Source organism: Stenella coeruleoalba (genome assembly GCF_951394435.1).
Source record: "Stenella coeruleoalba genome assembly, chromosome: 4".
NCBI classification, from domain to species: Eukaryota; Metazoa; Chordata; class Mammalia; order Artiodactyla; family Delphinidae; genus Stenella; species Stenella coeruleoalba.
The window spans coordinates 129,975,608-130,189,641 of record NC_137149.1 but is presented as its reverse complement, the minus strand read 5'-3'; the positions used below and the strand labels follow the sequence as shown (position 1 = coordinate 130,189,641).

Here is a 214,034-nt window from a genome sequence, read left to right as displayed (position 1 = left end):
TCTTAAGATGATAACAGTTAAGTGTTCAAAACTGAGTCTATATGAACATTTTTCTCTTTATTCCAGTGTATACCAATCAAACATAAAATACAAAAGGCTTGCAAAATACACTTACTGGAGAATCTTTAAAACTTGTAATTTTTTAGCCTAAGAGTCTATTTAATTTCATATTGCAATTCTTATATTAATAGCTATCCTTAAGTCTGTCTATTAAAGCTACAGTCCAGTCAGTTCACTGTGCTTGCTTTATATATGAAGAAGGTTTGGGAGGCAGACATTTAATTCTTCCAGTGATCATCAAAGCTAATAGTTGCTGAGCACTTATATGGAACAGACACTGCTCTAAGCATGGTACGTGGATGTTTGGTTTATTACCTGTATCAAAGCTTCTATTATGTGATCCTGGTTTTCTTGAGAACAACAGCAGGAATTTTAAAGGTAGGGTTAGAAATGTAGGTGTGGTTTTGAGAAATTTTACAAAGTGTATGTACAAAATTGTTGCTCTTTCCTCACCTGCGAGTAGGGAGAAATGTAACAGTGCTCTCACTTTGGCTCTGGGTATTTTCTCCCTAAGACCTTTTCTTCAACACCCTTAAGGGGCTTCAATTATTTTTCCACAGTTGATCACAAGACTTGGAAAAAATCCTCCTCACCAGAAGTTTGGATATCCTGGTCTGTGGTCATGAAATGCTTTTCTTAAAAAGCATTCACTGCAAATCAGAGCAACATGGCTTTGTACATGTTCTAGTGGTTCCCATTCTTAGATTTTACAGAAGGTAAAATTTTCCCCAAATGTGGAGACTAAAGTGACATTATCAATGTTAAAATTATTAAGTAAGAACATTTAAAAAGTTGAAAACTGTCTGATAAAAGGTAATTTTAACATCCCAAAGGTAAGAAGGTTATACTCTGGAATAAAGTTTTTTTCTCCCCACATTTTTAATTGTTAAAATTTGTTAAAGAGTTGTACCCAAGTATTTTCCCACATGTGCAACTTCTTCAGAAGCATGGGGCTGGTAGCAAGCTGTTATTTTAACTACCCCTTTATGTAACCATTATTACTAGTTGCCCTCACTTCCTTTTGTAAATTCACAGAATTCCATCACATGTGCCTTAAAAAATTGACATCTAATTGAAATCTAACTGCATCTGAATTGATACAACAGAAGATAACTTAGCTCTAGAAATACATATCTTGGGTCTCTAGAACCTTTAAGAAACAGCTGTATTGTTACAGTGTCACGTTATGATCATTTTGAGGACTGCTACACCTGACCCAGGGAACTACTCAGTTCCCTGAGTAGTTTACTTTACTCAGACGTGAGCACCACCATTACGTAAGTAGGTTTTCAAAACTGTTGAGCAGGCTTGAGGTATGAGTGACCCATTCATATCGGTACTTAAGCAGGTCGTATTATGGTAAGCATGTGACAATTCAGCTTTGAGTTCAGTGCCTCATATGATGATTCATTAAATTACATTTGTCTTTTGTAATCTAATTTGTTAATAAGTTTATGGGAAGCTAATTAAGCCAGCTGCTAATCTATATAGTTCTGTCTTCCTTATTGTGATCCCACAGTCTTCCATTGGAAACGTGCTATTAGACTCTTCCTCTGCAAAGAGAGTTTTAAAATTTTTAACAGGGTTCTTAAATTATGATGGATATTTTATTTACTACTTACCAGAAACATCTAATTGCAATTTACATGTTTAGAATTCAGTTGTGGAGCATCACCAATCTGGAGAAGACCAGATTGTTAGTAACAGGTTACTAACACGTACTTTACTGAGAAGTGAGGGCGCTCAGGTCCCCATCTTCAGCATGTACATGTTCTTATTTCACACCTGATTCTAATAAGTTTCGTTATCTGACTTCTGCTCCTGAACAAATCGTAAGTATTGACAGTGTCCTGCTGGAAGCAGGTAAACAAAATGTGACAGCTAACAGCAGGGGAGGGAACCAAAAAATAAATGTACTGTGAACATTAAAAGGATAGCAGCTTGAGACAATTTTATATATAGGGTCCTGCACACCACAGGCCCTGAGAGCATCACTGTTAGCAAATCATACAAGTGACATTTAATGATGAATTTGAATCGAGTAGGTTATGGTATGTAAGAAGGCAGAATTATGTGTTGCATTTGGTGATAACCAATTTCCTCTTCAAATAGTTAAAAGCTGAGTGCTTAAAGTGGTTTATCCAGGTGGAAAGTTTATGCAGAAAATACCTTGAATCGTTCCTTGATTATTTGGAGGCTTTATCATAGGAAGTTTTTCATTCAGTTGAAACATTTTTCAAGTTTAATGACTAACTCACTACCTAGTTTAGTTAAAGTATGAGGAAAACTAAAGGAACAGTGATTTCAACCACGTAAATCAAGTTAGATGACCTCCTCCACCTTAGGGAGGATTACAAATCATGTGTAAAAATCATTCAGCCCCAGTTCCGTGACTGCCCCACTGCCTTGCTGGCCGTGCAGTCCCTTTGCACCAGAGGTGGAATTGTAAAAGACTCTCAGAGCTGTTGTTTTGTTTTAGCTATGCTGCATCACCTGATATCCTTTAGTTTGTCATAGTAATCTTTTGCTGGAAGCTCACTTTATCATGTTCAGAGAGTCATCTATTATCTTTTGCAGGAATCCAGTTTAGTAAAGTCATGTAGCAAGCATAATTTTTATATAAAATGTAGACTTCATATTATTAGCAATTGCATTGTGCAATTTTCTATTAGTTATGGTGGGAGTTTTTTGTTTGTTTTTTGGGGTTTTTTTGGCCACGTGACATACAGGATCTTGGTTCAACCAGGGATTGAGCCCACGCCCCCTGCAGTGGAAGCGTGGAGTCCTAACCACTTGCCTGCCAGGGAATTCCATTAATGGTCTTGAAGGACACTGAAAATCTGTTCAGAAAGGCAAATCTGTGTCATTCGGTCAGAGATGACATCACTTTCTAAGTTTCCTTTGGTTTTAATGCTTGATTCTTTGCTTACAAAAAGTATATCTGGGGCTTCCCTGGTGGCGCAGTGGTTGAGAGTCCGCCTGCCGATGCAGGGGACACGGGTTCGTGCCCCGGTCCGGGAAGATCCCACATGCGGCAGAGCGGCTGGGCCCGTGAACCATGGCCGCTAAGCCTGCGCGTCCGGAGCCTGTGCTCCGCAACGGGAGAGGCCACAACAGTGAGAGGCCCGCGTACCGCAAAAAAAAAAAAAAAAAAAAAAAAGTATATCTGTGACTCCATTCTCTTAGAACACTGTTCTAAAATAGATCAGCCACAATATTTACAAATTACTGATGTCTATTATAAGGCTGTAATTTTCCAAAGTAATATAGAAAGGGGAAAAAGGTAGTAAATTGCATAATTACAGAGATGAACCCTGTAATAGAAAATAAAAATGTCAGCAAGCAATTCACTAAATTTTCAAATTTCCTGTAATTTTCCATTAGTATCCATCATAAATTCCTCTACATTATCATACTAAAGATATGAATCAATAACATCCATTCAATAAATTTAAGATAGAAGTACAGAGTCTTCAACTGTGTTGAATGCTGCCAAGAAGCAGCACTCATGAAAATGAATGAAGTAAGACGAACTAGAAAGATGTTCATTTTAAAATTCTGCATGCAACCGTGTAGCGGCATGGGTTGCTGCTACAAAGAAAAAGAATCCGCCTGCCAGTGCAGGGGACACGGGTTTGATCCCAGGTCCGGGGAAGATCACCCATGCCACGGAGTAACTAAGCCCGTGTGCCACAACTACTGAGCCTGGGCTCTAGAGCCCGAGAGCCACAACTACTGAAGTCCACGCACCTAGAGAGCCACAACTACTGAAGCCCATGTGCCTAGAGCCTGTGCTCCACAACAAGAGAAGCCACTGCAATGGGAAGCCCCAGCACCACAACGAAGAGTAGCCCCCCGCTCGCTGCAACTAGAGAAAGCCCGCGCGCAGCAACGAAGACCCAACGCAGCCAAAAAAAAAAGCACAAAACCCCAAAAAACCTGATAAAGAAACACAAGACAAAAGAAAAAACCATAGACCAATCTCATCTATACATACAGATGAAAAAATTTTTTAAAAGGTTAATAACTATGGCAAAAAGGATTGTATTCCAGGAATTCAAGAGTGTTTTGATTTCAGTAAATCTATTAACACAATTACCCAAATAAATTAAAGAGAAAACATGATCATATCAATAGATGCTAAAAGGCTTATTACTAAGATTCGGTAGCTATTCCTAATGAAGATTCTTGAGTAAAACAGAAATTGAAGGAAACTACTTAAACACAAGATTATTTATGAAAAGCCTATAGGTATTTAAAAATCATAAGCTGTTTCAATTAAAATCAGGAACTAACAGGAATAGCTACTGTCATTAAAGATTATCTTGGAGGATGCAGTGACTATTGATATGATTATATGCCTAGGAAACCACGGAGATTAGGAAAAACAATTAAAGAGGGATTTTTAGTAAGGTATTTGGAAATGATGAATATACAAAATTTAATGGCAATAAACACTTTGAAATGCTAATGGAAGAAATTTTTCATTCACAATAGCAAAAAAAAAGGGGAGAATAAAGTTACACAGAAAGGTATAAGATCTAAAAAAAAAGAAAACCTACAAAAATGTTACTAAAACATATGTATGTGTATAACTGATTCACTTTGTTATAAAGCAGAAACTAACACACCATTGTAAAGCAATTATACCCCAATAAAGATGTTAAAAAAAAAAGTTACTAAAAACAATTGAACAAAATTTAAGCATATGAAAAAATACTATTGTAAATATAAATCTCTTAAAATTAATAAATTCAATAAAACTCACATTAGAATCACAAGAGTATTTTAACATTGGATCAAACTATATTAAGATTCATTTAGAGTCAGAAAATTCTACAAAAACAAACAAACAAACAAAAAGAAAGGAACTTTACTCACCAGATATCAGCATATACTATAGTCATTGGAATCAAGTCAGTTAATAAGATAAGAAAAACAACTGCATTAAATAAGAATAAACAAGACTGATAGAAAAGAATTGAGATGAAAGTTTACTGTATGACAAATATGGTGTTTTAGTTCAAAGAGAAAACAAAATTGGACCCCAATTTTCACTAAGGGCTTTAATGTGGCATAAAATTATTTTTTAAATGATCATTGGGAATTCCCTGGCTGTCTAGTGGTTAGGACTCAAGGCTCTCACTGCCGGCGCCCTGGGTTCAATCCCTGGTCAGGGAACTAAGATCCCACAAGCCGCACGGCACAGCCAAAAAATTTATTTATTTTTTACTTTAGAAAGAGAGAGTTGGGGGGTGGGGGGAAAGAAAACAAGAGACTAAATACAGGGAAAACCTGTATTAACAATTTTTTGTGACAAAAGAGTTAAAGTCAAATATCAATTATACGTAATAAATATGGAGGAAATTGCAATGGAGGTTGCAAAGAGTTAATATCTATACTACTGTGTATTATATAATATGAAATGATAACATTTACTATAGAGCACTTACAAATGGGCAAGAAAAACGCAAACAAAAACATGGGCAAATATAAAGACATAAACATAGAAGAGTAAATCCAAACGACCAAGATGTAGAAAATTATGCTCAAACTCACTAGTAATCAGGGCAATACAAATAAAGCTCTAGAAGATTGTCAGTTTTTACCCCATTAGATAGATGGTCACATATAAAGAAGAGCAATACCTATCACTGGTGGGAATTTTGCAGGAGGGACAAGGTACTCCCATACATTGGTGGCAAAAAATACAGATTGTTACAGACTTTTGGGAAAAAATATATTCTTTGTCACAATAATCCTATAGAAATAAAATCAGTATGTATGTCCACATATACATATATTTTTTTATTGATCTTAATGGAAAATATTGATCTTAATGGAAAATACACATTAGAGCTGTATTAGTTGACTCTATTTCTATGCCATAGTGATGGGATATATATACTCTTATTTTGAGCGTTGTGTGTGTATGTATATATGTTTGCATATGATTTTATGAGCATGAAGAAAAATGGGAATGATATATTCTAATGGGGATGACATCATTTGTCTAGAGAGGGTAGCTAGAGTAAAGATGGGAATTTGGGTGGGAAGGGGAAGAAGAGAGAGAAAAGAGTAAGCAAGCAGAAAAAAATACTAAATTCCATGTACGGCATCCCATTTTCAGATTATATAAATTAAACATTTGTACACACAAGAAAAAAGTTTAAAACATTAAATGGATTTGATATCATGACGGTCATTTGATGACCTTACCCAGAGCATTTTTAGATAAGTGGAAGCAAAGAATAAAGTAACATTCTTATTAGAACAGTTTGAGTAATAAATAAATAGTAAGATAGCAGACGACTATAAACTGAAACTTTACCAAATAATACCAATAAAAAAGTAAAATATAATAAACGATGAGCAAAAAAAGGGGTATGAGGCAAAGGTGGCCTCTGTATATTGGCCCATGGGTTGTTTATTTCTTTACAGCAGGCTGAGACCCATGAGCACAAAAGCCCACTGACACCAAACCAAAATTTACCCATCCACTTGTTTTAAACATAGTCCAAACAAACAGAGTTTTAGAAATTTAGAGCTTGCCTGCTTTATATACCCTGTGAAACTGTGCCCCAAATCTGCTTGCCACAGGTAATATAAGCCTTGGGCTATAAAGACTCTAAGCTGCTGCTGCCCTTTGGAATTCTCTAACCCAGAGACTTCTGCCATGCTGCTGAGTGACATCATACATAAGCCCCCTAGACATAATACCTCTGTCTCTGATGTCTCTTTCCAGCGGTACCCTTGCCCTCCTCTCCTCGATGGTGGCCTCATGCCTTAAGCCTCTGTATGCTGCTAGGGCCTTTCCCAAATTGCAAACCTTTAGAAGTAGAACCAAAATAGAGCTTGTGTGCTCTACTGCCACCTCATGGCCATAAATTTTTCTTTGATCGGCCCTGAAATGCTCAAACTCACCCCACTTATACTACATAATAATAAAAGTAAAAATTCATCAGGAAGATACACCAGTGCTAAAATTGTAGATGCCTAATATATCCTCAGAATAAATAAAGCCAAAATGAATAGGATTACAAAGAGTAATTGACAAATGCACAAACATAGTGAGAGATGTTAACACGTCATTTTCAGTAACTGACTAAAGGGACATAAAATTAGTAAGACTATATAAATTACATAGAACTATAGTCAACAATTAAAGAATTTCTTTTTTTTTCAAGCATACTTGAAATATTTACAAAAATCTAAAATACTTTTAGGCCTAAAAGTATCAAACTTTTAAACATATAGAGACTACAAAGTACTACTGTTACAAATCAATAACAAAAGCTTATTCAAAAGATATTTAAAATTTTTAGAAATTAAAAACATACTTCCAAATAATTCATGAAACCAAGAATTATAATAAAAATTAGAACATATTTAAAATTGGATGAAGATGAAAAGATTACAGACCAATAGATATGTAATAGCTGAAGCAGTACCTAGAGGGAAACTTACCAGAAGCAATTCACATTCACGGGAAGGACAACAGCCTACACTTACAGTCTATCCAAAGTCTATATTGGCTCTTCTACTCTATGTCATAATATAGTCCAAAGAAACCTGGACCGTCTGGACATTCTGTAGAACATCACATATGTTTGTTATATTGATTAGTAAAAACAGACTAAGAAGTAGTAAGTGTGTTGGACATCTGGGACACAGGCATCCCCGAGAATAAGAGAAAACCCTTTGAAGATTAAGGGACCTACCACATCAGTGAAGGTTTTAGGGGGGTCCAGTAGTCTGGGGTAGGTTTAAAATAAAGGACAAATTATTGCATGTCACATTCCCACCATGAAGAAGGACGTACAATACTTCACAGGCCTCTTTGGGCTTTGGAGGCAGCATATTCCATAGTTAGGAATACTGCTGTGACACATACGCTGAGTGACACAGAGGCTGCCAGCTTTGACAGGAGCTTACAGCAGGAAAGTACTCTGCCATGGGTTCAGGCTGCAATACAAGCAACCCTACCATTTGGGCTATACAGTCCAGCAGACTCTGATATTGGAAGTGTTTGCAGTGAGAAAAGAGACCATGTGGAGTTTATGGCAAACCTCATTAGGAAAATTACAACATAGATCTTTGGGGTTCTCTAGCAAGGCCATGTTATCTGCTGATAATTATATACTCTTACTAGTTCCAGGCATGCTACTGGATCCACCCGACAATGGGCATTAAGTGACCATGTGGCTAGAGCGTCCCATCACGAGCTTGGCTTTTTTAGACCTATCAAGGCATAAGGACAAGCTGGCCTAGTAGCAATCCATGATAAGCTGAAAGCAGCACATCAAGAATTGGGCACGAAAAGCACTACAGGACACAAGCAAGCAGTATGAGTATGTGGCCCAGGACCCCGTTTCATCAAAAACTGTTGCAATATTTTCTCTCCATCAGCTTGCAACTATGGTTGTATAGGCATTCCCAAGTTGCTCAAGGAGGAAAAAGGCTAAATTTGGTCCATTGAAAGGTCATCTCAAGATGTGGATGCAAGCCAAAAATGGATCACTGCCTACTTTAGCTCTGGAAATATAGCAATAAGATGAAATTCTCCTAGTATGCAGAACTTTGGACTGTCCACCTTGTCATTCATTTTGCATGGAAAGAGAAGTGGCCCAAGGTAAGAATGTATCCAGATTCATGGTCAAATGACTTGGCTGGTAGGTTAGAGGTTGGAACGAAAAAGTTCGGAAGATTGGAGACAAAGACATCTGGGAAAGAGGCATAGGGAAGGACCTGTGGGAATACAGTAGACAAAAAAATATGAAGATTTTATATTACATGTTAACTCCCACAGAGGGTATCTACCAACAATCAAGTAGAGGAAATGATTCAGCCAGTTGATGTGAGCCAGCTTCTTCCAACCTTAGTACTGGTACAATTGGTGCATAAATATAATGACAGGGATGGAGGCTATACAGAAGTCCAAACAGCAGAAGTTCCCACTGAACAAGGCTGATCTAGCCATGCTGCTGCTGAATGCCCGAACTGCCAGCAACGGAAAACAACACTGATACCTCAGTACGGCACCATCCTTCAAGGAGATCATATAGTCATACAGTGACAAGTTGAATACATCAGATCTCTTCCATACAGGAAGGAGAACAATTAATCTTGACCGGAACTGACACTCATTCTGAATATGGATTTGTCTTTCCTTCTCACATGGCCTCAACCTGCACCACTACTCAAGGGCTTACAGAATGTTTGATCCACCAACATGGAATCCTGTACATCACTGCATTGGATCAAGAAAGGCTCTTTACAGCACAGCAGTTGCAGCAGTGGACATGTGACAATGTGATTCAGTGATCTCATCATAAATCACAAACATCATAACAACTAGAGGCTGCCAAACAGAGTGAAAAAGCCTTTAGAAGCCCTTCAAAGATACAAGGGTGCGTCACCAGCATGTATATGGTGGGTCACCATATCTCCAGTAGAAAAAAGATCAATGGAGAAAGAATCAGTGACATATTTACCATCAGTTCCAGTGATCTTCTTGGAAATTTTTTCTTCTTATCTCTGCACGTCAATGCTGTTATAAAATGGAAGCAGAAAGGAATATGCTCGACACCCAAGTGATCCACTGGGAGATCTCTAGGTAAAATCGTGTTCCATTTTAATGGCTCGATTTAAGTAGATAAGTGTAGTAGCCATGGCTGAGCATGGCATTCTACATTCACTTGAAAAGGAATGGAGACCTGGGCTCAGACAACTCAGGAGTGATGATCTGGGTCGCTCTACCAGGTAGTGACCAGGACCAGCCAAGGTGCTAGCTAAGGGTGAGAGGAATGTAGAAGAGACAGTACGTACCTGGATAGCAGAGAAGGGAGATGATGGATTGAGGGTGCAGGACCAGCTGCAGAACTAGGGGCTATATAGTTCATTCAGTGAACATTTCTTTTATAAATTTCCCCAGCAGAAGAACCGATCAGAATTCTGGAGGAGCTTTTCCTAGATAGAGTGAAATTATGTAAAGCAACAGATTCAAATGATACAGGGGGTGGACAGTAATATGTTCTGTGGTGTGTAGCCAGTATTCCTCTTTCAGGACTGAGGCAGTCATTCCCCTGAGGGCTCTGAGTGTTTTCTGTTGGGGGTTTACAACCAAAGCCCTCTGTAGGGAGTGCCCTCAGATAAAAGAAACTCTGTAGTCCAAATTACACTCCCTCCCTGAGGGCAGTACATATCCAATGACTACTTGATTGGAATTCATATTAATCGTTGCCAACAGAATTTTAAGTGATATGCTGTTAGTGAAAGAAAAATAAAACTTGAGATGAGCTGATGAGAGCTTGAGAATGGAGGCTGTTGGTGAGAGGACATCATGATGATGTGGTCAGTGAGGGCCATTGAAATTCAGAGCGTTATTTGGGCAGAAGGCAACTGAGAGAGGTTGATATGAGGCCCAGACTGGGGCACTGGGCAGTAACAAAGTATCTGGGCTTCAGTTTTCTCATCTAGAAGAGGAAGGAGTCAGACTAAATTGTCATCAGGTGTCTTCCAGCTCCTGTATTCTGTAATTCTAAAGTCCTCTGCAGAACATACAAACAGCACTGAGGGAAAATACTTCAAATCTGTGACTGACTTACTAATGGAAAATGATTCTTTAATACAATGATACAGGTGGTTATCCATAACCTAGAGATTCCTACATTCCTACATTTACAATTCAATTTACAATTGAATTGTAAATTTCAATTGGCAATAACTCATATGAAGAAGCACAGCAAAATATTCAGTTTTTATAAAAATAATATGACCTTAACAACAATGCTCTTGCCAGTGGAGTATAATGTATAAATTAATGCAGTAGCAAGTAAAACAAAGCAGGGAGTATAACAAAAAAGTAACAGACTCACACACATAGAGCACAAACTAGTGGTTACCAGTGGGGAAAGGGAAGAAGGGAGGGGGGATATAGGATTAAGAGGTGTAAACTACTATATATAAAATAAATGAGCTACAAGGATATATTGTACAGCGCAGGGAATATAGCCAATATTTTATAATAATTATAAATGGAGTATAATCTACAAAATTTTGAATCGCTATGTTGTATACCTGAAACTAATATAATGTTGTAAATCAACTACGCATCAAGTAAAAAAAATAAGAATTTCTGGAAAAACTATACTCCAAAGAAAAGAAAATGTAATGTCTGCTAAAAACTTAATTTAATTTTTGTTCCATTTCTTTAAGACACTAAAGCTAGGGGCTTCCCTGGTGGCACAGTGGTTGAGAATCTGCCTGCCAATGCAGGGGACATGGGTTCAAGCCCTGGTCTGGGAAGATCCCACATGCCGTGGAGCAACTAGGCCCATGAGCCACAACTACTGAGCCTGTGCGTCTGGAGCTTGTGCTCCACAACAAGAGAGGCCCGCGCACCGTGATGAAGAGTGGCCCCCGCTCGCCACAACTAGAGAAAGCCCACGCACAGAAACGAAGACCCAACACAGCCAAAAATAAATAAATAAATAAATAAAATTTAAAAAAAAAAAAAAAGACATTAAAGCTAACACCCTATCCAAGGGCTGTGTGTAGGAATTTAGGGTAGCTACCCTTGGCAAGGACACTGCTCATGCCTCCAGGAACTGTTTGACAAAGAACCGTTTCCCCCACAGGCCTGTGTGCAAGTAGGAGCAGCCCTGTCTTTTGTCTCAGAGCCTTGCCCACCAGGTATCCAACCATCGTATTAATGGGAGCCTGCATGGCCAGTGCTCTGAGCCCTCACATGTCAAACTGTCTGGCCTCTAGGAAAAACGCTTTCATGTCCTGGGTCCCATATGTGCCCTAAGGAGACCACCAGGCACCAGAGGGATTGACTGAGAGAAGACCCCTGCACTGGAGCTTTGGGACTGGACTGCGGCATTCTACAGTGCCTTGAACTGGGGACAGAGGGAAGCAGACATCTTTGTTGCAAAAGAAACCAAATTGCGACATTGAAGGTCTTCATTACTCAGGGAAAATTGAGATTAAAAAAAAATTTATGAAGTGAAGCCATTTAAAAAGATGGAAATAAATGAATGTTTGTGACTTTATATTTAAAAAGAAATGACAAATTATGAAATAGTTTGTTTTAGCTTATGTTTAGAATAGGCTGTGAAGGCAACTCTTTTTAAATTCTTTGAACAAACAAAGAATAAATCAAATGTTGATTTAGCAGGCATAATTTTCTGAATAGATTGTCTAATCGTGTGATATAACATCCTTGATTTCACTTTTGACCTTCATAGCACAATCATGAAGAGGACGTTTTTGCAAAAAAAAATACGATAAAGCTACTAAAATTAAAATATTCTGGTATTAGTAGATAAACAAATAAATCAGTGGAATAGAATAAAACTCCAGAAATAGACTCAAGTATATATGGAAATTTAATATATGATAAACAAAAGATACCTCAAGTCACAGGGAGAAAAGGCTATTTTAATAAATGGTACTTATTATGGGTGAATTGTGTCCCCCCAAAAACATGTGTTAAATCCTAACCCCCAGTACCTCAGAATGTGACCTTATTTGGAAATAGGGTTATGGCAGATGTAATTAGTTAAGGTGAGGCCATACTGGAGTAGGCTGCGCTCCTCATGCAATATGACTAGCTTCCTGATAAGAAGGGGAAATTTGGACACAGAGACACACACAAAGGGAGGATGATACAAAGACATACGGGGAGAATGCCATGTGAAGACAGAGGCAGAGATTGGAATGATGTACCTATAAGCCAAGGAATATCTGGGACTACAGTGAGCTGGAAGAGGCAAGGAAGGATTCTCCCCTGGAGGCTTTGGAGGGAACAGGACTCTGTTGACACCTTGGTTTTGGACTTCTAGTCTCCAGAACTGCGAGAGAATAAGTTTCTGTTGTTGCGAGCCACCCAGTCTGTGGTACTTTGTTTTGGCAGCTCTACCAAACTAGTACAGTATCAGATAACTAGATAACCATTTGCAAAAATTTAACATTGAATTCATACCTCACCTCGTATATCAGGGTAAATTAGAAATGTGTCAGATGGGCTTCCCTGGTGGTGCAGTGGTTAAGAATTTGTCTGCCAATGCAGGGGACACGGGTTCAAGCCCTGGTCCAGGAAGATCCCACATGCCATGGAGCAACTAAGCCCATGCGCCACAACTACTGAACCCGCGTGCCACAACTACTGAAGCCCGCACGCCTAGAGCCCATGCTCTGCAACAAGAGAAGACACCGCAATGAGAAGCCCACGCACTGCAACGAAGAGTAGCCCCTGCTCGCTGCAACTAGAGAAAGCCCGCGTGCAACAACGAAGACTCAATGCAGCCAAAAATAAAATAAATAAATTTATATATTAAAAAAAGAGAAATGCATCAGAGAAGTAAAAGGCAAAAGTAAAACTATACAAGTGCTGGGGAGAAAATGAGTGAAGTCCTTCCTAACTATGAACTGATATCTAGATGCATGAAGGAAAAGATTCATATATTCAACAGTATGAAAAGAAAACTCTTTTGCTTAACAGAAAAAGCACTGCTAGCAAAAGAAAAAACAAAAGAAAAACTGGAGAAAATATTTGTAATTTATATCACAGACAAGTGGCTATTCTCTCCTACATAAAGATCTTTTCAAAATAGAAAAGAGAGGGACTTCCCTGGCAGTCCAGTGGTTAGGACTTTGCCTTCCAGTGCAGGGGGTGCAGGTTCGATCCCTGCTTGGGGAGCTAAGATCCCACATGCCTCTTGGCCAAAACACCAAAACATTAAAAAAACAAGCAAACAAACAAAAAACCCAGAAGCAATATTGTAACAAATTCAATAAAGACTCCAAAAATGGGGTCCACATCAAAAAAACTTTAAAAAATGTAGAATAAAATAGAAAAGAGAAATACCCGAAATCTGATGAATGGACATAGGACATGGACAGATAGTTTACTGAAAAAGAAAGGCAAACAGCCTTTAAACCTATGGAAAGATGCCCACTCATTAATCAGAGAAACTTCAAGTTACACTGAAATACCATCTGTCATTTATCGGATTGGCAAAAATCCCAAAGTTTGACAATAAATGCTCTTGGTGCGACCCTAGAAAAGAATGCCCAAGTGTGCACGTGCACACCGACCCCCTCCCCCTCCCACAAGCGCTTGTTTTCATTCATTGTGGGATTATTTATAACAGCAAAAGACTGGAAAGAATTTGCATCAGTAGAGGACTGCTTAAACTAATTATGACAGAGCCACAATGAAGCACCATTCAGTGGTAAATAGAAATGAGGATAATTTCGACGTACTGACATGGGACAGAAAAGTGTATATAGTATGCTGCCATTTGTGTAATTAGAGGGGGATATATTTCAAGGATAAATAGGACCTATTTGTTTATATTTGCTAAAAGAAATACTGGAAGAAGAAACCAAAAACTAAATAAATGAAGTGGGGTGGAATTCTTAAGGGACAGGAAAAGAAGCAAGAGTTCTCCAGAAATGCCTTTCATACAGTCTTGACTTTTAAATCATATAAATGTTTTACATATTCCAAAATTATACTTAAACTTTGTTTAAAAGGAAATCTTAGAATGGGAAGCAAATGGAAATAAATGAATCTAACTGTATATCAGTATATATATATTTTAGTAATTACATCAAGAATTACATCAAGTGATTTTAAAATTTAGTACTCTTAGTGGATATCTTTGGCGAGATATAGTCCAAGAACAAAAAGAACTGCAAAATATTTTAAACTTAATTCAGTAGTTTATTATAAGTAATAATACTGCTATTGTTGTTTTGAAATCTTTTTAACATAAGATAAAGCTAATTAATATGATGTTAATATTATCAGGAATCAAGATATTTAGTGTAAGAGAAAAAAGATAAGTTAGGCAAAAGCCCTATAAAGAAACATTTGAATTAGAAATATCAGTTTGACCTCATATCTTTTATTGCTTTATTTTTTTTATGATGAAAAACTGTGATGACTTAGAAAACTTTATTTACTTAACATATCTAGTTATCTTATGGAACCTATGTCCTATAATTGCATTCTTTTATATAACATTCACTTTTTCTCCTTATTAATTGTCACTGAGGGGATTTTGACTAAATATAATCAGTGCATGAACTATATTCTAAAATCAACGATAATACTAAAAACAGCACTGTTTTTATTCTACAATACCTATTGAAAGTACAATGATTTCTAAAACATGCATTCCTTAGCAATGTTTACTGCAGAGGTCTCGATGCAATGATACTCCAGTAAGAGTATAGAGTAATAGAGTAATAGAGTATAGGACAAACATCTTTGTCCTCCAGAGTTTGGTTTCAAAGATACCCATCCTCATGTAAAGGTACCAGTGTCTTTTGGAGAATACTTGATTCCAAGTCTGGAGTAGGGAAAATGCAATATGAATCTGGACAGCTTGTTATGCCTGAGAGGAAGAAAGCATTCAAACATTATTGCACCATGTCCAAAGAGTGCAGAAACAAGTGTGAAGGGACCCAAGGGCCAAATGTGGGACAATTTGAAAATCAAAAAATAAATAATGATGGGCTGAAACGCACTGCGTATTAAAAAGTCATGAGTTGACATGAAAAGAATACAGGAGACTTCTGGCTCTGGTGATGATGATATAGCAGCTAGTATCAAACAATCATCAGCCACAAACAATCATAAAACCTGGACATACATCCTTCAGGTTACTTCCTGGCAGCTATCCCACAGACTTAGAACCATGCTGCATACATCCTCTTAGCCAGTTTGCTCAACTAAGACCAAGTCATTGCTAGACTGCTCAGGGTGCCAGACCTCGTCCATTCCAAAATACGTCCGGTGTTATCCGTCTGGCTGCTCCCATTTAGTATTATGGTCCCACAAGCCACGTCAACAGAGTGTTGCTAACACATCGACACACAGTTGAGTCCACAACTGCAGCAGCTGCTGCTGTAGCTATTTCTGCTGTCTGTATTCTTCCAAAGTACAAATATGCTGTGAGAGTTTACAGTCCTCAACATCTTTATGCACAGCCACAAGTTACTATGCGGCAGCCTGCTGTTCATGTACAAGGTCAGGAGGCTTTGACTGCTTCCATGTTGGCATTTGCCCCTCCCCAAGTGCAAAATCAAATTTGGGCGAACTCATCTTTCCTTATTTAAGACATGCACCCTAGTCTTGCTGGTAAAAATCACGGGGATGTTGTTGGAAGCTGATAATTCAGAACTTCCTCCTATGCTTGAATCTCCAGAGTCTCTCTCTGCGCTAAGGTTGATGAAGCTGTCACTGTACTACAAGCCACCACGTTAAAGAGGCTGCCCAGGAAGCAGTTAACAGTGCCACTGGGGTTCCAACTGTTTAAAATTGATCAGGGACCATGAAAAGATACTTGTGCTTCACCACAGAAAAATGTCTAAACATCAAAAACTTAATATAGAAAAATTGCAAAATATAAAACAAATTTTAAAAGGAAAGAGAACTTTGAACCTTATGTACTGAGCAAATGCCAGGTCTAACAAACATAGTACTAGTCCTAGATTACTTACTGGTTTACAAACACACACAGCAAAAGGGAAAGAAATTAGCAAAATATAAAAACAAATGAATGTTTTATAGACCCTGGGGAAAATAATTTTCAGCAAAGTACAAAAATTTTAAGCATTCCTTTAATTTTATAATTCTTTACTGTGAAATAGCTCAGAATGTCACTTCTGTTTTCTTGTCTTGTCTTTTCTTTTTTTTTTTTTTTTGCAGTACGCGGCCCTCTCACTGTTGTGGCCTCTCCCGTTGTGGGGCACAGGCTTCGGACGCGCAGGCTCAGCGGCCATGGCTCACGGGCCCAGCCGCTCTGCGGCATGTGGGATCTTCCCGGACCGGGGCACGAACCCATATCCCCTGCCTTGGCGGGCAGATTCTCAACCACTGTGCCACCAGGGAAGCCCGTCACTTCTGTTTTAAATAACAGAATCGATAATGGAGCAAGGAAATGCAATTTGGATTAAAAAAATTCTTGCTTTAATAAAAATTCCTTAAACAGCAAAAAAATTAATGAATAAACAAAGATACACTTTATAAATTTATAAGGAACAATATTCTTGTATTTATGTGCTTAAATACTATGAACACTTGAATATTGTACACATGGTTAACTGGATGCAACTTTTAAATGACTTTAATAAAGTTAATTTTCATAAAAAGTTTTTCTAAATAGAAAATTTTAAATTCAAATTACATATGGACACCTGCAAGACTATGTTAAAAAGTAAAATGTTTTGGTCTAATGAACATATAAAACACATCTAATAAAAAAATGAGTTTTCTCCTTAATTAAAAATATGTCCTCATTCTGAAAATGATTTATTGTGTCTTTATCTTTTATTAAGACCAAATTTCTATTTTAAAATCTTATTTTCTTGTAAATATAAATTACTGTCTTATGAATATAAATATATTTTTACTTCCTTATTTGTAAAAATGATATGTCCTCATGATTTAAACATTAGTCAAAACACTGGTACAATTTAAACTTTAAAAATTTTAGTACTAGAATTAAAATAGTTGAAAATGAGGCATAGGGGTCATAAGTGTGCTAAGTTGTAAAAGTATAGAAGATGCTACTAGAACAGTAGCTATTTTATCTTGTCCCAAAATTATCTGGGTGTGTTTCAACTTTTGGCAGTTTTAGTGATATATTTTGTGCAAGGTCTCAGTCTTAGTAGGAATAGATACATATTTTTGGTTGCCTTAAATTACAGTTGCTTCACTTTGTAAATTTATGCATAAATTTCATATTCTGTGCTGTTTTAATACCTTGCTTATATAGGTGAGGAAGGAGAGAGACCAAAGTAATGTTTAGTCCCTGTATTTGGCTTTTGCCAAAGAAATCTGAACAATTTCTAAGAGGCCTTTCACTGAGGCTATTTAAGAAGATTTTACATGACCCTTCTAATTTTAAAATAAAGAAGCTTGAAAGTCAACTGAAACTGCATTTTGCTTGTGATGGGTTCTATATATAGCAGATTTCATCAGCCAGAATTGAAAGGTGATTCTGTTTTACTAAGGAAAAGAAAATCTCATGTGGACAATAGTCTACTAATCTTTCATTTCTGCAGGCCGACTTCAGTTCCTACATTGTGTTATACTAATCGCAAAATCATAGTTTATTTCCATTTGTGATTTAGTTTTATGTCTGTAAATAAATATTACAGACAAAGTTTCATTTAAAAACTATTAAAGCAGGGTTCCCCTGGTGGCGCAGTGGTTGAGAGTCCGCCTGCCGATGCAGGGGACGTGGGTTTGTGCCCCGGCCTGGGAGGATCCCACATGCCGCGGAGCGGCTGGGCCCGTGAGCCATGGCCGCTGGGCCTGCGTGTCCGGAACCTGTGCTCCGCAACGTGAGAGGCCCGCGTACCGCAAAAAACTATTAAAGCAGACTGTCATGTTAAAGGTATTGCAGAAGAAATATATGTCTAACTTTGGTTCTTTTATTTAACATATTATTAATTCAGATAGTCACTGTAGTGTGCTGTCCAGAGTACTTTTCAACATGTTACTCTGTTGGGCTGCTGGCCTTCCAAGGTCCTCAGTGAAAGTCCCGCCCTCGCCAGCTGTGTGTCTTCAGGGAGGTCATACCTCCGCCTTTTCCCTGACGTCAGGGTGGTGAGGTAGCAGATGGAAGCACCTCTGTGCTCAGAGGTGGGTGAATCTAAGTTCCCCATCTCCTCCCTCCTCAAATTTTTGCCTTAGGTATCAGCAGCATCCACGTCATCTCGGAGCTCATCACATATACAGAATCTCGACTCCCCCCAGACTCACTAAGGCAGACTGTGCATTTTAATAACATTCCAAGATGATGTGTAGGCATGCGAGAGTCTTAGAGTCACAAAAGTTGTCTGAGTTCTTTGTCCCTTCAATTTAGTCCTAAATATTGCTATTAAAAAGATGTCCACTAGAGGTCACCAGACTCAAGTGATTAATTGATTTGCCACCCATTTGCTTGGAAAAAGAAAAAAATGTCAGGACCAGGGCTGGGAGTTACCTCAAAGAGTCAAATCCTCCTGCACCTCCATCTCCCCCAAAACAGGAACTTTCTGCCCACCTCCTCAAAGGCAAGTTTAATCAGAAATCTGCATTTGCAAAAGGTGCACCATCAGAGGTCAGAGCACTGATCTTCAGGTGAAATCCGTGCAGTAGGGGCCAGCCTCACGTCATGGGGGAGCCAAGGGTGGGGTGCTGAGTGCTTGTGCTGCCCCCACTGCTACAGGGTGACCTCAGGCAAGTGGCTTCTCCTCTCAGCCCATGTCTCCATCCATAAAGTGTAGGCAGTCGGACCATGAGATTCCCAGGGTCCCCTGAGCTTGGATGCTGTGGGTCTCTTCCTGTTGCAGCTTTTTGTCTTGTGCCCCAAAATTTGCCAAGGAAATAGAACCAATCTCCAAGCTCCCGTCTCCACCCATAAGTTGTCTTCCCGGCTCTCAAGGCCATGGGTGACCAGGCACTGGGCCTGGAATTCAGGGTGTCTGACAGGCCTGGAGTTTTAAGGCACCCAGAGGCAAAGGCACATTTGTCTCTGGTGTGGTAGAGTGGGTTCTGAGTGTGGGGAGAGATGTGTAAGATGATGGAGGGACAGAGCTGGAGGCCCCAATCCAAGCATTTCAGAGATGGGGAAACTGAGGTCCAGCGAAGAATGTGACTCTATCCCAGGTCCCTAGGGCCCTGAGTCAGTGACGGAGCTGGGACTGGGATTCAGGAATTGCTGGTGGAGAGGACAGAGGAGGATGCTTCTTTTCGTGGCTCAGAACGGCCTAGAGAGAGGCCGGCAAGCGTGTCTGTCTTTCTGGTCTCCTGTCCATAAATGTAAGTACTTCTTTTGGTTTATGTTTAGATGTTTAGTTACTCAAATATGTCCTAGTCCACCCAGGAAAACCCCTACGAGGGTGTGTGTAGTCCTGTCTGGCCCACAGCAGGAAGGTGACAAAGATTTTTTAGGTGACCTAAGAAAGGCATTGTGTTTGGCAGGAAAGGGAATTAACTACAGTTTAGGCTACTTACTGGTGCCAAGTTTTGTGCAAATCACTTTACATGGGGTTAGTGACCTTGTGCACTACTCACAAAAACCTTTGAAGGCAGGTATTACGCCCATGTTACAGATGGGGAAACTGAGGCTAGGAGAAGGAAAGATACTTGCCCAAGGCCAGACGGCTAGCTGAGGTTCATCAGTGTGTTGGTTAAGATGCTAGTTGCTGTAACAAATAATCCCCAGATCTCAGTAGCTTAACCAGTAGAAGGTAGTTTTTGTTCTTCAACAGTGCAATCTGGTGATCCTGGTTGGTGGGCTGCCTTCTTCCACGTGGTGACTCAGGGACCCAGGCTTCTTCCAGCCTGTGGCTTCAGTCTTTCCAGGGCCTCACAGACCTCCCTCCTGGCTGGCAGTTGGAGGATGAGTGTGTAGAGAAGGCACAAGCTTCTTTACATCCACAGCCCAGAAGGGACATCATTTCTCATGCATTCCATTGGTGAGAAGTAGTCACATGACCACATACAGAGCAAGGGGTGCTGGGAAAGGTAGTCCCCAGCTGAGTAGCTGCACTATGGAAAGAGGGGTACACATTTTTGGAGGACAGTTCATTGTCTCTGCCACAGTGTGACACCAAAGGTCATGCCCCCTCACCCAGGGCACCATGCATCCATGCATTGGACTGAAGGAGCATGGGTGGGCACCACCCTCTGGGTGTGACCAGCACTGCAGTCTTGGTTGTGATAATAAATCCTGCAGCATTGGGATTGGAAAGGCTCCTAGAGTCTTTTTTTTGGCTCTGCTGTGCATCTTGTGGGATTTTAGTTCCCCGACCAGGAATTGAACCCAGGCCCTCGGCAGTGAGAGTGTGGAGTCCTAACCACTGGACCACCAGGGAATTGCCAAGGCTCTTAGATTCTGCTCATCTATCTGAAGCCCCTCAGCAAAGTCCATGGCAAGACAGTGATGCAGCCTTTGCTGGGCGTGGCACAAACACCCAGTGAGCCGGAGCTCACCTGCTGATGAGACAGCTGCCTGTAACCAACGTTCCTGGGGTGATGCTGACCTCTCCCCTCAGGCTGACCTGAGGCCTTACTGTCAAGCCCAGTGGGTCAGCGAAATAAGGAAATATAGGGGCGTGCTGGCCCTTCTCAGTCACGACTAGTCCTTCCTCCTTCTGAGTTGAAATCTTCCTCCCTGTCTCTTCCCCCATGTCCTGCCCTCTGGAATATCCCAGAACATATATGCTCACCCTCCCTCAGGAGACACTGGTCATCTGGTTAATTAATTGATTGATTGGTTCATTCATTCAACAAATACCATGGACTGGTTGCCAGGGATAATGGGTGTACTGCGTTGAATAGCATCATCCCCAAATTTATGCCCACTTGGAACCTCAGAATGAGACTTTTTTGGAAATAGGGTCTTTGCAGATGTAATCAAGTTAAGTTGAGGTCATCCTGGAAGACGATGGGCCCTAATCCAATGATTTATAATCTCTTAGAAGAAGGGAGAAATTTGGGCACAGACACAGAGAGGAAAACACCACGTGAAGACACAGACAGCCCGGGAGAAGGCCACGTGGTGACAGAGGCAGGGACTGGGTGACGCCATCACGAGTCACGGGCACCAGGGACTGCCAGCCACCACCAGAAGCAGAGGTGGCGTCCGGGAACGGATCCTCCCACTGAGCCCCCAGGAAGTAACCACCCCAGCTGACACCTTGATTTTGGACTTCTGACCTCCATAACTGTGAGAGAAGAAACTTCTGTGTTTGAAGTGCCCCCCACTCACTTTGAGGCACTTTGTTAAGGCAGATACAGTCGAGTGACTGAAACAAGCATGGCTCCTACTGTCAATCTACTTACAGGCTAGTAAAGAAGAGAGATTAAAAAATACGGTTCACAAACAAATAGGGGACACTTAGAAGGGCCTGCAGCAGGGTCAGTAATGCGTGGGGTTGGCGGGACAAGCATGCTGTGGATAGAGCGGTCTGGGAGGAAGGAGGGCACGGGGCAGCTGCATGAGGAGTGCGTCAGGGAGCGATTGTGGGTGGAGGGAATAGCATGGGCAAAGGCCCTGAGGTGGGAAGAGCTTGACACCCTCGAAGAACAGAAGGGAGGCCAGTGTGGCTGAGTAGGTGGGAACAGGGGAGACAGCTGTGAACTCAGGTGGGGCAGCGTCACTTAGGGAGGCCAGGGAAAGGAGCGAGTTTTTTCTTCTGTGTGCATCGGGACATCTTTGGAGGGTTTTTAAGCAGGAGAATGATAGGATCAAATTGATGTCATTTTGACTGCTGTGTGGAGGATTGGAAAACATTCACTCACTCACTCATTCACTCAATGACTAATAATACAAGTAAAAACCCAGAGCCATGGCCAGGCTTGCAGATGGAATGCAATGGCCAAGAGAGTGCCCTGGGGTGGTCAAGGCGGTCAGAGGATCCCACACTGGTAAGACGAGCTACAAGCAGAGACCCGCTGAGCCAGGAGAGGGGTAGGGGATGGTGCCCCCAGCAGCGGGCACAGCAGCGCAAAGCCTCCACAGCACACTCCTGCTTCCACAAGCTGTATCTTCACCAGGCTGGATGTGATGGTTCCTGCAATTTTTCTCATAATATCCTTCAAATGTTGTAATAAATTCCTGATAACGATGCTCTCAGCTTGCTATCCAAGAGCTCAGTTGTTCTGCAGGCCTTACCAATCATGTTTATCATCACAAGGTTTCATAAACACTTTATAATTCGCAGAGCCCTTTTGCAGTTCTGTCCAACACACCCTCCCATGGCCCAAGGTGTGGGGAGGAGGCAGATGTTCAGATCGATCTTATTTCACCTCCAGAGAGGTCTAATTCCATCCGCTCATGCAGGATAACCGCCTGCAAGCTCCAGAGACAGGGATAGATAAAGACCCCCACCCAGGGGCAATAACGTGACGGTTCGATGGTCACTGAGTGATAACAGCCAGATACACCAGGGAGCCGTGGTCCTTTGAAGACTATAAAATCTGGTAGGCTGGTAAAGAGCTGGCTCTGGCAATGTGGACTCGGGTCCAGAGGCCCCAGCCAGGAGGGAAAGACAAGATTTGGTCCCCCGGCTCGCTGGCCTTGAGCAAGTCTCTTAAGCTTTCTGAGCCTCAGCTACAAAAGAGGGATGTCGTTTGAGTCTCACAAGAGGCCCAGGAGGGAAGCTCTGAGTGGTTGAGAGCAAGTCAGGCTGCTGGGTGTTAAGTCCTGCCTCTGCCACCAGGACCTGCATGACCCTGGACATGTTACTTAAGGACTCTGTTTCCCTAACCATAAAATGGGGGGAAAGATAGCATCCGCCTTACATGGTTGTTGAGAGGATCAAATGACATAATACATAGTAGCGCTCAGTGAATGCTAACGAGCACTATCCTGGCTTAGAGATGAGGAAGAGAGGTAAAGTCCCTAAACGTTACTCAGGTGTTTTCCTGCTATATTTCCTTGTTGATGATGATGATGATGGTGATGAAAGTGGTGGTGGTAATCATGATGGTGGTGGTGGTGGTGGTGATGATGGAGATGGTGGTGGTGGTGGTGATGATGGAGTTGGTGGTGGTGGTGAGATGATGATGGTGGTGGTGGCGGTGGGATGATGGTGGTGATGGTGGTGGTGGTGGTGATGATGGAGATGGTGGTGGTGGTGGTGATGGTAGTGTTCGTGGTGATGATGGTGATGATGGCGGTGGTGGTGGTAACAGCAAATGGGTTAGTGTGGGCTGGAATAGTTATTTCCTCAGCGCTAGGATCTATTGTTGCCGGGGATGCCTGGAGCCTCTGGGGGCCAGTGAGCACCCACAGGAGAAGCCTTGCTCTAATCTGCACAAGTGCCATTTTCTCTGTGAGCTGTGACTCGACAAAGGCTGAGAAGCCCTATTTAATTTGATGCTGTTCATATCATTCTGTCCTCTATTTGTTGCTTAGTAACACTGACTCCCTCTGCTTCCTACTTTTTTTTCTCTAAAGACAAAGTCTTCCCACTTGCCCTTTTCATTCAGTTCAACAGATTCTTTTAAAAGTTCCCTGGACAGTTGGTGAAGGAGAAGATCAGAGCCTCGATCCTAACTACTGTCTCCTTAGATGAAATATTTTCCCATTTTGACAAGTGCCTTTGAGGACTGTGTGATGAGGAAAGAGCCCTGACTGGGAGCCAAGGACTTGAAACTGAGTTCTGATTCTGCCACCACCTCAGCCTGTGACATTGGGCTGGTCACTTAACTTCCTGGGGGGTTCCCATGTTGTGGTAGATTAAAATGGCTGCAAATTCTTCATCACCCATCATGCTGAATGTGGGCTGGCTCCCCTGTGACTGATTTTGAATGACAGCTTGTGAACTTCTGGTGGAAATGGATGCTAATTTCTGGGGCTGGGTCTCCAGGGATGTGCAGCTTCTGCTTTTGCCCCCACCTTGGAGCCTCTCTCGTGTAAGCCAGCTGCCATGTACGAGTCTGACTGCCCTCAACCACCATGCCAGGAGGAAGCCCAAGCAGCCGCCTGGAGAGACAGAGGCCATGTGGAGGAGCCCAAGGTCCACTTTATGTGAGTGAAGCCTTCTTGGACCTTCCAGCCCTGCTCAGCCACCAGCAGAATGCCACCAAATGAAGGACCCCGGCTGATGCCACCCACAACAAAAGAACCACCCGGCTGACTCCTGCCCAAATTCCTGGTCCAGAATCAAGGGCAAGTAAAGTGGTTGTGTTAAGCCACTGGGTTTGGGCATAGTTTCTTACCTAGCAATAGATAACTGATTCTCATGAACTATGTCTTCTTCCTCCCCAGGGGACCACTTTGGGACAACAGGTGTGAGGCAGGGGTTGCTATTTCTTTGCCGATTGGGTGATCTCCAAACTCTTCCCAGGTCCTACACGACCCAGCCCTCTCCAGCCTCCCTGGCAGCTGCTCCCCACCACCTTTGCTCTCATCAGCCCAAACTTCTGCCTGGACCCACCTGCTGTGTCACTTCTCCAGGCCTTTGCATTCAGCCTGCCTTCTTCCCGGAAGGCCCTTTCCCTCCTCTTCCTACAGCAAACCTCTGTTCCTTCTTTGGGATCTAGCTCAAACGTTACCCTTTCTCCAGCTGCCCCCAGGCTACCTCTGGACTCTAAGGCCCTCACGAAGATGTCTGAGCCTTATTCTGAAAATAACTCTGCTGCTTTTGGTAGGGCACATCCTGGGCCCCAGCGTCTCTCCAGGCAGAAGGTACATGCTGACATCCGGCCAGACCGTCCTCCCCTAGGCTCAGGGAACCAAGGTGTTATGTACTCGAGGATGGCAGCTTGTGGTCCCTGTATTAGGGCAGCACAAAGGCAACCTGAACTGTGGATAACAAGTGATACCATATTTTCTCCAGGAAAAAAAATTCAATTCAGTGAATTCATGCAGCATTTCATGTACCACGAAGTAACAGTCTCAAGGCAACAGCCAAGAGAATCCCTTGTACCCAGGCTCCTTCTCCTTTCTTGTTCCAGGAGATCGTTCGCAAGTCACAGAGCAAGTTGCAGCCAGAGTCTGACAGTTTCCATTGTATCAAAAACTTGGGGGAAACAATTATCTGTGATCACAGTAAGCCTTCTGGGTAATTTATATTTCTAACGATTATCAAAAACAATATCTCTTTTGCTAAACTGTCCAAATTGCTCCCACAAATATCAAAAGTGCTTTTTCCCCCCAGCTTTCCCTGCTAGTCTCCGCGTCAACACCTATCTGTGGTATTCTGATCGCTGCTGCTAAGTGGGTGTCTGGAAAGTTTTAGGGAGGATTTTGAACTGGGTAATGTTCAGCTCCTCTTGACATTACCTAAGTGCTTTATGCCTAAGTTTTCTTCTATTGTTTCCTGCTAAAATGAGCGAGAAGTTGTCTCCCACCAGCTCTGGCTTTTGTCAAGATGACAGCGGGGACTTGGACTGAAAGCTTGTCACTTCAGAAGGGAGGGAGGAAAAGCCGCAGCCCCATGTGAAGGCACGGGAGGAAGTTGGGAGCCCACAGCCTGGGGGTGTTTGTTTAAAAGGGGTCTTTAGTGACACGTTTTATCTTCCTCGGAGCCACCTGAACCCCTGCCCAGGTGAGCTTGTTGGGTTTCAGACATGGGGGCTGTGGGTCGTGTGGCACTGTAGCAGGGATTGGGGACAATCGGACCAAAGAGGTGTCACAGCATGACCTCGGGCAGGTCCCTCAACTTCCCAGAGCCTCTGATTCCCTGTCCATAACCTGGGGACAATAGCTACCTCCCAGGGTCCTCGTGTGGATTTAATGAACCACCAGGTGTAGTGACCATTTGTAAGGAGGGGTGATGATTTGTAAGGGGGTGATGTGAGGGAACCAGGATCCACTGGTCACACTGTGCACTGGCCCTGTGCTGCCACTTCCCCACAGGTTAGTTCACAGACCTTCCCAACAACCCGTGGGGTACAGGGGTATCCTGAGTTGATGCTCAGAGAGGCCTGTGAGTCTCCTGTGCCAGACTTACCTAATGACCCTCCATGCTCAGTTCTCTGATGTAAGGTCAGTACCTCTTGGGAGCAGCCATGACGTCCTTCAGTAAGTGATGGACGGATAAACTGGTACATCCTCACCATGGAATACTATTCAGTGCTGAAAAGAGATGCACTATCAGGGCATGAAAAGACATGGAGGGAACTTAAACGCATACTACTAAGTGAACGAAGCCAATCTTATAAAGGCTCCATACCACGTGATTCCAATTATATGACATTCTGGAAAAGGCAAAACTTTGGAGACAGTAGAAAGATCAGTAGTTTCTGGGGCCAGTGCGGGGAGGGATGAATAGGATTTTTAAGGGAGTGAAACCCTTCTGTACGATACTATAATGGTGGATGCATGTCATCATGCATTTGTCAACCCCCATAAAATGTACAACACCAAGAGTGACCCCTCATGTAAACTATGGACTTTAAGTGATAATGATGTGATAATGTAGGTTCATTGATTATAACAAGTGTACCACTCTGGCGGGGGACATTGATAGTGGAGGAGGCTCTGGGTGTTGGGGAGTAGGGGGTATATATTAGAAATATCTGTACTTTCTGCTCAATTTTACTATGAACCTAAAACTGCCCTGGTGGCGCAGTGGTTGATAGTCCGCCTGCCAATGCAGGGGACGCGGGTTCATGACCCGGTCTGGGAAGATCCCACATGCCGTGGAGAGGCTGGGCCCATGAGCCATGGCCGCAGAGCCTGCATGTCTGGAACCTGTGCTCCGCAACGGGAGAGGCCACAACAGTGAGAGGCCCGCGTACCACAAAAAAAAAAAAAAGAAATAAAGTCTACTTTTTAGAAAGAAGAAAAACCAAAAAAAAGGATAAAGTCAGCACCTCCTCCAGGGAGACTTCCCTGACTACTGTAGCCGGTGGCAATTTCTTCCCGTGCTGGGAATCTGCAGGCCAGCACAGCTTCTGCCCAGTTACCTCATTCCTGTTCTCTAACAGGTGGCTGGTGTTTCCAACATCTGAACCAAACCAGCCCATAAGGCCCTCCAGGGCAGGGACGGGGGATGTGCTTTAGAATCTTCCACCTCTTGCCAAAGAACCCAGGGAGGAAATGTGTAGTAGGTTCCTGGCAAATATGGCAACTGCTGTGGGGTCCAGACCTGGTGGCACAGAGCCCTGTGGCTTGTTGACCAAACCATCAGCAGCCTCTGAGCTGCCCTCAGCGACGCCATGACCAGGCCCCCATTTTGGTGGCTTTCATGGTCACTCCTCTCCACCAATCCCAGGGCAGCAGGCTGAGCCCATTTCTTAGGTGAGGGACCCGAGGCTGGGGGAGGAGGTGCCCCTCACCTGGTGCTGCAGTGACTGTGATGGTTAAGTTTATGTGCCGACTTGACTGGACCAAGGGGTGTGCAGAGAGCTGGTAAAGCCTCATTTCTGAGTGTGTGTGTGAGAGCGCTTGAGTTAGGACTGAGTAAGGCAGATCACCCTCCCCAGTGTGGGCGGGTATCCTCAATCTGTTCGGGGCCTGAATAGAACAAAAAGGCGGACAAAGGGTGAATCCACGCAACTTCAGCTGGGCCGTCCCTCTTCTCCTGCCCTTGGCATCGGCTCAGACCTTCTGACTTAGATTGGAACTACCACCAGCCTTCCTGGGCCTCCAGCTTTACAGACGGCAGATTGCGGGACTTCTCAGCCTCTGTAACTACATGAGAATACCTTGTAATACATTTCTTTCTAGATATCCATATATGTCCTCTCGGTTCTGTTCTTCTGGAGAACCCGCCTATTGACCTAGTGGGGTGATGAGGACACAGAGGTGGGGGTTCTGGGATGTGCTTCTCCTCTGTGAGGGCATTTGTCCTTCTTCTGCTCTAAAGTTGCCTTGGCATCCTCAAGCTCTTTTTTCCAGTATGAAACTTCTCGATGTACTTGGTGACTCATCAGAAGGCCCCTAAGTGGCATTCATTCTGCTTTCAGAGATGAGTAAATCACGACTCAGACTCATGGGGGCTCAGAACTACCCGGCAACAATGCAGTGTGTGGGGGGTGTGCATGCGGGGTGGGTGGAGGTTCAGGCCGGCGTGGGTAGGTGGGGCTGCGGGGGCCCTGATGTAGCACCCAGCCCTGGTGACACAGAGCCACGTGACCAGTGCCAAGTCCTCTGGCCGCTTCTGCTGCAATTTTAAGAATTCTTCAGAGTGGACCGTGAGCTCAGGTGTATAAAGGAACATAGGAAAGGAGGGAGGGGGAGGGGGGATGGTCAGAGAAATGGGGGATAGAGGGAGCAGGGTTTGGGAGCCCTGCTCCCAAAGGCTCTGCCACCGACCAGCTCTGTGATGTGTGATCTTGGGGAGCCACCACCTCCTTGGAGACGGAGGGAGGCCACCTGGTTGGTCATGGTGTCAGGAAGACCCATGGAGATGTAACACCAAAGAGAGTTTCCTGTCTTGGAGGTGGTCAAGGGCAGGTGGGATAGCCTCCCGCAGGGAGGCTGGGAAGGGGTCTGTGGGAGCACAGGCGGAACGTGCTCCAGACCTTGCTAAATGCTGAATGCAGCTCTTCTGCTCCCAGCTATCCAGGACTCCCCATAAATCCAAACTTCTGGCTCTGTTGGCCTGGGCAGGATGGGCTCTCCAGGTGGTTCTAATACTCGTGCAGCCTGGGTTGGGAACCTGCAGCCCAGAGCAGGGCTCCTCTGACTTTACTATCTACATGAATCACAGGAGTAGCTCTTTGAAATGAAGACTCTTAACTCAGGAGGTCTGAGGTGAGATGGGTTTCTGCATCTCTAACAGTCACCCAGGTGAAGATCACACTCGCAACCACTCGCCTTTACAGTCATGGGTCTTAAATTTCCCTGCGCATCAGAATCCCCGGGGAACCTGTTAAAATGTGGATACATGGGTGATCCTGGGGTCTCACAGTCCTAGATGTCCAATGTGTGGCTGACATACCCCACGTGCTGTTCTGATCTCGCTAGCTCAGTAGGTTACACACTCAGGACCTAGGTCGCTGAGTCTGCGGAACGCTCGGCCTGGTCGTTCAAGGGCAATTTCCCAACTCTCAATACTGCTTGTTTATCATCCTGGGACCCACAAGAGGGTGATTTGGGCTCTTGATTCCTTGATTTTGATGAGTATATGTTTGAATGCCAAGGGGTTGGTTCAGTACTCCGGTTATGTTTATCCAAGGCTGCCCTTGCAAGGGTTGGAATTTCCATGCCTCACCTAAGCTCATCTGCAGGACTGCAGTGGACACCAGATGACAGCAAGACTACAGTCCCAACACAACATTAGGATTATATTAATCTCCTGTGGCTTCTGTAAAAAAATTGCCACAAACTCAGTGGCTTAAAACAACAGTTCTGGAGCCAGAAGTCTGAAATCAGTATCATTGGGCTGAAATCAAGAAGAATCCACTTCCTGCCCTCTTCCAGCATAGAGGCTGCTGGCATTCCTTGGCTTGTGGCTGCATTACTCCGATCTTCAAGGCCAGCATCTTCCGGTCTCTCTTTGCTCCATCTTCACATCACCTTCTCTATGTGTGTGTCGAACCTCTCTCTGCCTCTCTCCTTTAGGGATACTTGTGACAGTCTTTAAGGTCCACCTGGAAAATCCAGGGTAATCACCCCATTTCATGTAATTACATCACATGTCAGTTAGACATTTTTTTCCAAATGAGGTAACATTCACAGGGTCCGGGAGGTAGGACCTGTTATCTAGGGGACCATTTTTGGCTTAATACACTGATGGTCTGAAAAAGGCCCCAACTCTGCTGTTCTTCAGATGAAAACTCACGAACGTCCTTCCTCACTTTTCTCTGTATGCTTGGCATGTAGCCCAATGCCTGAAACTGGTAGGCATTGGGCTACATGCCAAGCGTACAGAGAAAAGTGAGGAAGGATGTTTGCTGAGTAAATTGAAATGGACTTTAAATAGGAAAGAAGTGGGCAAGCACATGAATGCAGAATCTGAGAACGGGGAGGCATCAGAGGACTGCAGATGGGACAATAGGACTGAAGTGTGGGAGGCATTTTTAGATATCCCATTAAAGGGTCTGGATACTGTCCTTATGAAGCCATTCATTCCTTCATCCATTCATTCATTCAGTACTCAACAGCAAAGCACAGGGTTTGACTTCGTGGGGGAGTGAAGACAGGCCTCCTAGAGAGATGGCATTGAATTAGGACAAGAGCTGTGTTTTAATAAGTTCTCTTAGTATTTCCAAGTTGTTGCCCTATGAGTTTGGGTGCCATATCAGTCAGGGTTCTCTAGAGAAACAGAACCAATAGGGGATATCTCTATCTCGATCTCTATCTCTATCTATCCCTATCTCTATCTCTATCTATATATCTATACCTATACCTAGAGAGAGATTTATTTTAAGGAACTGGCTCATGTCATCATGGGGGTTGGCAAGTCCAAAATCTGCAGGGCAGGCTGGAAACCCAGGGAAAGGTTGATGTTGCAACTTAAATCTGAAGGTCATCTGCTGGCAGAGTTCCCTCTTCCTCAGAGGACCTCAGTCATCACCTCTTAAGGCCTTCATCTGATTGAGTGAGACCCACCCACGTTATAGAGGGTCATCTGCTTTACTCAAAGTCTACTGGTATAAATGTTACTCTTGTCTAAAAAATATCTTCACAGCAACATCTAGACTGGTGTTTGGCCAAATCTTGGCCTTGACAAATTGACACATAAAAGTAACCATCACACCTGCTGTATTTTCTGATGCATTAAGATTTATGACTGTTGAATCTCTGTGGATTGTACCTTGCACAATTACATAATATCCCTCTTTGTTCCTGTGAGTGCTTTCTGCCTTGAATCCTTTAGACAACATTAGTTTGTCATTCTTGTTATCTTTTAAATTTCAGTTTTCAAATGTAGACTATGTTGGACTTCTATTCGTCAGCATTTTTGGTGTCTGCCTTTGTAAACAGCACTTAAACTAGATTTGGATTTTATCCCAGCCTTACGGGCTTTTGATAGGAAATTCAGCCCATTCACATTTCTTATGAAAGTTGATATCCATGGTTTTAAATTTTTCATCTTTTATTAGATTTTGTTGTTATTGCTGTTATTTCCTGTGTCTCCCCCCTTTCTTAATTTTGTCTCTTTACTCGTTCTCTCCACCCTCCCTACCTCCACCCATTAATTCAGAAGTTCTACTCAGCTTCTTTTTTACCAATTGGTGCTTTACAACTCCTGATACTCATAATTAAATGACACTTCCCTGTTGATGTATAAAAAGTAAATGGTAACAATGTCCCCCTCCCCATCTTCCCTGGCACCAAATCAGAACCTTGTACTTCTCCACTTCACTCCTTGCGCAACTCCTGAAGATCAATTCTAGTTTTTACTTTCAGGCTAATACAGGTTTCCCTTACAGTATGTGGCTTATGTTGCAAGAATCCCTATTTAGCAATTATTGTACAGAATCCCAGGCATATTTAGATTAAACCACATATTTTGCAAGGGTCATTGCTCACCACTATTTTCTGTGTTTTATCTTGAGATTTCTGCTGTGATTGAACTATGTCGGTGAGAGAGAAACTTCCGCGGGTCAAAGGGGCCTTCTCTGTGTCTTGCCATGTTAGATATTTTCCTTCTTCTGCCCTGACACATGAATTCCATCATAGCAGGGGAAAGGCGCGTTGATCAGACAGTCAGAATCCCTGGACATTGTCCCAAAATTGCCTAGGAATCTGGAACCACTCTGAATCTCCTTGTTTGGGTTGTGACCGCTTTTTTCTGGAATTCTGCAAGACTTTCTCATAACTTATCCTTGGAGTTGGAGACTTTATGGCATATCTTCAGCCCAGAGACATTTTCTTCTAGCATTTCTTTCATTTGTTTCCCCTCCAGCTCCTTTTGGAGTGCCTGTTCTTCACATGCTGTACCGCCTGGAACTGCCAGCAAGCCTCTCATTTTCTCCCTGATGATTTTCATGTATTGTTCCTCCACATTTTAAGGCATTTATTCCACATTATCTTCCAGTGCTAATTTTTCTCACCGTGACTATTCTCTTTCTGAATTTACCTACAACTTTTAAAGTTTTTTAAATCCATGGCATATGTTAAATGTTTCTGTGCTCTGACTGAGGTTCATTTTCTCTCTTGCCTCCCCAGGAGGAATTGTTCAATCTGTCCCCTTCCCACTGTTTATTGGGTCCCTTCACAGGTTTTGTCCTTGATGGTGGTCTCCTTGATGGTGGGCAGTGACCAGCCAGTGGGGATGGATGACAAGCTGCTTATGTTCTTGTAGACAGTGACAAATGAGTTGGAAAAGTCCTGCCAAGATACTGGAGGAGGGGTCTCTACTCCCAGCCTTGCAGGTGCGAGGAGGGCTGCTGATTCCAAGGGTGGGCTGCAGGAGCCATTCAGGTCAGCCTCCAGCCCTCCATGCTGAAGGAGAGGATGGGCAGTAAAGGTGGGTGGGTTAGAAAGAAAAGAAACTCATCTGATTTGTTTTCAAAGAGCCTCTAAGCTCCCAATAGATAAATGAGAAAGAGAATGCTTCTCAAAATTAAGAAATATGAAATGTCCAGCCTCTTAATTACCATGGAAATGCAAATTGCAATTGCAAAGGGACCATTTTTCATTTGCCATAGTAGGCAAGGCTAAAAAATAAAGTAATTCTCCAAGCCAGTGTGCACCCCTCGGAAGTAAACTGGAGGGAACTTTGAGAAACTTGTTTTGGTAAAATGTATCTATAGATCTGAAGAAGCCTATCAGGATCCAGTGATTCTGCTTCTAGGACTTTGCTCTAGTGCACACACACATATACCAACACATGCAGCGTGATCACAGTAACTTCTGGAAACCGTTTCTTAAATATGCATAAACCCCAAAATGTAAACAGTAATAGCCTTTGAGTGATTTTTTTTCTTCTTTCTACTTTGTGTTAATTCTCCAAATTTTCTGTAATTAGTATACTGCAAGGGGGAAAGAGTTCTGTGTGATTTTGGACAAATACCCGTCTATGTCTGAGCCCCAGTCTTCTCATCGATAGAAATGCGCCCAATGTCACCTGCCTCACGGTGATATTGGGGATGAAATGAAAAACCTTGAGGTGTGAAAACCCCCAAACTGAGCCTGGGGCAGAGTGGGTGCTGCTCGACTCCTGTTTCCTTCCTTCCTCTGTGAGCCTCACCGGGTCAGACACGAAGATGGGGATCGGATGGAGGGGGCAGCTGGAGGATAAAGTGAGGTGCCTGATGTGAGTCTCGTGGCTTTAACAAAAGTCCCCGAGGTAGCGTGTTCAGTGGATAGAACTCATCTCCCAAACCATCTGGAAACTTTGCTCCCGAAATATTGGTCACATATTCCCGGCAGCCATTCTGAGCAGCAGTTTCTGCAATGATGACCCAGAACAGGCATCTCAGGTTGGCTGTGAGGACCACACAGCAGACACAGCGCAGGAGGCGCCCCGCACCGCCAACCGGTGCTTCACAGCCCCAAGGCCTGTCTCAAGTATAGACCTTTGCCCCTATCTGCAAACCACACCTCTCAGACCCCAGGGCAGAACCGAAAGGAGGGTTTCCAAACTGCCTTAGCCTCGCGCCACACGTTTACCTTGTGAAAGCATGCTACGTTGCACTTCATGCATTTAAAGCAGCCCTTGGTTACAGGTACACATTTAAATGGGCCACATCTTCCTATCCCTGTTCCTCTGTTAGGGGAGCCCTCTCCATCTTTGGTGAGGCCGAAATTAAGGCGTCTGGTGCATAGTAGGCGCTCAACGTGTTAGTTAATATTGCAATAACAATGATAATGAATCTGAACTTGGGGACGCTGGGGCCAGGGTAGTGAGTGAAAGGTGGTCCGAGTCTCCTCCGAGGGTCCAACCACCTGTTACTCACCGAGTGCACGTCTTTCCCAGTGACCTGACGGTCTGTGGGCGTAGAGTGGCAGGGCCGGGTCTGAGCCAGGGCCCGAGTCCACTCGGAAACTTTCTCTGTGGGCGGGTCCGACCCGCTCACCCGGCGACCTCTTCTCTGACGCCCTGTGGGCCAGTGGGCAGCTGTCAGGCGAGGCGCTCTGTGATTGGCAGAGGAGAGCAGTGATTGGCAGACACGCCGGCCGCTCAGCGGGCCGAGTCGGCGCCGCGTCCTCCTGACCGCGTCGAGAGTGGAGGGCAGCCTGCGGCCCCGCCCCAGGCCCCGCCCCTCCCCTGCCCTCGTTATGGGCAGAGCTCTCCCGCTGCCACTGTAAGCGGCGCCGCCCGCTCGGTCGCGGTTGCTTCCCTTTGGACCCGGTCCGTCCAGCTCCTCTCGAGCAACTTTGCAGCGAGCTCTGAAGCCCAAGGGCGCCGCGGCGCCGCGTGAGGCCTACTAGCGGGCCGGTGAGTACTTCACGGCAAGGGGCGGTCGCAGGGTGGGCTGGAAAGAGAACCGGGAGCACCCGGAGTTGCAGCCCGCCTCGGCCTCAGTTTCCCCATCTGAGCGGACGGGCGGCTGGTACTAGTGTCCCCTGCAAGTTCCCCAGAAGTTGGAGGGCCAGGGTCCCGTCCTCTCCGCGACGCTCACGGTAACCCCTGCCCGGGCCTCGATCGCGTCTTCCTTACGGGGTGCGCGCCCCCTCGTCCCCAGTCCGGGCACCCCGGGCATCGCGGGGCACTGCGCGCTCCGAGCACCGTCACACCCGCGAGCCTGGCTTAGAAACCACACTGCAGGCGGGAAAACCGGCCTCAGAGGCAGGCGGCTTGTGGCGCTGGCGAGTGGAAGGGGGCGCGCCTGCCCTGCGTCCCACAGCACCCGTACCGAGTTGCCCAGTCATGGCCCTTCCTCCGCGGCCGTCGGCTGGTCCTCTAGGACTCCGGGCCGCCCTCAGTGCCCCCGAGGCCGCTGGAAGCCGCCTGGGCCTCCTCATAGGGGCTGCTGTGTGTGTGTGTGTGTGTGTGTGTGTGTGTGTGTGTGTGTGTGTGTGTGTGTGTGTGTGTGTCTGGGCCTGGGCCTCCTCATAGGGGCTGCTGGGGGTGTGTGTGTGTGTGTGTGTGTGTGCCTGGGCCTCCTCATAGGGGCTGCTGGGTGTGTGTGTGTGTGTGTGTGTGTGTGTGTGTGTGTGTGCCTGGGCCTCCTCATAGGGGCTGCTGGGTGTGTGTGTGTGTGTGTGTGTGTGTGTGTGCCTGGGCCTCCTCATAGGGGCTGCTGTGTTTGTGTGTGTGTGTGTGTGTGTGTGTGTGCGCGCGCGCGCGCTGGGGGTTCACTCCCCAAGCGGGCACGTGCCCTCCTGAGGGGGCAGATTCTGAGGCTGAAGCCCCCACTGCCCACTTAGAATCTGTGTAGCAGTTACTCTCCCCCTGGTGCTCCTCAGTAAGGCATGGCGAGGGGCAGTGGCAGCCCCTGGGCCCTGGCTGGTGTGAACCTGGCCCTCAGGAACATCAATTTCTGTTTTGATAGATGGAAACTTTCTGGGGAATCTGACTTTTGGGCGTGGTGGAGCTGAGCCCTCTCACACCATTTATTGTAGTTGATGTTAAGAAATTCCGAGGAACTAACATTTGTACAGTATTTGGCCCTCCCAGTAGTCTTAGGGGTAGGAATTATATCCCTATTTGACCCATGAGGAAGTTAAAACCCCACAGCTGATCGTGCAGAGCCTGGTGGGAAACCTCTGCCCCCGGGCAGGTGCTGAGAACCAGTGCCTGCCTCTCCTCGCCTTGGACAGTGACCCCTGGCACTTGGCCCATTTGTAAAGGGCTTTCGCTTCTGCTGTGATGCATCACTGAGGGAACGATGCCCTGGGTACCCACTGTGCTGGCTGCCTGACCTCACTGCAGACTCAGTGAGGAAGCCACGCCAACAGAAACCCAGAGGCCATGCTCTCCACTGCCCGTCCTGTCAGCTCTGTCTCCGAGGGGCTGTGATTCTCACTGGAGCCCCTCGGCATCTGATCAGGGATTCAGAAGAACGTTCCTTTATATACTTGCTCCCCCAGCAAATGGACCTTTGCCTGGACACAGGAAAGTTTGCTGGGAGACCACATCTCATCTTCTTTCCCAGGATGGAAGGGTATGTGGAGGACTCCCCACTCAGGCCTCCCCTGGCCCTCCCAGGCCAGGGCTGGACAGGCCTTTGGGGCTGGTCACAGAGGGGAATCTAGTTCAGTCCCTGACCCCCAAAATGCCTGTGCTGTGGGACAGAGACCAAATCCTGGTCCACGATAGTGGTGGTAAGAATTACGACAGCTAGCTTGCTCTACGCCTCATATGGCTCCCTCCCCTCTCCCAGGTCCCCTCTCACAAGTGGCACCAACACCATGGCCCCGGGGCACAAATCAGGCCCCATTCTGCTCCCCCCTGCCCACATTCAGTGGGTGTTGCTTCTGTTTCTCCTGGCCCAGGAGTGCACTCAGATGCCTGCCCTCGGCCAGGCCTCCTCACTTTCCCTGGAAGACCACCCAGCTCCCTCCCTGGTCTCCCTGGGCCATCCCCATACAGCCCTGATGGTTCTTTAACGGCCACTGCCCTACAGCACCAGCCTGCATTTCCTTCTGCCCTAGGCTCAACCCCACACTAAGCCTGGCACTTGTTCAGGCCCTCGGGACCTGCCCCAGGTTCCAGCTGCCCGCTCAGCCTCTTTTCTCCTTCCTGTGTGCCTGCCCCAGAGTCACTTCCGCACCTTCCCAGCCATGTTGCCTTTAAGCCATGTCCGTTGCCCTTTCTCCTGGGCAGTCCCTCACTGAAATGCCCACACACCTCCATTCCTCCCTCCCTTCACCCTTGCCTGGCTCATGTCTGCTTGTCCTAAAGCTTTAGTCAAGGCCACTCATCCAGAATCCCCACCCCGCCCCTTTTCCACCGCTGAGTGTGGCCCCCTTCTGTGCTTGCAGCCCCCAAGAGCTCCCTCTTTGTGGTTGTCAGTTTGGGTGTCATCCTTCCCATCTGGACTGAGTTCTCCAAGGCAGGTCCTATAGGATCCTCTCTGGGGCCCGGGAGACCCAAGTTGGGGCCCGGCACAGGATCGGCCCACAGTCCATACGCGCTGACCCACCCCGGCTAGGCGAGGAGCATTCCCAGCTTATTCCCGCTTAGTCCTGGGAACTTGGCACATTGGGTGGAGCCGGAATGTTCCTTGGTTTGGCCCTTAATACTCTGGGGCAAAAATAGGTACCTCCAAGGGCTATGTGCCCTTGTCTTGAGGAGTAGCCCTGTGCCAGGCTGCTGGGCTATCCAGAGCAGACATCCCAGACCCTGGGAACCCCTGGGCCCTCTCCCTTCAGGCTCAGTCACAGACGGGTTTTAGAATAACATTTTGTGGTAATTCCAAAAACCTTGCACGTTCATTATAGAAAATTAGGGAAGTACATTTAGAAAAAGAATAAAATAAAACTACCTGTAGTCTCTTCACTCAGACATAGTATAACCATTGTGGGGGCATTTTCTTCCATCTTTTTGTGCACATGAATTTTGTTTTCATCCTAAATAGGCTCAGATCAATAGCTCATGCTGCTTTAGATCCCACTTAACAGCGTCATACAAACATTTCCTTATCTTTTTTTGTTTTGTTTTGTTTTGTTTTGTTGCGGTACGTGGGCCTCTCACTGTTGTGGCCTCTCCCATTGCGGAGCACAGGCTCCGGACACGCAGGCTCAGCGGTCATGGCTCACGGGCACAGCCGCTCCGTGGCATGTGGGATCCTCCCAGACCGGGGCACGAACCCGTGTCCCCTGCATCGACAGGTGGACTCTCAACCACTGCGCCACCAGGGAAGCCCAACATTTCCTTATCTTTAAACGTTCATATACAGGTCCTGGTTAACAGCTATATAGTGTAGCACCATCTGGAGGGGCTGTGAGTTTCACACCTGCCCTCTCTGGACGGTGCTGGAAAGTACAGCTGTGATGGACACCAGAGAGGTGCTCTGTAAGAGCAAAGGCGTGGAGGTCCACGGTGGCACCTGGATGTGGGGGAGCAGCAAGTGGGCTGAATGTGAAACCGTGGGCATCCCTGGTTTTTCCCCTGGTCTGGGATCCTGCTGGTGGAGGCTCCGCTCAGAGGGTGTGTGAACATCCTTAAGGCTTCCCATGGGGGCTTGTTTCAGAGGTCGGGGTGGCCCCCCTGGGGGGACAGCAGAGTGGGGCCAGCCTGAGCAAGGGTTAGAGAGCTTGGGCTGAAGTCCGCGTGAGATCATTCTCCGCATGTCAGTAGGTGTATGATCCTAGCAGCCCTCTCAGGGGGTGGCAGCCCCTCAGCCGAGCTCCGTGATGTTGGCCTTTTGTGTTTTGATGGGATAAAAATACGCCTGGGTGCTCATGTGGAAAGAATGCCGGCCACTCTGGTTTTCTGGATCTTACACAACGACAGGTTCCAAGCCATTGCTCTGGTCGTGGGGCGGCAGTGTGGATTGACTGCCCCACTCGTAGGCATCGGAAGAGTCTTGGAGCTGGGGTGGAGTGGGATGCTGATGCTCTCATCCTGCAGTCAGGAGTCTGGATTCGGGATTCTGGGGCCAGGCTGAAGGGAGGGACCTGCTTCCAATCACACAGCGAGATGGGGCAGGCTCTTCCCCAGCCGGGCTCCTTCCCCCAGGCCAGGCTGCCTCGGGTATACCTTGCAAGGCAAGCAGGCAGGTATTCTGAGTGCATGAGATGTAGCCCCTGCCTTCAGGGGCCCCAGTGTCACAGGAAAGAAGACAGAAAAGAAAGCGCCAGACACCATGCGGGTCCCTCCACCGGGAGATCACCTGTGATCCTCCCTGTGACCCATCCATGGCAATGGATCATTTCGTTTGTTTTAAAATAACAAGGCCTTTGATTCAAAAAGGGTTTGGCCAACTCTCAGGGAACCTGAAAATTAATCCTCCTTTATTCATCCATTCTCACTAAGCAGAGATTTTACTTTAAACAGTAGTATTTTGATTGTAATGTGACATGCCTAATACTTAGCCCAACAGGCCAGCCAGAACCTGTGTTTTCCTGAAATTCCAGGTCGGAATTTCAGGCTCCATGTGGTTTGTCTCGGGTCAGCCAGTGACCCACACAACTGGGTTGTCTGCTAAATCACCGGCTGACTTTCCCCGCCCACAGCTGGCCACCTGCCCAATGGGTCTGCACGTGCAGGCAGATGACGAATTTCACAAAAGTTGCCTCTTTGTTTGGTTCCGGGAAACCTGGTGTTTGGAAATAGCACCAAGCACTGTGTTGGTTTCCAAGCAGATCCATGTGGCTTGACATGCTTTTGGTTTGCAGCCAGAGGGATGTTTTAAAATAAGGGCTCAGTCCCTCTGAGGGAGGAATGTCCAGATTGAAATCTCCAGGGTTCTTTGGCGGACAGAGATCTGATCTCTGGGACCCATCTCTAGTAGGAATGGAGCAGACCTGGTTGTGTAGCCCCGGGGAAGTGGCGTGTGGCGCCTGGGGCCCCCTCCGACTCTTGCTGTGTCAGCAGTCTGCAGACACGTGTCAGGCAGCCACTCTGGCAGGCTCGGGGCAGTCTCAGAGCTTGGAGCTGGGCACTGGGGATGCCTGGGATCCTGGTCCCTTGTGGCCTCTGGTCTCATGTGGTCCTCACAGTGTCCCCAAGTGTAAGACGATTGTCCCCATTTACAGTTGAGGAAACTGAGGTGCAGAGAGGGACGTGGCCTGCTCAGGACCACAGAGCTGGTGGACACAGCCAAGCGCGACAGCTACGACGGGTTAGTCTGGGAGCCAGATTCCTCATTGCCGGGCTTTCCCTGCTCTGTGCTCATTTCCTCATCTCAGTGAAGAGGATGGATATGGCCCTGAGGCTGCGGTGAGGGTCATGGGATCCTTGGGGATCCCCCGCACAGTGCACGTGGTCCCGACTTCTTCAGGGTCTGTGTCTGATCCTGGTTCCCTGGCTGGGGAACTCCTAGAGCTCTCAGCTCCACGGTCTGGGGCTCATGGTTGCCCTTAATTGTGTCAGTGGTGGTTTTTGCTGTTTTGCTAAATGGCATTATTGACTAATGGAGCCCTTTCCCCTGTGGTAGACGCTCTGTGCTCGCCAGTCTGTTCCGGTCATCTCTTCTGACACACCAGCTTCATGGTTTCCGTCACTGCACATCTAGTGTGTGTTCACATCTGGTGCATTCGTGTTCCCTGATATTTGTTCTGTGGTTCAGGCCTAGCGTGGAGGGCTTGGGAGGCGGGCAGGTCTGACTACATCCTGGCTCCAGGGGCTGTGTTCCCCCCTTCTCTTCCCCTCCCCATTTCGCTCCCCCTCTCCCCTCCCTTCCCTCCTCCCCTCGCCCTCCCTATCCCTCCTCTTCCCCTTCCCCTCTCCTCACATTTATTTAACTTTCACTCTGTGCCAGTGTATTCATTCCCTAGGGCTCATATAAGAAAGTTACAGAAACTGGGTGGCTTTAAACAATAGAAATTTATTGTCTCATAGTTCTGGAGGCAGAAGTCTGCGATCAGGATGTCGGCGGGGCTGGTTGCTCCTGGGGGCTCTGAGCGAGAGTCCTCCCTCGCCTCTCCTGGCTTCGGGTGTTGCTGGCGATCCTTGGCATCCGTGGGCGTGCAGCTGCATCTGTCTGACCTCTGCCTCCTCCTTCACATGGTGCCCTCCTCTCTGTGTCTGTGTGTTTCCCTCTTCTTATAAGGATACCAGTCACTGGATTAGGGCCCACCCTAAGTCAGGATGATCTCATGTCAAGATCCGTGACTGCATCTGCAAGGACCCCTTCTTCCAAACAAGGTCTCCTTCACAGATTTTGGGTGGACGTACTCGGAGGCCAGCTTTCATCCCAGCACAGCCAGGCACTGTGCCCTGTGTGGACCATCTCACTGAATCCTCGCGACATTCTACATCCCCACTTCTCAGATGAGCACACCCGAGGTCCCGTGGCTCATGCCTGGTGAGGCAGGGACCCAAGGCCTTGAGACTTAGGGCCCGGCTCATGCCTGCTGTGGGACTTGCCCAGCCAGCCGGCCTTGAGTGTTTCCTCCCTCGAGTTCCTGCTCTGTAAAATGGGAGTGTCTTACGGGGGCTGTTGTGAGGTTGAATGAGATCACATAGAATGCTGGGCAGCCCCCACCCTGTTTCCCTTGTCCGTCCCCTCTCTTTACCAGAAACTAGAGGCCAGAGCAGACTGGGCTTGGCTGGCCTCCTGTGTCTGACCCTCCGCTTTTCTCACTGCAGAATGGCCTCCGGTGCCTGTCCTCCGAGCCCCTCTGGCCCACGGTCTCCACCGCTGCCACAACAGACCCAGGCCCGCTCACGGCTCAATGCCACCACCTCGGTGGAGCAGGAGAAGAGTGGGACGCCGCGAGCTCCCGGACCCCAGGTTGGACCTGGACAAGATGTGAGAGACACGACTGCCTCGGCCATGCCCCAGGCCTCGCATGCCAGGAGCCAAGAAAGGGTGGATGGAACAGGTAAGGGGATGGGGCCTGAGAAGCTGGACTGTCCTCCCCCGGGGGTGTTCTAGAAGCAGGGCGAGCACCCGAGTCCTGGCACGTGGTCCAGACACCCCTGCGAGGTTCCTCCTGCAGGGCACCCCCTGTGGTCGGGGGCCCACCTGCTCCACTCAGGGCCCCTCGACTCTCACCTTGCAGCGGGCTTTGCTCCTAAGTTCACAAACTTGGGCTGCAGCAGACTTCACGTTTCCTTATTTTATTTATAATCAAAAGCACCAGCTCCCACCTGCTCAGGGTCCCCACCAGGCACCGTATGGGGGGAGGTGGCAGGAGGAAGTCTTCCCCACCCCAGCTGGTCCCGCCCAGCACTCGGGGCAGCCCATGTTGTTCCCTGTCCACCGTGGCCACTGCTCAGGGGCCATTCAGTCAGGCAGCTCTGCCCGGTCTGGGGGCCCCACGTGGCCACTCCCCCTGGGGACTGGCTGCCAGCCTGCAATATGCCTGGGCCCAGGCCCAGGTCCCCGCTGCCCTCTGGACCACCATCCTCCATCCCCAGGCCAGGCTTCCAAGGGCTTCCCCTCCCCCCCAGTCCACTTCTGGGCCTCCTCAGGTTTCCACTCTGTCCCAGGAGGCACCTCCCAGGCGAAGAGATGAGACAGTGTGAGGACCCGGGTGCGACGCGACAGCTGGTTGTGGTGCTGGCAGCCTTGCTGACATTGGGGGAGGGACACCAGGGTTTGGTCCATCCTCTGTCCACCTGCTGCTCACTGAGCACGGCCCTTTGCTGGCCCTGAGTGGCCATCGGCAGCACAGGTGAGTCAGGCCTGCCCCCTGTCTCCAAGGAGTCCACGGTCTCGTGGGGAGCATGGAAGTGGCCCTGGGCCTGGCGCTGGGGAGGTGGGGCCCTGCTCTGTGGGAAGAGATGACGCCTGAGCAAGAGTGAGCCTGGGGAGAGGGCACAGCACGGGCAGGGCCAGCGGGAAGAAATGGCCTCGCCGGGGGTGGACTTGGGGTAGAGAGAGCCCCGGGCCTCCAGGTGACGGGGTGGCAGCGAGGAAGGAAGGCTCGGATTGGTGATGCTCTCGTGTCTGGCCTGCGATTTGAGCTACACCAGGAGTGAGCGGGGGCAGGACCAGGCAACGGACTGTAACAGGAGCCTGGTGTGAGAGGCTCCTCTGTGCTTTCGGGGCTGTTGTAGGGAAAAATCCTCAAGTCTACTGTGAGTTCCAAGAAAGGGAGGATCCCTGGACCTCTGGCTGTGATATTTGGGGAAAACATAGCTGGTATCGGCGTTACTTTTTCTAATAATCCACCGAGTGCTTCTCAGTGCGTCTGTCTTATTCTCACAGCGACCAAACCTGTGAAGTAGGGACCTTGGCTCCGATTACAGGTGCGGCGATCAGAACGGAGCCCGCTGGGGACATCAGGTCTAAAAGCTCTGTGGGTGGTGAAAGCCCTGTGACTTCTTTCCATGGATCACCGCCCTCTCCTTCCTGCTCACCGAGACCACCCCACGTTCTTCAAATCCGCCTCCGCCTTCCCTGTTCCCCCACCTCCCCTTTGCCACATGGGAACCTCTGCCCAAAATATGCTATCGCCATCTCCACCTGTTGAAATCCTACCCAGCTCTCAAGGCACTGCCGCCTCTTCGACTTTCTGACCTCCTCCCACAGCAAGAAAGACATGTGCTGTCGTAACCGGACTCACACACCCACGGGCCTGCACGCACACACGCACACATCCAGTGGGAACGGAAATTTCCAAAACCATACTTGTCCTTAGTGTGTGTGTTGCTGTCTGATAGTCTCCATTCTGTTGCTTTTATTTAAAAACAAATGCTGCTTGTGGGCAGTAAAATTGGTTCCGTGACCTTCTGGGTCGAAGTCTGTAGTTTGAAAAATGCTCTGTGGTTTGGTGCCAGTGCACCCCAGCCGGGACTCTGGAGTACGTCTGTCCACATGAGCTGTTTATTTACTGAGTGTCGGGGCCATGAGGTGGTGCAGGAAGATGGTGCCGGGATGGCTGAGGTGGGACGCTTGGCTGGGCTGGTGGCCTTGAGCTGTGTGCCCTTGAGGGAGTTGGGAGGCCTCGCTGAGCCTGTCTCTGTATCTGTAAAGTGGGCGCAGTCATACCAGCCATGTGGAGTCCACGTGCTAGGACCCTGTGCTCTGAGCATGGCGCATGGGGCGAGGTGCTGAGTCAAGGCCCCTTGTCCCTTAGGTGCCTGCCCGGTGGCGCAGAGAGCGTCCGTGCCTGGAGCTCGATGTGTTTCGTGGATGTCATCAAGCCTCCTGCCCCCCGAGCCCATCTCATTTCCTATTCAGGCTTCTCCTGGGGTGTTGCCTCGCATGTCGGGGCAGCCTTCCAGTTTCACGGCCCCACTCAGTCCCTCTTGGGCGACCGGTCTCAGTGTCAGCTCCAGGCTCTGTGTGTCTGGGTGTAGGGGCTTCACGTGTGCGTCGGATTCTTCTCTCCCCCAGGAGGCTGTTGTGCTGCAAGCTGTGCGTGCGTGCGTGTGCGCACGTGTGCATGTGCGCCCACGTGCTTCCTTGTGTCCTGCACGAGGCAGGACGCCGTGACTCTCTCGGCCGCCGCTGCTCCAGATGCTCTGTATGAGTTAGGGAAGTCCCCGGCCGCGCCCCGCCCTTCTCCAGCTCGCCCAGCCTTGCCGTTTCGTTTTCCCCCTTGAGAAGCCGGCTGCCTGAGGTGAGCACCCCCAGCTCAGCACTGCCCCTGCCCCATGCAGGGGCCCCAGACCCGTGGTGGGGAGCGTCTGCCATGTGCACTGCAGACCTGGGGGCTTCACGTGACCCCTTACGGTAGCTCGAGAGGGAGACTCTGTTCTTGTCCCCATCTAGAGATGAGGAAACTGAGCCATCAACTTACCAAAGCAGCCAGTGCTGAGTGATGGGCACAGGGGTGATCCCAGTCTCCTGTCCCACGCTGCCCCCATGCCCAGCGGAGCTGCAGGGACCTCCGAGCTCTGGGTGAAGAGGGCCTGAGCTCTGCGGCTCCATCACGCTGGACTAGTGCCTGATTGTCCCCAGAAACACGCCCCACTGGGCTCTTCGGATCTCCATATCTCCTTCAAAGATCACTGCATTCTCTGCTTCGTCTCCAAGGCCTCTGGGCAGGCCAGGGCCTGATCTGGAATCTCTGTCCAGCCACAAACACCCCACAGCTGTGGGGCCAGGAGACGGGGGCTGGGAACGCACTTGGTTTCAATCTGGGTGAAGCAAAATGGCCTCAGAGGACGGACCAAGTCAAGACTGCCAGTTTCAGATAAGAAGAGTCAGGAAACACATGTGGTCTCTGTTTGACTTCTGACCCCGAGGGGAGGGGCGGGGAGCACTGAGCAAGCGCTGGGCCAGTTGGCACCCTCGGGGTCCCGGCCCGCCACAGCTGGGCCCTGCTGCCTCACTTCTCTCTGTGGCGTCACTGTCACTGAATTGGACACAGCAGGAAACATTCACCCCAGTGTTGACTGAGGGCCTGCCTGCTCAGCGGGTGCAGGAGACAGTGGGCAAGGCAGGCAGGGCCCGCCGCCACGTGCAGGGCACAAAGGGCTCCCAGGCTGATGGCTCTGGGCAGGGGTTGGACGCAGGGTCAAGAGGTCGGCCAACTGAGTGGGGTCTCAAATGGTCGGGATAAGGAGAATGGGTGTTCTGGGGAACGTTAGAGGATTTAAACCAGAGGAGCGGCATGACCTCTGTTACGTGGAGATGACCCGTGGGAGCCGAGGCCAGCAGGGAGGCCCGTGGCAGGTGGAGAGGCCCCCGGAAGCTGGGCTGACTCCAGGTCTCTGGCTGGAGCTGCCAGGTGGGTGCAGGGCGTGGGCGGGGCAGTTTCCCAGCGGGGTTCAGGGCGGGACGGCGGGATTGGGAAGGTCAGGAGACGATGTGGTGCGGGAGGGGATGCGGAGCGCTGAGTCCCTGCTGTCCTGGGGACAAGGCCACAGCCACAAACGACGCGCTCTCTCCTTGTCCGGTCAAGGTGCTGGCTAGTGAAGAGTCAGGGAGTTTTGTACACGCGTTATTTTATCCTGACCCTGACTGAAGCCCTGGTCTGTCTGGTTGTCAGGCCATCACTCTGATCCCCTCACTCCAGGATGACCTGTCGTGAGGACAGATGGCAGGGGCGGTGAGGCTGTCTCCGGCCTGGTGGCTTCCTGGGACCTTTGGAAACTTGGCAGCATGCCCTTCATCCCTTACCTTTAACCTCCCCTTTGCATTCCAAGTCTTGGGTGTCACCTCTTCCAGGAAGCCCCTGCCATCAGGATTGATGATGCCTGGTACCTCCGCCGCCCCCCTGAGCCTGCACTGCTGGACTGTGATTGTCCCCGTCTGGCCCCTGGGCGGGTAGGGGGGGCAGGGGTCCTGCCTCCTTCAGCTCAGTGCCCTTGGCTCCTGGAGCTCAGACTGGCCCGGGGCCAATGCTCAGTAAACGTCTGCTGGGTGAGTGATGATGGGCGAGGTCCATGACCACTGCTTGGGCCTGTGGGAAGCTCAGACCTCCTGCCCGGGACCCCCGCCTTGGAGCTTAGCCAGCCCCTGGAAAAGACGGGGTCGCAGGGATTGTCCTCCTTGTGTGTTCGTGAGAACCAGAGTCAGCATCACGAAGGCTGCTGGGACAGCCCCTGGTGCAAGGTGACCCAGCCGCCCACAGCGATGAGGAGGACACGTGGGATGCCCTGGGGCTCTTATCACCTTTCCCTTCACCGCAGCCCACGTGGTGGGTGTCAGGAGAGGACCAGGGACTCTAAGGCCTAAGGCCTTAGGGAGCCTAAGGCCTTGTCCAGGGCCAGCGAGTGAGGCAGTGGAAGGGCAGCAGCTCCTAGAGACAGGAGTATGGCATCATAGTTCCTGTGTGTTTCAGATTGTGCTCTTCTCTTAAGAGCCTTTGGCGTGCGTTCAACCATTTAAACAATGTGCTCCAGCAAATCTAGATCTCAGCAGTTGTGGAGAATGGAAGCCAGCTTCTCTCTTGCTCTCAGCCGTCTCTGGGGAGCTGGCAGAGCCCTCGGGACTTCTGGGAAGGGACGCCTGAGGCTCCCCAGCCCACGGCCCTGGGGTGGGTGACGAGTGGGAGCATGACTTGCTCGCCACTCACCTTTGTCTGTTTCTACTCAGAACCTGCTCAGATCAGGGAGGTGAGCTTGGCAGTTCAGTCTCCAGGCCAAGAGTGTGCTGTGTTCCAGGCCCTGTGCAAGGATTTGGGGAGACAGAGATGAAAGCTTGAGACCATTCCCTTGTCGGTCCCCTGTCCACCCCTCCCGTCTGTTCAGCTTTTGCTGAGCTGTGTCTGACACTGGGGGATGGAGATGGGTCAGACCTGCGGGACACAGATCATCTCCGTAAAGGCTGGTGGGACCGTGAGAGACGTAGGAAAATGGAGATGGGCTGTGCTGGGGGGAGGGGACAGCATCCTGGGGACTCTCCTCCCATTTCATGACAAAATGAGCATCAGTTACTAATGCGGTGTGGTGGATACAAGTCTCTCAAATGCGTGGGATCCGCAGGAGATAAATAGTATAAAGGAGGGGGTGTGCTGGTCCTCTGTGGATCCTCACAGAGGTGAGGAGACTACCCAGGGCCATGCAGCTCTGCCATTGCCATTTTGTGATTGATAGAAAGACTTTCAAAAATGAGCTAGAGTCGGGACACTCTCAGTTGCTGGTGATGTTGAAACCCGATGTAAATTAACATAAGCAAAAAAAAAAAAAAAGAAAAACAGGGTGTGGGGCTTCCCTGGTGGCGCAGTGGTTAAGAATCCGCCTGCCAATGCAGGGGACACGGGTTCGAGCCCTGGTCCGGGAAGCTCCCACATGCCGCGGAGCAACTAAGCCCGTGCGCCACAACTACTGAAGCCCGAGTGCCTAGAGCCTGTGCTCTGCAACAAGAGAAGCCACTTCAGTGAGAAGCCCGTGCACCGCAACAAAGAGTATCCCCCGCTCGCCACAACTAGAGAAAGACGCGCACGGCAACAAAGAACAAAAGCAGCCAAAATAAATCAATAAATAAAATAAATTTATTAAAAAAACCCAAAACAACAGGGTGCAGGGGATTTGTTTCTTCCATATGTCTGCACAGTGTAGAGTATCCAGGGACTCAGATGACATGATTGGGAATCTGCCCCCAGCTCTGCTTTCCTGCGTGCCCTCACTCTCAGGTGGGCTTCCCCCAGGGCAGCCCTCGGCCTCCAAGCTGGTGTCTGTCAGCTGAGATCCAGCAGAAGGAAGAGACATTGCCCAGCAGCCAGCACAGACCCCACTGTCCTGACTTGGGTCTGTGTCCCTCCCTGAACCTGCTGCTGTGGTCAGGGAGACGGATGGGCCAGTAGGCTTGCTGCAGCCATCCTGTGAGAGTGGGGGAGGGTGGGTCCCCAAAGGGGCCATCAGGTTAGGGTTAGGAAGAGGTCAGGAATGAGAGTCAAGCCCGCAGAGAACTCGTGTGTTCAGTGGCCCTCGGTATCCACGCTGACGCAGCCAGCGTCTGGCGGTGGTCTTTATGTGAGGGTTCCTCCTTGGCTGGAACAAGCCAGAACCCCCTGATCGGTTCGCAGCACGAGCCCAACATTTGAGTAGTTGTAGACCTACTTCTGCCGGTGCCAAATGGAAAGGAGGGTAATGAGGGAGGTGAGGTGCCTGTTTCAAAGAGATTCTGTATATCGAGGAGACTTCTTGAAATGTCAGGCTGTGGACAATGTCTGCGAAAAATTAATCACGGACAGAATAACCTTTTTAGCCAACAGATCTGTGCCTGAATCTTCCATATTCTGATTTAATAAAAAGGACCTTGGACTTGTGAATTTAGTGAGTAAAGAAAAGAGCTGTGAACTCCAAGAGGTGCCTGGTGTTGGGCTGGGAAGTGTGGCCTCAGTGAGCCAGGAAGGCCCTGGGGTCAGCCGAGAGGTGGGACGTGGGGAGGCGAAAGGAACGCACACTGGGAACGCCAACTCTGGACCAGGCACTTAATACGAAGCGTCTCGTTCTTCATAAACCGTCCTACTGGATGGATATTGACGATGGGATTGAAAATGACTCTCCCTTGGTCATGAGGCACTTTGACGCTAAGGGTAGATTCACAGGCAGGTCAGATTTCTCTACACACACACCCTCCTTCCCTGCGAGCCCACCCTTCCCATTTGTTCTCTTTAGTCTGAGCCCTTGGCCAGAAAGTTCATTCCCGCCCTTGCTGAAGGGGGTGACGGCAGCCGAAGGGAGAACTGACCTTGATGACTCAGGAAGCACCAAGGTCTGGGGCCACGGGGTGGGATGGACGTCCTGGGCCCTGAAGCCATCTCTGGGTTAGGTCCCTGGGACCTGGTCAAGGGAACCCAGGCTGAACTCCTCAGGGAGAGGTATCATCATGTTTGCAAGCTGTCCACCAAGAGGGTCTCAGTACAGGTGCCTGACCTGTGGGTCTCGTTAAGAATCCTCCTTTTGAGCCGTCCCCAGACACCCCCACCCGGCCCCCGTGTCCTCTCCAAACTAGGTGTGACCTCTGCCTTTGAACCTCCTAGGCTGCGTCGCTTTAGGCCCCTGCCCTGCCGTCTCCCCCTGGGCTCCTGGGTGCCGTAGATTTGGGCACCCTGCACACAGGGGCTGGCTCTGAGCCTGGCGGACCTGGTTCTGGGAAAGGCCTGGATGAAGGGGTAGGGAAAGCTGGTCATCCGGTGGGTGTTCCTGGGGACTGTTCGTGTTTCCCTGAATTCTGCCTTCTGTTTCCAGAAATGTCTGGAGAGCAAGAGTCTGTTAATCCCAATTAGGCACCTGCTAAGGTGGGCTGTGGCAATGGCCGAGGCGAGGTGTGGTGTCGGGCATAGGCCCGGGTATTGGTTGCTTAAATCAAAGAAAGGGACTGGTAAAAAGTGATCTTTTTAAAAAAAGTTTTTGTTATGCTGCCCACTGCAGGAGAGGCTGTAGTGAAATCGATGAAGTTACGTGATGCTTTTGTAACTTAGGATAGCTTTTTACAAAGAAAATATAGCACGAGCTGTATGATGTTTGGACCCTTGGACCTAGTAATTCACCTGAAGAACCTGTGCTGGGAGAATGACCCCCCCCAATAAAAAATACACCTACAGAATGGTTTGTTGGCACTGTTTTATAAAATTAGGGAGTATGGGAATAACCTAAAGGTCCGATGGAGAGGAGAGGCCCAGAACCCTGATGGGATTTCTGAGCCACTGAAATGGTGCATTTCACTGCAGAGCAACATGGGAAATTGGTTGTGATTCACTACTTTATATATATATATATACACATATATATATATATATATATATATATATATATATACCAAAATGTATGTACCGTGATTATGACCTCCAAAAATCAGTCGTGTGTATAGACGACAGTCTTGGAAAACATGAATTTGGTTTGTTTATTGGGGCGCTGGGCATTGGGGTGCAGGTTCTCCAGCTCAGGGGCTTTTGAACTTGAGCCCTCGGATCTTTCTAGAACTCCGTTCAAGCCTGAGCTCAGCCGCTCTGGCTGCAGTGAGCTGAGGGGGCGACGGTGGTTACCGGTGCCCCCCTCTGTCCCTTGTCTCCCACCACGAGCTCTGAGCAGCCACTGGAACCGCCGCCGGGCAGCTTTGTGGTCCTTGCTCCCAGGAAAGCAGCTTCCTGGCGCCTTCTCTCTGCATCTGCTGTCACGCTCTTGACCTGGGGCTGACGTCTGTTCCTGCCGTCCCCTCCCCTCCTCAGATAAGTGACAAGGACCACCTTGGTGACAGTCCATCTGCTTGTTTTCCCGTGTTAAAGGGCCTGCGAAGGGAGATGTGGACACCCCTTTTGAAGAGGTCCTGGAGAAGGCCAAGGCCGGGGACCCCAAGGCACAGACGGAGGTGAGCACTGCTGTCCGCGGGAGACTCAGGCCGCGGCCTGCAGCGTAGTGGGTCTGGGAGAAGCTGGTGCCTGCAAGCTGGGAGCTGGGAGCGGCCTGACTGTGCCCGCCGTGTCCAGGCCCCCGTTTGTTGCGTTTCTGTGTTCATGGTGTTTCTTCCCTCCGCCCTCTGGGGAGCACATACGTGTTCACCTCCTCTGTCCAGCTCCCACCTGATCTTGGGCATCACCTCCTCTGATACCACCTCTGCTTCCTGCCTGTCCTCATGCCCCACCCCCTCTCTCATCGCATCAGTGGGGGAGGGGTCCTGACACCCCCCTTGGCAGGGAGCACCGGGCGGAGAGGGAGAGGGAGGCCGAGGTTGCCCAGCTGCGGGGAGCAGCTCAGGGCAGGACGTGGGAGCCCGGGCGCTGTGCGTGGAGGCCGCTGCAGCACGTGGAGTGACGGGGTCCTGCTTGCAGGTGGGGAAACGCTACCTGCAGCTTGCCGGCGACGGGGATGAAGAGGTCAACAACTGCACTGCCGTCGACTGGCTGACCCTCGCCGCCAAGCAGGGCCGGCGCGAGGCCGTCAAGCTTCTCCGCCGGTGCCTGGCGGACAGAAAAGGTGGGTCAAGAGGCCTGGGGGGGGATGCGTGAGGCATGCCGTGCTGCTTTGCTAAATTAACAACTAAAGTAGCAGCAGGAAAACTTGCTGCTGGCAGTGCCATTGAGCAATGAGTGTGGTTTCTGTTATGCCAGTGGCTTTGCCATTTAGACATTTTTGGAGTATAACGTGTGATACTTAGGGAGTGAAGCCATTTCCATCCTCTTTAACTTGTGGTGGTGTCTACAAGGAGAAACCCTCTGGGTTCTAATCCAAATTGAGGAGTAGATCCTGGAGCCAAGTTGGAGAACACGACGGGGGCCTGAGGTCAGAGCGGCACTTTCTGAACTGACTTTCCATCCAGTCTGAGCCGAGAAGCTGGGGACCATGGGCCAGTGAAGACCCGCTCAGGCTAGCACTCACCGCCAGGACGGGTCTGGGTGTTGGGAGGGGCAGTGATGTGTAGCCTGGCCACGTGTGGACACTTGCTAGGTTATCCTGCCCAAGGGAAATGGCTCGTTCCCGGTGTCAGGGAAGAGTGTTTCCTGAAGGTTCAAACCGCAGAAGAAAGATGAAAGTGGGTGTCAGAAAGGGGCCTTTTTTCCCTCAGATTGTAGAAGTGTTTATTGTTATCAAAGAAAACTTGAACTATATAGAAAACATAAAGATAGAAATTACCCATCACGTTGAAACCCAGAGAGAAGTGCTCTGTAGTTTGGTATTTGTTTTCTTCTGGTTTTGCATTGTAATGTTTTAAAGTAACATTTATTATATAGAATCTACTCTCTCTGGACCTTAGGCTGATGCCTTTGACAACTTGGAGTGGTCATATTTTGCTAGCCGAAATTTCTCACCAAGCCAGCTTCCCTGTTCCAGGGCAGACAGGACGGCCTTGCACTGGCCGATCGAGTCAGTGTGGCCCGCACAGCTCACTGGAGCCAGTGGTTCCCAGACGCCTTGAGGGAGCCAAGGCAGGCCCGAGGACCAGAGGGCGTGTGAGGGAGGGGGCCAGGCCTCGTGTGACCCACAGCCTCCACGTTCTCGCAGTTGAGTGCTTACCGATCATAAACGTGGGCTCTGGTTGAAAGTTTCGGAGACGTTTCAAAGGAGAAAAAGCCCAATCCTCCATCCCTAGTCTCGCTGCCCTCTGGAAGGGCCTTGCTGACGTCCAGGTGGTTGGGGAGCAGGGGGAAAGGCAGCTGCTGACCAGCCCATGAAACCTGCTCCCGGTCTCTCCATGGGTGAGTCTTGCCTACCTGGGAAAGGGCCGTCTGTGCAGGGACACAGTTGCTCCTGGCGCCCTAGGAGGGGCGGGCGCTGTGGATGCAGGGATGCCCCGCTCTTGCACCCAGGCCACTCACTGCAGTGAGACTGACCAGGGTCTGAGACCGGCTCTGCCTCCCTGACTCGGTGGCCTTGGCAATCCAGGCCGCCCCTGTGTGCCTTGGTTTCTCCATCTGTAAGGCGGGGACAGCAGCATCCCACCAGAGGGTCCTTATGAGGGTGAAATGGGGAGGGGGGAGCAAGCCAGGAAGATGGGGAGTCCTTGCCCAGCACCAGGCCACCATGGGCACTTGGTGAGTGTCTGCTGAAAGGCCAGGCCGAGCCGCCCACCGGCCGGGACTTTGGCCAGACGTCCTTTTGGTCAGATGTTCGTTTCAGCCCTGGTGACAAAGGTGCCTGCAAAACCGCTTGCAGGAATCCCTTCCCAACCCCCTCAAGCGGGCTGGCCAGGACCAGGGCGTCGCTGACAGCTTCTGGGCAGGTGAGGCGAGGGCTCTGATGCCTCCCCTCTTTCAGGCATCACCTCCGAGAATGAGCAGGAGGTGAGGCACCTTTCCTCCGAGACCGACCTGGAGCGGGCCGTGCGCAAGGCGGCCCTCGTCATGTACTGGAAGCTCAACCCCAAGAAGAAGAAGCAGGTGGCCGTGTCGGAGCTGCTGGAGAACGTGGGCCAGGTCAACGAGCACGGTACGCGGCCTTGCCGTGCGGCCTCCTGGGCCTTTGTGTTGGAGTCCTGGGTGCTTCCGCATGGGAGCCGAAGCGGGGGCTCCAGGGACCTTCTTGTGGGGACCTCACAGGTGTCCTGTAAAGCCGGGGAGCGTCCTTCCTGGGCATCCTCCTGTTCCTGGGGTCCCCGCCCTGAGCTGTGCCCTGAGCCCTGGCTCAGTCCGAGGTCTGGGCGCCCAGCAGGCCCTTCCCCTGGTTCTACCTAGATTCGCTCTGCGCCTTGGGGTTTCCTCCCCTCCTGCCCACAGGCAGAGCCACAGGCCTTGTCGTTCCAATGGTGTCCTGCTCTTCCTGAGGGACAGGGAGTGCGGGGAGGGTGAGAGGTGTGGGCAGGGACCTAGGTCCCCGAACCCCCAAGAGTCTGTCCAGGGCGGACCTCATTGCCAGCCTCTGCAGCCCTCCCTATCTCCTTCTAACTTGACTTTCCGCAAAGGGCACGGGCAGCAGCCAGAAGGACGGATGGGGCAGGAGAATGGGTGTCCCTGACTGGGTGTGGCCTCTCCATTTCCCTGGGTTGGTGGCGCGGGGGGCACCTGACTCTTGTGACTTCATTACCTCGAGGAGCCCCTGCCTCCCGCTGTTCAGAAAATGACTCTCTGCCCAGGGCTTCGCCCAGCCTTCTCCGGCCCCGAGGGGTAGATGCTGGGGGCTGGAGCTACCTGCCAACCCGTCAGAGAGGACTGCTGGGTGGGCACCTCTGCCCCTTCTCTGGGGATCTCAGGGCAGGACTCCTGTCTGACCTGCCCCTCTGGGACGAGCAGAGGTGGCCGGGTGGCAGCACCCCCAAGAGGCGTGCTTGCCCCATGTGGAGCCCGGAGACCCTGTGAGGCCTCAGCGCCACCTGCACGTGCTGCCCCCGCCCCCACTGGCCACTTCCACTCGGGGCTCCCGTGGCCTCCCTCAGTCACAGTGCCCCTCCTCTCCTGTTGTCACTGTCTGCGCTCTGGTCCAACTCCTGCCCGCCCCGTCCCTGCAGAGGTGCACCTCGGAGCCTGGCGCGGGAGAGCTGGGTGAATGCCTGCCAGGTTGGGGGTGTGGCGGTAGGGGCGGCGCTTTCTCCTCCAGGGGAGCATCACGCCAAGTGACGACGCTAGCAGCAAAGGTGTATGGGGACAGGCTAGGCTGACCGGAGGGTATGGTGTGTCCAGTGCCAAGGCCGCGCCTGTACAGGGGATGGGCTGTGCCCTGTGGGGCCTGAGTCACCCTTGGGGCGGAAGCTGAGAGGTGACAGTCCTGAGGGGTGGCCCTTGCACTGCCCTCCGGGGCTGCGTGGAGGCACCAGGCCCTGCAGTCCCCGGGGCACACTGGCAGGTTCCCGGGGGGCTGCAGGGAATGGGGCGGTCAACCTGCCCCGATTCTCAATCCGCTCTGTCCCCTACAGATGGAGGGGTGCAGCCTGGCCCCGTCCCCAAGTCGCTGCAGAAGCAGAGGCGGGTGCTAGAGCGCTTGGTCAGCAGCGAATGTGAGTACGGCCGCCGGTCCTGCGCTTGCGACACCCCTTGCCGTGCTGTCTCTCCCACCGCCCCGAGCGCCGTGTCTGCTCCCTCCTGCCAGTCCAGGCCTGGCCTCCAGGGTCTTGGAGGCGTGATGGATTTTCAGTCCCTCTGGGGCTGTTGATTGGGTGTCAGTGTTCTGGGCTCTGGGATCTGGACCCTGCCCACTGGGAGCATGCACTCTGGAGGGACAGCGAGGGCAGCATGACAGTCCCTGCAGGACAAAGAGCTGCCGGGGGCTGCGAGCACACCGGGTGCCCGAGCCAGTGAGGGTGAGGAGGCAGCTAGCCCTCGGAGGGCACCGGGGGGTGCTCCAGGCCAAGCAGACATCACAGGCAGAGGCCTGGGGGCACCCAGCATGGGCTGTGGGGAGGTGGGGGATAGAGGGCAGAACATGGCGGGTGGAGGTAGTGAAGGTGTGCCAGGCACACAGTAGGCCCGGCACACAGTAGGTCCTCAGAGGATACGCGTTGACTGGCGGGGTTAGGAGGGGGCTGAGCTGCAGGGCGTCAGTGCTGTGAGCAGCCAGGGCCAACGGAGGGCAAGGGTCACAGGGGCCCTGGCGGTGACGGTGGCTGAGGAGTCAGCGTTGGAGCTGGGCTCAGGCAGCCCCTAGGCTTGAAGAGCTAGGGAGGGGGCCGCTTCGGGTGAGGGACAGCACATCACCAAGGCGAGGAGGCCATCAGCAGGCCTGTCTGCGTCTCTCCTCCCATCGTCCGGGCCCAGGGAGGGGTTTGCCTGGCCCAGCCAGCGTGCCCCTGCTCACCTGGCCACGCGGGGTGACAGTGCTTGCAGTCTCGCAGACCCCATGTGTTCTCGTCTGTGCTTTAGCCAAGAGCTACATAGCGCTGGACGACTTCGTGGAGATCACCAAGAAGTACGCCAAGGGCGTCATCCCCGCCGACCTGTTCCTGCAGGACGACGACGATGACGAGCTGGCAGGCAAGAGCCCCGAGGACCTGCCCCTGCGCCTGAAGGTAAGCGTGGCTGGAGGCACCCGTGGAGGGCTCTCGGCCCGGGCTGCGCCGCCCTGCGCCCCCCCAGCGCTCCCCGGGGAGCTGTAGGTGGGGGGCCTCGCCCAACACAGGGGCCTCAGGGACTGTGTAGCTTGTCCCTGCGGAGGCTCGTCCTGCAGGGACGTCACCGTAACTGCGTAAGGACGCGTCCTTGTGAAGGGAGGCCTTTCACGTGTGCTCAGGCTCTGAAACCAAGGGCACTGTCGGGGGCGGGCAGGTTCAGTGGGTGATGGACAAGCTGAGGCACCTTCTCATCTTTCCCTGCCAAACGCCATCGGGGGACAGGATGCCGTGCCCTGGAGGTCACCTTTCACTTAGACTTTGTCATTTTGAAAAATTATCCGTTTATGGCACAGAGTGGAGGTCAGTTCCTCGAAGATGCCTTTTCCCTAAAGCAAAGTGCTGTGTTCAGGCGGCCAGGAGGCCCCTGCAGTGGTGCCTGTTTATCTGGATCTGCAGGGGCTCGGGGAGCAAGCCAGGTGTGGTGTGGAGAGAGTGGCAGGGAGGTGACCGAGGGCTGACCTGAAGCGGGGAGCGTGCGCTTACACCGTTGGCCAGCGAGCAGCAGTGGCGTCAGGGAGTGAGGGAGGCTAAGCGTGCCGACAGCCAGGAGTGGCTGCTCGTGTGGCCCTGGTGTCACAGCTTTTGTTTTCCTGGTCACGTGGTTGTGACTAAGGGTGCAGATGTACAGTGTGGCCACGCCGCCCTTCACCAGATTTCCCCCAGTTCAGCTCACGGGCTTGAATTAGTTGTGTCTGTATCTCACATTGCTGAGAACACCAGGATTTACAGAAGTCTGGCTATCTGGCCCCAGACAGGTCCATCACCACGACTGGCCAGGAGGGCCCCGGCCAGCACAAGGGCCTCTGAGCAGACCAAGCGTCACAGAGGTCCTGGCGTTAGTCACACAAGAATCCGTCGGGTTCTGTGCATCCCCAGCTGCCTGGGAACGTGTGTGAGCTGCCGTCAGCGTGGGAGAGTGGGCTGTGTGTGTGCGAGCAGGGTCAGGGCTGGTGACAGGACGTGTGCTGACGTGTCACCCTCCCAGACGCAGCGCAGTGTAAGCACCGTGCTGGGGCCTGGAGGTGGAGGCTCAGAAAGCTGCCCTCGGTGGGTAGAGAGGCCAACTTGGAAGCAAGTTCCACAGAGATGCTGCAGCCCAGAGAGGTGGGTGTGAAGGCCACGCTCAGGACCAGCAAGCTGAGTGAGAGTCCCTGAGGGCAGGTAGGGTGTCTTGGGTGAAGGTTCTGAGATGTGGGGTCAGGATGGCCCAGGAAGCCAACCAGGGAGGCCATGGCTTTTATTGAAGGCCCACTCGGAAGCAGGCCTGGGCTAAGCGTGTTCACAAATGACATTAGTTTTCTTATTAAAGCGAGCGAGGGAAGGTGGAGCATTTGCTGTGGTTCTTCGCAAAGAGGAGGTGCTCCCCAAATGCCAGTGAGGGTCAAAGGTGAAAGGGTAGTGGGAGAAGACCCATGGGCCAGGTGGTCCTGGCCTGGACACCGTAGTTTGCATTGTTCTGGCATAATTACTAATAATACCTGCTTTCAAAAGCATCCTGGTTTGGACAGCAAGTTATGTTACCCTCCTTACGGGTAACAGGCTCAGTGCTGTAAGATATCTGAAAGTCCTTTTTGGGAAAAAGAGATTTGAAGTATTCCTTTTTTTTTTTTTTTTTTTTCAGTTTTTGAAGTTGTCAGAGCACTTTGATTCTTTTACACTTTGTCTCATTAAAAGCCTTTGGAAAAAGAGAGAATGAATCATAGCGGTGTCTCCTGGAACTAAAAGCTGTCCCAGCCTTTATTAGCCCCCTGGAGGACAGAAAGGACGCGTGCCCGGGGAGCCCTCAGCACCCCAGTGGGAAGTGACAGATGCCTCTCTGCGAGCTGACGTGACCCCCAGGGATGTTCCAGGCTCCGAGCTGCCTCTTCTCAAGCCTTTGGTGACAGATGAAACCTTCGTAAAGATGAATTCAGGAATATTTTAAAGGCATAATGTTTTTGTATTAAATGATTGAGAATCTAGCACATGAACATTCACTCAGGTCCGAGCAGAGTCTAGTTGACCTGCTGAGTGAGCGGTGGGTTCCTTGGTCGGCTTCCCCTGTCGTAAAAGGCTGTTTGCTTGGTTTCTCACATTAGCCGAGCGACTGGTGACCACAGCCCTGGCCAGGTTGCCCTGTCCTGTCCTTTCGTGAACTGACTCCCTACTCATTTTTTTTTTTTTTTTTTGGCCGCGCTGTGCGACATGCAGGATCTTAGTTCCCCGACCAGGGATCGAACCTGTGCCCCTAACAGCGGAAGCGCAGAGTCCTAACCACTGGACCACCAGGGAAGTCCCCCTACTTATTTTTAAAAATTTCTCTCCTGCTCAAAGAAAAGTTCATTTTAATTTGTTTGGGCTTTCTCTACAGAAAAGGTCTCTAGTCTCACAATGTGGTGGGGCCCCAAGAAGTAGGGCTTGGGTAGAAGCTACAAGGGACAGAATTGGGACCTTAAAAGGAGAGAACTGGTCATGGTGGCCCAGGTGCCTCGCCGTGCGGGCAGAGGCTGGCACCATTGGACATCAGGTTCTAGAAGCTCTGTGTCTTTTAAAGGTCCTCTCAACCATGTGATTGTGTGGCCTCATGGGCAAAAAAAAAAAAAAAAAAAAAATAGTGTGAATGGTTTTGAGCATTAGGATAGGATTTCAGATTAGTTTTAAGGTCCCAGCTGCTTGGGTACCTCCAGGCTAGCTCCCCCAAAGCTGTCCAGTGCTGGTTGTGCAGAGAGAGAACGGCTGTGGGAACAGCCGCCCTGGGGGGCCTCTCATCTGTCTGGTTGGAAACGCCCCGTCCACAGGGATGAGCCGAGAGGCCGCCGCTGACGCACTCACGGGTTCTTTCCATTGCTCTTTCCATCGCTGTTGCGTGCTGTTGCGTTTCAGCTGGTGGGTGTGGCTTTGGGCCGAAGGGGCCCCTCCCAGAGGAAGCCGGAGCAGGTTATTTTTGGAGACACGGGTTTGCTGTCTGGCAAGTGTCAGAAATCCACACCAAGGATTATGGCGTCCGACGTCCCCTAGTGCCACCTCCAGGTGGGGCGGGTGCTGTGTCTGCTTCTGGGAAGCTGGCCCCAGTGAGCTGGGGGGGCCCGTAGTTGGTTTGCTGGTTTGTTCATTTTCTTGCCCATTCTAAAACAGAGAGTAAGTGGACCGTCACAAACACGTCGGGAGGAATGCAGCTCCGCGTGCGTGCGCGTGTGTGTCTGTAGACACAGTCTTACACACTCCTGTTTCCGCTGTGAGCCCGGGTCACTCTCCTCTGGAGGACTCACTCTCCTGGCTGCTCCCGGGCGTCCTGGTCATCCTGAGTTGCCTGCCAGCCGCGGCTCTTGGGCAGATGACGGCCGCACCCCAGTATTGTCCCTCCTGTCACCCAGGATCCCTGCCCCTCCTCGGCCCTCTGGTGGGTGGGGCAGAGCGAGTCTGTCCCCAGGGTGTGGGTGGAGGCTGTGCTGCCCACCTCACCCGGGCGCTGACAGGGCTTCTGTCATGTAGCCCCTCGGACGGGCTCTGGGCACAGCTGGGCTTTGCTGCCCCCAGGCATGGGTGACCTCCGCGAGGACCCAGCACACTGGTGCGGTCCTCCTTGAGGAGGACCGAGTGAGCACCGGCACTGCCCACAGCTACTTTCTTTATTCACCCCCTTCGGCTTCCCTCGCGTCTCCCCGGAACCGTGGTGGGGCTGGAGGCCTCCGGGATTCTGTACAGAGAACCAGGCAGGTATGGGGGCCACCCTGGGTGGCAGAATCGCCCTCGCTGCCCTCACAGCCCCTCATTCGTCTTCTGTTGCGGAAAAGGCCGAGGGTTTCTGATGCTCTTTGCAGTGAGCACAGCCCGGGGGAGTGGGACCCAAGGCAGGGAGCGGTGCTGCCCTTGAACGTGGCTGTGAGGGTTGTGCGACTGTTCTAGCAGTCGGTGTGCAGGGGTGGGGGGTGCAGGTGGCTGGCGTCGGGCCTCCTGTCGCAGTGAAGATGTCGCATCCGCCCCATCGCAGCTGAACCCTTTCCATTCACATGGCTGCCGAACTCTCCTTCCCGGAGTCCCTGCTCCGCTCCTGGGCCGGTCAGAGCCCAGCGTAGGCCGGTAAAGCAGTGGTTCCTCTCCCCCTTGGTGGATGGGTGAGCCGCTGAGGCTCGGTGACGTCCCCTCCACAGGGGTGGCTGAGATGCAAGCAGCCCGGTGCTCTGTCATCTTTGCAAGTGTGAGGCCCGTGGGGAGGGAAGAGGGGGCCAGGTGGGCTCTGCCAGGCGCCCCAGGTCTCGCAGCGAAGACCAGCCCTCATAAGTCTGGAGACCCTGGTGGAGGGTTGGGAGTCAGGGGTGGGCGGGAGGGAGGGGCCAGGCCCTGCAGGATTGGGCGGGATCGGGGGAAGGTTTGTGAGACCACGTGGAGCATCACCACCTGCAGAGGGTGTTACAGGTGGAGGGACCATGCGGACCAAGGGCCTGGCCGTGGTTGAAATGACGGGTGAGTTCGCTTTGCCCAGAGCTGGGGGCAGTGCGGGTGAGTGACAGAGAGCAGCGACACAGCAGAGAGTGGGGCTCCCACCCTGGCCCCGTTCCAGTGCCCCTCCTTTGTCTGCACCCCTCCTCCCAGGTGGTCAGATACCCGCTGCACGTCATCATGGAGCTGAAAGAGTACCTGATTGATGTGGCGTCCCGGGCGGGCCTGCACTGGCTGTCCACCCTTGTGCCTACCCACCACATCAACGCCCTGGTCTTCTTCTTCATCGTCAGCAACCTCACCATCGACTTCTTCGCCTTCTTCGTGCCCCTGGTCGTCTTCTACCTGTCCTTCATCTCCATGGTCATCTGCACCCTCAAGGTTTTCCAGGACAGCAAGGCCTGGGAGAGCTTCCGTGCCCTCACCAGCCTGCTCCTGCGATTCGAGCCCAACCTGGACGTGGAGCAGGCCGAGGGGAACTTCGGCTGGAACCACCTGGAGCCCTACGTCCACTTCCTGCTGTCTGTCTTCTTCGTCATCTTCTCCTTCCCCATCGCCAGCAAGGACTGCATCCCCTGCTCGGAGCTGGCCGTCGTGTCCGTCTTCTTCACGGTCACTAGCTACATGAGCCTGAGCACCTCGGCCGAGCCCTACACCAGGAGGGCCCTGGTGACCGAGGTGGCGGCCGGCCTGCTCTCCCTTCTGCCCACTGTGCCCGTCGACTGGCGCTACCTGAAGCTCCTGGGCCAGACCTTCTTCACGGTGCCCGTCGGCCACTTCGTCGTCCTGAACGTCAGCATCCCCTGCCTGCTCTATGTGTACCTGCTGTACCTCTTCTTCTGCATGGCCCAGCTGAGAAACTTCAAGGGCGCCTACTGCTACCTGGTCCCCTACCTGGTCTGCTTCATGTGGTGCGAGCTCTCCGTGGTCATCCTGCTTGAGTCCACCGGCCTGGGGCTGGTGCGTGCGTCCATCGGCTACTTCCTCTTCCTCTTCGCTCTCCCCATCCTGGTGGCTGGCCTGGCGCTGATGGCTGCGGTGCGGTTGGCCCACTGGTTCTTGTCCCTGGAGCTCACCAAGGTTGTGGTCACCATGGTGGTCTGCAGCATCCCCCTGCTGGTCCGTTGGTGGACCAGGGCCAACTTCTCCGTGGTGGAGATGGTCAAGTCCCTGACACGGAGCTCCATTGTCAAGCTGATCCTGGTGTGGCTCACGGCCATCGTGCTCTTCTGCTGGTTCTACGTGTACCGCTCGGAGGGCATGAAGGTCTACAACTCCACGCTGACCTGGCAGCAGTACGGCTTCCTGTGCGGGCCGAGGGCCTGGAAGGAGACCAACATGGCCCGCACCCAGATCCTCTGCAGCCACCTGGAGGGCCACAGGGTCACGTGGACCGGCCGCTTCAAGTATGTCCGCGTGACGGAGATCGACAACAGCGCCGAGTCGGCCATCAACATGCTCCCGCTCTTCATCGGCGACTGGGTGCGCTGCCTCTACGGTGAGGCCTACCCGTCCTGCAGCTCGGGCAACGTCTCCACGGCCGAGGAGGAGCTCTGCCGCCTCAAGCTCCTGGCCAAGCACCCCTGCCACATCAAGAAGTTCGACCGGCACAAGTTCGAGATCACCGTGGGCATGCCCTACAGTGGCGCCAACGGCACCCGCGGCCCCGAGGAGGACGACATCACCAAGGACATCGTGCTGCGGGCCAGCAGCGAGTTCAAGGACGTGCTGCTCCACCTGCGCCAGGGCAGCGTCATCGAGTTCAGCACCGTCCTCGAGGGCCGCCTGGGCAGCAAGTGGCCCGTCTTCGAGCTCAAGGCCATCAGCTGCCTCAACTGCATGGCGCAGCTCTCACCAGCCAGGCGGCAGGTGAAGGTCGAGCGGGACTGGCGCAGCACTGTGCACGGCGCCGTGAAGTTCGCCTTCAACTTCTTCTTCTTCCCCTTCCTGTCGGTGGCCTGAGGATGCGTCCTGTTGCAGGAGTGTCGGTGCATGTGGCTGCCAGGACCTCCCCCCACGGCCTCCCGGCTGAACAGCGCAACACTAACCACTGTGCGCGCGCGTGCGTGTGTGTGTGTGTGTGTGTGTGTGTGTGTGTGTGTCCGCACGCATGTGCAAACGCAGGGCTTTGGAGACCATTTGTCACGTGTAGTCTGCTCACACCTCTGTGAACGGGCTGACTCCTTTACTCTGTCCACTTTGACTGCCCAGTGTGGTTGGAAATGGCATGCACAGCCTCGACCCGCAGTCCCGACCTCTCCGTGCGCAGCTGGTGTGCCAGGCTAGACCAGGATTCCTGTGCCCGAAAAACACTTTACAGATGCTGCCCTCCCTCCCCTACCACCTCCACGCACGCCCCGGCCCCTCATTTACTTCTGTTTGGGTTTGTTATTTAAAGAACCAATAGTGCTGCTCTGTAAACTCAACGATAGCTTTTCTTATTTATTTGGTCACTGCTAAGCCTTGACAGCTGTCTGCAAATCCTGGGGGCCTGCAGAGCCGCTCTGTCATATGACCAAGGCCCTGCCTGATTCTGAGATCGGAGGCCGCACGGGCAGAAGCCCCGAGCTCTGCATCCTGCAGCCTGCCTGCCTCGCAGCTCTCCTGTCTGGTGGGTAATGGGTGAGTTTGCGAGGGTCTCGCCTGAATCCACCGGGACTAGGAAATAGAAGGAACCCAGGGCGTCCCCTCCCGGTGCTCAGAAACGCTAGGCTATGTTTAGAACCAGAAAGCAGAAAGTCAGGGTCCTAAAGCAGCCGAAATAAAAACCTTTGATGAAATCCACTGTCCTTTTCTTTCTTTAAAAGAAGGCTGTTTTTTGTATGTGTAAGAGAATCAACAGGTGTCTACCCTTGTACTGAGTTACATACAAGTGCAGCTGGGGTTACAAAGAGCAGAACTGATTCTCAGTGAGCGACCCCGACACTACTAGGCCAGGGGCCCCTGCAGTGTTTGCGCCATCACCCAGCTGTCTGCCCGGGTCTTACTAGTTGTGAAATGCTCATGGTCATGATTATTTGTGAAACTGAAATCACCACTGAAAGGGCACATACGTGGTTATTCGTGGTTCAGTAGCTGTGTTGTTCAGCAGTGTGTTGCTTGTGAAACCGTATCCTGTATTCAGTGATGAACAATGATAATTCCATAGAATTATCATCAGAACTTGAGCCATCTAGGGGTGGCTAGAGCAGCTTGGGGTCCCTCAGCAAACTTAGCACCCTGGGCACGGGTGCATGCCTGTCTGGGTCCCTTGGGCAGGGGGACATGTCTATCTGGGTCCCTCCGGCCTTTGGTTTCTTCCCTGAGGTTGAGGACAGCCTGGTCCCCTCCTGCCCCCCGGTGGGCAGTGCCCCCCACCCAGTGAGCTGCATGTCCAGTTCTTTGCTGTGGTCAGGAAACCTGGAGTTGTTCACACATCCTTCTGTGGTTTGGAGTTGACTCAGGGTGTGGCCACCTCCGTTTTGAAGACGCATCTCACCTTGGTGGGTGGCAGCGGCATCCCTGCATTGCTAACTCTTTCTGTTTTGTCTTCCTGCCTGGTCTGGTCTGCCTGAAATCCCATGTTGGGAAGTGCTCAGGAGGGTGGCATCCCTTTGTGCCTCTGGGTTTCTTCCCAGGTAATGAGATGAGGTTAAATGTCAGCCCCACTCCCCTCTCTGATCTGGAGGTTTGTGAGGCCATGAAGTGAGTTCACAGTTCAGCTTTGCCTCCCAGACTCCCCACTGATTGTCTGGAGGGCAAGGAAGCTGCCTGGCTTTCTGAGTGAATGCAGATGACCTCATATCATCCTCACTGGGCAGGGGGCAGGTGCCGTGACAGCCCTGATCCACAGAAAACGGTTCCAGTATTAGACCGAGATCTGCCGGTGCCCTGTCCTCTGGGTCACGCTGTTATTCAGCTCCCGAGCAGAGCGCCTCCTTGGAGCAGGGGGTGGTGTGGTCTCACGGGGATTGCCCTGCATCCGCCATTCAGCCCCTGTCCCTAGGTCCCAGTGTCCTGATCTATAAAATGTAAGTCTGGGTTAGGTCAGTGGTTTGCAAAACTACTTAGCAATGAAACGCTGTTTAAAAAACCAAGTGGGGGACTTCCGTGGTGGTGCAGTGGTTAAGAATCCGCCTGCCAATGCAGGGGACACGGGTTCGAGCCCTGGTCCGGGAAGATCCCACATGCCGCGGAGCAACTAAGCCCGTGCACCACAACCACTGAGCCTGCGCTCTAGAGCCCATGGGCCACAACTACTGAGCCCACGTGCCACAACTACTGAAGCCCACGTGCCTAGAGCCCATGCTCCGCAACTAGAGAAAGCCGGCATGCAGCAACCAAGACCCAACGCAGCCAAAAAAAAAAAAAAAAAAAAAAATTAAAAAAAAAAAGCCAAATGTATTTGATCAGATGGGCCTTGCTAGGTTCCTCCCTGTTTACCGCACTTCGTTCAGTACTTTACTACAGTTATCTACGGTGATAACTCCTTCCTGGAACAGGCTTTCTATCTTAAATATTTTAGGCAGTAAGCGTGAAGTTCAAAGGTTCTTCCTGAGTCTTTTGGGTCTTGCTTCCTTTCAGCTCTAAATAATCCACATGCCAGAGCGGCACGTCTTGGAGCAACTTGGCCCGAACACACCCCCATCAGTCGCAAAAGAAAGTTTGACCAGAAACTTCTTTCACATTCTCAAGGAACAGATAATTGGTATAAACACGAATAAAGAAAAGAGCGACTTTGGATGGAAGAATCTTACAAGAGTTTATTGATGGTCTGATGTAACTTCCTCATAAAAACCAGTGCCTCATCCAAACCCATTTGGGAAGGAACACCTTTCCTTAGGACTTCGTTAGCAGCAATGTGGCCTTTTTCCTGGTTTCCTCTTGAAGCCAAGGAGGACCTTGTGGGGCTCCTAGCCACAGCAGCCTTTTTGTGTCCCCTGTTTCTTGTTTGTAGGAAATAGATTTCAGCCTCCATGACCTTCCCTAAGTTCCAAAGGGCAGGTTCAAACAGCTGTTGACCAGGGAAAGGAGGTGATGCAGAGACAAGGGAGGAGCAGTCAAAAAACAATAGTGCAGCCTTGGGGCAGGTCCTGGTTCTGCCTCAAAGGATACACATAACAATATCTTTGAGCTCTTCTACAAAACTAAAATCCCCAACAAATGGAAGATGTTAAGTACTTGATGAAGTACTTCATTCTGGTCTTCATTCTGGTCTTCATTCCAGAGAAGGTCACAGTTTGACAACCTCAAGAACCAGAGAAGCTCATCAGGAAACTACCTGAGGCCAGATTAAAGGAGTGCAGGCCCTGCCCGCACCCTGATAATAATCAGCAACCCACCCTTGAGCCGCTGCTATAAAACTCCTCACCAAAGCCTTGGGTTGGGACACACAGTTTTTGAGGGCAGAAGCCCGCTGTGTCCCCCTTTGCCTGGGAAGGCAATAAAGAAATTCTTTTCTACACCCAAACAAACAAATAAACAAAGACAAATTGTACATAACTCCATGCAAAAACAGTGTTATTTGTAAGTTCAGGTGTAACCTATGCAGCGGATGAGAACAGGAAGCCACCTGGCTGGTTTGAACCCCTCATCCCAGCTGTGTGACCTCGGGCAGATTCACACTTTCCAGGCCTCCGGTGCCTTTTCTGTAAATGGGGGATGTAACAGGGCCTGCCTCATCGGTTGTTTTTAGGATTAAACTAGTTAATTTTATCGCAGGGTGGTCACAACAGTGTCAGGCACTAGTAAATCTCAGTACACTTGTGAATGTTTTAAATGAAGTCAAGCATTCATGGAACTTTAGAACCAATTAAGAACCTTTATGGAGGCCCTCACCAAACGAATGTCCCTTCTAGCTTTTAAAAAGTTTAACCTTTGTGAAAATAACCATGTTTAGCTGAACGGAACTTATTGGAGTGGCTTAATCCACAGGGGGACTGGTGTCAGATGATGCTCTGTCTGCACCCACCTCCCAACCACCACACCCGCCGGGACTCACAGTCCTGCCTTTCTGCCTGCTTCACAGCTTTAATTCCTCACGACTACGCATCCAGATAAGGTTGGCTAATACGTATGACTTATCATCGAAAACGTTCCTTATTTAACTTAACTAATGAGCTTTGATTCCGTTCATTGCCGCCCTCGAACAAATATTTATTGCACTGTGGTGCTGAGCAGATGCTGTAATTCCATGGTTGGAATCAAACCCAGTTTCCACCCTCAGGGAAATCACACAAGTCAGATGTGTGTGGGCCCCAGTGCAGAGTCAGAAGTGCCCTCCTGCCTTCAGACACAGGAAGTGCTATGGGGGCCCAGAGAAGGCAGAACTTCAGCCTGGGGAGGGAGACGGGGTCCGGAAGGCTTCTGGGAGGTTGTGGGGTTTGCCCCATTTTGATAGCAAAGGGAGAGACTGGATTTGGTGAGGTCAGAGGAAGACTATTCAACATTCAGGGCACCCATTGATGCCTCAGGCGTCGCCCAGGATGCCAGGGGGTTCCAGAGGATAGAGCTTGCGGTCCAAAGACCAGGTTGGAATTGAGTCTCTGTCCTGCAGGCAGCTAGAGCCCCTCTCTTGACTCTGAAGCCAGGGCCCTCATAAGGTCAGGGCTGAGCTCTGGAAAATGGGTCAGAGGGTACTTTAAGGCACCGTGCGGAGGAGAAAGGAGACAGTGGAAAGGTCATCCCCCGTCTCCCAGCAGACCTGGCCAGCTGGCCCTTTGGTGGTAGATACTGCTTCTATGGAAGCTTCCACGGGGCCATAAATACCAAATGGCCTTGACCCCTGTGGCCCTGAGGGTCCCCGGCCTGCTTGCTGTCCTTCTTTCCTGTTGATAAACAGGCCGCTGTCTGCCGGGCCCAGGACCAGGTGGTAGGCGCATGGAGGGATCTGCAGAGGTCAGGCTGTTGGCGGCAAAGAGTGCTGCTTCCGGGAGCTGATCCCCACCCTCTGTGAGGGGGGTAGGGGACCTAGGTCTCTGAGCGTCACTTTATTTACATGAGGCTGTTTGGTCCTGAGAACTAGGTCCCATGGCCCGCCCCCTGCCAACATTTACACGTGAGAATTGTTAAAGGTTCATGTTCATGTTGTGTGGACTTGGCCAAAGTTACGTGGCCAGGAGGTGGCAGAGCTGGGACAGAACCAAAGCCTGTTCTTTTTACAGAGCCACAAAGAAACCACCATTTTCCTGGGGCTTAAAATCCCTTTTCAGGGCTTCCCTGGTGGCGCAGTGGTTGAGAGTCCGCCTGCTGATGCAGGGGACACGGGTTCGTGCCCCAGTCCGGGAGGATCCCATATGCCGCGGAGCGGCTGGGCCCGTGAGCCGTGGCCGCTGAGCCTGCGCGTCTGGAGCCTGTGCTCCGCAACGGGAGAGGCCACAGCAGTGAGAGGCCCGCGTACCGCAAAATAAATAAATAAATAAAAAAAAAAATCCCTTTTCAGAACATTGCCCACAGGGGCCACCCTCGGGCCTGCCAGGAAAGAACTGTGCTGACCGCAGGGACCACCAGCAGATCACACCATGTCTGAGCGCCTGCCAGGCCTTCATCTCTCTGGGCCTGCAGGAGCACCAGGGGCTGGTCTGCGGTGGTGGGTGGAGGTGGGGGGGTGTCTCACGACGCTTCCATGAAGCATCATGGTGTTTGTGCTGCTCGGGGAAGACCCAGTTGAGGCCTGGAGAGGGTTTGACACCAGAGCTTCCCACGCATTGCAGTGAGACCCCCCCGCTTCTGAGTGCCCCAGAGGGGTATTCTTTCACGGAACCTGCCCTGTCCATCCTCTTGAGGGGTGGACAGCAGTGTCAGAAAGGCCGCACTCCCCTTGTGGACGTGCTGCTAAAGACCAGTTCTTCAACGTTCAGTTATTCAAATGCTCTTTTCCATTTTTTCATTTCCATTCCTATATCCCAATCACACGTCATGTAACTGCAAAAACCCAAATTTCTGCATGTACCTGTTTCAAAGTTGTCCATAAAGCAGGACCTTGTCGTTCCTGAACGTGCTGTGAGACAACAGAATCCTTTAACCGTCCCAACTCCCGGTCTGCATGTCCAGATGTCAGGGTTAAAGCCACACCAGCCCGCTGTGCACACGTAAACCTCACCGAGATGCGCTGGGAGAGCTCCCTGCACCTGGCAGGGTCTTCACCTGGGGACAGGTGCTGCTTGTCATCATGAAATAAAGAAAATTCATTCGTTCAACAAATGCTGAGCACCTACGGTGTGCTGTGCTCTTCTGAGGCACAGGGGATGCAGCAGTGAACAGAGCGGTCCCCACCCCACATGAGAGCGTGACGTTTCCTGGTGGGGGGCTGGGGAACCATCAGCCAATAATAAAGTGACATAATGCCCAGTAGAGAAAGGGGCCACAATCACCTGCCACGAGCGCTTTAGAGGCTCCTGTCCAATTTGCCAGGGTTCGTGTGTTTTCTCCTTTAATCATCATGGCAGCCATTGCAAGATAGACATTTCCACTTTGAAGATGCGGGAGGGAAAATAACCACCCCCAGAGGTGTCTATGTGCTAATCCTCTAAACGAGGCAAGAGGGCCTCCGCAGATGGGTTAAGGGTTTTGAGATGGGAGAGGATCCTGGATTATCCAGGTGGATGCAATGCAATCACAAGCGTCCTTACAAGAGAGGGGCAGGAGTAGTATCAGGGAGAGGGAGATTGAGGATGATACGCTACTGGCTTGAAGATGAAGGAAGGGACCATGAACCGAGGAACGTAGATGCCCCTAGAAACTGGAAAAGGCAAGGAATGGATTCCCCCCTAGAGTCTCCAGAGGGAACCGGCCCTGCTTGAGAGTTTTCATCTTGATATTAGCCCAGTGAGACCCGTTTCAGAGTCTGACCTCCAGAACGGTAAGATAATGAATTTGGATTGTTTTGGGTCACTAAGTTCGTGGTCACTGGTTACAGCAGCCACAGGAAACTCATACAGAGATGGAGTGGGTCAGGAGGCTAGTGTCCTCCAGCTCACACAGCCAAGTCTTGATGGAGCTCAGACTCAAGTCCCGCTGCTGGCCCTCTTCCTCCCAGCTCCATAGAGCAGTTTGAAGTTCTCTTCCTGTAGTGGAAGGTGAAGTACACATTTATGGCGGTACTGAGCGAGGAGGAGAGTAGCTGTCCTCCTGTTACACGGGGGACAGAAGACCTCTGTGTTCTGACCATAAGTGCTCTTGACAGGTGGAAATTCCCAGGGGCCTCAAAACCTTTCTGCAAATAGGGAGGGGGGGTATAAATTATATATGAAATGAATGGATGAAAAAATAAAATGGACACAGTAGTTACTTTTAGAAAGCAAAATGAATAGATTAGGATATTCTTAAAAGGGTACCTAACTACGTTTTTTGTTTTTTGGGGTTTTTTTGCAGTACGCGGGCCTCTCACTGTTGTGGCCTCTCCCATTGCGGAGCACAGGCTCCGGACGCGCAGGCTCAGCAGCCATGGCTCACGGGCCCAGCCGCTCCGCGGCATGTGGGATCCTCCCGGACCAGGGCACGAACCCACGTCCCCTGCATCGGCAGGCGGACTCTCAACCACTGCACCACCAGGGAAGCCCCATGAAAGTTTTTAAAGGGAATAAGGGAAATAATTTCAGTTAATCATTGAGATGGGAGCTCAGGGCCGTCGCCATCTCCCTCTGTGTGCAGGCTTGTGTGCAGACTTGTCAACTCCTCATGACCTTTCTTTAGATAATATCTTGTTCACACAGTTTGTGAGATTACTGAAGGGGAAGCTAGGGAAGAGATCTGGTCATCTGTTAATTACTTATTCTTTATTCCTACTTCTTGATCTACAGAAAGAACCAACAAGTTAGGAAGGTATCGTGTGAGCAAAAGATTTGAAAGGTGTGCTTGGGCCAGAGATGAGTAGGGCATGGGGGCGCCTGATTTAAAAGTTAGTCACGATGTAGTTTTGCTAAAGTGACAAGAGAAAAGGGATTTCCTGCAGAGGACTGTTTCCTGCAAAGAGCTATTTACAAATCCCCCCCTTCAGATATCATTCCATTTCTATGGGATTAAGGACGAAGGTCCATCTCCTGTAACTGCTTAATCCGGAGAAAGGGCGTCGAGGTCTTAGAGTGAAAGGTATCGACATGGGTTTGAAGCATCTCTTTGCTGACAGTTTTAGCTGCCCATTTACATATACGGGCAGAACAAGCTACTATTATTTTGATGCCCATAAAGATATAGATTATTATGAGCAGTAGTGTTAATCCCATTCTCTTGAGGCCAGTTCTTGGAATTGTGCGGCCACAGATTCAACACTGCTCAAGATAGAGCGGCTTATGTCATGGCTGCAGTCTCGTCATCAGGCAGTTAGCTTTTCCCTCTGGTGGCAGTTACAGTATCTGTAAAACAACTCAGGAATGTACATCAGCTACTGAATCTGTGACTCTATCGTCCTCATCGTTAACTGCTCGAGCCTGCTCTCTCGTGACTCAGGGAGGCCTGGGAGACCTCAGCTTTTATACAAACAAGAGGCAGGGGACATAGAGGGACCTTTGTACTTGGGAGGAGGCCCGCACAGGGTTCTGCACGGTTCCAGCATTAGCAGATACCAGCACCACTCCATTTATCTTTATCCCTCGCAGGTGCCCTTCTTCTCTGGTAGTAGAGCCCTGACCTTGAGCTGGACCTTTGGCTGCCCAGGAACAGCCCTGTTTCCCAGTCTCCCCTGCTGCGGGCCTAATTTCTGGTCACTGGAAGTAACTGGAATGGATACAACATTCTTCTCCTGTCCTGAGAGTCAGGGGAGAGGTTGGGTTGGCCTCGCTTGGCTCATACACTGACCCCATGACTAAAGCGGGCGAGACACTTGGTCCAGCGCTGCACCCAGCCTGCACACATGAGGGAGCGGAGGTTTCTCCCGAACCAGCTCATAGCCCAGTTACCAGTAGAGGGGAACGTGGCTGCTGGTGGTGATGGACCGCATCCCTGCCCTCCCAGCCTGCGTGGCTGCAGGGACTCCAGATTCTGGCCAGCAGTGCCGGGGTCCTGGGGGGTGCATGCAGAGCCCACACCACCCTCCTGAGTGGTGTCGGTGGTTTGGTCAGCCTGCTGGCTCCGGGTGCAGCAAACCCCTCTCCTCTCCGCGCAGGCGGCTTCATTCTCAGCATGGACACAGGCTACCCTGATTTCCCACAGGGACCGAGCTGCAGGGTTTGGCAAGACTTCACTGAAGCTTGGTCCCAGTGCGAGGGCAGAGCGATGATGTCATTCAACACGCTTCCAGGGGGCCCAGGCTCCGTGCTGACCACTTCTCCCAGGATTTTCTTCTTTAATCTGCACCACCCCACGAGGTAGGTGCTATCATTCTCCATGCTTTGTGGATGAGAAAACTGAGACGCGGGAAGGGTAGGTAATGCCCCCAAGATCCACAACTGCCCTCAAAGCCAGGCTTTGAATCCCTGAACTGGGCTCCAGCGTCCCTGCCCTGAACCACTTAGCCTCTGTGCTGCTCACATAGTGGGCACCCAAAGAACATTTGTCGAGCGAACAAATGAGTGATTAAGCAGGTTTGTAAAGGTAAATGGTGAAGTTAGTTCTCATCTGGCACCCCTCATAGGCGTTACACGTGTATTAAATGAACAAGTCACTTCTCCAGCCATCCATCTCTATTTTGCATGTTTGTACATCTTTTAATAATGGATTCCTTTCCATTTTTATTTTTACTTTTGTCTTCCTAATATTGCTGCCTTCTGCGGATGTCAGTTCCTCTCTGAAATTCATTGTCACTTGACTGTGTGGGCCCCATGTGGAATTCTAACAGCATCCAGGTAGCAACAATGGGGCTTTGTTTTTTAAAAGAGGACAATGGCTGTTTTAAATGAATCATTCACAACTCGGGCAATTATCTTGAGCTCTATAAGCTTCTCCGTTGCTAGGAAACCATCCCTCCAAGCTGGTAAGCCTTTGCTAAAGTTTCGTCATCAAGCGGTTCTACTTCTGCAGGCCCTGAGCCAGCCTGCTGTTCCAGGCTGCGAAGTTAGTTCCCAGCAGAGGAAAAGCAGCAGTGGCCCGAAAACACCCCTAGGACGGCACCCATGGGGACCTGAGGTGGCTCAGGTGGCGGTGACTCCAGGACCCAGTCTGGGGGCACACTGCCTGGGGGCGGATCCCCAGTTTGTGGCCTTGGGTGAGGTACCCCTCTCTCTCTGTGCCTCAGTTTCCATCTTCGTAAAATAAGGAAATCACAGCATCCTCGTTTACGGCGACTTGCCGATGAAATGAGAAAAGCTCACAAAAAGCTCTCAGCACGGTGCCTGGTGCAGTGCAGGGCTCAGAAGCGCCCGCTGTTAATACAACAATGACACGGAGTGTGAAGGGTAAGGACGCTGCCAGGCAGCTGGGCAGGTCACCGAGGGGCCCACACTCCAGGCCACGGCTCAAGGGCATAGTCCAGTGGGTGTCAGGAGCCTCAGAGGCTCAGGGCTCGGGGGAGACAGGGTGACGGCTCTGCTTTCCCCTGAGCAGAGGATGGTCTGCAGTTGGGAAGAGGTCTGGCGAGGGGAGCAGAGTTTGAGCCTTGTTTCACATGGCCCCTGGAGTGCTCGCCCTGTGGCCTGCCCACAGCTCAGCCCGGGGGCCCGTCCACGTGTGCCGCTCCCCGCAGGGCCCTGGCCCTCTAGCAGCCCCACACCCCTCTGTGCTACCATCTGGCTGCCAGCCCCTGAGCACGGCTCAGAGCTCCCGGCAAGGCCCCACCCTGGCTGCCCCCAAGAAAGGCCACATGGAGGCCGGTCCCGCCTTTGCTGCTCGACCTTAGGCGAGTACTTGGACCTCTCTGGGGTCCTCATCTGTGAAAGTGGGCAGGAATCTGCTGAAAGTATTGGCTGTGAGATCAGAATGAAGGGACCTGAGTGTGTCCACTCCCCAGAGCCACTGCGACAAAGGACCACGAACTGGAGTGGTTTAAAACAACACACTTATTCTCCTACAGTCTGCGGGGCGCGGTCAGAAGTCCCACATGGCCTCACTGGGCTAAAATCGATGTGTCGGCAGGGCTGTGCTCCTTCCAGAGGCTCTAGGGGAGAATCCATTTCCTTGCTTTTTCCAGCTCCTAGAGGCCACCCACACTCCTTGGCCTGTGGCCCCTTCCTCCATCTTCAGAGCCAGTGATGACAGGTGGAGTCCTCATGTCACATCTCTCTGACCCTTTTTGCACTGCTGCATCTCCCTCTGAGTACAGCCAACAGAGGTTCTCTACCTTCTGGGACTCATGTGACAGACTGCTCCTCCCTGGATAATCCAGGATATGCTCCCCATCTCAAGGTCCATCATCTTAATCACACCTGTGGAGTCCCAGAGCTGGTGCTCAGTCAGGGCTGGGTGGGGCTAGATTTGGTAGGGCTGAGACCACTGTATCGTCACCATCCTTTGGGCATCTGCCATGCGCCGGCGCTTCCGCCATCTGAGTTTAAATCCAGACTCCTCAACTTACAAGTTCTTTGAATTTCGGCACAAGTTAAATCTTACTCTCCCTAAGCCTCAGTTTCTCCAGGTGTAAAATGGGTATAACACTAATACTCCCCCCCTTCCCCCACAAAAAGGCAAAACATGAAGCCTAAACGAGATACTACCATGGGTTTAACAAGGTATTTTTTATTACCTCACTAGTCATCCCAGCAAGAAGGAGTGGCATCGCCCTCTATTTACACATGGGGTTCAGAGAGGTTAGCCCATTGTCCAAGGTCACACATCCCGGAAGTGGCTTTCCCCTCCTTTATCAGTGTCCTGGGGTGGAGTGGTTGATGGAGAACTTAGCCAAAGTCCTGCCAGCACACCCACCAGGACAGCCACTTCCTTCCTCCTGCTGGGCCCGAAGTTAAAACACTCTTGAAAGTGGAGGCAAGGCCTGGGCTCCCAGAGGGGAGCAGGGAAGCCACGGGGTACATGAAGCACTTCCCCACACAGTCTCTGGCTTATCTCAGCCATTGCAGCATGTGGGGCTGGGCCTCTCTGGCTTCCAGAACCAATCCAGATGCCCTGTGGTCTGGTTCCTCCCAGATCCTGTTCCCCAGGACACTGAAGCATGTGTGGTGCTGCTGCTGGGGAGCACCGTATTAGGAGTTAACTGGACCAAACTAGAAACGTGGCTCCAGCACCTGCTAGCTGTGTGATTTTGAGCCAATTCCTTCACCTCTCTGAACCTCAGTTTCCTCATCTGTGCCATATTCTCAAGTTGGACGTGAGGCTCAAAAAAGGTGAGGGGAGAGTGTGAGAATATTTGAAAATCATGGTGGGCTATGCTTCCTTGCTTCAAAACAAGCAAAGCAAAACAAAACAAGACAACTGTCATTTATTGAGAGCTTACGTGCCAGGCACTGCACTTTGCAGGCCTTATCCAATTGAATCTCGCCCCTCCCCTCACGACCCCAAACCACGAGGTCAGTACTATCATCAGCTCCATTTCCTCAGTGTTGAAATCAGAGCTCGGAAAGGTTAAAGGCTGCCATAGAATCTGGAGGCAGGAAAGCCTGGAAGTGAGCCAGGCTTCCCATGTGTATCCCCATCCGCCATATGTGCCTCCTGACGGGACCCATGGCCCATTAAAAACAAACAGCATTCCAAGCCTCATTTTCCATGTAACATTTGTTATTTTATTGGAAAAAGCTGGTATTAACATATTTATAATTTTATTCAACAGTTGGATAGTTTGTGAGACACCAAAGAAAACAAGAATGCACCTATGAGTCACAGAGTCCAAAATGGTCAGGCCTGTCTACTCTACCACCACGTACCCGATGCCACCGAGCGATCAGTCCTCAGAGTATTGAAATAAAAACAAAAACAACGCAACAACTTCACAATGACTATGTGAACGCCCGTACATTCAAAAAGAGCAGAAAATTTAAACGGTAAGGAAGCAAAGTTTGTGACTATGTTACTGGCCCTTCTGCCATGTCTAGTTTTGCCCCTCCCCCTCAGCCTCTTTTCTCAACACACATTTTATTCATAATTTGCTTTGGACATCATTATTTTCCAGGGATCCAAAGGCATGCTTTTTCTTCTGAGATCTTTTTCTTTCTTTCCCTTTTTTTTTTTTTCCTTTCTGGTTTGGTATCCAAAGTTTAAAACAGAGTAAGGAACCAGGAACTGTATTAAGACCTCCTTCTGAATACAGATTTGCACTTTGTAGAAATGGTCCATGTTAAATCTATGATCTGACAGTAACCTCTATCTGCAAATGCAAATTTCCTCTCAGCATCTGAATCAGAAAGGGAAATGGATCACACCAAATACCCCAGTAATTGTGTAAGGCCCTCAGAGCTGGATTTTGGCTTCAACAAGATTTCTATACAATTTACCACATTTTGAACCTCTTTACAAAGGGAAAAAGAGGAATCCATCCCTGTGATTGTTAACTTTAGTTAGAATAGATATGTACATATAATACTGTCCAGGTTACCTGGATTTTACAGTGATATATAAACGAACATTCTTCATTCATGTTGATTAAAAAAAAAAAATCAATGGACCCATTTCCTTGTGTAATTATCATATGGCTGGAAGTGAGTGCACATGCGTTCTGTGCTTTGACACACACAAAAGTAGACCATTATCTGTTGAGAAAAATCTCGGGTTGGGCCTATTTCCTGGGTTAGGTTACATCTTGTAAAAAAAAAATGTCGGATTCGGTTGGGCCTCTAAACTCCGCTTTTTGAATCAAAATGCAAGCCACGTGGTTCCGCTGCCAGTTCCAAGGGCAAAGACAAGTGGGCCTGGTGGGTGGGTGGGCCGATCTGGTCCTGACAGCGGGAGGAACTGTCCTGGAAATACCGCATTCTCTGCGGCCCGAGGGGAAGTGTCCTTTGGGACTGAGGGTCATAAAAGAAAATTTATCCTAAAATGGTCATAACATGCAATTTTCTTTTGGAGGCAGTTCAGTGCATCTGGAAAAGGAGCTGGGGTACAGATGTGGGGTGGAGAGAGGGCGGAGTTCCTCGTTACCCAACAGGTGAGGGGCACCCCGGGGGTCTTCTGCATTCTGTGTCTCGATTCTCCCCGGACCCTCGTCATTGTCCCACCTGCTCTGTCCTGCTTCACAAGATGAAGAGATGTTTCCAGAAGCTTCCAGGCTAGAATGCTGCTTTAACATAAGCCACCAACGTGGTGGGTTATAAAGGGCCTTGTGGGAGCGCCTGGATGGGATTCCTGACTCCCCCCTTGGTTGGTGCAGGCCTTGGGCCTCAGTTTTCTTGTATGCACAATGGGAATGACAAGTTATTCACCTTTAATCCCTGGCACCTGGCACAGAGCCTGGCACTCAGTGCGCAGTTGGCATTTATGGAGGAAATGAATAGGCACCCAGTTCACAGGGTCGTGATGAAGATTCAGAAAGATCATGGAGGGAGCCAGTACGAGTTCCCACGAGGTGTCAGTGACGGCTGCAGGATGACAGGAGAGCCACAGGGCGGCTGCAGGGACAGACCCATGGGCCTGGGGGGCTGGCACTATGCCCAGCACGGGGCAGATGCTCGCGAAGGGTTGTTTATATGGTGAAGACACATGGGATTCCATTCCCCTTCCTCTCAAGAAACTGTAACAGACCTGGGATATTCAAAGACATTAAAATAACCTAAAAGAGCTTGCAAATTCTCAGCATGAATTCACGATCCAAAAAGCAAAACAGTGAGACCCTCGGCTCTGAAACAGTGGCAATTGCTCCATTTATCATCAAAAGAATCCCTGGCTGGCTTGTTTGAGCTTCGTTCTCTGTCCCCGGAGCCCTGATCTGGGGCCAGTGAGGCGCGCGAGAGAAACGGCTCCGGGGCTCCCGCGTCCCCAGAAAGGAACCTCTGGAGTGAAAAATTAACGCGCAGAGGTAAAAATCCTAATAAGGTGGGAACGACTGCACGCGGTTAAAGTACGGGATGAAAGAACTGAACTTCAAGGCCGACAATCACGTCGGTTTACTGTGAATCCTTTTTCCTGTTTTCAAACAATCACCAGCAAAGGCGGTCCGGCCCCGGGATGCTGGACGGACGGCCCGGCGCCTCCTGGTGGCCGCTCCGCGCGTGGCCGTGTGGCACCTAGTGCATGTCGGAGTTCACCTTGTCCTGGAAGATGTACAGGTTGTTGGTGGCCGCGATGGCGATGATGTTCTCGGCCGGGTGCCAGGCCGTGTGCAGGATCTTTTTGGTGAAGTCCAAGCTGTCCACGCTGATGTCGTCCCGCCTCCGCTTGCCGCCCACGCACACGCGCCGCGGCTTGAGCACTGCCCGGGGCTTGCTGCTCTCCCGCGACGCCTCCAGGGTCACATCCCGCTTGGTGTTCCGGTCAAACATGCGGAAGAAGTTGTTGTAGGCCCCGGTCATGATGACGCTGGTGGGAGACGGAGCGGCGTCAGGCGGGGCAACAGAAGTGAGAAGCCCGCCCCTCCTCCCGGGGCTGCAGGACCATCGCCCGGGAAGCAGACGGGGGACACGCCTGCCTCTTCCCACCTTCTCTTAGGGTCTCTTGTCCTCCGTCACATCTTGGCTGCCTCAGCACACAGACTTAGGGCCAGGAACTGAGACCGTTTAATGCTCTGCCCCAAACATTATAAAAACATTCCCTTGTACTTTGCCCTTTAGTCCAAAAGAGAGAGCCCTAGGCTTTCAGTAAGACCAACAACAGCAGAAGACGAGCAAAGTGGAATAAACACAGGAGACACTGGGCTACAAACTCTGCGCTGACAAAAGGCAGGCCCCTGAATCAGCCAGATGTGGCCTCCTGGCGGGGACCCAGGACCCTCCTGTTGGCTGAATAGTTGAGTGACTAAATGATCACTGTCTGCACACCATCAATGTGCAGGTGTTCACAGACCTCCCCCGTTCTCCTAAAGAGCATTCTATATTTGTCTATCCACTCCCCACCTCTTCTCCCTACCTCTCCTAAGGAGAAGGGATTCCTGTTGGACCAGAGGAAGGATGTTAATCTACACAGTAAGAGATGGGAGAGAAAAGAATACCACCTACATGGGCCTGGGCCTGGAGAAAGGGGTTGGGTTTTGGAGCAGCTGGGGGCAGGGCATACAAAGTAACTGGGGAGGTGGGAGTGAATTCCAGAAAACAATACTGAGGGTAAGGAAGTGGTCCCCTTCAATGTTCTTCAGGAGAGATGCGGACAGATTGGAATCCCTCCTCCCGTTAGGAGATGAACTGTGCTTCCTGACGGTGTCATTGCTCCAAGATGAGCCACGAGGACCCCTCTGTTTACAAGGGTTATGCACATGAGCCATGTCTTCAGTATCACCCAAGTCACAGGAGTAATCCCGTGCACTGGGCTGTGCAGGGTCAGATGCTCAGGCTCCCCGAATGATGCTGAGTCCCAGGCTGAAAGTGACGTATATCCTTGTAACATATTTCCTTCTTGTGGGAGAACCTGGGCTGACACCAGGAGAGTGTGGTACCTGAGGCCCCAGCCTGTAGCATCTTCATGGGAGACCCAGGGAAGCCCACCTCCCCGGGGCCCACATGAGAATGGACAAGTTGTCATTACAAGTCACCTGTCACCTCGCCTGTGGACCATGTCTTAATGTCGGTCCTTTCTAGATGCTGATGGCCTGGGTGTGGGTTGGGGAGGCCCCTCTGCTGCCTGGTTCCTGAAACTGCTCAAGGAGAGGGGTCTCCCCAGCAGAGGGAAGAGGGTAGAGTGGCATCCGTCTCCTAATGTGATTGATACAGCACTTTGTTTCCTTTCTCACTGATAAGTCTGCCCCTCTGACCTCTGATCCTTCACAGAAAGGACTTTTTACTTGGCTTGGGGCCTGGCAAGTCTGGGCCAGGAACCCCGTTTAGGTTCCGGCCCACAAGCAGCTGCCTGCCCAGGCTGTGCGGTTCCTGGAGATGGCCGTGTGCCCGTGAGGCCAGCCTCCCACCAGAGCCACAATCTGCACGTTAGTGCTTGGTGCCACCCCCGCCCTCGACACCCAAACTGCTCTCCCTGACCTTGTATTCAGAGATGGATGCGTAGGTATTTGGGGGCAATGAGAATGGAAAGCCCCTTCTATAAAGTGGCTCTTCTGCAGATGTTCTAGGGGCGGCCAGGCGGAAGGGGGTGAGGCCCACCCGGGCCCCAGCAGGGGGCAGAGGGCACGTGCCAACTGGGTGGTAGGAGAGGCGCTCCATAGAAAGACTGTTCGCAAATGTTCTGGAAGGTTCTAAGGGAACACAGGGAAAGTGCTGTGCCCTGGGACTGGTACATTTGGAGATTTTGAAACTACCCCGAGGCCTGAGAGGGAAGGGGAGGGAGGAGTCACAGGAAAGAGAGAGAGAAAGAGACAGAGCCAGAGAGGTCTGTGTGAAGGGGGCTGTCCTCTGAAGGGAGCTGTGCCCAAAGGGACACACTCAGCCAAGACGACAGGAAACAAGGGGGAATAAACGCTCCGGCCTCTCTCTCCACCCTCAGTCTCCTTCTAGGGTCCTCAGTGGTTAAACCCGGCCAGAAGCCAGCAGGCACGGAGGCCTGTGGATGCAGCCCATGGGGTCGGCCTCCAGGTATAGTCTCTGTGGAGGAGGGTGGAGATGGGAGCTGGAGGGGCAAGTGGGGACCCCTCCGGGCTCACCTCGCAGCGCTAATCACCGCAGCGCCTGCCTGTGCCTCTACCTCTCCAGCAGAGGCGGGGCGGTGGGGGTGGGGAGGCTCCCGGCGCAGGTGTGTCTTGTCTGAGTCCCCAGGGCCTGGCTTGGCCACCTATGTGGGAAGTGGTCCTTGAAAGAAAGACAACCCCTGGCAGCAGCGGACAGGAACAGACCAAGCAGAGCCGCCCAGCCCCCATGCCCCGGGGACGACGAAAACTCAGTAAATGCTTCGTAAACCAAATGCACCGAAGGGCCAGAAGCTTCTCTCATTCACTGCCAGACCTGCAGGTTCAGAAAGTACCTGCCCCCAGTAGGGGCTCACTAAGTATCTGACGAACGAATGAATGAATGAATGAACGAGTGAATGGATCACTGAATGCCGGGGCAGGGTCACACACAGTCACAGCCACCCTCGGAAGACTTAGGAAGGCACGAAACAAGCTGCGCGGCCACCCCCCTGCACAGGGACAGGGGACAGGCCAGGGGTGAGTGGAGGGGGCTTCTCGGGCGCTATCTGGGGAGGGGTGGCACGTGGCAGTCAAAGGGTTCTGCCTTTTAAGAGGTTTGTGTAATCCCCGGAGGTGAAGGGCGGGTGGTGGAGAACTCTAACGCGCTCTCTGGCTCTAGTCTCTTCTGTTCTGAAACCTTAACTGCTGTGAACAGACCCGAGTGCTGCAGATGAAATGACATGCTGCGGAGGTGCTGGGTGGGCGTGAGGCGCCCCCCAGCGCTGCTGGCGGGGGGTAGGGGGGTGGGGGACAGTGCCCTCTGCTCCCTCCTTCCCAAAGAAGCCCCCTTCTCTCCTCAGAGGTCAGCTCATGCCAGGGAAGGCTGGGTTGGCTCTGATGTCGCCTAAGTTATGGCCCGTGAGACTTCATGACAGTGCCACCACCCATGCGTCACTGGAGCCCAAGCCCAGGTCTCTCGGGGCTGCCCTGGGGCTGCTGTGTGTGCCAGCGGCTTCTCCTCAGGGTCCAGGCGTGATGACCCTTGCCCGGGTCATCACCGGAGTGCAGTGGCTCAGCCAGCCAAGGGTCGCCCTTGTTTGGGCCAGAAGACAGGGAGGAGGGCGGGGTGAGGTTGGGCCTCTGAGAGGCTGGGGGTGGGGTCAGAGGGGCCATCCTGCCAGCCAGCGCCCAAGTGTCCCAAGGCCAGGGGATGGGCGGGGGGGGAGCAGGGGGTGCTGCAGGGACAGGGCTCGTTACATTGACCTTGGCCTTCCCACACAGCCCAGGAGGTGACACCGGGGAACCACTCCCCGGGTCTGCACTCTCCGCTGCCCTTCTTCCCGCCTCTCAGACACAGCAGGGCTGGAGGGGCGAGAGGAGGGCAGGTGAGCAGGTGGCAGCGACCAAGGGCCGCTGTGGGTGCGGGGAAGCCGCGCCCGAGTCTTTGTGTTCAGGAGAGGCAGTGGGGCTGCGAGCACGGGCATGCAGGGCCGGACAGTGGCCTGGAGCCCCTTCTGCAAGGTGAGCGAGGAGGACCCCGAGGCAGGGCGCGGGAGGGTGCACTGGGCTAGCTGCCAGCGTGCGTGTGCGTGCGTGCGTGTGTCTGTGTGTGTGTATGCGTGTGCACGCCCTGCCGAGGGACTCCTCAGGCCTCGGGGGTCGGGGATGACCAGTGGGGATGAACTCTGACCTCCCGACTCGGGGCAGCAAGCCCACCAGGCCTGTCTGGGTCAGCAGACAAGAGAGGGGCCTGCCTGGGACCCCGCCAGACGCCCCCTGTCCCTCCCACAGCTGGCGTGCACTGGTGTCAGGCTCTGCATCAGGCCGGGTCGCGGGGCGGGCCCCCGGCACTGGGGCCCAGGCATAGGAGGTCAGTGCCGATGGAGGCAGGAGGGCCAAACTTCATGATGAGGGGACTCCTGCTTTTGGTCCTTCCTGATCGCCCGCTCTGCCTGGCCCTGGGACACTGGGTGACACTGGGATGACACTGCTAAGCCAGCAGCAAGAGAAGGTGGATTCTCTCCTTCTTCCACCCCTCCCTCATCTCCCCTCTCCCTGCGATGTCCCTCACCCCCACCCTATGAGGTGGTCCTCCCAGAGCCTGCAAAGGAGGAGGGTGGCCTGCAGGGGCACAGACCCACCTAGAAGCTCTTAAAACCCATACCAGCCCCGCCCGGGGTGGGCTCAGCAGCCTGGGGGTAGGTGCAGCACGTTGGATGGGGGAATCAGAGAGTCCCAAGGGCCAAGGCCTCCCTTCCCTGGGCCCAGAAGGCAAAGGCAAAGGCACACTCCACAAGCACATGCAGTGCGGACAGTGCTTGGGTCGGGTCAGCCACCTGGGTCCAGATCCCAGCCCTGCCCCTGACATGCTTCCTACCTCCCCGTGCAGTTTTCCCATCTATAAAATGGGGTGAGGGACCCCAGCCCCTGGTGAGAATGGACTAGATAACAAGGTAAAACACTTAGAACAGTGCTGAGCTCAGTAAATCCCACCTCCTGTTATGTATTAAATGCCAACAGGTATTTCTGAATTCTAACCATCCGTGTGGCCTGAAGCCCCACCCACCTGTCTGACTGGGAGCCCAAGACTAGGGAAGCAGAAGGAGAGAGTAGGTGACGGATTCCCAGAGAAGGAATCTGCGTGCCAAGGGGCCCGACCAGGGGGGCCTCGCCCCCTCCCTCCCTGCTGGCAGGGGCGAGAGAAGAGAGAAGGCAGCCCTCCCGCCACCCATTTCTCTAGGGAACAGTTCACAGAACCCAGTGGGTGCTTTCACACAACACCCATCCTTCTCCTGAGCCATCAGGGGAAGGGAGAGTGAGATCATTAAAGTTATTTGTAACCCACACAGCTGCTAATCCTCCTTCCATTTGGCTGCGGGATCCAGCTGACACCTCTGGGGGAGGGGAGGGAGCCCCACCACACCTGCAGGGAGGGGTCTCTCTCACCTCGGAACACCAGGTCCCAGCACCCTGCAAACCACACTGGGACAGAATGGCCCATTGCTCCCATTCTTAGGTGTTCTCTAACATTCTAGAAGGTTCTTTTAACAGGTCCTGGCTGCCCTTGTCCCCAGGCTCTCTTCTTTCCACTGGGGAAAGGCTCCTGCCCCATCTCTGTGGTTCTGGAGAGTGTGACAATCATGGTGCTCTACTGCCCCCTGCTGGCCAACTGTGGCATGCACTAAATCATGTCCATGCTGATTGGCTCAAAAGTGAGCATGTGACCCAAACAAAGCCAATCAGATCCTTCCACGAGAATTTTCCATATACCTAGAAGGGTGACTGTGGGCTGGGAGGACAATGGAAGGGGGACTATTTGGGGTCACCATCCCGAATAGCAAGGGAGAGCCATCTGTAGTAGGAGAGGATGAGGCTAGTGTTTAGGAAGAAGCAGGGAGGCTCAGAGATGGGAGTGGACAGAGAGGAGATGGCCCCAAAGGTACAGCATGAGCCCTGGGGTAGCCGTGCTGGAACCTCTCAGAACAAGCTTAGGCTTATCTGATTCCTGCAACTGGAAGATACTTGGTTGACACAAATACCTTCTTCCCAGGCAGAACAGATCAAGGGGAGCTTCCTAGAAGAGGTGGCATTTGAGGTGGCTCTCGGTGGCTCTGCAGGGTTCTTTCAGACAAGACAAACAACAGACCGGTGTGTGCAAATCATCGGACCATCCGCTGCCAATATGGAGCCATGGCCTTGCCAGGAGTTTCACATACAGCGTCTTATCCTCAAAGCAGCCCTTGAAAGTCCTGATTTCTTAGAACTACTTTCCAGGTGAGCAGACTCAGAGAAGTCAGGTGGCTTATTGAAGCATGCAGTTGGGGAGTGGTGGAGCACGGTCTGGAAATCGAGGGTGTCTGACCCTAAAACCGCTGCCCTTTCCTCGCCCCCAGGCTGCCCATCTAAGTCTTGCTAGAGTTGGGTAAGGGGCGCTGTGAGGGTTATCAGATGTCCACCCGCTCTGTCCTGCTACCTATACGACTGGCATGCTGGAAGCTTCCCATTAACATGAGAAGGACAGAAAACGCTGAGCTGAGGGATTCAGAAGGTTTGTTTTGGTTTTCAAGGGTGGGGACCCTGGAGGGCAGCACTTGATTCTCCCCTTTGCCTCTGAGCTCCTGGAAGGCTGGGACCAAGCTTTATTTACCTTGGGATCCTCCTCTATGGGGCTTGCTGGGCTCACGGGATGCTTGTGTTGAAGTGGAAGGAGGTGGCATACCCCTATGCCTTCCAGAAGGTCAACAACCACTGACTGGACACACCTGAGGCCCCAAGTGAGGGGCTCAGGATGGGCTGAGCTACAGTCCCACTCCCAGGGACACCTCAACCAGTGGGGAAGGCAAACAGAGGCAAGATGAAAACATGTAATAAATGCAAAGACACAGAAGGAAAACCCAGGAGGCTGGGGGTGTCAAGATGCAGAGGACCCTGAGGGCTTCCTGGAGGAGGTGGCCTTGAGTTGAGTCAGTAAAGTGAGGTGACAGCAGGAGTGAGCCAGGTGCAGTGTGGTCAGGGTTCCAGGGGGTGGGAGTAGAGCGGGTTGTGAAGGAAGGTGCAGGGACTACCAGGGCTGGGGTGGCTGGCATGTAAAGTGCATGGCAGTGAGAGACAGGACAGCAGCTCCAGGCTGGGCACCCGAAAGCCAGGAAGAGAAGGCGGCTCCAGTCTCTGGAAGCCCAGCATGCCCGTTCATGGACGCCCCCTGGTGGTAATGTGAAGGAAAGGCGGGCAGTGGTCACAACCACTGGGAGCCCAACACATAAAGACAGAAAGACAGGCAGACAGACAGACACACACACACGCGGTAGTACTAGAATCCCCTTTTTGCTGTCTTCTCAGATTCTAATAGACTCCCCAGCCCCAGACCTACTGCCGGTAATCCCTGGGGAACCCCCAGTGTGTCAGCCTGGGGGCAGGCCCCTGGAGGGAGTGCCGTGGGTCCCCTCTGACGCCGCTGCATCAGCCCAGTCTCAGGCCAGGGCCTCCACCTGGCTTTCTAAGTGTCCTTCAGCGGACCCCCTGTGCCCACCATACTGGTCCCTCTGAGAGCACTGTCCACTTGGAGACTCCTGAGCCCCAGGATGCTGGCAGAAGCTCTAGGGGATCCTCCACTCCTGGACACAGCAGCTCGACCCCCCTTGGGTCCCCACCCATCTTCCCTGGCGGTCCCGGTGGGTCTGTGCTCACAGCCACACAGGGTGGTAGCACAGAAGCTCTCACACGACCATGGCAGTGCCAGCCACACTCAGAACTCGGGGACAGCCCAGCCTGCTCCTGGCCGGACACGCAGGACTGACGGGGTCCACGTGGACGGACGCGCCCCGGGATGGCACCTGAGTCGAAGGCTGCCGGCTCTCACTCCGCGCCTTCTCCCTCGCCAAACCCGCTCCACTTGTGAAGTGTGACGGGCGACAGGCCGATATCCTGGCCAGAGTGCTTTTCAGCCCTGCAAGGTCTGGTCACCTGGGTCCCTGCCCTGGGCCTTCCCTGTCCACACTCGCCCTGGGCTGAGCCAGGTGATGGGGAAGCAGGAACTCAGGTCAGGCTCAGAGCCATTTCCCAGGTGGGTGGGGCTGTGAGAGGCGGCTGCACCTGTGGAAGCCCCCAGCCGCAAAAGGTGCAGCAGCTCTGCCATGCTCCCCGGAGCCCAGTGGGCCTGAAGCTACAACCATGATGGCCGGAGGAGGGTGGAGGCGGGTGTAGACCGGTGGCTAAAGCCCTCCCCGCCTCGGGGCTCCAGCACCTGAACAGCCCTCAGTCCTGACAACCTGGGGAAGGGGCCGCACGGTGAGGGACCCGGAATTGACTAAAGATGTTTCCACTACCACTCAGGAGAACAGGGCTCCACGTGGATGTTAGGTATAGTTTCAGAACATGAAGTTTCCTTTCTGCCCTTGAATCTGAGAGCTGAGAGCTCGAACCTGCTACAAGAAAGACTGGGCCTCCTTGGAACACCTTGATTCCTCAGGCTTGATAACAGTTAGTCCTCCTGACACATCCCGCCCAGGTCACCAGCCGGCCCTGCAGAGTGGAAGGTCCCTAGTTAGGTGGCTGGGGTCCAAGGTCTGAGGTTACCTGTCGCTCCCATTCCAGGCGCATTCGAACTTGTCAAAAATGCAGTCGTTCTCATACAGGGAACAGAGCTTGCTCCGAAGGTAATCGTGGACCTGGTGAGAGAAGGGGACGGGGTGAGCCGAGGGGGGCACCCCGACAGTCCTGGCCCCCCTCCACGAGGAGGGTCTCACTGAGCAGGCCTGTGCCCTCTGGGGTCTGGATGGCATTCCCAGCTCAGCCCTGCTCATCGGGAAGGGTCCATAGCCTGGCACACGGCCGACCCCTGAGCTGTGGCCAGAGAGGGGACCAAATCCTGGCTTTGCTCCTCCCTGGCTGTGTGACCCTGGACAGTGACCTCACCCTCTCTGAGCCTTGGTTTATTCATCCTTAAAGTGATAAGAGCACTCACCTCATGGGCTGTTCCAGGATCAAATGTAAGTGACTATTTGGTACAGGGTCATGTCCTCTGAGGACAAGTGGTCACCGTGAGCACATTGGTGACCATCATGGAGAAAAGGGGAAGGAGAATTCACACAGGCCTCTCAAGCGTGATCTCGGCAGACGCCACCTGTCCTGTTTCATAGATGAGGCACTGAAGCTCAGAGGTTAAGTAACTGGCCCAAAGTCACACAGCGTACAAGTGGAAGGCCAGGATCCTCTCCCAGGGTTACCAGACACCACAGGAGAGAGGCTGATGCCCCATGACCTGCGTCCATCTGGCTGTAGCCCCATCCCACAAGCTCTGTAACCACGGGGCCTCCTGGGTGCCAGCTCTCTTCGGGGACATGGCCCTGCCCTCTGGGTGGCGGAAGGGGCAGGTAAATGGGTAACATGAAGCCTGAACTCCTGGCTCTGCCCCTTTGTGACCCAGGGGAGTCACTTAGCTGCTATGAGCCTCAGGTTTCCCGTCTGAAAAGCGGGTCATGAGATTCCCCCTGCCGGAGAAGCGCATGAGGGTTCAGGGCAACGACCATGGGGCAAGGCACCAGGGAGGTGTTTGCGACCCCGATTAACTATGGAGGGATGGAGAGAAAGAAGTGTCCAACTCGTGCTGGGCAGTGACATTGGCCACAAACCAAGGGTCAAGTGCAGGGAGGGGTGTGGAAGAAAAAGGGGTTTTTTGTCCTTTTCCGTCGGGGAACCTCTTATTCATCTTTAAAAAGCCATCTTTGAGTAGGTCTCCTCCTCTGGCAGCCTCCCTGGATTCCCCCAGGCTGAACTTCTCTCTCTGAGTCCTCAGAGCATCAAGTACACCTGAGGCTCCTGCCCTGATTTAGCGTGTGTTTATATTGACCCCGCAGCCTGGAAGGTTCTTAACACAGGACTTCCTCAGGCCTCGGAGGGCATGCCCCTCCCCAGAGAGGGCTCCCTGCCCGCCCTGCCCGCGAAGCTTGCTCCACTGCCCTTCTCTTCCCACTCAACCTGCACTCCTGCTTTATTTTTATTTTTGGGCCCTGCCTCACAGCTTATGGGATCTTAGTTCCCCAGTGAGGGATTGAACTCGGGCCCTCGGCAGTGAAAGTGCTGAGTCCTAACCACTGGACTACCAGGGAATTCCCCGCACTACTGTTTTAAATTCTGTCCATACGCTGACATCACCCAGATGTTTCTCTCCAGCCAGAACCTCTCTCCCCAAAGCCCACACTGGACCATCCAGACCCCTCGAGGCTGGTGAACCCTGGTCCCTCTACCGTCCCCCATCCTTTCTGGACAAAGGTACAAAGGCCACAGGTGACAGCATGCTTCCACACACGTCTTGTCTCTCATACCCACACTCAGCCTGTCCAGGATCCAAAGCAATCCGGAGCCCAGTCCCTTCTCACCACATCTGTCCTACGTTGCCACCCTGCTCCAAGCACCACCACCCAGCTTATTGCAAACGACTTCTGGCTACTCTCCCTTTGTCTGCCTACACCCCAATCCCCAGCCCTGGTTTATCTTACAGGCAGCAGAGGGATCCCTTTGAAACCAAGCTGAATCACGTCATGCCTCTGCTCAAAACCCTCCGGTGCACACAAGTCCCCCCGGTCACCTCTCTGACCTCAGGCTCTTCTTCTCTCCCATATGTTCACTCTGCTCCAGCTGGCTCCTCACCATTTCTTTTTTTTGGCCATGCCGTGCGGCATGTGGGATCCTAGTTCCCTGACCAGGGATTGAACCAGCGCCACCTGCATTGGAAGCGCAGTCTTAACCACTGGACCTCCAGGGAAGTCTCTCCTCACCATTTCTTGAGCGCACTAACCATGTTCCTGCCTCAGGACCTTTGCACTTGCTCTTCCCTCCTCTGGGAACACCCTCCCTGTAGAGGGCTCATGCCCTTGCTTCCCCTAGGCTTCAGCATCCCTATTTTCTCTGCCTCAGCCCCTGGTTTGTCACTCTTTTGGAAGCTTGTGATTATTTCACCTATTTGCTAGGTTTCTGGTCATCTTCCCTGCTGAAACGGATGCCCCTCTAGGCAGGACTTACTTGTCTTGTTCCCTAACAATTTCCCAGTGGGGTGCACAGGGCCTGGCACATCACAGGACCTCAATACATTTTTTAAAAGTAAATGAGTGGGGTTAGAGGCAACTGGAGATGGTGGGGCTGGGCTCCCCAGGTGGGCCACCTGTCTGAAGAAATAGCAGGGCCCTCCCCCAGCTGTTTCCCTTTCTCCACTCTGCTTCCTCAAAAGCCCTCAGCGGCTCTCACGTGGTGTGTGTCTGTGGCTAGAGGTCTCCTAGCCCATGGCCACAGCAGGCTCAGGTTCACTGTGTTCCTGTCATCTGGGACCCTTGAGGGTGAGGCCACGGCTCCTCCCTTCTTCTGAGCCCAGGGTCTAGTGGGAGCACCAGCCCAGTATGTGTACGACTAAGATGAATAGGGATAAACGGTGCCTGAGGTCATTTCTGGACACAGATTGTTAAGATGCTCGTGTTCACCCCTCCAGGTTGGCACGTTTGTGTGTGCTCCTTGCACTCAACGCAGCCTCACTGATGCACTCGTCCAAACACACGTGCTGTTCTCTCCTGCATACTGAGTGCCTCCTGCCCTCTGGTGGCAGGGTGAGGAAGGGTGTTGACTATGGAGTAAGAAAGACCAATCTAAGGTCGGCTGCTTGCTACTCTACCACCACAGATATGCCATTTAACTCAATTTTCTCCAAATAAAATGGGATAGAGAGAACACTGTCCCCACCGCCCAGGACAGCTGGGAGGCTTAGAAGAGGAAAAGTGTGCCAAGGTCTTAGGTCAATGAGGCACATGCTAAGGCTCACTCAACACCCATCCCTACCCTTTTCTCCCTGTCTTCTTCAACCACAGAGGCTGTAAACCTACTAATTTTTCCAGCCTAGTCATGGGCCTGTTCTAGCCAATGAGTTTTAAGAGGTCTTCTCAGGAGTGTTCTGGGAAAATTTTTGTGTTCATAATAAAACATACCACAGATCCAACCAGCACAGCCTTTCACACTTCCTCCTTTCCTGAATGGATGGTCAACATAGTTCCTGGAGTTGTGGCAGCCGTTTTGCCACCATGAGGTATCAAACATGAAGGTAGAAAACCAACACTCAAACAATAGTGAACTAAATCACAGAAGTGGCTACTGGGACACTGGGCAGGTCACAAAGCCACAAAGTATTCTAGGATACTCCAGGCTTCCTGTGAAGGGAGAAAAGCCCCTATCTATTCAGTACTGCAAGTCAGCCAAACACAATTCCGTTTTACACAATTTCTAGCATCTAACAGCTAAAAAATGTTAGTTATGTTGGTTTTACGTAAAGATTACTATTTTAGAATCAATAGGTCAGCTGGGCCAGAAGCCAAGCACCCAGCTTTGGACCTGGTCCTCCAGAGCAGTGATTCTCCCACTTTATTGGGTCCTCACGTGCTTTGGGAATCTGAAGGCTCTGGACCCTCTCCCCACAAAATGCTCACATTGAACACTGCACCTAGCTTCAGGGTCTGGGGGCTTTTGCTGACACCAGGGACACGAAAGGCTGAGGGGCCTCAGAGGGCTGGACACAGTCATGTCCCTGGGCAGGCTCTGGGAAGGGCATGCTCTGGGAAGGTGCCGGAACAGTCAGTCCCACAGGCCTGAGCAGGGGTTAACGCATTCCCGCCCCAGTCTCTGACCCCTCCCATTCCCAAGGGTAGAGGAGGGGCTGACCACTTCCTGGGAAGTGCAGTGGGAGCTGGAGGCCTGCAGTAAACACAAGTGGCTAACAAAGGGGCCCTTTCACGAATCCGTCATCCCGAGGAAGCTGAGGGACGGGGCAAGGGCACCGGAGCCGCCCCCAGACGTCCCTGTGGGTGTGGAGATGCCAGAAGCACACGTGTCCCAGGTCAGGCTCTGAGTACCCCGTCTTCCCCTCTGAGCTCTGTGCCCCTTCCCAGTGGGGGCCCTCCGCCTCCCAGGACACAGCCCTCCCCCAGTCCTCGGCAGGGAAGGAAGACAGGGAAGGGCGCTGTGCAGCTCCCATTTGGGCCCCGAAGCTGTCACTGCCCAACTGTAAGGCAGCTCCCCATAGCCTAAGCTCTCAGTATCCCAGGTTCCCTTCCTGTCAAGTGGGGCTGATGTCACCCCATTCACAGGGCCAGTAAGGAATAGAGGAGAAAAATATATGTGGCACTCTGTGTGCACCCAATACTTGGTGACACTATGAGGGTTTGGCTGGGTTTTCTGCAGGGGGTGGGGGTACTGTTTTCCCACTCACATCTGCACAACCAAATCCTACTCATCCTACAAGGTCCAGCACAAATGTCACCTCCTTCAAGAAGCCTCCCAGACTGCCCCAGCTAAAGACATAACTGGCGCAGCCTTAAAACAGTCCCATATTTCCGCCAAATTTTAACATCACATGAATTTTGTTTTCTATTCCCTAATATATACGGATGAATCATAACAGAAAAATAATAAACGACTTTCCAGGAAGGTGTCCCATGCTTCATCCTGTATGCCTGGCTGTAAAAGCCTGCACTGAGGATTTAGAAATGTACCACGCTCCCATTTCACCACTGTATCACTAGCTAAGGATGCTCCCTGGGAGAGGGCAATGCTTAGCCTGCGTTAATGGTAGGACTGCAGACGCCGGCTCCAGGGGAGGGAAGCCATCGTCTGCACCCTCAAACTGAGCCTGGCCTGATGCTCATCTTTGTCCCCTGGACCTTGGACGGCAGACCTAGTCACAGCCCTGCCTCGGGGCAGGAGCCAGCAAGCACATGACACACAGCTTCCCGTGAGGCGGGGCTGAGCAAGTTCTCCTGTCCCTGGCTGAGCTATGTGGGATGAGCTGTCTGATTTCTCAAGCCTCAGTGTCTCCACCTGCAAAATGGGCTCATGAAAGCCACCCTATAGCTGGGAAAGCCCCTCAGTGTGAATTCTCAGCACAGGGAAGGCGGCAGCGGGTCTCCCACCCGCAGAGGGGCTGCGAGGTTTTCCAGGCATCAGTGCCCACCTGGTAGGTCTCTATGGGCCGCGCCTCCATGTTCAGGTCCCAGACCTTGACTGTGAGGTAATCGCGGGTGAGCATGTACCGGCCGCTGTGGCTGAACTTCACGTCCGACACAGAGGAAATAATTTCTGAGAAGAAGGAGCGGTTACTGGGGTCCTCGGGCTCTTCAAATACTGCGGAGACAAAAACAACCACCGTCACTGGGCCACTCCCACCCATGGGGTCCAAATAACAGACGACTCCATTTCCAATCTGGGCTCATGCGGTAGGTCATTTATTCATTCATCAAACTTATAACTAAATACAGGTCAGGCCCAGGCCCAGATGGATCCTCCAAGGAGGGAAGAACCAGCTCTTGGAACAGTGTTTATTGAGCATTTACTCTAAGCCAGATTCTGTGCTGAGCCTTTCCCGTGTGTTACCTTATCTAACGCCACAATAAAAATATCATGTCGGTACCACTAATATTCCCATTTTATAGCCAAGAAAACTGAGGCATGGATGGCCTCAGAGCTGGAAAAAGTGGTGGAGGAGGGATTTGAACCCAGAGCTGAACTCAATGTGCTGCTCTCTGCTGCCTCCTGCTGGTGATGCCAAATGCCAGGACTGTGAGGTGTCCGGGCATCCTCGAAGGTGCTGGACCACGTCCTGGGCTAGGTTGGGCACCGCCTGTGGTTCTAACTGGCTCTGGGGCCTCTGTTCATGGTGCACTGGGCACACATGGCCGAGCCCCACTCATAGGTATGTTGTGTTTGTCTGCCATGCGGGTTGTAGCAAAATCAAACTTCGCCACCACGGATGCAGCCTGAGTCCCGTTTGCTGCCTGCCACCCACCTCCTATTATTTTAGACCAGCTGCTCCACACAGGAAGTTGCTTACCTGACCCCTGAAGGCAACAGCCTGCTGCCTTTACCAGAGATCCCAGAGTGGGCAGTGAGCGGCTCCCCCAGCAGCATCCCTTCCCTGCTGTCCCCCATAGCCAGGACTTCCTGACACAAGGAGGTCCCCATGCAGCAGGACAAGCTCTTCTAAGTTCCATGTCTGTTGCTGGCTGTCCCAGTAGTTTGCCCACCTCACTGGACAATCAGATCCTACAGTGGCCCTGGTGCTGCAGCAGGATGGAAATTAGGGTCCCTGCTGACTATTTAGGACCTGGGCCATGGATGGGCCTGGGGGTCAGGGAAGAGGATGGGTGGTGGGTTGGCAGCCATCTACAGCCAGTCTGGAAGGACTTTTAAACATCTGATAACCTGTCCAGCTGTCCCCATGGGCACCGGCTGAGTGGCTGCCCTGCCTGCTTGTCTCGAGGCTCCAGGCTTAAAACAGGGAAGCAGAGAGCTGATCACATGTCCCCAGAGGCTCACAGGAGTGCCCTTCCTGCTGGCCCCTCTTATGTGGGAAAGTCCCATATCCCACTTCCCAGGTCTGTCCCAGCCCCTTACCCCCAATCTGGAAACCCGTTCTTCTTCTTGTCCAAGGTAGACACTGCTCCTGCCTTTCCCAGAGATACAACTCCTGCCCAGCTCCCCTCTTCAGGGTGGCTGGAAACATTTCATGCCGATCGGATGCTCTCATGGGGTCATGCCTACATGCATTCACTCATCCTCTCAGTTAACCAGTCCATACTGAGCGTCCACCATAGCCAGGCACTGTTTGAGGCCCTGGAATGCTTCAGTGAGCAACACCCCCATTCTCCTGGAGCCCACAATCTCCTCCCAGAGTCAGACAGTAAAACTCAGTGACATGCAATACCATTGGGCCATGGTGGAAGAAAGATAAAGTAAGTGAGGAGACAGAGAGACATGGGGGCTGGTGATTTGGATAGACAGGGCCTCTATGGGAGAGCACATCTGAGCAGAGACGTGAATGAAGTGAGATACCAGGGAGTAGAACTCCAGGCAGAAGTCATAGCATGTGCAAAGGCCCTGAGACAGGGATGAGCTGAAGGCCACGTAGGCTAAGAAAGGCGAGAGCGAGGGGCTGTAAGCCATGGGAAGGGCGTCATCCTGCAGGCAATAGGGAGCCACAGAAGGGCTCGGAGAGAGGAAGGGCATGGCAAGATTTGGTTTTCTCCAGGATTCCCCTCCCTGCAGTGGGGAGGAGACCTCCTTGTGGGTCACCTTTCGCCTCTAAAACCTCTGCATTCTGATTGGTCATCTCACATAATCATGTTTTGTGCCCTGGTACACTGACACCTTTATTTTTGCAGGTATAAACATTCGTAAGTTTTCTTTGTTAAGCCAAAAAATGTAAATCAATGCCATTTCCCTCTTCTCTCAGATGCCCGGAATAAGGACAAATGCAATCCTTGATTTCTTACTTAAACTAAAGCACTGAGATTCTGCATTGTCTTTAAATGAACAGGGGTAGAGACCTACTACTTGGGAGAAACGGGGCAGAAGGTTTGAAAGAAGATGCACCTCAAACTCTCTTCAGGGATCTGGGTAGCCCCCAGCACTTCCCCTGGTACGTGGCAGGAACTCTCTCTCGACTGGATTAGCATCTCTGCTGCTAGGCGTCAGACAGAAGGTAAGATATAAAAGCATAAAGCGGGGTCTGTCTCTTGCACCCCGACTTTGTACCCCTCACCTGCCTCAGTGGATTCCTCCAGCCTCCACCCAAACCACTAGGGCTGGTCCAGCTCCCTCCGCCCTGCACCCTGCAGGGCTCCTGGCACGCTTTGTGGGGTTTCGGTAGGCAGATGGGGACCAAAATCACAGAGGAGCATCTGCACTGCATGTCACAGAGCCAGGGGCTGCGTCTTCTGCTAGCTTTAAGGAGCAGGAAACCACAAAGGTCAAGGGCTGAGAGGATGACCTGTTTTCAGATGACCTTCTGAAAACAGAAGCACCAAACGGCCCACTGCAGTCTCAGTTCTGGCTGTACTTGGGCACTTCTGATGGTTTCTTTAAGCACAAAAGCACCAGAACTGAAAAAGATTCGCGGGAAGGATATTGACAAGCCTGAAAAAAGTTACACCTAGAAGTTCTTCGTTTTCTTGTCAAATATTTCTATGAAATTTTCGATACAAGTATTTTTTGTCAAAAGACTGCAGAATCTTCCGTATCAATCCCTCCCCCTCCCCCCAGACACAACCTGCACGTCCCCAGGCCATTAATAAGAGATAAGAGGGTCTCCCTTCTAATTGACGGAATCACTAAGGACATCTCACAGTAATTATTGCTGCCAAGAGTTCAAAGAATTGCATCCCAGAGCCCCTGTCACTCGTGGTGGGCTCTATCCCACCTCTCTCGCCTGCCCTAATTATTTTGTAGTTGGAGGGCTCCGAAACAGCAGAAATCTCTGTCCGATCTTTTTTTTAAAAAAATAACTTTGCATAATTAAGGCTCTCGTGGCCCTAGCTGGTTCCCTGACAATGGCATCCTCCTCTCTGGGTGTCTCTGCTGTCACACACGGGGGAAGGGTGAGGAGCCCCCTTCCCGCCACCCTCTCCTAAGTGAAGTGAAGGGACCCTGGGGAGGTTCTGAATCACCCGTGATCCAAGGAAACAGAAGTGAAGCCTGAGGTGCGGGCCAGCCTTCCTCTCCAGTCTTGGACACAACTCTGATGTGTCCCTCTTCTGCTTAAAGCCCTCCATGGTTCCCAGTGCCCGCAGGATTAAGGTTCAAGATCCCACGTGTAGCGGCCAAGCTCCTTCCTAACTGGGCCCCAACCGGCCCTGCTGCTCCAGCTTCACATACCCAAATTCCCAGGGCCTCAAACAGGGTGAGGCAAGCAAGACCCCTCGGGCACCACACGGAACAAGTCACTCTGGGGTCGCCTTATATGAACGCCTCCTTCAATGTTGTGACTTAGGCATCTCGCTCGCCTTATCCTAACCCTTGCCCGGCCATATACCAGGCAGCAGGGCAGAGCCAAGCTCTGGGTGACCTCAGGCAAACCCCTTAACCTCTCTGAGCCCAAGTTTCCTCACCTGGAGGACAAGCATGGTTAGACCTTCAGAGGTAACACCTGGAAGCACCTGGCCCAGTGACGGACTTGAGTAGCTGTTCAATAAAACTGCCTAACTGTTTTTATAGTTATTTTTCACATTGTTTTCTCTCCCTGAAATTTCCTTTCCCATTTTTAGCCTCTGTCTTTCTCACCAACTCTTGTACATCCTTCAGAACCCCAACTCAAACATCCTGTTCTCTGTGCAGCTTGTCCAGATGTTCTCCAAAGAAATGAAATGCTCACCCTTGCTGCCCTCACAGCCCCGGGGTGCCCTCTTGTATGGCATCAGTGAGGATGCCTGGTCACCTCATGGCGCTGTGAGCTCTTGGGGCAGGGGGTTCTGCCTTTGTCATCAGTCATCTCGGCATCCCTGCCCAGCCTGGAGCCAGGCTCAGAGCCCAGCCTTGCTCACAGAGTGGACAGAACCTTCTGGTGCTGCCTGCCCATGTGGCCTCTTCTCCGTGCCTTTCCTGACATATTTCTTTCCCCACCTGGTACGATGCCACTTATATATCTAGGCACAGCAGTGAAACCTGTATCTGCTAGAAGTGGCCTCTGGGAGCCCGTGGCTTTTGCTCCGTGTCCCTCTCAGTGGCACCAGCTATGTGCCACTCCTCATTGTCAGCATGTGGGTGGTCTTCTCTGGGCATGGGTCGGGAAGTGGGGGGTAAACTGAGCAGGCAGAATTGATCAGATGGGGCTGGGATGAAGGGAGGTTCAGGGCTGATGGAAGAACTGCCCTGGCTTGAGCCATACGCTCTGGGACAATGGCGCAGGGCAGTGAAACCCTGGAGAGAAACACGGACATATGGAAGTGGGGCTGCAGTCTGCGGAGGTGGAGAGCACAGGAGGAGACGGGCCTGAAGGAGCAGACGGGTCCTGCCCAGTCCTTCCTCCTGGCTGCCCTGGCAACGGGTCCCTCCTCTGCTCTGATATCATACGAGAACCTCCACTTGAATGACGAGCACACGTATCCAGCCTAGTCCCACCTTCCCACCTTGGGCTCCAGGAGGAGCTGCGGTAGGGAGGTGGTCCCTGCAGCAGAGGGAGAAGCAGTGGGGTTGTGGATCACAGGGTACCTGTCGCTCCCGCACGATGCCACTGTTGGAGGAGGTGCCTCCTGCGAGGCCACCTTCCCGCCCCTGCCACCCTGCCAGCGGGAAGGCTGAGGCCGTGCAGCCGGGCCAGGACAGGCAGTCACTCTAAGGCGGTGGGCACAATGAACTCTCTGCTTATAACTGTCCCCTGCTCAGCACCGTGTGATGGACCCCGTTGGACAAAATAACGTCCACCCCAACTGTGGTCCCCCGCTGTCCCTTCACCCCACTGCAGCCAAGCCCCTCTCGCGGCACGCCCCTCACCCCCTTCCCTCTGCCGCCTCTCGTCCCAGGCTCACTCTTTCATTCTTCAAGGTGCAGAGATGCCTCCTCCGACCACCTTAATTTAAAGCTGACCACATCAGAGCAGCCACACAGCCTTCAGAGACTTGCCCGCTGTCACGCTCCCATTTACTTACCAGTCTGCTTGCTCCATAAAGCCAGGCGCCCTCTCTCTGCACAAAGCCTGCGGCCACCCCTCACCCTCTCTCACTCTCCATTCTCCATTCAGTCCGTGGGCAAAGCTGACCTTCCGTGCGGATGCACGACCCGACCCCCTCCACTCACCGCACCCAGGCCGCTCGGGGCGTCAGCATCCTTCATCTGGGTTACTGGGCTAATCTCCCAGCTGGCCCCCACTTCCGCCCTCCTCTCAGCAGCCAGGGGCCTCCTATTAAAACACAGCCAGGCAAAGCCCCCTGTGGCTCCTGTCCTTTCAGAGTAAACCCAGAGCCCCCGCCATGGTCTGTAAAGTCCTCTGCATGTGGACCCTCTCCTCTCCACACGTGGAGCCTCCTCTCTCCATGCGCCTCTAACCTCACCCCCACCTCCCCCGACTCTGCTCCTGCCACACGGGCCTCAGGATCCAGCTACAAGGCCCTGGCTGTGCCCTCTGTTGGGGGCTTTACCCTGGCTCTGCCCCCAGATATCTGGAGCCTCTCCAACAGAGGGGGGCTAGGTCTGGTCTTTCTATCCCAGATCCATTACCAGGGATGAGTCCTGGGAGTCTACCCCACCCAGACCCTTTAAATGAAACTGGTTCATCCACAGTTTCCATAAGAGTTCTTTGTTCTCAAGGCTTCTGTGAAGATTAAGTGAGAAAGAACACAGGCTGATAGGCATGAGACTACTGGAGCCTCTATCCTGGTTCCACCTAGCTGTGTGACCTTAGGGAAATGTCTTAACCTCTCTGTGCCTCTGTGTGATAAACGATAATGGCCCCCAAAGACGGCCACATCCTCATCCCTGGAACCTGTACATGCTACCTCACATGACAAGACTTTGCAGATGTTAAGTTAAGGGTCTCGAGCTGCAGAGATTATCCTGGATTCTCCAGGTGGGCCCTCTGTAATCATAAGAGAGAAGGAGGAAGGTCAAAAGCAGAAGAAGAGATGGCATGATGGAAGCAGGGGTTGGAGTGATGCATTTTGAAGATGGAAAAGGATCGTGGGTGACCTCTAGAAGCTGGAAAAGACAAGGAAATGGATTCTCCCCCGAAGCCTCCAGAAGGAATGCAGGCCTGGTGACACCTAAATTTTAGACCTCTGTGCTCTAGAACTGTAAAAGAATATATCTGTGTTGTTTTCAGCCACTGTTTGTTACAGCAGCCAGAAGAAACCAATACACTCGGTTTCCTCATCTATAAAATGAATAATCGAGTACCTCCATCATAGGGTAGCTCTCAGAACTTAATGAGATGTAAACTTTGAGCAGCACCTGGTGTGTAGCAAGCCCTTGACCAATGTTAACTGCGGTTCCTGCTTCAACCAGCATCGGGCTGTCACAGAGTAGGGGTTCCACCAGGGGGAGCAATTGTCATTACCACCTATTCTAGGGAATCTTCGCGCTTCGGCACAGCCCTTCCTTTTGGCAGACTCTGTGCTGTGAAAAGCAGAAATAACTGTCTATTTTGAGGATTCAAGCACAGTCGTTTCCATGGTTACCCTGTCATAATGACTAGCAGACAAAAGACCCAGATTTCTACTGCTTTGGAGAAAGACAGCAAGCTGTGGGCTGGGTAGCAGCAGCCCGTGCTTCCTGGCTCTGCCCTTGACGGGGAGGAGCCTGGGGAAGCCACTGCATTTCTCTGACCTCGGTTTCCTCATCTGCCCAACGGCAGAAGTCAACACGTGATCCACTTGTGATCCGGGATGCCCTTCCTTCAGAGAACAGAAAATCACAGTCTTATCTGTTGAGAAAATGATGCTGTGACCATTCATCTCTGGGGGTGTCTCTATCAGCCATCCCCTGAGTTCTGAGTAGTAACTAAGTAAATATATAGAAGTGAGTTGCAAAGAATGGGTCCTAACCTCCAAGTCTCCTTATAATGAGACCTGGCTCCAATAACAACCATTTGTTCTGATTAAAAATAACTACCTAATTGGCAATCGTCTGCTTGCCAGACGAGGGCTAAGAACAAACGTGATCTGGAGAAAGCAGACAGCAGGGCAGATATCTCCTCTACTCACAACTTATGGCAAATTAAATGAGGGAAGGAAAACAGAAGCTGCAATGTATTGTACAAAGACTGATGAACAATCCTGTCACTGGCATTAATGAGAAAGTGCAAAGTATTGAGTTTGAGAATGAAAAGAAAATTCTAGAAAAATTTAAAATACATTTTTGATGAAAATTAACTCTCATAGAAAACCTATATAAACCGATAATCAAAAAAGATTTACACTTGAGTTTTACTAAGACTTCAAGGAGCTGATATATTCTACTAAATATTCTAGGGAAAAAAGAGAAATCAGCCAGCTCATTTTACAAGAGAACAATCTTCTTAATAAAACTGGGCAAAGAGTGTAGGCAAAGAAAATTAAAGGCTAACTTCATCTAGGAACATTTATGCCAAAAGCATAATTTTTGCATTTATGCAAAAATTTCCTGCCCTCAGTGTCACCAGCCACTGAAAAAGCCCCTGGTAGTCAAAAGGCGCGATGTCCCTCCCTTCATACCTTGGCCGTGCCAAAGCCTTCTGGAACTTCTCGAGAGGCAGACTCCTCCATGGCCCGATAGTTAATTAATGCTTATCACAGCCCCAGGAGAGCGGACGAGAAATTCAATGGAGTTGAGTCATCAAAATAAAGTTACAGCTCTTGCACTTGACTTTGTGGGCTGATTCACATGCAGCTCCACACCACCGGGCGTATGACGAGGACGTGCCTGGAATCTATGCTTGTGTGCCTGGGCTGGGGAAGTGTATGAGTGGTGGCCGCCCTGGGGGGTGGCTGCTTGTTCAGACCCCAGGGAACCAGCTAACACAGTTACAGAAGCCGAGAGGGGCTCTGACTCTCACATCCAGCCCACGAAGAACGTCATTTAAGCAGCGTGGGCGGACACAAAACCATCTCTATTCTCCCTAAATTCCATCCTTCCTGCACACACACTCAGGGACGATTTCTGGAAGTATTTCTTCCCATGCTTTTCTGTTTCCATTCTTTCAGTGAAGTAGCCATTGCCTTGCTTTTCTCCCCCATGGAATCTTTAAACGTCATTCCCTCATGTCATTAAAAACCTCCTAAGTCAGTATTTTAAATGTCAGTATTTTAAATATTCCATTATACAGACATCATCATCTGGCCACACTGGTGCCTTCCCATCTTGGAGCCTTGCCCCCTGCAGTGTCCCCCTTCTAGAAGATTCTTCCCCCAGAGATCTGCATGGCGCACTTCTTCAGCACCTCAGAGAGGCTGTTCCACTGTAACCTCCTCAGTCAGTGGCACTGACGTGACCCTCCCTGTACTCTGCTTTTCTGGCGGCTGTTTACACCACTCACCACTCTGGACATCACATCACCTAGTTAGGAGTTTATTGTCTGTCCATTGGTTCCTGCTGCACCCCGGTGTCAAGAATAGTGCCTGGAGCATGGCAGGTACAGACAGCCTGCCTGGATGGATGTGTGTGCCCTGCTGGCCCTCGCTCCACCCAGAGAGGGAGATCTGCCCTCGCCACCCTGAGTGCTGACACCTCAGCCCTCAGGAGAAGCCTCGGCGCACAGAGAGGGGCTGTTCCCAGGGCTCTGCTGGAGGAGCCCTGGGGCTCGTGGACGGGGGACTGCAGCTCCAACAAGTGCAGACCCAGACGTGCCCCGCTGGGCATGCGCACTTACGTTTGGAGTGCTTGTCGCACAGGGCGGCCGCACGCATGTCGCAGAGGCGCAGGGAGCCCTTGCTGCTGCTGTAGACGAAGAGGTTACAGTGGTGCGGGTGGAACTCGGACGCGGTGATCACCTCCGTCAGGTCCTCCATGTTGGCCGGCTTGATGTCCACGATGTCTGGGTGGCCGAGTCAAGGAAGGGGCGCTGAAGGAAGGGAGCCCTCGCGGCTCTGCCTTTGCCAGCTCGGAGACCCTCGGGTTTCCCGACGCCTCTCGTCGGCACACCCACCTACCCCGCATCTGAGCTGGCTCCGTTCCTGAGACTCCTGGACAAACACCCCGCCACGCAGTCCCCAAGCTGCAGACCTGACTGTCGTCAAACAACTGCTGGCTGTCCCTTCTGGATGCCTGCCCACTGTTCCCATAAGGCGGGACTGCCGCCTCCTCCCTGACCTGTGCCCTTTCTCAACAGCCAGTGCCCATCCGCCGCCCGGCCCCACGCAGGGCAACCCTTGAGGCTTCTCCCCTCTGCCCCTCCTCTTTCAGTTGCCAAGCAGGAGGCCAGGAGCGTTTGTTGAGTGCCTACTACATGCTGGGCTGTGGACACACTAGGTGAACAACTGCAGTTCTCCCTGTCACTCTGTGAATCGTGTCTGAGCTGAGTGGACAGGTATCGGTTGGCTCCCCTCCGCCCCCGCCCCGCCCTCCCCCTTCTCCCCTCCCGCCTCCCCCCAACCCCCACCCGCACCCACTCCCTTCCGCCCACAGCATCAAGACTCTGCTTTGGGGAAAAGGTTCTCTGCTTTTCTGGGTTTTCAGCTCTAATCCGTGCCTTCCATTCCCACTCACAGTCACCACGAGGGATAAGCATCTGGTGTCAGATGTGCCAGGGGAGGGGCTCCAGACTTGGAATACTGGGAACGCTGGGATGCAGCTCTGTCATCTCTGCGGGCTGGGTGGTGTGGAGAGGAAGGGACTGTATCTGCTGCCATGACAAGGGGAAACCCGGAGCCTGGGGCTGGGGCAGACCGCCCCGAAGACAGAGTGGATGGAGAGAAAGATCTGTCAGTACCTTTAGAATCCTGGGCGAGGATTCACCCGAAAACGGTAACCCCTGGACGGTTAAATATAGGACCCACTAAGTCCATTTTCTGTTTAGCGTCAAGAATTTTGTTGCTTGGAAAGGAAGTATCTCTGACTGAAATGCTGGAGCCCAGAGAGGGTAAACAACTTGTCCAGGGTGACTCAGCAGTAAGTGGTGAGGCTGGATTCCTGTCCATTCGCTGTTGCCTACAACAGCAAATCATAACCCCTTGCTGTAGCATCCAAGGCCTGGCATGCCCTGGCCTCTCTCTACCTTTCTGGCTTCAGATCCTACTAGTCGCTCTGCCCTAAAGGCACTTTCCTCTCGAACAGCGACACCTTCGGTCTCTGGTCTCCCCAGCCCCATGGGGGCTCTGCACAGCCTGTTCCCTCTTATGGAAATGCCCCCTCCTCCCTCTTCTTTTCATGTGAGCTCTGGATTCAGAGAATGCCAGCCCTGCCACCTCCTGGCTGTGTGATCCTGGGTGAGTCCCCCCACCATCCAACCAGCTCCCCATGCCTCAGTTTCCTCATCTGTAAAATGGGCTAACAGTTCTATCCTCATAGGTTTGCTGTGAAGATGAAAAGAGGCAAAGCCCTTGGCAACTGCCTAACACATCGCAGAGCTCAACGAATGTCAGTTGCTATTATTATTATTATTATTTTTTGTGGTACGCGGGCCTCTCACTGTTGTGGCCTCTCCCGTTGCGGAGCACAGGCTCCAGATGCGCAGGCTCAGCGGCCATGGCTCACGGGCCCAGCCGCTCCGCGGCATGTGGGATCCTCCTGGACTGGGGCACGAACCTGTGTCCCCTGCATCGGCAGGCGGACTCTCAACCACTGCACCACCAGGGAAGCCCTATTTTTTATTATCTGGAAAATACTGATTGAAACTCTGACATTCATCTGCTGTCAGCACCCCTCCTCCACCTGCCCCAGGCTGCTTCCTCTCTCAGTAAGAAAGAGGCATTTTCTGACTTCTATAAACAGTAAAATTTATAAAACATCAGAAAAGATGGTTGAATCTGTGCAATCAGAGGAGGCTCTCTGTGCAGATGCTCAAATCTTGCTTGCTAGAAGCACACCATTAACCAGAAACTTAGAATCACATCAAAATAGAAAGAGAGGGAAAAAAAGGAGCTATGTCGTCAGTGCCTGAATTGGTTTCCCAGGAAACTGTGGTTTTCTGGTACGATAAGAAGCAGAGATTAAATCATGAAAAAGTGAGACTAAAGGTTGAGAGAGAAAAAGAGCCAAGACTTCTGGAATGTGAATTCCATCAACATCAACCTGTAGCCCCATCCTTCTCAGCCTGAGCCCCCGCTGGTGACATCCCATGGGCTCTGCCTGCTGAGAACGGCTTCAGTTTCCTACTGAACTTCAAATGGTGTCTGGAGAAAAAGTGCCGTCGTTTAAGAAATGCGCGTGACTACAGCACCTGTCAGATGTTCTGCAAACGGGGACTGAGGTTCTCCCACAGGACTTGGGACACAAAAGCCAAAGAGGGCCTGGGAGAAACAGAAGTGCCGGGCCTTAGGGCACGCAGGTCAGGTTTGAGTCCCGGTTGTGTCGCTTGTCAGGGGACGTGGGTTTTTACCGTGTTTCCCAGGGTTATACCCTCCGCAGGGAGTGAAGATGCCTCGCCTTGTAGGTGGTTCCCTCAGCATCCCAGGGAGACCCGTCACCCGGCCTGAGGGGGCTCGGGCCGTTGTGACTTGTTGCTTTTGCCCATGAATGGAGGGCAGAAGTGACAAGTGCTGCGTGTCACTTCCAGGCTGAAGGTCTGAGAGCCAGCACGTGCTGTGCCGTGAGCCGCAGGGCCCATCAGCAGGCTCTTGTCACCTCTGAGACTTTCTGATTGTTACTTCAGGGTCACCTAACCCTCTTGACTGCGTCAGTGTCCAAACTCTTTCCTTCCCGGCCTCAAGATGTTCTGGAATCCAGCCCAACAGAGAAGGGATCAGAGGATGATGTCTGAACTCTGGCTCGTGGAGACCGAAACTGGGGTTTATGAACCATCTTTCTAACCTGGGAGGCTGTGGACGCCAGTGGCCAGAGAGAGGGCAGTGTGGTGGCGTGAAGGCTCCTCTCTCAGGCCCCCAGATGCTGGTTCCAGGCTCACATAGGGGCCAAAGCCAAGCAAATGGGTGTTGCCTGATTACAGTGCACATGCTTCCTGCTGCCTGTTTCCCGTGACCCCCGGCACTCCAACCGCCCCTGACCGCCTCACAACAACCATGTTCAGCTTTGGCCTGCCTTCTGCAAACACTTGCTAGAACTCTGAACGAGGCCATGATGGCTAATCTGCGGGGTTCAGTCATGTCTGCAGGCTCTACAGCTAACATGCCTGAACCAGGGGTACACCGAGTCGGCCAAGGGGGGAACCCACGTGGACCGGGGACCCTGTGCATGGGCTGAGGAGACAGAGTCTCCAATGCCTGGGTCCCATCAACAGCCGTGGACCACGGCTCTTACAGCCTACGCATCACTCGGGGAATCTCTCTTGCTGTTTCAAACAAAGGACTGGATACAGTGGGTGCTGGGGAAAGATGATGTGAAGCACAGAGCTTCCTTTCCACCTGATGCTGGGGGAGGAAAACAAAAGCACAGTCATGGCCAATGTGTGCCTCTGAATCCCAGGGCCCACAGCCTGACCCAGCACCTCCAGGACAGCACAGCATCCTTCAGGGCGTTGCCATCCAACCGGGTCCACCATCACCCAGTCCCGGGACGGCTTCTCCAAGACCTCTGGCTCCGCTCGTCACAGGACGAGGATCTCCCTGTGGGTGCCCAGCTCCTCACTGGCCATCGGGTGTGTGAGAGCCAAATTATCGAGAGGGGCTGTCCCTACTGAATCCCCATGGCCACATCACAGAGCAGGGGCCTGGAGACGGACTCCTGACCAGCGAAGTAGGTGCGGAGAAGCCTCCAGAGCACGGTAATTACGTCCCAAACAGACACCACAAACACTCCTCCGAGACTCCCACCTGAGTGGCCACATGCCTGTGGACTTTGAGACACTTGACCATACACAGTGGCCTGGACTTTGGCAGGACCAGTGCTGGGTTGGAAGCTGGGGGCCTTGGGCCAGGGTCTGGTTTTACCTCTCTCTGGAATGTTCAGTTCCACATGCAGAAATCACTTCCATCTGTAAGTCTCAGTTTCCCCTATCTGCAAAATCAGGGGTTGAGTATGACCCTGGAACGCCCTTTCATTTCGAGGATTAACCCACAGGTGGCTTCCCCCATGCCCACTTCAGAAGCAGCTGCGTGAATGCCACGTGTAGCCAGGGCTTTTTTCATGGCAGGACTGACCTCTCTTGGGAAGGAGCACAGTTAGACTCCTTCACAAGCCCCCCGCCCCCGGCAAAGCTGGATGAATTATTCATGTTCTATTTTCCCATCTAGTTGTACTCCAAGTGTCTGATGGCTTTTGCTTAACTTTCAATCACACTTTGGCAGCTAAGAATGATTTTCCCCCCTAGGAAAGTTTGTCAGACACAGGTAGGCGGAGAGGGGAGCAGGTCACGCTCGGAGGATGAAGGGAGAAGGTAGACTAGCTCCGGTCCACACCCCTTGGCTGGGCGCGATGTATTTTCCTCCAGTGCCGTGTGTTGAATGGTGCCTCCCCCCTGCCCCCCTAACCCAAATACATGTCCACATCCTAACCCCCAGAGACTGTGAATGTGACTGTATTTGGAAAAAGGGTCTTTGTAGATATGATCAAGTTGAGATCTCAAGATGGGGTCTTCCTAGGTTACCTGGGTGGGCCCTAAATCTGATGACAAGTGTTTTTATAAGAGACACGGAAGGAGAAACAGAGACACCCAGAGGAGAAGGCCATGTGGCATCTGACGCAGAGGCTGGGGTGATGCCTTGGGCTGCAGGAGCTGGGAGAGGCAAGGAAGGATCCTCCCCAGGAGGCTTCAGAGGAACACAGCCCTGATAACACCTTAACTGCAAACTTCAGGCCTCTGGAACTGTGAGACGATAGATTTCTGGTGTTTTAAGCTGCCCAGTTTGTGGAAAGTTACGGCATCCATTGGGAACTCAGACACCCAGTCTGCTTCCTGGAAGCTGGGGAAAAGACATGGGTGCAATGCTAGTTATCATGGACAGCTTCCTCTACCTCCATTCCAGACCTCTTCTTTCCCTGCAGTTCCCTGTTTTAGCAGCCCCAGCCCCGAAACGCAGAGCCAGGAATCAGGGCAGCTTCTGGATCCCTCCCTCTCCCTCCATCACATCCAACCTGCCTCCGTGGCCTGTGCTCGTCCACCTGGAGGTCCCTCTGCTCTGGCCCTCAGCCCAGGCTGCCTCAGCCTCAGTGGGGCTCCCCGCCTCTGGTTAGCCCCCCAGTCTCAGCTAGAGTGAACTCCCTAAAATGGGGGTTGGGTTCCCCTACTCCCCACCCACAAGAGAAGGCCTTCTGTTCAGGCTGCAAATACTGGCTGACCTATCATCTGTTTCACTCCTCTGGGTGCAGGCAAGATCGTTTATACCCCAAGCTCCAGTTTATACCAGACTGTGCCCACCTGAGATGCCCTGCGGGCTGATCAGATGGCTTCACATCTGTGTCTGTTCAATCCTCTCCACGTGTGAGTGAGGTGCCCCCCCCCCTTTCTGTGGATGAGGAAATGAGGGCTCCGCAAAGAGAAGCCACTTGCTCGGGGCCAGGCAGAGGGGGACCAGCCTGGGACTGGAACTAAGTTGAGTTCCGGAACCTGCAATATGCAGTGTGCTGTGACTTGGGAGGCAAAGCAGAGTGGGGACGAGGACTCCGGCCCCTGACAGCCTGGGGCTGAATCCGGGCTCTGTCTGCTTGCAAGTTTCTAAACCTCTCTGTGCCTCAGTTACCCCAAGTTCAAAATGGCAATGGTGCGCCTTACCTCCTAGGGTAGCGGTAGGATTCATTAAGATGGTGCACGTGATGTGCTGAGGACAGGGCCTGGCAAGGAGTAGGTGCTTTGGAAGTGAGCTCCTAAGAAGGCATGTGGCGTAACACTGCAGGCAAGTGGCTTAAATCTGCCTTAGATCCATGCGGCGCCTCCCTTGGGCCAGTCTCTCAGCTTCTCTGGACCAGTGTGAGCTGAGGCTCCAGCAACACGAGAGGAAAAACACAGCCACAGGAGCGTGGACAAGTGGGCAGGAGGGGCTGCCGCCTCCCTGGGGCACCCGGGGGCCTGGGAAGATAGCTCTGGTTCGGGCAGCTGTCTGGCTCCAGTCCCCTTTTCCTTCAGTGGCCAAGTGTGAATGAGCAAACATGTCACCCTCTAGACCAGGGGTTGGCAGACATTTTCTGTAAACGGCCAGAGGAAATATTTTAGGTTTAGCAGGCCACAAGATCTCATCTCGTCCAGGCTGCTGAACTCCGCTTCTGTGATGCAAAAACAGCCACAGACAATACGGAAATGAATGGGTGTGGCCGTGTTCCCATCAAGCTTTATAAACTGGTGGATTCATGCGCCCACCTCTCCCCGCTGGTGTAGAAGTAGCCCAGGTTTAGAAGAGGGATTGCAATCTTGCTGTTGTAACAGAAGCCCCCCTTTATTGCTAGTGTGCAAGACGCCTGGGGGTCAGTAAAGCGCAGAAGCCGGTTTGTCCTGTTCCATTCCAGAAGGAAGTCTGTGGTTCTTACTGCCAAGGACACAGGAATGTAATCCAGGTGAGCCTTTGCAGAGTCATCAGGTTTGCAGAGATTTTTATAGAAACTCCTTCATCTCTTGCTGCCAAGAGCATCGCCTGGTGTCCTGAAGCCAGTGGGGTGACACCAGCCCCAGGCACCATGGCCGATCAGTTCCAAGCCACGCCGCTCTGTGGGATCCCACTGGGAGGGTCCTGAAACTTTGGAGAGAAGGTGGCTATGCTGCTGTGGCCCTCACTCCTTTGAGGTCTGAGGTGCACTTCTCAGAGCCTTGGTCTCCCTTACCTATCCCAGGAGCACCGGTACGAGGGCCATCACCCATCTCCCGGGCAAATCTCCGCTGACCATAAAATGAGTCAGGCACGTGAAATGAATAAACATCATTGGTTCGTTCCACCGAGGGGCTCCAGCGAGAAATAGGTCTGTAAAGCACTCCATAACTGCCAGAGAATTACACAGGTGTCACCTACTGTGACGGGGTTTAGCGGCTATGCCACGACAAACGCTTGTAAAGACACAGCAAGTAACTGAGCTCCGAAACACACTCAAACCCTTGGAGGGCTGGTGAGGGCAGCCCCTTTCAGGTCGGGCACCTGGATGTCCCTGCGGAAGGGACCGCCCACCCTCCAATCCCACAAAGGAGGAGAGGGAGATGAGGGTGGGGAGGTGACCGGCCCAGGGCCAGAGGTGGAGGCAGAACCAGGATGGAATTCTGGCTTCTGAACTTCCAGCCGGTGTTCCTGCCACTGCCCACTCTATCCTGGAGTGACTGCACCTCCACACAATGTGGAGTTCTCCCCCGGGGTCAGCACCCGCAAAGGCCCTGCTGCTAGGGCTCACTGGACTGGCTGTATCCTGGGCAAGCTGGGTGTTGAGAGTGGGCAAGGGCTCCATGAGGAGAAGGACGTGGCCTTGAGCTCCACTGGTTGAACTGAGCAAAGTGTGGTTTAGCCAGATGTCCTGGTAGGAGCACACGCTCAGGAGGGGGGGGGGGGGACTGTTACCATGGCGACCAGGCAGCTGCGGAGTAAGGATGGAGGCGGTTCTGCCAAAGGCCACACCGCCCGAGGTGCCCTACACAGGCCCCCCAAGGACGCTAGTGTGGAGGGGCCTGTAGGCCTCCTGCACAGGGAGGCAGTCTCGCTGGGGTGTGGCCAGCAAAGCTGCTTTTTTTCAGCAAATTTTCTCCAAAAGATGACCTGGCTACAAACATGAACTGTGAACAATCTGGCCTCATCGAGTCAGATCCTACGGGAGGTTCCTGGCTACCTGTGCCTCTGTTTTAGTTTGCTCAGGCCGCCATAGCGAAATGCCACAGTTGGGTGGCTTAAACAATAGGAAATGACTCTCTCACAGTTGTGGAGGCTGAAAGTGCAAGATCAATGTGTCAGCAGGGTTGGCTCCTTCCGAGGCTTCTCTCACTGGCTTGCAGGTGGCCATCTTCTCTGTGTGTCCTCATGTGGTCATCCTTCTGTATATGTCTGTGTCCTGATCTCCTCTTCTTATAAGGACACCAGTCATACTGGATTAGGACCCACCCTAATGATCTCATTTTACCTTAATCACCTCTTTAAAGACCCACCTACAAATATAGTCATATCCTGAGGCGCTGGGGGTCAGAGCTTCAACATACAGATTTTGGGGGGACAAAATTCACCCCACAACAGCCTCCTTCCCTTCCCTGCTCAGAACCTTATTAACTATGATGGTGCAATCTCACTCAAACAGAAGAACCAGGTCGCTGGGACCATGCTGGGCCGTGGGAGAAGGGCTGTTCTGAGTAACCGCTCACTGCGCAAGCCCACTGAAACCCTGGAGTGTTTTCTCTGTGTGATGAGCCAGACTGCACACCTCTTCCAAAAGCCAGCTTATGTGATTCCCAAACGCTTAGACAGGCAAGAAATGACTTCTGAGTCACAAAAACCAGGGCTTGACAGTCTAGCCCCACCGAATAACAGCTGTGTGACCTCTGGAAAACTTCTCAGTCTCTCTGTGCCCTGCTTTTCTCATCTGTAGAATGAGTGGATACCATCTGCTTTGCAGGGCTGTAATGAAGATTTAAGGAGATGACATCTCCTTCATCAAGGAGATAAAGGTCCTAGCACATGGCTGGTACTTTTAGCAGCAATTAAAGTGAGTTAAATCAGAATCAGTATTTCTCTTCCTCTGAAACAAATATGAAATCAGGCAGGGTGCAAAAGCTATAATGTTTGTTGCCTGGAAGGACACTCTGGAAAGACAGTGAGGGTTTATGCTGGATTACATGCCTGGGTTTGTATCCAACCCAGAGTTGGGAGGGGAAACCCAAGGTGGGACAGAGCTTGGACACACACCTAGGTGGCTACCTTCTCATGGCACCGAGAAGGGGCAAACCAGACCCTGTCCCAACCTCTCAGGGCTCCTAGCCCAGCAGTGGGACCAGATATTAGCCCCATGCTGGATGCTCCAGGAGAGACATACAGGGTGCGTGTGATGAGATCTATAACAAGGCCTTGACTGGCCTGGAGAGTCAGGGAAGGGTCCTCTGAGGCAAAGGCATCAAGCCGAGGCCAGAGGGTGAGCAGGAGTCATCCAGGCAGAGGGTCAGGCTGCTGGAGCCCCAAGACGGAGGGACACAGGGCAGCTGACAGGGCTGTGGTCTGGGGTCGAGGGGGGTTGAATCAGGAGTGTGTTACAGAAGTGCCTCAGAGGCCTTTCAGGAAGAGACAGAAAGGACCACAGAGCTGCCTGTCCCACCACCCAGAGGAAATGTTAGAAACATCAGACAGCCGCCAAAGCCCGGCCACTTATGTTACGCATCAATCCCCACTCTGTCCTGCAACAGTGCAAAAAGCACCTGCTTCCCTTAGGATGTAAAACAAGAGCCAGAAACGTTATTGCATTGACAGGACTGGACGGACAAGCTGAGTGACTGAGGGCTAGGAGGGCCATGGGCAGGTGCACTCACTTCTCAGAATGGAGAGAATGACAGTACCACCTACGCGAGCTGCCGTGAGGATTAAGTGTAGTAAGTGCGGTGCGTTCAGCTCAGTGCCTGCGATCAATGTGCAATAACAGTGGCTGTCCTGGAGGCTGTGACCATCATGACTGAGGGGGCAGTGTGGCGTGACAGTGACGTGCATGGGTTCTGCGTCCAGATGCCCCAAGTCTGAATCCCACCCACTTGCCAGCTGGGTGACTCTTGGTAGATTACTTAACATTTCTGTGGCTTAGTTTACTCCCCGGTAAAAGGGGGTTGTTAACCTTGTCTACTCCACAGTGATGTCGGGCGGATTACATAGGTGAATATGTGCACGGTCACAGAGTGCTGTCTGGCACAGAGTAAGCGCTCAGTAAGAGGTGAAGGTGGTGTGGGAAGTGGTGAGGGTGATGGTGGGATGCAGCTCTGGTTTCCGGATGGGGTCAGCACCACGGACAGCGCACAGGAGCCATCAGCCGCCGCGGAACCCGACCAACTGCCTGGCCTTGCTGAGCCCCCAAAGCAGTGGTGCTGATAACAGTTTAACAACATGCTTTCTGGGTGAAAAGCTGACTTTGGAGATTCAGACTCAGGGCATTTCTAAGCAGACTCGCCCCACTTGCCTTATCTGCGGGAGAATGAAAAGAGGCAGCCTGTGAGGTGCTTGACGGTGGTCATGGGCTGGTATGGGTCCTGTGTTTATAGCCTATCAGCCCCCACCGGCCGTGCTGCTCTCACAGCCCCCAGCACAGGAGGAACACCCCTGTGAATGGAGGAGAAAAGTGAGGCTCACAAGGCCTGAGTGACTGGCAGGGTTGCTGTGTGAGCGTTGAAGGCAGGGTTGAACTCCAGGCTCTAGGGTTTTGGCCAGCACAGAGTCTGGTACATGGAGGGGCCTTGGTCGGTCCCCTCCTTAGCTCCCTGTGCAGAAAATAAGCCCAGTCCACAGGTGGCCGAGTGCTGACCGAGATTTGGAACTGCTTCAACATCCAGCCTAGCTTCAGCACCTGCTCCATAAATGGGAATTAGGAATTTGTTCCAGGCTAAGTCTTGGTGTGATGCCAGCTTCCACCATGAGAAATCGCTCAGTGGGGAGAAAAATCAACTGAACCATCTTTAGAAGTTTCTGGGTGCTAAAAATAAAGCAGAGGTCCGTCAGCTGAGGCCTCCTGTGCAATCTGTTACCTTTAAGATGCTTCAAACTCAAGAAAAATCACCCAGTGCCGCCTAAGAGCCTCAAAATGTTGGCATTAAAGGACTGAGAGGTTGTTTCAACAGATGTGGAGATAGCACTGGGGAAAAAGGGCTTCAGTGACCAGAGAAGATGTAGGGACTTATGAGAAACAGCCTTAAGTATTTGAGGGGCCACCGTCTAAGGGAGAAAATAATACCGGCCAACTGCCAGGCCCCTTTATGGGAATGATTCCTTTACTCCTTACAATATCCACATGATAAGGAATTTGGCCCATTTTGCAGTCATGGAAATCGATGACAAAGGAGGTAAAGCAATGAGTCTGAGCCCAATTCTGCCGGAGCCCAGAGCGCTTCTCTTTAGTGTCTGGGGTCTCGGAGCCCCCGACCCTGGAGCCCAGGTTTGCAAGGAGGCATCTATATCCTAAGACCAGATGGAAACTGTGAACTTCCTCCCTCCAAAGTCACCATTTACAACCATTCATAAGCACCTACGATGTGCCAGGCCCTGCATTATGGGTGGGGACACAGAAAGGGCTCAGCCTGGGCTCTTAATCCCAAGGGTTTCAGCAGAAAATGGGGGAGGCATTCATACTAACAGATGATGAAAGCCCACTGTGACCAGGGAGTGTGGGCCCAGAGGCACTCGGACCGGCCTGGGAGGGGTGCAGAGTGGACAGAGCAGAGGTGACCAGGCAAAGGGGGCTGTGAGTGATGCATGTGGGCAAACGGGAGCCAGCCGGGCTACAGGAGGGAGAAAGGCTCCTCCAGAGAAGCATCAGCAGGAGGCAGAGCACTGCCCTCACCCCTGTAACACGAGGGGAAATCCAGTGACGTGAAGGTGTGGGCAAGCCTGACGCACAGGACTCTGGGGAGGTGGGCAAAGGCTGGTCACCAAGAGCTGCTGGGCACTGTTGAGGGATCTGGACATTCTCCAGATGCTGCTGGGGACCACCGAGAGCTCTACACAGGGGACTGATGTGGTCAGACCAGAGGCTCTGATGGGCCACTCTCAAAGCTCTGTAGAGGGCCAGCTGGCTGGGCAAGGTGGGATTCAGGCAACAGTCCAGGCAGGAATGGTACGACCTGAGCTGGGCCTTGGTTCGAGCGGAGAGGAGGGCATGATTCCAGAGCCATCGGGGGAGAATGGAAAGTGCTTGGCACCTCTTTCCATTTTGTGGGTGAGAGAGAGGAAGGAGGCTGGAAGCCTCGGTGACAGACAAAGGCGCTGCACCGTGTATGTGCCTGGCACACGGCAGAGGCTCAGGAAGTACCAGGCTCCTCTCCCTCTGTTCAGAGCAGCCAAGTCTAGAATTAGAAGAGGGAAGGTCCTCTGAGTCAGCTTCATCACTATTCTTACTGGTGAAAACAATGCACACTTTTTCTCCTTTATTAAAAAGGTTTTCCCTTCTCTTAAAAACCTTTGCTAAAAATCAATTCTGCCTAAGTAGCAAGTGTTACTATTTGGACACAAGGAGATGGTTACATAGCAGAAAACTCCCAGTGGCCTTGAGGACTGAACAGCAGCACCAGGGCAAATCAAGACATTGAAGAGCAAGAGTTAAAGGAATGTGAACCCCTAGGTCCAGAATCCCCCAGGAGGTACTTGCTTAAAAGGTGTTTCAAAATTCAGAGCAATTCCCCAGCTCAGCGTGGAGTCACAGCTGCCTTTCTGGCCTCCTCCCACGTTGGAAATGAAACGCCTTTTCTAATTACTTGGCTGCTATCAGACCCATCATCACACCTACGACCCACAGTCCCGACACCTTTCTTGCCAGGGGAGGCTGAACGCCATGGGACGGTGCCAGGTGTCTCTGCTCTGGGTCCCTGTGTCTTGTCACTCTGGTCGCCAAGCCGCAGCAGGCCATGGGGAGCGCCTCGTGCAACATCATTCCCTGATGAACTGATCTCATCAAGGGACATTTCCACAGCCACCACATACCCTGGAGATTCCACTCAGCTGCTTCTGTCTGCCTAATTGGTACTTAGGTTCTACAAGCCAGGGCTGCTGTGAGCCCGGCCCTGGTGTCTCCAGCATTCTGTAATGCTCACACTCTCCTGTCTCTAAGGGCCAAAACATTTGTATATTTTGATCAACTCACAATTCATTTTCACAAAATTAAAGGCTACACACAGGTTTAACAGAGTTATGTGACGAGATCTGCAGCCAGAGAAGCCCCTCTGGCATCCCACGGGGACCCCCAATCCACGGATGCTCCCCTCTGGTCACCAGCTGTCACCTCCTCACCTGGCTCAGATTCTGGAGTCAACCATTATTTTCACTCCCTTGCATACGCCATCAGCTCCATGTCTGCATCTTCACTTTGCAAACCCACTACCCTGGCTCCCTTTCCACCTACTCTGCCCCTGCAGCCATGCAGCAAAACGTGGCTGGAGAAAACCTCACACGACTGTGCTCACTGGTCCCACTCATTCCCCACAGCACTTATCGCCTGCTCATGTACTGGATACTTTGTTTATTATACTAACGGTTTATCAACATCAAATTATATGTCCGTTCCAGGAGGGCATGGATCTTTGTCTCTTTAATTCAAGCACTGGGCACAGGGCCTGGCACACAGTAGGTGCTCACTAAATATACTGATGAACGGTGTACCCTCCAATGTGTGGACAGGGCACAATCTGTGTTAGGAGGTGAAGCTGACAGTAATGACTGGGCAGGTCTGCCTGCAGTCCTGGGATGGATTAGTCCTCTTTTCTTAATAACAACTAACCTGTTCCAATGTCCTCTGGCCACCTTAGTCCAAAAGTCAGTTACGATACAGCCCCATATCTACGAAGTCTATATTTTAACTATCGCTCTACCTCCCGGCTTCTTGCCCATGGCCACGCTCCACCCTACCCGTCTCCATGTCTCCCTGGATCTACTCGGTCTCCTGGCTTCCAGACTCGTCTGCTGGAATCCATTCCACCCACAACATACACCCACAGCCCCAGGGGGCCCCCTGCAAGGTGACCAGTACTGCTCCCCTGCTTACGGTGCATCGATAGCTTCTTATTACCTGACAGCAGTTAGGGAGTTGGACAGTCTTCAGAACACAGACTCAGACACCAAGCAAGGCTTTCAGTTATTGATACTTTCTAGTTCTTTTGCTGAACGAGGGAGAAGCTCTCTGTTTGCAGGATCATATCTCTAACACCTGAAGTACCTCCTCATCCCCCCCCCCATGTCCGACAGAAAGAACTAGCCTCGGGGTCTAACACGTGGCATTTACGGATCTGCACATGTGGCTATTTAACTCGAAATGTGAATTCATTCAGACTACATAAAATAAAAATTTCTGTTCCTCGGTCACCCTAGCCACATTTTAGGTACTCCAAAGGCACACGTGACTGGAAGCTACCATACCACACAGTGCAAATAGAGAACTTCTCCAGCATCACAGAAAGTTCTACTGGACAGGGCTGAAGATGGATTTTATTCCCTTTTTTTTTTTTCTCCACGGCATTTATCTCTATAGCTACCTCCTATTTATGGTATATGATATGTTTCACTTTCATTTATGGTAGTAAAATTAAAGTCCCTTTCAAAATGCATTTATTTAGGCAAACTTAAAGCTACTTGACTTAAAGAAAATTAATACAAATTAGAAAAAGATTGGAAAAGTAAATGAGAGAACGCACGGTGTACAGACGTAGTAACACTTACTTGCAAAGGAGGGTTGCAAATGATCAATGTTTGGAGATCGTGGTCCCCAGGAGTAAGTCCCCCTCTGACACCATCAGCCAGGCCTGCTGCAGCTGTCCTGGCCACCCCCCACCTTCCTGCCTCATCACGTCACCCTTGCGCGCCCTGGGCCCTTCGGTAGCCTCCTCAAGCCACTGGGAGCATCCTAACCCTGCCTCCTTCTCAGTCCTTCCTGGTAGCCCAGGCACAGTGTGGAGACCTGAGTTATAGCAAGGATGGCACGGCTGGTACCACCCAGGTCAGGGCTGGGTCTCCCAGCAGTGCATGAGGCCCTTGAGGAAGAAGCTGAGTTTCTTTTATTTGTCCCTGTGTCCCCGGGGCTCAGCATGGAGCCTGGGACAGAAGAGAAATTGATGGTTAAACGAACGAAATTAAACAATCCCTTCCACAGCTGCAGGGCTTTGCAATTTTTAAAGGGCCTCCGCATTCACGGTGTCATTGAATCCTTATAATAGCCCAGGGAGATAAATTGGTCAGGGCTTACGGTCCCCACCCTAGTCCTAGGATAAGGAAACCCAGGCTCCAGGAGGGTGGGTGCCGCTGTCCCAAGGCTGCAGCCCGAGGGCAAGGCAAGAAGCACTGGGCCAGGCCACGGGACTCTGTCCCCGGCGGGGGAACTTTGGGCCAAGCCCCGGTCTCCCCAAGCCTGCATCTCCTCATCCATAAAGTTGGGTGACGATAACATTGCCACTGATGGGCGGCTTTCATGTCACTGTGAGCACCAAGCGAGACTGTGAACGGCAAGCTGCTCTCTAAGCTGTAGGGTGCTGTGCAGGAAGCTGAGCCCCACGCCTGCCCCGTTTGCAGACCTGGAGCTCCTGTGTGACTCCTCGTGTTATTCTGCTGGGAAGCAGGTCAGCACCTCAGACCTGGCAGTGGATGTCTGTCAGTGCCGCCCACCACGAGGGGCCCCCAGCTCCTGGAGCAGCGCTTCTCCCAAGGAGACCACCCTTCCCAGATTCAGACACTGCCGGAGGTGGAGCTGACCCCTCCGGCACCAGGGAGGGTCCTGGCCACCCAGAGCATTGCACCCCCAACAGAAATGGGTTCAGGGGTGCCTCTGAGGTCCAGGCAGAGCCCACGGGGTGCCACCTGGGGACTTGGTGGGACAGTTCAGAGACAGCAGGTCTCTTTTCTCCTGGACTTTACTCTGGGAGGGTGGGGCCTGAACTGCTGGTGTCAACTCACCACCATGTGGAGGCTGAAGCCAGAGCAGAGATCAGGAGCAAGAAGCAGAGCGAGCCATCCCAGGACGCTGAGCCCCTGGATCCATCTGTACCTGCAGCTCTCTTGGGTCCATAAGTCAGTAAACGTCTGTTCTGCGTGAGCCAGCTGGAGAGGAGTGTTCTGATCCCTGACTAGCTGGTGTCTAAGCACCAGGGAGGGGTGGGACCTGCTGGGGTCTGTGCCTGAATGGAGGGTCCAGCAGAGGACCAGCCCAGCCCGGCCCTCTCCATGCAGCCAGACTGAGTTCCCACCCCTCAGAGCAGCTCCAGCCCCAGCTCCTCCTGGAACCTTCCCGACCATCCCAATCCACTTCTGCCTTCCAGGCCCTGAGCACTAAGGAGGGAGGAAGGAAACAGATGCTAATGTTTCCTGACACGCTTTAAGCACCGGTTTGGTGTTGGGTGTCTCACAGGGGCTCGCCGAACGCTGCCGTCCTATGGGGGAACGGTTAGGGAGGAGACCGAGGCTCAAGAGGGGTGCAGTGACTCGCCAAGGTCACAGAGCTTAACGTGGTAGAAGCAGACTCCCAGAGACTCCCAGTGGCTCCTCCGAAGCCCAGGTGTTTGCCCCGTACCCTCTTGCTGGGCTCAGGGAACATCAGATGCTTGCTCTCAGCCCTCCCAGCTCCGAGGTCTCCCTGCCCTGTGGTCTCTGGACAGTTTCTGGCTCTCGGTCCCCCGGAAGCCGTTTGTCACTCCTTCTCTCCTCTAACCGCGCCCCCCCCCCCCGACTGCTCCCTTCTCTGCCCCACTCCCTCCCCCCCAGTTCTGGCTTCTGCTCCAAGGGACACAGCCCGATCCTGACCCGTGAGAGGACAGCACAGCAGGCACGATCCCCTGTGTTGGGAGCTTCTCGTGGCAGGAGCTATATGGTCTCAGCTCTGGGTGTCCAGGGCCACCCGGCACCCAGCACCAAGTGGACAGTCAGAGACATCTCTTGCGGGGGGGGTCATCACACCTTCTTCCACCCCACATCTGGGCAGCATCCTTCACAAAGGGCAGTTGGGTGGAAAGGCTGGAAATGAGGACTTGGGGCTGGAGGGCCTGGGTTTGAACCCAGCTTTCCACTGGCTGCTGTGAGCTCTAACCAAGTTAGCCCGGGCTCTCTGTGACTCAGTTTCCTCATCGTAAAGAACCTACCTCCCAGAATTACTGTGAGGATGAATCGAGTTCACATTAACACGTGTTTATCAGGCACAGAGCCTCACTGGGCATTATTACTATTATTATTATTATTGTTGTTGTTGTTATTTGTCTGTAGAGTAGTGACACCTGTAGGTAGTAACCTGCCTGCTCTGTCCACTGTAGCCCTCATTGGGCCAAGACTCAGCCTGGGCCCCTCTTCAGGCCCATGTTCTTTCTTCACCAGTCAGTGGGGGCCGGAGTCAATCCTATAATCCTATTGCCCAGACACATGGGGCCACCAAGCAGGGCTGCCTACCTTGACCCCATCCAGCTGGGCTTATGACACCCCAGTTGTCCCTCTAAGCCCTGGGCGGGACCCCAAGGTTGTTCATCAAACACTGATGCCTCAGGCCCAGGGAGGAAGGTCCAGAGAAGCCTTCAGTCGACTGTCTCAGGGTGGTCGGCCACCCCTTGCCCAGGAGGGCTGACCCAGGACTCCATCCCCTCCATGGTCCCCAGTGAGGCCCCCAGATGACGGGATGATGGCCACCCTGGAGGAGGCGAGGGGTCAAATGTAACCCTCAGCGGCCACAGTTGTAAAGTTTTCATAAACTCATCATGATTCCAAACCTCGGCCTCATTCGCACACTGTGAGCCAGGAGGCACCCCGCTGAAGAGGCTGAACAGAGCAGAAGCTCCCAAGCCAGCTGGCCTACAGCAGGCCAACGGACGTCCCACCCGGGAGCCACCCGGCCCGCGGCGTCAACGGTGGGGCCGCGCCGCGGCAGGAAAGGATACTGAAGCTCCGGTCGGTGATGGCCAGGTGCCAGAGGTTGATGCGCAGGTCGTCCGCGGACATGTACGTCTCGCAGTCGCTGTTGACGGAGATGGAGTTGATGTGGTAGGTGTGGCCATTGGCGAAGACCCTCCGGGGGCTCACCTCCACCATCAGATCCATAGGCTTCAGCACGGGCACCTGCGGAGGAGGAGGGGCGGTCAGCGCATGGGGAGAGGTGATGGGGGAGGGGTGCTGGCAGGAAACGTCCAGGGCCACGTGATCAAAAGGAGAGGCCAGGAGAGGCCTGGAGCGCGCCAATGGGTGTCCATCCTGCCCGTGTCAGAAGTAAGCAGTGCCACATGGCCACATCCATTGGCACCAGCCCTGCAGGGAAGCCTGCCTCCTTTGCTTGGCCTCCTGGGATTGGTTCTGAACCTGCTGCGTGACTTTGAATGAATGGCTGAACCCCTCTGCACCCCAATTTCCTCATTTCTAAAATGCAAGGAGAAGGTACTGTAGCAGAGCCAGATTTTCCACCAAACATTTGTGTCCCCTTGTCACGGGGAAGTGGCTGCCCAGGCAGAGACTACATTTCCCAGCTGGGTGTGGCCACATGACTGTTCTGACCAATGGGGTGTGAGCACACTGCTGCCCGGCACTTGGGGGGCCAAGGCTTAACGGTTAAGAGGCAGCTGTGCCTTCTCCACCCCCTTCCCTTTCCACAGCCAGAAGGCGAGGATCCAGGCTTTAGGGATGGAGGCACATGGGATGGAAAGAGCCTGTGTCCCTGCAGGAGAGCCGTGTGCCATCCAAGATGCCTATACCGGAGCTTTCCTTGAGTGAGAAATACATTTCTGTGTACTCTGCCCTGGGGCTGTTACAGCCGCTGGTGTTAGCGGAACTCGTACAAACTCCCAGAGACAGTGTCAGATAGCATGGCTTTGCTTCTCTCTGCACCCTCTGCCTAGAATGCTCACCCCAACTCCTCCTGCAAGATCTGGAGTTAACAGCCCTTTGGATGTACAGCCTGCCACACCCCTGCTCACCCCCAGCACGCTGCACACACTGCTATCAGGGCTCTCGGTGTGCACTGCGGGGTGTTTTGGGCACGACTCTCCGTTCCAGTAAACTGTAAGGTCTTCAAAGGTACAGACAGACAGACACGGCCTCACTGATCTCTCCCTGGCCCAGCCCCAGAAAATGAGGGCTGGCATTGCCATCCCCATGTGACCGATGAGAAGACTGGATGCCAAGATGAACTGGGCTTCCTAAGTCACAGAGGCAGGAAATGACAGAGCCAGGACCAGAAGCCAGGTGTGACTGCCCCCGGGGCGTCACAGCACAAAGGTGTGGACCTGAAACCTGACTCGGCTTCAACCCTGCCCGGCCGCCTACTAGTGTTACCTCCATTGCGGCCTTCACCTCTCTGGGCCTCAGTTTCCTTATCTGTACACTGGGTAATGCTGGCGCCTGCTCAGGGCTTCTGTGAGGATTCCATGAGTTGATGCAGGTCAAGTGCACCTGGAACATCACTCGGTCCACAGTGCCCTCCTCCCCCTCCTCGGGGGGTGACTAGGGTGGCTGAGCCAGGGCTTACACAGACACAGTTTCCAGAGTGGGCCTGGACGGGGGTGGGGGAAGGGGGGTGCTGCAGGGGCAGCGGGAATTGTGCCCAGGAGAGAGGCAGCAAGGCCATCCTCGGAGTGAGGAACAGAGCAGCTTCCGGTGAAGGGGGACGCAGACCTTTGTCAGCTACCTGCAGGGCTCCTGAGCCCCGGGCAGCAAGCACCAGGTAGAATGGCATGAATCCACTCAGAACCGGGTGCAGCAGGTGACAGGGGACCCACTGCGTGCACTCATGTGGGAGAGAAGATGATAGGCTGATACGTGTGTGTGTGTGTGTGTGTGTGTGTGTGTGTGTGTGTGTGTGGTCTCAGGAAGCAGTAGGTGCTCTAAAGAAAAATAAAACAGGTGAGGGGACAGAGTGACAGGGAAGCAGGGGCTGGTGCCCGGCTGGAAGAGTGACCAAGAGGTGACATATGGGGAGGGGCTGAAACAGGCTGACATGGGACCCTAGAGAGTCTCCTTCTCCCAGGGGACCTCCCCCAAACACACCTACTCTTAGGCTGGGCCTGGGGCTCCCTGGGGCTCCCAAGGCCCTGTAATCCCTCATTATGGCCTTGACCACGTGGTAAGTTGTTGTCTTCTTGTTTGTTTCCCCAATGGACTGGGCAGCACTTAGGGGCGCTGTGTGTCTTCTTGTGTTCATCTCTGTATCTCTGGTACTCAGCCCAGGACCCAGCACAGACAGGTCTTCAGGTGAATGAGTGAATGGGTGAGTCAATGAACAAATGAGCTATGTCCCTCCCTGGGGGACAGCTGAGATGGGAGGTGACAGCTTTGGTGCTGCAGGCGGGGTGGGCACGCACTAAGCATTCCTTTTGGTACAAGGCAGCTCTGCAGCCGCCATATGTTCTCATGTACCAGGGCGCCCAGTGTGAGCCTGTGCGGGTGTGTGAGCCTGGGTGTGCATGCATGAGTGTGTCAGTGTGCATATGCATGTGCCCGAGTGTGCATGTGTGTGTATGCACCTGGCTCTGGGTGGTTCTTGTGTTGAGTCTGTGCTTCGGGACTGTCTGCTCGCGTGTCAGTGTTGGTGTGTCTGGGCCCCTCTATGGGGCCTTCCGCATGTCCACCGGTGTCAGATATTCTACGTCAGCTCTGAATCTTGCCTTCCCTTCCCTCAGGGCGTGGCCACCACCTGCCCTGGGGATCCCTGGAGTCTCTCTCAAGCCACACCTGCTCCTGGAGAAGGTCAGGGCATCGCTGGCCTAGCAAAGTCTCAGCATCTCAGTCTGCTCCCCCCTCCTTCCGGCAACGTTGTTTTCCCCTGGCAGCCTTGGAACTGTTCACCCAGTGCTCCAGCCATGCACCGCCATCCCCAGACCATATTTCAAAGCCAGAAAGCAAAAAGAGGAGAGGAAGAGGGAAGAGAAACCTGCCCTGAAGGTTTGGAGGTTTCGTGAATAAAACTTTCCCCGCACCCACGCTCTTCCGGAAGGTACAGTGTAGTCAAGGTGAAGGACAGGAGGACAGACACATGGACACTAAGGACAGAGCAGTGTGGGATGCAAAAGGCTAGAGGGCACAGAGAAGGATAAGGATTCATCTGGCTTGTGTAGGAAAGACTTTCAGAGGTGGAGGCTAATAGGGTTTTAAAGGATGAATAGGAGTTCACCAAATAAAGTAGAGAAAGGCATTCCTGTGTGTCCCTGTGTCACAGAGCTGACCTCCAGTGTGGGGGTGACTCCATGTCTTATTTCCTTGGGGGCCTGGGCACACTTCGGGGGTAGGCACTCAATCTCACCTTGCTCAGCTCTGGGATCCCAGAGACCTAGCACAGGGCCTAGCAGAGAGCAGGTTCTTGGTAAATAATAGCTGCCTCTAGCACAAATGGCCCAGATTAGGTAGAGAGCTTCCCAGGGTTCGGGAGGCTTGGGTGAACTGGGGAGGAGACAAGGTGAGAGGCTGGATGAGGAAAGACCCAGGCACCCACGTTCTTTCCCCCTTTCTTCTCCTTCAGCCTTAGTTTACAGTTAAGTGCCATTTTGGGATGTGTGTGACATAACAGAGAAAAATCTCAGACGCTGGGTGGGAAATAAACAAGATTCCCATGGGCCACTGGCTCTGCCGCAAATGCCAGGCCAATCAAGAGGTGATAATTGCCTCCTCCCACCAGATGAAACCCTCATAAACTTTCTTGGGGCTTGGAGGTGGGGGGAGCGGGGAGGCACCCTCACTCCCGTTATTCAATGTCAAAGCTAATTGGCTCCCCTGCTTTCTCAGAATTTATTTGTGCAATTTGCCAGTCATTTAGAGGCCAATGTGTTTAAACATTTATTCCTCCTTCTGGGAACGACATTGATTGCCATTTCATATTTATGACAGTCGGCTGGGTGCTGAGTGCGGGGCGCTTGCTAAGCCGCTGCAGAGAAAATGAGTCGTTATCTCCTGTTTGCTGGTGAGGAAACTGAGGCACAGAGCAGGGAAATGGCCACAGCCATCTGACCAGCGGTGGTGGGTCTGTGAGCAGTTTGGGAGCCTGGAGGGGCCTTAGCACCACCACGGCACCAGGCAGCACCACTGCCGCTCGGAGCAGCAAACACAGCCACGGTAGGAACCCAGGGAGACAGCATCCCGTGTGATGTGAACTCAGACCTTTCAAATCTGCCGAAGAGCGCAGTCACCTCCCGACACTCATCCTCGTTCAGTCTTGGGACTCAGGCCCCCTCCCTGAGCAGGACCTGTCCCAGGCTTAGACGGGATCTGCCCCCAGACTCTTCATTCACTGTGGCCTCCTGGTGCCTAGAGCAGGGCTGGCATCACCTCCAGCAAACACATGGGTGGCTGAAAGCACCCACCCTCTTCCAGGCACGGTTCTGGAAGCCAGCGACGGACAAGGCGGCCTCATGTGCTTCCCGCGAGAAGCCGCTAACCATCCCCATGGCTGCCCTGGGAGGCAGGAGCTTCACTTCCACTTCACGGAGGAGACTGGATGCTGATGCTGACTGTGGAGCTAGAGTTCCCTGGGTTTGGATCCAGCTCTCAGTTTCCTCATCTGTAAAATGGGGATGACAATCACATACCCACCATAGGATGTGGCTGAGGACTGAATGATTTTATAGCCAGAGTGCTTGGGAGACACATGCTCAAGTGTCTGTTCTTGTTCCAGATGAGGAATCAGAGGCTCGTGGTGGCCAAGAGCCCTGCCCAGGGTCACACCACCAGGACACGGCGGAGGCAGGATTTGAACCCGGGTCCTGTGACTCCAGAACTCTTTCATATCTCCCAGCCTCCCAGCAAAAAACATGAGTCCTTTTGCTTTTCATCGCGTTGGGAGCAAAAGCTTGCCTTCACACGGCTCTGCCACTTAACCCTTCCAGGCCGCTCTTACCTCAAGGCAATCTTTGCACTGAGCCTTCATAAAGGCTGCAAGAATCACAAGTTCTGGGTGTCCCTCTGACCCTCGGCAAAGGGCCGGGAACCCACAACGCTCCGCTCACAGGTTCTCCTCCTGGCTCTGCCACTTGCTCAGCTGAGCTGCTCTGGGAGAGCTGCTGCCTCTCTCTGGGCCTCAGTTTCCCTATTTGTATAACAAGGGATTAGAGAACCTGCTCTCCAGCCTCGGGTGCAGCTGAAAAGGGCTTCATGGACACGCATCACCTTGCCTCATCCTCACCGGACTTCCAGAAGAAAGATGATCCTCTCTGCTTTGCTGGGGAGGAAACTGAGGGACAGAGCAGGAAAATGATGGTGGCCACCCAGCAAGTAAGCAGCCCGGCTTCTTAAAGTTCTGGATCGGAACCTGACCGTGGTTCAGATCGCCATGGCCCTTCCAGTCCTGAAATCCTCGCTGTGTAATAAAGCACAAACTGCTCTTCGCTTGCCGGAACTGTCCGTGTGCCACATCTTACCTGCAGTGACGTCACCGTGGACAGGTCTTTAAGCTTCCCCTCCTCATCTTTCAGGTTATAACCCTCGGGCCTCTTATCACGTTCGGTAATCTTCCATAGTTTGATAGTTTTATCTTTAAAAATAGAACAAAGTGAAACAAGACACATGATGAACACGAGATGGAGAATGGAGTACCCACTCGAGTCTGCTAGATAAGGGTGCCTCAACCCACAAGCTCCTTAACCTTATCCTGTTCTTGGACATGAAGTTTCTTTCTAATTTGACTCCTTCTGTCCACTGACGCTACGAACATCTTTGCAAAGGGAACGTTTGTCGTCATGCTCGAGCTCCTCACAATGGATCCCAAAGGTGAAACTGTTGGGTCAAAGGGCATGACCCTTTCAAGGGCAGTTATCAGTCTTTCAACTAATTTCCGCAAAAACTGTACTAATGAAGCTTCCTGTTCTTTACACTTCACTGGCATCCTATTTCCTGAGATGCATCCCGCCCATCCAGAAACTCAGCTCTCCGGAAGCCTCACTTCTCTGGAATCCTGCCAAGAACATCAAAAGAGTAACCTTTACCAGCTGTGATGGTTCATTTTAGATGTCAACCTGGCTAAGCCACGCTACTCAGTATTTGGTCAAATGTGTGGATGTCACTCTGAAGGTATTTTCTAAGATGAGATTAACTTTTAAATCCATGGACTAAAGCAGATTATCCTTCACCATGTGGGTGGGCCTCCTCCAATCAGCTGTAGGCTTTAGAGAAAAAAGACCGAGGTCCCCTGAGGAAGAGGGAGCTCTGCCAGCAGATGGCCTTCAGACTCCCAGGCCCTTCGCTGGGTCTCCAGCCCACCCTGCGGATTTCGGACTTGCCAGCCTCCACAATCAGGCATGCCAATTCCTGAAAATAAACCTCTGCTTATATATCTATATCTAAGTCTACGTCTATATCCATATCTGTCTACGCTCACACACACACATACACCCATCCTGTTAGTTCTTAGTACAGCACCCAAAACAATCACCTCCATGCTCCTGAGGAGGAAGGGGAGAAACTGCTATCAATTAAACACTTGCCAGGTGCCCATGGACAGGCTACTGGGAAAGGGTGGAGCTGGGATTCAAAACTGGGGGCGGGAAGCTTTGAGGGTGTGGGTGTTAGGAAATTCCTGAAGCTGCCCTTTCCTCCGAAGAGGCAGGCAGAGAACGACACTCTGTTAAATGATTAAAAACAAAAAAGCAACACGTGAACGAGGCTCAGACGCCGGCCCTGTTCTAAGCTCCTGACGATGTCATTTCCTTCCAGCTTCCCCAAAACCCTATGAGGCAAGAGCAGCCGTCAGGTTCAGAAGAGGAAGCAGCAGGGCCAGGGTGTTGACTGCATTAGGGGTTCCTGCCCTGGGTGACCTATTCTGGTGGGGGACCGCTCACTGCCTCTGTTCCAGCGCCTGGGAAGGGCCCCTCTGCCTCTGAGACGGGGTTTGCTGAACATGACTCCGTGCCAGGCACCCCTCAGGGGACACAGACAATCAGAATGGCAGGAGCTCCATAGGGCAAGCCCTGGAGGGTCGGCAGGGGTGGGAAGGCCCACGGGAGGGACACCTCGCTCTGCTGAATGGTCAGGGAAGGCTCAGTGGGAGCTGACACCCAGCGGAGGCCTAAGGGGTGAGGCGGGGTGTTGGCCAGGTGGGGGCAGGGAGAGCCGGCCTTCGGACACAGAGATGGGGTGGTGGCTTGAGTCTGACCGGTTTCAGGGATGCCGTGAAGACCGCCCTAAGGAGTCTGACTCCCTTGGGTAGGCAGGTGGCATCATCGTATAAGACTCATCCACCCTGGAGCAGTACTGGCTGGCCTTGGGGTGCTGGGTGGGCAACACCTCCCTCCACCCTTGTTGCAACTCCAGAGGGAGCACAGGTGAGGAAACTGAGGCTCAGAGAAGCAAGGCCACTCCCCAAGGTCCCCAGGCTGGGACAGAAGCCAGGACCCTCCTAGCTCCCGCCCCAGGCGCCTTTTATGATGGGGCTGAGAGGTGAAGGAGGGAAGCGGGGCCTCTGGCTCCAGGCCCACTGCCGGCAGAGGCCAGATGGCCCCAGGAACCGCAGCCTCTGAGTGGACCGCAGCAAAGCAGGGGTCTGGCCGGGAGCCTCCTTGGGGGCCTCCCTGGGGATGCGTACCATCTCCCAGAGGCAGATGGCCAGCGACCAGGCAACCAGCGCTCCTCCTGTACCATCCACTGAGGACCCCAGATCACCCAGTGACACCCTCCACTCTGGGGTGGTCTGGGATTCTGGGGGTTGTGGATAAAGAGGCAAGTCTGAATTGAGTGTTGACTGTTTTCCCTGACCTGGCCTCCTTTGTCCGTCCCCAAATTAAAGTATTCACGGACATGCTCAAGGAGCTGCTAGTTACAGCAGAGGGAATAAGCCCCCGTCCGACCACCAGGAGAGGGTGAGCAAGTGTATTCACTGCATGGAATTTACCCGCTGCTCAAAATACTATTTTTCAGGAGTTCTAAAGACCTAGGAAAAAGCTCACCATGTAAGTGAGGTGAAACATGGCATCTGATGACACATTGCTACAGTACGTGTGCGTAAGAGCACGCATGCCTACACACACGTGCACACGCGTGCGCGCGCACACGCCTCACCGTTGGTGGACAGCAGGGAGTGGGCGGCATTCTGCTGAGGGAGCCACTTGATCTTGTTGATCTTCTCCTCTATCTCCAGGCTCTTGAGATAGTCGAACTCCGGCTCGTGGCTCTGGAAAGTGCTGTAGACGTCATACTCGCCCTGGCTGTGTGGCGCATTTTTACTCTGCAAGGAAACCAGACCCTGAGCTCCAGGATGGTGAGGCGGGGCGGACGCCGGCACTGGGACAGGGACGGGACTGGTCCGACCCATGCAGGGCCTGCAACAGCCATGGCGTCCGGGCATCCGAGCAAGGGTCCAAGGAAACTCTCTGCTTTTTAAATGGCCGGTACCTTGCTGTGCAGCCAGGGCCGAGCTCCATCACCTCCTCCGTCCAGTAAGCGAGCACAAGGGCAACCACGCCAGCGCGTGTTTACTGAGCACCTACTGTACACAGGACACTGAGCTGAGTGCTGCTCACGTCTCCTCTCATTCTATCCTCGACGCCCCTCTGTGATGGGCACCATGACTCCGCCCACTTTACAGATGAGCAAGCAGAGGCTCAGAGGTGAGTCGACCCCCGCGCCCCCCACCCCGAAGCCACCTGTCCACAAAGTGCTGTCACTCATGCCACTGAGGTCTGTCTGGCACCAAGGCCAAGGCTCTGATCTGCTCCCGCATCCTTGTGTCCAACTTGGGTCTGACTCGAGGAATGAATGCGTTTTGGAGCAGATTTAACATTGGGGCCAGATGCCCTGCAATGTCAGACAGACATCGGGATAGACTAGGATAGGGTGTCCTCCCCCCAGCTTTCCTGAGCGGGTCCCCTTCTGGTTTAGTCAGCCAAGCTCATTATAGTAAGGACCTCCTGGTGGAGCCCCCAAGATAGTGAGGTGGTGAGTCCATCGCAGGTACCAGGGACCCCTTCCTGGTAGACAATTCAAGTTTCTATGACAACACGAAACTACAACTAAAACTGCCTGGGAGCAAAACAAAGGTAGTCAACCAAGCACAATTTCAAGTTTTCTGTTGGTTTTTCAAAAGTATCTATTCATATATTTCTTTTCCTGCTGTGTTTTTGGAAAGCTTTAAAGTTCTTCATTATTTTTGCCTCTAATTCACTTCATCTCCTGTAAGCACTGGCTATGGAGAAGGTCAGTGGGACCAGAATTAAGAAAAAAATTAAACGAGAAATATTCAAAACTGAGACACTTGCGCATCTACCCATTTAATTTCCTTCTGCAATTTGGCAAAAAGAAGGCTTGGCTTTGCAATCCCCAGTGGGATCCTCTGGTCCTGCTCACAGTACTGGGCTCATTAGATAAGCAATTTCTCAGCTACCTGCTTTCTGGCTCTGTGTTCTTGGTAAGTTATTGCAACCCTCTGAGCTCTGATCTCCTCATCTGTAAAATGAGGATGACGGTAGCACCTAATGGTACCACGAGGGCTGTCACGAGGGAGGGTTATGGGAGTGAACACAGGTGAAGTCAGAGCTCAGGGAACATCAGCTGTGGGGAGGATGCTACTGCAGCTCCTCTCCCCCCTTCATCCTCCCTCCTGCCCCCTCTTCTCCTTCTGTTCCTCGTCCTGCTTCCCCTATCCTCCTTCCCCCCTTCCCCTCCTCCCCCGACCTTGGTGTCACCTTAGATCCTGTCTTCAGCATCTAATCCCAGCCCTGAAAGGCAGGGTGGTATGTGAGTGACAGACCACACCCAGTCCTGGTTTCCATCCCTGGTCTTTGCTCACTAGCTGGGTGACTGTGCAGGCGTCCTCATCTATGAAACGGGGTGTGAGTCCCCACCCTCAGAGGTGGGCAGTGAAGAGTAACTGGGAAAAGCACGTGGAAAACGAAGTGAGGAGTCTGCATGTAGTAGGTGCTCAACAAATGGGGTCTTTTAAGCACCAGGTTCTTCCAGTGGTTCAGAAACACTGCCTCGGGTAGGCTGTTCCAGACAGCAGACCTCACTGGGGCAAGGCCCGGGGCTGAGCAAAAGCGCCAACCCCAGACAGAGGGCCACCCACAGCTGCAGAAGGGTCCGTCCTCCCCTCCACCCGGCTCTGGCCGCACAGCACCAGCTCTCCAAGGCAGAGGGCAGTTTAATCAGGAGTCTGTTTCTCCAGGGTCTAGGACACAGTGACCAATCAGCAAACTTCCACTCAGCAGAGGGGGATCAGAATATGGCGCTGTGAGTCGACCCGGTGGACTCCCTTCCCTGGGCCTGCCCGGTCCCATCCCTGCGTGCCGCGGCGCCCTTTCCCAGGCTGGATGCCCAGAGGCCCCCTGCGGGTTAAAGCCCGGGCTGAGCCGTAGTCCCCCTCCCACCAGGCCCCGCCGCACCTCCGGTTCCCGCTGGAAGATGACGACCCGGCCACCCTTGTCGCCGGTGGCCAGCAGCTCCCCCGTGTGGTTGAACTCGACGGTAGAGATGATATCGGCTGTGGTGGAACAGAGACAGGAGGATGTGGCTCATTAGGACCCAGTGCTGTGCAGGTGGCCAGAGCTGCGCGCCCAGCCCCAGGGCCCCCAGCGGATAGCAGGGGCCCGGCCCCCTCCCCGCTGGCCGTGGGACAGAGACCCGTTCACGGGTGTCTTTCCTTCCTTCCTGCTCCCCTTCCTCCTGAAGCAGTCTGGGGTTTCCTCGTGTGCTGACCAGGTGACTGGGATGCAAATCTGACACTCACTAGCCCAACTCTGGGGGCCACAGAGACCAACTGTACTCCTCCCTGCCTCCACTGAGCTCCCCCGTAACCTTCACATTCCTGGCCTGGACCCTGTAGGCACCAAACGCTTCAGCACAATGGATCTACTTTCAAACAAACCACACATCTGACTACTCCTCCCGGCAGCCCCAGGCAGGTTCTCATACTGTGTCCTCCTTCCAGCCGCCAGGATGATGGTTCACCCCTCCCCCACCCCGACTCATGGGGTATTTCTGCTCAGACCCCCTCCTCTGCATCCTTCCCTGCCTCAAATGAAGGCAGTTCCATCCTCCCGCTGGCTCGGGCTCGAGCCTTTGGGTCACCGTGACTCTCCCCTCTCTCTCTCTCACCCTCCACATCCAGTCCTATTGTCTCAACCTTCAAGATACATCCAGATTCCATCACTTCTCCCGCCTCTCGCTTGGACGACTGCAACCGTCTCCCATCCGATCCCCTCCATTTCTCCCGGCCCAGACACAAGCTGGCCTCCACAGAGCAGCCATAGGGAGCTTTCTCGGACCCCTCCAGAGGCTCCCCACCGACAGAGGAAAAGCGAAGGTCTTCAGAGTATCTAAAGCCTTGAGTGACCTGTGGCCCCCCGAGGGAGGCCACGTCAGGAGCCCAAAACTTCACCCTGCCCCGCACTCGCCCCTGGCACTTGGCATTGCCTCCCACCCTGGGCCGGGTACCGTGCCCTGTGATGGGCTTTGGCCTGCGGGACGCCAGCAGACAAGCCGCTGTCCTGCGCTTCTGCCGCGGCCCCGGAGGAGGACCTGCCCAGGCCCGCAGCAAAGTCGCCCAGCTGAGCGGCCTGGTCACCCAGTCCAGCCAAGCCTAGATCGGCGGGGTTGGCAGATGCGTGACAAAAAATATTAGTGCTGAATGCCCCGTGTTTTAACTCAATGAACGGTAACGGATCCCCACCCCAATTCCTACGACTCTCAGCCCTGCTCTCCCACTCGGACTCAGGCTCCTCGCTGATTCTCAGAATACCAGCTACCTTCTGTCTCAAGAACTGCTCTCTCAGCCTCCAGTGGTTTTCCCAGTCCTATTTGCTATTCCATACATGCCTTTTCCTTCTCCAATCACACGCCTTCAGAGGCAGCTCCTGACCCGCGCTGGCCTCTGAGCCACAGGTAAATGCCAACTCTGACGGCGAAAGGAAAGAGGTCAGAGGGAAGGTGGTTCAGGAGCAGGATAACGGGCTGGATGTACTCACTGATCAGGATAAGAGCACGTTTCATTAAACTTGAAAATAAAGGGAATAAAAAACAAGGAGAGCCGCTCTTTGGGATCACGGAGCTGCTCTCTGAGTGTGGAATTGGCCCGGCTGCCTGACACTTGTCCCTGCGTGGGCAGCCTGCCTGGCCCAGGGACACAGGAGGGGCACAGCCGGAGGCACAGCCCAGCAGTGCCGGGTTCCTGCCCGTGGCTCTGGTTCTTGCTGTTTCATGTCAGCACGCCCTTAGGGGGGAAGAGCAGGATATAAAACTGTATGTAAAATGTCTTTAATTATATAGACCAGTGATCACAGCCATGTTGCACAGCAAACAAACTGGGCAGAGGGAAAACAAGCTGGGAGAGACTTTTCTACCACGTTAAACAGAGATTGCTTTAGGGTGGTTGAAAGAAAATATTTTTTCCTTCTCTATGTTTCCATGTTTTCTAGATCTTCTGTAATGAATGTATATTTCTTAATAGCTTACTGGTATAAGGTTACTGAGGTATAACTGATATACACAAAAATGCACATTTTTAATGTATGCAATTTAATGAGTTTGGACATATGCATTATATATATTATTAAAAATATATATTATTTTTATGATGGAAAAATAACAATGCTATTAAATTAAAACGCCCATGTAACCACTGGTATCCAGAGCAAATGTGGTCCATAAGTGCTGGGCAGCTACCACAGTAACAGACAATAACACCTGCAGGCAATTTACAATTTATATGTCAGTTTTATATCCATCGCCTCCTCTGAACCTCATGCCAGCCCCTGAGGGAGATATGACTATCATTTCTATTGGCAACTGAGGAGATGGATGGAGGCCCGTCCACAGTGACAACCCCCTGAGCTGTTCATGGACCATCTGAGGTCCTGGGTTGGAGTCCTGGCTTCAGCGCCGGGGCTGTGTGACCTTGGGTGGGCTACCTCCCTGCTCCGAGACTCAGTGCTGTCATCTGTAGCATGGCTATAGTACAGTCTTCCCGTGATTAGAAACTCAAGAGAGATGTTGGAGGTGAGAGGGTTTGGGAGGGTTGAAGGACCGTAACACCAAGGAATGATGAATGACCAAAATCTACCAGACAGAAAGTCAACGTTTTTTCTCATCTTTGCTTCTGGCCTCCACAGGAGTGGCAGCTGCCAGCTCAGAAATGTGCCAGATAAATCTGAGATTCAACCTCCCTGTACAGGTTTGGGAGTCCTGACCACCAGCCCCTCCAGCCCCCTTCTGCAAACATCTGCAGAGCAACTACAGACCTCAGGCCAGGGCACTGCTCCTCCATCCCAGGAAGGGGCTGGTGGGTATTTAACATCCATTCATGGTTACAGGAAGTGTCTTCTAGAGCTTGCCTTAGGAAAAGTTACCTCCCCTGAGAGCTGGAAGTTGTCATCAGTAAAATCATGCAATTGGAAAGTCCATGCTCTCATTTTGGAATGTTTGACACATCTCCAGCCTCAATACCACCTCCCCCAGGAAGACTTCCTGGAGAGCCCTCCTGCCCCCCAGTACAGTAGTCTCTCCTACAACTGTGATCTCATGCCCACTATGTGCCCCTCATTAGAGGTCAGGCCCTGCAGGGGAGACAGCAATTGGAAGAAGAGGCAACACTGGGTGAGCTTCTTATTTTCACGGCTTTCAGCCTGAGGACAGGTCCCAGTCTGTGCCACGTGGCTACTGAAACTCAGATAGAAAGTCATCCTTTAGGCTCTCTAAACCAGAAGACAGAATCTGGGGAAATCCTAGTAGCTGTAAAATGAGGTATTTAACCCTGGAAATGGGGTCTAAAGAGCAGTCCCCAAATGCAACACATAAACTCTGCCCCAATCTTTAGCTGGCTGCAAACTGCACACGTACACACGATAGACTCCAGGCAGAGCTGCTAAGGCTAAAAGACATGAACCAGGATTTGTGCTGGGACAGAGTTCGAAGTTGAGTTCAACCAAGTCAACTGCTTACAAATGCAAAACAAAACAAAACCACTCTTTGGAGGGACATACTAAACATCTAGAGTCTCTACGGTATTGTCATTCTCAACACCCAGGATATTCTCCAAAACTATACGAAGATATACAAAGAAATAGGAAAATATCGCTCATACTGAATAAAAAGACAATCAAGGAAAGAGACCCTGAAGTTCCCGGGATCCTGGGATTAGCAAATGCAGATTTTTATATTATAACTATGTCCAAGGATATAAAGGAAAATTTGCTTTCACTGCATGAAAAGAAAGGAAATTTCACCAGAGAAATAGAAACTATTTTAAAAATAGCTAAATGGACAATCTATAACTGAAAAATACCACATATGAAAATCACTGAATTGCTTAACAGGAAATTTGAGATGACAGAAGAAAGAGTTAGTAAACGTGAAGATATATCGATAGAAATTATGCAACCTGAAGAACAGAGAGAAAATAAATTTAAAAAGATAAAGCACAGAGCCTCAGGGATCTGCCGGAAAACATCCAATGTCTACGTGTACTTGGAGTTCCAGAAGGAGAGGAGAGAATAGAGTAGAAGAAAGACTTGAAATAATGACTGAAAAATGCTCCAATATGGTAAGAGACTTTAATTTACAAATTTAGGAAGCTCAGCTAACTCCAAGTAGGAAAAATACCAAGAAATCACAGCTAACCATCAAACTGCTGAAAGCCAAAACAAAAATGAAAATTTGTAAGCAGGTAGAACAAAAACCACATATTCTATTCAGAGGCTCCAAGACTCAGATAACTGCTGATTTCTCATCAGAAATAACAGAGGTCCGAAGGCTTTTAAAGTGATGGAGGGAAATTTAAAAACCTGTAAACCCAGACTTCTGTATCCAGTGGAATTATACTTCAAGGATAAAGGGCAAATAAAGACATTTTGGTGAAAGCTCTCCACGGACCAGTGACTGAATCTCAGGACAAGCCCACTGCCCTACCATCACTCTCTCTTTACAGATAAGGAACTTGGTCAAGAGGTGAGGCACTGGCCCAAAGTCCCATTCAGGGCAGGGCTTTTGCAGTGTATTCCCCTGGCAGGTCCCGGTCCCTGCACCACAGGGCTGAGTTGCCAAACAGCTGATGCCTCAGGCTCAGGGTCACAACTCAGCCACTGGGAGAGGTCCGCCAGGCCCACGTATGAGGGTGCTCCAAGTCTCCCTGTTGTGGGTGATGACAACCCCATGAAAACCCAAGGTGCCCTTCTACTTGCGAGGTCCCCTTTTCTTTCTGCTGCAGCTCTGGGAGTCCCCCAAATGGCAAGGCAGAGTTGGAAGGGGCAGCTTGGACCCCTGGACAAAGAGGCAGCAGTCAACCCCCTGGGACTGGGTACGGCGCAGCCCTAACAGTGCAAGCCCAGAGCCAACTGGTTTGGGAGCCAGAAAGCCACACTGTGGCCCAGCATGGGCTCAGGAAGAAGTCAGGGGTGGTGTCCCAAGTGACCAGCCCAGTGACAGGTGCACCGCGAGAGCCAGAGCCAGAGATGGGCAAAGACCATGCTGTGGGTTGAACTGGGTCCCCCAAACATATGTGGATTTCCTAAGCCCTGGTACCTGTCGCTGTGACCTTATTTGGAAATAGGGTCTTTGCAGATGATCAAGTTAAGATGTGGTCATACTGGATTCTATGGGCCCTAAATCAACGACTGGTGTCTGAGAAGAAGGCCATGTAAAGACATGGGCGCACAGACACACGGGGGTAAGGCCATGTAAAGACATGGGCACACAGACACACGGAGGGAAGGCCATGTAAAGACATGGGCGCACAGACACACGGGGGGAAGGCCATGTAAAGACATGGGCGCACAGACACACGGGGGGAAGGCCATGTGACAATGCAGGCAGAGACTGCAGTGACGCATCTACAGGCCGAGGAACATCAAGGATCGCCGACCGCCAACAGAAGCTGGAAGAGGCCTGAGACAGATCCTTCCCTGGAGCATTCAGAGCAAGCACGACCCTGCCGGGTACCTTGACTTCAGACTTGCGGCCTCCAGAACTTCGGGGGAAGAAACCTCTGTTGTTTTAAGCCACTGAGTAGTTTGTCACAGCTTCCCCAGCCAACACACGGAGAGAACAGAGCAGAAGCGAGAGGCTGTGCGGGCAACGCTCTGCAGACCCAGGCGGCACCCTGGGCTGCGGCTCCTCCTGGGGTCACGTGGGGAGGATCAGCCCTTGGATCTCACAGGTGCCCCTTGTGTCTTTTTCATCAAGAGGAAGGTATTCCAGTCCCAGCCTCGGTACGTATTAGCTGTGTGACCGCATCCAGATCACGCTCTCTCCGAGCCCTAACTGTCTCACCCATAAAATAGGAACTGTCATCCCTGCCTGGTCACAGTGCTCCTAGGGTTTATGTAAAATTCAAAGGATTCCGTGGACTGGAAATCTCCCTGGAAATTGTGGCAGAGGCCTGCAAATTCGAGGAGGAGATTAAGCTGCTCATCAGGGAGACGCCCCCCCTGCTCATCTCACCATTCATCACTGTAAGTGCTGTCGCCACCATTAATGATCCATCAGCATCACAGCTCACGGCAGAGTGAGGGCCCTCGGAAAGCCCAGCTTCATCCTTCTGATGGGATCGCTGCGTTTAATTAGTATTGTCAGAGGCATCAGGGCTGATGAGGAGGGAGGTGGGAGAGGAAACGGGTTCTGTCTGCTGCTGAATGAAAGAGCTTGGTGCGAGGAAGGAGGCTCCGTGTGCCCAGCGTCCGCCTGGGACGGGACTCTGTGAGCAAGCATCTTACCCAGCATCTTCTCTGGGTTTGGAGAGAAGGGGCCAGGCTGGACCCTGGGGATAAGGAGCCTGTTCTCAAGGGCTGCTCTGGGTCCAGGGAGATGCACAGGAGGTGAAGAGGTGGCCAGGGGAAGTGACCACTTCAGGATGGGGTGAGGTGAGATCCAAGAGGGCCTCCTGGAAACAGTAAAACAGGAGTGGGGTCTTGCAGAGCAAGGAAAGGTGGCAGACTTAACGTTCATGCCCCATCAGCGGCTTCCTGTATCCACATCTTATACAATGTGATTCCGGGGCTCTTCCCGTCCAGCGACAGAGACTGTTCGCCCATCCCTGACTCTGCACTGGCTTGTGACTTGCTTTGGCCAACAGAATGCAGAGGAAGTTAGGGGGTGCCGGTCCAAGCCTGGGTCTCAAGAGGCCTTCAGTTTCTGCTCTCTCTGGGACCCCTGCTCTGCCACGGAAACAACCCCAAGCAAGCCTGCCGGATGACGACGAGAGGCCACGTGGACGAGCCAGTGCAGCTGAGGCCATGCTAGGCCAGCCCACAGCCAGTCCACCCCCGAACACGGCAGCAAGCCCAGCAGAGATACCTCCTGACCCATAGCTACCGTACACGTCAGAATGAGCACTGCCAATACACGAGGAGACGCCCAGTAGACTTAAAGACTAAGGGGAAGGAGCGCACGCTTGTTGTTTGAAGCCACTGAGCCCTGGGGTCTGTTACGCAGCAGTAGCTGACTGAGACAGAAGGGCTGCAGGGTAGAGCGTGGCCATTCCATCCAGCTCTGCTTTGTAGATCACCCTTTTTTGGAGGCAGGGAAGTCATTTCACAGGAAAGACTTTCCTGATCAGAAAAAGCTCTTGACTGTAGCCTAGTTTTTCAGTAGGACTCACACCCACACCCCACCCCATCCCCACCCAGCCAAGGTGCCTTGTATACGCTGTGCTCTGACGGCAGCACTGCCCCTTCACGGCTCACCCCGGCAACCCTAATCACTCTGCTGGTCTCAGCTTGTGTTGCTGAAGCCACCCGAGTGCTCTTTCCATTGTACAGGTGAAGAAACTGAGGCACAGAGAGGATTAATAAGTTGCCCAAAGCTGCCCAGCTGGTGTGTGCAGGGCTGGGATTTACCCCTTGACCTTGACCCCCAGGCTGGTGCTTCTCAAGACGTTTAAAGGAATCAGAGATGGCTGGGGGGCTTCCCTGGTGGCGCAGTGGTTAAGAATCCACCTGCCAACGCAGGGGACACGGGTTCGGGCCCTGGTCTGGGAAGATCCCACATGCCACGGAGCACCTAAGCGCGTGCGCCACAACTACTGAGCCTGCGCTCCAGAGCCCGTGGGCCACAACTCCTGAAGCCTGTGCATCTAGAGCCCGTGCTCCGCAACGAGAAGCCACTGCAATGGGAAGCCCGCGCGCCGCAACGAAGAGTAGACCCCCACGCACAGCAACGAAGACTCAATGCAGCCAAAAATAAATATAAATAAAATAAATTAGAAAAAAAAAGAGATGGCTGGGGATTGGTGAAGACATTTCCTGGGAGAAAGCAGATGCTGAGGGAGGGTTTCCACTTACACCTTTTGAGGGGAATGGGGGAGGGTGCCACCTTCCCTCCCCAAGCCTAGTGAGACCCTCGCAGAGCTCCAAAGTATGTTTCCTGAAGGTAGGAGACCCCAGCCTGAGACTCGGAGAGCAAAAGGGGTCTAGGGTCTGGACTCTGACTCTGCCCGGGATGTGGAAAGACGAATGGCTTTTATCCACGTGCTTCCCGGGGACAGGAGAGAGCAGGCTGGCTTATGTCATCTTAGTCCTGCCCGCTGGCTCCCCTGCGGGCAAAGAGAAAGCGGCAGAGGGAGGCCACTGTGCCCAGGGGCTGAGGAAAACCACTGGACGTACAGCTCTGACTGCCCAGGTCAAGGGCTCTGCAAGAGGTAGCTTGGCAGGAAATTTCCAGACCACCCAATGCAGGACCCGTGAGAGAAACGGGCAGCTATATCCACCGGCCAGGCTCTCCCAGAGCAGGAGAGCCACCAGCAGGCTCACGGCCAGTGGTGAGCGAGAGGCTGCAGGACCCCGTCCCCTTCCCCACTGTCGGCCTTCAGCACAAACAGGCCCTGTTGTGGAGGTGCAGAAGGAGAAAGGCCACGTCTGGTTCGGAGTCTGGACCGTTAGCTGGGACCAGACATTCAGCACTGGATGGGGGCCACTTAGCTCTCCGAGGGTGATGGGAAAGGCGTGGACCTGCCTGAGTCCCCGATCCCCAAGCAGGTCTGGTGAGAAGTTCCCTCCTGCAGCCTGAACTTGGTGGAGGGTGAGGGCAGCTCCCGGGCCGGGGTCAGAGGCGGGGTGGGGACAGCTGGGATGCCGTGGCTGGGCCAAAGCAAGTCCCTCTGGACAGTGCCTGGGTCACCTGGATGAAGGTAGATGTGAAGGGGCTGGTGGGAGGTTTGGGAGGGTTCGTGTGGGGCATGTAGCACCCTCCACCTCCCACCCATGCACCCCGGAGGCCCAAGACCCCGGCTCTGCCTGTGAGGGGCCGGAGCTCTCACGTTAGGGCAGGAAGGGGGCGTCGAGCCCCAGCTGCCCACAGGTGGGAGATGGAACTGGCCACGCTGCCCCCTGGAATCACACAGGAGCCATGGTCCCAGCTCACTGATGGGACATCCACCCTGCACCCGAGCTCTAGTCCCTGTTCCAGCTCTTTCTGACTGGTGACTTGGGGCAGGTCACCTCCTCTTTTTCTGAGGACAAGAGGCAATGGGAACACAGACCAAGAACCTGAGGGCCAAGCACTGTGCTGGGAACTTGCCCACGGTGCCTCATCTCATCTTCTCCATGTCCCATAGGGCCAAACGGGTGAGTCCTGGATCCAACGGCACCCCGTCAAGCTAGCTTTTGAAAAGGAAAGTGCACCCAAACAGGAGACCCAGTAGATGACAAGTTAGGTAAACATTAAACTGGGCCTAGTACTGATTAATCTTAAAGGCTGAGAAAAACACTTCCGTTATCCCGGCACCTGCTCCGAGAGCTCCAGGTGAAATGGAATGTTGGAACCTTGAGTTACGGTTCCCATAATATATATATGTATATATGTATATATATATAAAATATAGTCAGTCAGCCAGAGCTGAGGATGTTTGGGAATATTTGGCTCAGATAATGACCTTTGGGGAGAGGGGTAGCAGCGGGAAGCCTGGGTACAGAACAGCCAGAGGGTCTGTGGCTGGTTGAAGTTAGGTCCTTAAAGTGTAGTTATTCCATGGTTCTGGCGCTGCCTGGTAAGGGGGAAGGTCTGTGCTCAGATCTCACTCTTACTGGCTGCAGGACCTTGGCCAAGGCAGTTCACCTCTCTGAATCGATTTGATCGTCTGTGAAACAGAGATGGTCATACACACCCCCCAAGGCTGCTGGAAGGTTTACCCACATATCACCTAGCATGTGGCAGGCACTCAGTAAATCTGTTCACTGTCCATTTATTATTCAAAAGAATATTAATGGGGAGCTGTGGTTTAAGTTATAGTTTAAAGGGAAAATGTTGGCTAGGGTGTGATGTTTTTAACGTGGACTTTGGATAAAAGACTCAAAAAAGAAAGAAAAGTACAGAGTTTCTGTGTGAGATGATGAAAAAGTTTTGGAAATGGATAGTGGTGACGGTTGCACAGCACTGTGACTCTAATGCCACTGAACGGTACACCTAAAAATAAAGTGGTAAATTTTATCTTATGTATACTTTATCACAATAAGAAGTTTAATTTAAAAAATTAATTGAGGACCTACTGTATCCCAAGCACTGTTGCAAATGCTGGGAACTCAGCAGTGTACACACCCCACAAGAAGCTCACTCTCTAGTGGAGAAAACAGACAATAAGCAAATTTCTGGGAAGGAGATAAGAGCTAAGATAAAAGCTAAGGTATGATAAGGGGTGGGAGGGTTGGAGGTGCTGTTTTAGCTGGGGAGGTCAGGGGAGACTTCCTGGAAGAGGAGCATTTGAGCAGAGACCTGCAGGAAGCAAGAGAGGAAGCCACACAGATATCTGGGGGGACAGCACATGCAAAAGCCCTGAGGTAGGAGAGAGATTGGTCTGTTGCAGTTCAGCAAGGAGGGCAGGGTGTGTTGGTGACAGGGGCAGGACATGAGCTCAGAGAGGTGGGCTGCGCCAGGTCCCTGAACCTTGCAAAGAAAGACTTAGGATTTTATTTAAGTGAAAGAGGAACCACATAGCATTTTGAGCTGGGAAGTCATGATCCAACTTGGGTTTAATGACACTCCTATCCTCATGTGTATCCCTCACTAACATAGATGGGCTCTTCCCTTCTGTGCCCTGTCCAGGGCCTGGCACATGGGCAACTGCTGAAAAGGGTTTGTTAAGTAAATACCAGAGAAGCAGACGCTCACCAGGCATGTGGGGGATGGCAGGGGCCTCTGTGTCATCCCTGCCACTCACTTGCCTAACACAGTTCCTCTCTCTGGGCCTCACTCTGGTTCCTCGTCTATTAAGAAAGGCGTTGGCAACATGATGGTTTTATTGTCGTTGCTTTTACTTTGCCATTTAAAAAACTGAGATGCAATTCAGGTAACATAAAACTCACCATTTCAAAATGTATACTTAAGGGGTTTTGAGTATATTCAGTGTGTTATGCACCCATCATCACTATCTATTCCAGAACACTCCCAGCACCCCAAACAGGAAGCCCATACCTTTTAGCAGCAGTCATTCCCCATTCCCTCCTCCCCCCAGCCTCTGGCAAACGCTCGTCTGCTTTCTGTCTTTAAGGACATTTCACATAAATGGAATCATACAGTGTGTGGCCTTTTGTGTCTGGCTTCTTTCACTCAGCATCGCGTTTCCAAGGTCTACCCGTGTGGCAGTGTGAACCAGGACTTCAGTCCTTTTCATGGCTGAATAATATTCCATGGTGATCATGATGGTTTTGAAGGCAGGCCCCAGAAGAGGGCTTGAAGGGGGTTGGGCACCTAAGAATGGCCCTGTGTCCCCAGAACCCTGACCCATGGTTGCTCCCAGCTCTGCAGGCTGAGGGGCTGCTGCAGGAGCCAGAGTAAGGGTGGGACAGCGCTGCCCCTACAGTGGGTGCTCCAGGAGGGTCAGGGTGCGAGGGAGGCCACGGACCGTGGCTGCCAGCTCCTCCCCGCCAGCCCAGATGGGCCCCTGCTAAGTAGCTGTTGGCCTGACTGGCGCAGGGGCAGATGGGCCTGGCAGGGGTGCAGGGCAGCTGTGGGTTGGCCTGTGGTCAGCAAGACCCGGTCAGCCTGCTGGGTTTGACGCTAGGCCAGGTTGGATTGTGCTCACAGCAGGGACGACTCCCCAAATCAGACTGAAGCATGGCCCTCCAGGCCCCTCAAAGCAGCCAGGTGGCCTGAGGCCAGCAGCTGGCCTCGGGACAGGGTCAAGGTGAAAGGGACAGAGAGAAGACCACCTGCTCCTAGCCTGCCTGCTTTCAGCACAAGCTCCTGAAGGCCCCACGGCACAATTGCCTGGGCTTCTCTCCTAAAGATGAAGATTCCCAGGGCCCTGCTCAGACCCACGGATCAGAATTGCTGGCACCTGGAATATGCATTTTGATGGGTTCTTCAGTGATGCCCTGAGGTTTGAGAGCCACTGGTAAAGTGCTAAGAGGTTTGGGAGTGAGAGCGCTCACTTTAGTGGGGCTGCCTGATTCTCAGCAAGTTACAGACATTCTCTGAGCCTCAGTTTTCTGATCTCTAAAATGGGTATAATACTGTCATCTCAGGGTTGATTGGGAGGATTTAAGGAGGCAACAAGAAGCTGCTTAAAAATCACTAGCTGCAATTAGTAGTATATTATTATTACACATGCAAACAAAATCAGAGAACTGTCTGGATTTTAAAAGAAAGTGGGGCGGGGAAGAATTAATAAATGAGAGAGAGAGGTTTAAGATATGGAGAATTTGCTGTTGGGGGGAACCTGGCTCTGAATCCCACCCAGTTTTGGCTGTCATTTCATCCTTCCGTTTTCCGGTTTGTGCAGTGGTGATGGTAAGAGCCGCCCATGCTGGAGGGCTCTGCAAACTGTAATATGCTGTCCCGTGCCAGGGCGGGGAACGCAATGTGAGGAGGGGGATGGAGGCCTGATGCTGATCTAGACTGATGGCTTGAGTCTGGGCCGGGCCAGCTGGCTGGGGCTGGCTTCTGCCCTCCCAGTGCCTGGCTCCCGAGGGCCCCATCCTTTCTGTATCAGTTCCTCAGGCCCCAGCCGGCAGGCGGGCAAGAGGGGCCAAATGCCACTGTGACAAGAACACCCTTCAGGCTCCGTCACATCAGTGTGTCCATCTGTCCCCTCGCCAGGCCCGTGTCTGCGCCAGGTAGACGGACGGGGCTCAGGCGCTGAGCTGGGTGCTGAGGTCATGCTTGGCAGAGCCGGCTGGGTCCTCTGTCTGCCTCTCCTGCCTCTGCCCTGGCCGGGGCCATCGTCACTTCTCTCCTGGACATCTGCAGCCTCCTCCCCTTTGGGTTTCCTGTCTTTATCCTGGCCTAGGCCACCCGGTGACCAGAGGGACCTTGCTGAAACTGAAAACTCATCGTACCCCAACCCTCCCTAGAGCCCTATGTGGCTCCCCGTGGCCCTCGCCAGCCCTCTGTCTCTCCACTCCCAACACGACCCTCACCCTTTAGGCACTCCAGCGGGGCCATTTATTTATTCGAGAAGTATTTACTGAGCCCTAATGCTAGGCGGCGGGAACTGAGAGGCGGCCTAATGGGCACCTTGCAGCCCCTCCCACGCCCACCAGTCTGTCCCGTGTCCTGGGGGAGACAACCAGCCTGCTCTTCCTACTCCTTCCTATTTAAAGAAAAATTTTTTTGTTTTAATTGAAGTAGAGTTGATTGACAATGTCATGCTAGTTTCAGGTGTACAACAAAGTGATTCAGTTATACATACGTAAAAAATTACATACATATTTTATATTGAGTATATATAATGTGCATATATCTCTGTGCTACACAGTAGGACCTTGCTGTTTACCTATTTTATATATAGTAGTGTGTACCTGTTAATCCCACACTCCTCATTTATCCCCCTCCACTTCCCCTTTGGTAACCATAAGTTTGTTTTCTATGTCTGTGAGTCTCTTTCTTGTTTTGTAAGTAAGTTCACTTGTATCATTTTTTAGATTCCACATGTAAGTGATATCATATGATATTTGTCTTTCTCTGTCTGATTTACTTCTCTTAGTATGATCATCTCTAGGTCCATCCATGTTGCTGCACACCTCCCCTGTCCTCTTGAAAGACCCCGTGTCCCAGCCTCTGGGTGACAGTCTGGTAGAGGGTGACAGTCCATCCTGTCAAGGTGTGGCCGAGGCACCCCCCTGAGAGGGGCTGAAACAGCCTGGGATGGGCTTGACAGGCAGATGGGCAGGGGCGCTCCAGCTCTGCACTGGCTGCAGACCATTGTTAGCTCAACCTCTGGAGGCTTGGTTTCCTCACCTGTAAAATGGGCACAAGGGTGCATCTGAAATTAGATGCTGTGGGTGGAGGCTCAGCATGGAACTCGGCACACAGCAGGCCCACTTGTTTTGGTGCTGTCATCTCCAAGGGACCCACTTTGCTGGTGGGAGCTCCTTAGGCCACCAGGCTCGCTGCCTGGCTCCCTGGCAGAAAGAGTCCCAGCTTTCCTGCGGCTCCCTTCTCCAGCCTTAGGCCGTTGGCACAGCCGCTCCACTTGGATCACCGGGCAGCGGACAAGGAGTGGCTTTGGAAGTGTTCCCATCCTGGTTACACATTGACCGCCTGGTGGGAGCTGGGTCCTGGGGAGGTCACATTCACTGGGCACCAGCTAGGACCCTCACCTACCATGTGCATTAGCCCGCGGCAGACCGAGGAGTTTGTGGCATTCTGCCATTTCCACGTGGGGAAACCGAGGCTCTGAGGGTTGAACTTGTCCTCCTGCTGGGAACAGGTGGCTTCTCTGCACCAGGTGGACCCCAGGGCCTGTGCTCCTAACACGGTAAAGTGGGTCAGGCCGGCCCCAGGTGCCTTCACCACGTGCACCTCCGCGGGATGTGATGGTGCCATGGTCTCCCAGGCCATGTCTCGTGCCTGGTGCCCTGCACCCAACACCCCTTCCCACCCAGGGATGCCTGCACCCATTATAAAGATGAGCAAACTGAGGCGCCCGCAGGCAGGACTGGCGGGGCCGGGCAGGTCTGGAGTCCTCCTCTGCCCCGTCTGCTGTGGGCTCTGGGGCTCCCTTCCTGGGTTTCTCCTGGAGACATAAACTCCCAGCACGTTATTCAGCAACTGCTGAGTGGATGACTCCTGTCGGCCAGCGTGGTAACCGCCCTTCCATGTGGCTCCACGCTCCATCTCAAGCACCTCACACCCAGGACCTCAGTTACAGGTTGTGACCCCACTTCCAGATGGCGAAACTAAGGCTCCGGTGTGCTGGTGCACACGGACCACTGGCTCTGCGGGGGCGGGGAGGGGGTGTGGAGGAGAAAACTTGGAGTCGTGGCTGAGTCTGTGGGCTTCAAGCCACCCATGGTTTAACAACCGGCTCACGAAACTCCTAAAACTTGAACAACCAGCTCACATAGTTCCTGAGCTGAGATGGCCCTGACACACCCTGGGTGAAGTGAGGTCCCAAGTCCACACTGGCAGAGACAACCTGATTCAGGGCTAAGTCCCAGCCTTCGGCGTCTGAGCGAGACTCTTCCGGCAGCCCCACTGCTGGCACCCCGAGGGCAGCCTGCCCCTGGAAACCCCATGTCTCCATCAGCAGGACCCTCCCCATCCCTTGCAAGCCCCCACCTGGCCTGGCATCACGGATGCCAGGACCAGACGCCCCCATACACCACCCACTGCTCCCCCCTAGCTGCGAACAACCATCACCCCCATGGGAAATGCCGGGGCCCAGCTTCAGAAAACAGAAGTTTACTGCCTGGGAAAAAAATCCGGGTGATGTTGTCAGTGCTGTGCGAGTCTGAGGCTGTGGGCGCAGAGGGAGGGAACTGGGCCTCAGTGACAGCCAGGTGCCCCGTGGGTCTCCTCCACCGACCTCGCTGGCTTGGGCAGGAGGAGGAGGGGGAAGGTATATGGGAGCCAGAGGAGGCGGGCCTGCAGCATGGTGGGCACAGCAGCATCCATTCCAGCCGCCCCTCCCCTCAATCTGCCCCTCTCGGAGGGAAACCTGTTCCTGCAGCTTCGCGGAGCCCCTTTCCACCCCAGTCTACTCTGTGCTGGCCACTGGCCAGGAGGAGGTGCCTGCAGGCCCTAGACCCTCCCCTCCTCCTTCACCCTCCCCTCTCCCCTCCTAGAAGCATATTAAGCATCTCTGTCTCAACAGCAGGTGCGGGGCGACCTGGAGGTGGGGTTCAGCCCTACACCTGGTGATCCTTGTGTCCCTAGGAAAGCTGCAGCCTCCGCATCCCTGCTGCCAGCCCAGGCCATAGGATTCTGCCTCTACTTCTTCATCTGGACAGTAGCTCCCAACTGAGGTCTTGGGCTGGTGGGGACCTGGCCCTCCAGCCAGAGCTGACTGATGTCCACCCACTCATCCATTCATTCGCCCAACATTCACCAAATGTCCGCTCTGCATCAGGTCCCCCCAGGGCTGAGTCACAGTGATGGATATCCAGACAGTCTCTGTCTTCATGGAGTCTGCGGCTTACAGGGAGATGGACAAGGAAACTGATAAACTCTTTCCAGCCGCCCAGGTGCTGGGGTGGAGGTCTGTACAGGGAATGGGTAGAACCCAAAATAGAGGGCAGGACTGCCTAGTGGTTAAGACCAGGACGCTGCAGCCAGACACTCCAGGTTCAAACCTCACTTCCACCTCTCAGTTACCTAGGAAAGCTACTCATCCCCTCTGAACCTCAGTTTCCCTCTCCTGTAAAATGGGTTCGATACTCATTAAATAATACTGCTTCAGAGGGTTGTAAGGATTGAATGAGTGAATATGTGTTCGTATTAGAACAGGACATAGACTCGCAAAACAATTTTACAAAAAAGGAACTAAGTTGGAGGACCTAGCCAACCTGATTCAAAGATTTACTATAAAGCTATAGGAATCACACCAGCGTGGTACAGGAAAAGGATAGACACATAGGTCAATTGAACAGAGAATCCAGAAATAGACCCTCCAATCCATGGTCAATTGGTTTTTGTTAAAAGCACCCAAGCAATGAGGAAAGGATGGTCTTTTCAATAAATAGATAAAATGGGGAAGAAACTTAACATCTGCCCTTACCTTACACCATATATAAAATTATGTGGAAAAGGCTCAAAATATAATTGTTGAAATGAGACCTAAGTATAAAAGCTAAAGCTAAATAACTTCTAGAAGAAAATATCAAAGAAAATCATTGCAACTTTGATTTCTTAGTCAAGACATAAAAAGCATCAACAACAAAAGAAAAAATGGGTAAACTGGACTTTACCAAAGTTCAAAACTTTTGCTCATTGAAAGAAACTGTTATGAAAATAAAAAGGCAAGGACGGAATGAGAGAAAATATTTGCAATCCATACATCTGACAAATCACTTGTATCCAGAACGTATACAGACCTCATACAACTCAATAATAAGAACACAAACCACCTAATTAAAAACAGGCAAAAGATTTGGACAGACACCTCTCAAAGCAAAACATACGAATGACCAAGAAACACATGAAAAGACGCTCAGAAGATCATTAGTCACCAGGGAAATGCAAATTAAAATCTCAGTGAGAAACCAGTATGTACACCCATTTTAATTTTAAATTAATTTTAATTTTAAATTTTAATCTCAGTGAGAAACCAGTATGTACACCCATCAGAATGGCTAAAATTTAAAAGACTGATAATATCAAGTTGGTGAAGATGTGGCACAACCAGGAATCTCCTTCACTGCTGGTGGGAACGCACCACCACACCATCCCTCTGGGAAACAGCCTGGCAGCTTCTTACAGGGTTAAGCATGTGCCTATCATATGCCCCAGCCATTTCTCCCCATTAGGAGTAACGAAAGCCCACGAACACCCAAAGACTTGTACACACCTGTTGCCAGCAGCGTCACCCACAGTTGCTCAAAACTGGAAACCATCCAAATACCCATCAACAGGGGAATGGACAAATTATGATAGATCCAAACCATGAAAGACTACTCGGGAATAAAAAAGAACAAACTATCGATACATACAACAATGGGATGAACGTCAAAATGATTATGTGGAGTAAAAGAAGCCAGGCAGAGTGCGCCCTGTATTATTCTATTTACATGAAATGCTAGAAAGTGCAAACTAATATACACTGTCAGCAGGCCAGTCAGTGGTCACCAGGACACAGAATGTAGTCAGGGATGGACCACACAATGGAACAAGGAAATTTTGGGGGCTGATGGAAAATGCTCTGATTCTTAATCCCGGTGGTGGTCTCACAAGCACACACAGCTGTCAAAACTATGGGACTCTACACTTGAAGTAGATGCAGTTTATCGCACATAAGAACATGTTTTTAATTAATTATTTTATTTTTGGCTGTCTTGGGTCTTCGTTGCTGCACGTGGGCTTTCTCTAGTTGTGGCGAGTGAAGGCTACTCTTCCTTGTGGTGCACGGGCTTCTCATTGCGGTGGCTTCTCTTGTTGCGGAGCACAGGCTCTAGATGTGCGGGCTTCAGTAGTTGTGGCTTGCGGGCTCTAGAGCCCAGGCTCAGTAGTTGTGGCTCACGGGCTTAGTTGCTCCATGGCATGTGGGATCTTCCCGGACCAGGGCTTGAACCCATGTCCCCTGCATTGGCAGGCGGGTTCTTAACCACTGAGCCACCAGGGAAGCCTCATAATAACATTTTTTAAAAGTCTTTGTTTGCAGTAAAGGGGAAGAAACAGCAGCAGCGGCCACCTACTCTCTTCTGAAACTTCCAGCAAACAGCTGACTTAACACCCTACAGGCTCCATGGGCAAGGCGACCACCCGAGTAATTACATCAAGGGAAACAATCATTTGGTGCATTTTTCATCAACTGAGATCATTCATATTTATCAAGCTTCTAATTCATCTAGATTTGTCTCAGGAGGTCTGACCCACCCTGGCCTGGGCATGAGAAATGGATTGTGCCAGGCACGTGGTAGAATCTCATTAATTGCATGTTGAATGAATTAATAATTGCCCCGCCTTTCCAAGTGCGCACAGTTCGTCAGTGGCCAACCGGAAGCCAGAAGCCAGCGTGGGCAGCCTGAGCTGACCCTGGGAGAAACCCAAGGCTGTCTTCCTCCACGGACAAAGCCCTTTCCAGGACACGCTCAGATGCCGAGGCTTGGAACAGCGAGAAAAGGCAAAGTCAGGACCATTCTGATGTGGCATTAGGGGGTGGGGGGACCACGCAACACAGCAGAGAAGCTTGAAAATCAGTGGGCAGCTGGTATGGGGTCAGATGCAGGCTTCGTCCAGAAATGTCCAGTCCAGGGGCATGATAGAAGCTGCAGACAATATCTGTAGCTGGATCAAACTGCTGGGGACAGTTGAGCCAAAGGGGCTTGGCTGGGACCTGAAGACAGGCCAATCACTGCTGTTATTTCTCTTTTGGTCCAGCTCCAGGCTGGATGCTGTCAGAGCCCTAAGATGCAGCTTCCTTGTCAATGCAGGAAGTGACCTGGGGATCACATGCTTTCTCTTCCACCTTCATCTTGAGCTCCTCAATCACCTAAATCAGCAGTTCTTAGACTGTGGTCCAAGGACCCCTGGGTGTTCTTGGGGTCCTTCTTTTCCAACGACGTATCCGTGTGATGTATCTGTGTGGCGGAAACCACATTTCCACCAAACAAAATAGCACAACAGACTGAATGCAGAAGCTGATGTGAGAATCCAGCTGTCCTTTATTAAGCCAGACATTAAAGAGATTTACAAAAATGCCACTCTTCTCACTAATTTTTTTTTGTTTTGGAAAACATAGCTATTTTTCAGAAAAAATATTATTTATGTTATGTGATGGTTTGTTATTTCTATGTTTAAATGAATTAATATATAAATATTTCTAAATGTTTCAGTCTTAACTTCTAATATGGGAGATATCAGTGGATACAACCGACATACACAGAAGCTCTTTGGGATCCGAAATAATTTTTAAGAGTTTAAGAGGATCCTAACATCAAAATGTTTGACAATCACTGCCCTAAAAGTAGCTGGGCAATTTGGGTATTTGATCTATTAATGTATCTATTGGTCTGAGCAACATTCCTTAGTGCTTAGAGCTCCTGGCCCATGGAGCACGCTCCCATGCTCCTAGGATGGTGTCATCACAAAATGCCCAGAGCCTAAAGGAGAAGTTAAGGTGAGTCAGTGAGGCGTGATGATGAGCCAACATCCCACTGGCAGCTCGTGGCTCCCATGTCTCAGATAACTCGCTGCCTCTGCTCACAGGGTTGTTACGGTCAAGGGTGTGTGTGAAGGAGTCTGAGCCGGAAGGGGCCAAGAGAACATCTCAAGGGGAAAAAGGGTCTCAACCCACATAGACACTCTGTCAGAAGTATACACGTTTCCTTGGGCTTCCCTGGTTGTGTAGTGGTTAAGAATCTGCCTGCCAGTGCAGGGGACATGGGTTCGATCCCTGCTCCAGGAAGATCCACATGCTGTGGAGCAACTAAGCCCGTGCGCCACTACTACTGAGCCTGCTCTCTAGACTCCGCACGCTGCAACTACTGAGCCCAGGCGCCACAACTACTGAGCCCACGCCCTAGACCCCGCACGCTGCAACTACTGAGCCCACGTGCCACAACTACTGAAGCCCGTGTGCCTAGAGCCTGTGCTCCACAACAAGAGAAACCACCGCAATGAGAAGCCCGCACACCGCAACAAAGAGTAGCCCCCACTCGCCGCAACTAGAGAAAGCCCGTGCACAGCAATGAAGACCCAATGCAGCCAAAAAAAAAAAAAGAAAGTATACACATTTCCAATGCACATTTTGGCCAAATGGCACATGGCTGGTACTAAAATTGGTATTTGAAAAAACTAAAATAAAATGAAATTGGTATTTGGCCAAAGATAATTATCACCACAGAGAAAACTTCTGCATTATGGGAGTAAGTCTGAAATTGTATCTAACATTTGAATTATTAACCTTGTTAGAAATGATTCAGCTTGCCTGCCCTTCTAGAAAAATCTGATGGAGACTTTTCCCTCCATCTCCGAGGCTCCGTTGATGGTAAGGATGCAGTTTTATGAAGCAACCCCACAAATGGACAGTGCAGCAATGCTTAACGAAGGTGCTTCTGTGTCCTTCCAGGAGCGGTCTTAGGCTGCCTCCCTCATCTCCACAGTTAAGTATTTTTACACGTGCTTCTCCTGTAAGCTGTTTCACGCGTTGGCTATGAGGGTGATCTTCATGAACCTAGGACCTCTGATCCCAGACAGCTCATGGATGAAAAGCTGCAGCTATCCAGCCTCCCAGAGACCAAGGGCAAGGCCAAAGTGTGGAACAGCAGCCCGGGGCTCAACACACGCAAAGCCCTAAGCTCCGGCGCATCCTAGCCTGAGATCCCCTGGGAGCTGGGCTGGAGGACTCCATTCTCCTCTGCAGGACTGTGAGCCTGAGAGCCCTCTGTCATCGTGACTTTATCCAAGTGGCTCCGGGGGGCCACAACCGTGGAGCGGTGACCACAGATCAGCTCCAAGTGCGCTGGCGGTCAACCCACGGAGGAAAGTCACAAGCTCAAACAGCAGAATCCATGAGGGGGCATTTCCCACCCGGACGCCACGGTGGGGGACAACAGTGCTGAAGAGGGTGCTGGCGATGATGACAATAGTGGCTGCCACTTAAGTACCTACTGGACGCCTGACGCGGTACTAGAAGCTTACATACCTCAGGCAGTGGAGCAGAACAGTCAAAGGCCCCAGTATCAGAGCCTGGGGACCCAGGTTCCAACCCCGGTTCTGACACTCACTAGCTGTGTGACTCTGGGCTAGCTTTTTAATCTCTCTGTGCCCTGGCGTCCTCCTGTACACATTGGGATTAATGATATGAGGGCATCGCGTAACTCACGGGGCTCCTGGAGGATAAATAGGAACATGTGGGAAGCAGATACTGCCGCTCTCATCCCCTCTGGTCCACCGAGCAACCAGGGAGGTGAGGCTCATGGTCTCTACTTTACGGCTGAGGAGACCCACGCTGGAAGGCTGAAGTGTCCGCCCGAGGTCCTGTGGCAGGTGCAGCTGGGCTTTGCGCCCACACCTGCCTCACCTGAAGCCTCTGTGCTTTCTGCTTTACCTGTGGCTTCTCTCAAAAGCTGCTCCTGTTTCATCAAATCAAAGAGAAACTCATCCTTGCTCCTTTAGACCCACGATGGAAAGCATGATGAACTAGCAGGTGGGGTGCTTGGCTCAGCGACTTCCCGGGCACACGTCCCTGGTCTTCTCCTCTGCAGAACGGCTAAAACGCTGCCCGCCCGCCCTCCATTCCTTCCTTCTCTCCTCTCCTCTTCCTTGTTTCCTTTCTCCTGCCTTCCATTTCAGCAGACATGTGCTGTGCCACCACACCAGGCCAAGGGTGAATCGGACGCCGAGGCCCCTGCCCTCAGGAGCTCCCAGTCTCACGCGGGAGTTCGAGCGGTAAAGAAGCACCACGTGGGGTGGCCAGTGCTTCCATGTTGGGATGGCTTCCTGGAGAAGGAGGTGCCCAAGCTGAGTCCTGACAGGTCACTGCTGGTGGGGAGGCATTCCGGCGGGAAGGGGCGTGCATGTGCACGGCTGGAGCACCCGTCCTATGGACTATGGCAGTGGGGCAGAGGGAGGCAGACGGGGCCTCCAATACCACCCGTCTGCAAGGCCCTGAATGGCCCACTGCGGTGACCAGCCCATCAAGGAAATCTGTGTGTCCTCTTGCTGTCTCTTGTCTAACACACACGTTCTAGGACCGGCTGGTAAACCAGGAGGAAGAGGCGCTGTAAATTCTACCAAGGCCAGAAGGAGCCGCTTTGGGCTAATTAGAACCGCAGAGCAGTTTGAGGACTTCAATTACCGCTCTCGGCAGGAAGGCGCATCCCCACATCTGTGGGCTGATTAAATCCGCCGGGATGTCGCTCACAGGGCAATGCATTAAAAAAAGGCGGGGTCCCAGAAACGCCAGGGCAAAGCCCACGTCAGGAATTGGTTTGGAGACGAGAAAAAGAACTCTGGTCCTTCCTCCTCCTCTGTTCCCCTCCCCCTCTCCAATGTTTCATTTGATTAAAAAAAAAAAAAGGCAGAAATGAGATGGCGCTTAAATCGCAGCTCTGTTGCCGAGTGTGTGAAGTTTATGAGAAACGCGGGTGGGAGGTGAGGCTGCTGGGGTCCCAGTTCCTATAAGCATCACAGTCATTACTCAGGCAGCAGCTGATGCTCTCTCAGCTCAAAACCTTTTCCTCTGGTTCCGGGGGCTTCAAAATACAACCCCCTCTTATCTGAGGGGCTTTACTGTGTCACTGCACCCCCAACACTGTCACAGTGGAAGGGAGGCACTGGGTGGGGGTCAGGGACCCAGCTCCCTCCCAGCTGGCCACCGCCTCGCTGTCTGACCCTGCCTCTCTCTGGTGCTTGCTCATCTGTAAAGTGGGCAGTGGCGGCTGGATGAGAAATTCTGCAGCTCTACAACTTCCCAGTGTATCTAGGGACAGAGTTGCCAGAAAAGGTCAGGACACCCAGTTAAAATTGAATTTTAGATAATCATTTTTCAGTATAAGTATATCCCAAATATTGTATGGGACATACTTATCCTAAAATAAAAATCGTTTCCTGAAATCAGATTTATTGTGCAGTCTGTCTTTTTATTTGCCGCACGTGGCATCCCTGTCAGGGATACGACCTATTCTAAGTTGTACCCTTGGAGTGATTCCCACAGGGTGGGAGGAGGGCAGGGAGGGGAGACAGGGGATGGACCTCCCAAGAGAATCGCTCCAGATCAGCCCCCTTTGGTGAGAATCACCGAGCCGGGAAAGGCAGAGCCTACGATTTCCGAGTGGAAACTGAAGCTCTTGGGGGCACACCTTGCTCGGGATACTCAGGTATGCGCCTCCCCAGCCGTGTGTTTCTCATGACAGCCCAGGAGGGGGTTGGGGGCCTGGCGCGGAGGCTCCCATTGTAAAGATGAGGAAAGGGAGACCCAGAGTGTGGAGGGACTTGCCCAGGTTCACGGCTGGCCCAAGGCTAGAACCGCCCTGAGAACTGGGCCCCCAGGCCCACCCGGAGGATCCCCAGGTCACGTGTCCCATGCAGATGCTGGTTTGAACTTTGGCTTCTGCAGCTGCCCCCAGCCAGGTCTCACAGGGTCTCCCTTGAACCTGCCCTTCCTCATGTCTTTCAACTGAGTTCCGGTCGGCTGACCATCACGGACCACTGCTACATACCAGCAGCAGGCAGGCCCGCTGCCGTCTTCCTGGGAGTTAGTCATCCCCCCCCTCCCCCGGCTGCTCACTGTCTCTGGTTAACATAGTTACTAAGGTTAATCAGCTTTCACTGCATGTCAGGCTTTGCCTCACTGACCCTCCCCCACCTCCTATAAGATAGATTATTATTATACCCACTTCTCAGACGGGGAAGCCGAGGCTCAGAGAGATCAAGTAACTCATACCTGGCAGAGCTGGGACTAGAAACCACCTGTGGTGTCCCGGGTCTCTGCTTCCTCCCGGAGGCTATCAGAGTTTGTCCACTCTGAGGAATTGGTATCCCTGGGAGGGGACTTGTGGGGATTTCCTTCCTTAACCAAGAGGTGCAGTTGCTAGTGGGAGAGTGCTGGGCACCTAATGGGCCTCTGGAAAGCTCCTGTGGGTCTTCGGTGGGGTAGGGGTCCCCATCCAAGGCCAGGCTGAAGGTGCCTTAATCTCCCTGAAGTTCAAGTTCCTCCAGGGCACCAAGGCTCCCCAGGCCCAGCAAGGAGCTGGCATACAGAAGGTGCCCTACAAGTGCACGCGGAACTTGCTCTTCCGTAGCCGGGAAAGCAGCTACACGTAGATCCTTCCACCCCATCCTACCAGAGCCACCGAGGCCCACAGGGAGGGGATGCCCCCGAACTAGTCCCTCCGCACGGCACTTTGCAGATCCAAGGTGCGTCCTCTGAGGGTGTTTAGTTGAACATCTGGAACATCAACTGTGAGACATCCAAGCTGTCAGCTTGTCATCCTAGAGACAAAGGAGCTGAGACGTGGAGGGATGACCTTTCTGAGTTGGGGGGAGGACTGGGGTAGAGCCCAGGAAGCAGTATTTAAGTCTCCCTGGGGGAGGCAGGAGCACACGGGGAGAGAGGGTCTGCAGCGGGCATGAAAGCAGGGAGTATGGAAAAGTGAGGTGGATTCAGGGCACCGGCCAATTGCAGTGGAGATTCTGACATGGAGTGGGCAGCCCAGGAGAGTGGGGTCCCACGCGAGCCAAGAGGCAAGCAGAGGAGTGCTCCTGGGAGAATGAGGAGAGTTAATAGATGAACAGTGTTCAGAAGAGTATCTGGCACAAAAGCAGGGCTACATAAGGGTTAGGGGTTCTGGCTGTCACGCCCTGTGACAGGCAGCACATTACATCCACTACCTCCTCTAATTTTCGTAGTCACTCCGTAAGGTAGCTACCATTACACTAGTCTCTCTATTTTATAGATGAGGAAGCCAAGAGAAGGGTGAAAGGAACTTCCCATCGTCCAGAGCTGCTGAGTAGAAGAGCCCGGTCAGGGCTCTCCCACAGCCCTTCCTGCCTGCTCCCACCGCAGCCTGGCCACCTCCCACCCTGCCTGCGGGGAATGGAAGTACAGCGCTCCAAACTGGCTCTAAACAGGCACTCGACAGTGGTTTTCTGAACAAACGAATGGATGGATACATGAATGAACAAATGAAGGGGCTGGGAGGGGGGATGAAAGGATGAATGAATGCCACAGGGAGGAAAAGACTTCTCAAAGGCAGGAGGATCCCCAATTTAATGACGGGGATGGTACCCCCAGGGCAATCCCATGCCAGCAGTAATACAAGCACTTTCATTACTGTTTATAGCTTCCTGAGCCCATTAGCAAATCCTCCAGGCTCCTGGGGGCGATTAGAAAGGGGGAGGGGCTGGGCTTGCTCCCGGGGCCACACTGGAGGGCCCGGGTCTGGGAAGCAGCCCGTCTTGAATCCAGATGCTGACATAAGAGCATCAAGAAAACCTCATTTGCAAACCCAAATTACTGCCATTCTGATGATCATATAAAAGAAGGATGGGAATATAAAGCAAGCCGTGAACAAGCATGACCGTGGGTAACGGCATCAGTGAGGAGCTGGGAGAGCTCATAAACAAAGGTTTTTGTCATCAAAACCCATTTGATGACTTACGGATTCAGCTCAATTCTTTGCTGTTATCCTTGCAGGGGTCTCTTTTTCCCTTATTTTACCTATCATCGGCCCCATTAATAATACAGAGGTATATGATATGGATATAAATATATAATAATGATAATTACAATTATGATGATGAAATTTAGCATTTATAAAGTGCTGGTGCTAAGCCTGGCCCTATTCAGAGCATGTTACAAGCATCACCGTATCTACTTTTGAACAATTTAAGACATTCTTGCCTTTCTGTTATCTTTCAATTTGCTTTCCTGAATGCATCTGACATACCTGTTTATCAAATTAACCCCCATCCAGTCCTGGCCAAAGTGAGCTGAACCCCAGACCATGTGGACCAGCACATCCTGTTACGTGGGAAATGATGCCGAAAATAGCTGGCTTTTCATAACCCACGATTATTGTATGTATTTCACAGCTTAGAAAAATAAAACGCTGTCTCGTCCTCCTTGCTTCTTCATTCTTACTGTCACACATTAGTGTTACACTGTGGTGGGTTGAAAGGTGGCCCCGCAAAAGATGTGTCCACATTCTAATTCTCATAACCTGTAAATATGACCTTACTTGTAAAGGTCTTTGCAGATGTAATAAAGTTAAGGGTTTCAAAATGAGATCATCCAGGACTATTTGAGTGGACCCTAAATCCTGTGGCAAGTGTCCTTATAAGAGAACACAGGGCTTCCCTGGTGGCACAGTGATTGAGAATCCGCCCGCCAATGCAGGGGACACGGGTTCGAGCCCTGGTCCGGGAAGATCCCACATGCCGCGGAGCAACTAAGCCGGTGCGCCACAACTACTGAGCCCGCGCGTCACAACAACTGAGGCCCGCGCGCCTAGAGCCCATGCTCCGCAACAAGAGAAGCCACCGCAATGAGAAGCGGGCGCACCGCAACGGAGAGCAGCCCCCGCTCGCCGCAACTAGAGAAAGCCCGTGCACAGAAACAAAGACCCAACGCGGCCAAAAATAAATAAATAAATTTTAAAAAAAGAGAGAGACACACAGAAGAGAGACACACTGACAAGAGGAGGCCACGCGATAAGGAAGGAGAAATTGGAGCACTGTGGCCATAAGCTAAGTAATGCGGGCAGCCTCCAGGAGCTGGAAGAAGCAAGGATTCTTCCCTAGAGGCTAGAGGGGAATACAGCCTTCCCAACAAGTTCATCTCAGACTTCTGGGCTGCAGAACTCTGAGAATAAATTTCTGTTGTTTTAAGCCCTTGAGTTTGTGGTAACAAGTTATGGCAGCCCCAGAAAACAAATACACTCACTGATCAGAAATGCACACCGATGACGGGCTACCTGGCATGGTCAGCAATGACCCAACATAGACAGGACACAGTGAGTCAGGATGGATGGACTTAATCCTCCAAGACTCCAGCAGATTTTATGAGCACTTCTTGTTGGAAAGCCAACATTTTAAAGTCAAATACTCTTAAACAATGGGCTGTCAAGTCCCTAAGCTATTTTTAACGATTCAAAAGGGGGTAAAAATACATTCAAAAGGATATAAAGCAAGGTCATCATTCAGAGCTGCACTGTCCAATACAGTGGCCACCAGCCACATCTGGCCACTGAGCCCTTGAAATGTGGCCAGCCTGAACTGAGATGTGGTGTCAGTGTAAAGTACACACCAGATTTCAAGATTTAGTATGAAAGACAGAATGTGAACTATCTCATTAACAATGTCTACATGGATTACGTATTGGTCATATTTTGGATCTGTAGGTAAACTATTAAAGCTAATTGCACCCATTTCTCTTTACTTGTGTAATGTGGCTACTAGAGCATCACAACTTACACAGGTGGCTCCTGTTACATTTCTATTGCTCAGTGTTGATTTAGAGTATGGTGAAAATTTAATAATTATTGGGAACTAAAAAATTGTGTGTGTCATTAGGTTGGTTAAAAAACACTTAAATGGGGCTTCCCTGGTGGCGCAGTGGCTGAGAGTCCGCCTGCCGACGCAGGCGACGCGGGTTCGTGCCCCGGTCCGGGAGGATCCCACATGCCGCGGAGCGGCTGGGCCCGTGAGCCGTGGCCGCTGGGCCTGCGCGTCTGGAGCCTGTGCTCCGCAACGGGAGAGGCCACAACAGTGAGAGGCCCGCGTACCGCAAAAAAAAAACAAAAAAAAACAACACTTAAATGGCGGAAAAGACTAGGAACCCCAAAGGGGTCAGATGTTAGATAAGCTGATAAACTAACAGCACCAGTGACTTCATTACTGCCCCTAAACCCTGTCCACCAACTGGCATCAGCATTAACAGGGTTCTTTACCATATGACCACACCCTCACACTGACCTCAGCTGATTGGATCAAGAGGTAGACATCCCCTTTTACAGGCAGCCAACCACCAGGCTGCCCAGAGAGCTGAGCCAATCACGTTTCTCTCCAGAGTGGAACCCAGACCAGGCGTGAGCGGGGAGCTCAGGAAATGTAAGGATTCCTAGGGGTTGCAGGACCTGCAGGCTGAGGTCACAGAGAAACACAAACAGAGCTGGTCCTCAGTGGGTTCTGTATCCTCAGATATTCGAAAAATATCTGAAAAAATATTTGAAAAAAAAAATCCAGAAAGTTCCCAAAAGCAAGACTTGAATTTTCCCCGAGCCTGGCAACTACTTACATAACATTTATATTATATTAGGTATTTCAAGTAATCTAGACAACTTTAAAGTATACAGGAGGATGCGTATAGGTTATAAGCAAATACTTGGCCATTTTATATCAGGGATCATCAGCTGAGTTTGGACCTCATGGGCCCTGGAACCAACCTCCCCTGTAGATACCAAGGGATGGCTGTAGTCTAGAGGCATGGCAATTACATCAGTGCTTGTTAAGAATTCAGATTCTGGGGTCCCGCCCCAGGAAGCCTGGGTGGGGCCTGGGAATCTGTATTTTAAACAAGCCCCCGAGTGCATCTGCTAAAGGTCTGTGGGTCACACTGTGAGAAGTCCCAAGGGCAAAGGTTGCGGAGGCCAGTGGGTAGAGGGGCCTACCTACTGAGGAGGTAGACCAGAAGCAGACTAGGGGTGGCTGCCTTGGGTCCAATTCAGCAGGGCAGAGCCAGCTGGGGGCGTCGCTGTCTCAGAGGCCCCAAGAGGATCCCAGGGCACCCTCACCATGAAGCCCCCAACCGATGTGGCCTCAGTGAGCTTCCTGGAAAACTGGCCAGTGAGTGCCAGGTACGCAGTCCACTAGCTTGGAGCAGAGGGACCTGAAATGCCCTTCCCGTCTTTCACTTGGCAGTTGTTTGATAAAACCTCCGTTTTCACCTCCACCTAAAGCCTTCTCTGGTTTCAGAGTTTGGGGAAATCTTCTCTCAGGAAGCACAGTTTACAGAAAGGAGCCAGCCTTGTGTCACCATCTAAACCTGACATGTGTCCCTCGGATGCCCTTAATTAAACAGAGGGCCCCAGCTCCGCACCACTACCAAGCTGGCAAGAGGTGGATATGCCTGCTTAGAACTGGGCTTCTGAGCCTCAGGGCCACTTTCTATGGGGCCCAAAGGCAGGAGCCCGCCTGGCGGCCTCACGGAGCTAATGAAGCCACGTGTAAGCTGTAATTACAGCTGCACATGAGCCGGGAGCGGGCTGGGCGTGCTTGTTCACGCAGGGCCTAATGAAGCATCCCGTGTTCTACAAACCTCGCTGCATGATTTAATTAACCCTCCGCTCCGGGTGTGCCCTGGCCACCCACCGCGAAGGAGGAGACCTCACCCCAACTCCGGAAGCAGCCGTAGTGACAATAATTGGGGGTGTTCACTAGAGGGAGATCCCGTAGGGCAGAGGAGAGCTCAGGCACCCGCTGGGGGGTCTGGGATTTGAGTTCAGATTTAGGTAGAAGGTAAGATATCAAAAAGATAATGGGGGGGCGGGGCACGCTGGCTGACAGGTACCATGTGGTGCAGTGGCAGGAGTGTGTCTGGCATGGAAAGGAACGGGCCATGGAGGTGACCATCCTGGCTGGTGTGTGGACAGGTGAGGATGAAACCCGGCCTGGCCACTTACCATCCGAGTAAGTCTGCACAAGTTGCTCTTTTTTAGAAATGCGCACGATCAAAGTCATTCATATACGCTGATTATTTCATCCTCACGATGGCCCTGTGGAGTTGGGACTATTATTTACTCCCATTTTAATGATGAGGAGACTGAGGGTCAGAGAGGGGCAAGTTAGGTGCCCACAGTCACAGAGCCAGGAAGTGGTAGAGCCAGGATTCCAGCCCAGCTGCCTGTGCCTACCCCCAGTGCTGGTGTGAAGATTAGTGCTGATGGCGTGATGCTCCGGCCTGGGGCCTGGTACACAGCAAAGAGGATCATGAAGGAGGTTCCCTTCTCCCGGACCCTTTCTACCTTCTTCCCGGCTTTCCTCCTTATGCTCTCCCTCTGCTCCACACAAATTGTGTTTCTCCCCAAACCAACCACACACTTGTAAATTTTCAAGCTTGTGTCTCTTCTCCACCTGGACTTTTCCAACAGCCTTCTATCCTGGTGGCTCTGCCACTTACCTCCGTTACTTAATAATCACGATGCCTCAGTTTCTTCATCTGAGAAATGGGGATAATAACATCTCAAGGGGTTGTTTTGAGGATTAGATGAGTTAATAGTTGAAAATGACTTAGAACAGTGCCTGGCAAACAGTAAGGGCTATTTCTTTTTTAAATTTTATTGAAGTATAGTTGATTTACAATGTTGTGTTGATTTCAGCTGTACAGCAGTGATTCATATATATATATATATATACATATATATATATTCTTTTTAAAATTCTTTTCCATTATGGTTTATTACAGGATATTGAATACAGTTCCCTGTGCTATGCAGTAGGACCTTGTTGTTTATCCATCCTATATATAATAGTTTGCATCTGTTAATCCTAAACTCCCAATCCTTCCATCCCCCACCCCTCTCCCCCTTGGCAACCACAAGTCTGTTCTCCAGTAAGGGCTACTTAAGGTCAGTCGCAGGTTCCTTTTTTCTCCCTTAGCCCTTTCTGCTGGTGGCAGTGGGTGTGACAGGCCCTACATCAGACTGGTGATGTAGTTGGGCCACATCCGCCAGCCCAGCTCAGTAAAGGAGCTCTCCAGGGGTCCAGGCCAATAACAAATGAATAATGATCACGGCAGCCACGTGGACTGAGCATCTCCATGCGTTGCACACCCGCTGTTCCTCTCGCAATCACCATGGCAACACCAGGAAGTGTTCATTGAATTCGCATTTTGCAGATGAAGAAACTGAGGGTGTTCTAGGGATTTTTCCAGTGTTACTTTGGACAATGCCATGAGGACCGGGGCAGACAATGGTCTGAGCTGCCGTCTGCTGGGGAGCTGGGTTCAATCATAGCTGAGCTACTTTGGGGGAACAGAAACAAACCCAAGTGCATTCTGAGCTGAGCACTCAGGGGGCACAAGGAGTCCCAAACCCCTTTGCAAAAGGCACCCTTGAAGAAATGTGGGATGTTTAACCAGGAGAAGACAAAACTCAGGGAAGACAAGGCTCGCTGCTAGGTCTCCTAGAGGTTCTTATGATTAAGAGTGAGCTGGCCTGGTCTGTGAGCGGAAACGGGTCCAGTGAGTGGAAACTCAGGGAGAGAAACTACCAGTTGCAGCGGAAGGTGGAACAGAAGGGAGGTGGTGGGCTCCCTGTCACCGGAGGTGTGCAAACAGAAGGGGCAGGTTCCCTCGTAGAAAATGTTGTGGAGGGAAACTGAAGCATCATTTAGGTACTGGGTTTCTTCTGGCTCTGAGACTCTCAGCCCGAGTCCACCCTGCACGTGAGCGCCTCAGAGAAGCTGCCAACACCTCCCAGCAATGGCTTGACCAGGGCCTGTGCCCAGTGAGAAGCACACAGGGTAAATCCTCCCTGGATGACTTTAAAAAGCTACCTTGGATAAAAGGTCAGTTTTGATGATATTATAATAATAAAAAAGCCGTTCTCTTAATGGCTTCAGAAGTTGATAATTATTTGCCAGTCGAAAGCAGCCAGGAGAAGGTGAAGAGATGGGACATAATATTTATTTATAAACAACGTGCCGGGTGTCACGCTAGATGTTGCTGTTGCGCATTGTACTGTCCCTTCAAAATAACCCAAACGGTAGGTGGTATTACCCCATTTTGCAGGTGAGGAAGATGAGGCTTAGGGAGGCTAAGTCCCCTGCCAAATATTATGATAATTTGCACCTTTATTTTTATTTTTTTTATTTTTTGCGGTACGCGGACCTCCCACCGCTGCGGCCTCTCCCGCCGCGGAGCACGGGCTCCGGACGCGCAGGCTCAGCGGCCATGGCTCACGTGCCCAGCCGCTCCGCGGCATGTGGGATCTTCCCGGACCGGGACACGAACCCACGTCCCCTGCATCGGCAGGCGGACTCCCAACCACTGCGCCAACAGGGAAGCCCTGCACCTTTATTTTTATGTCCCCAGGCACACAGTAGGTACTTCTTAGATGTCAACTGTGTGCTTGAACAAAAAATGAAACAATGTCCAAGCAGCACAACTTCTGAGGGTAGAGTCAGGACTCGAATCCCAACCCAAGTGCCTCAGAAGCCCCCACCTAGAGCTTTTGTCTACTTGGAACTTGACAATTTTGCCTTCTCTCGACGTTCAACAGCATCCTCATCTAAAGTCCTGTGTTAGAAAGGTCAACCAAGCACCAAAGATGATTCTAAGAGAGTCACAGACCGCCCGCCGCCCCCCGCCCCGCCCCACTTATGCGACTGACACATAAACATTTCTTTAAAATTTCCTGCTCTTTCCCCTGAGAATAAACAGAGTGAACGCACACACGCACTCATACTCACTGACACGCACACACACTCCACCAGCTGAAGCTGAACCCTCGGTTTTTTCAGCTACTTGGGGTCAAAGCCAGAGTCTCCACACTTGATCCAATTTTATCGCTGATGAAGCCCCATTGGCGACCCCAGCGCAACCCATCTCAACCCATCATTAAATTTGCCAGAGGGATGCTGCTGGGTGCCTATCCAGGAGGCCACGAGTACTTGCCTTGGCGTGGTCATCAGAGCCAGGGCCTGACCCCTGCTGGGTGAGAACACCCTGGCTGTCCTCTCTGCCTACACAAGAGCACGGGCCTTGTTTCCTGGGATGATGGCAGCCAAGCAAACTCAGATTTCCACTGCAAGCCGGCGCACGAGCCCCACTTTTATATTTTAACATCCCAATAACCCTCTTGTTGGCAAGTGGAGAAACTGAGGCCCGAGAAGCGGGGTGACTGGCCCAGGATCACAGCTGGCAAGTGGCAGGGCTGGAGTCCCCACCCCGGATCGGCCAGCCATCGCCTGAAGCCGCAGCTCACGCCTTCCTCTTCCCCCTGGGGCTTCATTCTCCTCCAGCCCCGGCCCCAGCCCCGGTCGCTTCTTTACAGTCCCTTCATCAGAATCAGAGGCTCTGCAGTCGACGCCATGCTGTCAGTCAATTGCCAAAAAGGAGGCTCAAACCCGCCAGTGCCAGCGGGGCCACTGTTACAGCCCACACGGGGTCTCTGAGCCCCTGTGAAACTACCAACGACACATCTCAAGGTGAGACCTCCAGCTGTTCAAATCCATTTGTATTTGGCGGACGCTCAGCATCTTATTGTAAAGGCAACTTTGTGCCTGTGTTACTGTTTCTGCCCAGCCTGAGGCCCAAGAGTGTCTGGGCCACGGTGACAGTGACACTTCGGAAAGGACCTCTGTGTCCCAAACGCTGTGCAGAGGCCAGGCAGCCGTCAAGGGCTTTGAAGAGCTGCGGATGCTCAGAAGGGCCCCTGAAGGCCATCCAGTCCAACCCTCTCTGGTGTCCTCTCTCCATGGGCCCCCAAGGAGATCTCCAGCCAAGACTCTCACGCCTCCCTTGATGGGGAGCTCACTATCTCCCTGCACAACCCCTTCCAATTTAAGGCAGCTGTGGTGGTGAGAACATACTCCCCTCAGGTCTCCCCCTAATGGTTTCCCCTTTTGTCCCAGGTCTGCCAGCTGAGCCCACACAGAGCGTCCAGCTCCTGTATCCACAGGACAAGCGATAAGGACCTCAGGTCCAACTCTTTGTTCCAATCCCTGCTTGTCAAGCTGAGTCTTTCTATTTGGATTTTCACCAGCAGTTTAAACACAAGATGTCTAGGACTGAGCCCACCGTCTTCCAAAACAAACCCACTCCTCCACTACCTCCGCCCATCAGCCCCCTTAAAGCTGGAGTCAGCTCAGTGCCCCCTCCCACCTCCCTTGTGATAACATATGGGCCAGGACATGCTACCTGTATGCCCAGCCCCAGGCTGCGTGCTTTACATGCACACAACAACCCCACAGCGGGGAGTGCCCCCATTTCACAGATGAGAAAACTAAGGTTCAGAGCGGTCACACAACTTGACAAAGTCATCCAGCTCCCAAGAATGGGAGCCAGTGTTCAAAGCCAGGTCTGCCTCTACCACCCGACAAAAATGCCACAGCCAATCCGGCAGCACAGCCTGTCTGTTCTGCCATCTTGATGTCCCTTGTCACGCTCCTCTGGGACCTCCAGCCTCGGCCCAGCTTAGCACTTCCCACCACTGCCTCCAGTCTCGCCCACCCCAACCCCTCTTCAGCTGCTGTCTCCAGGACGAAGTGGGAGCCCTGGCCAGGCTGGTCACCAGGTCCGGGCTTCTCTGTCATCCCGCTCTGCCTTCTCTCACCTCTGCTCCAGTTCCACTGACCCTCTGGCCAGTCTTGGGCTGCCAACATGCCCTCCGGCTGCACAGATGCCTAACAGAAGAGCCAGGCTCTGCATCCAGATCCTTCTGTTTCTCAAGACTTTGGCTCCAACCACTGGGCCACACTGTCACCACCCTGCAGGAGGGCTGGGACCATTTGACAGGGTTGGGGGAGCAAAAGACACCTCTTCCTGACTCCTGCTGTGTCCTCCACCGCAAGCACCTGGCCTCTCCCCTCCTTGGGAGGGAGGGTGACCCACTCTGATCAGTGCATCTGGAAGGAGGGCTGGGTGTGAGGGGCGTGGCCCCTCCTTTCCCCTCCCTGGGAGCCCAGTGCCCATGGGGAGCCTGCTCTGCTCTGCCCCTGCACGCCACCAGAATCCAGAGATGTGTGGGTGTGCCAGTGACTTCTGGGCTTCAGCAGCAGGAAGCCCATTAGGCCAGCACACCTAAGCCAGGTCCTCCAGTGTCCACAACAAGGTGCCAGGAGTGATACTGTGCTGCTCCATGCTGCCCCCTTTGGCCAATGTCTCGATGGGGCACCCTGTAAGGACATCATAAAGGACGAGGAGGGGGAGGGACTAAGTGAAAGGGGACGGGCCGAGGCTGGTGGTGATGCTGCTTCTGAGAAAACAAGAAAGAAAACAAGAGTATAGAGATCCTTAGCCCCATGGACTAGATTTTCACCTGGATCCTCCTCTGGGTTACATTCATCAAGGGCGCGGCCCTTCCCCCAATTCTACTGCTTGTTGACCCGGGCTTCAGGCCTCCTGAGGAATCTTCTGCTAGAAAGCACCACCCTTCCTGGGGCTCCTGGTGCCCCTGCCTCTCTGTGACCTGGGTTTGGTGTTCCTGGGAGTGCCCATCCCCCTCCCTGCAACGTGCTGAGCTCGGAGCTCCTAGAATCCCAAGGGTACCTCAAGTGGGTTCATTTCCAGGGCCCAGCCTGCCTGGTTCCCTCTGGTTGCTGCTCTAGCTTCTGGGTAAACACATTCTCCTGCAGAGGCTCTCAGGTACGGGAGGCCCCAGAGACCCCCAGTCCATGGCTTCAGCCCTGCAGCAATAATTCAAAGATGCTTCTAGTTGAGGGCAAGCAACAGGCCTTCTCAGGACACAGTCTGATTAAGGCAGGAGAATCTAACTAAGGATGGAATCTGGGCTGTGTGTGCATGCACGGGGAGGGGAGGGCGGGTGCCTGGAGTAGCCACCATGGGGGTGCTCGGTGGGGTCACCACGCCTCAAATGGCAGCCTTCCCCGCAGACTTCTGCTGTTCAGTCCAATGATCTGAGATGATGGAGTTTTCCCTTAGCTCTGGCCCATGTGCCTGACCGTCCACAGCTTAGACAATGCCTTGAGCAGGCAGTAACTCGGACGGGGGAGAAGAGGGTAGGAAGAAGACCGGACCGGGTCCCCATTCTGCCACTTGCCTTGCCTTGTAGCCTTGGGTAAGGTACCTCCCTTGCTGAGCCCGTTTCTTCATCTGTACAGTGAGGTGGCCATGGCAATCCTTGGACAGAGCCAGGATGGGAAGTAGCCAAAGGGGTAGGGGACACAAACCCACTCTGGAGGAAGAGAAGCCTTGACAAAAACGCCAGACTTTATCAGTCAGAGCCACCTAACAACAGAGCTGTCGCTAAGCACAGACACCCTGTGTGCCAGGCTGCGCACACCTCACCCCGTCCTCAGGATAGACACGACAGGGAGGGCTTGCTGTACTCTCCTGGAGAGGAGGCTGAAGCCCAGCAAGGTTAAGACATTCACTCACAGTCACACAGCTGCCAAGCAGCAAAGCCAGCATTCAAATCCGGGTCCAACGCCAAACTCTGTGCTCCCAACACCAGCTCATGCTGCTTTCAGAGATCATTTCCCTTTTCTCTACATTCCGCATCTCCTCGACTGAACTTCCAGCTGTGCTAGGGTTGAGTGGGGCTCCAATCGCCCCATTGGCCCGGACGATACCTGTCAGATGTACCTCACTTTGGCTGACTCTTCACCCCTTCGCCATCAAACACTGTACAGAGGTGACTCAGCCAGAGCACCTGCCCTCCCAAAGCGACAATGACACCAGGGAAGTCACTGCTATGGAAGAGGGAACTTGGACAAGTACCCAGACCAGAGAGGGCTTCCAGAAGATTCCTTCAAACAAATCTCCCCGGAGCTCCCGATATGCCAGGCCCTGTGCCCAGCACCCGGGAGTGAAGTCGAACAAGAGAGACAAGCCCTGGGATGGACACAGGGAGGCATGTCCCTGCCCAGCATCGTCCCCTGTGGCCTTCCTTTGGGAAAACCAGTCATCATTCCCACGGACAGTTCTGAAAACTGACCCCTGAGGGCTCCAGACTGGCTCCTTCTTCATCGGCACATGGCCCAACAGCAGAATCCATGACCATGTGGCCTGATGACGGACTGGGTCTCCCTACAGGCAGAATTAATGCCTGGAGTTCCAGGCTGGCAAACTGTAGCCCGTGGACCCAATCCGGCCCAGGATCAAGGATGGTTTTTGCATTTTTAAAGGATTGTACAATAAGACAAACAACAAACCAAAGAAAACTATGCAACAGACACTGTATTTTAGGCCTGCGAAGTCGAAAATAGTTACTATCTGGCCATTTACAGAAAAGGTGTGTCGCCCCTGCTTTAGTCCAATACCTCACTTTGCAGATGAAGAAAATTGGAGTCAGAAAGTTAGGGGCTGGGGCTGTGTCTTCATTTCCTTTCCCACTACAAATGGAGAGGCCGGAAATGATAGAAATGTATCGTCTCACAGTCTGGAGGCCAGAAGTTCAAAGTCAAGGTGTCAGGAAGGTGGGCCCCTTCTAGAGGCTCTGAGGGGGAAGCCGTTCCTTGTCTCTCTCAGATTTTGGTGTTCGCAAGCAACCCTTGGTGTTCCTTGGTCTACAGATGCGTCACTCAAGACTCGGTCTCTGTCTTCACATGACATTCTCCCTCCTCCTCACACAAGGACACCAGTCATTGGATTTAGGGTCCTCCCTAATCCAGTATGACCTCATCTTAACTTAAGTAATTACATCTGCAAAGATCCTATTTCCAAACAAGGTCATATTCTGAGGTTCTGGGTAGACATGAATTTTGGGAGACAATATGCAACCCACCATAGTCTACAGCGTCCAATTTTTTCCGCCCATTAATACTGCCTCCTCTGGGGAACCGTATCATCAGGGTTAAGGACACTTCTGTCCTACACACACACACACACACACACACACACACACACACAGGCAGGCACAAAGATGCTCTACCCCACGTGACAAGCGGGCAAGACTTCCCAAGGACAGGCTGTGCGACGACACGCAGGCTGGCACGTGGCCACGACAAATGGCTTGTTTCTTGCGAAGCCCCACTGCCAATGTCTCCTTCCATGAGAACTTACCACCGGCAGTAAAGGTGAGGATAAGCCCATTTGCTGTGCTTGAATCAAGAGCATCGCCTCCCTTCCACCCAGTGAACAGGCAGCAAGGCTCTCACAAGGCCCAGCTGGGATTCGGAGCTGCCCATGTGGCTTCTGGTACCGGGGACCAATGTACTTTTTCTACAGAGCTTCGGCCACACCCCTGCCTGTGAACCCCAGGGGTAGGCCCCTCACTGCTTCCCATCACCCACCTCTCACTCCCACCTGCTCAGATCCAGAAAGGGACCTGCTGGTGGCTGGTGACCTGCTGGGGACACGGTCACCCTTAGACTGCATGACCGTGCTCTTCAGTCTACTGCAGGGCATGCTGATGGAAGTGATGGATTCTGGGACCTTGCAGATGGTATTAAACAGAGTAAAACAGAAACCTAACGCCTGAGAAGAGAGAGCTGGTAAACATGAGGTGGCATGGCCATTCAGTGCAAACCCTGACAATGGTGACGCAAATGAGTATCTGATGCCGGGGCCAGGACTGTGCTTGCGCTCTTAAATGCTCATTAAATCTGTGCTGAACGTTACTGATGGGATATTTCAGGTGAATGTCCAGCATGTTTAGCAAGCCCCGGCTTTTCCCAGCCCACCAACCAGCCTTGGGAGAGAGGCTGCTGCTGCCTGCAGTGGGGGGGCAGTTGGTTCTCCTTGGTGGGCTTGGGGAGGGCTTCCTGGAGGAGGGGGTGCAGGTGCTGGGCTCTTAAAAGGGTAAAAGGTCTTCCAGGCAGAGGGACCACTGGGATCAAAGGCAGGAAGCACGACCCCACGTCGGCACCGCGTGACAGAGCACGGCTCTATCTAAAGTCTGACCTCCTCCTGTCTCCCTTCACCCCAAACGCGCTGGGGGGCATGCAGTGGGAGTGGTGGGCTTCCATCCTCCATCTAACTGGTCTGCGTGAACCCTCTTGTTATTTGGGGTGAATCTTCACTGCATACGGTCCACAGAAACGAAGGTGTCAGACCCTTCCCGCCGTCCTCCCCCATACAGGGCATGTGACCTGGGATCAGCCAATCACAGTGCTTCCTGGGTAGCACCTGACCAACGTGGGCCAATCAGATACTCCCCTGGACTCAGGCAGGAATGCTGCCGAGGGAGACTCAGTCTTCGACTCGATCCGGGACTCAGTGGCCCTGTTGGCAACTGTGGGGTCGAGCGGCTGGTCGGCCCCACTGAAAGGCAGTCACGTGCTTCCTGCTTCTTTGCTTCCCAGGCTGCCATTTAAAATTCTGGTTTTCCAGTTCTCGCCGAGTCTTCAAGCCCCAGATGGAGACCAGGCCGGTCCCGTTCCTGGCAGTTCAGAGCACCCCAATTGGCACCTAAGTGCTTTGTAAGTGTTTGTGGATCACCGTGACAAACAGCTCTGAGGAGCGTCACCTGCTTTGTGCCAGGTCCCCACTGGCTGCCGCAGACCTGGCTGGCATGGCTCACAGGCAGATGGGCCACAAACTGCAAACCAGCGAGGTGACTTCCAAGGGGAGGGGGCTGAGAGTAAAGACGAGAGGGCTCCTGGCACAGGGCTGCCCAGGGAGGGAGCCGCCTGGCTTGCCGGTAGCTCCTCCACACCTGCTGAGACCCGGAGGATGAAAAATTACAGTCCCTCCCCGTCCACTTACAGGGATCATGGCATCAAATGAAAGATGCGGTGTAAAAGGGCGTGGTGAACAGGCCAGGTACAGACAGTCTACAGAAGGACCATCATTTTACTTCACCTCCCCGTAACCAGATGCCCTCCATGTGCTGAGCTAAATGCAGGGTGCTGAGTCAACTTGAAGGGAGAAAAAAACCCAGAATTCCTCATGTTTCAGGAACAGCTTCAGGCTGCATAAATTGAGTCCCGCCCCTGAGACTACAGCCCTGATGCGGTATTGGTGGAATTCTTTTTTTTTTTTAAACTCAGTAGAGGATGGAGTGGTAAACCTGTGTCTCACAGATATTTTACAACCCTGAAGAGGCACAGGCCCAAAGGGGAAACTGAGACCTAAGTCTGGGAGGCTGATGGGGCTCCTACACCCTCATGTCGCTGTGTGACTTTGCAACCAGCCAATAACGACACTGAGATTTCAACGGCCACCTCTGAGCTTAGCACCCAGTTGGCCTGAAGCAGCCTTGGAGAAAGACAAGTGGACCAGGGTTCAAATGTCAGCACCAACACCTACCAGCAAGTACTGTGACCTCTCTGAGCCTAAGCATCCTCATTTGTACAAATGGGAAAAGTACTCCCCTTCCAGAGCTTAAGGAAGTAACTTAGGTGCTTATTCTCTCACAGTTCTGGATGCTAGAACTCCAAGATCAAGGTGTCGGCAGGGCTGATTTCTTCAGAGGCCTCTCTCCTTGGCTTGTAGGTGACTGCCTTCTGTGTTCCCAAGTGGTCGTCCCTCTGTGTGTATCTGTGTCCTAATCTCCTCTTCTTATAAGGATCCCAGTCAGATTGGATTAGGACCTATCCTAGTGACTGCATTTTACCTTAATCACTTCTTTAAAGGTCCACCTCCAAATGCAGTCACATTCTGAGGTGCTGGGAGTTAGGGCTTTGTCATATAAAATGGGAGGACACAATGCTGTCTTAACACAGTAACAAATGCAAAGGCCCTAGCACATAGTAGGGCCTCAAGAAATGTCACACCTGCTCGACTGGAGTTTTTAAAATAAAAACTACCACTGAGCACCTGCTAAGTGCCAGCCACAGTGTTCATTTTACATGCACCATCTCTAATCCAGGGAACAACCTGTGTTCGTCATCTGTCCCAGGCCTGTCGGACACTCGCTCTCTGCCACGGCCCTGCATGGAAGGGGCTGCAGCGCCCTCACCCAGCACTTACTCAGTCCTTCCACAGATATCCATGGAGCCCAGCTGCGTGCCAGGCCCTGCGCTATCCCTGGGGGTAGTTTAGTAAGCATGCAACACATGGTCCCTGCCCTTAGGAAGTTTCACTCTAGTGGGGGAGACAGAGCCCGAACAGGTAGGCGGTGTCGGTGAGGTGCACCTGCATGAGACCAGGAAAGGCCTCCTCAGAGCAGGCCCTGCTGCAGGTTCCTCACTGCTCATGGGGTTTGACAGTGTAGGCAGAGGGCTAGGGGTGCAAAGGCGTGGGGATAGGACCACATTCCTGTGTTTGGAACTGTATGGGACGAGCTCCCACACCTCCCACGAGAGCTGGCACGAGGACCTCACCTTGGAGACTCTGTTTCTTCACCTGTAAATGGCCAACCAAACACCCTGGAGCCAGACTTTCCGGTTCAAATCCTGACTCCACCACTGCCTAGCTGTGTGGCCTTGGGAAAGTTAGGTGGCCTCTCTGTGTCCCAGTTCCCTCCTTTGTAAAATAGGGATACAAGAGTCTCCTCCACCTTTGGGATTGTCTTGAGGAATAATTGGTTTATATGGACAAAGAATTCAGCCTGAGCCTGGTGCCCAAAAGGTACCAAGAAAGCATTTGTTATTCTTATCCTCATTCATGTGGGCTTGTCGTGAGGATGAGACGAAGAAAGTGGCAGTGCTGAGTGCCCCGTGTGAGAGGCTGCATGGAGGTCAAGGGCCTTCGCTGCTGTGTCCCTACAGCAGCCCGAGCTGCTCCCTAATGATCCCTTCACCGTCCGCCCCTCCCAGGAGACAGCCAGCCCCCAGGGCAGGCCCTCGGCGACATCCATTCCACAAATTAAGAACAGGCTCAGGAGCCTGATGCTGGCCACACTCAGCATTTTGTGTTGCTGTGCGTCCCTGACACATGCATAACCTCTCTGATCTAAACCACCTGGGGGCAGTGGCGTCACCTGGAGATCGGGTCATGCCAGCCCCTGCCTGGGAGTCTGGTGAGGACCTGGGGTCAGCCGGGTCTTACAGAGGTGCAGCCTGAAGCCCGGGGGTTCCTGCCATCTCTCCCTGAAGCAGCCCGCTCTCAGCTCCGTGGGGCTCAGAGCACACGTGCAGAAGCAGAGACTCTGGAGTGCTATGTTCACCTCTGCCACCTGCCCAGGTGTGAACATGTGGCTTTTGGTTTCTGAGCAAAAGCGAACCCCTCTGCCTTTCTGCGGGAGCAGAGGACAGGGCAGCCTGAGCAGTTGGGATTTCTCACTCGGCACACACAGGACCCTTGGGAAAGCACGTCGCCAGCAAAGCAGCACAAGCTGGATGTTTGTGAATCCACTCTACCTTTGGAACCCAGGGGTTGTGGACTGAATGTTTGTGTCCCCCTAAATTCACATGTTGAAGCTCTAACCTCCAATGGGATGGTATTTAGAGGTGGGGCCTTTGGGGGGTGTTAGGTCATGGGGGTGGAGCCCTCGTGAGGGATTAGTGCCCTTATAAGAAGAGACAGGAGAGCTTGCTTCCTCTCTCTCCATTGGTAATGTGAGGGCACAGTGAGAAGGTGGCTGTCTGCAAGCCAGGAAGTGGGTTCTAACCAGGAATCGAATCTGCTGGCCCCTTGATCTTGGCCTTCCAGCCTCTGGCACTGCGAGAAATCAGTGTCTGTTGTTTAGCCTCCCAGGCTATGGTACTTTGTTATAGCAGCCCGAGCAGACTGAGATAGTGGGGAAGGGCATCTGCTCAGGCAAGTTGGTGTGCCCAGAGGACAGGGCCCCAGAATCAATGCTTGGGCACGCCTTGGGGAGCTCTGTAGCCCATCAGGACCGGGTCAGGTGGGGGTGGGATGTGCCGTTTCCCAGAGACAGGCCCTGCTGCCCTTGCGTCTCGGATCCAAGGACCCAGTCGGCACCCAGTTGTTGCTATGGTGCCCACAGGGCCACACCAATCGCCTCCCCTCCTGACTGGCTCAGTCCTGGGGAGCAACTGGGTCTCTTTGCCCAGCCTGGGAGTGTCAGGAAGCAGCTACTTGGATCAGACAGTGGCCAGGAGCCTGCAGCCCTTGCAGTACACACTAATCACCTGGTAGCACCAGGGAGGGAGGGGTGGGAAGGTGGCCTTGGGGTCCAGCTTACTTCCACGGTCAGCTGCAAAAACTCCCCACCATGAGAATCCTTCCATCCACACGTGCATTCTCTGCAGGCACCTCCTGCTTGCCTACCGCGTGCCACAGGCTCCAGGCTGAGGACTGGGGTGGAGAGACACAAGAAGGGGCCCTGCCCTAGTGCTTGTGACCTCAGGCCAGGCCGGACAGATGTCCTCAAAGGGTTTGGGACCCAGACTGGCGGTGGCCTGCTCAGTCTGCTCGGGGAAGCATGCAAACGTTTGCTGCAGCCATTTACACCTGCACGACAAGGGTGGTCTTTATGTTTCAGACATGAGGACAGTATCATCCCGCAAAGCCTGCAGCGCTCCCGCTTCATTCCGTGCACCCTGCCAGCGTTCCGAAACACTCAGTGTCAGGGTTAGAAGACACAGAATGGACTATCATGGAGCAGCGCTGGAACAGCATCCTGGAAAGCGGATGCTGCATGCACCATCGAAAAACTGCGTTCAGCCTCCTAGTTTTATATAAAGAGGGCCAAGCCCCAAGAGGTTGGCCCACCTGCCCAAAGTCATCCAGCGGTCAGCTGGCAGAGTGGGATTTATGCCCAGCCCTGACTGCAAGCCTGCATCTCGCCCACCTCACTGCAGGTCACTCCCACTCCCCTCTTTGGCCCAGAGCCCTGCTCTTTGCTCGTGAGACCCACACGGCTGGGTTGGGCCCAGGTTCGGTCCAACAGTGCCCACCAGGCACAACACTTGAGCGTTTCCTGCTCACCCAGCTTTGCGGGCTGCACTGTCCCTGAGAGCCCCAATGGGGAGAAGCCAGTTTCAAAAGCTAATTTTAATGATCTTTTCCATGGGTCTGAAAGTGAGCTGGAACCTGGCACACACCACAGAGGGTGCGTCTGCAGGGGGGGGGTGGTTTGTGGTCCCATACTAAGCTGCTGCCACAGGGAGATGACTCGTAGGGTGGGGCTCACACCGGTAGGTCTGTTCCACCTTGACCTGCACCTTCACCTCCAGCAGGGACAGAGCAGAACTGCAGTCCAAGAAGAGAAAATCTGACCTGGAAACGGTCTGTGTCAATGTGTGCCAAAGTGGGTGAGGGTAACACTCTAAGCCCTGGTACTTATGCTTTGCCCGCATGGAGCCTGGAGGGCCAGGACCAGTCTGGTGGGCCCTTGCTGTATACCTGATGCCTAGAACAGTGTCTGGCACACAGCAAGTAAATGTTTGTTGAATGAATGAAAGAACTGAGCTGGAGAACAAAGTCTCAAAGTTCAGCACCTCGGAGCTCAAATGAAGCCTGGGAGATCCTAGCAGGACAATTCCTCCCAACTAACTCAACAACCGTGTCCTTGGTGCTGTCATTTGCAGCCAAGCCATGGGTTCCCACTGGGCCTGGGTGACCACACAGTCCAGGGGCTTATTTGGTTCTCTTGAGGGGGTTCGGGGACAGGGAAGGGACCAATGTCACAGAGCCACCTGTGACTGCTGACAAGGGTCAGGGGCCACCATTTTTCGGGTTCAGAAACCACATCTTATCAGGGCAGCTGGAGCTTAGCAGGCCTGAAGGGCTGACTCATTTGGGCCAAACGCACAAGAGACTGATGAATAAGCCAGACAATTCATTCACAGTAATTGACAATGATGGGAACTTGGCACCCAGCAGGTGCTGGGCCCCTTGTTAAACGTGTCAGTCACGAACAACAGCCCTGCAAAGTGGGCGGTATTTGGTTGAAATGTATAGGTACAGGAACAGAGCCCTGAGAGGTGAAGGGATCAGCTCAAAGTTGCAGCCAGCACACCCAGAAAGACTTGATGCTGCAGTTTGAGTCCAAATGCATTTGCTGCAGAACTCCCCTCTGCCCAGAGGAGGTTAGTCTTCCTTCTATTCAGGCTATCAACTGATTGGATGAGGCCCATCCACGTTAGGAAGGATAATCTGCTTTACTCAAAGTCTACTGATTTAAATGATTATCTCATCCAAAAACACTCTCACAGAAACATCCAGAATAATGCTTCACCGAATAACTGGGCATCACAGCCCAGCCAAGTTGACAGACAAAATTAATAATCGCAATTGGCAGTCTTTCTATAAAAGCCAGATAGTCGATATGTAAGGTTTGCAGGCCATGCGGCCTCTGTTGCAACTTCTCAGCTCCCTCCTTGTAGTGAAAAAACAGCTGCAGACAATATGTAAATGAACAGGCATGGCTGGGTTCCAATAAAACTTTATTTACAAAAACAGGTGGTGAGCCGGATTTGGCTCACAGCCTGCTGTTGCCACCCTTGTTTTAAACCACACAACAGCACAGAAGCAGCCTTAATTTCTGACCACGACATTACCTTTTTTCTACCTTAAGCACCCCATTTGAATTTTCATTTCTAAGCTAATTTTTCACATCCCTTAAAATAATTAATGTGTGGCTCAAATCAGGTAATCAATGACCAATTAACAGTAAATCTCAGGCCCCAGCCCCTGGTAGGAAGACAATAACGAAGTTCAAAAGCCTCACTAAGATGGGTTTTAATTGAAGACGGCAAAGAAGAAAAATCATTCAAGAAATCAACAACACATTTTCAAAAGAAACTTAAAAGTAAGCAGTTGAGAATGATGATAAATTCCCACACCGTCGATCAGAATTACAGCTGAGAGTCTGAAGTTACAAACAGCATGAAGGGCTCGGCAGGCCTGACCATTGCTCTAAATCAAACACACTGCAGCATACACCACGCTGCTCTGTCTGGCTTCTCGCTTTCTGTACTAAGAAAGCTCTGACAGGAATGAAAAGCCAAACTTATGACCCGTCTCATACTGTTTAACTACCTCCTTGAAGCTGTATTGTGTGCTGACACCACGGACATCGATTCTTGATCGAACTCCTGGTGGGAGATAAACAAACGCCCAGTCACATCCAAGAAGCAAGGGTCTGAGAGTGCAGAACGGCCCTTGAAGAGCAGGGCGTGGAATGAGGGCCAGCTGTGCCTCCGCTGCATCTGAGGAGGTCTGAGGACCCTCTATGGAGGTGGCCTGCTCCACGCAGAAGCCCAGAGAAGCCAAACGCCTTGCCTAAGGTCATATATTGCATCCGCAGGAGCCTGACCCCCACCTGTATCGTCCAGTCTCCTTCGTAATCTTAGTATGCTACCCAGGGCCTAGGTGGTCGTACCACCTGGGCCAAGATCAAACTTGGGGATGTGAATTTCCCAAGAAGTGGCCGTGTGAATCTGTGTCCTTTTCCATGATAAGCTGCATTTTCCCCTGCACCAGAATCAATGAAAGTTGCCACAACTATATCCTTGATGGGTACAGTGCTTCATGGCAGCCGCCTGCACTGTCTCACCTGACTCCCTTGAACCCTGGGGGTCCATGAGGATCATCCAGATTTCCCAGAAGGAAGCTGAGGCCCAGAGAGGTGAAGCAAGTTCCCTGAGGTCACAGAGCCTGCACCAATAGTCTGGCTCCTAAGGCCATGCTTCCTCTGCTCCACCCCTACTGCCTTGTATCAGTGAAATGCCCAAGGGGCCCACAGGTCCTGGAAGAGAGAGGTGAATTCCGTTTGTGACAACCCCTGCCCCCAGGGTGCTTGGGAGAACTGGTTTTCAAAGTCTCAGTGTGAGAAAAGGCCCAAAGCCAGAGGTTCCCCATTATACTGAACACTCTTAACTTCACAGTGAATCTCCTGTAGATGGGGATGGAAAAATCGTGGCCATTGGCCACTATAAAATGTCTTTGATATGTTCATTTAGAAAATTCAGGTCAATTTTGTAATCTATTCATTCCTTCTTTCACCAAATTACAGCTTTGAAGATACTTATCATTGTTTTATTTAATGTAAATATTAGAAGAGGCGGATGTTATAGCTGGGCACCCGGCCACTTGCCCTGCTTTGAGAAGAGTGGCCTTAAGGGAACCCACTCATGAGGGAAGGGTGCCTGAGATTCTAGATGACAGATACTGTTCGGTTTTCAAGGCCAGGAGTCAGCACAATCTAGCAAAGGGGGAGAGGAATTCTGAGGGAGGGGAAGGTCTGAAAGGCAGCCAGGAGTGCGCTGGCAAAAGTTTAACAACTGGCTGGGCCCTGAACTGTAGCATCTGCCCACGTCCATGGTGTGAATATTCCCACCATAGCCAATTTCAAACTACCAGCCAGGTGATGACCAGCTCACAGAATCAAAGCTTTCACAGTTGGCTCTCAACAGCTAGTATGAGCCTCCCAGAATGCCCCTGGATGAGGCCCGCCTCCCGGGTAAAACAAGGCAGGGCCTCAGCGGCTTCCAGAGGCCTCCACACTCCAGGCCCACAGCAGTGTGGACAAGCTCAGGGCACATCTGCGGAGCTCAGGCTGAAACTCCCTTCACATGCAGCCACACTCTCCCCCAGCCTGTCTCCCCCAGCTCGCTCCTGCCTGGTCTCCCCTGGCGACACTGCCTTAACAAATCACTTGCGCTCCCACCCTCAACTCAGGGTCAGCTTCTGGGGAACGCGCTGAGAGAGCCTGGAGCCCCAAGATCTCAAGCGTGCCCCTGACACTGTCCAGCTGTGCAGTCTCGGGGTGGAGGATGGGCCAGCGTTTAACTAGCCCTTCTGGGGGCTTCCCTGATGGCACAGTGGTTGAGAATCCGCCTGCCGATGCAGGGGACACGGGTTCGGCCCCTGGTCCAGGAAGATCCCACATGCCGTGGAGCAACTAAGCCGTGCGCCACGACTACTGAGCCTGCGCTCTAGAACCCGCGAGCCACAACTACTGAAGCCTGCGCGCCTAGAGCCCGTGCTCTGCAACAAGAGAAGCCACCGCAATGAGAAGCCCGTGCACTGCAACGAAGAGTAGCCCCCGCTCGCCGCAACTAGAGAAAGCCCGCGCGCAGCAACAAAGACCCAACGCAGCCATTAAATTAAAAAAAACACAAAACAAAACAAAACAAAAAACAACTGGCCCTTCTGGTCTCCCCGCTCCCCTTCCACACTTGTCTGCTCTGAGCCATCCTCCAGGGACCTTGCCGAGCACAAGTCAGACCAGGTCCCAGCCCTGCCTTCTGTATACCACAATCACACCCTGGGAGGATCTGGGGTGCGCCAGCACTCCATACTCAAACGCACTTCTATTTTGGTAGCAAAACACATGAAAATTTACACTAAAAAGATAAATAAAGACTTTAAATCAATTTAAGACATCAATTTAAGTCATGTTTTCCTGCCAAACAAGTCACAAAATATCTTTTGGCTTTTGGAGCTTTGGGGATTTTAGAATACTGCTGAATGGATTTCTATGTGTGTAGCTGCAAGAGTTTTTCTATCCTATTTACCCAGAAGGGGACTAGCTGGGCTGTAGGCCTGGGACATCTTTCACATTTCTACATGTTGGCAAATTCCTTTCCAAGTGGTTTGCTCTCATTTATGTTTCCGGAAGTGTATGTGACCCTCCATTTCTCCACCCCCATCCCACACCTGGTATTACGAGACTCCAAGGTCTCTTTGCAGATCTGAGGGGTGTGAAATGGTACTGCCCCATTTTCCCATTCATTCATTAAGACCCAGCAAGATGGGCTTCCTGGGCTGCCTCCCTCAGCATGAGCTGGTGGTCCCCTCCTTAGCACCCCTCTCCAGACCTCTTACTGCCTGGCTGTGGCTGACCTGTTGGAAGGTCAGCCATCTCCACTGGGCCAAGAGGTATATGGGCTCCAAATCCAGACCCTGGGTTCAACCACGGACACGGTAATAGAACAGTTAATTTGACTCTACTTGTTACTGCCAGGTTCTGTCCTAATTATTTCACTTGAATAAACTCACTTAATCCTCAACAACCTGATGAGGTAGAGTCTTAGCCCACTTGAGATGCTATAACAAAAATACCTTAGACTGGGTGGTTTATAAATAACAAACATTTATTTCTTGCAATTCTACAAGCTGGGAAGTCCAAGACCATGGTGCCACACACTCAATGTGTGGTGAGGGCCCACATCCTCATAGACAGCTGTCTTTTCACTATAACTTCCCATGGCGGGAAGGACAAGCTAGCTCTCTGAGGTCTCTTGGACAAGACAGTGTTCCCAGTCATCAGGGTTCTCCCCTCATGACCTCATCATCTCCCAAAAGCCCTACCTCCTAATATCATCACCTTGGGAGTTAGGATTCATCATATATATTTTGGGAGGACACAAACATTCAGTCTATAGCAGTAGGTACTATTGTTAACTCCATTATACATATCTGAGATCCTCAGAGGTGAAGTAACTTTCCCAAGGTTACATCTAGTATGTGGACCAGCCAGCATTTGGACTCAAACAGCTTAGGGTCAGAAGCTCTCTAAGCTGTGTAGCCTTTGGTTATGCAAAGGGTACAACAAAACTAATGGTGAAAATGAGCTTCCCTAACACCCTTCTCCCTCTGTACCCAGCTCTTCTGCCTAATGGCAACCACTGTTAACAGTTTCAAGTGCGTTATCCTATTAGGAATACTCTATGCACAAGCAATCCTAAGATACCATATTTTAATCATAAACAGTGTCATACTTCACCCACACTTCTGCACCCTGCTCAACTCACCTAAGAATCTTACACATTGTTCTGTATCAGCGTACATCAATGTGTTTCATTCTTTTCTTTGCTGTACATTATCATACTCTGGAATAATTGATTTAACTAGTTCCCTATTGACAGTCATTACAGCTATTTCCATCCTTTTGTATTACCATCAATGCTATGATGAATCTCAAGGACAAATGAGATTGTGTGAGTATCTCTATTAGATAGTGGTTAGAAGTGAAATTTTTGAGTCAAAAGTTCCTGAGAGTTCCTGCTTGCCCTACATCCTCACCACCATGATATATTATCAGATATCTTGGACCTTGTCTATATGATAGATGAAGTTGGTATCTCATTTTAACTTGAAATTTTCTTATGATATGTGAGATTGAGTACATCTTTTCATGTAAAAGATATCTATATTTCCTTTTATTTGAACAGTCTTCTTATATCTTTTATTTTCTATTGAAGTTTTGGGAGGTGTCCTTTTTGATTTATAAGGAAATTAGTCCTTTCTCTGTGATATGTCTTTGTGTTGACTTTACCATATCAATATATCCTAGTCACTTACTATATTCTTTTTCAATCCATAAATTCACATCTTATGTATGGAAAGTTTTCTTGAATTGTATAGATATTTTAAAATTTAATTATTTCCATTCTCATCTTCAGGGGCACCAATTATGTGGATGTTGGATCCCCTTCTGCCTTCTGTATCACTGTTTTTCTACTCCTTTACCCCTTCTTTATTTACATGAATTTGCCTTGCTTTTACCAACACCCGCTCTTCCAGATCTCTCGCTGTGTTTCCTGCATTTCCTGCTGTGATAATTCCGCTGTGGGCTTCACTTGTTGTTGGGCTTATTTTTCAGCCCATCTATTTTACTGAGCTCTGCTGTATCAGGTTTCATCCTCTTCTGTCACATTGCCACCTCTCCTGAGTTCTTGTATCTCAACTTTGTACTTTTGTTTTATAGGTGGGATTGCCTCCAGCATGTCTTCATTAATCCAAGACATTATGTACAGTTGAAATGTTCATCCGTGTTGTGGCAATATTTTTCTTATGCATATTCTTCACCTGTTACTTTCTTGGTTTTTTATGGTAACTTAATATAGAGCCTGTGCCAGTTCCTACAGATTATGACTCACCTTTGTATGAGGTGAGTTCTTCCTGAGCCATCAGTTTATACAAGAGTCACGTGTAAGATAGTCCAAAAAGTGAGACAGCTCTTATGATCTAGGGTGTGAGGATTAGTTCTTTCAGCCTTTACTTTTTTTCTGGGCAAGGAACAGAGGCTGCAGGTCTGTACCCCACATAGAGCCTCTTTCCCCTACCCTGTCTCCCCAGGAGATGCTTCTAGAAACTATGGTTTGTCCATGTGAGACCATGTTCAGTCCAGACTTCTCTGCTTTTACTTTGTTTAAAACTAGATCTGATAGATGAATGTATAAAGAAAATGTGATATATATATATATGTGTGTACCTATATGTGTGTGTGTGTGTGTGTGTGTGTGTGTATATATATATATATATATATATATATATATGGAAAGAGATAAAATGGAATATTATTCAGCCATAAAAAGAAGGAAATCTTGTCATCTTTGGACCTTGTGGGCATTAAACTGAGTGAAATAAGTCAGACAGAGAAAGACAAATACCTTATGATCTCACTTATATGTGGAATCTAAAAACACAAAAAACTGAGAGATACAGAGAACAGACTGGTGGTTGCCAGAGACAGAGGTTTGAGGGTAGGCAAAATGGATGAAGTGGTTCAAAGGTACAAACCTCCAGCTATAAAATAAATAAGTCACGGGGATGCAATGTACAGAATGGTGACGATAGTTAATAATTCCGTATTGTATACTTGAAATTTGCTAAGAGGGTAGCTCTTTTTTTATATAAATTTATTTATTTAATTAATGTATTTTTGGCTGTGTTGGGTCTTCGTTGCTGCGTGAGGGCTTTCTCTAGTTGCGGCGAGGGGGGGCTACTCTTTGTTGCAGTGTGCGGGCTTCTCATTGTGGTGGCTTCTCTCGTTGTGGCTCACGGGCTCTAGAGCACAGGCTCAGTAGTTGTGGTGCTTGGGCTTAGCTGCTCCGCTGCATGTGGGATCTTCCCGGACCAGGGCTCAAACCATGTCCCCTGAATTGGCAGGCGGATTCTCAACCACTGCGCCACCAGGGAAGCCCCAAGGGTAGTTCTTAAAAGTTCTCAACACACAAAACAATTGTAACTGTGTGGTGACAGATATTAACTAGGCTTACTGTGGTGATCATTTCCCAATGTACACAAATATTGAATCATTGTGTCATAAACTAATAAAATGCTGTATGGCGATTATACCTCAATTAGAAACAAAACTCTAGATATGGAGGGCGGGTCTCCCACACCAGCAGGTGCACTCAGTCCTGCTCCACAAAAGGGGCTATAGGTTTTGCCCTCTGTGTGCACAACACGGGGTGCAGAGCGTTCCGCTCTCCTGCTCTGTCTGAGCTCTTCTGCAGCTGTGAATTTCCTCTCCCTCTGGACCCCTCCTGCATCCATTTTTGACCTTTACTGGACTTCCCTATGTATGAGTTTCCAGATGCTCTGGTTTCATCAAAGATGGCATTTGCATTTCCACCTGTTGCTTCAGGATAATTTCCAAAAGGAGAAAAGGGAAATGCTGTCTTTACTCTGTCATTTTACAACTGGAATTCCCTGAGCCAGGCTTTGAACTTGGGTCATCTGGGCTCTAAATCCAGAATATTTCCCTTGCCCCATAAAAGACTCTATAATATAGACCTGGGTCAGCACACGTTTTCTATAAAGGACCAGACAGTAAACATTTCAGGCTTCACAGACCGCACTGTCTCTGTCGCAACTACTCAGTTCTGCCGCTACATCATGAAAGTATCCACAGACAATCTCTGAACCAATCGGTGTGGCTGTGTCCCCTTCGAACTTCATTCACAGAAACAGGAGGCAGTCCAGTGGGCCACAGTTTACCAACCTCTCTCTCTATATAGACTACAGAGCAGAGTGCAAATGCCCAAGTGGTCTTTTGGTGACTCAGCCCACACCTGAATGCTTAAAAGCTTCTCAGGGAACATTTAAAAATGGAAAGATTTGATATACAGCCCCAAATTTTTTATTTCTTTTCAGAAATTGTGAGAGCTGACCACTCTAGAGCCCCACAAGGCTATGCTCGCCCACATGCTACAGTCCCCACCACTCCGAGGCCTGGATGTCACCTTGCCTCTCCCGGCATCACACTGCACTGTTTTCCCTTACACATTTTGTACTTTGCTCATTGACATGCCCTTCCTGGTTTCTTTGGACATCCCAGTTTAGTGGTCACCAAGGTGAAGGACAAGCATCTTGCTCTATTTCCTCAAAAAAAGCCGGTGAAGTGCTAGGCTGGGCTGTTAAGAAATGCAACTGGAATTGCTCAGAAGTAAATTATATCTCTCGCTTATGCCATCCCTGTACTCTGCTGGCAATAGGAGAACTGAGACATAAGGCCTGAGAAAACCTCTTGGGTCCATCTGACACAAACCCTTTCTTTCAAAGATGGGGAACTGAGGCTCAGAGAGGAGTAGGACTTGACCAGAGCCACAGGAAGCTGGGAACAGAGCTCTCATCAAACATCCCCTCATCCAGGACTCTGTCATTTATAAATCTGCTGGGGCCCTTTCTTCAAAACTGAACTCTATTGTGGCAAAGAGGAGAAGCAGAAGGAGTTGTGTCCCCTGCCATCTGTCTTCTGTGTGTTTACTGAAATGTACTTGTAAAGACTCATAAGTAGGCCCTGGAACTTAGTGCACAGAGAAAGGCGCAGCGGCCAATGGTGTGTGTCATCCTCTCCCAACCTCCTATGGAAACAACAGGTGGTGTCACTCGAGGCATGTGAGAGCATCTCCTTTACCACTTCAATGCCATCGTCCCCACCTCCACTGTCTGCTCCTTCACACCGTGTTCACTGAATCCTCACAACAACCCCATACAGATAAACTGCCTTCATTCTTGTGTAAGTGAACCGGGGTCTCCTGTCTCTATAAGTAAGTTTTCCCACCATAACAGAACCATGGACCTTTGGCAAGGAGGGTATAGAAAGTTTTGACTAATTTTTCTTCTTTCAAGCTTCTGGACCAAATAGTTCTGCTGTTGGCTTAGCTGCAGTTTCACGAGGTTTTCTGGAAGGCAAACAGACTGCATTTCATGGATCTGTGCCAGAAATCCCATAAAACCTCTCTTTCCTGTCCTTTTTCGTCCCAGGAACTGGATTAAAAGTCCCGAATCACAGCTCTGTCACAGCCATCTCTAGCCTGCATTGAATCATGCTGCGTGCCGTGGAACAGCCAGTTCTGCTACAACCACTGCAAATTAGGTCATACATGATTCGCAAACAGGAGAACGCTGTCAGTTTAATGTGAAAGTCGGATTGGTTCAAACACAATTTGTCTCAGTGTGTTTTGTGCCAGCCAGTGGAAGCAGCCGAACGTGAAACACACAAGGGCTGAACCTACCTAGCCGCTGCAGAGGAACCCAGCACAGGAAACCACGCCCTTCACTGCACTTCTTCCTTATGGCTCAGTCTGGAAGTGTTTGGTGGGCCATTCCCTCTTCTGTACTTGGGACTTGTTACCATCTGTACTTCACCTCCCTTCTTTATAGCCTTTTCCATCACACGACGCTTGCCTTTTTTTCAAGATAAAGTTGTATAATTTGCTGGAATATTTATTAGGAATTTAACTTTTTTTTTTTAGAACCGTGCTAGATGTTTATAGGATTGTTACTATTTTTGTTAGTTCTGGTTAGAAGCTGCATGGGTTTCCGGCGGTCTGCCCCAGCCTTATTCTGTCCATCAGCCCGGATGGTGGTAAGCATGCAATTTTGCAGATTAAGAGGTTTCTCAGGAATGCGTATATCCTACTTGGGCGGAAACACCTGCACTTATCTTCATAATCACTTTTTGTTTTTGGCCCGATTCGCTGGCTTCCATTTATGATAGAGGGTCAATTTTTAACGAAAAGTATGAAGTGAATATATGAGTGATATACAGGTGACCCCTGACTCACTATAGTTTAGGGGGTAGAAACCTGACATGGCGTGATGTGGGCACAGAGAAAACATAGTATGTGACGTGCTCAGTCAGAGGACCGCAGGACACACAGGGCAGATTACTTGTGGACAAGGGACCCTTTCACACTGAATCCCTGAACAGTGCCAGGGATGTGGTTAGAACTCAATAAATGGTGTTTGTTACTATGATTGCCAAAAAGAAAAGGCGAGAGTGAAATAAATAGGATGCTTCCTCTCTAGAAACAGGCAGAAGAGCCCGTGGTGACATTCACGGCAACAGCAAAAGCAGTTCAAACAAATTTGCTTTCCATTAACCCTGCATAAGCATTGGTTTGCCAGGATCAGCAGAAATGACTAATTACTCTAGTCTGAAGCCTAAAAACATAAAGAATTAGATTTATTATAAACGCAAGGGTGTGCACTCTTGTCGAAATGACTTGTTCTGCAGTTCGTGACGTGCGCTGATTTATGGCACTACATTCATACAGGGCTGCTTTTCCAGTTTCTAATGCTCTAAATGAGACATGGATTAAAAGGAAAATTAGAACTCTAACTTTAGCATGGTTCAAAATAGCTCATTTCCATTCTAGAAGAGCAGAGATGAAAAGTATCTTTCTTCTCATTTTCTTCTAAATTAGGGAGACATGATCTGGGCTGATGGACACTTCTGGTCACAACCAGGCCCTGGACCCACTCCCCTCCCCTGGAAAATCTGCAAGTCTCCCCACCGCCCTCCTGCCTCCAGACTCCCCCATCTTGTCCACTCTTCCCTCCAGTTACCTCCATGGTCAGGTCCAAGCGCCTTCACACACTTCTCAGAGTCCTTACTAATCCACACTTCCAGCCCCATCCTGGCCAGCCTGAGCTTAAAGCACACCTTGCTATCTGCTGTTCCTTGTGCCATCTCACACTTTTTAGGGGCCAACACCTCCACACAGCCTGCCCTCTATTTTTACTTCACTGTCTGGAAAACTCTTACTGATCCCTGACCAGCTAAAGGACCACTGCCCCACCATTGTCCATCCCTCCATCACTGCACAGAGGTCTCACAGCCCCATGGCCCCTTCTTTCCTAGAAATTGCCAAGATGACACTGTAGTTGTCTCTTTGTCCAACTGTCCTTCTCTCCACAGGTACTTCCCCAGGGCATGATTATAGGGACCTAGCGATCTCTAGATCCCCAGTGCCTAGCAGGGGGTCAGCCAAAACTTGGAAAGCAACACAAGTTGGATGGACAGATGGACAGGTGAGCAAATGACCCATGGACTCATTTTTCTGGGAAGATTTTAGAAAAGGGTACCTACCTTTAGAACTTCAGGCCTAAAAAATCAGTCCTATATCCTGCCAAGCTCAAGCCAGAATCTCAATCCTATAAACAGGAAAGCAGAAACAGGGAAACCCAGAGTCCTGTCAGCTCCTGTCCCTCTGGGCCAAGGATTTGCAGGGTGGGTGTCGGGAGGGTGGAACAGCAACTCTCTAAGGGAGGCCCAAGGCCCTGGGCACCATGGTACTGACCAGAAGATGACCTGGCTTTCAGGGGTGGGAAAACAGGCTGGATGTAACACGCTCGATTCTTTAAACCCCACTGTGGTCTCTGGGGCCCAGCCAATGGAGAGACCCTAGGTAGTAGCCAGCGGGGGGGGGGGGGGGGGGGGGGTGTGGCTTCCCTGGAGCTGTCCACGGTGCAGAGCAACACAACGGCATTTCCTGGCTCTGTCCATGGTGCTGACTCCCGGCCTCGGGTTCAGCCCATAGCCCCAGCACTTCCCTCCCCACCTGGCATTGCTTCAGGGCCTCCTGGCACAGCTGACAGCCACTTCCTGGGTCCTGTCTCTTGATATGTCCCTGAACTTCTTTTTTTTTTTTAAGATTTTTTTTTTTTGCTGTACGCGGGCCTCTCACTGCTGTGGTCTCTCCCGTTGCGGAGCACAGGCTCTGGACGCGCAGGCTCAGCGGCCATGGCTCACGGGCCCAGCCGCTCCGCGGTACGTGGGATCCTCCCGGACCGGGGCACGAACCCGCGTCCCCTGCATTGGCAGGCGGACTCTCAACCATTGCGCCACCAGGGAAGCCCTGAACTTCCTTCTGAATGAGCACAAAGTTGGCCTCTTCGCTGTCCTGTATTAGCCTGGGTCCAGAAGCAGACCTGAGGAAGGATTTGCGAGGAAGTGACGAGGAAGTGTTCCCAGGAAAAACCAGGAAGGGTGTGGGGAATGTGACGAGGACGAAAAGGAGGCCAAGAGGGGAGTGAGACCAAGAAAAGTCTCAAGGAGGGCGACTTCGGCTCAATCTTGTGGGGAGCTCTAGGGACCGCCATAGGTCACCATCAGAGTGTCCAGATCAGGAGAGAGGGGGCTGGGGTATTTGTGCCACCACACCTGTCAGGCACTGGGTGAGGGCTGCCCCTTGGAGGACAGAGATCTCCAGAGGTTCTGGCTCCCCAGCGCACAGGCAAAGGGGGATCCAGCTGCCTGAGGGAGACCCAGGGGCAGGCTCCTGGAAGAGAAAGCACTTTGGGGGCCTTTTGAATGAAAACAGTGCCAGGGTCTGAGGGGACACAGGCAGAGGCTGGACAACCTCGGCCACAGCCTCCACCTCCGATCTCCTCACCTTCAAGCCCCTCTCCACACTGACCACTGCAGTGGTCCTTCTCAACCCAGCTCCGGTCTCTCGCTCAGCTCAAAGCCCTGCCTGACCCCGCTGGCTGCAGGGGAAATCCAGCCCCTCAGCCTGCCCTTCAAAGCCTCCACAACCTGCACCTTGACGCCCACCCTGCACTTTACAACCCTGCTTACTGAATGGTCTGCCATCCCCCACCCCCCACACACTTTCTCACTGCCTGGCCTCTGTTCAGGCTGTGAGCCCCTCCTGGAGTGCCCCCCCAGGCACGCCTGCCTGGCTCACGGTCGGGGCATCACCTTCTGCTCTGCAGCTGTGTCACCCACTCAGCACGCCCAGGTCCCTGCCCCTCGCCCCAGCCTAGACCTCCATTCCTCAGCCGGGCCTCTGCTCCCCTCGTTACCATCTCAGAGAGGAGGAAAGGGACCTCAGAGGTGAACTGCATCTGTCATAAGGGGTGGGGCTGTGGAAGGAGAGGGGATGGATCCTCACACCCAGGAGAGATCATGACTCCACCTGGCACCACGTCTCTGTGCAAGGGCCCAGCCCCTGAGTCTCAATGTCTTCATGTGTAACTCGGGGACACAGATGCTCCCAGCACTACCGGAAGTAAATGTCTGGTGCTCACAACTCAGCCAAACGTGGCTTCTTCCCTCTCCGCCCTACTTCCTCCCCGCACAGCTCACAGCCCACGGCAGAAGGCGCCCAGCCACCTGGTCAGACCCAGTACACAGCCCGTCTGAGGCGCACACTGACTGTGGGTGGGAGAAGCCAGTTGGCCAAGAGGACACCTCGCTCTCGGATTCATCCTGTTCCTTGAGCGGCTGAGCCCAGGCTGTCATGTTCTGATTTGACTCAGGAGGCTGTGACACGTGGCATCTTGGCAAGCGATGAGACTGCCACAGTGGCTCAGGTGGACCCAGGGCAAGGAGGCCACCAGACTAACATGCCATCTCTCTCACTGGGTCCCAGCCCCTGGCCTGCCACTCCCGGCCATCTGCCCCGCTCCCCGCCCCCAGCAGAAGGCTCCCCTGCAAGCGACACACTGCAGATGATTCTCCCACCTGGGGCGGTGGGAGGTGAGAGCATCAGCTTCTGCCTGCTCTTGGCAGGAAGGTGGGCGAGTGGGCAGAGGCTCGGGCTCAGGACCAACCTACTTGGACACTCCGGAACCCACACCAGGAAGTGGGCCACCGATCCGTGATCATGACGCTCTGCTGACCATTCAGTTCAATTTCGTTCAGGCAGCATCAGGCCCCACTGTGCACCACAGACGGCAAGGCCCCAGCGGAGAGGATGCGGTGAGGATGACTATGACCACGGCAATGATCAGAGCCGCCAAGATAAACTGAGCACTTGCTGTGTCCCAGGCACTCCCTAAGTGTTTTATGGGAATCAGCTCCTTTAAGCTTCCAACAACCCTAGCGCCTGAGTACAGTTTAATTATCCCCATTTTACAGATGAAGAAATGGAGGCACAGAATGATGAAGCAACCCACCCCAGGCCACGCAGCTCTAAGAGGGGCGGGGCTTTGAATGCATGCGGTTTGTCTGACTCCAGAGTCTAGGCTCCTACTGCCGCCCCAGCACGGGGCAGCTGCTGGCTGCACGGCTGGGCCCAGTGCTCTCCGTGACGCATTCTGGGTCCCCTGAATTCGCCCAAGGGAGGCGCCTATATTATTTCTATCCCAGCAAGGAGACTGAGGCTCAGAGACTTCTCATGACTTGCCCAGGGCCACAGTCTGCTGGGCTCTGAAGCCCACATCCTAAATCACACTGTGCTTGGCGGCCCCCCTGCCTGCTGTCATCCACCATCCGTTTCCACACATTGTCGGAATCCCTGTTTTCCCCCCAGGGATCCTGGAGAACAAAGCCCTACGGTGGCCCCAACTTTTTAAACTTCCAGCAGAGATGAGGCCCCTGCCTCTCTCCTCCTCGGCCCCACTCTCACGATGACCCCAGCCACGCACCTGACAGCCGCCAGGACTAACTCTACACTCCAGCCGGATCAGCATTGACAGGACCACTGCCATCTCTCAAAACTGAATTTGGCTTCTCCATCTCCTACTGATTTTATTACAAAGGTTTTTTATAGGCAAAGGCATCTTGCGACACACACACAGGGTGCCCTCCAGACCAAAGCTGCCCTTCTGGCTGACCAGTACTGCTGCAGGAAGCAGTTCAAGCTGGCATGCAAAAGCCCAAGGGCACCCCGGGACCTGGGGGTCATCAGGCGCCTTGAGAGGAGCCACCTTACTCTTGTGTGAGTCACTCTCTATTTATGGATATTTCCCACAAGTCAGTGCCGCGGCACTTAGCTGGAACAGTGATCACGAACCTTAGCAGACTGGTGGAAAGAACATGAGCTAAGAGGTCGGGAAGCCCGGAGTTCAAATCCCGCCCTGCCACTTCCTAGCTGTGGGACCTTCGCCAGTGACTCAGCCGCTCTGAGCCTCATGTTCCTGGTCCGTATAAACAGCATGGCAATGCCCAGCTTGTAGGGCTATAAAGAGGCTCTGGAAGATTCTGGGTGCTCAGTAAATGTACTCCTTCCCCACTCCACCTCCCAGGAGTCCTTGCAGACCATCTGGTCCAAGGGCTGCAAACAGATGGCTCCTTGGGTGCATCCTACCCGGCTGCCTAGCTCGGCCCACGCAGGCTTGAAGGCGGTGTGATGAGGCCGGTATCGAGCCCGCCCAATCCAACAGCAGTGCAAGCCACCATGCCCGGCCACATATTTTAACTGCCTGTGCTCTTTGCCTATGATGGAGTTTGGGACCCAAACACCCGATCAGAAAAACCAGTGATTCTGCAATTCAGAGGCTACTAATGGGGCTGGAGGCTTAATTGCTTTGACTACAAGGAAGCTGCAAATGGAAGGAGAATCATGGTGCAAAAAGACAAGACGTCTCCATGTTTCCAAGCGATGACTAGCTGGGCAGATGATTTTGCACTCAGCAGTTTCTACTGTGACACACATGACCATCCTGCAGAGGTCAGAAAACGTCCGCTACGCCGGTAAGTAGGCTGCAAGGGTCATTTCTGTGTGGCACCTTCACACCCCTTGCCCAGCAGCATCAAAAACCTCTCCCCAAGCCTTTTCAGGGTGACTCCTAGTAATCTCTCTGTAACACCTAAGAATATTCCAGATTCTTGTGTTTGCTCCCCAGGTAAGATAGGACACGCCAAGATGATTTGCATGTCTGCGTCAGCAACTATGCACTTAATTAATCCGATGGGAACCAATTTAGGGGAATTTAATTACCTAAGTTTGTAGAAGGACAGACTGTCAGAGGAAGTTCAGCCTGTACACTTGTTAACCAAATATTCCAAGAACAAGTGAAGCGACTGCTCTCATCTCCCACAAAAGCAGAGCTTTGTAAACAGGCTGCGGAGACGGTAAAGTTTTAGAAAAACAGAGTTCTAAACATCACTAATCCAAGTGGCACAAGAGACCTTTCCAAGCACATGCTGAGACTCATATCCCCCCAGTGTGGTCTTAACCCACCTCCACTGCAGGACTGGCAACCAGGCCACTGGGAGGCAACTGGACCCTTGCAAAGAGCAGTGGAGTTGGAGTCAGACCTGGGCTTGAGTCCCAGGTGTGAGCGAAGATCATGTTGCCTCCCTGAGCCTCAGTTTCCTCATCTGTAAAATGGAAATTAACATCACCCACCTCACGGGACTGGTGCAAGGATCAATGAAAACTACAGGTGGGAAGCCCGTTGCACGCCGTGCCCACGCAGGGGCTTATGAGAGTCTCACCATCCTGAGGGCTCTTGTGCAGGGGTCTGAGACCCCGACGCACTTCCCAGGGGTCTCCCTGCCTCCAGGAGCTTTGTCCAACAGCCACGATCCCGTGGCCATGGAAATATTGATGACACCTGCACAGCACTCCCCTCCTACAGCCCACCTTCTCATTGCCCCTCACCAGTCATCTATGAGGCAAGCAGGGCAGGCACCCATGTTCCCATTAATCAGATGAGAAAAGTGAGGCTCAGAGAGGTTATGCAGTCCACGTCAGCACTCATTCATTGAGCAAAGGATTCTCTGGTGCAAAAACAAATCTGCTGAATAAAGGAGTGAGTGGATGAATGCATGAGGGCTGCAGGAGAAAACCAAGGGGTGTACAGACTTCTCCAGGCAATGGCTGGTTAATGGGCTCAAAGCACAGAGGCCCTCCAAAGGAACGCTGGGAAGCTGCTGGCTGCAGCTCAAGAGCCACTGCAGAAAAGGGAGCTGCAGGCGAAGGCCAGGTCCTGAGGTCCCTGGGAGCCGGCTGGGGTCTCATGTGAAGGAGCCTTGGAGGCCTGGGTGGGCAGTGCGGGCTGGGCTCACCCTTGCTGGCCGAGGAGAGCATGCAGGGGGGTGCAGAGAAGGTCCCGGCAGAGGCGCCTACACCCTTCGGTGGGGGGACACGCAGCCGTGGCAACTCCCACTGCACAAGCCTTCAGAGGAGCCTCCTTCCACTCTCCGTTTCCATGGGAATCCCCTTGAAATAACCCCATAACGGCTGTTGTTCTTCTCTGCAGCGGAAGAGCTCAGGATAAATGCGATGGAGGGAGGCAGGCACTCACTGGCGCTCAGGACGCCATGGAAATGTCAAGGCCCAGCCCCACGCCACCTACCCACTCTCACCAGCGGAGACGACCAGGGCCTCGGGGAAGACTTGGCCTTCACTCTCGCCTCTATGGGGGCAACAAGACCGTTTCCTTGGCAACTGAAGGACAAGGAGAAGACTGGCAATTGCATCTAAAACAACGTCCATCTGTCTCCCTTGGAGAAGGCTCACACCGGCCCAGGAAGGCCCAGGTTTGCAGGGACATGGCCCAGGGTCAAATCCAGCAGCGTGACCTGGACAAGCCCCTGAACTTAGAGTCCCCTTTTCTCAAGTGCCTTGGGTAACAGCAGAGGGATACAGAAGCACCCACACCCGCTGCAGCTCCGAAATCACTGGTTCCCTCTCCTCGCACTGGTTTCCGTATGCGTTTGTCTAATAATCCTAACATGTTACGGAAAGTTTCTCTGGTTCATGCAGCAAATACCCGTCGAGTCCTCCTACGGGCAGGAGGGTGGCCGGCTCCTTGCATGTCCTTGTGGGATGCAGTGGGCCGTCATGCACAGTTATATGAGAAGCGCACTCCTGCCTCAGGGGAGTCTCCAAAGACCTCCAGCTCCTGAGAAGTCTCTCCTGCAAACACCGGGCACTTTGCACCAGACACTTCCAAAGCCCTTTCCACTGCTTCCCACGTAGTTTTCACAGCCACCCTTAATGTGAGATCTGTTATCCCTGCTTTGCTGATGGGCTCACTGAGGCCCCAGAGGTCACACAGAGATGGGTGGCCGGCCAGGACCTAGGCCCAGGTCACCTGGCCTTGCAGGCAGCCCTCTAAACAGCGGTCCCGGGACCTCCTTGCCCTGCCTGGGTTGGCCCAGCCCACCGAGCTGTGGAGATGAAGGCTCAGGCCGGGGTCCCAACGGGACCCTCAGGGCGAGGCCCTCCGAGCACGCCGCTCCACGACTCTGTCTCCTTGTGTCTGAATCACCCCGTCCCTCCCCCTGGTCCCAGGGCCCACTCCTCCCTCCCAGGGAGGGGCAAGCTGGGGCTGTGGAAGCCAAGTGACCCTCCCCAGGGCCTTTAGCCAGAACTCCTGGAGCAGAACTCCTGGAGAACTGCCACTTCCAAGCCCTTTTCATCTGTGCCTGGCTGGTCCCTCGTCCCAGACAAGCAAAGGGACCACAAAGCAATGGCCGTGACCCCAGAGGGCCGTGCTCCGCTAAGAGGCACCTGCATCGGCAAGGGAAGGCTGATCACTGGTTAACCCAAAAGGTCCCGCTAAACCTGGGATGGGGGCTCAGTGCTCATCCTGGCAGACGGCTGAAATGTCCATGACGACGATCCTTCCAGCAGGGAGCCCCTCGCGGCCCCTGCAGATGCCCCCACGCTCGGCCTTACTAACCAACCAGCCAACCGCCACCCCTAAGAGGTATCCCCGCAGAACCCGGCCGGCTCTTGTGACCGAGGGCGCCTGAGGGCAGGGACGGGTCACAACGTTCGGCTCAGCGTCTTCCCACACGGGCAGCCGGAGACTTTGCCGGGGGCACCGAGGAGGTCCCGAGACTGTTTCAGAAAGAAAGGCTTTGTGCGGGTGAGGACTGGGGAAACAGGCACTGCAAACTTGGTGACATTAATCAGAATAAAAATACATGTACCTTTTGACCCTCCAGTACCCACTTGTGGGAATTAGTCCTCAGATACACAGCACAGGTGTTAATTTGCAGCATCATGTGAAAGAGGAAAAACAACAACAACAAAAAACTAGACACAACCTAAAGTCTCTCTCTAGGTGACTGTTTAATCAACTGTGCTCCATTCCCACAACGAAATCTCTGCCTCTGTTAAAGAGAACAGTGCAAACGCCACGCGCCAATTCAGGAAGAACTGTATTGCCACGTTACACCACTCTGCTACTCTAAATATCTGTTGCCATATGAATGCATGACTTTGATTTTTAATAATAAAACGAGTTTGATTTTTTATGACTATAAAAGCAATGGCTAATAAAAGTCCATGAAATATGTCTTTGAGAGAAAGTAAAACATAGAGCCGTGCGGACGGGAGGCATCGCGACCCTGCAGCCCCTTCCCCGACCCGGTGGCCCTCAGCTGGCCCCCGACTCCGTGGGTCGGGGCTCCGGGGTCACGATGTCCACCGCTCCGTGCATGGCAGGAGGTCTTCCTCTGGCTACCCAGTTCTCCGTCTGGGCCCTGTGCACAAAACAGGCAGGACGGCAATATATTCAGCAGGGAGGAGAATCTCTAAGTCCTGGAAATCCATGTCACCAGGGCAGCACGTGCAGGCCCCCTCCAGCCCCTGCCTGAGAGTTCTGGAAACGGATGATGTTCCCCACAGACCCTGGTCTGAGAAGCCAGAATTTTCTCTTCTCCTTTCACCAGATGCCAAATGCTGGTGGGCTATGATTTCCAGAGAAACGGCCAGTCCTGGACGCAGGAATGGGGCTCCCGGGGCCAGCGAGGAACTGAAAAGAGGCTGATCCCAATCTGCTCACAGAGGCTGCCATGGGAACTTCTGAGCCGAGTTTCTGTGGGATGCCCTCTCTTAATTTTCTTTCATCGCATTGCCTGTCCTAGATCGCTCTGGGGGGTGGAGTTTCCTGCAGCAGCAAAATTAGCTCTGGGAGGTGCAGGGTACGGTGGAAATAGCATTCGCTTTGGAGTCAGGCAAGGCTGAGGCTGAATCCCAATTCCACCACCCTGCTGGCTGTGCAACCCTGGGCAAGGAGCCTGACCTCTCTGAGCCTCGGTTTCCTTATCTAGGGGATGGGGGTGGGTGGTACCAGCACCAACTGCAGAGGCCTGTTGAGATAAGCATCGGGGTACCTCTGGCCAGTGTCTAGCACCTATTCCACAAACACTGGCTTCCCCTTGCCTGCATCAACATCCCCAGTTTTAAGCTAAACAAAGGACAGGTGAATGGCTACCCAGTTCTTCATCTGGGTCCAAGAAAGATCAAGCAATGGCTCAGCTGCACTCTCAACACTTGCCAAGCGCTGGAAGGAAACGCCAGATGATCTGCACAGTGGGTCAGCTCAGGGAATTCCGGCCCTTCAGCAGCCCAGCCAGTAACGAAGGAAGGCTGATGGCAGAGCCGGCCAACGAACCCATGTGCCATCCTGGACATGGTACCCATCCCCGAGCCCTCAGTGTAAGGAGGTCCGTGCAGACCTAAGTGAGGGCTGATTTGGCATCCGAAGACCTGGCTTCAAATCCCAGCCCACTCACTTAGGAGCTGTGAAGCCCTCACCTCCATTTCCTTGTCTGTCAATTAGAGATAACAATTCCACATCCTGGGGGGGCTTGAACGAGGCTGGTCGCTGCCTCCCCCTTCACACTGACTGATCCCTCCTCACCTTCTGGAACCCTCTTCCCCTCTCCCCCGACTCGTGCTCCTCCTTTAGATCCTAGAACTTGCTCGGGGTCCTGTATCTCCAACACCAATCTCAATGGCGGTGCAAAGCAGGCACTGATAAATATGCACTGAATGAATTCACTTCTTCCAGGAAGCCTTCCCTGACTTCCCACCACCCGGGCCCCACTCTGGGCGGCCCAGCCCCTAGGTTCCTCCCTGCCACTGTCCCGTCACTGACCCCTTGTCCATCTGGTCTGTTCTAGGGACTCCTCAGGGCATGGACCTTGTCAGTCATGTCCACGGCCATATTCCCCACTCCCAGCAAAGCGCCTGACACACAGTATGTGCTTAATAAATTGTGGGCTGTCTGGGTGAATCCACAGACAAAGATTCCTGAACATCTTCTGTAAGTTCTCTCAAACCTGTCAGTCTCCCTCCCTTCCTATACGGCCAGCCTTCTCAGCATGATTAAGTTTTCCTATTCCGGATATTTCCTCTCCTAAACATCCCATGCTCCCCAACTAAATCCAACTTTTTATCGTGATGAATTCCATCTAAAACATTAACAGCAAATGTGCCTTCTCTTCCATTTCCTGGATTTCTGTGCTCTCTGCAATGGACAGTGTCGGATCTCTGAGTAGTCAGGGGAGGGGCAGGGAGAGTGGGAGGGGGCAGGCCAGCTGGCCGGTGGGGGGCTGTGGCTTTTGTTCCTTCTCTGTGCGCAGCCCTGGAGAAGAGGCCTCAGGTTATAAATCCAGCTGAGCCTGTTTTATGGAGAAGGTGCTCCACTGCTGATAGGCTTTTATAGCTGCCTGTTTACAAAGCCGAAGTATAATTAATTCTCGGCCACCTCCCGCAGCGCCAGCTGTCCCAGGCAGCCAGGTTCGGGGTGGCCAGGCTGAAGGAGGACAAAGGATGTTCTCTCCTTTGCGCCCCATCCCCAGTCCTCTGAGGGACTTGGCTGGATTGCTTTGGGGACCCAGTAACTGGCACCCCTGTTCCTGTCCAAGTATGAAACGCCTCGAGGGGCAGAGAAGAGTCAGGTAACGTAGAATCAGGCATACATCAGGCATACGGGGTGTACATGCAAACCCCAGTGGGACCTGCTCTCCCAGAACCCAGAAAGGGCCTCACCCAGCGCAGGCAGCACTGACCCAACCCAGGCCTGTACTTCATGCCACAACTCGTCCTAAACCCACAAATCAGAGTCAAGTCCCCAGCCCCACTGCCCAGCAGTAGCCAAGGGAGGGTAGAGGGGGTCCGGAAGCGCCCTCCCCCCAGAATGAGGGCTGGGGAGTGGGATCCCCAGCAGCCTAGATGGGAGACAGGGGGACCAGATCCCTCTCTGCTTGTTGCAAAACCAGACTTGTGCCTTCCTTAGATACAGAAATGGATCTAGCCACCTCCTGCTGGCCCGTGGGCCATCTGTCCCTTCAGAATGACTTGCATGTCCCCCGATCACATCCATCCGCCAGTCAGATCCCCAACGTATGAACATGGAAGTTTAAGCCTTAGGGTGCAGCCAGCTCTTCCGCACTTCCCAGCTCCTGGGGCAGATCCCGTTTCCCCTTCGTCCCATCTAAGTCCTCCTGGATCATTTCCCTGGGTCTGCATGGGACCCTGCTCGAAATTGTGCCTCATACCCATATGCCACCTCCTTCGACACATGCGCCTGCTTCAGAGAACACACTGGCATCTACGCCCTCAATGTAGAGTCTTCATTCCACAAATGAGGAAACTGAGGCCCGGGGAGGCTGTGCGGCTCCCCCGGGGTCACACAGCCAATCAGCAGCACAGCCTGGGCCTGTGCAGGGGTCTCTAGGCCCAGCGTCGTCACCTGTCACCATGCTGCACACAAGGATACAAGTCCAACCCCACAGTTTTCAGCCGTTGCCCCAATTTATCACCTGCCGTCCCACTGTCCCCATATGGACAAGCACATGTAGCCAGAAAAGTGTCCCAGTTTGGAGTAATGAAAATTGGGTCACTCGTAGGGAAGATGCCAGAACAAGGCATGCCTGGGGTTCACAGGGTGGACCACAGGGGCTCCCAGCTCCAACAAATGCTCCAAAGCATTTGGAAGCAAAGTTATCAAATGAGTCCTTGGCATAAAGCCATGTGGGTCCTCAGGGTCCTGCTGTCCTGCCGGATGTCCTGGCCCAAAGCTCTCCTGGAGGTCCAATTCACCCTCTGGCCCAGCACAGATCAGGACCCTCTCAGAACACCACAGGGCTGCAGGAGACTGAGAGGCTCAGGTGGCCAGGCTGCCACCCTGGCAGGCTTGCCACCCACCGCCTGTATGGGTTGCCCCCCCATGCCCGGCTCCAGCTCCTCACGGCCACGCTGCAAGTCACCCTCGCTTGGTTAAAAGGTAGGACTGGGGGCTTCCCTGGTGGCGCAGTGGTTGAGAGTCCGCCTGCCGATGCAGGGGATACGGGTTCGTGCTACAGTCCGGGAAGATCCCACGTGCCGCGGAGCGGCTGGGCCCGTGAGCCATGGCCGCTGGGCCTGCGCGTCCGGAGCCTGTGCTCTGCAACGGGAGAGGACACAACAGTGAGAGGCCCGCGTACCGCAAAAATAAAAAAAAAAGGTAGGACTGGGGTTGTGGTGGGTCAGAGTCAAGGGTCAAGGCCTTTGGAGCCACCCTGGAGCACCCTTTCCTGGGAGGCTGATAGGCGTGGATGTGTTGGGTGTGGCTCCCTCCTTCTCTGGTTCCACTGCTCAGCAGAAAGACAAACATCTGATGGGACCTTTCTGAGTATCAGGTGCACATAACATGTTATCTCAGACCACCCTTGAGGAGACCCCAAGAGTCCTCTGGCCCCGATTTAGAGCTGAAGATATGGAGGCAGGAGGGGGGCCAAGGCAGGTCAACTGTGCATGGGCAGTGGGTACCTGAGTCCCTTGGTGCCCGTCCGCTCTACAGATGCACACGCACCAGGGACAAAGCACGGGGGGGAGGGGCCCCCAAAGGGAAGGAGTGGAGTTCAAAGGCATCAGAGTGCCTGCGGTATCGGGAACCAGCCCCAGTGTACCCCAGCTCTGCCTCCTCCTGGCTGAGGGAGGTCTTAACTTCTGGGACCCTCAGTTCCCTCATCTGTAAAATGGACAGAACCACCCCCTCCTCTAGGGCTCTTCACAGTTCAGTGAGATGAGGCACAACAAGAAGATGCAATGGTTGGCAGGGGTGGGTGGTGGATCTGTCCCCACCGTGTCCCCTGGCTGGGGCAGAGGAGGGCCTTTGGGAAGCCGTCCACTCAGGAGGACGCTGTGTGTGATGGGGCTGCGGCTGGTGCGCGGTGGGGTCCCTCCTCCCCACCTCTCCCTCCCGCAGAACAAGCCATCTTTTTTTTTTTTTTTTTTTGCGGTACACGGGCCTCTCACTGTTGTGGCCTCTCCCGTTGCGGAGCACAGGCTCCAGACGCGCAGGCTCAGTGGCCATGGCTCACGGGCCCAGCCACTCCGCGGCATGTGGGATCCTCCCGGACCAGGGCACGAACCTGTGTCCCCTGCATCGGCAGGTGGACTCTCAACCACTGCGCCACCAGGGAAACCCAAGCCATCTTCATGATTGAGTTTTCTCCCCAGAGAAGCTCGGGCTTTCAAAGATCTACTCTCCTTCTCAATTGCACAACATGGATGAATCTAGAAGACATTCTGCTCAATGAAACAAGCCAGATACAAAGGACAAATAATGTATGATTGCACTTATATGCGGCCCTAGAAGAGGCAAATTCATGGAGACAGAGAACAGCTCAGAGGTTACCGGGGTGGAGGCAGGGCGGTTACTGTTTAATGGGGGCAGAATTTTTGTTTGAGTAATAAAAGCATTTTGGAGATAGACAGTGGTGATGGTTGCATGAAATCATGGATGTAATTAGTGCCCTTGAATTGTACACTTAAAATGGTTAAAATGGCAAATTTTATGTTTTACTACAATTTTTTAAAAATTGAGTAATATATAAAAAAGCCCACACTTTAAATGGGTGAATTGCATGGTATGTGAATTATACCTTAATAGAGCTTTTTTTTTTTTTTAAATTAAAGATGTGAATCTTGACGGCTGGGGTCTCTCTCTGTTTGGCCAGGGTCCGAGCGGGCAGGCTGAGCCCAAACACGGCAGCCAAACCAAGGTGCCCGCCTGTCCTGTGACCTGCAGCCTGGAGGACAGAGACTCTTTCCATCAGCTTTGCTGACACCCAGAGGAAAGGAATCCCCCCACACACGTACTCTGAGGCTGAGAGCTTGGTGAGAGCCTCTGATGTGGCCCAATGTCCCCTTCCCATCCCCAGAGGAGAAGGGCCTGGAGGGGAAAGATCATTGCCTGGGACACACAGGGATGATTTTAAGATGACGCTAAGCCACCTCTCACTCAGAACAAGACTGGAAGAGAGCCCTAGACTCGGCATGTCCCTTCTCCTGCCTGAGCTCCCAACTCCCCATCTGGGACAATGACAGCACCTGCCCCAGGGACAATGCTTGGACACCGCTCACCCAGCCTGGGGCAGGCACGTATGCACTCTCTCTAAATGGCAGGGTGGCTTCCTTCCCTTCTATCACATGCACTCAGACAATGGTCCCCACTACCCATTGGGTGGATGCCACGTGGGCCGTGTCTGGGACAGGTCACCAGGCTGTAACGGTTTCCAATAAAACTGCTTCCTCGAGGCTGGGCAAATAAGATGATCCAGGAGGTCAGTGTGTCCTTAGAGTCAAGCTGAGCAGAAAACCCAGCTAGCTCACCTGTTCCCTTCTGCAGTCTTCCCCCCATGACAGGGGGCTGCCAAGAAGGAAAGCACAGCTCCACCCAAGGCCATCGTCCCAGATGTGGGCATCGCATAGCACAGCACACCTGCAGCAGGGAAGGGCCGGGGTGGCGCAGTGACTGACAGGGTGCACCCCGACCTGACCCCCATTTCTATCAATAACTTCTGCCTGATGCACACAGGGAGGCGGGTCTGTGGGAATCTAGTCTACCTCCGAAAAAAAGCTTTTACTCACCCCTTGTTTTCTGTTTTTATTTTTTCCAACTTTATCGAGATGTAATTTACAAATAACACTGAATAAGTTTAAGGTATACAATGTGTTGATTTAATATACTTATATGTTACAAAATGATTACCACCATGTTTTTAGCTGAATCACCATCCCAGCACATTATTACCATTTCTTTCTGTGATAAGAATATTTAAGATCTACCTTCTTAGCAACTTTCAAATATATAATATAGTATTATTAACTATAGTCACCATGCTATAGATTATACTATAGATTATAGATTATATATTATATAATGTATAGATTATACATTAGATCCCCAGAGCTTATCCATCTTATAACTGGACCCTTTGACCAACATCTCCCCATTTCCTCCACTCCCAGCCCCTGGCAACCACCATTCTAGCCCCTATTTCTCTGAGTTTGGGTTTTTTTAGATTCCACATATAAGTGAGATCATACGGTATGACTTCACTTAGCATAATGACCTCAAGGTTGATCTACATTGTCCCAAATTCTGTATTTAAATAGGCAAAAGCATGGGATGCTTTTCATATTTTTAAACAGAGAAACGGTCTGGAGGACAAGGCCTCTGCATCCTGTTACTGGTCAGGAAGACAAGGGAGGTGCAGCACCTTCAAGGTCAGACACATCCCAGAACGGATTTTGGCTCAGCCGGCTGTCTGCAGCAGACTGCTTCTCAAAGCGGGTCCCAGCACTGTCTCCCATCCCATCTGTTCTCCACAGTGTGACCTGGCCTGTCCCGAATCCAAAGGCAGAATCTAACTCCCCTCCACCCCGGGCCAGCCTGTGACTTGACAGAATTAAAGTCACACAACTGGTGATGGGAGACTCCGAGGAGGTCGGCAAGTCAGGTCTCGCACCTGGATCCTGGGACACCTGATCTGGCAAACCAGTGCCCTGAGACCGCCATGCTGGAGAGGCCACGTCTATGGTCCCCAGGGAACCAGCCCCACCACACACAGAATACGTGAGTGAAACCGTCTTGGACCCTCGCGCCCCCAGAGCAGCCTGCCCAGCAGCCCAGAAGGAAGATGCAGCAGTTCTCACGTAGAACAGATCTGCCCAAATTCCTGACTTACAGAATCCAGGGCACATCATAAAACCACTGTTGTCTTAAGCCACTAAGATTTAGAACGATTTGTTGCGTAGTAGTAGTAACCATGACACCACCGTGTGACTTTAGGTGTGTGACCTGACCTCTCTGGGGCTCCGTTTCCTGCGACATAAAAGGGGGTCATTCCCACCACCTCCCATAGTGGGTATAAAGTTCCGATGAGATCATAAACACGTGTCTCATGATATCGTTGCAGTCAAGAAATGGCAGCTCCCCTCGTCATGGCCGTCACCGTTACTATTCTACCATGAAGACGAGATACCTGTACACGCTAGAAAAGGGTCACAGCACAATTCCTCTCCTGTGCAGTCAAAGCCCCATCACCCATCAGACACACATCAAGAGACAATGATCACAGCCATAAGTCACGATGTGCTGGAGCTGAAACTGATCCTTTTTTTTTTTTTAAAGCAAGAGCGACAGAGACTGAGGGGTTTGCTCTAATCTACAGATTACTCCAGAGCTGTATTATACATGTGGACTGACTCTTTTAAAGATCACCACATGAAAAATTTCGATACATTTTATTTTTAGTTTAGTAGACATGATATTCAAATCCTTATTTAAGCTCTTTAAAAACACTCCTATGTTTTCATGAAGAAATTGCATTCCCATATAGCCAGAGATAGGAATAACCTGAAATACAGAAAAAATGTACATTCTCAAGGATGCTCAACATATCTTAATTTAAAACACCCAAAGTTGGGGGCTACCCTGGTGGCGCCATGGTTGAGAGTCCACCTGCCGATGCAGGGGACACGGGTTCGTGCCCCGGTCCGGGAAGATCCCACGTGCCACGGAGCGGCTGGGCCCGTGAGCCATGGCCGCTGAGCCTGCGCGTCCGGAGCCTGTGCTCCGCAAACAGAGAGGCCACAACAGTGAGAGGCCACAATAGTGAGAGGCCCGTGTACCGCAAAACAAACAAACAAAAAAAACACCCAAAGTTGGGATATGAGTGTCCGAGAGTGGGAGGTCTCTCCACCCTCTACACACTGTCATCCACACCTACCAGCCTTGGGAACACGCTGGTATCGACCAGAGACGAGGAGAGGAGGCTCAACCCTCCTTTCTCCACCATGCATGCTGCCCCAGGCCTGCCTCGACAACCTCTCCTTCCCACCGCCTTCACCTCCATCCCCTTCCACTGCCAGCTCTGGGCGCCTCACTGGGGCTTTCTCGCCTCTCCTGGAAGTGCTCTCGTCCCCCTCTGACCCTCACTCCCCCACTTCACTCTCTAATCTTCCCAGAGACCTCTGGTCACTCTTGGTTCCCTCTTTCTTCTCTGCCTGGACAGATTACCAAGGCCCCTTTGTCTGTTCATCCACCACGACTGCCCAGGAGCTCCAAGACCCACAAGTTAATGCTCCGGCAACCCTAGAGCCACACTGTTTCTCACCTGCGAGCTTCTGTCCATAACACCCCTACTGCCTGGGATGCCTTCTCCCCTGCGTGCTACTAGCCTGCTGGACAAGCTGCTCCTCTGCTCTGGACTCAGCCTCTCCGCCCATCTGCTCCCAGGCTGCAACAGGACCCCACTGCATCCCAGCTCCCATCACACTGTATTATGATCACCTGTTCATGTCTCCTTGGTTCCAGAGGTTCTCAAGGGAGGGGCTGTCTTATTCCTGCTCTTTCCTGTATCCTCCTTCCCCACCCACATACCCACTGGAGGCAACAAACCCCAGGCTGGCGGATGAAGCCTACATAGCTACTGAATAAGTAATTAAATCTACATGATGGACTATTATGCAGCCATTAAAAACTGTTTACTCAGAGTCTGTAATAATAGAGGGGAATGTTTCAGCACGTTAAATATTTTAAAAGAAACAACTGTATTTATATTACAATCTACAGGGGGGCAGTAAGAAAGGAATATAATAAAATTGGAACAATGTTTCTGGGGCAATGGAGTCAAGGATGTTATTTTTTCCCCCTCTTTATTCTACTTTCTGCATTTTCAAACGTTTCTGCAATGAGATAAAATAAAGAAAATTAAAATCTTGCAAGGAGCATCTTAATGCACCTTAGCTCCCAGAGCATGACAATATGGGACACCTTATGATGACGGATTATATTTTCACAGCTTCAATAAAGAGCCTTACTGCTCCTTGGGGAAAATATTCAGGTTTTTTTGTTTTTTTTTAATCACCTTTCACATTGAAAGCTGGTGTAGGAACCACTATCGCTCAGCCCTTGACTCCTTCAGCCAGTTCATTCCATGATGGCTTGTTCCCGAAGCAGACAGGCTGGCTAGCGATCTGCACAGTGAACACAGTGGACGGAAGTGCCTCTCTCCCAGTGGTCTACTGGCTGCCCAACCATTTTTGCAGTGAGGAATTTGAGTTATCTAATTGTCTTCAGCTGCTGCTTTCAATAAGCAGGATACTACAATCCTCCAGCCATGGTTTAACATCACCATGCCCTCGACATGTGGAAAGGCCACACAGGATAGACACTGCCCATTTGGCATGAGTTCAGGGAGACCTCACTTTGCACAACCGTGTGGAACCCTAAAAATGACCGTGCAAGCTGAAACACTCAAAGTGATCTTAATAATCAATGTGGAAATTACGAAAGTTCCACGATCTTAAAAAAAAACTTTTTAAAGACATGAAAAACTCTCTTACTGATGGTTATAAATGTAGAGGGTAATAAAAAAAAGAGTAAAACTAATATTTTATTTAGTACACAGTCATGTAAAACCTTAGAAACATTGAGAATTCAAGTGTTTTATCTCTTTGTAAAAAATGTATCCAGACTAGTTTCAACAGTGCTGGCTTCCTCTGCTTGTTGGATAACTTGCGATGCTGGGCAAACATCTTTCCTATGCCTTAAAGAGCTGCCTTTCTAAGTTCAGATCCGCTTCCAAGATTCTATCCTCTGCACGTTCAACACTGTGGAATGGCTTCAAGAGTTCCTTTCACATGAAGTGAGCTGCCAGCGTCGCCTCCCCTGGGACATCTTCATTTTTTCTGTCACAAGCACTTTTCTCATTTATGTCAATCAGTTCACCTTGACTTAGTTACTTAGTTCCCCTGGCTGCATATAAGTCTCAAATGGTCACAGCTTCAACATTCCCGGGATCAGCAGTTTCCTCTATAACTCCATTTACATCCAATCCAAATTTCTCTGCCAGCATTATTACTCTTCTTCTTCCTTTTATTTCTTTTTTGCCGAGCATCATCTTTGTGGGCCAGATTTCCTCTTTTGACTATCCATTTTTGTAAAATGTCATGTGGGTTTATCACCAGGAAACAAGGAGGCAACATCACCACATGCTTTGCTGTCTATGTGTGAACCAACAGATACGCAGGGACCAACCAGAGACAGACACTGAAAGAAGTGACTTGGTCTCAGATCACAATACTCATCTGTTATTTACTTAGTGATTTGTGGGCTGGAGAGCCGGTGGCGAAGTTTCTACTTTATGCAATTACTCACAGTTACCATTTTGTGGTAGCTGAAATCTGGGCTATGTGATTGGGGGACTGGCATTACTGAACAAAACTGTGGTGACTGAAAATCCGTACACATTGGAACTGTGCAAAGTGAAGATCGCCAGGTGGAGGTGTGGCATTTGGAAGAATAATTGGACTATTCTGGGGTCAGATTTGAAGACATGCCATTTGTTCACTCAGTCATTCAAACACACATTTATCCAGCACTTATTGGGCACCAGGTGGGTACCAGGTGCTGAGCTGTGTATAGAGGAAACAGGCATGTCCAAGATATATATCCCCTGATGTTTCGTGAGGCAGGACTCCGGGTCCAATGTTTCAGAAAGGCCAGGTTCCAGTCCTGTCTTATGATCTGAGCTGAGTCACCCCTCCTGGCTGGGACTGGGACTTAAGGTTCTTTAAGTTATAAGGAACAGAAATTGACTCAGGCTAACATAAGCAAGAAGGAAGTTACTGGAAGGTCCTGAGGGAGCCACAGAATCTAGGAGAGAGCACAGCAGCTGGACAAGGGGCCTCAGAAGGAGCCGGACAGTACTGGGAATTCAATTTCGGGGATCTATGACTATTCCAGTTACCTATCGCTGTGTAACAAATAACCTTATAACTCAATGTCTTCGAACAGAAACCTTTTGCTCCTGAGTCTGCAATGTGGGTAGCTCTTGGTGGAGATGGTGCGCGCTGCTGAACAACCTGCCCAGGATCTCTCGGCTGATCAGTGAGGAGGAGGGGTCCTTAAAACAGAGGGGCGTGCCCAGGGGATTCCCAGGATCCAGGCAAACACCTGTCAGCATCCGGTCCCGTCAGGCAACTGGGATTCAGAAAGGGATTACGGACTGTGGGGATGAAACTGTAATCCTTCCGAAACAGTAACAAATGTCTTTATCAAGTCTGGATGGAGGACTGATCTCGATCAGAAAAGATTTAAGAGACAGAACAAGCAGATGCAGGACTTTAGATCCTGGGTCAAACCAACCAACTATAAAAAGACATTTTTGAGATAACTAGAGACATTGCTAAGGTGAACCAGAATCAATCAACCTGTTTGTTTATTTTTTACTGAAGTATAGTTGACTTGCTAAGATGGACCAGAATTTAGATTGAAAGAAATTCGTACTCATTTTGTTTGGTGAGATAGTGGTACTTTCAGAGATGCCTGCTGACGTAGGGGTGAAATGACAGGAGTCTTGAATGTACTTAAATATTCTTAAGCCAAAAGGATGGGAAAGTAAATGAAGAAAGTACAGCAAAATCTTGAGAGCAGCTGCAAAGCGAGGGGATGGATGAGGAACAATTCAACATACGACTTTCTCTACTTTCGTACATATTTGAAAGTTTTCATTAAAACGTTATTGAAATTATAAAAGGAAATTCAAAAGCTGATAATGACAACACAAGTAGCTCCCTTTTATTGAGGTGTAAGTGCAGTGCGCACAGTATTGCCCTTAATACAAAAAGCCCACGTGGCTAGTAGTTCTCCCTCTCCTTTAGGGATGAGTCGACTGGTTCAGAGGCTGGAGAACCTGCCAAAGGCTCACAGCCGTGCCCAGGAGCGGAGCGCAGGGCTGGCAGCCCCGGGGGTCAGGGCTGCAACCTCTGCAGGGCGTGGGGGCGGGAGGATGCAGGAGGCCAGGCTGGTTCAGAGGAGGCCCTGGTCTGCAGTTGGAGATCCCATCCCTGCTTGGGGCAGCTGGAACCTCTGAGCAGCCTTTGTTCTGCCTCAATGTGCCATTCAGCCCAGGGTTCTGGAGGACAATGGATCCCACTGTGCAAGGAGGCAATGCCATCCTGGGCAGCGCAGAGGCCCCAGGTGGGCCCTGGTCCCCAGGCAGGCTGGCAACTACAACCTGGGCTCAGGTAGAGGAGCCTAGATGCTGTCAAGGGACAAGCACGTGTAACTCTGCACATGCTGTTCTTTCTGCCTGGAAGGCACTAGAAATCTGTGTCTCAGCACGCCATCACTCCCGACCCTGTGAATGCCACTCCCTTTAGTGCCAAAGCACCTGTCCTCTATGGAACTGTGATCACCCCCCACTGATGCAGTGGAGGGGATCCCTTCTTCCACTGACCCACGTGGATTACCTTCACCCGGTGTGGCTAGGAGAGATGCCGTGCTGCTACATGTCCAGCGTTAGCACCGTGCCAGGCAGTCCTGGGTTCAAATTGCGAGACCCTCTGAAGCTGGGTGCAGAGCCAGAACTGAATGGGCCACCTGTCCCTTCCCTGTTGGTCCAACAACCAGGCAATGTGGAGGTTAGGAGGATGGGTTTGCAGGCAGATGGCCAGCATTCAAACCCCAGCTCTGCCCCTTACAAACCATGTGACCCTGGGCAAGTGTCCAAGCCTCAATTTTCTCCGTTGTAAAATGGGGTAAAACACACACACGTGCACACACACACCGGGGTTTGTGAGGATCCAATAATATGAGGCACTCAGTATCACATCTGGCATCAGTAAATGGTCAATCATAATAATGGCTATTATGTTCGTTTCATAATTATTTAATGCTGAAGACCAGGTGAGTAATTTTGCACAAGGGCTGACTGGTGAGGAGACCAAGGTTAATTAACAGGACACCCCAGGGTGCTGTGGGGCTGGCAGATTGCTTCAGCAACTCCAGACTCCATCCTGAGGCAGCCCACTCTCTCACTGGCATCCAAGATCCTGGGAGAGATGGGCCCACGTTTCAAAGACACAGCCTGGCCTGTGTCCATGAAATGAAACCAGGAGCGTGGAGCTCTAGAAATGGTGCCTTCTGGGGCCTGGAGCATTTGTCCCAGGGCAGGAAGACTGGGGCGGGGGTGTCAGGTGGGTGAGGAGACATCCTGGAGAGCAGGTCACAGAGAGCAACCTATTCTGCGTGCCAATGGGGAGAACTAGGGGTGCAGACTATAAAGGCTCATGGAGAGATGGCATCACCAAATAGAATGCAAGGGAACCAGGTGCTGGCTGGGTGTGGGCACCTGAGAGATGCTTCCCAACACTATTTAAGGCTGGGTGACCCAGCTTTCTTCCTGCCAGCCCCCTCTCTCTCCCTTCCCTTCCAGGATTCTCTTCGATCTGTGACTCCAGAGCCTTCCTGTTTTATCTCCCACCTGGGTGGCCACCAAGAATTCTCGTTCTCTGTCCCTTAGATGTTGGTGAACCTTGGGGCTCTGGCCTCAGCTCTCTTCCCTCCTTCCTCTCGCCCCCACTTCACTCTCCCTGCCCAGAGACATGGGCTTCTTTTCTGCCTAGCACGTAGTGGGTGCTCCAGAAATGTTTGTTGAATGAACGAATGAATGAATGACCTTGTCCTTCAATGTTGTACGTCTGGCATCTAACCTCCCCCTGGCATTTAAGGGGGATCAGTAAATGTTTGTTGAACAAAGGGGGAAAAATGTTCAACCTCATTGGTATTCAGACATGAATTTAAACAAATATTTTTCATCTGTGATATTGGCAAAGGTCAAACCAATTAGAACACCTAACGCTGATCAGTATGAGGTAAAATTTGTCAACGTGTGTCAAGAACGTTAAACACGTTCATGATTTTTACGTAAAATTGCATGTGTGGGACTCTCTCTGAAGAAAATTATTCCAGATTTGGGGGGAGGGATGGGAATAGGGTGTCTTCCTACACACATAGCTTTCCTTCCCTCAGTGTTAGTTATAAAAGAAAATAAACAACCTAGTTATCCATCAATCGGGGGTGAAGAGTTGAACTATGACATCTATCACAGGAAGAGTGTGCAGCCAATAAAATGGTGGAATTTGGGGGCGGGGCCGAGGTAACCAGTTACACACCCCTTCCCTGCTAGGACTTGAGAACACACAGGGAAGATGGACAAGAAGGAAATCAAAAAATTCTTCTTCCTTGATGGTAAACTCGCGGCAGGGAATAAGCTACGGAACCCTACTCCACTGCCCCTCCTCTTGGGCCTGTGGGGAGAGATAGGTCTAAAGGCTGGACTCTGAAATGAGGGAAACATAGGCTTCTTCTTGGGGCCCCATGGGTAGGGGTGAAGCAGAGACTTTCAATACTACAGCCCCGCCCAACAGAGAAAAATTGTCCAATGAGTGACAGGTTCTCACCAGTTCCACCAATCACAAAAGCCAAGGGGGTGAGAGGCGGGGCCAAGGATTCCACCATCCCAGGAATTCCAGCCTCCTCCCTACAGCAAAATAGGGCCAACTATAGCATTTGTGGAGCCCGGTGCAAAGTGAAAATGCAGAGGATAAAAAGCAGGGAAAAGTATCATTAAAGGTACAAAAATATAAAGCTTCCTCGTTTTTTTCCCATGACTTGTCTTAGTTATTTGCTATTTAATGACAATTGAAAAAAAATTTTAAATTATTAGCATGAATTGTATCGCTCATTCTGTTGTGTAATTCCAGCTTTAAATGCAAACAGAAGAGCACTGAACTCGAATGCAGAATCCCTGAATTACACAATTCGTATCTGGTAGCTCCTACAGGCATACGCAGCTTGTTCTTACCAGAGCAGTGGGAACACTGCACGTTTTATTTCACCTTTTGACGCTTGCACGTTCTAGGCACACACCTCCACCCTCGATGAATGACGGTTGAAGGGAACAGGAACTATGGTTGTCCATCTTTCCCTTTCTTTTGGTGCCATCGTTTTCAGAAGCGTTGATTAGCTAGCCCAAGGATGTCACACGAGTAACAAAGGATATGATAGGGTTCCTTGGTCCTTATGCTTCTTAGAATGTCATTGCCTCCCTTCTGCATTCAAAACAAGTTCTGATTCAAAAGGAAAGCGTGGCCTCTCGAGCTGTCAGTGCCCCTGTTTATGCAACCACAGACATGCTGATCGGTGCCTATGCGCAGAATTCTGGTGGCCCCAGGACGCTGGGGAGCTCCATGACACTTAAAGTGACACAAGGTAAGCATGTTACGGAAGCCACACAAGGAACAGCGGAATCGCTTGTTGCATGTGTCACTTGTGTTCACAGGTGTGCTCCACTGTCCCATCAGATGTCACTTACAAAACACGGGTCCAAAGATACAATTATTAAAAATTTCAAGATGGGGACAGCAGAGAATTAAACGGAGCGCAGGGTTCTTGGTCCTTCCGAATACGGGACCTACACAGGTTGCACACTCAGGACACCAGCTCTGCAGCAAAGCACTGGAAAATTCTTATAACCTCACACTTAAAAGTACCCTTCCAAATGGTTTATATGGAGAGATTAAAGCTTTTATTAAAAACAGACGTGGGCATTTAAAAGAGATGGGCAGGAGCTGTGGCAAATGGCTAACAACACGTATCTAGAGGCTGGTCTTTCCTCTTCATCTGCACTGTTACTCTGTAATCCTCCCCTTTAAGCCCCAGTATTTCATACAGCCACGCTTCAGGTGTCAAGACCTAAACACCTTAGAGAAACATCCCTTAGCTCTGCTGACTTTAAGGATAAAACCCCAAAACTGTAGCAAGTAAAAACCAGGAGATGATGCGGAAACATTTTATTAGCACTTGATCTCCATCTTGCAGCAAGAAAATGAGAAAACCCCTACTTGGTGACTGCACCAACCTTTAAGTGAGGTCTGGCTTCCTTGACAGTTTGGGGAAACTGATAACAATAACCCCTTCCCAAAGGTGGACCTTTGGAGTCCACATGGTCTTTACTCCTCAGAACCTTGTGACAACCCAGGGCAGGAAGCAATGCAGGGAAACTGAGGCTCAGAGAGGTGATGTGACTTAATGGGGGACAGCCACCAGTGTCCCACAGCAGCTTCCTTCCCTGAAGTGGAGACAACTTGAGCTCGTGAAAACCCAGGCAAACTTATGGAAGGGGTGCTCCTAAGTGGAAGCAAAAGGAACAAAGATTTCAAAAATCAAAGGCTGGCTCTCCGCTCTCCTACTGGGCTGGCTCAGGTCCCTGCCAGACATAACTCCCCTCTCAGCACAATTTCTCTGGGGGTGGAGATGGAATTAGGTTAGCCAGTCTGATGACAGTTCTAAGGGCTAGTCTAACTCTAACCCCTAAAGAACAGACATAGTTATTTATGGACAATATTTATTAAGTACTGACTGTGCCCCAGGCCCTGGGCGGGGCACAATCACACACACCAAGCCGTTTAATGCCATGAGTTCACTGAACATATTCCATTCATGAAGCACGGTGGAGAGTCCATAGAGAAGATGCTACAGCATCAAATAACTGCACGTCCCTTGTTTCAAGTGATCTAAGGAGCAACCTGGAGAAGAAGCTAAGGCTCAGAGAAACCTGCCCGAGATTACAGACCCAGAGCGGACCCCCCTGGGAAGGCAGGTCTCCAGACCCCACCAGGAATGCAGATCTCCTGACACCAGATCTTGGGATACCTCATCTGGCTGGAAACGTGAGGAGGGGAAATCAGAACTCTGCAGCTTGGACTTGAGCGCGTGAAAGAAATCAAAGAGGATTTCTAAAACAAAAAGCAAACAAATCAGCATCCCTCCTGGTTTTCTGTATCTCGCATCTCGTTCATGAGTGACAGGGCAGCCTTTCTGTTTTCCAGACAGTCAGTAAAGGCTGTACGAGTCAGGGTACTGCTGGCTGCAAGTAACAGAGACTTGGTTGAAAGTTTGAAACAATGAGTAAATGTAACAGCTCACGGAACTGGAAGCCCAGAGGTGGGGTGGACATCAGGCCTGGTTAATCCAGGAGTCACAGATGTCACCAACGTCCCCAGTTCTCACTCACTGTCTGCTCTGCCAGCAACGGTGTTGTTGGCTTCAGACTGGCTCCCTCCATGGTCTCAAGGCGGCCGCCAGCAGCAATGGAGGCGTCTGTGTTCCATCACAAGAGAGGGACCAGCTTCCTGCAGCTCACTCTACTCTCCACTCAACCTCCAGAAAGGACTCCCACGTCCATTCTGGGACCAGTCACTGCAAGGGGGATGGGAGTACACTGGTCCATCACTGCCTGCCCAGGGCCAGACTCAGAAAAGGATGTGCTTGGTAAATGCTACTGCATGAAGGAGGATGAATGTATTTTGTAGATTGAATCTAGCCTACAAATGTCTATTTAACCACCCTAAAGCTGAGTCCTGGGGCTGCAGCAAGAGAACACAGCCAGGAAGAGTCCTTCCTAGAGCCATATCTGGCTCTTGAGAAAAGCCTAAACAGAGACTCCTTGGCATTCTCCTATCCCTGGGGCCCCTTTCTCTAGGGCTCAGGTCCTTCTACTGTCCACTGTCAACTGTACTGTTCTCCCCAACACTCACCCATCCTTGCCAAGTTCTCTGTGCCCCACAGTGACATGCACTCATGCCTTATGATCACAACAGCCCTCAATCAGCTGAGCTGAGCTAAGAGTTAGAGGGGAAAAAGCTGCTCTAATTCACACTAAGGTGTGAATGACTAACAAAACCTAAACTCTCCCCAAGGTATTTGAGATTTTACAAGAAGAAACTGAGGAACTCAAGCAAGACTCACACTGGTGAAGATGACATTTAACTTGAGACCTGAAGGAAGAGCAGGAAGTGGGTGTTCCAGGTAGTGGACGTAACCAGTGCAAATACCCCAAGAGAAAGAAAAAACTTCCTGCTTAAGGAACAGGAAGTAGATCAGAGCCACTGCGGTATTGTGAGTGTTTGTGACCAAGTGACCAGGTGGAACAGGAATTTGTACGCCTGGTTCTTTTACAAACTGCCAGCATCCATTATTTGCTTGTGAAGCTCCTCCAGGAACAATACTTTTAAATGATAACAGTGCCATTTATTAAGTGCTTCCAACAGGCCAAACACTGTGCCAGGTGCTTCCTAAATTAGCAAAACCACTGATCATTCCAACAGCCCTGTAAGATGAGTCACTATTACTCCTCCCTTTAAAGGGAGAAAGTGAAGCCCAGAAACATTTAGTAACTTGTCCGAGGTTGCACAGCACCTGAAGAGCCAGAAGAAGGATTCGAATACAAGTCTGTCTGACATCCAAATCTGTAACTTACTCTGTGCTCTGGGCACAAAATGCAGGCAAGATGCAACAGTGTGAAAGTCTGTTTTCATGCAGGGAGGCCAGAAATCTCATATAATTCTAATAATTATTGTTATTGCTTTCTCAAGGGCGGGAACTTCAGATCTTGGTCCTAGGTTCCCTAGGACCTGAGCTCTGTGCCTTCCACACTCTGGCATTCAATCTGGGACATGGACAAAGGCCACGCCTCAGTTTCTTCATCTATAAAATAGGGATGCGGGGTATGTGGAGCTCCTGTGAGGCCTCAGCACATAATGGGTCCTCCACATACCTGGGCTGCCAGTTCACAATTTGTAGTTCCGAGGTGGCTCTTTCATCCATCATCTTATCTGACCCTCACAGAAACCTTAATACTTCTCGGCAGAATGGTATTATTCACTCCCATTTCACAGATGGGGAAAAGAGATCCATCCACATAACGGTGTTCCCTTCTAGAATACAGGCTGCCCACGGGCAGTACCTGTGTCCAGTCCCCAGGGCTAAAACTGACCAGAACATAGTAGGTACTCGGTAAATATGCGTTCTATGAATGAAGAATTAAAATCATCACTTCTTACTCTGATAACTATGCACTTCTCCCTTGTTCCTCCCTTCTAAGAGCTGGTGAATTAGTGCGAGAAACAGCGGGAGACAGAATAAAGAAGGAATTAGGGTTTGCAAATGTCCGCTATGAGTCAGGCAGTGCTTTTTAAATACTTTAAATCACGGCGCCCAGTGCCCTGTCCCATCATCCTCAATGTAGAGATGGGAAAACGGAGGCTTCCTCCAGAAAACCAGACCACAAGGACCTGCCAAGATCCCCTCTCTCTCCTGGCTCCAGCCAGACCACTGGGGCACCTGCCAGCAACCCAGCAGCCTTTTTACCTCTGCCTCTCAGCGGGCTGCCAGCAGAAAGAACACCAGGAAACACGCTGATCCTTCCTCAGCCTCTCCAAGGCAGGCGACAAAAGACCGCTTTCAGCTGCCTGGGGACACCCCCCACCCCGAAACCCCTAGCTTGGGGCAGAGCCCTCACCCGGCCTGAGCAGCCCTGCCCCCTCTCCCTACACACACCCATCAGCAAAGCGTGACTCAGCACTTCTCCTCCGGGGAGCGGGGAGCGCCACTCTTCAGCATATGTCCGCCCAGGTTACACACCCAGCCTCTGCTCCCCTGGGTCAGGACGCCCAGGAGCCCACCCCGCGCTGGCCCAGTGCTCCCCAGGCCTCCGCAGGGCTCGGGCTACGGGCTCCTCGGCCTCATTTCCGGCGGCGCCAGGCATCAGCGCGGCGGAGGACAGCACCCTGGAGTCGAGTCACCGCTCCGAGCCCACACGGGTTCCTGACACAGGCTCCCACGCGCACCAGTCCCGCGGCACGCAATGCCCAGGGCCCCTCCCACCGAGGCACCCATCAGGGGACCTCTTGCTAAAAACCCACAAACACTTCTGCAGCCAGTCCAGCAGCCCCCAGGGAAGATGAAGACGGCCCCTTCACCCGGGAAGGTCTCCAGCACAAGTGTCCCCACCGCTGCACGCTGACACCCCGCGGCTAGCTCTCCCCATCCTCAATGGAGGCTCCACTCCGCGGGCCCCCGGCTGCGGCCCAGGAGCTGTCCCCACCGCTCCCTGGGCAAGGTGGAGCAGAGGGACCCTTGGAAGTTACAGGCTTATAAGAGAGGGCCCTTGACCCTCTAGATCCCACCAGCCTCGGAGTGGCGGTTGGGCTTGGGCTGTAGGGCCAATTTAGGGGATTTCAAATGCAGGGCCTGTTTGGGGTGGCATGTCCCACTTTGGGGGGAAATTCTGACAGTTTAGGGCCAGCTGTTCCTGTCTTAGTTCAACTCGCCAGGAATAAAAGATGAACCCCAAACCAGACACCTTCTCCCACCCACTAAGGGGCCCTGCTTCTCGAGGTACAGGGAGGGGCCGAAGACCGCGAGCCTCTAGGGGAATCTGGCAATGGATTACCCCCACCCCCACCCCCGGGTCCCACTTCGTCTCCAGGGAGTGGGCAGCCTAGAAAATTCTGCGGGCTCTGGACAGGGCAAACCCAGTATTCTAAGCCACTAAATTTCCCCACTAAATTTAAATCTGGTATTTCTTCACCAGATTAGCCGCAGAGGTGGCCTTTTTAAAAATGAGGGCCAGGGCCGATTCAGGATGCCACCAGGCCTGGGGGCGGAAAGCTGCCTGCCGGAGGGCGGCGCGGAGGAAGGCGCTGCGCTCTCGGGCTGCTGGGCAGCGGAGGCCGGCGCCCTCGGGCTCCCTCCCTCCCGGACCCGGGGCGGGGTAGGGTAGGGTGGGGTGGGGGGACACGACACACAGCGCGCGGTCCAAACCTTCGGAGGGCATTCGGTGCGACGGCATCCCCACGCCGCGGCCGGCCGGAGGGGGCCTCAGACAACACGTACGTTACCTTCAGTCACATAGCTGTGGTCCCGCAGGAAGCTGTGGTTAATTTTCCGCGTGTCCGTGTCCTCGCCCATTGAAGGCCGTGCCCGGTGCCCTGGGCATGCCCCGCCGCCGCACACCGTTGCAATCCGCAGAGGTCGCGCCGGGCGCGCGGGCCATGCCGCCGCAGCCTAGCAGGGGCGCGGGCCACCGGGGCCCCGGGGGGCGGGCATCGCGACCGGGGGCAGCCGGGGACGGGCGAGGGCGGCCGGGACGGGCGCCGCGGTCAGGCTTGAGCGCAGCGGGCGGGCGGCGGCCGCGGGTGGGGGCGGACCGGGGCCCGGGAGCGCATCCCGGCCGGCGGTGCGCGCTGCGTCGGTGCGCCCGGCGGCGGAGGCCTGGTGCCGGTGCGCCTGGCTACGGCGGCGGCGGCGGCGGCGGCGGCGGGAGGGGACGCGCGCGGCGCTGCGCCGACCGAGCCGAGGCCGAGCCAGGCTGCTAGGGCTGCGGCCGCCGCCGCCGCCGCCACTCTCGCAGGCCCCTCCCTCGCGCCGCCCGCTCCTCCGCCCCCACGGCCCGCGCAGCCCGCCGCGCGCGCGGGCAGCCCGGCACCCTGCAGGTACGGCGGCGCCCCGGCAAAGGCTGCGTCTCCGCGCTCCCGGCCTCGCGGGTGGGCACCTTTGGTCCCTGGGTCTGCCAGCGGGGGAGAGAGGAAGGAGATGGCCAGCTTGGGGGGCACACGGTCAGCTGAGCCTTTGAGGGTCACCTTGCGTGCCCAGGTACTCCAGTTGTGTATGGCCCATGGGTGGGGAGATTAGAAAAGG

At 51.9% G+C, this 214,034-nt stretch overlaps 2 protein-coding genes across 2 annotated transcripts; one reads left to right on the top strand and one right to left on the bottom strand.

Moving 5' to 3' along the window:
- Window positions 1–34,697: 34,697 nt before the first annotated feature.
- On the top strand, window positions 34,698–63,030 carry WFS1 (wolframin ER transmembrane glycoprotein). The gene is made up of 8 exons (XM_079921141.1): window positions 34,698–34,863; window positions 41,626–41,861; window positions 50,610–50,692; window positions 51,153–51,297; window positions 53,077–53,247; window positions 54,668–54,748; window positions 55,611–55,756; window positions 60,431–63,030. Exons 2-8 carry the CDS (start codon window positions 41,627–41,629, stop codon window positions 62,237–62,239), a joined length of 2,670 nt encoding a protein of 889 aa, XP_079777267.1. The 5' UTR covers window positions 34,698–34,863; window position 41,626; the 3' UTR covers window positions 62,240–63,030.
- An 11,676-nt stretch (window positions 63,031–74,706) lies between these two features.
- Window positions 74,707–213,670, bottom strand: PPP2R2C (protein phosphatase 2 regulatory subunit Bgamma). The gene is made up of 9 exons (XM_079921142.1): window positions 213,236–213,670; window positions 128,539–128,636; window positions 126,221–126,386; window positions 123,589–123,701; window positions 118,135–118,312; window positions 100,417–100,581; window positions 91,258–91,427; window positions 85,848–85,939; window positions 74,707–77,584 (listed from the first exon to the last, which is right to left on the bottom strand). Exons 1-9 carry the CDS (start codon window positions 213,303–213,305, stop codon window positions 77,293–77,295), a joined length of 1,344 nt encoding a protein of 447 aa, XP_079777268.1. The 5' UTR covers window positions 213,306–213,670; the 3' UTR covers window positions 74,707–77,292.
- Between the last annotated feature and the right edge of the window lie 364 nt (window positions 213,671–214,034).

Bases quoted from the DNA above. Each gene is read 5' to 3' on its own strand.
- WFS1 (XM_079921141.1), top strand. From the start codon at position 41,627: ATGGCCTCCGGTGCCTGTCCTCCGAGCCCCTCTGGCCCACGGTCTCCA. The intron at 41,862-50,609 runs GTAAGGGGATGG...CCCGTGTTAAAG, and splicing joins AGAAAGGGTGGATGGAACAG to GGCCTGCGAAGGGAGATGTG. The intron at 51,298-53,076 runs GTGGGTCAAGAG...CCCCTCTTTCAG, and splicing joins GTGCCTGGCGGACAGAAAAG to GCATCACCTCCGAGAATGAG.
- PPP2R2C (XM_079921142.1), bottom strand. From the start codon at position 213,305: ATGGGCGAGGACACGGACACGCGGAAAATTAACCACAGCTTCCTGCGG. The intron at 123,702-126,220 runs GTGAGGCGTGTG...CTATTTTTAAAG, and splicing joins CTCCCTGCTGTCCACCAACG to ATAAAACTATCAAACTATGG. The intron at 77,585-85,847 runs GTAACCTCAGAC...GTCTCCCACCAG, and splicing joins GCCTGGAATGGGAGCGACAG to CGTCATCATGACCGGGGCCT.